Here is a 288,358-nt window from a genome sequence, read left to right on the forward strand (position 1 = left end):
AGCTTTTTAAACAAAGTGAAAAAAAAAGAATATATTATGGAAACAATAGTCAAGTTATCTAGCTAGAGCTAAAATAACAAAGAGTATTGTGGTACTAACAAACTTATGGTTGCACAAACTTTCATGAACCAGAACATGTAATGAAGTGGTCTCTGAATTACAAAAACTTTATGTAACAGCGAATGTGTTATTCTTTAAGGAGCCACAAGACCCTTCAGTGTTTTAAATGGAATGTAAAGTTTATGTAAAATTCAGTTAAATAGAGAATAGATTTTGTATTCATTTTTATTTACATTTAGTACATATATGGATTTATTTTTAAAATAAAGATTTTACTTTGCAGTCTTGTTTAATTGCTGTGGTATACAGCTGCTCATTTTTACATAAAACTTTATTGTTTGTATGTGCTACTGCCCCCTCTAAGATAAATGTATAAATGCTACAGTGCCTGTGTATTTGAGAATTATGCACTTTGTTGTAGTTGCTTATCTAAACAATTGTATATTAGCTAATGACAACTAGAGGAAAAGTTAGTTTAAGATTGATCATTTCAAGATTAGGAGGTAGCGATGTGACATTTATCCAGAAATCCTTATTTAGAAGGATTCTTTATATTGAAGCCATTTGATGCCTTCAAAGTTGTGAAATCACATTGATCATGAGAATTACACTACAATTATAAACTTTAAAACATTTACATTACATTTTTGGGCACCTGGTATCACCAGTCTAAACTTTGCACTAATTTTTCATATATTTGAAAATCATAGAATCGTAGAGTTGGAAGGGACCTCCAGGGTCATCTAGTCCAAGGCCCTTCATAATGCAGGGAATTCACAACTACCCCCCACACACCTAGTGAGCCTTGCTCCATGCCCAGAAGATGGCAAAACACTGTCAGGATCCCTAGCCAAACTAGCCTGGGGGAAAATGCAGCCTGGCCTCAAGGTGGCGATTGGCATTACCCTGGGCATGTAAGAAAGGGCCATGAGAACTAAGCACTGATGTAACCCTTCCTGCCCTCCCTCTCATGATCTGCCTAGGTTCAGAATCAGCATTGCTGTCAAATGGCCATCTAGCCTCTGCTTAAAAACCTCCAAAGAAGGAGGAGGAGAGAGAAGGAAGATGTCCAACTTTCTCAGGAAATCCTTTCTGTATCTCTGAGTACTATCCACCAGAATAATGTCAACAGAAAATTTAAACTTGCTTGTTTTCAGTAGATAGGATTGCTTCTAGTACACTCCCAAAACCTGTTCAAGGAGGGGTTAGTGATCTAAAGTCTGATTGTGTGCTGGAATTCCTTGAGTAGTTTCATTTTTGATAGTTACGTTACCACTAGAGATGGGCACGAACCAAAATACGAACCAAAATTAAGCATGAACCAGGCTGGTTCGTGGTTCGTGAACCAGAGTTCGTCAGACCCATTTCTGATGAACTGCCATGAACTTTAGGCTGGTTCATTTGCTTGGTTTTTGGTTTGTCACCGCAGACAGCCTGGTGCCAATCAATCAGTTCCCTAGGCAACGGGATGGACTTCCTGCAGACCTTCTGCTGACCCAAAAGTGATGATTTTCTGACCTGGATGTGACATTTTCACGAACCAAACGAAACGGTTCGCAAACCAGGGGCAGGTTTGTGAAAGTTCGTGGTTCGTGGTTCATGAAATTTGATGAACCACATGGTACGTTTTTTTCCCGGTTCGTGCCCATCTCTAATTACCAGCAGGTTTTTAAAACATTCGAATGTTTTTTACTGGCAACCTTTTGTAAGTTAATGTTTCATATTATATAAAAATGAATTAAAGTGTGCACATTTTAATAATTTCTTACTATTGATAAAAACTTTTAATTACCTTGGTAAATGTTCCTATTTGTGCCTTAGCCATAATAAAATATTTATATTTCAGTTCTGGCTTTTATCTGAAAATGCTGCAACTGTCACTCTTTCCTACTGAAAAAAAGAAGAAGTTCTTCCTGCCGTATACCAGCATATTGCCATGATCTACTAGTTCATCTGAATCCCCAGCTTTTATTTTTAATTGCGGAGCAAGAAAAATGATATTGTGGTCAGGATTTGAAAAAACCCACATCTTCCCTTCCACACAGTGTGCAAATCTACTTAGGCAGCAGTCTTTTCAAAAAAGATCATAGCAAACCAGGCTTGGGAAAGACCACAGCAAAGCAGAGAAAACGATGGAAGCAAGATGATAAAGAAAACATCACATGGATGTATCAAAAAAACAAACAAACCCTGCTCCAGTATGGACACCAAACTGGAACAAAACCTCTGTGTGGAAGGAGCCGTAGATTACACGCTGACCTGTGTGCAGAGATTCTAAGCAGAAATCCACATGAAGGCCCAGTTCCTGTTCAGAAAACTTACACACTGCTTCATCTCCATGACATATGTCCAATTATGTGCCAAGCAGTGCTCCTAATTTCCTGTATATCCGGAATGGTATTTACTCACGCCATCTTCTCAAAAGAATTCTCCTCTCCACCCACATCTTTCCCTTTTTGTTTCCTTAACTACTGGTACTTACTCAATATTGCCCCGTAACAAACACACATTTCTTTTTAACACACATCCACAACATGCAGAATTTACCAGATTGTTTGTTTGCTTTGTTGTATCTGGCTCTGGATAATATCTGTACACAAATTTTCAAATTTTTCACCAGTTCTTGGAGGATAGGTCCATTCCTAACTGGGTTCCACCAAAGAATTTGAAACAGAGATTGCTCTGGTTGGTAGATGATGTAACTGGTAGATGAGTAGAAGAAGTGCATCCTTATTGGTTCTAGATCTTTCAGCAATCTTTGGTATCATCAGACATGCTGTCCTTCTGATTTGTCTGATTCTGGTAGCACTCTTTAGATAACAAGGTTGTCTCTGCTGGAAACATGACTGACCTGGGATAGGTGTTGTACCTTCGTTGAATGGGGTTGCACACTCCCCTTGAAAATACAGGTGTGCAGCCTCACAGCTGCTCTTGGTGGCAACAGTGACGAGAGGCACCTTTAACCAAGTTTCACTGGTTGACTAGCTATACTCCTTCATGGGTTGGAAGGGTTACTCATTCCTTAGTGGTATCCATATTACACTGCTGTGACCTGCTTTATATGGTACTGCCTTTGAAGAATATTTGAAAACAATAAATGGTTCATGATTCCACAGCCAGAGATTTAGGATGAGAACATGATACTCTTATTGGGTTTAATTTACAATTGTTTCTTGTTAGTTTCAGGGACTAATTCAAAGTGCTGGCTATAAATTTTAAAGCCCTAAATGGCCTGGGACCAGAATTCCTCACCTTCTCCCATGTAGGCCTGCCCAGGTATTGAAATCTTGTTCAGACACTCTGTGTGCCCCACCAACTTGAGAGAGGTGGCCTTCTCAGGTCACCACAACTCAGGTCTCAGGTCACCACAACTCTGAAATATCCTCCCAAGGAAAATTTGGCTGTGTCTATCTTTGCTGTATTTTTGTGCGTTGTTGAAGACAGTCCTCTAGGAGAGAGGTTTTCAGCTCTTCATCCTAGTTAGCTGCTGAACTGTGAATTGCTTCTCAAAAGAAGCTAGGTGATCTTTTAATGTCAGTGTTATTATGTTCTAAACTAAGAATACTGTGTGATTGTTCATTTGTTGAATTTTACATGGCTTTAGCATGTTGTAACCTATCCTGAGAAAGTTTTTTGATGGAAAGGTGGGTGACAAATATTTTAAACAAAGAATTCTGCTTTTAAAAATATTTTTTGTATTTTTGCGCAAGAGTACATTTTCAACAAGACATCCAAGTGAAAATGACATGTTGTTATTTGGATCTGATACAGAGTTACTTTTGTGCAAACATATTCCTGATTTTTTTAAAAATAAAAAAGAAGATATGGGGCAGCATACTCCAGGTATGCAGCACTGTATGGAAAAATAAAGGGGAGGCAGAAGCTACATAAAGGAATGGAGCAGAAGACAAATGAAAAACAGGAGATCAGAGACCTCCCAAGAATATTTTTAATATGGATGAAGAACAGAAAAAGAGAAAAAGTGCTTATACGAGCACTGCAATATTGATATGCTGTAAGAATATCAATAAAAACTGTTCGATGTCAACCAAAAGCGCACAAACTACAAGGACATTGTGCTGTAGAGGCACCCAAAATACCACTAGATGGTGCAGTTTTACAATAGTCTGGTCAAATTATTTCCAAACCTTTCCATGCCCAAAAGATCATATAGATAAACTTTGTTTGAAATAGAAATGTGATGGTTTCTTTAAAGAACAACACAACCTCAAAGATTTCTTTTCACAATTTCCCACTGCACCTGGGTTCCCAGTGGGAATTTGGAAAGGTTTAATCAGGACTAGAATCTGGGCCCATGTAAAAACCCACAAACCTGGATTTACAACTAGGGTTTCCAGGTCATAGCTGGCAACCTCTGGGAGCAAAAGGAGCAGGCCTGGCATGCTGGTGTGGCACTGGGGCATTAACATTACTTCCAGTAAAACCCAGAAGTGACATTTCTAGATGCTCTAGAATTTTCAAAAGTTCTATAATAAAACTATAGAGTTATTGAAAATCCTACATCATTCATGATGTCTAGGATTGCCCCCTCCCTTACCTTCAAACTCCATGGTGGTGCGGGGGGGGGGGGAGGTTCCAGGCAGGCAGAGGAGTTCCACTGTCTTTTGGGTCAATTTGGCCCCATTGAGCCTCCATCACCTCTATTTTAAACAGGAAGTAATGCCAGGAGTGGTGTGAGTGCCATTTTGTCATGTGCTTGGTGGGGAGGGGAGGCTCCAGCCAGCCTCTTGACTCTTCCTCCCCTCATACCAGCCAGGTGAGTGGGAGGTGGGGGCAGGTGGGGGCCCCATGTGGCGGGTTGGCAACCCTAAGCTGAAGTCACTTATTTTCTTAAAAGGAAAAACTGTTTGCACTTATACAAACCAATTTGATGTAATATCAATGTAATAATTTTCACATCATGAATTCTTATTTAGACATTACTTGTAAAAATAGCGGAGAGGCTTTTTAGCAGTATGATTTGAGTCCAAATTTAGCTTTTCCTCATATAATGTACATGGTTTACCAGTAGATTTTAGAATGCTGAAAAATGTTTTATAGCTAAATTTTAAGAGAGTTGTACTTTATCCAGGAACTCAAAAATTATACATTTACTCTGATTCTTGGCATTTTCAATTGCAAAAAAAAAAAAAGACCTCCATTAATTTCATTGGGGTTTATTTCTAAGTAAATGTCCATAGGATTGTAGTGATACAGATACTGAAAACAGAATTCAGAAATGTCTTCTTCTACAAAGAGATTGATGAGGATGTGAGCTCTACTACATACCGGTTAACAGCAGGGATTTTTTTAAAAAGCACTAACCACTCCCCTGCCCCTTGACTCAAATCCTGCAAACAAAGAGCAGCCTTTAGGCTAACAACCAGACCTGGGAGGCAGTTAACTGATAGTAGGACAAGTTTTTAAAAGTTTTAACACTGCCACTGGTGACATAACTAGTCGTTGACAAAGGGGCAAGGAAGTGTTCATGCTCTTGCAGAAAAAACAAGAGGAGCAACTGCTCCTGAATGAAAAATGTACGCATGGATTTGCTGAAGATGGGTTTCTTTGCTCATGATTGTTGGAAGAGGAGGATTCAGCACTGTCCCTTTCCTCAGGTTCCAGAGGGGGACAAACCAAAAAGTTAGAAAGATAGAGAGGTCAGGGCACTCTGTTTACAGCTCTGACTGTCCTTTGATATGCAGATTGCTATTCTCAGGATTTCCTCCTCCTGACTTCCTCCCTCTCACTGCTTCTCTTCTTAGCATTGTTCCAGGCAACATCTTGCTCCTTCTCCTCCATCTTGGCAGCATGGATACAGGCCTTGTCCTAGCATCTATGTCCATCCTTAAACTAGATAGTTTAACTAGGTAGTTAGGATCTATCTCTCCTCCTTTCCTATCAGAGTATGGAGTTCTTGCAATAAAGAACTCATATTTCTTTTCTAAATATAAACCAAATGTATGCTTTTGTTATTTTCACTCCTGCACACACACCAGCCAGCAGAATGAGCTCACAACCACCTATAATCACGCTTCCTATGTCAAATGATAGACTCTGCTAATGGCCCAGATATGGAATCCTTTAATTAGGTTTCTGGGGCCTACAAAATGATTTATTTATCAATGATTATGGCTCAGGTACAACACGCTAGTTGAGCAGCAGTTTGAAAACATACCCACTACAAACTGCTCTGTTTCCAATGTGCTGTAGACTGTTTACTTTGACCTTATTAGTTGATGATTCCTTTATCCTACAATGGATATCGATTTGCTTCTGTTATTACCTTACCTTCTGTTGTTACCTTACCAAAATATTTCTGAAATATTCCCTAAAATATTCCTTGCATGCCAGCAATCGTGTCACTTCTACAAGTGATGTCATTGCGCCAGGTCGGGAGAGCGTGTACACTTTGCATGTGCACAGAGGAGAAAAAATATGTGAGTGCTGGGGAGGGGGAGGCCATCTGGCAACCCTAGTTCCAAGACTCGGTACATCCATGGCAGAAGTGTCCCTTCCATTCTTGCCGCTCCCAGGTTCCACAACTAGCTGCAGATGACCTCAGCAGTGGCGTCTGTGCTGGTATCATTGGAGGAGGGATGCCTCTGATAGCATAACATTTGCTGCTGGACTCCAAGACTTAGAGGGGAAAGTGGTTGGTTGGGGCAGCAAAGTATATTGAGCCAGCTGGGGAGGAAGACATTTGGACCAAACCCAGTGTAAACTGGTTGAAGAATGAGCTTTTTTGGTGCCCCACTTGTGATCACTTACCTTTGGGATGATAATTCTGGAGAAAAAGGAAAAGAGGTTCCATGTGGCCTATGTATTGAACAGGGCTTACCCTTCCAGTGAAGAAGAGAGAGACTTAATTTCAGTAAGTGCCAAATCTGAGTGCCATTTATATTTCTCATGTCGGTATAAAATGATAAAAAGACCAAATCTGTTCATTGGTAGATTTTCAGGTCAAGGTAGAACTGAATGAAAGGTCTTAAACCCAAATAAATATCCTTTCATTAGCACCATGGCCTGTGTAAAGAATTGGGAGCCTATTTTCCAGGTTTTCATCTGATTAGACACCAGAATTACCATGGGCAGATAAAGGGAAGTCTAGAGAGGAACAGGGGATTAGTCTAGTTTTAGCAATGTTTCCCCTGTGAGTCAGGAAGGGTCGTAAACTCTCCCTATGTTTTTTACATACAGACATGATAATTTATCTGTAACTTTGATCTAAGGAGACAGAATTACAGAATCATTTACCCTGATGATACCGCACAGGCTCTTCTCTGAATACCTGTGCTATCTTATCATGTAGTGTTCTAAACTCTGAAGGAAACCATCCTGGCTGAAACTGTGTTTTCCAACTGCCCAAGGACTGTACTGGCTGAGAGTCCATGATGGCCACAGGCCATATATTTTAAAAATGTGGTGCTCTTCTTCATGAGCTGATTTTCTCTAGCCAACAAGTGGTTTGTTTTAAAAGTATTCATGAACATGTGCAAAAAGGAATCTTTTTTTTTAAATCAAGTTTTCCCCTCCTTTGGAAAATATTCCTATCTGTGGTTTACATTACAGCATTTCATATGTTTTTGAGTTGCTAACTATGAACCTGGAGACACTGGCTGTGGTTTTAAGAGGCAGCAAGAAAAACAGGTAGTAGCAGTGATGGTTTCCTTCCCATCATAGAATGGTCTCTTTGCTCAGCCCTCCTCTCAAGTATACTGTAGACTATAGTTAAAATCCTGCTAGCCGCAGCAGGTGGGCAAGAAGGGTTAAGTGAAAGGAATGTGGATGCAAAAGATGGGATAACTAGTTTTGACACATATCGTCTGCTTCCATACTCCAACATGACAAAGTCCTTGGGTTAGCACCTGGCAGCTCCAACCAATATACCTCTGAAATTCCCTGATCTTAGTTATCTTTGTTTTACAGATCAACTGTGGCACAGATACTATGCAGATTGTATACCCCATGCTTGTCCCACCAGCTGTATAGGTGGGGAAATTGCATAGGCTTGCAGCAACTATGTCCTGTGAACCCATGGTAACGGATTGCTTTTTACTCCATTGAGACCCTCTGACTGGTCACAGAAAAGTTACAAGTTGGGAGCCCATAAAGAATCACATGGTGTGGGGAGCGGGGGAGGCCACTAAACTCTTCCCACCCCATTGGGCACTAGTGTGACAGAGCTGAGCTCTGCGGTAGTTGAAGAACTTCTTGCTCACATATTCTAGACTTTAGTGCTCTAGAACTTAATGGCAAGTACCCTAATTGCAGTCTAAACTGGCTCTGAACCTGAGTGGTAAAAATAGGAAGGGACCATATTGATTTCTCTCCACAATACTGTATAACAAGAATTGAGAGGAGGAATTCTTCAGATACTTCACCTGTTAAGGACCAAAGCAGACCAGTTTTGCCTCTCCCCTCTCCTCTTCTTCACAAAGAACAGTCAACTGTCCTCAGCATTCCATGGATCCTGGAGGGTAATGAACACACCAAAAGAGCATATTTAGTGTTTGGCTGGCACTTTTGAGGTTTCTTTTTCTCTATTTAAAAATTGCTAACTTATCTTCTTTCTGTATACTTATCTAGAGTATCCCCTGAGTATGCAGAAACACCTGCCTTGTCTATTATTAAAGTGATTTATTATCTCAGAATGTTGCAAATGTACCTGTTACATTAACATATCCTCTTTTATGTGAGAGTTCAGGAATTGCTTAAGATATTAAAGAATCCACTGCCATAAGGGTAAATAAAGTAGCTGTTCTCTTTTATGTAATGAGTTGTCTCCAAGATGTAAATGAAAAAAGATTCAGGAATTACACACTCCCTGGGCTCACAGGGCTGTTTTTGACCCATTAAGTGGTTATTTCTTATCTTTTCCCTAAATACCTACATGGAATTAGCCTTGAGGATTTTTCACCCAATCAATAAGCATATACTCAGCATGCAAGGTGGGACAGCTTTCCCTTCCAACGTGGAATGTATGAGCAGAGTCCTCTGTAGACAAAACTATCTTTTTCCAGGTACAATTTAGGAAGAGTGTGAGTGGGCATTATATCAGGCTGTGTTGTCACAAGTGTGGGGAAAGAAGGGCTGCCCTATCTAGAATTCCCCAGAAGGGCTGCCCTAGTTTCTAGTGGTGAGGTGACAGAAGCAAAAATGGGAAATGATTCCTAACTTTCCAGGGTAGCAGCCACCACCAGCCCCTCTAACTAACCCGTGGCTCAAGCCTGGTCAAAAGCCTAGAGATTAATCTGAACAAGAAACAAACAAAATGAGCTTTTCGACAATAGGGATCCCCACTGACTGTACAGATTGTTAAGATGACCTAGGCATTGTGTGTTGAAGTCTGATGTCTATTGGAAGGGCAATTTTTTTTTGAAAAAGTGAGAATAACCAGTTCAGTAACAGGCCAAGAATGGGTGGGTAGTCCATTTGGAATCTAGCTCTTTAGTATCTGATGAAGGGAGCTTTATTTATTTATTTAAAACATTTATATGCTGCCTTTTCACCCAAATAGGGTCCCCAAGGTGGTAAACAGCATATATTACACCCTACTTTGCATCCCTCATGAACCTCTGGGGGAAGCAGGAAGGCCAAGCTGGCAAGACAGGAGACATGCCTGTAAGTGTTGTCAACAGCTAAACATAGATGTGCATCTCCATGACGCCCCTCCCCATAATGGAATGGCCTACATGAGGAGGTTTGGGAAGCTCCCACTCTCCCGCCCTTCCACAAACAATGCAGATCTGAATATTTCAGGAGGGATTTTTACTTATATTGGAGGGATGTACTGGAAAGTGCTCCCTACCTATGCATAAGTTAAGGGGTGGGGACTATACATTCTACTTCTATGTACTGTGAGTGGCTTAAAGTATGATCTCACTGCATAATTAATATGATGCTTAAAATGTCAGTCTTAGAAATGCTTATGTTTTATTTAGCATTTCTTACAGTCTTTAAGATTTTCATGATAGTTTTACAGCTTTTCAAATTTCCAAGTATACACCCAATTACGTTGTGTATTGAATGGTCTCTGACTGTGAGTTTACTGACTCACACTGTGAAATCCACCTTGAGTCTCAGTGAGAAAGGCAGACTATAAATAATGTGCATAACAATATAATTAAATGAATTATTCTTCAACCTTGAGAGAAGATTGGATACCTGCCATTCCATATATACATTCCCATCTGGAATCCCATTGCTGTCCAGTCATCATTCCATTTTTAACAAACATATAAATTTCAGCAGTGGCTACTTAACAATCAGAGACCCATTTCAGAAATTTGTTTACCACTATGTCATCCTTTCAGCTCTTCTGCGGGGGCATGAGTTGGCTGCTGGAATGCGACAGCAGGAGGAAGAAGAGGCTGAAGGGGTGCAAGGGCAGCTTTAGGAGGAGCACTGTGTGGACAGAGGAGAGACAGCAGGGATCCATGGAGATACCCACGGTATTTACATCAGCACTTTAGACTATACCACCGTGCAAAGTGCTGATGTATAGCATATTCATTCTTTGAAGCTCACTGGTTCATGGGCAGGTTGGACGCCATAAGGCTGTCTTTAGTAAACAAAGCAATCCACAGGTTTGGAGAATCCTAGGCATGTGTGCAATCTGAAAAAACTGTGAAGAGTCAAAATTCCAGTCACGACTGATTCCAATCAACTTGGAGGCCAAGATGTCTAAGAGGAACTGGAGACTACAGTCCCTAGAGAATCAGGACAGAGCCAGATTGAGAGGCTACCCACCACATCTCTTGGCCAGCATCCCTAAATCTGAATGTATATAGTTCAATTTCCCACAGTGTGGGATATGTAACATTAACTTTATTTGTAAATAGTGATGTTAATAAAAAAAAAACTTCTTAATAAGAACCATCTGTGCTATTCAAAAACTAGAACAAATAGGCATGTGATAACAGGGAGAAACATCAGTGCCCTGTAGCCCCATCCATGGTCACTATGCATTCTACAATGTCAAACGGTCAACAAAGGAATGTTTGGGTGGACCAGTCTTATCTACAGAAACAGAGCCTTCCTGCAGGTTACTTGGAGCCTGATTTTCTTGCCCCAATCGCTGCTGCCTCAGCATTAAATCCCTTAGTGTTTTCAGTGTGCTGACAGCATTCCTCATAATTTCCAAGTTCTGCTGCCAAGCTTTCTGGAAAACCATCCATTCACTACTGGTTTCCTGGAGAAGCTCACTGTGCCTATGATTTTCTTCCTGGAGCATCTCCTCAGCCTCCTCCAGTTGCCTTCTTCTGTCTGCCATTTCTGCACTGGGCTCTCTTGCTGACTGAGAGTCTCTCTACATAAGACATTCTTCACCTGTCAGGAGACACAGTGGTAGCTGGAAAGCATAGTTTTGAAAGACAGAGCTGGCAGAGATCACAACAGAGGAGACGGATTCTCTCACAGCCCTCTGCCACCTCTGGCGTCTTCCCTTCCAGAGCCTTTGCCCTGTCGAGGCTTGGTTAATTCAAAGTTTTAAGTAGCGAGGGTGGCAGGGTAAACATTTTGGAAGGGGAGACAGTCTGGCATGCCAGAGGGGGCGGTGGGTGGTGAGAGAATCCATCCCCGCCCGAGCAATCATCGCCGGCTCTGTTTTTCTAAATTATCCTTCCCAGCTAACATTGCATCTCCTAACATTTGATGAACACATACCCAGGCATCTCATGTAGAGAGACCCATTGTCATCATTCTTTCAGCAACACAATACAGTCCAGCCACCCTCCTCTTTCTTGTCCTTGCATTTGTAAGGTAGGTTCCTGGAGACAGCTCAGCCATGGTCTTCTCCTGTGAGCTTTTGGAAAACAGAGCACAGTACTTGTTAGTCTTAATTGAAAGGTGTCCCCTCAACATGGTCCAAAGAGTTGAAACAACCTAGACCATGGAAAGCAGCAAAAGTTGCCTTTTTTTTGTACAGGTTGCTGGTCATTTCATAAAATCATTATAAAACAATTCCTGGGGGAGTCAAAAGATGGGATGCATCGCATCATGCATCAAAAACAAAACTTCCCTAGTAACTGATTTGGATCTGTAAATGGCAAGGTACCATCCAAAGCAGTTCTGCAACCCCTCCCTATTTTCCAAACAGTGTTGGCATCGGCCAGCAGAGTCACCAGCACAGGTACCAGGCCCTGCAACAGACCCAGATGCCAGCTCTGCCCCTATATCTACCCAGGGAATACAATTACAGGACCCAATGGCATCAACTACAGTGTCTCTGGCTCTTACAGCTGCTCATCCTCCAATCTGATATATGCCCTCATGTGCCAACAATGTCCTTCTGCTCTGTACATTGGACAAACCAGCCAACCTCTACGCAAAAGAATAAATGGACACAAATCTGACATTAGAAATGGAAACATCCAGAAACCAGTGGGAGAACACTTCAATCTACCAGGACATTCCATCAAAGACTTAAAGGTTGCTGTAGTTCAACAGAAACCTTTCAAAAACAAAATCCAACGGGAGGCTGATGAATTGGAATTCATATGCAAATTTGACTCTGTCAAGCTGGGACTGAATAGGGACTATGAATGGTTATCACATTATCACAGGTAACAGATTTCCTTTACAGAGGCGGGGTCTGGGGGAGCCCAGTGGCACCTGGCGTGGGCTTCCGGGGACCACAGTTCTCTTTGTCAGATGCATCTGACAGGGAGAACTGTGGTTATTGAAGGCTTATACTACATTGGAATTGGATAGTCTGGTTGTTTTGCTGCTACAAACCAACACGGCAAACTCCTTTGAAGCCTCACACAAGCCAATTAATCTCCACACCAAGAGGAGATGTTTACATTTACTAGCAAAGGAATGTTTTGGTTACATCCCTCTCCCCCCCTAACTGCATCTTCTCTCTCCTCCCCTTCTCCCCCCTCCTCTTCTATATTTGACCAGTTTCTGTACCATGCATCTGATGAAGAGAACTGTGATTCTCGAAAGCTTATGCTACAATAAAATTGGTTAGTCTTAAAGGTGCTACTGGACTCTTTTTGATTTTGCTACCACAGACTAACACGGCTAACTCCTCTGCATCTATGTTGGAAACCAGCAGCAAAAAAAACCTCGGAGCAAGTGCGATCTTGGAAAATGTGTGAAAAAGCCAGAAAAAGCATAAAATGCACATGACTGGTGTCCGGGGTCTGAGCCCCAGCCCCCAGACTTGACAAGAGGGAATAGCAGGTCAGCCGGGCCGACGGGCAAACAGAGGGGGCAGCCAGCAGCCAGCAGGTCAACTGGTCAGCCAGCAGACAGTAGGTCAACCGGTCTGACTGGCAAGCAGAGGGGGCAGCCGGGGGACAGCAGGTCAACCCCTCCCATGGGCAAATGGAGCCAGAACCTGCCTGTGCCAGGGGCAAGGGGCAAAGGCCCAGGGCCTCAGGAGGCAGGGGGAGACAGAAGGAGGCCAGCGAGTCCCACTCCCCTGGGGAAGGAAAGGGGACTAGGCAAGGCAGAAGGGGGCAAGGGCAGAGGGATTGGGGGCCCAGCAGTCACCCACCCAAAAACCTTACCTGAGGAGGAGAAGCAGCAGCAGCCCCAACAACCCAAAGCCACGCCCCAGCTAGAAAATAGTAGCCTGGCCCAGGAGTTGCCAAAAGCCAAGCCACTCCAGGTGGGGCTATTGGAGGCACTCTGCAGGAAGCCCTGGGCAACCAGCCAAGGAGCCGCAGCTGGACCCACCTTCAGCCATCAGCTCAGCCAGGCAGGCCGGGCTGCTAGCCAGGGGACTGCAGCTGGACAGGCCTGCAGCAATCAGCCAAGGCAGGGAGGCTGGGCAGCCAGGGAACAAGGCACAGCTGGTGCTGGTCAGTGGGGCCAGATCAGCTACCCCAGCTGCAACTGCTTGGTGCAGCCCAAGACCAGGCTGGAAGAGGGGTGGGACAGTAGAAGGAAGCCCTATAAAAGCTGGCTGGGAAGAGCCCTGTGGTGGTGGGTGTGAGTAGGGAGTGATGATGTGGAGCAAGAGCGGTGCGATGCAAGCATGGAGGTTTGGAGGAGAGCTCTGGGAGGAGGAGGTGAAAGAGGACGCAGAGGGTAAGCAGGCCAGGTTGAGCAGGCCAGCGAGTGGACTGAGAGGGAGTCTGGGTGAGGTATACCGCCCCTCCTTCCACAGAGCAGGGTCCTGCAGAATCCCTGGCCCCCCTATGACGTCAGGAGCAGACCGCCCAGTGCCACGCCCAGTGGCAGCGGTGGCAAGCCCTGACAAGTTGGTGGCCCGTACGGGGAGAGACGTTCCAACGCAGGCGCCAGTCAAGGGGCGGCCTCCCAAGGCCGCCACCCCAGCGGAGCTTGGACTGTGGCTGGAGGAACGCCAGGATAGGATGTGGGGAAAGCTGGAGGCAGCCTACCCAGCCGCTCCAGTGGAACTAGCACAGACAGCGGAGCTGCGGTTGCAAGCCGACGCGCTCACGGAGGCCTTGCCAAGGGTTTGTGCCCTCGTTTGGGAAAATAACCCACCGCCTGGCAAGCAGGTGCAGAGTCTATGCGCCACCGTGAAGATAGGCCGGCTGATCCTACAAGCCCTGTTAGACACTGGGAGTGCAGTCTCAGCAATTCGGCCCCAGCTCCTCCCAGCTGCTACCCCAGTGCACCGCTGGATCCCGGTGACGGATGTGATGGGCCGCACCCAGCCGTACCCTACGGCCCTAATCACGATAGAGTACCTAGGGGTCCGCCACCAAATGGAAGTTGCCCAGTTAGCTCACCTACCCGTGCCAATGCTGCTGGGAAGAGATGCCCCGGGGTTCTTCAGGCTCCTCCAGCAGGCAGCGAAGAAATTGGGAGGAGATACCCCAGGGATAGCCGGGTCTCGGCTGAAGGCAGCAGGGGAATTGACAGACCCCCAAGTTGCCACCGCTCTGCAAGTGGAGGAGGCCGACGACCCGGGAGAGGGTCCCTCTACTAGACCAGGGGCAGAACCACGGACTGGAGACCCAGCTGGGCCCCCGGCCGATCGCCCATTCTGTGACGCCCAAGGGGCAGATGAGTCCTTGCAGCGCTTACGAGAGACGGCAGCTCGTGAGGAGGAGCTAGTGCGGGATGAGCGGAGGTCCCAACGGCTCCCGCGCATCGAGAAGCAAGGAGGGGTTTGGGTTCGCATAGCTCGCGCCCCAAGTGGCCAGGGGGAGGTCCGCCAGCTATTGGTGCCGACTGCCTACCGGGCCGAAGTCCTCCGCACGGCCCATGAGCATGCGTGGGCCGGGCATCTGGGGCACCACAAGACCCTGAAGAAGATCCTTGAGCAGTTCTACTGGCCCTCCGTGAATGCCGACGTGAAGGCCCACTGCCGCTCGTGTCCCACCTGCCAGCGGGTGGCAGCCCGCCGCCCACCGAAGGCCCCCCTCTCCCCACTACCCGTCATGGGGACGCCCTTCCAACGCATCGCGATGGACTTCATCGGACCGCTGCCACGCACACCCCGGGGCCACCGCTTTGCCCTGGTGATTGTGGACTACGCCACACGGTTCCCTGAGGTCATCCCGCTGAGGACCATGCAGACCCCGGGGGTGGTCCGGGCACTGTCCAAGTTCTTCGCGATGGTGGGGCTGCCAGATGAAATCTTGACAGATCGAGGAGGCCCATTCCGTGCCACCGCCATGCGCCAACTCTGCCAGAGTTTGGGGATCCGGCAGGTGTTCACCTCGGCTTACCACCCTCAGACAGACGGTTTGGCAGAGCGGCTGAACCAGACCATCAAAGAGGCCCTGAAGAAGATGACACGGGAGAAGCCTCATCAGTGGGACCTGTACATCGACCCACTCATGTTTGCCCTCAGGGAGACCCCGCAGGCCTCCACTGGCTTCAGCCCGTTCGAGCTGCTGTATGGGCGCAAGCCAAGAGGGATGCTCTCCCGGCTGACAGAACGCTGGGCGCCCCAGGCCAGCAGCCCTGCGCCCACCGCATGGGAGTACATAAGCCAACTCCGTAACCGGGTGCAACAGTCTCAAGCCGAGGCGAACCGCAGACTGACTCGCACCCAGGCGAAGCAGAAAGCCACCTACGACCGGGGTGCACGGATGAGGGCCTTCCAGGCGGGAGAGAAGGTCCTGGTGCACCACTCGGTATTCCCCAGAGAGGAAGGGGACCCATGGAGGGGCCCCTACCCGATTCGGAGGGTGCTGGGCCCCACTACTTACGAAGTCCAGTGTGGGGTTGGCCGGCGTCGGCGGAGGACCCTGCACGTGAATCTCCTGAAGCGGTGGCATGAGCGCCCAGAAGAGGAGTGTGGCGTGGCCGAGGACCCGTTGGAGCTTCCTGACAGTGAGCTGCCATGGACCTCCGAAGCCCCGGAGTTCGAGGAGCCCAAGGTAGACCCCCAGCTCGATCCAGCTCAACGGGCCCAGCTACGAGACCTCTGTGCACGGGTTACCGGGGTCTTCTCCCGCAGGCCGGGCAGCACCAGCCTGATTCAACATGCCATCCCGACCAGCCCGGGGCAGACAGCCCGGGCTACCTGGCGCCCCATCCCCAGGAAGCGGTGGGAGGCAGTGGAGAAGGAGACAAACGAGATGCTCCGGCTGGGTGTAATCGAACCCTCACGAAGTGCCTGGAGGAGCCCGATAGTCCTGGTGCCCAAGCCAGATGGGACCACCCGGTTTTGCATTGACTATCGTGAACTGAATAAGGTGGCCCAGTTCGACGCCTACCCCATGCCCCGAGCAGACGTGCTGGTGGACCACCTGGGGTCCGCCCGCTACCTGTCGGCCCTGGACTTAACAAAGGGCTACTGGCAGGTGCCCGTACGGCCGGAGGACCGGGAGAAGACGGCCTTTGCCACCCCCCAAGGCCTCTTCCAATTCAAGAAGATGCCGTTTGGCCTGCATGGGGCAGCAGCCACCTTTCAGCGGCTGGTGGACCAGGTGCTGGGAGAGTGCCGGGCGTACGCCATGGCGTACATTGATGATATTATTATCTTCAGCCCCGACTGGCCCACCCACCTCCAACACCTGGAAGCCGTCTTAAGGGCCCTCCAACGAGCTGGACTAAGGGCGAACCCAAAAAAGAGCCACCTGGGGTTCCAGGAACTCCAATACCTGGGCTTTGTGGTCGGGGGAGGACGAGTCAGGCCACCACCGGACAAGGTGGCCTCAATAGCCGACGCCCCACAGCCCAAGACCAAGAAGCAGGTTCGGCGATTCCTAGGACTGCTGGGGTATTACGGGCGGTTCATCCCCCACTTTGCCTCCCGAGCGGCGCCCCTGACGGACAGCTTAAGGAAGGGGCTGCCCAACCAAGTCCGGTGGACCCCAGAACTAGAGGCAGCTTTTAAGGACCTGCGGTTAGCCCTCTCCAATGCCACGGCCCTATGGAACCCGGACTTTGACCAGCCCTTCACACTGGCCACAGACGCCTCGGACACCGGCCTTGGGGCTGTGCTGACCCAGGAGCGGGATGGCGTGGATGTCCCAATTCTGTTCCTAAGCCGGAAGCTCCAGCCCGCCGAGAAGCGCTATGCCACGGTGGAGCGGGAGGCCCTAGCGGTCAAGTGGGCGGTGGGGGCCCTGCAGTACTACCTGGCCAACAACCCCTTTGTACTGCTGACAGACCATGCACCCCTGCAGTGGCTCCATCGCATGAAGGCGCACAACCCCAGGGTGCTGCGGTGGTACCTCTCCCTCCTACCCTTCCAATTCACCATCAAATACCGCCAGGGGGCACGGCATGTGGACGCGGACTTCATGTCCCGCATGTTCGAGGCTGAACCGGACCCCCACAACTCAAAGCCAAGTGGGGGGGTGTGTCCGGGGTCTGAGCCCCAGCCCCCAGACTTGACAAGAGGGAATAGCAGGTCAGCCGGGCCGACGGGCAAACAGAGGGGGCAGCCAGCAGCCAGCAGGTCAACTGGTCAGCCAGCAGACAGTAGGTCAACCGGTCTGACTGGCAAGCAGAGGGGGCAGCCGGGGGACAGCAGGTCAACCCCTCCCATGGGCAAATGGAGCCAGAACCTGCATGTGCCAGGGGCAAGGGGCAAAGGCCCAGGGCCTCAGGAGGCAGGGGGAGACAGAAGGAGGCCAGCGAGTCCCACTCCCCTGGGGAAGGAAAGGGGACTAGGCAAGGCAGAAGGGGGCAAGGGCAGAGGGATTGGGGGCCCAGCAGTCACCCACCCAAAAACCTTACCTGAGGAGGAGAAGCAGCAGCAGCCCCAACAACCCAAAGCCACGCCCCAGCTAGAAAATAGTAGCCTGGCCCAGGAGTTGCCAAAAGCCAAGCCACTCCAGGTGGGGCTATTGGAGGCACTCTGCAGGAAGCCCTGGGCAACCAGCCAAGGAGCCGCAGCTGGACCCACCTTCAGCCATCAGCTCAGCCAGGCAGGCCGGGCTGCTAGCCAGGGGACTGCAGCTGGACAGGCCTGCAGCAATCAGCCAAGGCAGGGAGGCTGGGCAGCCAGGGAACAAGGCACAGCTGGTGCTGGTCAGTGGGGCCAGATCAGCTACCCCAGCTGCAACTGCTTGGTGCAGCCCAAGACCAGGCTGGAAGAGGGGTGGGACAGTAGAAGGAAGCCCTATAAAAGCTGGCTGGGAAGAGCCCTGTGGTGGTGGGTGTGAGTAGGGAGTGATGATGTGGAGCAAGAGCGGTGCGATGCAAGCATGGAGGTTTGGAGGAGAGCTCTGGGAGGAGGAGGTGAAAGAGGACGCAGAGGGTAAGCAGGCCAGGTTGAGCAGGCCAGCGAGTGGACTGAGAGGGAGTCTGGGTGAGGTATACCGCCCCTCCTTCCACAGAGCAGGGTCCTGCAGAATCCCTGGCCCCCCTATGACGTCAGGAGCAGACCGCCCAGTGCCACGCCCAGTGGCAGCGGTGGCAAGCCCTGACAACTGGCACATGTTAATGTGTGCAAGGTTGGGAATAAGCTGGCACAGTTCCGAAGATGAACCACTTCTCTTACGATGTGCAGAAATGGCCACTCTCTACTATAATATTGACATAATATTATCTCTTTTAACTTATCTGAGCTATAAGGACAATAATGTTGGTCAATTGCTTTTTTTCTTTCCTCCTACAGAAAGCATTTGCAGGGAAATTTTATTTTGATAAAAAAGATAAATCCCGTTTTATATAGTAATTAAGTGCCATCAAGTTGCAACCAGCTTATGGCAACCTCTCAAGGGATTTTCAAGGAAAGAGATGCTCAGAGGTGGTTTGCCATTGTCTTCCTCTGCACAGCTACCCACGTCTTCCTTGGTGGGCTTCCATGCAGATACTAACTACAGCCACCCCTGCTTATTTTTTGAGAGTACAGGCTAGTCTGGGCTATTCAGGCTGCTAAAATCCTGAAGTGAGAAAAGTTTAAACCCAGTAATCTAGATAGTGATTTTAAAAAATCTGGGATGTGTGATAAATGAGTTCCTCCTTTTTTCTTTCCTGCTTTTGATGACCAGATATCACTTATATTTCTTCTTCTTCTTGTAACCCAGACTGAAAGAGGAAGTTCAAACATTTGCTTTGCTGGATGACTGATGTTTTCTTAACTCTATGAAGTCATTTTTGGAAGCAGAAAGTGCTCATTAGCATCAGGCTATTAAACCTAGAAAAGACTCTATACCATACAGGCACAAGATGGACATCAGTCAAGTTTGCTATGTGACTCTGTCACATGACTATTCCCACCTTATAATTCTCTAAGGAATGCAGACAGCTGACAGCTAAGGAGCAGTCATTGGGAAGATAAAAGGCGAAAGGCTCAGGAGCACTAAGAAATACCAGGTCTTGCTTAACACACCCTGAACTCCCCAGAAGACTGCTGAGTAATTCTGCATTTGCTCAGCATTCTGACATTTTCTTATGCTGAGATATTAGTGGCCGTGTGCCAGTGGTTTGAAATGGAAGATAACAAACTACAGTGGATCCAAAAGCAAAAGGCATGTAATGAGACCAACCAAAATAATACAAAACAGTGCAGGAGGCTTTGGCTTCTCCCAAACTCTTCATTAGGCTGCACATCCGAACACCAAAGCTCACTCTCTGTTTTGTCTCATTTTGCTAGGCCTTAATTAAGGTTGCCAACTGGCTTGGAGAAATGTGTCCTCTTCCTTTAACAAAATAGTAAAGAGTCCAGTAGCACCTTTAAAACTAACCAACTGATTGTAGGATAATCTTTTGAGAACCACAGTTTTCTTTAAAGTTACCTAAAATTTCAGAGACAATGAAAAATACTTTAAATACTTCTATTACAGAAAAGGAAATTATAGATGCCATTGAATCAATGAAGGTGGGGAAAGCGCCAGGTCTGGATGGAATATCGGCAAAATTTTATAAAATATTTAAAAAGGACCTGGTGCAAGTACTACTAAAGTTGATGAATGAGATATTGGATAGCAAAGTAATGCCAAAAACGTGGAATGAAGCAAATATTTCATTGATCCCGAAGGAACTACAGGATTTAACAGATGTTAAAAACTACAGGCCTATATCTCTGTTGAATAATGACTATAAAATTTTTGCCAAAATTTTGGCGGAAAGGTTGAAAGGATTTTTGATGGAGTTTATAGGCGAAGAACAAGCAGGGTTTTTGCCCAACAGGCAAATTAGAGACAATTTGAGAACCATGTTAGACGGCATTGAATACTATGATAAACGAATTGACAAGGAGGTAGGGCTTTTTCTTTGCAGATTCAGAGAAAGCCCTTGACAATTTGAACTAGGACTTTATGTTTCAAATAATGGAAAAAATGGAACTAGGCCAAGGATTTATAAATGCCATTAAAGCAATATACAATGACCAAAAAGCGGCACTATGTATAAACAATGATCTGACAAAGAACCTGGAAGTGAGAAAAGGAACAAGACAAGGATGTCCGCTCTCACCCTTATTCTTCATTATGGTATTGGAAATACTGTTAAGACAAATAAGAGAAGATGAGAACATCAGAGGTATAAAGTTGAGAGGTTTTTCCTCTAAATTTAGAGCATTTGCAGATGATGTGGTGTTTATAGTGGAAGATCCAATTCAGACATTGCCAATTTTACTAGGAAAAATTAAAGAACTTGGAGAATTGGCAGGTTTTTATATTAATAAATCAAAGTTAAAATTACTATGTAAAAATATGACTAAGAAGAGACAGGAAGAATTAATGGACATTATAAAGTGTGAGGTGGTTCATAAAACCAAATATTTGGGCATAGACATTACAATGAAGAATACTGATTTATATAAAAATTGTGGACGCAATTGTAAAAAGATATGGTGACGTGGAATAGACTGAATCTATTACTGATGGGACAAATATCAGTTGTTAAGATGAATGTGTTACCTAGAGTGATGTTCCTATTACAAACTATCCCAATTGTTAAGGAAAAAAAACAATTTGATAAGTGGCAAAAGAAAATATTGGACTTCGTCTGGGCGGGGAAAAAACCAAGAGTAAAGATAAAAGTACTTTGTGACGCAAAAGAAAGGGGTGGTTTACAATTACCAAATTTAAAGCTATATCATGATGCAGTATGTTTAACATGGATGAAGGAATGGGTGAACTTAGCTAATCAAAAATTGTTGGCTCTAGAGGGTTTCAATAATGTATTTGGATGGCATGCGTATTTATGGTATGAGAAGTATAAAATGGACGGTATGTTCCAGCACCATTATGTAAGAGGGAATATATTTAAGATTTGGCAAAAATATAAAAAATTTGTAGGGGAGAAAAGACCATTGTGGATTGTCCCAGCAGAAGTGATAAGCCCATGTTCAGAATATAATAGAGAAGAATGGCTAACATATAAAGAATTATTGAAGGCGGAAGGGAATGTCTACAAATTGAAGAGTCAAAAAGATCTACCATTCGAATATGGGTGGTTACAATATAGACAAATTAATGATATATATGAAGTTGATAAAAGGAAGGTGGGGTTTAGGGAAAAGAATTCAGAACTAGAAGAGTTATTGTTAGGAGAGGGACCAAAGATGATCTCTAAGATATATAAATTGTTATTGAAACGGGACACAGAAGATGAAGTAGTTAAGACGCAGATGGTGAAATGGGCAATAAATTTTAATAGAGAAATAACGATGGAGGCCTGGGAATATATGTGGAAAAATATGTTAAAAATATCAACATGTGTCAACATAAGAGAAAATTGTTATAAAATGTTGTATAGATGGTATTTGACACCAAAAAAGTTGGCCAATATGAGTAAAGATATGTTAAATAAGTGCTGGAAATGTAAACAACATTTCATATCATATCATATGTGGTGGTCATGCGAAAAAGCTAAATCCTTTTGGGCTAAGATTCATGAGAAAATGGGGCAAATTTTGAAGGTTAATCTGAGTAAAAGTCCGGAACTGTTACTGTTAGGATTAAATACGGAAAAGATTAATGTTAGAGATAGAACATTGTTATTTTATATGATTGTGGCAGCAAGGTTGTTATATGCAAAATACTGGAAACAAGAGAAGATACCGGAAATTGAAGAATGGATTCAAAAACTGTTATACATGGCGGAGATGGACAAAATGACGAGAAAACTGAGAGAACAAAATTCAAAAGAATTTCAAGAAGACTGGCAGAAAATGAAGGATTACTTAGGAAATGAATGGGATGTAAAAGGAAAATTAGTAATCTTTGATAACTACTGAAAGATAGATATTAAGTGACTTTACCTGTACTCAAAAAGATTAGATGTAAATTAGATGTAATGATCAGGGATAGAATGGTTCTAGCGCTGTTGGAAGTCAAATAAAAGGGGGGAGGGAGGGGTGGGGGGCATACACTAGTTAAGGGAAGAATAATTAATGTTTTTATATTGGATGTATATGCTAACCTACAAAAAATAAATAAAATTTATTTTTTTAAAAAAAGAGAACCAGTTTTCTTCATCAGATGCATCTGACAAAGAGAACTGTGGTTCTCGAAAGCTTATGTTACAATAAGTTGGTTAGTCTTAACGGTGCTACTGGACTCTTTACTATTTTGCTACTACAGACTAACATGGCTAACTCCTCTGGATCTTCCTTTAAGAGAGGCTAAATTTGTGGAAATCAGCAGCTGAAGCTTTCATGCTATGAAGGTAAACAGCATCACTTGGTAAATGACATCCCATTACACCTCTATTAAAGGGGCAGGGTATGTTTTTTCCAGGACAGTTGGCAACCCCACCACAGGTATTACATGTCTTTTATTTACATATTTTGGTAGATGCATGTTTCATGTTTTTGTTACTTAAAGGCCAAGATTCTAATTCTTTTCTTTAAAAAGACCTACTACGCTTGCTCGACTGAAGCTAAATCCTATAAAGACAGAGGTCCTGCACTTGGGCCATGGGGTGATGAGTCTGGGAATAAAACTCCTAGCCCTTGATGGGGCACCTCTGACACCTGCGCCAACAGTGAGAATTCTGGGTGTGGTTTGCACCCCATGGTATTTAGGTGCTTGAATGTGTCATCTGAGGAACTATGAATGCTGCATCTTTGGTGATTTGGATTTAAATTATGTTGAATGAAACTGTCTGTATTTTATTCATATTTATTGTATGCTTTTAAGTTTTTATCCATTCGTTGTATTATAGATTTGTGTTGTGTGACCTGCCCTGAGCCTGCTTGCAGGAAGAGTGGGTGAGAAGTCCAATAAACTCACTCACTCACTTGTTTTTGAGAGGCCTTGTGAACAGTGATAAAATGAACAGTGATAAAATGAAACATACTTTTTCATTGCGGGTTTAGTCTCCTAACGATACAGTGGAAGGTTAAGCATGATGGTGGAAAGAAATGAACAAGTTTGGTTTACTTTATTTATACCCTTCCTTTCTCCTCAATGGAGACTTAAAGCAGCTTATATAGTTCTCCTCTTTTTCATTTTATCCTCACCATAACCCCATGAAATAGTTTAGACTGAGAGTGTGTGAGTGGCCCAAGGCTACTCAGTGAGTTTCTGTGGCAGAGTGGGGATTCAAACCTGGGTCTCCTGGATTCTAGCCCAACACTACACTACACCAGTTCTGCTTAGTCTCTTCAGGCTTAAGTTAAATGTGAGACAGACCTAAACAAATAAATGTTAAGTTAACCTGGAAGTAATGTCAGCAGCTCTCTAGGATTCCTAGAGAGGCATGACCACATCTGTGTTATCCTTCATGTTGTCACTGTCAGCTGCCCACCATGATCCTGCTCCTGGTCTCCTGGTGGTGTGCCTGGCAACCCCATTTGGGTGTGATACCTGAAGAAGCCCTGGTTTGGGGATGGTTCTGGGTGGGGGTCCATTGTTCTAAATTTGCAAATAAACTCACTTTTAGCAATCTTGCATTGTAATTTCCCTTTGAAATTTCTCCGCTTGAGGGCTGAACAGGGAAATTGGATTCTTTTCACAATACAGGTGCTGATTTTCTTCTTTTCACCCCAACTATCAAGCTAATTACAGTATTAATGTAACTTACACCCTTATTTTAAATACCCCTCCCACCTTCTGGCTGGATAAACCTCACTTCCACTTCTAAATGTATCTGAAGAACAGAGCTTTGACTCTCAAAAGCTCATACCTAGACATTTAGTTGGTCTTTAAGGTACTACTGGACCTGAATCTTGCTCTACTAAGGTACAGCCTGATTGCATAAGCAGCCTATTGATTGGCTGACTGTAGTATGAGGGTGCTCTAGTATTATTTATGCTATTGCAAGAGATTCTGGGACATGCCTCTTAGATTACAAGGTATAATATCCTAAGAAGCAAAATGTTTTGGGCTGATTGTACTTTTAGGGATCTTCTCTGTTGTGCCCCACCACTGAAACAATGTACACATGCTCTCCGCTTACATTACCCTCTTTGGACGTTATTGAGAGATATTTGCACTTTCAGCATAGTTAATGGTTATATTTTTTTCCTCTGAAGACTGATATGTTTCCATACTAGAACACTTTTAAAGCAAATGCTAATTTAGTAAAATAAGGCATTTTACATTGAAGAATAAATATATCTATTAATATTTCAAAAACCTCACTGACCATTATATTTTGAGAATTGCAGTTTTGGGTAAAAGCTTTTGAGAGTCAAAACTCTGCTCTGTTGCACAATGCTAGTTTTTTCCTGTTCAAATATGCACACGATGTATTTTGAAATATGCAAGAAAGTATCTGTTGTTGAAATTTACTTTGTACTGCCATATTTTGGTTAGATTTTCCTAATACTTCCAATTAGCTGTTTGGAGGGAGGACTATATCCACAGTGCAATCCTGAAAGTTACACCCCTCTGAGCCTGTTGACTTCAGTGTGTTTAGAAGAGTGTTACTCTGCTGAGAATTGCACTACCAGTCCTTTACACCTTAGTATGAACAGCTGACTGACTCAGTTCAGTGTAACAGCTGATGTCCAGGAGCACAGTTCTAATCAGTGAGTCAGGCGTGGGAGCCAAACATGCCATGACTATTTGTGGGAGCGACTCCCTACAGAGTTAGGAAATGCATGTGAAAAATCTGTTTTTGTGTGCATGCAATAAAGCTTAGAAATTCCTGTTTCACTTTTGCTGCTAGATCTCATGAACAAACAGGAACAGAATAAACAGAGGTGATATGAAAAACAAATATATCTACTTTTAGATCCTAAATAAAATTTAACAACATTTATTTGGATTAATATTTGATATTTGGCTGAACTTTATAGACAAGCGATACCATAGTGTGATTCTACATTCAGTTTGTCACTTACAGCTTTCTATGCCCATTGACTTCAAGTACTCAACAAACCATGGATTTATGCTGAAGAAAGGCTGCTCCCATTACTAATCTAATCTTTACCCTGCTATCTGTATTTCTTCCCCCATAGCTCTGAAATGATTTGTCACTGTTTGTCATTGAGATGCATGATTCATCACTCTGGTGAGTGATGAGTCACTCTTTATTGCCAGTCTCCTATTTTCTCTTAGCATGATTCAGTGACTAGTTTTTAATTTACCCCCTCAAACAAGTCCTTGGGCAACAAAACCCACAGATAACCAGGAGCAGTGAGATGTAAAAAAGAAAAGAAAAGAAAAGAAAAGAAAAGAAAAGAAAAGAAAAGAAAAGAAAAGAAAAGAAAGAAGCTCTTTTCTGTTTATACTAGAAATATCGCTAAAAAGATCTGCCTGATTTGATATTTGATTGATTTTTTTCAAATGAGGCATTAGGTTAATGAATCTCAGTGGGCCAGTATTTCTTTCATTCTTTAGTGCTTTCTCGAGATACATAACCAAAGATGCTAAAAAGAAACACTATGTAAAGATTGTCTGCATAATAAGACATGGTAAGTAAAGCTAGCATCTAGTTATATTTAAACAATCCTTTCTCGTACTCAATGTATAAATTCATTCTTTGAGTATTATGGTGAATAACTGCTTAATAATCATAATAGCCTTTTCTTTTGCAGACCTGCTTAATGGATCATGGCATTTTAACTCTTAATACTTGCACAGACAAAATTCCCATACTAAATCTTCTAGAGCTCCTACTTCTCCCACTTCATGTTGACATTTCCTACTTTATCCCAAATCACAATAGTTTTCATCTTCCTAAAGTATAAGAGAGTAGTGGCTTCTTTGACTTTAGAACTGGTAAGTATTCGGTGGTTAGAAGTGTTGTCATTTGAATTATCAGAATTAGTGGATGCCTTTTAAAGGGTTACATCATCCTGTTATAATTTTGCTGGCTGGTCACAACAAGGAGTATCACCACGGTTTGTCCTAAGGGGATAGGAGAGTCAGCAGCACTTATGACAAAAGAATATTAATGCTCTTTCATAGGGAGAGGTTTCTTCAATAATTGCCAGAAGAGAGTATCCTGCTAGCTCTCCAGTGATCTACCAAAGCTTAGAGATGGTGTTACTCCACTAGTGGAGTGGAGCAGGAAATGCTGTGGAAACAACATCAGTTTGAATTTGGGAACAGATAAAGAGATGGGACTGGGAGGTGGCTGAAGGAGCAGCCCCCTGAGGCCTAAGATCTGTCTCTGATATGGAATAATGCATCTGCTGCATTGTAGGAATTAAAACCTTCAGAATTTCACAAGTGAACACAGGGACATGCTGATAACATTCTCATACTAAGAACCACAGTTGCACTGCAGATAGCTTAAGGCTGTTCTCTGCCGGGTGCAAACTGTAATCCCATTATTCTTCAATCTCCATTGATTTAAATGCTAAGAAGTTTGTTCCTTTTGATAAAGTAAATATACTCCAGATATATACATTTTCTATAGTCTGTTATCAGTAGTTCAAAATTAGCCTCCTTATCTCAATTCAAGGTATTGGCTATCACATACAAAGCCATTCATGTCCTTGGTCCAACATATCTGTGGGACAGCCTCTCACCTTGTGTTCCACCATGGCAGCTTCATTCAGCTGCACACTGGCAAAATCAGTAACTGTACACGTGCATTCTCTGTGGTGTCCCTCAGCCTTATAAAACGGCCTACCTGAAGAGGTCAGGAAAGCTCCAACTCTCCTAGATTTCTGCAAATTATGCAAAACCAAACTATTCAAAAACCATTTAATTACAGCATTGGCTAGGAGTGGCCAGCCAGCCCAGGCCTCCGGCCTCCTGCACAGTGCTGGTGGGAGTGGCCAACCTGCCCGCTTGGCTTCCTGTGGCTGCATAGCATCATCCAGGAGTGGCCTCTTGCCCAGCTGGCCTCCTGCAGCTGTGCAGTACCATCTAGGAGTGGCCAGCCCGCCCAGGTGCCCGGAAGTGGGGTTGGCATGATGATGGCACTTTCAGTAGGGATGTCATTGCACCAGGGCGGGAGCGCGTGCATGAGTATAAATTAAAATGTAAGTACCACCCCCTCTCTCAGGGGTCTGGTTTTATTCCAGACCCCATCTGGCAACCCGAGGGGACAGGCTTATGTGATTTCCTTGATGCTGGTGCAGCTGTTGATATATCACAAGAAACACAGCATCTGCATGGCAGATTTTCCTACAGTTTCCATATGCCAGTCCTCCAGCAGCAGCCATCCCCTCTCCACTGGGCCACTGAGGCCTTTTCATTTTTTAAAAAAGATCAGAAATTTAATATCTGCCTATCAACTTTATAACATTATATGTAACAGCTTCTCAGAATTCTCAGATTTTTTTTTTAAAGTGACTAGTCCCTGGGTCCCCAACCTTTTTAACTTCAGGCAACTGTGAAATTTTGACACAGAGAGGACACAACCACAAAATGGATGCCATGGATGGAGGAGCCAATGACAAAACACCAAGACGTGAGGTTATGCATACTAGTGTTGCTAGCCTCCAGGTGGGTCCTGAAGAGCTCCTGGAATTACAACTAATTTCAGGCTACAGAGACCACTTCTCCTGTAGAAAATGACAGTTTTGATGGGCAGACTTTATAACATTAAACCCTGTTGAGCTCTCTCCTCTTCCCAAGCCCCGCCTCCTCAGGCCTCATCTCTAAATCTTCAGGAATTTCCCAACCCTGGAGCTGGCAATGCTAACTCTAATAGTAACACTTTGACATTTCATGCAGAAGCTCTGTTTAACAGGATGCCTTTTAAAATGAACATACTGTTTAAGATCCTTGCGTTGTGGCGGCAGCTGCTGCCAAAGCAACATTAAAATCTGAACAGCCAATTGAAGCCCTGCTGGGCAACAGCCCCATCTGGCCCTGCCCATTTTCTAAAAACATGGTTGGCTCCTGGAAAGGAGCCATGGGCGCCATGGCACCCATAGGCACTGCATTATGAACCCCTGCTGTAGCCCCTTCAATTGTGAGGATCTGCGGAAAAGACGTATTATCCTTCATACAGTAGAAAATATATCCCCCCCTCAAATGAACCCCTATTTCAGAAAATCCATATATGAAGTAACCCTTAGAAGGCATCTGCTCAGGGACTACATACTGTGTAATCCTCCAACTGATTCCTTTGGAATGATGCTGTTCAGCTTGGATGCACATAATAACAGTTGCATCATCTTCATCCATTGCACTGGGCCTTGAGCACCATCTGCTTGTGCTAGATTGCACTTGAGAACTACAATGCTAGAACAGAACAACTTCGGCAATACTCTGTATTACAGAGACAACCTAACTGACCTGGGGTACATGTGGCTATATCTCTAACTCAGGGTCCCCAGCTATGGGCACTTTTGGAAGTCTAAGGAAAGGTAGTGGGTGCCATTGCAACATGGGTGCCATTAGGGGCAGGAGCAGCTCTTTGTTTTGGTGAAAACGAGGCTGTTTTGTTTCAACTGACAAAGAGAACTATGATTCTTGAAAGCTTATGCTACCGTAAAGTTGGTTAGTCTTAAAGGTACTACCGGACTCTTTTCGATTTTGCTACTACAGACTAACACAGCTAACTCCTCTGGATCTATGTTTTGTTTCAGTTTCCAAATAAAGGTGAGAGCCATTGCAAGAATTGCAGCCTAGAGATTGTCTGTCTGTGGCTACGCTGAGGGTGCACGCTGCACAGCTGTGGTGCACCTGCTTGAGATGAGATCAGTGCTTTGCTTGTCATACAGTGAAGCTCTCTTTTTTCATGTCCCATTCAAGACTCTTTGGATTTTACCCCCCAGGCTCAAGAAAGTGCCAGGAAGAAAGACATCAGAGGGCACCATGGCACCTATGTTGGAGATTGCTTCTCTCACTGAATTGAGGAACTGCATGTACAAAAGAGATACTGCTGCACTCTTGCTTTCTCTGATCCAACTGCTGTGGCTCCATTCTCAGCAGCTGACTGGCACAATTACCGATTGTGTGACATGGCTACATGTTCACTGCTCTGGCAGATACGCATATGCACAGTCTCATCAGGGCTGAAAGCTTTAGTTGATTAATCTAGTGAGTAAAGAAGTTTAAGATTGCAAGTGTAATTAGGAATGCTAATCCTTTGCAAGGCTTGGGCCCAGTAACAGAATCTGGGAACTTTTCTTCCTTTCTTGGCAAACAAAGGCCTTTTCTTGTTTCACATAACAAATGTGCTGTTATCATTCATATGTTGCTCAGAATCCATACTCCATTTGTAAAATAGCCCACTTGTACAATCTGATCCGGTATGACCATTGTCATGCCAAAATAGATTAGGCGCTGTACAACTTTTTTTGAACTAACTAGAGAGGCGGAAGCCCAGGTGGTTGCTATAAACAAGGAAGTCGCCAGTCTGAATCTTGCTTCCATCAGGAAAGAACTTAGTAGGAGGCCTTAGGAAGGCTGCTCTCTCTCAGCCTCAGTTTTTCTGTCTGCAATATGAGGATTGACCTACTTCACAAGATTATAAGGATTACAACAGGATAATGTACGTGAAGTGCTTTGAAAGTTTGAAAGCAATATATAAAAGCTAGGCATGATGGATTTAGTTCAGTGAAGGATGCCTGCTTCTCCAATTCAATGCTGGTGGTGTGGGCATCAGTGTCAAACAGTAATAGAACCAGGGTTTTTTTAATGGGAAAAGAGGTGGTGGAACTCAAGACCGCACAATGATGTCACTTTGGGTCAGCTGGAACAAGGGGGGAGTATTTTAAAGTTTGAATTGCCCTTGGTGAGAATGATCACATGGCTGGTGGCCCCATCCCCTGATCTCCAGACAGAGGGAAGTTTAGATTGCCCTCCAGCCCGGCAATCTAAACTCCCCTCTGTCTGGAGATCAGGGGGGCAGGGCCACCAGCCATGTGACCATTTTTAAGAGGTGCCGAAACTCAGTTCCACCGCGTTCCTGCTGAAAAAAAGCCCTGAATAGAACTTTCCTTTCCTCCTCAAGGCTGGCCCATGTTACTCAGGCAGATGAGGCAAGAAATCCCAATGGGATTGCAGTAGTCAAAGAATAACAACTCTTAACTTGACATCTGTTAATGGTGCCCATTGCCTAAGAACTTTCATTTGAAAAGGAGGCTGTTTGGTGCAGTAATTAAAAGGCTAGGGTGAAGCTCACTGGATGGCCTTGGACCGACTGCTGTTTCTCATTTCAGCCTTACCAGCACAGGATTCCTGTCAGGATACAATGGAGAAGAGAGAATTGCTCACACTATTCAGAGCATTTTGAAGGAAAGGTAGGATAACAACATTGCCTCATGAAATAGCTGCTCCTGACTCGATTCATTGCTCATGTGAAGGATTTTATGTCTTTGCCTTTGAGGTGGAACCTAAGCCTCTTCAAAACATGTCTGAAGAGATTGTCTCAATGAGTCCCAAAGTTTCTTTTAATGCTGATCACTAATATTTCATTGCCCTGACCTGGATAGCAAAGGTAAGCTGAGATCAGAACTCAGAAACTAAGCAGGGTCAGATTTGGTTAGTAACTGGATGGGAGACCTCCTACAAAGACCAGAGCTGCAGAGGAAGGCAATGGCAAACCACCTCTGTTAGTCTCTTGCCATAAAAACTTCAGCTGGGGTTGCCGTAAATCAGTTGTGACTTGAGGGCACTCTCCACCACCAGCAATATTTCATTAGTTTCTTGGTCTTCATGTTGTCTAATCCAACCCTTGAAAAGGTGAACCAATGCTGCTCTGCGATTTATCTTTCAGAGGGGGATTGTTCAGTGATTAGTGCCTTCCACTTTATAGCTTTTCAGACATGGAATGCTCTCCCCAAAGAGACCCACTTTGCTATGTCATTTTTAAGTTTCATTAAAATGATGAACACTTATCTGTCAGACTTTGGGTGGTGGTTAGTAATCAGAATTATATTTTTTGCTCTTCATTTTAAGCTGAAATTGTGTGTTTGGTAGTGACAGTGTGATTTTGTACTAAATTGTGATTGTTTTAAATGGTTTTCACATGCACAGACAGCAAGCAACATGGGGTCTTTTAAAGCAGAGATTCAAAAATGTATATAAATAATCAATAGTGACCTATAAGCTGTTTATATTGTATACAGTCTGGATGTAAAACTGGTGTTACTTGGAACTAAGGGCGACAGTAATGCAGGCAGTGGTTAATTTCTTAAAGGGAGAAGTGTCAGGGATTAAAATCAAACTGCTGACCTGTGTGGTTGTCCCTTAATCTTGGATATGAGACAGATAGCTGGGGGTTATTCACTGATAAATGATGGCAAATTGCACACTTGTTGTTTTGTTGTTTTTACAGTCTCCAAATGTTCTTAAGATGTTTGCCCAGCAGCAACTATATTTCATTTTTATCAGAGAAATACATATTGGCCTAGTTCAAAGACATACCTTGGTAAGAGACAAGTACTGTAGACTAGACTGTTGGGTATTGTCTACTGGTGTAGCTATGCTCCTGCTGGGCAGTTCAATGTTGCTAAAGATGTCATGTTAATCACTTACACTTTAATTCAGAAAGATTTCATCTATGTTTTTGGCTTTATGCTGGTTTTCAAATTTGTGGCTACCATACCCTATTTTATCTGTTTTCATTGAATATCTCAACTGTTGATCATATTGTATTTTTCCTCTGTGAATGTCGTAGCTATTGATTGTATTGTATTCACTTGCAGTATGTAATCTACCATGGATCTCAGTAAGAAATATGGATTATAAATAAACAACAATAATAATAGCAGAATAAGATAATAGTCAAAAGACAGGCTATGTGAAAAACTGTCTCTGTGAGTCTTTAGATCAGGCAGTCTGCTAAGGTTACCAACTCTGGGTTAGGAAATTCCTGGAGATTTGGTGCTGGAACCTGAGGTGGGCACGATTTGTGGAGGGAGCTCAGCAGCGTATAATGCCATAGAGTCGACCGTCCAAGGCAGCCATTTTATCCCCGGGAAGTGATCTCTGTAGTCCGGAGAGCAATTGTAATTTCTGGAGAGCTCCAGGCTCTGCCTGGAGGTTGACAACCATAAGCCCGCGCATTTTCTTCGGCGAGGAAGTAGCCCCCAGGCTGCTCTAAACGGAGAGCGCTGTCCCTTTAAGACGCTGTTGTGCCTAGCTGGTACTGTCTCTTTAAAAGGCTGTATCCTGCCGTCCGCTGCCTCTAGAAGAGGGCTATGGCCATTGTTTCGCTCCTGGTCTTTCCCTCCTTCCTGCCCGTCTGATTAATTTAAGCACCGCACAGTTTTCAAAGCACGGCGAAATGGCTGAGATGGGCAAGGGAGTCACTGCCGGGAAAATAGCCAGCAATGTACAGAAGAAGCTCACCAGGGCCCAAGAGAAGGTAACGGAGGACGGGGATGGGGCTGTGTCCGCAGAATCCGAGCCTTTGCGTTCTTTCTGCGCGATGTGGGGTGGGGGAAGGAACGGCGTGTCGTGGGCTGTGCATGTGTGGATGTGCAAGTAGTGTCGTGCAGTGCAGTGCGGCGTCCTGCTCAGCTCCCTCCCCTTCTCCCGCGGTGTTGTTCCTGCTCAAGATTCCTCCTTTCTCCTGACACTGACAGCTCAGCCACGTTGCCTCCTCCTCAACCCTTGGCCCTCTTGGCCGCTCTGGGAGACCCGAGGCTGAGGAACCGGCGACAGGAGGAAGCGAAACGGGGGGGGGGGGCGGGGGGCGGCAGTCCCCATTCTCCTGCCGTCTTGCCTGGAAGCAAGTCCAGCTGTGGGGCCTTACTCCTAGATAAAGCGAAGAGTAGCGTAGCGTCGGGAGCATTTAAAGGTCGTGGATGGTTCCTTCTGAGCGACGGTTCTCTCCCCCTTTCAGTCCCACGGCAATGAATTGGTGGAAGGGGCAGAGAGAGGCGTCGGGTGTCAGAACGGCTTAAACGACCAGCCGGGCTCCAGCCCGTTTTTATGCAGGGGCAAGGCGGCGTTCCCGTCTTCGCTGCCCTTCCCTCAACCCGGCTGCTGAGCGTTGCGTTTCCCCTCTGCCAGCAGTTACACCGGGGAGAGCAAGCGGAGCGTTCTGTGCGGGCGTGCGGATGGCGCCCGCACCTCTGCCCGCTGTCGGGCCTGGGCCTGGGGTGGTCCGCGAGGGGTGCGCCGGGATCGCCCCCTAACGGGACCCTCCCAGCCCCAGGTTTCTGCCTAGAATATTCGCGCGTGCCTGTGAACTGGCTTCTGTCGGCGGAGACCTCACGGGTTAAAAAAAATCCGTTTCGACAGGCGGAGCTGGAAATCCGCCGCGGCTCAAGCAACGTCAGATGAAATGTGGGCGAGATGTCCCTCTCCCACCCACACTCGAGCCCAGCGAGGCTGTAAATCTCCTCCAGCCGCTCGCCCCCAGGTTAAGGCGCTTCGGTTGCAAATCCCCCCTCCCGCTTGGCCGCCCTCGCTCGGGAGAGGCCGCCTGCAAAGGGCGACGGATAGAAACTGCTATAGTAGGCAACGCCGGCCTCTGCCTGCGCTGCCGCGACTGGAGGGCGCCTGATGGGAGCAAGCTGCCCGAGGTCTGGCCAGTGCTCTGGGTGGGAGACCCCTTGCGTTCCGTGGGGGAAGAAAGAGGCCTTACATAAATGGGATAAATGACAGGATTGATTCGGCCTGTGCCCAGAGTGACATCGGTTCCTATGGAGGTCTCTGTTGTAGTGCATAGTGGAGAAGCAAGGAGGACATTTTCTGGGCCTGGCAGTATTCCAATTCATCCCCCTCACCCTGACAGGTGTTCAGAAGTCTGGGGAGTCAAGGTGGGCTTGCCTTAAAAGCGACTTTCTGTGTTGCCTCTGTGAGAGCAGACGATTGCAGTCTGCAGCTGTAAGAGACACTGCGAAGGGGGGAAATAATGTTTTTGGTGGCTATTAGACTTTGAAATCTATTGTTCTTCCCCACACAAGAGGTGTCGAATGCCTGCAGGTGTGCTACAGAACACTATGGAGAAAGCGCTACACGCAAATGCCACACTTCCTTGGCTTTGAATTAGATTACTCTTCACAAATTGGCTTACTTTGCTTCTCAGTCAGGCCTGACTGTGTGTGTGCATGTTGGACGAACAAGACAGACTTCACCCCAGTAGCATCAGGCAGATGTTCTTTTCATGTTGCACCATCTCGTCTGCAGAGTCCTGTTTCGCACAGCATGCTTTCCCCACATAGATAGCAATTTTTAAAGTGTTCCTGGGAGTGCACAGACTGCATTCTGATCACCACTGGACCCATTTGGATCCCATCACAGTACATGAGCTGGCTTCAGAGCAGGACTGTGCCCTGGTATCTCCTTCCTTTGGAAAGCAGAGGATCTGCATCTGTTGCAATCAGAGCACTTGGTGACTTGAGCCCTTGGATGCATGTCAATTTCTGTAAGACTGTAGGCTGCAGTTCTCTGGACGCCTGTTCAAGGAGGCTGAAAATAGACCATGCCTGTGATTGCCTTAAAATGTCTCAGTGGGGGTGGGCACATCCGGTATGTCATGATGGGTCAAGGTTGGTTGTTAGCCTTGGACCTATGTCTTGTATGCTGCCCTCCTCTCTCTTGTCCCCATGCATGTGGTTTGGAAATAATTGCTTTTGCAGCAAGCTGAACCATAAACGATCCGTTCAAGCCATATTTTAATTCTGGTTTGGAATCATGGCATGGAGGCAAGTGGACAAACCGTAATTTGTGGTTTAGATGAAGCAATAGCCTGTGGTTTGTTGTGGAAGTGGAAGTTACTTGTCGAGCCTTAAGAGGTAGTGGCTTGTGGGGTAGAACAAACCAGCATTTGTCAGTGCATCTAAATTGTGCTAAAGTATCTCGGTGCATTTACTGCAAAGGAACATTCCTCTCCCTAACTGGGGAGACATCACTAAATTGTGATGTCTTTTTTGATGAAACTCTTTTGTGTCACAGGATAAGTTGGCTTGGCTAGGTTGCACGTTGTCAAAGAAATGCTGGGGTGTACCACCAGCAATAGTAACATGAGTCTGAAGCAAACTGAACCTCCTTGGTCCCCTTCTCACAGCTCATATGCCTTCTACATTTAGCCACTAATTATCTGTGCAGCTACTACCAAGATGGGCTAGTTTGTGATGGTTGATTTAGATTGCATACAGACACCTATTGTTCGAACAGCTGTAGAAGTGCGCTCATTGCACTCTATACAGATTTACAACTTCCTGTGCAAAGATGAGTTTGTGGGGAGGGGGAAATCAGTTTTGCCACTTTACAACAGAAGCCAACTTTGCACAGTATTGATTGGCTAGTTTTTGTGACATCGGAGATCTCTCTTCTTTTCTTGGAGTGCTTTTGTGGATCTCTTAAGATTTCCTCAGAAATAATAAAATGCTACTTATTTCGTGCGTCATTAAAAATGCAGTGTTCATGCTTCATTAAAAATGCATCTTGTCTGAATGTTGGGTCGGGGAGGAGCAAGACAGATAACTGAGATCAGCATTTGAATTGTTGAGTATTTATTGAATGCTGAAAATGTAAAGGAGGTTAAGGCTTGGTGTTTGTTGTAGAAGAGAATATGAGTGATGTGAACTTTCCTCTGTTCAAATTGTAGATGGAGAGTAGCATCCCTGAACTCTTGAAAAAACACCTACTTCGTTCTTTGTATTCTACATCGGGTTGCAAATATTTTGCTATGTGCATTCTTGCACTGCCACACGGGAGCTGTAGGGAGGCATCCTATTACTTCAGTAACTGTGCAATGATTTGTCAAAATTATGTGTCATAGAACTTTGCTCCACAATTCTGAATATGCACTAACAGTGGCCGCTGGCTGGCTGCATAATGGGGTGATGAATGCTGCCAACTGTACAGATTCAAAAACAGCTCACACATTGGGCCCCTGATCTTGGGTATGCATGGTTTTGCTGGCAGCTGCTACTGGCACATGCTCAGATCTCAGCATGATAATGAATGCTGACAAATGTGCAGATGTTAAAAGCACATCTGGTTGAAATAAAGCACCTTTTAAATAGTGAATGTAGTGGTCATTTGAGAGTTTGGGAATTAACGCAAAGGAAAGATGGGAACTGTGAGGCTGATTTTTTTCCAAGCATATTTTTTGCTGTTTTAAAGGTATGCCTCCTTTAGATGGATACAAAAGGCTGAAGATCTGTGCACAATTTGTAGTCTGCCTCCCTGATGAGTTAGATACTACTTAACCCAGCATACTTTGCCTGTGGCAGTGTAGTGTAGTGGCTTGGTACCGAATGACTCAGGTTCAAGCCCCTGCTGGCTGTGAAACTCACTGGGTAACCTTGAGCAAGGATGCCTGGCCTGATCCTGCACAAGTCATAGGGTGGTTTGTGGTGATAAAATGGAGGATGAGCAGCTATGTACATCATCCTGAGCTTTTTAGGGGAAAGGTGAAAAAAGAATGTCAATAAAATAATGATTTGCATCTTCCCATGTTTCAGTTCATAGTTATGGATGCAATGGGGATTGCAGACCACAGTAATTTTGAATGTATGCAGCTCCAGCCAGTGACGATTGCTTGGGATTTATTAACTTGGAATTACTTCAGTGTAGTAATACTGCCAGTGTTAGTCAGTGCTGCAGATTTGCATGTTGTAATCTTGGATATATGCACTTAAGGTGCTGCTCTGGATCCTGGTCTCCCTAGCAAGCAGTGACTGGGGACTGCTCCCTCTTGCAGGGCTACAGAGGAATCAGGGGCTTGTACAGCTAGACCACAAGAGCAGGAACTTGACTGCTTACTGAATTCCTTCTCAGGGTCCTGTGCAGCACCCCTGTCCTTCACCCCTCTCTCCTGGGATCAGGACTTTGCTTTCTGAAAGGGGCCAACAGTGCTGGGTGAAGATGGAGTAGTCCACAGTCGCTGCTCACTGGGGCTGAGGATGGCTTCCAGGGGCCCTGTGTTTGTGGCTTCTTCGGAGGGGGTCTAACACTTCTGTCCTCTGCACAGGGGCCTGGCCCACCTTTTGAAGATCAATGCATGGGAGGGAAGGCACTTTTCCTGCCTCTTCAAGATGGTTTGGGCAAACTTTCTAAATGAGGCAGGTCTATTTACAGCAGAGCCCTTTGCCTGTGTGGCAAGTTGCTATGTGCTGCAAAGTGTCACCTTACTTGGGGAGGGAGCGGCAAAGGCATAACTACACAGTTCCATATCAGTTTGGCATAAGTAGTCCTTGATTTGCTTTGGAGTAATCAATCTGGTTCAGGCTATAGGGAGTATCATTCTGCTTGCCCCTTCCCTTCGGCCTGAATATATACTATTGCCTGCATCTCAATCTGCAATTTGAATGACCCCCACAGTTCAAACCCGGACCCTATATAAAGTCTTGATTCAATTAGACAGCAATTTGTGATTCTTCTGGATTTACATAGGAGCATTTTAAAGATCTTGAGGGAAGTGAGCAGTTTTTATAAGTGTAAGAGGAGGTGTACTTTATTGTAAATGCCCAACTACACCTGCTGAAGTAGTGTTCCTCATTATAGTAACATCCCAAAGACAAAATGCCTTTAAAACAAAGCAAGTTCAAAATCCAGCAGTATAAACAATGTATCAGCATGGCTTTCAGAAACTTCAGTAGGTGGCTCTTACAGTAAGTTTTTTGTTTCATGGGCCACCGTGGTCCCCATCTGCTAGTTTTACATACGGATGGAGAAGTCGTCTTTTCAAAATTAAAAATTGCATGAACTTGAGCAGAGGGAGGATGGGATGCAGTGTTTCCATGGGTGGAAGGACTTCTGCATGCGGCCCACACATTTCTCCCCATTCCCTTCCTTCTTCAGCCCAAGTACTCGCCCCCCCCCATCAAATGCCTGCCCTCCTACTGTTCCCCAGGATCAGAGTTCCAAGGGGTATTTTGGGTTGCAGCAGGAAGGGGGAGGTGAGGAAGTCATAATCAGTGTGTGGAAATACTTCTATTCACATGAATGCTTTGCTGGATCCATCTTATACTATCCTAACATTTGTAAGGCAGAAACTAAAATTCAGGTTGTATGCTTTTTACTGGAAATAAGCCTGTATACTACAAAAATACAGCCCATGGCGCCTCACCTGTTAGTATGCCTCAAATACAGAATAGTCCATATGTATTTTGGTATCTTTCAGAACCAAAGCTGTATTTAGAAAAGGAAACTGACTAAAAATAGATTATCTAAAGAAAATCATGGCATCACAAAGGAAGATATGAAACACTGACCCGTCTCTCATTCCTTGAATATAAAAAGCTGTTAGGACTTTGTAGCTGAGGAGTTTCTATTGATTCAATAGTTGCTTCAGTGGAATTTGTGGCTAATGCTGTCAAATGATGGTGTGACACATTGAAACTTTCCTAGGGTTGACACCATTTGTGAATAAACCTCCCTGTTACCTTCACATCTCTATAGTGCACATGCTCTGATTAGTGGAGGCAATGACAGACTGACAGCATACCCTTCCTAGAATACACAGCTGTTTTTTAAAAAAAACTTTCATTTCTAGTGTCTCCTCACAATATTGTTTAAAAATGACTATCTTAGATGATGCTTTGTGTCTTGTTTCCCATAGTCTATGGGTTTGTTTCTGAAAGTCCTATTGACCAAAAAAATTGAAATAATTAGCTAAGCAATGTGGTCTGGGAAATGGGGCAATAATGTCCTTAGTGTAGCTCAAGGTAACTATGAATAGAGATTACTGACAGGAGGGTGTGCTTTTTAGTGGTCCGTATAGCACATGTTGGATATATTTGCTATATTTATCCTGTGGACAGGTGTCAACTTCATTAATTTACCTATAAGTCAAGTCAAGAGCCTTATGGGAAGCCAAGGCTCCTTGCACTGGATGCCTGCAGTTTTGGGAGCAACGTGATACAAAGAATGAAGGGAGATGGAATTGTGAAAGATGATCTGTGACAACGGGAGGCATCTTCTCTTGATTTCATTAGAGATTCTAGGGGTAAGTGGTCCATTTGACAAAGCCAGGCTTGAAACAGGTAAAGTTTTGGTGTTAAGTACTGGTTCGTCAGTGACTTCATGAGTGAGAAGACCATTAATGGCAGACAAACTTTTACAAAATAGTTTTCCAGTAGTACATACCACTTCCCTGCAATGTGTCATGGCTACTGAGTGTTGGATTGAAATTAAAACAGCCAATATTTTAATGCCTGTGGTCCAGCCTTATTTGAAATGCAGTGTGCAGTATTCAAAGAGGACATTGTAGAGCTGGGAAAAGTACAGAAGGGGGCAACCAAGATGATAGTGATGGCCGCAGGCATAGACAGCTTTAAAAGAAGTGGTGGAGTATAGGTCTATCAGTGGCTACTAGTAGGGTTGCCAGATGATATAGAAAGAAAAAATGGGCCTTTTTATGCACTTCCAGGCCCAGTGAGATGATATCACTTCTGGAAGTGATGTCATCTGCTGCCCAAGCTGTCAGTGTGGCTTTTGCAGGGCTGACCTTGCTGAGGGGCGGAGTAACAGAGTGAGGCCTAGCCCAGGCCATTGTGCTGCCTCTTTCCCTCACCAAGGCTGGCCTTTCTGAGGGGCGGAGCGGAAGAGAGAAGCCCAGCCCAGGCCACAGCGCCACTTCTTTCCCTTGCCTGTGCTGGCCTTGCTGAGGAGTAGAGCAGCAGAGTGAGGCCCGGGCCCAGCCCAGGCCACAGCAGTGCTTCTTTCCCTCACAGGCTGTTGCCAGATATCCGGTATTTTGATCCAGTTTCCCTTGGACTGTCCAAGAGAATACTTGACTGTCTGGGTCAAAACCAGACACCTAGTAACCCAAGCTACTAGCCATGTTTACTAAGGAGAATCTCCACATTCAGAGGCAGTGAGCCTCTGACTACGAGTGCCAGTAGGGAACTTTAGGGGAAGGCCTCAGCCTCTGTGCTTTGTTAGCCCTACAGAGTAACTGGTTGACCCTCTGTGTGAGACAGGACAAAAGGAACTACCCTATCCCCTCTGAAGCCCAGTCATTCTTTTTCGTAAGCAGCAGGTAGTAGATTATTAGCAAGGTTTAGAAGGATTCTTCTTAGTATGCAGCTCGTTCTTTTCTGGAAGTGCACGTGCCTTGCTTTAGTTATGACTGGCTCACATGCAATTTTTTTGCTACTAATTACTGAATTAAAAGAACATCAAAATAAGCAAGAATAAAAACTCAGCCCTCATCATGATCCAGTATATAACCATATTCCATAACTTCACTAAATATTTTCCAGAGTATTAATCTTATGGTCTCTTATTTGTGTAAGTGTACTGCTGACATTTCTGATGGATATTTTAAAAAGAGAGTTTCTCAGGGTTACAATGTCTTCTTGCCATTGTCAGGAAGAGTGGAGGGCAGGAAGGCTTTGCTCTAAGTTCATGGGTCAGATCTAGAGCAAAGTTTATAACTGAGCAGATTCTAGAAACCAGATAGATCAGATAATCAGAGAGACATGACTCAAGAGTTGGTGAGCCTTTTACCTGGTTTTGAAAGGGAAGTCTGGGGACTCTGATCATGCAACAGTTTACAAGCTGCACTGACAGACAACATGCTTCTCTCCTAAAATATAGTTTGAGTAGCATTGACCTAATCTGCTGAATTCTTTTTATACAGCTCTACTCAGTAGTATCACCATAACTAACATTATATGACATGACATAGGGCCAAACTGGATGTGACAATGTCCTTGTTGGCAGCCATGAGGATACTGCTGACATTTTAATGGTATTTAAAAATGCAATGCCACAGCTCAGCAGGCTGAGGTGCTGTTGCCCCCCCCCACACCTTATCAAGTGCTGAAACAGCCCCCCATGGTTTTGGCTCTTGAAAAGGGACATGTGGGGGTAGGGGACAAGAGTGCTGCACTGCAGGCCTGATTAGGACTGGGCCTCTCAGAAATTTTAAATGACTGTAAAATGGTGATGTCAGCCACAAGGATGCTGTTACGTCTAGTTTGGCCCGTACTGTTTGTTCATAATGGATCTTCAGTGATTGGCTAGATTCTCATAATTCTTTGTGGCATTTGAAGCTTCCTATAATTCCAAAAGGATTATAAATTCAAAAGAGAGAGAAGGAAGACAACGAGGGTTGTCAACCTGCAGGAATAGCCTGGAGTTTTCGAAGAATTGCAACATGTCCAGACTACAGAGATCAATTCCCCTACAGAAAACAGCAGCTTTATATGATAGACTCTGGCCGTTTCCACGCTCACTGAATGCTGGTGGTTTTTGCATGGGATTTCTTTTTTTTTTTTTGAAAATTTTTTTATTGGGTTAGAACATTTTTATTTTTACATTACAGTCAATTTTCCCCTAATTTTTCGTTTCTAACCCTCCCTTTCCCCCTCCCTTTTGTTGACTTCCAACAGCTTTCCCACCCTCTGTCCCTTTTCCCTTACTTCTATTAAATTCCTCTGTCTAAAACAAATATACATTCTACATTATATTAAGCAGTACATCTTTAACTCCTTTACTTATTATACACCCAAACTATACGTCCTTGGATAAACAATTTATCCCATTTTCCAGTTTTGAATATTTCTATATAAACCTATATATCATAAACCATAAAAATTTCCCACATTTAAATCAAACAATTTGATTTGTTCTCTATATATTACTCATTTCAACTTTTTATGGTAATTCTATATAACTCCTCGCATAATCAATCAATTTAACTCTTCTGTACATTCAGTTTGGTGCATATAAATCTTATCAAAGAAAGAAAATATTGTTATTTACTCAATCCTCATGTTTAAACCTTATCATTAATTATTCTCTATCAATGTTCTATCAGTTAACCTATACATATCTATATATATCTCAATCAATTAATCTAACTGCTTATAAATTCACATTTCTCTTCCTCCCCCGGTAAAGTCACCCCTCTCTTTTATACTTTTATTATACTTCAGTAGTTCTCAAACTGCCACAGTTTTCCTCCCACCTCCCATTTCTTCTCCAGATATTGTTTCAGCTTCTCCCAGTCTGTGTTAAACTGCCCTGAGTCCAGATCTCTCAGTTTTCTTGTCATCTTGTCCATTTCAGCCATATACAGCAATTTGTAGATCCAATCTTCAATAGTTGGCACTTCTTGTACTTTCCATTTCTGCGCATACAAAAGTCTAGCTGCTGCAGTCATATAAAAAATCAACGTCCTATGATGGGCTGGAATTCCCTCCATTCCCAAGTTTAGCAGCAGGAGTTCTGGGTTCTTATTTATTTGAAACTGTAAAATTTCACTCATTTCTCTTATTATTTCCCCCCAGAACTGCCTAGCTACCTCACACGACCACCACATATGATAGAGGGAGCCCTCATGTTTCTTACATTTCCAGCATTTATTAGAAGTATTCAAGTTCCCTAGCGCAATCTTCTTTGGTGTCATGTACCAACGATAGATCATTTTGAAAATGTTCTCTTTAATATTAATGCATGTCGTTGTCTTCATTGTAGTTTTCCACAAGTATTCCCATGCCTCCATTGTTATTTCTTTATTGAAATTTATAGCCCATTTCACCATCTGTGTTTTAACTATCTCATCCTCAGTATACCATTTCAACAGTACTTGGTATACCTTGGATATTCTTTTCTTGTCTTCTTTAAGAAGGGTCTGCTCTAGTTCCGAGTTCTCTGTTCGTATGCCCTCTTTTGCAAAGTCCGAGTTATATAAGTCTCTAATCTGTCTATACTGGAACCAATCATAGTTAGGTGATAGTTCCTCTTGCGTCTTTATTCTAAGTTTAGATACTTCAATCTTAGTTATTTCTTTGTACGTTAAACATTGTTGTTCATTATCCACAGCTCTCGGATCTATCACCTCATATGGAACCACCCACAAGGGGGTTCCTTCTTGTATGTAAGTTCTGTACTTCTTCCAGATTGTATATAGACTTCTCCTTACAAAATGATGCAGGAACATCGAGTTGACCTTTACTTTGTCATGCCATAGGTATGCGTGCCATCCAAAAATTTTTTTATATCCCTCTAGGGCTAATAGTTTCTTATTCTTTAATGTCATCCACTCTTTTAGCCAAACTAGGCAGATTGCATCATGGTAAAGTCTCAGATTGGGCAGTTGCATTCCGCCTCTCTCCTTTGCATCTTGTAGAACTTTTACTTTCACTCGAGGCTTCTTGCCTGCCCAAACAAAATCTGATATTTTCCTCTGCCATTTTTCAAATTGTTTAGAGTCTCTGATGATTGGTATTGTCTGTAACAAAAACATTACTCTTGGTAACACATTCATCTTAACTGCTGCAATCCTGCCCAACCATGACAAATTCAGTCTATTCCATTTGATCAAGTCTCTCTCTATCTGAGTCCATAATTTTTCATAATTATTCTTGAACAAATCTATATTTTTTGCAGTCAGCTCAACTCCCAAATATTTCACCTTACTAGTTACTTCACAGTCCGTTGTTTCCATTAACAATTGTTGTTTCTGCTTAGTCATGTTTTTACATAGTATCTTTGACTTCTTTTTATTAATGAAGAAACCTGCCAAGTCACCAAACTCCTTAATCTTATCTATCACTTTTGGCATGTTCTCCAATGGATCTTCTACAATTAACATTATGTCATCTGCAAATGCTCTAACCTTGTATGAATAGTCCTTTATTTTTATTCCTCGTATTTCCTCGTCTTGTCGTATTTGTATCATCAGAATCTCCAATACTAATATGAACAACAATGGAGATAACGGGCAACCTTGTCTTGTTCCTTTACTAATCGTCAATTTCTTGGTCAGTTCATCATTCACTACAATTGCTGCAGTCTGGTCCCTATATATTTCTTTAATTGCTCTGATGAATCCTTCTCCTAATTGTAGCTTTTCCATAGTGGCAAACAAAAAATCCCAGTTTAAATTGTCAAACGCTTTTTCAGCGTCTACAAAGAAGAAACCAACCTCTTTATCGCAACGCTTGTCATAGTATTCAATAGCATTGATCACTGTCCTTAAATTGTCTCTTATTTGTCTGTCCGGCAAAAAACCTGCTTGTTCTTCCTCTATAACTTCCGAGAGCCACCCCTTCAGTCTCTCCGCCAATATCTTTGCAAAAATTTTATAATCATTGTTAAGTAATGATATAGGCCTGTAATTTTTCACGCTAGTCAGATCTTGGCCCTCTTTTGGGATCAATGATATATTCGCTTCGCTCCAAGTGTCTGGAATTCTTTGATCCCTAAAAACTCCGTTCATCACCTCTTTTAGGAATGGTGCCAATTCGTTGGCCATTGTCTTATAAAATTTAGCCGTAAGTCCATCTGGCCCTGGCGCCTTTCCTAGATTTGCGGATTGTATTGCCATACTTATTTCCTCGTCAGTTACTTCACTGTTCAACTTATTTCTCCAAGCTTCCGAGATCTCTGGAAGTTTGGTTTTCTCCAAATATGATGCTATTGATTCTTTGTTTACTTCTTTTTTATTATGCAGCTTAGCGTAAAATTTATAAAAGGCTCTGCTAATGGTAGTCTGCTCCAAATACGTTTTGTTTTCTTCACAAATTTTATTTATTATTTTCTTTTCCCTTTTCTTCTTTAATTGCCATGCCAAATATTTCCCAGGTTTATTAGCACCCTCAAAAGCTTTTTGATTCAGTCTTTTAAGGTTCCACTCCAATTCTTTATTACTCATTGCTGTTAACTGTTCTTGAAGAATTTTGATTTCCTGATGTATTTTCTTTTTCCCTGGTCTCTTTTTTAACTGTACTTCTTTGGCCTTTATTTTCTCCTCAATCTCTTGTCTTTTCTCCTCTTTCTTTTTCCTTGCTCTACCATTTAAGTCCATTAGTATGCCCCTTACAACCGCCTTATACGCGTCCCAAACTTTACTGGTTGGTACTTCTTTATTCACGTTGTATTGTATAAAAAACTTAGTCTCTCTTCTCAATGTTTCCATATTCTCACTTTCCTGTAACAAGTCCTCATTTATTCTCCAGGCTTTCCTTTTTCTTCTTTTTCCAAATTTCCACATAATTGGGTTGTGATCTGAGCCTACCATCGGCATTATTTCTACCTCCTTAGTCCATAACGCTAAGTCCTTTGAGGCCCAGATCATATCAATTCTTGATAATGTAGGATGCCTTGCAGAATAAAAAGTAAACTGTCTGGTTTTAGGATATTCTCTCCTCCATACGTCTTCGAGAGTCTCTTGTTGAATCAACTCAAAAAAAAGCTTTGGCAATAGTCCTCTTTTCTTTTGTGCTTTTGTAGTCTTTTTGTCTAGTTCCAAATCTGTCACTCCATTGAAATCTCCAGCAAGAATTATCTGGTCATATACAAGATCGTCTAAGTGCTTCCTTAAGTCCTCAAAGAAGCTTTCCTTTGCACCGTTAGGTGCATAAAGTCCGACTACCAACACTCTCTTTAAGTTCCAATTACATTCCACTGCTACAAATCTAGCTTCCACATCTCTCATAACAAATTTTGGCTGCAGCTCCTCTTTTATATACAACACCACTCCTCTTTTTTTCTTGTTGGAAGCCGCTACAAATTCTTTGCCCAATTTTCCAGATTTTAAATATTTTACATCCTGTTTTCTAATATGGGTCTCCTGCAAACAAACAATATCACATTTTTGTTTTAGTAGCCAATGAAAAATATTTTTTCTCTTATTCGGTGAGTTTAGTCCATTTACATTCCAAGATAATACTTTACACTCCATATTCATGGTTTTGTTGGTAAGTCTTTTTCATTGTCCTTAATAAATCTCTCCATCTCCCGCTCAGATCTGATACGCTTTTTTGCCCCTCCAAACTCAAAGGACACTCCTTCCGGTAACTCCCATCTGTACCTAATGTTCATGTCCTTCAAAGTCTGAATTAACACTCTATATTTTTTCCTGTCCAGTAACACTGATCTGGGCAATTCCTTCATTATGATAATCGTCTTGCCATCAATCTCCAATGGATCTTGAAATTGTTTTGTCACAATCCTCTCTTTCATATTCCTAGTTGTAAACTGCACGATCACATCCCTTGGTAGTTTCCTCTGGGTTGCAATTCTCGAGTTCACACGATACGCCACATCTAGGATAGCCACAATTTCCTCCTCCTCCTTCCCCAGGTATTCAGCCAACACCTCAGTCATCTGTTCTTGCGCTGACTTCCCTTCAACTTCTGGCAGACCACGAAAACGAAGCTGCTTCTCCATGTGTTTAGTTTCTGCAACTGACATCCTCCCCTTTACCAATCTCATCTCTGTTTGTTGCGTTTCTATTAAATTCTCCATCGCGTCTTCTACTGTTTTGACTCTCTGTTTCGTTCCTTGTAATTCACTGCTAATCGTTTCCACGCCTTTTTTCACTTCTGACAGCTCCGACTTTACTGTCTGTGTAACTTCTTTGACCTCTTTAATAAGCTCCAATTTCGTGTCCTTAAGTTCTTTCATCATGTCTATAAGTTTTTTGTCCAAATTTTCTATTGCCGATTGCCACTCTTTTTTCGACATCGTGGGGCTTGCTTTAGCTCGCTCCCACGAATCTGCTCTCTTCCTCAGCTCCGTGGCGTATAATTAAACGTTTTCCTTTTTTTCAAATGTCCCAATCTTTGCCAAAATTAATTTTTTATATCCAAAATGTCGGGCGTCTTTTCTCTATGGTTTCTCTATGTTATTATAATCCAAGATGGCCTACTTCCTCTTCCGCTGAAGCCACGACCCTTCCACTTTCAAAAATGGCGATTCCCCACTTCCTGTCCCTTGGCAAGGGCCGCTTCCCTCCAGCCACTCTATTGTTGTTACGCACTTCCTGTCTCCCGTCTTCCCACAGCAGGTCTCGCGATGGTGTCTTTTTCCCACAGCTCCAAAACCACAGGTATTCAAAACAATAGTCCGATTTTGTAATGGTTTTTGCATGGGATTTCTGATGTTTCCGTTTCCAAAATGGGTGCAGGGAGTTTTTGCAGCACCGTGAAAACAGAAGCAAAACTGCCTGCATTTGGTTTGGAAAAAGATGTCAGAGATCCTGCACAAAAGCCGCCAGTGTTTGGTTAGTGGGACACTCTTTTTAGGATGTGTGGAAATGGCCTCTATGTTACTGCATTCATGCTGAGCGCCTTCCCAAATTCCACATGCCCCCAAATCTCCAGGAATTTTCCAACCTGGAGTTGGCAACTGTAGAGGTAACTTTATTTTGTCATAAATTTCTTGTTATTGCTCGTGGGTCTGAAGGTACTTGTCTTCATGCAAAAGGTATCTTTCAACTAATTTTCCTTAAACACTGCTAGAATTTTGTGCAAGGAAAGCAAATGTAAATTCAGTGATGTTCTTGCTTGTGCAAGTGCTTGTGCAAGTGCTTGCGCAAGTGAATGTATAAGACCTGTACAACCTATACGTTAGAGTAGTTGCCTTCAGACTTTTCAGACTTTGGATCCACATCTAATGGAGGTTAGAAGAGCTTAAAATTCAATCCAGCAGTTGTGCAGATAAGAGCAGAGCAAGAGGCCTGCCTTGAGAATGTTCAAAGATCAAAATGTTCACATGTGTTTGAAGTGTAGTTCACCAACCCTTCAAGCATAATCGTCCTACAATAGATTGTATGATGTAATTTTAACCAAAAGAACAACTTGACTTTTGAACAGATCAGGGGAGCCTTGCCGAGAAGTTGTGAACGTGTGGCTGGTACTGTTGTAATGTTGATGGTGAGCGTCTTTCTCTCCTCCCACTGATTGCTGGGGGGACCTGACAACTCGAGTTAAAGGAGAGGTTACTGCAGAGTAACTGAATACAGCAGGAGTAGAGTCCACACCAGTGTGGGGACTGGATGAGAACTGGGGTGTTAAACTGGTTCCTGGTTCTTCTCTAAACTGGTTCTTCAGTCTTAGCATCTCTGATTAAAGAATCTCAGGTTAGGTAGAAGGTGCTTGGAAAGACCTTTCTCTAGTGGGGACTCCAAAGAGCCATTTCCAGTCAGGGTAGACAGATCTCAAAAGACCAATGGTCTGTCTTGGTGTAAGATGGCTTCATATATTCAAGATAAAATCATAAAATTTTACAGCATGCCTGGGTCATGTGTACAGTGCTACAGCCATGAATGGTAATTCACAGTGCTCTTCCTTGTAGTAAATAGTGCTGCTCTCCCACCAATATGTGCCCTGAGAGTCTGCTTTCTACATGTTTAAGGCTACTATTGGGCAATTTCTTTTCTAGAGCAAGAAGAATGGGGAGAAATAACAGCCAAACACAAATCTCAACATATCACCACCATATAGCAATTCTAAATAAATAGGGTTATTTTAATTAGTACATTCCCATCATCTAACTATAGACAGAAAATGAATGGCATACAAGGATAATTGCAGAGTTGAAACCTATGACAACACATACCGTATGTGGTATGGGTATAACCTGTACCACTTCAACTGGAAATGTGTGCTACAGGTAGGGATCCCAGGTGTCATGGTGGGGGTGAGGGATCCTCCGCTCCCACCCTCCATCCCCGCCACCACTTACCTGGCTGACGAGGGTGGGGAAGGTGGGGGAACAGGCCTCCCGGGTGCACTCCTGGGGCAGTGCGACGATGTCACTCCCATTTGGGACCCAAACCAGCCCAATGTGAAGTATGCACAGGCTCCTGGGCCTGTGTGACAATTTCACTTCCCAGAAGTGATGCTATTGCCAGGAGGATAAGGGGATCTGGCAGCTCTACCTGCAGGACCACCCAGCCCTTTGCTTACACCATTTTGAGTACAAATCCTGTAATTCAGATATGTGTTGCTGTGCACTTCGAAATAATCAAATCACAAATGTAGCCCATGGGTGAAGACTGTGGATTATCATGTTCGTTTAAGCAGAGACAAGCATGATATTAGGAACTTTCCAAAGATGGTCAAAAGACCTCTCTGATGAAAACAGGCACTGTTATATCTTCTGTAAGTCCTTCCCAATCCCAGCCTAGCTTTGAAAGTTAGTCTACCTTGCAAAGCCTCTACAACATCTATAGTGAAATGTAATTGTGTGTGCTAGACCAAAGAAATGGGGAGGAGTCAGAGTAAGGATGTCAGGTCCGTCTAGCCTCCCGGTGGGAGGGGGGCTCTGGTGCTTACTTTGTCAGAGTTCCCTGCTCAGTGCACACACTCCCACACCTATGTGATGACATCACTTCTGGGAAGTGACATCATTGAGCTCACATGGGAGTGCGTATGTTCTTCTCAGCAAGCCAATTTGTGCCCCAAATGGGCCTCATTTCGGCCCATTTGAGGACAAAATTGGCCCACCAAGAAGTGTAGGAGTCCTCTCAGGGGCGGTGCGATGATGTCATTCCTGGAGGTGATGTTGTTGCACCGTCCTGGGATCACTCCCGGGAGGCCTGTTCCCCCACCTTTCCTCCCCTGTCAGCTAGATGAGTAGAGACGGGGCGGGGGGGGGGAGCGGGGCAGAGAATGGGAGTAGGGGATCCCCCACCCCCAGCCAGAGGTCCTGAAAAAGGTAGATAGAGACAAACAGCATTCAGGAGGAAGAGCAGCAGCTATTTGTGGGGCCAGGGCATAAATTGGGGAACATAACTGAGTGTCCTCTTCTTCCTCCTGCATTCAATTTGTTTTGTATCAAGAGAAACACTGCTTCTAATTAGGCCATCCTGTAGGCCTATGAAAAGGCATATGGTGGAGAGAACTTTGACAAGCTAGGCTTTGCATTCTTCTGTTTCTTTGTTGTCAATAGCTTAGGAGGGCCCATCAGCCACACCAAGGTCTCTAGGGAGTGGTTCCCATTTCTGACACCATGTCAGACTATAATGCTGTAGACTCCGTCATCCTTTAACAACAATTTATTATAAACAGAACAACTTCCTTCTTATCCCCACTTCATTATCAAAGCTTAATAATGGTGAGGATTTTTTTCTGTTTTACTTTTCACAGATAATTTTGCCAATTTCATAATTCTGGTTTAATTCAACACTGTTCCCTCCCCCAACATCATGATATCCCTACTGTGGGCAACTTGCCAATGGCAAGTGTTCAGTCCCATGCAGGGTAAGGACAATTCCTAGCAATTTTAAAACGGTAGTGATAGTTGTTAGATAATTGTTACTTTTTGAAAACATAGGAAAATTGCAAAATTTTGGGAACAGAATCGTGAGGAGTTTGTGTGAGTGAGAGAGAATTAAACCATGATGATATTGCTCACAAAATGTTTGCCATAGGGAAGATGACTGGGAATAAAAATGCTTTGTGTTTGACCTTATTTTCGCTTTCCCATTTATAACAAATGGCAGTGTTTTATAGTAGTTAGAGAGTTGGACTAGGATCTGGGGGAGACAGGTGTGAATACCCACTCTGCCATGGCAGCTCATTGGTGACCTTGGGTCAGTCACACTCTCTTAGGCCGTCATCACATGGCCATAAATTTAGCGCCAAACTAGCACCATCTCCCGCTGAATGCTCACCTTATTTCGGTTCTGTTGCAATTTCGCCATTCTCCCCAAATCATGCTTTGTGACTCTTTATGTCGTCCTCATCCACTTCCTTGTGAATGCCCTGGATTGACTGTGAACGCTTTGCAATGCCAAAGCGCTCACTTCCCCGATCATCTGTCCCACCTAACGCTGATTCTCCCGCCCCACACTCCCACAAACCCCAGCACGACCCGGAATTAAGCCTCAAAGCAGTTTACACAGATTGAGTACACTGACATCCTCTAAAATTTTAGTGCCAAGTAGCTGTGGATTCTCTGCTTCGCTGCCCGTCTTGCCCCCTGCTTTATATATATCAATGTTGGCCCAGCACAACATTGGTATAACGGAAGTGCGATATAAACACAAATATGCGATTTTTTTTTTTAAAGGGGGGGATTTTTTGACCCTGTTTCCGGAGGCACTTTGACTGCCCGTCAAATTGCACTTTTCCCTGTTAATGTGACCGACTGGAAGTGCAAGCAGTCGTCAAAAGATGGGAGAATCTGTTCTGATAATGATAACAGAGGAAATGATTTCTAGCGCAAAACTGACAAAATAAGGGGCCGTGTGACGATGGCCTCAGCCTCACCTACCCCTCAAGATTGTTGTGAGGATGAAATGGAGGAGACAAGAATTACATAAGCTGCATTGGGACCCCATTGTGGAGAAAGGCAGGGTATAAATGAAGTAAATAAATAAATGAAGGTGCCTTGCTCTGTTGTAATATGCAGGCACATAAAAGTTCCTGATTTTTAAAAAAAATCTGTTTGTTTCACCACTAATTAAAATAACTGCCACACCAGTACATTTTGATTACTATTGGTTTACTACAATAAATCATTAAAAAACGAAAAGGAATCTTGTGATGCGTCTTAAGACTTGTAGGTTTATTGTAGCATAAGCTTTTGTAGAGTTTGCTGGAAAGCTTAATGTCACAATAAATCTGCTAATCTTAAGATGTCATAAGACTCCTTTTTGTTTTTGCTATAGCAGACGAACACGACTGACTCTGGAATGTATAACAATCACTGGACGATCGCCAGAGCTAGAATGCAGTCTAAGCAAAAGGACTGCAATGCATCTAGTACACATACCATACACAGTAATTTTCTCTCAATGCTGTAAGTGAGCAGATGCAGTTAGGAGAAAAGATCTATCTCTTGTGCGTCAGAGAGTTTCCATTCTCCAGAATCTCAGCCCTCACTTGGCCTGGGCTTGGTTTATGTTTGTCATTAGAATGCACACGGACATTTATTCCATGCAAAAGTATGAATGAAGTGGAGGCCCTATCTTGGCCGATGACTGGTCCTTTTCTTGAAATGAACCTGGGTAGCCAGTTATCAGAATCCTTATCATTCACAGAGTCTCCCCTCCATCCCTTTAGAGTACCATCATAGTGTCCTACTTTTGGAAAATTAATTAGAATGTAAGGCCCAATGAGTAGGAAGGTGGCAGGAGAAAGAAGAGGAGTATTTTGAAATTAGGAGAGCTGGTGCTAAACAAGTTTCAGTTTTCATCTTGACCTGCTTATCATAGCATGAAACTAGGGAGTCTGGGCAAGCCATAATGGAAAAGATACGTGAACAACTACAATTTGAAGCATAGAGAATATGCATAATGGAAACTGAGCTAAAGAGAATGTCATGCAGTCTCTGAACAACCCCCAAAGCCCCTGAAAAGATCTAGCTCCTCTGACACTGAGTTAGATATTGTATTGTATTGTATTGTACATGGAGCTGCCTCTGAAAGATGCTCTGAAATTATTCTGCAATGCAGCTGCCAGAGTAATTGCTGGGATGGGCTATTATGATTTCAGCAGTATGTATTTGAATTGTCTCCACTGGTGATTCGTTTTCGTTTTCGCAGCCATGTCGGACGCTCCTCTCGGCAGGTCCGAGAGGAAGCGGCCGAGCCGCCTGGCCGGGCGGCTGATCTGCAAAGGTTAGCCCCCAGACTCTCAGGCAGGGAGTCTGAGTCCGGGACGCACCGGGAAGAGCCCTCTGACAGATCAAGGCAGGGGGTAAATCGCCCGTTTGTCCCTATGGAGGCCGGCAGACGAGCGCGGCACCCAGTGTGCTGCCGGGCTATTGAAAACGGCAAGGAGCAGGATTAGGCGAAAAGCCTGTAAGTAAGCGAATCCCTTCTGTTACTACAAGCGCTGTGAGGAGTGGTGGGGTCTGAAGGTTAGAAGACTGGATTTCCCCCCCCCTCATAGAGTCTCGGGAGATTGGCGGTTTCCCCCCCCCCCTAAAATGGCAGCAAGAAAGCAGAGTCCTTCTCTTGGCAAGTCAGTTACGGCGGCCTTGCAGAGGGGCGAGACGCTTGAAGAACTGGTTAAAAGAGCGGTTATGGAAGCCATAAAACCCTTTGTTGACAAGCTGAATGAAACAGATCAAAGGGTGGGCTTAATTGAAAGCGATGTGAAAGCCATTAAAGAAGCAGCGGGGGGGGCAGAGAAGTCTGCCCGGGAAAGTGCGTCACTTACGAGAGCAACGAACAGGGAATTAAAGTTGGTGGAAAACCAGCTGATCGGACTGCAAGTGGAGCGAACACAAACCATTTTGCGTCTCCAGAATGTTAAGGAGGAGGAAAAAGAGGATTTATGGGATCTCGCCTCGGAACTTTTAGCGACACCCGCGAGGGCAACTAAAGAAGAAGTGAAAAGCGCCATTTTGGGAGTCTGTCGGACATCTTCAAAATATGCAACGAAGCGGCAGCTGCCTCGCGAGATTGTTACCGAGTTTTCATCTAGGAGGGTCCGGGACAGTATCCTATATAATTCATACAATGCGGAATTGGACTTTCTGGGAAATAAAGTCAAGATATTGAAGGACGTTCCATTTTTAGTGCGGAAGAAAAGATTTAAGTACAAGATGTTGGCAGCTCTTTTGAGGGAACGGGATATAAAGTACAAATGGCTACTCCCGGAAGGAATCGGGTTTAGTTATAAAGATAAAGCTTACAAGATTAATTTGGAAGATCAGCTAAGGGATTTTGTGGATAAAAATCCAGAATTTGGACCAGACACCAAGCAAAAAGAAGAGGATCCGAAGCCTGAAGGGAGGGGGGAGGCAATGAGCGCTCCGGCGGTAGCTGCGCAGAGGGAATTGCGCCCGAGGCCCAGGGGAGGGAAAAAGATTTAATTTGAGCTGTAATTTGTAATTTGTATGATCAACCACTCCGTCACTATCTTATTAAGCTATTTTTTTTACTGTGGCAGTATGAAGGGAAAGCATTGAAACGTAGTGTTTAGTGTTTGTAGATTACCTTCCCCTTTTTCTCCACCCCCCCCTTCCCTTTCTCTTTTTTTTCCTTTCCTTCCCATCCCTTGTGCTATTGTAGTCTTTTGTAGTTACTGTTTTGTAGGGTATGTATGTATGTAGTAGTTTTGTATGTTAGATATTGAAAAATAAAAAAATATTATAAAAAAAAAAGAATTGTCTCCACTGGTTACTGGACAGCGTATAGGCCAAGAGGTAGTATTTAAAACCCCAAATGACTTTAGAGCGGAGAATCTATGGTTGCTAGTGGTGGTGGGAGAAAATTTTTAAAAAGTAATTATGTGTGTCATTATGTTCTTTCATGGGAAAACTGTACTTTCCAGCAATTCCTAGAGCTGTCCAACATTGTTTCTTGATTTTCCCTGGAAGTGACATAGTTGGTGCAAGTGACATCATGCCCTCCCATGTCCCCACCCCTGAACCTCCTGCTAGTTGCCAGGCCTGGCAACCTATGAGTATCTCAAGGATCAACTTCTTTTCTCCATGTTCCAAATCTGTGAGAAATACAGATTTTGAGTGGCACAACCAAGATTATGTAACTGTTTTAGAGAGGTCTGTTTTGCTCCATCTCCCTTGGTTTCCCTTGAAGATCTATTCTCACAGCCTTGGGATACTTTGTTATCTCCTAGTTCTTGCTCTCTGTTGTTTGGACTGCAGAATGTCTGGGAACTGTGTTTTATGGATACAATGCAGTAATGAATTTTTGAAATCTTATTTGCTTTATGCTTATTATTGTTAGCTGTTTTATAAGCTCTTGGGCCCACTTTATTTAAAGGGATATGTTGCAAGGAACGTGGGAATAAAGCTTTCCCAAGTGCCTCTGGGAGTAATGATGAATGTTACATAAGGGAAACATTCTGTTTATATCTAATAATATAAAGTTTTGAGACCAAATGTTGGTCTGATATTATTTGGATTAACAAAGGGGTTTGGCAGAAGAAAGGCACAAAAGGCACTGCCCAGTTTGCAGTGCTGAGTATAGTCCCAGCTATCCAGCCAGAGTCTCTTATCATTTAGTTTCTCAGCACTTGGACTTCAAGTAGCCATCAAATGGATATGTTGTACCAGTGAGTGCTTTTGAAAAGTAGTGATGCAAGTGTGACATCCAGCTATTTGCTTGTGTCTGCAATGTCATTTGAAGCACTCCTCCTCCCCAATCCACAGCACAAATGCTTAGAAGAAAAGATTACAAGCTTTTCTGTAGGCACAAGATGGAGGACTGATCTCACCTTATTCTCCCTTTTACTGCATCCCCAGTGTTTTGTGGCTTTTGTTCCATAATCCTAGCAAGGCTTTTCAGAAATCAAAATGGACACCATTTTCCTCGTACAAGGATCCAACTGTGACTAGCAGACCCTCATTAAAAAAAAAACCCAGAAGGGATGTCATGCCTCTCTAGGAATCACCAGAAACTCTGAGGTTTTCCCTAGAGATTTTCTAGCTGAAACTCCATGGTTTAAGCTTAAGCTAAAGATTTCTAGAGAGGTGTAATGCCACTTCTGGTTTTTCCCCCGTAAGTGATGTCATGACATTGGCCTGACAGCTGTTTTAAAAAGATTTCTGCCTCCGCCACTCTGAAAGAGGAGTGGGCGCAGGGGATCTAGCAACTATGTTACTGTTACTATTGTAATATCTGCTTTTGTACCCCTGCCCTATTCTATCTGGCAAAGCAAAGCAGAGAAATATTTATTAAAGTGTGGAAAGCATCATGTTACTTGCAGCAACATCTGCCCTGGTGTATATAATGAGATTAAGGCATTCCTAAATATATAAAGTAAGCCCATTTTGGGGAATAAATTTCTGAAAATAGGCCAGCAAACTAAGAAGGAGCTCAGTGCTGAAAGATCTGTTCACCGCTGCTTACTCAGCTGTGCTTCTTATGATGGCAAACTACAGTGGAAGTCTTACATCGCTTCGAATCCTTTTCGGCGCTCACTACAGCATTCTTGGAGCAAGGCTTTCAAAATGTATTTCTTTGAAAAGCAGCAAGTTGTTTCCTTTCTTAAACAACTTTTAACTATCCCATACTGCATGATGGGCAGTAAAATAAAGTAATAATTCTAGATTATCAGTAATAATTATAGATTAAGACATACTGCATTAAGGCTAAGAAGACATACTGCATTAAGAAAATGACATCCTAGCAAAGGACATCCAGTCCAAATCCTCGTGTTCAGTTTCCCCTTTTCAGGTAGTGTAGAAGATGGCTCTGGAGCAAAGGGAAGCATTTTGGGGAAGACCAAACAACAGGAGGCCCTGTACAGAGGCAAGATGGAAGTCTTGCCTCTGTGTAGACCTGTGTAGAACTAGGGTTGCCTACCTCCAAGTGGAACCTGGAGATCTCCTAGAATTATAACTGATCTCCAGACTAGAGAGATCAGTTCCCCTGGAAGAAATGGCAGCTTTGGAGAGTCGACTCTATAGCATCACATCCCTGTTGAGTTCCCTCCCCTTCTAAAATCTGCCTTCCCAGGGTCCACTCCAAATCTCCAGGAATTTCCTAACCCAGAGGTGGCAACCCTAGGAAGTTCTGAAGTGGCTATGAGCAATGTGTGTCGACCCATTCTGCATAATGCCTTGTGTGTGTGTGTGTGTGTGTGTGTGTGTGTGTGTGTCGGGGGGGGGGAAAGCTTACTAACCTTTTGGGGAATTTTTCCATGCAAGGGTTGGTATGCCAGGATAGAGAAGTACTATGCCTCAAATATATTGTAAAATTAAGACTGGCAGCAAATTGGTTAATAAGTGCTACTGAGGGAGAAATATATATCTAGCATGTAAAGAGGAACCAAGAACTACAAAATCCCATCTCTTCACTTCTGCATTTGTTATGCAAATGCCTGAAGTGTTATAAGAAATGCACAGATTGTCTATCATTCAAGCATAGTGCAAAGCAGTCATTTTTATCAATAGTTGAGGTGGAATAGAAGCATTACATTCTCCAAAAGGAAAAAAAAGACACATGGACTGATTTTAGCAAACATAAATATCCTTTTCCTCCAAATAATTTTTGCTAAAGCTGCAAGCAGGTCTTTATATTTTCCGTAATAGTCTGTTGCATAACCCAGACATCAGGCTACATCTGGAAAGGGGATAGGGTCATTTTGAATATGCATCTCTATTTTTCCCATGATGGAGGAAAGTTTTTGCTATTTTGGTGGACGGGGATAGGAACATATTTCCTATGAGGAAGGGTTAAAGTATTTGAGATTCTGCTTTTTAAAAGGAGTAACATACAAGGCATTCATAAAATTATAAAAGGCACAGAAACAATGTTTTTTCATATAGTAGAATTTGACATTGCTGTAAATTGGTTGGCAGTAGCTCAGGACAGACAAAGTGTGGTTCCATACAATGTATAATAAATGTTGAATTCATACAGGCAAGATGTATGAGCAATGACTTTGAAAGGGATTAGACAAATGTATGGAGGATGGATGTCTCAAGGACTTAAAAAACAATCCATGCACACATTTATATGTTATGCTTTTACCAGTTGATTCCCAAAGCAGCTTATAATTCTAATAATGGCAACTAATGATGTTGCCATTGGAATTTCCAGAAACTCTGCATGATGAAAAGAATAACAAGCATTTTGTTTTTGGATGAAATAAAACCTTACATTAAGATATGTCATTCTTCAGTGATTGCTGTTTTGGAACTGGGGACCAAAAGATGAAAGATTGGCTGCTTTGCCCTCATTCTAAGCCTTTCAGCTCCAGACTGATAGTTCAGTCAGTGATGACAGGCCAAGAGATTCATTGCTCAAGCTATGCTGATCATCAATAGTTTTGAATCTCTTCCTAGTAGCAGAAAGGAGAAGTTTGGAGGTGATTATGTTGATGACTGAAGTCCTATTCCCAAGATTCCCGCAGAAGACCCAGCTTCTGCTATTTCTTTTCCCTGCAAGATACAGTGGTGGAGGAAAGTGCCATCCAGCCATAGCCGACTTATGGCTACCCCTGCTGGGGTTTTCAAGGAAAGAGACTAACAGAGGTGGTTTGCTGCTGCATACTGACTCTGATCTTCTTTGGAGGTCTCCCATCCAATTACTAACAAAAACCGATGCTGCTTAGTTTCTGAGATCTGACGAGAATGGGCATACATATTTATATATCAGATGCTGAGAACAAATGAAGAGAGGCTGTTGCCTTATAGGCTTACTAGCAGCACTTAGCTGCTTAGTGTTGCAAGCTTCATACATCTCCACATTCAAGGAACCATTTCATCCATTCTGACATATTACAGTTGAATAGTAACAACTGCATCATATCCTTTTCTCAAAGGTTTGGCTGCGAATCGGCACTCTACTGGTTCGAATCCCACTACTACCATGAGCTCAGTAGGTGGCCTTGGGTAAGCCACTCTTCTCAGCTCTGGCTCCCTAGCTGTGTGGGGATAATAATAACACTTTGTTGACTGCTGTGGGTCTAGAAGAGCGGTATATAAGCACAGTTATTGTTATTGTTATTAAAATTCTTCTGTCAGATCTCATTACATCTCAACAATCCTGTGAGTTTTTTGGAAGAGCAGAATTTGAGCCCAGATTGTCACTCTTAATGTCATACACGGTCGCATACAGCATTCTAGCTTTTAAGTAGAATTTACAGACCCAGATTTTCAACGTCATGAAAAGAATTGGATCCAGTTCTACAACAACTTCTGCATCTTCTGCAGAGATTCTTCTGAAGGTCAAATTAAGCCACGGAAACCACCTTCCAGTGTCACAACATCAACTCATAGGCTCAAAGGGAAGAGGAAGAAATGGGGGGGGAGGGGAAGGAGAGAGTCCTTGGCTGAATATGAAAGAAACACGAAGCCGTGCTAAAGATAAACTTGCCTGTCATGATGCAGCCAGTTTGAAAAGTGGCGCAGGTATAACTGCAAGGCACTCTTTAGCAATGGAAACTCTGGAAAGAGAGAAAAAGAGACCAGTGGAAAGGATAAAAGCATGGCAAGAGGCCTAAAGGCTGTTACGAGCAAACGGAAGGGAATGATTTAGGATCTCTGGTCCTTTGAAAAGCAAACAGATGCTATATTGTCACATGTAGAGTATTTTCAAAATAAAAGTACAATACAACTTTTGCTTAATCTTTTGAATGGTAGCATTTCCTTCCTAGGAAATTAAACAATATCAATAAGATGTATATTCAATTATATTCAAAGGATATTTTCCACATACGCCTGAGCCAGCTACTTAAGTATGACTTCAGCTTCCCCATAGTAGTCAAAAGATTACTCTACTGTCAGATGTAAGCAGCTGCTCTGTTCAGGAGAAGCCCCCTCCCCGCCCCATCGCAGCATGTTGCCCAAGCTTCAGGCTAGTTAATACCTTGTTGCTACTTTTGATAAGGCAATGGGCATTTCCCCACTCCTTGTGGAAAATGGATATGAGAACAGATGATAGATTTACAGAGTTTCTCAGCTCTCTCCTTCAAAACATGAGTATGAATACACGATTAGCCCTTTCACACTGATAGCATGCATGGAACATGTCCCTTACACTGTACAGTAATGTAATTCTTAGTACAAAGTTCAATATGTTTCCAGTCTCATTGTTCTGATAAAAATTCCAGTCCTCAAGACTGCAAAGAAAATTTTTAAATATGTGAGTGATGCCTCATCATGGCGTCACTGAAGCCAAAAGTGAGCGGAACAGATTCTCATTAGTTAGGAGTGGAACTTCAACACCCATCACAGATTTCCCTCCTTTTCCACAGCTAAAGGAATTATGCAAAAACAGCAAATACGTAGGACTTGTTAGGTTGCATAATTTGATGTTTCTGGGCTGTTTGGTTACTTTGAGCAGTATTTCCTCCCAAATCCTACACTGGGAGTGTACAGAGCTGGGGTTTATGCAGTAAAAGCCCCAGACAAGGTCCTGCAGCGGCATAAGCACTGCAGTGGCGGAGAAGGACATCTTGCAAAAGTGAAGAGTTTGGGTCTTAAGGAACCAAAAGGCATGTTCATCTAACATTTGCCTCAGAGATCAACCCACATAATCCCAACCACAGGTTGCCACCGGTACAATAGCAGTACTGGATCAGACTAAAGGTCCATTGAGCCCATCAGTGTGTTTCCAACAATGGTTAGCTGGGTGCCTTTGAGAAGCTAAAAAGTGAAGAATGAAAACCTTCCCCCTCTATCTGTCCCTGCTTCTGGGACAGACAGAGGAATACTGCCTCTTTACCTGCAGGTTCCATTAGCCATCATGACTAAAATGGTCTCTGCGACCTATCCTCACTGAACTTGCCATGGCTGAAAAAAACCTTCTGATCAAGAAGATACCTTCTTAAAGGGGCTAATTTGGCAAATTGTGGGGAAAAGGGTACTTCCTATGTCTGTCTGGAGCCTATTGCAAATCAACTTAATTGGGTGAAGCCAGAATTCTTGCATTAAGAGAGTGTGAGAGAGATTTCTCTGTCCACAGTACTTGTAATTTCTATGAATATATCTGGGAATTATTGGCCATACTCATTGAGGGGGAAAATATTGGTACTAAATCAAGCAATTACCACTTTAGCAGTAGCAAAGTAGATTTCAGATATATGCTTGTATGGCCAGAACCTACACTACTAACAGGATAACTTGAGTAGTACCTAGATGATACAACCATGAATCAGAGAAGAGGGAGAGAAATGAGGAAAAGAGCACAAAACCTTGCCAGTCACCAGGCCCAGAATCTTTGAGGGAACCTGGAATGGTTGCTAGGAAACTGCAATTGCACATGCATGTGTACATTTTCCAGATGCCTTCATGGTATAAAGTAGTGACGTAGACCTAGGACTCTAGAGTCTAGACCCCAAGCAGGTCTTAAGGGGAGAAAAGAGTATGTGTGTGGGAGGGGGACAGCAGTATAATACCAGATGCAAAGGAGAATGAGACTCCTGGATCTTTACTAGCTTATTTAAATAATGTATATAGTATCTCTCTCACACATTGTCCTATCCTCTTTCTCATGAAAGAGAGATTAAGCAGAGATAGAATGTTGAGACCTTCAGATTCAAGCCTAGACCAAATGCCTGCAACAGAGGAGGGGCAGCAGCTCAGGACCAGATCTCATTCAGATGTTTGCCTCCTTCTCCCCTTGCTGGAAGAATGTCTGGCCATGCCCAAGTTAAATATGTTTCAGCAGCATGACTATCCTTTACTGTGGAAGTAGAAAAGAGCAAGAGTCCAGTAGCACCTATAAGACTAAGACGGCTACCCATCTCGATCTTTTCTGTGGATTCCTTCATGCCACTGCTGCCTCCATTAATAGAGACAGGTGAGCCTGTTCATATGGCCATATTGCTTTCAGGGATGGGCGAGAGATGCTGTAACTCCCAAGGCTCTCTCACATTCACAGCTATTTAATTTCTAAAGTGTCCAGGGACGTGATGCTGAACTTGTGTACAAGTGCCTCTGGGCAAATGCCGGAAAAAGGAGTAGCATGTCACACTGGTATGGAGCCCTAGAAATTGGTTCAATATGACAGGCTACAAGAAAAAATCTATTTAAAGCAGGCAAAGCTGACATCTTTTTGTGGAGTATGTTGCTCGGGAGGAATAGGTAGCACCTTTTTGGTGGCCCTGTTTCTGTGCTTTTAACAGCACTCCCCCCACTCTCTCACAGTATCTCTCTCACACACACTCATAAATCCCTTTTTACACTATACATCTTCTTACCAGGGAAAGCTCCAATGAGTTATCTTTGTGTCACTTAAAAGCACAGAAATAGGACCAGCAAGGAGCAAGCAACTCTCTTCAAGGACGCAACAGTTCAGAAAACTGGGATTTCATGTAAAAAATCTTATTTTTGATCATTAAGAATGAACAGAAGTACAGAAATGAAAATGACTTCCAGTATGAATCTTGCTCTGGTTTTCAAAGAGTATCTTTGTACTGCCAGGGATGACCTCTGCAGCAATCCAGAAGAAAACTAGAATATTAACTGCGTAGTAACAGGGTAACCGTTACAGCCAGAATAGAATCATTTAATTCAGCTTGCATCAATGTCACATTCCATGTCCTGTAACTTTGCAACATAGTAAGTCTCTGGAATTTGGGTAGGCATTTAACATGGCTTAGTTAAACCCTATCTATAGCAAGCTGTAACCCTAGCAAGGAGCACTGGGAGCAAAAAATAGTACCATTTGCACATACTCTGCACACTCTTGCCCATCACTTCTCCTTCCACTTCCCTCTGAAACAGTCGTCTTAAAATGCTGATCTGTTTACAAGAATTATTTTTGTTTCTTTGGAGGTGGTGAATCTAAGGGTAAAGTTAAATTAACAGAACAGGATGCAAATAGAGAAGAGACCTGATTCAAAAGGCATGACATAACTAGAAAAGCCGTGGAGTAGCTGTACTAATAAAAGATGGATCTAGCTTGAAAAGCAGATCAGCATTTGGGAAAATGGCAACAGTCAGTCTCTGGGCATCTGTCATTTGTATGGGCTCTACCTTTCTCACTGGATTCAGTTCCTGAGCCCTGTCATTTGCCATTGCCAGCCATCTTTGAAAGGGAGGTATACCCGTAACAGAATTTTTCATTTCTAAGATTCCACAGTTGACAATGAGGCCATTTTTGTAAATATGCCTATCATATCGAGCGTCCCTGCTTGAGCGTCGTCGTTTCTCCACCCCAGTGTTACTCATCACTGAAAGCCCATCTGATTTATTTACTCTTCAGTAGTCTGTCCTGTACTCATTTAAATTGTACTTAATTAAAAATAAACCTTGCCCGTTGCAGCTTGTGAAATGGCAGGCTGTATGCTATATCGTGTCTTCGTGCTCATGTGTATATGTTTGCATATGTACACACACACTTTTCAGAAAAATGGCAAGTCCAGAACTTTGTACTGTCAACATTTTTAAAAGGCTCCTTCAAAGTCTGACCCAAGAGGGGGAAATAGGGACAATGATATACTAATGACTGTTTCTATTAACTAGGACTATTGGAAGACACTGCAAAGCTAAGGTGGTGCTACACAGATTTACTGCAGCATTCTAAATAATGAAAACCGTTATATTCTATTGAGTTGTAGTGTTCTGAAAGAGCTGGCAATAAAAGGATATCTAGCATAAATGACTTATTATTAACACTCCAGATCTGAGCAAGCCATAAAAGTAGTTAATAAGTCAACAACTTCCTTTTGTTTGAAAACACTAGCAGATAATATCCATATTTAATGTGTTATCTTATTAAAGGTTACTATTACTAGGTACTTAATCGGTCATTTTAAACACTTAAAAACATTACAATTCTACACAAGCTTCCCTTCCCAAACAAGAGAATCACAAATCTAATGCCACTTTCTGTTATAGCACTGTTGTATGCCAAGTGCTAAGTAGGCTATGACAGTCTCACACCAACTCTATGAGGCAGGCCATTGTTATTGCCATTTAAAAGATGCTTACTACTGTGCTCTGGAGAAATTGCTAAGGTTGTGCCTGAAACCAGGTCTCTAAAGATCAAGCCAGCACTTTGTATCTGTTGTACAGTAGCACTGAGCTTCCCTATTGAATCACCCCTAAAACACAAGGATATAACACTACAATGAGATATTGTTGCAACAAGTGCCAGTGAGCTACAGAGTTTAGAGATTGAAGTTAACAGGTCTGATGTGATAGCCCTGTTGAAGGTGTTTAGTCAGTTGTATTCAAAGTCAGCTAAACATCACTTAATGACTTGTCACATATTCAGGGTCATTGACATGCATGGCACTTAGCAAAGCAAAGACATATTGCTGAGACATACATGCAACTAAAACATCTACAGGATATCTACAGGATGACCACTGGAATTAATTCCCATTGTGTTAATACTCGAGGAGATGTTTTATTGGGAACTTATATTCAAGTTAATGAAATGTAGACGTGCCGGGCTTTTTCTCTGGGAAAAGAGGTGGTGGAACTCAGTGGGTTGCCAGCACAGGGGGCAACTCTTGGCGGGAGGTGGTGCCCCTAGTACCACATGTGTGTGCGCAAAGTGCATTCATGCTCCCAGGGCCAATGATGTCACTTTGGGTCAGCTGGAACAAGGGGACAGTTTTTAAAAGTTGAAATCTCCCTCAGTGAAAATGGTCACATGGCTGGTGGCCCCGCCCCCTGATCTCCAGACAGAGGGGAGTTTAGATTGCCCTCCGTGCCACTGGAGCGGCATGGAGGGCAATCTAAACTCTCCTCTGTCTGGAGATCAGGGGGCGGGGCCACCAGCCATGTGACTATTTTCAAGAGGTTCCGGAACTCTGTTCCACCGCATTTCAGCTGAAAAAAAGCCCTGTAGACGTGTATAGCTATGAACAAGACCGCAATCTAAAGTTGGAAAGAGGAAATGGGACCATGATGGAAAGGACAGGGAAAGGTACAAATAATAAACAAAGCAATTTAAAGTATATTTTGGAACTTTCATTTAAAAAAAAATTTTTTTTTTATTGGATGGGTTTATAAATATAAACATACAAATCATTATCATTTTCCACCCCATTGCATTTCCCCCATCCTTCCCCCCCTTTTCTAGTGACTCCCAGCAGTTTTCCATCCCCAACTTAGTCTAAAGAGTATATCATATAAATTCTTAATATCTATAATAATATATATAACATATATCTAATCTATTTACTTGTATTAACTATCTTAATATAATGCTTATATAAATTAAGAGTATGAAAATTATATAAATATATAATAAGTACATATATATATATATATATATATATATATATATATATATATATATATATATGTAATATACTATTCCTTAACTACCTATTATCTATATTATAAATCTATTACTTCTATTACATCCCTAAAATATCATATATACTCCCTATTACTCATACAACCTTGTTATTCAGTCTTATACTTTTCCATATGAATATGCTATCTTACTCTTAACTTTATAATACTATAATACTATAATTCTATTACTCTATACTAACCCAATAAAATATAATAATATACCCCCTTTTAACCCTAAGTAAGTTTCTATCTCCCCTTTAACAACTATCCAAAGACCACAATTTCCCCTTCATGTCCCACTTTTTCTCCACATATTTCTTGAATTTTTCCCAACTTGATGTATATTCCAGTACTTCTTGTTCTTTCAACTTCCTGGTTAACTTCTCAATTTCTGCCATATTCAGAACTTTCAAAATCCAGTCTTCCATAGATGGTATCTCCTGAGTCTTCCACAGCTGTGCATAACACATTCTGGCCGCCGTAATCATATAAAATACCATAACTCTGTCCATTGTGTCAAAATCTTCTAGGCTCATACATAATAACAACAATTCCAGGGTTTTATTTATATTCCTTTGTAAAATATCCGACATAACCTTTACTATATCCCCCCAGAACTGTTTTGCCTTATCACAAGTCCACCACATATGATAAAGTGAACCTTCATGCTGTTTACATTTCCAACATTTATCAGACATCTGACTATTACCATTGGCCAACTTCTTCGGTGTTAAATACCATCTATACATCATTTTATAAACATTTTCTCGCACCATGGTACATGCTGAGATTTTAACTACATTTTTCCATACCTTTTCCCAAGCTTCCATTGAAATTTCCCTATTACAATGTATTGCCCATTTAACCATCTGAACTTTAACGACCTCCTCCTCTGTGAACCATTTCAGTAATATCTTATATATTTTAGAAATCCTTTTCTTCCCTCCCTGAAGCAAGCAATTCTCAATCTCAGAGTTTTGTAGTCTAAAACCATTTTTCCTTTTGTCTTTCTCATACAGATCTTTTATCTGCATATATTGAAACCATCCATATTGGAATGGCAATTCATCATTGCCTTTAAGCAAATAATTGTTCTGCTTTATCTCAAGAATCTCTTTATATGTCAACCAGTCTTCCCCTGCATATTCTGTTCTTGGATTTACTACTTCCGCAGGGATAATCCACATTGGTATAATCTCTTCCATATATTTCTTGTATTTAGTCCATACGGCAAACAGGCTTCTTCTTACATAATGATGTAGAAACATAGAGTCTGCTTTTACTTTGTCATACCATAGATATGCATGCCATCCAAATAATTTATTATATCCTTCCAGTGCTAATAACTTCAAATGCTTCAATGTCAACCATTCCCTTAGCCAGTCCAAACATACTGTGTCATGGTATAATTTAAAATTTGGTAATTGTAAACCTCCTCTTTCTTTTGCATCATAAAGTACTTTCATTTTAACTCTGGGTTTCTTTCCAGCCCAAATAAAGTTTAACATCGTTTTCTGCCACTTTTCAAATTGTTTACTATCTTTAACAACAGGTATTGTCTGTAGTAGAAACATCATTCTTGGAAGGACATTCATCTTGATTACTGCAATACGACCTAGCCATGACAAATTCATTTTATTCCATTTAATCATATCTTTGTCTATTTGTTGCCATAACTTGTCATAGTTATTCTTATATAAATCGATATTTTTCGATGTCACTTCCACTCCCAAGTATTTGACTTTATTCACTACTTCACATTCCACCTTATCCATCAACTTTTGCTGTTGTTTAGTCATATTTTTGCACAGTATTTTGGACTTCACCTTATTTATTACAAATCCCGCTAGATCTCCATATTTTGGAACTTTCAGAGAGAGAGTGGATCTATGTTTAGGGATAGAGAGGAATTCAAGGCATGCATCATCTCCTGCTCCCAAGACTCTTGGGAAACCAAAAACTTCAGAACGATGAACCCAAAGGATAATGGGAATAATTGCAAATATTGCTTTTATTCTTACTGCCTCCCCCCCTCATGTTTCCATCAATCTATCCTCCTTCCCAACTGACTTCAGGATCAATTACAAATTCCTTTTTTGGGGGGGGGGGTGTTATTGTTTTTAGAGTAATACGAGCTCTCTGCATATGACACCACATACACTGAAATCCAAACATGCAGAGGAAGAGCAGATACAAGAACTTTGGCTGTGCCTACATGTATTCACTGGGCTGTGAGCATAGCATCTTCATGCGTACAAACTGTGCACTTGCAGCCTACATCCCTGTGACTGTAATGAATGTTCATAGGGACAGAGCTTGTATAGATACTGGGCTAGCTACCTAGTTATTACGAGTAGGTGGTGGTTCCCCTCCAAGCACAATGATTTCAGTGCATGTACTACTGTCTACAGAGAGCTTATAAAAACTATCCAGAGCTACATGATGTAGGTGATTCTTGTCACTTCAGCTATGAGTCTTTACAATCTATGGAAAAATTGGATCAGGTACAGGAGGTGAAATGCTTTGAGTCATTTTCTCTCCGTAGTAGATAGATCATGAAAACCTCAAAAACTCAAAAGTAGCTTATAAACTGTGCCTGAATCTTCTCATGGTTCCCTATTATAGGGATTCTTGTACTGCACAGAGTCATTACTCACATTTATTTCTTGCTTTTCATGTATTGTTCACTGTAGACATGCTGCAGAGAAGGTATTTCTTGTCCCAAGAAGTTCTCCCACCGCTTCACTATATTAATGCGTGTTTAAAAAGTTATGTTTCAGTAAAGGTAAGACAGGTAAGCCACCCAGATGATCCCTGAATCTTTTCTGCTTCACTGACAACAAAGGTTCAATTAGTATATCCAGCTCTTTACAGGGACACAATCTAAAGTCATTACGCAGAACGGATCATTCAGTTCTTGCTTTTATTGCATAAATAAAAGCAGCTCATGCCAGATCAAATAGCTTTTGTGCTGTTCTTCGTCAACATGTATGTCTGAACTTTTAGAGCCATGAGCAGAAAGAAAAGAGTTTAACTTTATGCAAAACAGTTCTAATGCAGTTGCGAAGTTCAGGATGGGGTCTGGCGTTCTTCTGGTTTACAGGGTTGCCAGCCTCCAGGTGGGGCCTAGAGATTTCCTGAAATTACAATTGATCTCCAGATGACAGAGATCAGTTCCCCTGAAGAAAATGGCTGCTTTGGAGGCTAGACCCTATTGCGTTACAGTAGGCTAAATGTTTGAGGTGCCTGCCAGTGGCAGGCAACCTCCTGGCGGTTTGCCCACTTGCTTGGTTTTTAGCTGGTTTCAAGCCATCTGGCGATTGTCTGTCACCATCAGGCACCGTGGGCACAAGCACGGCACACACCCTCCCAGCAGATGCAACAGTGTCACTTGTAGGAGTGACCTCATTCGTCCAGCCATGGGAGTGCTCTCTTGTTTCACTCGGGGCTGAATCCCAAAAGAATCAACTAGGTGAATGCTGGGTCTCCTCCCTCCTGCCAGCAGGGTATAGGGACCTGGCAACCCTACACTAGGCTAAAGTCCTCCCTCACCAGGCTGCACCCCAAATCTCCAGGAATTTCCTAAGCCAAACCAGAGTCAGCAATGCTATGGAGTTACAACTGATTTGCAGACTGCAGAGATCAATTAACCTCAAGGAAATGACAGCTTTGGAGATGTTTTGCTGTTTTTTAAAGGAGATGCTGCTACTGGATATGTGTAGAGAGCCACGATACCATAACTCCTCCTCTTTGCAAGCATGCTGAAAGGAGTCAGTGGTGGTGAAGATTTCTCCTTAGATCTGAAATTTGGCTTGTTCCTCAGTATGGTACACCATCTGGTACTCAGTTTGGGGTTCTTGGCCCTGGCTGTCTTGATCTGCGGCATATGGTCCTGGCCTTAACACGACTGAAGTCAAAAGTTTGGCTCCCCCTTGTCCTGTCATGTGCTTGTGATGTCATATGACTCATCACATCATGAAGCACAGCGGTCTTATGCTATCGCCTGACTATTAACTTTAAGACACTAATTAAAGCAATAACTCACATGGCTGCAATAAGAATCCTTGACTGGGTGATGAGTGCATGTGAATATGTATAATGAAATAAAAAACGAAGTTTATTAAAGGGGAATAATACCAATGTAAAGGTGTGTATGTGGCGGGGGGTGGGGGAATAATCAGTTTGAGATGAGTTGGTGGTTCCAAACACCAGTAGTTTGAACTAGTTACCCCACTTAGATGGGAGAACAGAGAATGGGGAGTGTGAGAAAACAGGCAAGTGGGGAGATCCAAAGCGAAAATAGTTAATGAATTCTTTTTAGATTTGGGGGAGGGAAACTAATCCAAATTTAACTAATCCAGATTTATCAAATGTGGATCATGTTGAGCAAGGTAGGAGGAGACATGGACAGAAAGGGGGCAGGTTCTTTCTGCAATGAATTAAGTTGTGCTTAGGCGTTAAAAATGTTTCTGCTAAGAAGATAACTAGACCCGCTTAATAAGATAGGGAAGGCTGTTTTGGGACAAACTGTATGCTGATGCAATGTCTGAAGGTTTCTGGTTGTGGTCTTGTAGTTTGATCATCCCCCCCCCCCGTTTCTTCCGGGTGAGCCATTGTCTTGTGTTTCAGGCTTTTTCTGAACATTGCCTCTTCAATGTATTGTCGAAGGCTTTCACGGCCGGAGAACGATGGTTGTTGTGGGTTTTCCGGGCTGTATTGCCGTGGTCTTGGCATTATAGTTCCTGACGTTTCGCCAGCATCTGTGGCTGGCATCTTCAGAGGTGTAGCACCAAAAGACAGAGATCTCTCAGTGTCACAGACACTGAGAGAAGATGAAGATGAAGATGCCAGCCACAGCTGCTGAAGATGCCAGCCACAGCTGCTGGCGAAACGTCAGGAACTATAATGCCAAGACCACGGCAATACAGCCCGGAAAACCCACAACAACCATTGCCTCTTCAGTTCCTAGTCATCATGATTGAATTAGGAAGGGTACCTTCCTCCCGTCACCTTTGATCTATGTCTTTTTGTTCTCCATAGGTCAGAGTTTCCATGTACTTCTTAACCAAGGTTCAGTGTCTGTTGGGTGTGTGTAGACACCAGAACTATGATCTTGGTGTAATTATGCACACCAGAGGCAAAATGCATATGCAGTCTCTGTCTTTCTCTGAGACTGAGGGAAGGGCATTGAAGAATGACGGCTCTAGTTACTCTAGCTACATTCAAATAAGATATTTTCACAAAGCAAAATAGGGGTATTTGATTTATCAAAGACAATCTGGACTGTCTCTGGGAAATAAGAACAACTGGCACACGTGGACGTCATTGGATAGAATACTGAATTCTTTCTGTAGCTAGTATCTCTGTCCATTGCCCTTTACCCCTTCATAACATGCTTGTGGGCCTATTGCAGTGCTCTGTGCAGTGGAGACCAATATCTTTCCCCCTTTCCTTTACTATGCTCCAATGTTCTTAGTAGCCTATGAAGGCAGTGTGGTAGGAACCAATTTCATATGAAACTTGTGCTTAAATGTTCCTCAAATGTCAGGCTGGTAATTAATAACAGGAATTTGGTTACTTTGATGAAAGATATGCATACCACGTGCAACTCTGCTCCTTTCTCATCCTTAAAGTTTAATTAGAGATTAAAGTGCAGTGCAAAGCTGAGTATTCTTCAGTTTTTGTGAAATGGCTGGCGCTTAGGCTGGCTGTGAAGAGACTGGTGTTCCCCCATTGCTTTTAATATGAGGTGCCTGTGTAGATCTTGTTCATGCAGCATCTTAAAAATGCCATTGTCTAGTTGTCTTTAAGATTTACTTTTGTCTTGTTGGCAGCGCCACATACCAGGGTGTTGAGAAGACATTTATTTTTACTTGGCCATGAAAAAGTTTTCCACAGAATGAATATTTCTGTCTTATAAGCATTTAACCTGAAGGCGGGGCCTTGAGTTCTCTCTGAATGACAACTGATCTCCATACTACAGAGAGAGCTCCTCTGGAGGTAGAGTTGCCAGCCCCCTCCTGGAAGTGGGCATCCCCTACTCCCCAACACTCCACATCCCCCAGCTGTTTAGCTGGGGAAGACATGGGGAACTTAACAGATTGCAGTAGATTCTTTCGGGTGATGCCATAAGATTGCCAGCGATGGGATGACATCACTTCCTTTACTCCTGGGAGTGATGTCATCACATTGTTGGGAGAAGAGCTGATATTTGCACAAAAACCATAGGGCTTTTGCCTAAATACCAGAGTGATCCAAGCATGTTAATGTTATTGCTGGAAATGATGACATCATCTCACTGGACTGCACATGCAAAGATAAGAATCTTCACTACCACCTGCTGTCTCCCCCCACCTGCTCCAGTTGCCAAGGATGAACTGGCAACCCTGCCTGGAGGAAACGACAGCTTTGGGGCATGGAGTGGCCTCACATCCTTGTTGAGCTGTCCTCCCCTGGACTGCCCCAAATCTCCTGGGAACTAGGGATTTCCTAAGCCAGAGCCAGCAATTCTATGAGCACTAAGTAGAATATTTAAACGCTAGGTAAATTTTTCTGAATTATTCAGACCTTTCTGAAACGTATTGATACCCCCCACCGGGTGTTAATTTTAGCTTTGCTTTCAATGGAGATTGGGTAAATGTGTTATTTGAAATGAATACTATGGTCTTAAATATGTAATGACTATGTGTATCAGTTATTTGCTGTGCAAAGCCTTGTGCGCTGTGACCATAGGGCTAATGTAACGACTCCCACAGTGCCATCCCAAGCAGAGTTACACCTTTCTAAATCCATTGAAGTTGATGGGTTTGGAGGGGGTATCAGTCTGTTTCAGACGGCACTGCTAGCCGCTGGGTCCTGTGCTTCAGCAGCTAGTGGAGACTGGAGATGCTGATGTGAACATATATGCAGGGGGAGAGTAGGCTGCAGTGGAATTCCCTGAGCAAGGGTCTTTCTGCTTCACTGTCTCAGCTAGGGGTAGAAGTCAGTGCACGTGCATCAAGGGCAGGGCAGGGAGAGATTACATGAATAAATAGAACAGTGATATTAACAAAAGTGCTCAGGTTGTTAGTGGCTGTAGTTGAGAGCAGAAATAAAGTCACTAAAATAATATTTTAAATAGTGTCTAATAAGAGCTAATATTTTTTCCAGTTGGAATTGCAGTAAAGCAGAATGCTCCAGCTATAGAAATATCAGTTTTCCAAGCCCCAGAATCAAATTCTAGTTCCAGGATTCAGAGGTACCTAAATTAAAAAATATCCTTCATTCTGCTGATGTGGATATGAAATCAAGAGAGTGTGTGTGGTGGTGGGGGAATTAAAATAGTTTATTCTGGCTGACAACATTCTTGTAATAACAGTGGCTTCCTCTGCTTTCCAGATGTTGCCTATATTCCCCTTCCCTTATTACTACAGGAAAAAAAGTCTATAATGAATACTAGTTTTTTTTGTGTGTATCTCCCTCCCTATCTATTCTTTGTAGTAGTAGGATAGATGCAGGCAGTGGAAGGACGTTTGTCCATCATGACTAATTCTTAAAGCCCTACTTGGCCAAAATTAGTATTTATAGGTACTGCCTGTGCAAGGCTAATTTGATGCTAGTGGAAAAGGCAGCTGTGTGAGAGAGCACGTGCTTTGTGCCATTAATGTCTCTGTACGGGATGGGAAGCCAGGAAAGGCAGGGGGAGCTGCTGCAATTGCTTAATGCAGCCCAAATGTGTATATTCGATGGGCAGCTTGTGGGGAGAGTATGGAACTGATTTGCAGTTTGTTTTTTAATATAGCATATTGAGCATCACATGCTAGATTTTTCCAACTCCCCCCCCACCCCACCACCAATGATACACTCCACTTGTGTGTGTGTGTGCATGCTATTTTTTCAAAATTATAAACTCCAGCTCCCATAGCTCTGATTATGCCACAAATGGCTTACCTATGAGTCATGCTCTATTTGTTTCTTGGAGCCTTTGTTTACTATTCAGTGCAAGGCAGGAATAAAGGGTATAGAGATGGATATAGGAAGGGAGAAGACAATAAGACTGTATCAGTAGGGCTGCCAAGAGGGGTCTCCAAGGGGGCCCCATGGAACTAGGCGCAAGGTGTGGTTCCAGAATAATAGCAGCACACATGTTCTAATCAAGCATCCTGTGTGCATTCATCTAAAGGAGGTGGAGGAATGATGGGAAGAGAGGCCCAGAGGGAATCCTTGCTTAAGAACCCTTAGTGGCTCAAAGCAGCCCTGTGTAGGGTTCACATAGACAGTGCTTTACAGGTCTTTGTGATTTTATTCCAGGATCAAACTCTCTTCCCACCAAGCACCCAGTCTGAGTCTTTCATAAGTCCTCCACATGAATCCAGCTGCCTATACATTCCTTTTGGTTCTTACACCCAGTAAATCCCACTTTCCTGCTTTAATACCAACTGGTTGTGCTGTGTCAACCTCTGCCTTGAGTAAATGGGAGCTTTTGCCTTGTTCACAAAAACTCTTAGTTCCCTGCTTCTGCTTCCTGTTAGAATTTATTAAGTTGTTTTCTGATAAGTATATCTAGGGCTTGGCTGGGGCTGTAACGTAACTCCTACTTGGTCTGTGGCAGAAGTGATGCTTTGAATGTTATCAGATTGTAAGCAGTGACTCTGAATGGCCTCTCCAACACATATAGTATAGGATTTCTCTATATTATTCATGGACATCTGGAAGGTACAGGTCTTTCGGTGGTGTTACCCTTCTTCCATCCCCACTGCCTGTTTGATGAATGCTCCTTACTTATTTTAATGTTTAGTTTCTTGGTCCTGCAGAGGTCCCTCATCTTTCTTTTTCCATGGCATTTATTCTTTGCTACTTAATCATATATATAGAGCCCTGTGGCGCAGAGTGGTAAGCTGCAGTACTGCAGCCCAAGCTCTGCTCACGACCTGAGTTCAATCCCGGCAGAAGCTGGGTTCAGGTAGCCGGCTCAGGGTTGACTCAGCCTTCCATCCTTCTGAGGTCGGTAAAGTGAGTAAACCGTTTCCTGAGGATAAAGTGTAGATGACTGGGGAAGGCAATGGGAAACCACCCCGTAAAAAGTCTGCCAAGAAAACGTTGTGATGCGATGTCCCCCCATGGGTCAGTAATGACTCGGTTGCACAGGTTAAGCATTAATTCCACCTCTTTGTTTTTGATGATGTTTGAAGGCACACAGCTAGAAAATATCCACCGATGATCATCCTTGTATCTCCAAGATGGTCACAGGGCACAGGCACATCTCAAAATACATGAATGATAAGGAAGAATCTGGGAGCTCTGCCATAGTGCAACTGAGATGGTATGAAGAAAAACATCTGTGGCTATTTTTCTACATATTTCCAGAATGGTGATGGGGAGCAGTAATGTCTGAAGTGGCAAACACATCACATAAGATTCATAGATCACAACAATTAAAACCAAGTGTCAGGGACTTTCTGTACCTTCACAATTCTACCAAGAGATTAAAGGCACCATGTTCACTTTATATTTTTAATGTGTGCCCATAAATGATCTTCATATAATATGTGAAACAGCTCTTGTTCATGCTTTGTTTAATGCTCCGGATGAAAATTCATGCTCTTCTTGGATTCTCCATCCTATAGCAAGCTTGACTGACTATACTCATAATACCAGCAAATCAAGTTTTTGGTTTGGGTATCTTCCTGGTATCTCTGGGTGTTCTTCCGTTCAGAAAGTTCATAGATCATGCTGAATCTGTTTCTGTGATCCAGGAGAATTTATAATTCTCTGAAAAATTCAGTAAAGAAGGTAGTAAAATTCCATTCACTTGCATCTTAGCAATATATAAATTATTAGAGACTAACAGTGAAATCCTAAGCAGAGTTACTCCAGTCTAAGCCCATTGATTTCTTTGGCTTTCTTGCAACTGTGCAATAAGCCAGAAGTGTTTTAAAGAACCTTGAGGGAACTTAGGGTAAAACTAGATGTTACAAAGTGCATGAATAGGGATCCCTGGTCCTCTGGTGGGGGTGGGGGATTCCCCACTTCCACCCTCTGCCCCCTCCACCATTCACCTGGTTGGTGGTGGGGGAGGCGGGAGAGGGAAGGCGGGGGAACAGGCCTCCTGAGCATGCTCCTGGGAAGCGTGATGACATCACCCCTGAGAGTGATGAGATTGTACAGCCCTGGGAGTGCTCCTGCACTTTGCGGTGGGTTGATTCACACTGGGACCCCTGCCACCACTCACCTGGCTGGCAGGCCTCCCTGAGTGCACTCCTGGGGCAGCACGATAAAGTCATTTCCAGAAGTGATGTCATCACGCAGTCCTGGGAGCACACACATACTTTTCATACATGCAAGGAGCAAAAGAAAGGTGAGTGCCAGGTTCCTTCCTTCTGCCGGGAGGGTAAGGGAAACCTAGCAACCTATTCTTCCATGGACTTGCTGATTGACTGGAGGCCAGCCACTCCACCTCAACCTCCCTCCCTATAACTTGCTGATAATAATACTAACCTGTCTTACAGGGTTGTATGTGTCTTGGTGAAATGCTCTATAGACATTCTTCATTACTGTTATTCCAGTTCTTAATCCCGTGGCTCAACATGAATTTTCTATCTGTTTGTTTCGGATCAAGCCTGTTTTAAGACTTGTTTAACCTAATGTAAATGAAACTTTTTTCATTGTTGTAGTTCTATTGCCTTGAAATATTAAATGGCAGTGCAATTTCAAGCCTCTTGTGGCTTCCTGCTTTAGCAATAGAATCTTAACCATTGTCAGCTACCCGTAACTGTGCCTTTCATTTTTTGTTTTATTTAAACGTTCACAGGAGGGGAACTAACCGATAAAATCACAAGTAAACCAAACTGTTGGACTCGTCATAGGGAGCACCTAGTTTCTCTTCCTGGTTTTTATTTTCCCCTTAATTTGAAAACAAATGCTGGAAAGAGAAATTACTGGAGCGGCTACTTACAGAAGTGATATTTATTTATTTTAAAATAGAGGCTTCTAGTTGATGATCTGGTTGAATGGATGATCTAGTTTAATGGATTTCCCCCCTCTTTTATGTGGTGGCTTCACAGTGAGGACTGCATGAGTTAATTTTTGCATGTGTGATGGCAGCTGTTGTTCCAAGTGCTATAATGTGAGGCAAGCTTGTGCCTTGCAAACAGAAATACGGAAGCCAGGAAGTGGCAAGCGGTGATCTCTGACCTGCTGGAGCACTCATGTCTGGTCACAGTGGTAGAACTTCACCACCATAGCAAAAGTGGTGAATAGGCTTTAATTGTAATACTTTTGGGCCTTTGCTACTTAAAGCAGTATGAAATCTGCATTATTTGGGGAGTGAGTCACTGACCACTTACAAAGATGAACGACATGCTTATGTGCACAACAGTTGTTTGCTTGAAGCCTCTTTTCTCTCACCCTTTAATGCAATCCTTTTTTACTATTATTTGCTTTCTCTCATGACAACCAAGTGATTTTGTAGTGCAATCCTAAACAGAATTAATAGTCTTCTAAATCCATTGACTTAAATAGCCTTAATGGTGTAACTCTGTTTAGGATTTTACTGTTGGTTAAACCTATTGACTCTCTGCCTACTTGCATGGGACAACAGTGGAGACTTCCTGAAAACTAACTTCTTACTTCCCACTGAAAAAATTGCCTGGTAAGTGGACTGTAGGATACAGACCGTATAAGATCTTAAGGAGGCAGTAACTCTTTTATTAAGCTAACTTCCACATTGTGGCAGTGGGCAAACTTCATGCACACACCATTTCTCTGTAAGCTAACGTTATGAAATCAAACACAAAACTTGCTTGCTTTCATATATTTTGAGCTATGCAGATATTTCAGGAGTTGAACTTTTTTCTCAAGATTGTGTATATAACTGTAGCATCTGAAAAACAGAGCACTGATTCAAAGGCTTATACTGGGATAAGTCTCTAAGGCTTCATTTAACTTTATTATTCTACTACAGACTAACATAGCTACCTGTCTGGAACTGTCTGGTTTGTGATGTTTTAGTCATCAGATTTTAAATTTGCACAGCAGGACATAATTTAAGAAATAAAAGTTATATAGCTGATCTTCTTTGCACCTGAGCTTTGAATACAACTTTAACACGGGTGACAGAAATTCTGTATCCCCACAGGCAGTGTTTTGTAGTCCGAGGCTGTTATCTGCACTTTTGTTCTTACCATGGGTGAATTACTATTATTACAGTGAACCATGATGCTTCAGACCTTTTAGCCTTTAATTCCAAATTGACAATTCCCTAACCAGTAACAAAATGTTGCACTCCCCAGATACATGCCCTTATACTTTATATATTGGATTCTTTCCATTTTCTTTTTCTTAATCCCATTCTTGAAGTTCATCCACCAGCAGAACTTCCTGAACTTTCCCATGGTCTCTTAATTTCTGACCCATCTGCAAGCACAGCCTGCCCATTTTAGAATGCTTTCATCTAGAAGCATCACTGCCATCATTATAACCCCTCCCCCCGTGTGTTTAAATTCAGTGGCACAATAAGACCCTTTCAACATGATCCTGTTCCTTCCTATTCAGAAGTTGCATTGGATTTACTCCCAAGTATGGGAGTAAATATCCCAAATATGGGATCGCAGCCTTAGTACATCATTAAGCTTTTTCTGCCCTTCAAGCTCACAAAATTGCTTTCTCTGATAATTCACAGCATGATTATGCATCCTAAGAGTGCTTTGTGCATGCAGGGACATCAAGGAGTGGACATGTTAATGGCAACTGATGATCCTGTCGCTATTACTGATGACGGAAAGAACCAGGATGGCTGAGAATAGACACTTGGCTCTAAAGACAACAGCTGACAATGGTGTCCAATATGCCAACACATCTCTGCTGGGTGTTTGACTGACGGCAACATATCTGCTGTCCTCCTAGCTGTACTTTAAACTGCATGACATTTGCAATCCGAGTGACTTTCTACAGCCCTATTTTAGATGCTGATTAGGCGCTATGTTTTTAATAAACAAATCCAAAATGGAATACATCTATAACAAAGATCAGTTTCTGACAGGAAACACTCAGATCTTATAGTTTACAGGTGAACCACATTTGAACATCCAGAACTCATTATGGAATAAAGTAAAGAGTTGGAACTCTGACCTAAATATCCTTTAGGTTAACCCCCAACCCTGATTTAAATGTTCCCACCTGTGTCCATTTCAATGCCTTTAGCTTGCATGACTGTTCTGGTGTGGCTGTTCTAAAATGTCAACTGCCAGATCATCAAGCCACAGCATTTTTATGGACCTCCAGCCAATGAGTAATGATCAGGTGGCAGATAACCTTTTTACATGGTCTAGTTCTAGAGCTGTGACCTGAAGGGGGAAGACTTTCTCTTTCATTGCTGAGCTCCTGGGAATCACTCAGGAGTTCCCTTTAAGCTTTCACTCCATAACAGGATCCTGTAATCAGTAATACTTTCCTGTGAAGTTGAATTGCATTTTGTAGAATCATCCCTGCAGTCCAAGTAGAGATGACAAATAAAACCCCACAAGGCCAGCAAGCAAGAGTGAGACATCTCAGATAAAATATATCAATGGTAGGGGTGGTCCTCTTAAAAACTATATTGGGAAAGGATGGTATCATAAAATAGCATTGTGTTCTTTGTAATGCTTTACTAAGTCACTGAGCCCCTGAGATATGTCTATCACACATCCTCTTTTGGATTTACACCTGGTACTAAATGGGAGCATATACAAAACTGACTGCCAAATACTGTCCAGTGTATTCACATTTTCTGTGGTCATATGACTTTTTATTTAGAACTTTAAAGGGCAGTTGTTGGAACAATGCCCGGCAAGGCCATTATATGCCACCTGTTTTTCAAAATAATGGTGGGGGGAGGCTATAAATTGTGGACTGGATGATAGAAAACTATACACTTTTCTTAGCCAGATTTAATCATTTTGGGCTGGTTCACATTTAGTGCAACACTCTTTCTGGATGTGGTAGGAAACATAAAAAATCACATGCCTCCATCACATCTACCTTAGAATATGTTTCAGTTGGGTAGCCATGTTGGTCTGTAGTAGAAGGGCAAGATTCAAATCTAGTAGCACTTTAAAAGCCAACTAGATTTCCAGGTAGGGGTGCCATCATCCAGGTGGTGGCTGGAGATCTCCCGGAATTGCAACTGATCTCCGGGCAACAGAGATCGGTTCCCCTGGAGAAAATGGCTCCTTTAGAGGGTGAACTCTGTGACACTATATTTATTTTATTTTATTTATTTACTTTAGATTTTTATTCCACTCTCCCCGCAAGTGGGCTCTTGTTGAAGTCCCTTCCCTCCTAAACCCCACCCTCCCCAGGCTCCACCCTCAAAATCTCCAGGAAATTTACAACCCAGAGCTGGCAACCCTGTTTCCAGAGTATGAACTCTCGAGAGTCAGAGCTCTTATGAAGGGAGCTCTGACTCTTGGAGGCTCATATCCTGGAAATCTAGTTAGTGCTACTGGACCTGAATTTTGCTATCATGGAATATGTGGTATACATATTCTATACAGCCCTGTGGTCACTCACATGAGCTTTGCTCTTTTTTTTTTGGAGGAATTCGTGACCTGAATCATGCCTGGTTCATAATGTTCATGTTTTCCCATTGCACATAAAAATGGCCTGTTTAGTATGAATATGAGCCAGGCAGGGGTGGGCTGGCCTTTTATCTTACCCTAAAAGTTCCAAAGGGCTACTAAGCTTGGGCTTGGGTCATGGTGACAATGGCAACAGACATAGGCTCAGCCAGGGGGAGAATCCACATCTGTTACCATCAATACCAATGGTCTCAGTCTGAGCTGAGAGGACCCTATGATGCTGCCAGCACTATAGGGTCCACCTGGCTCAACTTGCTCCCCGGTGGTTTGAATATGCCAGTCTGCTCCTGGAACTTGACCTTAATTCCTGAAGTAGGAAGGACAGACACACTGGTGGAAGGTGGGGAACCTTAACTGAGCAGTGTAGAAATGATTTTCATGACTAATTTTGAAGTTTAATCCTTGGCTTCCACAGTTAAAATCTTGAACAACAGGTCAAGTGGAGACAGTTGCTTGAGAGCCTGGAGAGCTGCCATCAACCAGACTTTACAGTACTGTGTACTGGACAATACTGTGGTGGTCTGAATGAGGATATGTCATTTTCAGATATGCAAAGGAGCTTTGGCTCCATGTAGATAGGTTAGTTGCTATTTAATGTTGAAACTATAAGTGTTGGAATAAAATGATCTGCTGTTGCACAGGGGAACAAAGTTTAGCAATGAAGTGTTGTATAATCTGTGTCCTCCTGAGACTTATGCTGTTGTTTCTCACATAGACAATTGATAGTGCCATCCTAAGAGGAGTTGTGCCCTTCTAATTTCCTGGGCACTAAGTTAGGATGATACTGTAAAGGTAGTAAAGATGATGGGTAGCACTAGGAATCTATCTGGTAGAATGTCAGCAAATTCATTGTTTTATTCTATCTCTTGGTTGCTTTACCATGAGAGAGATGGCTTCCTATCACTCACAAGTAATAAGAAATGAATCACTTGCCCATGACTGAGGACAGCTCTTTAGAAAAGATTATGAGCGCATCAAAGACCTCTTGTACCTAATTTGTGCGTAGTAAAAGGATAGGTGGCAGTGTCTGTGGTATAAATACTGGAAGGGATGTACGTATATGTGTTTGAATGACAAAGATGGTGAAAGAAAGCCCAAACTGAAAACTATTCTGCCTGCCCTAAAACAGTATTTTAAATACAGGTTCTCAAAACCTCTTCTTTCTTGGGAAGATGTTGCACATTTCACTCTTGGAAGCTGATGTAAACTGAAAAGACTATTTAAAAGCATTCTGGATATTCCTTCCCACTTATATAAGACATTTTAGCAGAGTTGAAGATGTTCTGTGCTGTTATATGATGTCCATTATGATGCTATAGCATCTCTACCTTACTTTGGATTCAGAGGTGGAGGGAGGACTCAGGTTCATTTCAGTACAGCATGATACAACATCACTGCTTGTTTACTAATCCGGGCACATCTGCACGTGAGAGTTCTTCATCCAATGTGCTCTCATTATGCTAATAGACTCTGATGCCAAGATATGTGAACATTCCATAGGGCTAATGTATTACCCTATAATGTTCTTGCTACTGTTAAAAGTTGAATAAGTGCAGGGACTTATGGAGGACTCCTCATTTTCGGATTCCGACTATGTCCTCTTTCCTTTCCCTGACCTCTTCTTATCATCTTGCCCTTTTTCCTGCATCTTTCTCTCCTTCCACCTTTGTCTTTCCCCATCTTTGCCCCCTACAGCTTCTCCTGTGACCAAGTTGCATGGTGCTGGCTGAGCTGGGACCAGTTGCATGATGGGGAACCTTGCGAGGACCTGCGGGGGGTGGGGGGGTGGGGCGGGGCTTCTCTTTCCTTTATATCCCCTTCCCCACACTATTTCCTTTCCTTCCTCCTTGTAGCCTCCATATGCTCACCTTTCCCTACATCCTCAAACCCACTAAACAACTTTTTTCTTCTCCCAGTCTTCATCTATATTAAATTGATTCATTTATATATTGCCTTTCTCCAAAATGGGGACCAAAAGCAGCTTACATCATTCTCCTTGCCTCCATATTATCCTCACAACAACTCGGAGAGATAGGTTAGGCTGAGAATGTGTGACTGCATCAAAGTCATTCAGTGAGCTTCCATAACAAAGTGGTGATTTGAACCTGATTTTTCAACTCTGAAACTGTAACCACTACACTACACTTGCTTTTGTGGGTGGGAGGGGGTGCACTGTTGAATAGTAGCAAGCAGCCAGGTCTGGATGCATAGGGTTGCCAGGGACCTGGAGTCTCTCAACAGGAGATCCCCAGGTCCTTGTAGTCTCCTGGTGGGGGATTGGGAGCCGGTACTTACCCTGGCTTCCTCTCTCTCTCGTGCACCCCTGGCTCGTGTGATGATGTCACTTCCGTGAATGACGTCATCATGTGGGGTCAAAGGGCGTCCCAGGTCAAAGGGGGCCCTTGTTACCACCACCAGTTCTTACTGCGGCCACTTGCCGCTGCAGCCAGCCCACCCGCTTGCTCGCTCGCCTGCTTGGTCTCGGGCCATGGCAGCAAGAGGCAAGGGCTGGCACTGGCGGCAGTGGTGGCGACAAGAACAGCCTGCTCTTGCTGCCACTGCTGCTGCCGCCCACTGTTGCAGCGCAGGAGCACACCCCCTGCTTTCCTGCTGCGCCCCGAGCCGTGCCCCCCAGGCCAAGCCACACTGTGTGCCCTGAGCCGAGCTGCATAGCTCAGCTTGGCTCGGCTCAGCTTGGGGGGTGCGGCACTGCTCGGCTCTGGGTGGTGCACCCCGGGGGAGTGGGCCCCCTGCCACCCAAGTAAGTGGGTGCGGGGGGCAGGTGGGAACAGGGGATCCCCCACCCCTGGCGGGGGAATGGTAACCCTAATCATGCAAGTCAAATGGTATTCAGTCACCTGGTGGTTCCTGCTGGGTCTGGCCCCCAAAAGTCCCCCCTCAAAGGCCAAACAGCCGTGGAAATGGCCTTGCCCCCTCCTCCTGCCTTTTACTGATAGAAACCAAGCCGGAAATACTCGCTAAACTGTTATGGTCACCTAGCCACAGCCACTGAGAATATTTGGTTATAGATACAGGTGTTCCTTTTAAAATGTTGGTTTTTTAGCTGTACCCCCCATGTAGGGTTGCCATTCCCTGGTGGGGGATCCCCTGTTTCCACCCTCTGCTTCCTTACACCACTCACTGGCCAGTGGGGTGGGGGGAAGGCAGGGGAAGGCAAGGGAATGTCACTTCTGGGGGTGATTTCATCGTGCCACCATGGGAGCGCTCCCAAGCTTTGTACACGGCTGATTTGAACTTCAAATGGGCGTGATTATGTAAGGCACTTTATATACTAATAGCCAAATGGCACTGGTCTGTGGATACTTAAATCCAGAGACTGGAGCCATGAACAGACAAGACAGATCTTCCTAGACACCTGACAAATGCCCCAGGTTTGCAAAAAAATTTGAAATGTAAAAAAAAAGAAAAGTACATGGGAGTAGGGTTGATATGTCTCCCTACCCTCCAGATGGGAGGGGGGTACCTGGCGTTCACCTCTTTAGTTTTCTTCACATGCACACTTTGCACTAGGGATCCCAGACCCCCGGTGGGGACGTGGGATCCCCCACCCCTGCCCCCCCACACCACCCCCACTTACCTAACCAGTGAGGGGGGCACGCACCTTCCCTGCGGGCTCCCCCCACAGTGCTGCGTGCTCCCGTGCACAGCAGCCACCGGGATCAGGCCCGTTTCGGCCTGGATCAGGGCTGTGGAGTATGGGAGTGCTTCTGTGCTCCACAGCGCCTGAAAACGGGCCCAATTCGTGGCAAAACAGGCTTGTTTTCAGGCGCTGTGGAGCGCAGGAGAGCTGTGCTCCACAGAGCCCCAAAACAGGCCCGTTTCGGCGCGAATCAGACCTGTTTTGAGGCACTGCGGCATGCAGGAGCGCTCCTGCGATCTGTAATGCCTAAAAACAGGCCCGTTCTGCCATAGATCGGACCCATTTTGAGGCCCTGAGGAGCGCAGGAGTGCTCCTGCGTTCCTCAGCGGCTCAAAAACAGGCCCGATCCATGCTGAAATGGGCCCGTTTTGAGGTGCTGTGGTGCGCAGGAGGGCTCCTGCACTCCGCAGCGCCCCAAAGTGGACCCAATCAGCGGCAGAACGGGCCTGTTTTTGTGCACTGCGGAGCACAGATGCGCTCCTGCATTCTGCAGTGCCTCAAAAATGGACCCATTTCAGAGCGAATCGGGCTCGTTTTGAGCCCCTGCGGAGCCTGGACGTGACGTCACTTCTGAAGTGACGTCACTTCTGATGTGATGTCATCGCGCCTGTGGGGGGGGCACACGTGCCAGGCCCCTATCCCCCGCCCGGAGGTTGAGGGGGCCTGGAAACCCTACTTTGCACACATGAGCTCCTAGGCTTGTGAAGTAACGTCACTCCTGGAAAATGATATCATTGCGTGGCCTGTGCGATGGCATCATCACTCCCAGCCTGTGCAATGACATCACTCTTGGGGTGATGTCATTTCGCTGCCCTGGAAGCACTTCCATGCTTCCCACAGGGCTAATTTGGGCCCCAAATTGGCTAAACCGTGCCTCTTTGGGGCCCAAATTGTCCTGGTATGAAGTGCTTGCACACTTCTGGGCCTGCACATTGACATCACTTCCAAAGAGTGATGTCATCATGTTGCCCCAGGAGTGTTCTCATGTTTCACACAGGGCCATGTTTGGGGCTGTAATTGGCCCAGTGTGAAGCATGCTTGTGCTCTTGGGCCTGCACAATGACATCACTTCCTGGGATGATGTTATTGCACCGCTGTGGGAGCACTCCCATGCTTCAGTCTGGGCCGATTTGGGCCCCAAACTGGCCGAATTGAGCCTGTTTAGGGCCCAAACTTACCTGGTGAGAAACCCATACTCTCATACCTGTGCAATGATGTCACTTGCCAGGAATGATGTCATTGCACAGGCCTTGGAGCACAAAGCATGCACGCAAAGAAAACAAAAGTCGTAAGGAGACCTGGCAATCCTATCCCTGTGTATTTTTTTTTTTTTAGATTTCAGATTTTTCTGCAAACTAGGGTATTTTTCATGTGTCTTGGAAGATTTGTCTTGTCTGTTCATGGCTCCAGTCTTTGGATTAAAGGATCCTCAGACCACCACCGCTATGAGTATATAAAGTGCCTTCCTGTGCTATTATTAAGTCTTACTGACAAAGTAGCTTGATTACTATTTTGTGATATTTTGGTTGGCCTGAATGAAAAGGTGTTAACATGGTTACTGGTTGTTCTTTTTTTTTTTTTTTTAGTTTTTACATGGACAAACATAGCTACCAACAATTCTTATCTACTGTATTTGTGGTTTTCCTGTAACATCATCAGGAAGTACTGCAATCTTTCCTAACCACTATAAGGTCTCAGTGCATTCCTGGTAGTTCTATAAATCTGAGACACATAATAATTTTGGCATGTTAGCAAGGGATTGGACTAGAGAAATGTTGTATCCCTTCAAACTGTTGAGTAAGAGACTTGTGCTGTACTCCTTTCTGTAATGATCCAGCATTTGCATCCCAGAGGGGTACATGTATTGGTCTGTTGTAGCAAAAATGTTCTTACAGCATCTTTAAAGTCTTAAGCTAGAACTTGATTTATCTAATGTGTGTGGCTTCAGTTCACTCTGAGACTTAAGACAACCTTGTATTGAGGATGAATCACACATAAAAAATGTCTAATTTCTAAATTTGCTGAAAACATTGGTGACAGACTGGGACATTCACATTTTGAAACTACCCATGAAACTCCTCCGCTTTTTTAAAAATGTGTTTTGTTGGTGTGAATTTAAGAAATCTTTTGCTATTGGTTTTATGAAATGTGTAAAAAAAATAACTAATGAATGTGTTCAATGGAACAGCAAGGATAAAGGAAAGCTGTGCTGGAGATATCTCAACAGAGCTCCTATTGAGTTGCTGTGGTAAAGCTCTCCATTGTGCCTTACTCCAGCCCATCCGGCAGTGACAGCTCTTGTCCACTTGTATGTAATATATTCAGCATCTGTCGCCACCCTTCGAATCCAGAACAGAGCAAACAAGGTTTCATATCCAAGCTTGGTAATCAAGCCGTTTCCCAGTGTTGTCAAAAATAAAACCTGCTGAGCTTTAAACTGAGCTTCTGTTATCTGATAACTTGAAAAGTTTATGGAGAGGAGAAGTGAGTGAATTGATCTAGTGTAGGAAGACAGAAAGTGGAGAGGTTCTGGGTTTGTTGTCTGTCACTTTTGGGTTCTTAAGAAATATAAATGCAAACCTTGATTCAGATGTGTATGTGTGGAAGGGGGGAAAATGGGGAGAGAAAATATATCAAAATGTCTTAGAAATATTATAGATTCTCAGCCTCAAAGAAACAATTCCGAGTTCTCTAAGCCTCTGTATGAATGTTCTGTGAAGAGAAATTTAGCCAATGCTTGGAGCCCTCATTTAAAAAGGCAAACACTGAACAGCAAAAACAAAGGTTATTTCCCTCTCTCTGCTTCAACTCCCCTCCCTTTTCAGACTGGGGAATAGACTTTACCACCACACTTACCACCAAGGCCTGAGGGGGAACATTCTTTCATCTTCCCTTTCCATTTAGGGATCTGTATTTCTAGCGATGGGGGTGGAGTTAGGAGTTAGTAAAGTATTTTACTTTATTATGGCATTTAAATTTTGAGCAGAAAGTGAGTGAGCATGAAATCTCCATTGTTTATGCTCCATCTCTGTGGGGTCATTCAAAATATGCTGCCTATAAAGTGTGTGTGTGTGTGTGGGGAGAGCATTGGCATTAGATGAAATGAGAGATTTGAATAAGTATTTTCTTCTTCTGCAGCTCTGCATTCACTCTGTCAGTGGGCAGATTTCTTTGCTTTCTCTTGATTTCCCTCTATCTTGATATCTCCTATTTGAGTGGGAAATGGTAAGTGCTTCCTAGGAGCTCCTACATGAGAGCTCAGAAGTGCCCAGGGGCACTCTAGTGAGCGTGTGGCTGGGTAGTGCTCAGATTGAGATGCTGCTTGTGTGGAAAAGGGGCTCTTCTGCAGACCTTCCAGTGCAGTTGTCAGGGTTTCAGTGATGAAGGGAGGTCTTTGAGTTTCTCTCATTGGGCAAATTACAGTGGCTGCATGCACACTCGCCACATGGCAGTGCATTTTCACGGTGGGTTGGCATGAGCGCTGCTCCAACTAGAGGCCCTGTGCATTTTCCAAGGTGCTTGCATGCATATGCTAATGGAGAAGAATGAGCAAGGGCTAAGGTCCCCTTTTTCTGTCACAGAGCTATGGCCCCTCCGCATGGTGGGGAGAGGTGTGGCTCAGAGGCGGAACATCTGCTTGGCATGCAGAATGGTACAAACTTTTTTAAAAGTGAAGACCCATGGCTTCCATGCTTTGGGAAGTTATGGGATGGTGCTGTTGGTCAAGGAGCAGGGCTTCTAGGCATCCCTCTCTATAGGAATTAAGCACCGGAAATGATCTGCTGTATTTTACTGACTGAGGTAATTAATATGCTCCCCGCCTGTTTGTTTTATACTAGGGTTACTTGACAACGGGTGGTTAATCGAGCTCTCCAGAAGGTCTCTTGCATATGGAGCATGCAAGATAACTGGGCAGGAAGCACTAGAGCCATTCTGCAGTCCTCTTCTATCCATTCCCTCCATAGTTAAAAACTATATTTAGATGCAATCTGAACACTCCTAGTAACTGAGGCTTCCCCAAGAGACTGATGCTGGTTCAGGGAAATGTCAGTGCCTTATTTAGAAAACTAATTTAACACAATATCATAGACTTGAGAACAGTCTTATGTTTGATGCCTCTTTAGTGTTAGGAAGGAAGCTTTCTGACCCTGTTTTCCCTCATGCCAGTAACCAGGAACCGATTTAAACTGTCCTGGGTAGGCAAAAGAGTTGAGTCCCTGATGAGAATACAAAGCTGATCTTATCAATAATAATAATAATAATAATAATAATAATAATAATAATAATAATAATAATAATATGTTTATTGCTTTTCCGGCCGAAGCCATAAGCCATACAAACACCAACAAAATATGAACTGTACACTTGAATATACCCAATTCACATAGACATAACTCGTCATTATCACTTTAAACTATCTTAAACTCATGAAAATCTTGTTTCTTTATCACCGTGGCTAAAAAGGAAGCCACTATGGCAGAGGTTTGATTGTCAGGAAAGTTATCAGACAATAACACTGAGAGATCTTATCAATAACAACCCCCCCCCAAATCATGAATATGAATTCCAGAGCTAAAATTAATCAACGGAAGGGCTGTGTCTGTAGATAGAATTGTATTCTTAGTCACGTATTTAATATTCCATAAGAATGGAAGGATCATTTCTTGTATAGGGTACTGGGTGTTTCCCCATTAAGAAAGCAATTCTATAGCACCCCTAAACTGGTTTTGATGTTGGGAAGTTTCCCCTATTAAAAGTGTTAAAATAATGAAAATTTTAGGGAATAGAAGTCCAACATGGCTAATTTTTAATGAATGACAATGAAATAGAAACCACTGGATGTTTTTTTATACTAATTAGATTTAGATTCTACTTCCAGCATTTTACAGATTGTAAGTCAAAGTCATGAAAACATTTGGATTGAACAATATTGCATGTGAAATTTAGTATTGAAATTCAATAGCTGAATTAGATGTGGCTTAATTTCAGCCCTGGTGAATGAGGTGTTAGCTATAATTGACAGATAAAGCTGCATTATACTGACTGTTTTTTCCTCTGCCCAGTGTGGTCTTATTTTGTACTGAGACTGGGAGCTGCTGTCCAAGGTTTCAGTCTCCTATTACCTGAGAGACTTTAGCAAGAAATACCTGGGAGTTAACCTGGAAAATTCTGCATACCGAGTTTTTAGGTGGCTAAGAAGATCTGATCCTGGCTATAGTACCCCAAATGAATATTCTCTTGCTTAGAAATACGCCATGAATTGATACACGGGGCAGGGATCAATGTTTCTTCTTATTTCTTACAATTAGAAATCAGAGAAACTGTATATTAACAGGATCTCACACAAGTTCTGGGTATTGCCATAATAAAATATTCTAATGAACTATGAATTTTGTTTCCACTCTTTAGTTGATCCATAGAACTACAGCTTTGTCACTTCTCATATGCAGAGATGTAACTGGAACCATTTTAGTCCTGGGTGTGTCTCCTAAAAGAACAGCTGTTCATATTCTGTACTTTGGGGAGGACGTAGCCAGAATGTCATAGACTGCGTATCTCAACTTCTAATAATACAGAGAACTCAAGATTGCCCATGACTTCTCTGTGAGATAGTTTATCCCTTCCATCATCAGCTGCTAGATTCATCACCAATAATCGCAGGAGGCCTGTGTTCAAAGAACTTGGATGGCTGTTTCAAATCAAGACCCGTTTCCCTCCCCTCTTATGTCCTAGGCCTCATTGTTTCATCACCATAGTTACTCATAGTTCCCTCTAAATCACTGACAGTATATGACCTTTTCTTCTATAGGCTCTGTGTGGTGCATATCTTAACCAAACTGATCTTTCACTTCCCTTCCAGATGCTGCACCATTTGTCAGCATTTTACTGCTGAGCCTTCCTGCTGTGAAACATTTGAATCTTGCATGACACCTGAGGAGCTCAGCAATTTTTTGTCATGACACTACATTTAGGTTAGTCAGTGGTTTCCAAAGAAAAGCTATGACTAGTGGTTGGGTGGGTATTTGTTTGGTTGCTATTGTATATGGTGAACTTGAACAGCTCAGTTGCAAATACTCCTTCCACAGGCTGCTGCCATCCATTAAATGAACATCTTGATTTTGTAATTGGCTCTGTGGTGGGAAGCCATCTTGCTGGGGTGTACTTCATCCTTTTGCTCCAGTGCTGTGACTTAGTAAGCTGGAGCAGCAGTAGCCCTATACCTTCTGAGACAGCACTTGTTTTATGTAAGCAAGGGTGCATTTGGAAGGGTGGGAGAAGAGATGCTATCAACTTCTTCTAGTGTAATATTGCCACAATTCATTTGCTGAGCTATTCTGATGTGCCATGTCCTAAGGTTTTGTTGGAAACCAATGTTACTTGCCAGACACCTTGAAAAAATAGCTCAAAAGAAATTTATTTCTGCTCAACCAACCTTGTCATGCACAGATGATGAGTTCTATTTATCTAGCAGAGAAGCTGCATCCCTGACTAAAAACATCCATGAGTCTTGTGGCACCTCAGACAAATCAGTTTGGGGCATAAGCCAGCATTGGTTAAGAGAGTCAGAATGGGAGACCCAGGTTCAAATCGATGAAAGCCCAGGTCATGGCAGTTGCCAGGTCTGCATTTTTCCAACTCCGTCAGATCAGGCAATTTGTCCCTTACCTTTCGACCCATGTCTTTGCTTCATTGATCCATGCAACAGTCACCTCCAGATTGGATTACTGTAAGTCGCTGTACGCTGGGCTGCTCTTGGGCCTGATCCGGAAGATGCAAGTGGTCCAGAATGCATGTGTCCTGACAGGGACTCCATTTAGGTCACACATAACACCTGTTTTGCGCCAGCTGCACTGGCCTCCAGTGGAGTTCTGGATCAGGTTCAAGGTTCTGGTTTTAACCTTCAAAGCTCTTAGTGGACTGGGACCGGCATACCTGCGGAATTGCCTCTGACCATATGTTCTTCGGAGGATGCTCTGTTCAGCAGATAAACATCTACTGGTGGTCTTTGGCTCCAAGGAGGTTTGCCTTGCCTCTACCGGGGTCTTTTTGTTATGGTCCAGGTTATCTTCCCAAATACCCTCTGGTATTTGCAATGGAAGCAAAGGTTTGCTCATGAGACGCCAACAAAGTGCCAGCAACACAGAAAGGGAGGGTGGAAAATATTCCCTTTGTTTAAAAAAATGGGGTTTAATCATTTCCCTGATCTGACAGAGCCTGTGTGGGTTAGAATGTCAGAGTAGGATCAAGGAGATCTAGGTTCAAATCTCCACTCTGCTACTACATAAATAATATACGCTTCCATCGCAAAGGGCAGTTGTATGGAAATGAATGCTGCTGTGTAGTGCTCGTAGTACTTGGGATTCACATGAGGCACCTTCCATAAACCATCTTTGTATGGGCAAATCTGCTCTACTAATACCTGTAAAAAACCTCAGGTGTCTATCCAAACTAACTTTTTCTGGCTTTGCAGTGATCTGACAGATTAAGCATGGTTCTATTATGCAAGGAGAGAGAAGGAGCAGAGCCATCAATGGCTGTCTGGGAATGCTTTGATCTGATTCCACTTGCACTTCTCAGGGGGATGGGTGTCATCCAATGAGCTCAGAGTTTATGAACAGCTGAGATGGACACATTTCCAGTTTTGTGCTCACCCTTTGCCATCTGCTGCTTTAGCAAATGTTTTTATACTAAAATATACATGCCAAAGGCCTGTTTGGATCTAATTTGGATATACATGCTCAGTTTGGATAGTTGCCTAACTAGTTCATCCCTGTATTGAGAGCAGCCTTATGTGAATGGCTGTTGTCTCCCCAACCCATTGTCTTGATATGTCTACACCTTCCCTCACTAATCTTAATTGGAATGCCTCGTAGTACTAGAGCTATTACTATGTGCCTTTCCTTGAAGAGTCTCCTCTCAAGATTTTGAATGTTTCCATATTTTGGAAATAGTTTCTGTATAGGAAGCACTGTGAGAGATATCACAGAGATGCTGAGATTGTACATGTTGCTGATTGTTGCTGTTGACTCCCCAGGCATTTCCTATGCCTGCTTTTAAACCTCCGAAGATTTGAAGGATATTTAATGTTAGCAAGGTCCTGTATGGTTTTCTGCACATGTGTACTGCAGGTGCACACATTGACATGCACCATGCATGTACACACATGCATAGAGGATGTTTATGTATTCTGGTCTACACACTGTAACCTTGCTTTCTTTTAGGGATTTCTAGATTCTGTCTCATAGAAAGGGGGGCTGCAAGGATATCTGGAACAAGATGAGCTTCCTGAATTTGAAAATAAGATTAAAATATTTATTGTTTGGTGGGGAATGGATAGTCAAAGATATCTTTTTGAGCAATTCCAATGTTGGATCCATTTGAGTTAATGTGGAATATTCCAGTGAACTTATGCTTTGTCATCAGCAGACAGTTGCATGGCTTGTTGCATTGACAGCCATTAGGTCTTTCCTCCTCTTCCTCACTTACATCTCTAGGCAAACCAATAGCTGGCTTCAGCATGTCATGATGGAGCCATCATCTTAGCAGAAAAGACCTGGAAACTACAGGCCAGTCAGTCTGACTTCTGTTGCTGGGAAGATATTAGAACAGATTTTAAAGGGATCAATCTGTAAGCATCTGAAGGACCGCTCAATGATCCGGGGAAGTCAGCATGGTTTTGTTCCTAACAGATCTTGCCAGACCAACCTGGTTTCCTTCTTTGATTGAGTGACCAGCTTACTGGATCGGGGGAACTCTGTTGACGTGATTTATCTGGATTTCAGTAAAGCTTTTGATAAGGTCCCCCATGACATTCTGATGGGCAAACTGGAAGACTGTGGACTGGACTATAGGACAGTTCGGTGGATAGGGAACTGGTTAGAGGACCGCACTCAAAGAGTGGCGGTCAATGGCATTTCATCAGATTGGAGGGAGGTGTGCAGTGGGGTGCCGCAGGGCTCGGTTTTGGGCCCGGTACTTTTCAATATTTTTATCAATGATCTGGATGAAGGAGTGGGAGGGCTGCTCATTAAATTTGCTGATGATACCAAATTGGGAGGAGTAGCAAACACCCAAGAAGATAGAATTAAAATTCAACAAGACCTGAATACTCTGGAGAAGTGGGCAGCTGTGAATAGGATGCAATTCAACAAAGACAAGCACACAGTATTACATCTGGGCCACAAATATGGGAAACACAAATACTGGATGAGGGATACACTTCTGAGCAGTAGTATATGCGAAAGGGATCTTGGGGTAAGAGTGGACTGTAAACTAAATATGAGCAGTCAGTGTGATGCGGTGGCAAAAAAGGCTAATTCAATCTTGGGTTGTATCAAAGGGGCCATAGCATCGAAATCACAGGAGCTCATAGCCCCTCTCTATACTGCCTTGGTCAGGCCACAACTGGAGTACTGTGTGCAGTTCTGGAGGCCTCACTTCAAAAAGGATGTGGCCAAAATCGAGAGGGTGCAGAGGAGAGTGACGAGGATGATCAGGGGTCCGGAGACTAAGCCCTACGATGAAAGGCTAAGGGCCTTGGGAATGTTTAGTTTGGAGAAGAGGAGGTTGAGGGGGGACATGATTGCTCTCTTTAAATATTTGAAAGGCTGTCATTTGGGGGAGGGCAAGGAGCTGTTCCAGTTGGCAGCAGCGGGTAGGACGCGAAGCAATGGGCTTAAATTACATGCACAAAGGTACCGGCTGGATATTAGGAAAAGCTTTTTCACCGTCAGAGTAGTTCAAAAGTGGAATCAGCTGCCTAGGGAGGTGGTGAGCTCCCCCTCACTGGCAGTTTTCAAGAAGAGGCTGGATGAATACTTGTCAGAGATGATTTAGGCTGATCCTGCACTGGGCAGGGGGTTGGACTAGGTGGTCTGTATGGCCCCTTCCAACTCTATGATTCTATGAATACTTGCTGTCTTAGTTCTGTTATGAATGAGAAGCTGTTTGACTTAGGAAAATAAGTGGAACTGTGTGAACACTGCCATAAGTGCCTTAGTTTCAGGTGGATAGCCGTGTTGGTCTGCAGTCAAAGAATGACATCTGGGTTCAGTAGCACCTTAAAGACCAACTAGCTTTCCAAGGTATGCACTTCCAAGAGTCAAAGCTCCCTTCATCAGATATCTGTTCATGTTGCTTCATGCGCATTCACACCTTGAGTGGTGGCTGTTTCTACCAGGGAACCCAAAACCAGAAAAGGGATTTGGGGGGGAAGTGGTTTCCCAAAAGGGGTTAAAAATGCCTCACAAGCACGACACAGGATGCAATGTGAAAGAAAGAGCCCCCTGAAATAGTGTTCAGTCCTTTGCCCTCAGAGTCATAGAAGGCCTGCCTCAAATCCCTGAGTGACACAGCATCTTCTGTTTTGGCAAGCAAGCTCTGGTGAAATTATTTCGAGGTCCTTTTATATGTGGATAAGCCTTGATCTTCCCAGCCTGATCAGGGGATGTGTGGAGCAAATGAGAAAATGACTCAGCAGACTGATCCTGCATAGCTGCAAACTGCACCTGCCCGCTGTCGGCAACCTTGCTGAAGGTTGCAAGCAATTACCATTAGTGATATTCCATTTTTTCCTGCCAGCTGGCAGTAGAACAAGCTGGATGGAGTAATAGTAAGGATATTGAACCTTTCTTTTAAGACAATGTGTATTGTTGATGACTTGAAGTATGGCATACAAAATATGCCTTAGGAATAGCCAGTATACAAAATGCACACTGTGTCCAAATGGCACCCCCTCCTACCACATTTGAAGTTGAAGGAAAATTGGGCACGGTGCAAACAAAGGTGAAGTCTCTGGTTGTTAGCTGTGGGACCCATGGTCCTATTTCTAATGCAACTGCCCTTATCTTTTAAAGCACAATGTGGCCGATAGAAGAGAAGAGGCCATATGTCCTCTCATCCTCCTGATGGGCATTGCTCAGGAAGGTCATGGTCAATGAGATCTGACTATATGTAAGGCAGTCTGCTTCACATTGGAGGCGGGATTGCTGCATTTCCAAGAGGAGCATCCTGGCCAGTGCTGTCTTTAACTTGCTAATATTTGTACAACCGCACATTTGCAATTGCTTAGCACTACGTTCAAATGAAACATGAACAGCAACACTTCCTCTTTCTCCTCTCCCCAACAGATCTGATGGAAATGCAAGTTGGTGATCGAGGGCATATTATATTCCCTGCTAATCTAGCCTTCCAAGTGGTTGAGAGCTCTGCTTTCTGTAGAGGATGTTGCTTAATTAGCCACCCACACAATGCTGCCCTTCTGTGGTTTTGTTCAGGTGGATATAAGACTACAGAGCATTGGCTGTTCCTACTTGCAAGTATATACGACAAAATTCAAGGTGATGCTGTGAAATGAATGGGATATTGGACTGATCCTTAACTGCAGGGCTCTAAGTGTGATCTGCGATGCCCAGAACAAGATGTTGGCCTCCCCTCCGTGGCATTCTCGATCACTGTTAACACCATGAAGTATCTTGTGCCATCGAGAAGACTAATACATTTTCTGTGGCATTAGCTTTTGTAAAGCACAGCAGAATTCATCGGATGTATGAAGGATTGGACAAAAGGGTACTGGTACACAAAGATACATATTGAAGGAGTTATTACAAAGAGGCCAGAAAGTGCAGCATTCTAGAAAACAGATGTTTTACTTTATATTGCAGCACACAGATGAAAGCAAGTTCCATCTGAGTAAACAGAGTGAATGTGGACCACTTTCCACAGCTGATGAACTGGCAAAGTAAGAATGCTAGCATACATACACATGCAAGGAAGGGTGTAGTAAGCCAGCTGAGCCCAAGACAGTGTGAAATCAACACAGGAATTTTTGCTTGGGAAACTGTGTGTGTGTGTGTGTGATGTTTACATGTTCAGCAAAAGGTGATATGGTATATACAATGGAAATACAGGTAACTGATAACTATTGCTACAGCACACCTTTATTGCTTCAGCCTAGCCACACCTACTGGTTGTGGCTCAGGAGCAGTTACTTCTAATGGAGCCGCTATTAAATCATCAAGGTCATCTCATGAGCTATTTCACAAAATTGAAAAATGTGTATCCATGTATATCCATATAGTGGATTCTCAGACCCGCTTGCCTCATCAGTCTTGTTACACTCAAGAAAGCTTGGGCTGTTTTACTGATGGAGAACTCCTGCTCTAAGCAGCAGGGGCACTTAAAGTGATCTCACAGGACTCTCCTAGGGCTGTTTCTTTCAATATTGGGCTGAAAGCCTAGTTTTCCTACCATGTGTGAACTTGACAAAGAGCCACAACTGATCTCAATGTGTTGATGTATGCATCTGTATATGATGTATTCAAACACTTCTGTGTTGTTCTTAACATGTTACCCTTAGGTATGCCTGTAAAATAGTTTCTGTATATACATCTGAGCAATATAGAAAGCACAAACATTTCTGTAAACCCCCCCCTTTCTATTGTGTATATAAATTGGTCAGATAAATGTACACCTTTTGTTTCTGATCAACTTATGCTGGAAGTACCACTGTACTGTGGTTTTATGTATCAGCACATGAAGTTGCCTGTTGTGTGCTCTGTGGCAGCCAAAACAATCCACATGCAGTGCAATACAGCTGCAATACAGCAATTTCTGAAAGTGCCTCTGCAGCTTCACCTTGTAATCACTCAAGCTAGAGTATCCCTATGTAGGAAGTGTTCAAAGCATACCCCTCAACAACACGCTTAATACTAAAGAGTGTTAAAAGGAAATGGCTGATAAATGAAGTGTCTTGATTAACATTTGCTCTGGCTGGAATGGTGGGTAAACTACCTTGTAAAAAGGACTCTTTGGTGCAGAGAGAGGCCTGGCTGATGGCCATGGTTATTCGATGCCTTGCTGGTGATGGAATGATGACAATAGCCCGGGCCACTTCTGACCCAAGCTGAAACTCATATTTGCAAAACCTGAAAGGAACCTCTCTGAATATGAATTCCCTCTTGTTTTATAAAATATCTTGTTTTGTATGTGAGGTTCTCAGACTGTGAAGTCTTGGACCCAGCATTAAATGTACCCCACCTTTGGAGGACCAGCTTGTAAGGACACTTCTTGAGTTCCTGTTCAACCCCCTTGGACTGGGCACAGGTGAAGAAACCCCCTCTAGATCCTTCATGGCATATACCACTGCCAGACTTCACCTCTTCTTTGAATACAAATTCCATTGGGGTAGCCACGGTAGCTGTTGTAGATGTTGTTGGCTCCAGGCTTTTAGGTGGAAGACTCAGCAGGGGAACGCCACTGGGCTATTAGTGGTATGAGTCCAGGAGGTGATGGACATAAGCTACCACATCCATTGCCTCCTACGCTGCTGGCCGCCAACAGTGAGCAGAGTCTCTGCAGTACTAACAGTGTGACAGGCCAGGCTTGGCTGCTGGTTGTTTGGGTGCTGTTTCCTATGCTGCCACAGGCCAGGTCCAAGATGAGCCACTAAAGCAGTGCTGGCAGGCTGCGGTTCAGGGAGGAGACAGGCATGTGCTACACTCCTTGCTTTCCGTACTCTGGTTAGGGTTGCCAGGTCTGAGCTTGTTTGAACTCTTGTCTTTTTTTAAAAGAAGCAGTTTCCTTCAGCTGATTTGTGCCTGCAGGGAGCGCAATAAAGCCAGCGCATGCCCATACAGAAACATATAGTGTAGGAAGAGACCCCCATTCGGCAGGCCCATCAATAAAGCATTCATGCCAATTCTCAGCCCAGGCAAGGACAAATGAATGAATTTAAAAATGCAGTCTATTTAGTTAATCCATGTTGTAGACAATGAGCCTAGGCTGAGTCAACTGCTATGCCCCTCTGCTGTTGTCAGTTCTTTCCCTCTGTGTACAATTAAGTGGATGGAGAACAATGGAAAAGTTCTGCATTTAGTACTGCTTTCTCAGTAGAGTAGAGGTTTCCCGTCTGTTTAATAGGAGGACAAAATGTGCTGAGCTCAGTGTATGAAACTGCTTTACAGTGAGCATTGCAAAGAATGCTGGGCCAGGTGGACCATGAACTCTGACTGGCATTGGATCTCCAAATTCTGAGTCTTTCCTAGTCCTATTACTGACTACAGGAGATATCAGGGACCTTTTTATTTCCTTATACTTGCATTCCACCTTCCTTCCTTCCTTCCTTCCTTCATGAAACTTAAGGAGGCATACAGAGAGTTCCCCAGACGTTTCCCATTCATGCACTGGCTAGACCCAGACTTGATTAGCTTCAGCAAATGTGTAGGGCTGCCAGCCTCCAGGTGGCAGCTGGAGATCTCCTGGAATTTCAGCTGATCTCCAGGCCACAGAGATCAGTTCCCCTGGAGAAAATGGCTGCTTTGAGGAGTGGACTGTATGGCATTATACCATCCAGAGGTCCCTTCCCCCTCCAAACCCCACTCTTTCTAGGATCCACCGCCCCCAAAACCTCCAGGAATTTCCCAACCTGGAGCTGGCAACCCTAGCAAAGTGGCTACTATAGACTCTTACTTTGGGGGTTTTATGGTTCAAAGTATGGGCTCTACCACAGAATGAGACTGAAGCTGCAGTCCCCCACCCCCATTCTACTGTCTGTCATTAATGTTTAAAACTTGCAACTCTGTGGTTCTAAAAACCCTTCCCTTTTTTGTGTGTAGGTCCTTCAGAAGCTTGGCAAAGCTGATGAGACAAAAGATGAGCAATTTGAGCAGTGCGTGCAAAACTTCAACAAACAACTGGTAAGCAATTTTTTAATCATACCCTTTAATCCTTGATTATTATTTCCTTGATAGGATGATTCAGCAAGGAATAGTTTGGGGAGGAAAATCTGACATTTTTCCCATTGGAAAAAAAATACTGAAGTGTGGGTGCAGGCAGGTATACTTTATACAGTGGTCAAAAGGGTTAGTTGCCCAGGGTCTTCTGCTGTCAGGGACTCACTGTGTGCAAGAGAGAGAAGGAAATATCAAGCACACTATATATTGGTGTAGATAGAAAGCAGGACTGAGAATGCCTGCCTTGCCCCCTTGCATGTACATTTGTTTGAGAGTGAACACAGTCCCTGTCAAGTTACAAACACAGTAAAATCAGTGTTCTTAAACTTGGGGTAACCTTGGGATGCCCGGTCTCCTGCTATGGCAGGAGATCTCCTGGGCATCTCTTCAGTTGGCAGCTGGCACCTCAAAGGACAATGGGGGGAAAATAAGGGAAGATCGGAGCCAGCACATGACATCACTTCTGGCAAAAACTGAAAATGATGTCTTGGCATCGGGAGTGGGAGTGGTGGCAATGCTCTAGGATTTGCCCCAAACTCTATGGCTTAACCATAGCTCTTATGTTGAATTTTTGGTACTGTGTTTGGAATATGCTATTCTTCTGCTGCAACCTGCTACATCTAGAAAGAGCATCATTCCTACTTCACATATGGGGATACAAGGGCAAATTTGTTTGAATGTACACATCATTGTACTTTCCTAAGATGACTGAAGAATTAAAAAGTCAGGTTGATAAAAAGCAGCAGGACACCTAAGAAATAAGAGAGGGGAGTATGCTGGGAAATTTTTCTCTCTACCTTTCCCTGTTTGCTCTTAACTTTCTCATAGTGGATATGGAGTCCTGCCAGTCTGTTGCTTATGCCTAGGTGGGTCATTTCTGCAAAATCAGATCTGCCCATCCCCATAATCATGGAATTAGGAAACTCAAGAGCCAAAGAATGGATCCTTTGCAGCAATACAATAGTTCATCTTTATACGGCTCTTCTGGACAGATTAGTGCCCACTCAGAATGGTGAACAAAGTCGGTGTTATTATCCCCACAATACAGCTGGGAGCTGGAGCTGAGAGGACTGGATTACTTAAAGCTACCTACTGAGCTCGTGGCAGGAGTGGGATTTGAACCAGCAAAGTGCTGCATTGCAACACAACTACTTGACCGCTGTGTCTACCCCATTCATTCATTCATTCATTCATTCATTCATTCATTCATTCATTCATTCATTCATTCATTCATTCATTCATTCATTCATTCATTCATTCATTCAAGCTGGTGGCTTGGAAAGGTAGGAAAGGCTTCTGGAGATCCAAAGGGCTTTCCCCCCGTGCTCTTTGATTTGCTGACTTGATAGACTTTCTGTACAGTCACTGAGGGCACAAGATCTGAGAAAAATGGATAGGATATAAAATTAGTAGTTGGTTTCCTTGCATAGTATGGTCATGTTTTCTTATTCCTCAGTGGGGCGGGGGATGATCCTGTTCCAAATGCCTTGTATGTCCATTCAGAGAGCAGTGAGCCTGCTGCTTTCGCTCTGTGAATGGCACAAAACTTCCCTCCCTCTTTTCTTGGAGATAGACTTTGCTACGTGACAGACAAGTTGAACGTGGCCCTTTTTTTGTTGGCAGAGGTTCCAACATTCCTGGAGTCCCGGCTGCCTCTGGGATTTGAGGAGCAGCACAGCTGGGTGGGTGGGCAGTAGGAGGTGGAGCCTTCCTCCTGTAATGATCTGTATTACTGTTCTTTGGATTTCATCTGCAGAATAAGCCCTTAACATCACAGTAAAAGTGGCGCTTGATAAAAAGCAGCAGGACACCTAAGAAATAAGAGAGGGGAGTATGCTGGGAAATTTCTCTCTCTTTTTTTCCGTTTGCTCTTAACTTTCTCATAGTGGATATGGAGCATCTGCAGTTCTGCTTTCTATATATCAGTGGCCCATATCCAGCTGTGGTTGCATATTAATAGGCAACTGGCTGTCAAGAGGTGACACAGCATAGCAACACAGATCATAAATTACAAACCATGAAGCCTCAGTTAATATATATGTTTTAAAAAATTGTTTAGTGTTTTAAAGTGTTCCAACATACCACATTCTTTTTTTTATCTTGGTAATCCTTATGACAACTAATAAAGCAATTTTATCTTCATTAAGCAGTGAGGATGTATGTCTAAGGATGAGAGCATGCTTTGAAAGATTGTAACAGAGGCAGCATTTGAATCATTTGCTTGAGCTAGCAAGAAATGTATATGAGGTCACATCTTCCCTTGCATGAGCTGAAATATTGCAAAATGTGAATCTGGTGCCTACAAACTTTTATTAAGGTGGATTTTGCTATCAAATATTGGCCTTCTGCAAACAAACTGCTGATTACTCCAACACCTGATCTCTGGCTAATCCAAAAATAGAGGGTGGGAGTGCACTATATGTATTGGTCTCCCCCATCTTTTTCCTAGTGACTGAGTAGGGGACATTTTTTTCTTTAAGTTCCATAGATGCTCATATCAGTGCACTGAAGATTTATGTATCCCAGGAAAAGCATTCCCAAATGTTGTACAGTAGAAACAATAATGCATTTATTTGTTTGTTTATTTAATAATTCCATTTTTTAAACCCACCTTTCCTCTTGGCTCAAGGTGGCCAGAGGGAAAAAAACATTTCAAAATGACCCTTCATTTAGTTTTGAAATGGGGTGGCTATTTTTGATGAGGCTTCTGTAACTGACTAGGGCCATTTCCACACACGTTGAATAATGCACTTTCAATGCACTTTCGCAATCCTTTGGAAGTGGATTTTTTGTTCCACACATGAAAAATCAGTTTCAAATGTTCACTAAAGAGTGTGAAGCAGCCTAGAAATTCAGTCATTTGTAGTTGTAAGCTTTGAGCAACCTTATGGTTGAAAAATGGGACATACATCCAAGAAGCAGAGGTTGCTTTGTACCACTCTGTGAAAAGAGACCCAACATTCCCTAGTTATAATATGTAATTGATTCTCAAAAATCAGGAAGATGAGGGGGGTTTCATTGCAAAAGCGTTTGATTATTGACATCCCGTCCTACCAACAAGAAGCTTAGAAAGCACACATGAAGTTATTCTGTCTTCTCAAAAACCCTGACATGCTGCGGTGAGTTATCCAAAGACCTCTTATGAGCCCCATGGCTTTGCAGGGATTTGAACCCAGATCTCCCAAGTTATTTGTTCTTGCTTGAAAGAAATGCTTTGAGTATTTTTAGGGCAATTTGAAATGCACCTTGCCAATGGGTGTTTACCAAAAGAATTTCTTGTGTTGTATACACTACATGCCAATTTTCATTACTCCTTTTGTGGGTGGTTACATCTGGACCTGCTTGAAAGCTCAGCTTGCACGTGAGTGGAGAGGCATTTTTGGTTTGCTAGCAGAAAACAGGTGTGCTGCAAATGCAGAAATTCCCACTTGTGTGAAGTTGTTGTCAAGGAAAGAGTTGATGCTAAAAATAATTGCCAGGATGTTTTTTTGAGATCTGAGCTGTAGTTCAGCACAGAACCTTCTGCACCAATGAGCGTCTACTGTGGAGAGAAGATAGAACAAAAGAGTGGTCGGGATGATCCTGGAATAGTCCTCTGATGGAGAAGTTAGGAGAACATTGCATCCTAATGTAGTCAGCAGCAGAATGGCTCATCTCCTGTCTGAGGCATCATAAGAGGATTCTTTGTTCTTTCCACCCCATTTTCATTTGCACTGCTCATCAAATTCAAGAAAGACCTGAGTACATAGGAATGATGAACATCAGTGTTGTGACTTGGGGGAAGCTTTCTGAAGGGATACAGCTTTGTCAAAGTGGAAGAGTTGTGAGGTGGACTTCAAGTTTTACGTCATAGCACTCTCTTGTAAACAAACAAGCTTATTCTTCCTATTTCTTTCCCTTTGTAAATTTCATATTGGAGAATTAGCCAAGTTTATCAAGGCAGCCTACTTCTTTGATGTCTGTCAGCTGTGGATGATGGTTGCATAATGGGTGGAATAAGGCATCTGTTCTGCTGTTGCTCTCCCACTCGTTTGTATGTGCCTGCATGTGTGTCAAAGATGGTCCCAAGTGGTTTATGGTCTGTCAGGCTGATGTGATTATGGCTCACTAACTTTTTTGGCTTGCGAACTGATGGGGACAGCATAGTCTTTTTGAACAATCTCCCAGAAATGCAGCTGAGTTTAGGCATAGAAACGACTAATGACAGTCCCCATTCATTGTTGTTGCATAGTTCTTTCTCCTTTGGCTTGTTTTTTAAAAATGTGGTGTCTGCCTGAGGAGGAGAGAGACATGTGTCTGCAATGACTTGCCATATGCTAGCAGAGGGGCAATTATGCATATTAACATGAGTGTATTGGTCTTGTCATGCAGTTACTGAAATTAACTCTATAAACCTTAATATGTGTAATTGCAAGGAGTGACTGCCGCAGCATAGAGCAAATGTCACCATTCTCTTACCATCAAGGGACACTTGGCCAAGGTAGGAGGAACTGGACTGAGAAACATGGGGCTGCACTGGGATTTGCCATGGCTGAGATGACTGATGCAATTTGAGTTATGTGAGCTTGCCTCTAGTTTAAGGCTGAACAGGCAATAGTTTTTAAGAGAGCTGAAAGCAAGCATCACTTCCCATGACAAAGGATGCTGCAAATTTTGCTATGAGCATGTTTTTTTCCCGTTTTTATTTTTTTTATTCATTAACATAATAATAAACAACAGTAAACATTAGATGTTAAACAGTGAATATAAAAGGTAATGTTGTAGAATAACTTGCTATGAGCATGTTTGACTGTAGAACTTACCATGTTCAAAGGTGGTGATCAGATGTGAGCCAATCATTTGGTCTGTTCAGTTTGTGCAGAGCAGCTGAGCATGCTCTGCCAAAACCATGTGCACTGGTTTTTCCTAAAAACTAGCATGTGTGAAAGCTGCCAGTTCAAACTGATTGGTGGCTTTTAATGTCACTGCTTAGACGAGCATTGAAGGGTTATTGAAACACAGCATTTATTAATGACTGATTTATATGGTTTGTGAGTGATCTAATTGACAATTTTAACAATTACTTGCTGAGTGGAGCAGTTATGGAACAAGGCAGAGTTGAGTAGTAGAACTAATTTGGGCTGTGCAAAAATGTACATGCATGAAAAGCCAGTTGGGCTGTACTTTAAGGAATACAGTGAGACAACCTGTTGAACACCCAGATCAACAATATCAAACTCATTATCAAAAATTAGGTCTCTGTTCACAACTGACAAACAGGATTCCAGCTGAACTGGTACACTTTTGAACATTCCTGCCTATGATGTAGACTGTTCATTTTTGCCCTACCGTTATCTGCAAAACCTGGCAGTGTCCATGCCATAAGAAGTGATTCTCTTTCAAACTGCCTTCAGATTGGTGTGTGTGTGTGTGTGGGGGGGAAATATGTGTAAAATCTGTGAGTTGATATTCATCTAAACGATGGCTTGGATCTGTTGGACGTTTTGGCTGCAGCAAGAGGGGGAAGTAAGAGCATTTTGTGGATAGAAATCCTTCTGTCGATAGAAACACTGTGATGGAGCTATTGAAATCAATGGGCTACTGTAAGAACAATATTGGATATTCTGGAGTACTTGGATATTCTGGAGTACTTGCGCCCCTGCCTACTGCCAGCTTGGCCACTCTTCCCTGATTGGTCCAGCCTTTTGAGGTCATTTGCATATGCAGACTGATTGGGGCTCACAATATTTCACACCTCATCCCCCCCCCCGACAGTTGGGACACAGAGGTCATTTGCATATGTGGCCTGATTGGTCTTCACTCCCCACATTCTAAACAGTATGCAGTCAGGGCCGGTGCCAAGGTTTCTGGCGCCTGAGGCGAGATACCTTCTTCCACTCCCCCCCCACATTAACCAATTTTTTTAAAAAAAGAAATGTAGGAAAAATTGAAAAGCACAAAAATTGAAACTTTTTACATTTTTAATTTAATTTTTATTTCTTAATTTAAATGTTAAATTTTATTTTTTTAAATAAGTGTGAGAATAACAACAATCTTTGTTTTTCTTATTGTGAGCCAAAAATCTATTTTGTGAGAGAAACAGCGACTTGCATTGAAGTTCTGAGCACACTACCTTGTGTGTGTGTGTGTGTGTGTGTGTGTGTGTGTAAAAAAGTTTCTCTCTCTCTTTCTTCTCACATCTCTCTGAACCCAGAGACTCTTGGCAGTAAGAAGGAGTGCTTCTCTTACAGAGCCCGCTTGGAGGAGAGAGATGTTTGGAAGGGGGTGACTGAGCTGAAGCCTTCTCTTTCTCTCCGACCCTTTCCAAGCCTTAAAATATTGATCACCTTTGTCAAAGATCCCTTTCGAGAACTACCCTCCATGCTCATCCTTCTCCTCCCTTGGGTTTGAAGTGAACAGCAGCTGACAGCTAAGCATGTGGTGTATAAATATTGAAATAAACTATTGGGGGAGAGGGGGAAGGTGGGGTGATATATGGAAACTAGAGGATGAGAGAAGGGAGGTGATAAAGAGGGGGGCGCAGTGCGGGGTGCTGCTCTGCTGGAGTGAAGGGGGAGCAGCAATGAGATCAGATAATAGCAAGGGGGAGGGAGAATGAAAGGGAGAAGGGGGGAGGAAAGTAATAGAATTTGAAACAACAGCTTTAACCCCAACAACAGTGATTTGCTCCTACCTGTTGCACAGGGACTGAAAGGGAATTGTGTGCGTCTCACCTCACTTCCTCCTTCCTCTGTGGCAGTGCACATACAACCAGCCACTCTTTCCACCAAAAGCAGCAACCCTCCCCCCCCCAAAAAAGGCCTGAGGAAAGGTGAGAAGTAGAATTGAGCCAGCCGGGGAGGGGGAAAGGGGTGTACTAAAAGGAATGACAGGATTGGCCATTGGAAATAATGGGAGAGGCTTGAAGGCCCATTGGAGAAAATGAGAGCCAGGAATGCCAATTTACTTGCATGGGCTCCACTGAAATGCATTACAGCCCAAAAAAAGAGCAAGAGTCCAGTAGTGAAGAAGTGAGCTGTGGCTCATGAAAGCTCCACTCTGGGGCTGTCATTCCAGTCCAAGAACACTTCTGCTACTGTCAGCGGCTGTCATTCCATTGTGGTGCCTGTAATTCCACTCCAAGAATGCTTCTCTACTACCAAAAAACAAAATCCAAGGGGAAGCTGCTGAATTGGAATTCATATGTAAATTTGACTCTGTCAAGGTGGGACTGAATAGGGACTATGGATAGTTATCTCATTATTAAAAGTAACTGATTTCCTTTACAGAAGCAAACTGATCTCCATATCAGAAGGAGCTGTTTGACAGCTGTTTGCATCTACTCCTCCCTCCCCTCCCTTCCTCTATATCTGACCAGTTTCTTCTTGCCCTCCATGCATCTGACGAAGAGAACTGTGATTCTCAAAAGCTTATGCTACAATAAAGTTGGTTAGTCTTAAAGGTGCTACTGGACTCTTTTTGATTTTGCTACTACAGACTAAGATGGCTAACTCCTCTGGATCTCTACTACCAGAGGCTGTCATTCCACTGTGCAACCTGTCATTCCTTCCCAGAGCACAGATTATGCTCTGAGGGGATGTCCTTGCACTCTGGGAGTTGGCATTCCAGTCCCAGAACACTTCTGCCCCTCCCAGGGTCTGTCATTCCAGTCTTGTACCTGTCATTCCAGTCCCAGAATGCTGCTTCTACTCCCAGGGGCTGTCATTGCACTGCACTCTGGGGGCCGTCCTTCCAGTCCAGGACTGTCATTCCACTCTGAAACCTGTCCTGGTCCTGGAGCACAAACTCTAGCTAGGGACCATCATTGCACTCTGGGGGCTGTCATTCCACTTCCAGAGTATTCCATCTGGTCCCAGAGACCTTAATGGATAATCCATTCCACATTTTCTTTGCAACTTTTTTTGTGTTGTGATGCATTTCAATGGAGCCCAGGCAAGTAAATTGGAATCCCTGGCTCCCATTATCTCCAACGGGCCTTTAAGCCTCTCCTATTATTTCCAATGGTCAATCCTCCTGTCATTCCTTTTAGTACATGGCGGGGGTGGGGGGAGCAAGAAAGAAAGGAGGGAACAAGGAGGACAAAAGGTCAAAAGGGGAGCACGCTGCTCCCCAGCCAGCTAGAGTGTCTCTTGCTTGTGGAAGCTTTGCCCAAGGCTTAAATTGAGAGAGAGAGGAGGAGGGGGGGAAAGGCAGAGAGAAAAATGTCCCCACTGATGGGGCTGAACTCGAAGCTCCTCAGGCACTGGCTGAGCAGGAAGACAGGGCTGCCCTTCTGCACTCCAGAAGAAATGCCTTGCGCCAAGGGAGGATAATTCCTGCGCAAGCGCATGGGAGCATGCACACTGCAGGAAACGCTGGTCGTTGGGGGGCCAGCATGGCACCTCATTCAGAGTTCAGCGCCCAAGGCAGAGGCTGGCTCAGCCTCAATGGAAGCGCCAGCCCTGTATGCAGTTCACTAGGGCAGCCAATCTCCCTATGGGCCTGGCTTTCCTGGTGTGGCTGGCAGGCTGCTGCCTGCTTGCACCTCCCTCTTGCTGATTGGTCAGCCGTGGAACTCTTGTGTTCTGAGGTAAAAATCAGGTAAAGGAAATTGCAGACAGTTGAAGAAAGACAGTAGAAGACTCCCCCTTCACTTTATTCAAACACCTTTGTGAAGCTTGGGTACTATGCTATTATACTACAAAACCATCTCTCTCTCTCTCTCTCTCTCTCTCTCTCTCTCTCTCTCTCTCTCTCTCACACACACACACACACACACACACACACACACACACACACACACACCTGTTACATACCCATAAATGTTATAACTGGATTTAAAGTACTTAAATACCATAGCGGAGCACGGCTATCAAACTAGTATCATGTACAGCTGTCATATAAAGGCCTATCCTATGCCAGTTTATTCGTAAAGAAGTCCTACTGACTTCAGTTAGAATTATTTCCAAGAAAGTGTGTGTAGGACTGGGGTCTCATTTCCATGAACAACATGGAGTCAGGGTTTTTTATGGTCTTACTTTTATGCTTTCCCAAGTTCACCTTTTAATTTAATGAAGTGTTGCTTGGATGTAACAAGATGTTGTGATATTAGCAAATAATCCTTTAATAAAACTTCTTTCCTGTGGAGGCAGTTTGGCTACCTCAGCATTTGGGATGGGAGGCCCTTAGCATAAGCAGGACAGTCTGTTCAGCATAAAGTATGACTTGCATGAGAACGCACCAGTGGAAATGGCAGTGTAGTCTTTGTTTAATTTGGAATGTCAGATAAGATGTAGGAAGCAGACACATATGGAGGGTGAATTTATGCTGGGGTGGGGAGACGCCGACAGTGATGGGAAACCTCTATTCCCAGATCAGTTCCTTCTGAAGCAGATGTCCTGTGAGCTTCTTCTCTTTAAAGCCCCCCTTTGGAAGGGATGAAAGCAAAATGGAAATACGGTATTGCATGTGGAAGTGGCATTTCCCTGTTTCTGCATCCGCCCTTTGAAGCTTCACAGCTGCTTCTGTGGCAGCAGAGAATCCTGCTCAACCTTTGTTTAAATATAGCTGTGAAAGGGGATCCAGCATGTGACCTTCTCCTTTTCTGATGGTTTCATCTTCGTGATGTGTATCTCCAAAGAGTGAGGGAGAGAACAGCCGCTTTTTATCAGAATGATACTGAGAAAATTGAAAAGCTTGTGCGTCAAACTTTTGAAACATCCACCCTCCTTTAGAATGTGGGAGCACTTCCTTGGTTGCTCCATACTTGACAGTGTTATTGCTTCATTTATTAAAGTTATAGTTTCATTTATCTTACTCTGACGTGTTTGTGTGCCTTCAAGTCACAGCCGACTTATAGTGACCCTGTAGGGTTTTCAGTGCAAGAGACATTCAGAGGTGGGTTGTCATTGCCTGTCTCTGTATAGCAACCCTTGATTGCTTGGTGGTCTCTTATCCAAATCCTGACCGGGGTTGACCCTGCTTAGCTTCTAAGATCTGATGACATTGGGCTACTTCTACCTTCCATGTCAGGGCTTACTCTAATGTACTACTGTTGAATTTGAGGAGGTACTCTCGTGGGATAGAGAGATTTTCTTTGCTGTGTCTTTCCAGCTGCAGAGTTACTAGTCCCAATGAAATGGGATAGTTGCAGTGATGGCCTTTTTAGCTGAGACTTATACCAAAAACTATCTTTAATATTCTTCTTTGGAAATTGTAATGTCAGGTTTCTCTGACCTCTTCAATGTTTGTTGAATAATTACCAAAGAGGGTCAGATTATGATATCCAATTTTGGTATTGGTTGGTAGACATTGGCAGCATTTAATAGTTGCATAATGCTGTTTGCCTGCATTTGCTATAGAACATGCAATAGCATTCAGTTCTCTGGTTGTATTTGATTATTGACATGTATTGTTAGATAACTAGCAGTGGGCAGCTAACGAGATAGCTAAAATTGTCAAGAATTGCCAACAAGACTAAAAGAGAAAAGTTTTGAGGTAAAATGTGATAATCAGAACATAAAACCACACTTTGAATTTAAATTTCACATTCAAAATCAGATTGAAAATTTTGACAAAAATCAGATATTTGTGAATATGAAATATCCCACTTTTCTCCTCAATGGTAGCGTACAATATTATTCTCCCTCCTCCATATTATCCTCAGAACAACCACCCTGGGCAGTAGCTTAAGATGAGAGAAACTGGCCCAAGGTCATCCAGTGAGCATCCATTGCATAGTCAGTGTTCAGACTATTGGGAATATATATTTAGTTTGGTTTACTTTAGTAATTTAGCAGAGTATCACCATAGTAACATAGCAGAGTTATTTAGTCAGAAGCATTTAAACCCTTAAAAACGTGCTAATTAATTAATTAATCTTCAGACATAATCATAGAAAGATAGAACTTACAGTTTATTGTAGCAGATTTCTTCCATAGCAATATCTTGTAGTAGAAAGAAGGGAAAGACCCTAATCTAAAGAGTTACATTCCCTATTCTAATACCACGGCCTGAAAATATAGGCAGCGAGGCTGGAGGTGTGTCTGTGGATAAAGGGGGCTCCATGGAGGAGCATGGAAGATTTGCACCCTTCCTCTTTGGAAGACCATGTGGAGAAAGAGAGATTTCCCAAGAGGCACAGAGGCAAGAGAGGAGTCAGTAGGCGCTCCCACCTTAGACAAGAGAGTGGCAGATTGCTAGACTTATACATTACATTCAAAGAGAACTGCCACCCCCACCCCAGTGTCCAAAGGCAGACTGAGTTGCCTATTCCAACACAAACACAGTTCTCCCAGAGCCACTACATATGCTGTCCTTTCTAGTTATATTGTTAGAGCGGTGATCTCTAGATGGCCAGATGGTATGCAGAATTGCTGCTGGTGTGCTGGCTCCAGAAAAATAACTTGCCAGACCTTTTGCACAAACCCTCCCTGGAAATCCCAGCTGTGTGTTCTGATCACTAGGGGCCGTATTTCCTGTTTTATACGACACTCTGAAATACAGATGGATGCTGTTATGCAGGCTAGTCACTGATTCTGCTTAATGTCTTTTCAGTTTGAAGGCTCCAAGCTGCAGAAGGACCTCCGGACATACTTGGCGTCAGTAAAAGGTAAAGTCTGAAAACAAAAATACTCCCATGATAGCATTTCTAGAATCTTCTCCTGTAAGGAGATGGAAGAAAAAATATTCTACTCCTAATTAATGGAATTGGTCAAATGGGATCTCTCTTATTTTCCACCCCTAATATTTCATAACTGTAGGGAAAATGAATTTGCTTTTTTATTTCAGCCAAACAAATTCTTTGTAAAGTGCAACTCTGCAAAATACAAAATAAAGACTTCTAAACGGCAAACTGGCCATTTGCAAAAGATGGTTCCTTTAAACAACGATGGCATCTTTAAAAGGCCATTTTGAAATAAAGCTGCTTTTATTTCTGTTTTCCCACAAGAGAGGAAGAAACAATACACCCAGTGGCAATTGGCATGTATGTGTGTTAACCTCTCATTTTTTGCCTAGAAAATAATTCCCTTGGGGTTGGGATGAGTCCTTGGTCAGTAAGAGAGGTTCATTCCTCTCTTCCTTCCTCATTGGGAAGGGTCCTCAATGGGGTGTTGCTGCATTAGCCAGAATCCTGAATTTCTCTTTTCTATCTCCAAGCAATGCACGAGGCTTCCAAGAAACTGACAGAGTGTTTGCAAGAAGTGTATGAGCCGGAGTGGCCTGGTAGAGATGAGACTAACAAAATAGCAGAGGTGAGGCTGTATTCCATCATGAGTCCACATCATTCCGCATGAATGTCCTTTTGGTATTGTTTGTGTGTGGGGCCATAGTTCTTTCAGTAAAAAGGTGGGCTAATTTGGGGGTTCTGGCCCTATGAGCTGGGCCCTAGTGAGTCAATCATGAGTTTTAAGTTTTATATTTCAACAGTGCAAGCATGAAATGGCTAAAGCCTTCAGACGTCTTTCAAAGGGCAGTAAACAGGCACCTTTGTCTCTTGCTTCCTAACTACCACAGTAGGGTAGACTTAGAGCATTTACTGAGTGCCAGGGTGGTGTAGCAATGAGAGTGTTGGACTAGGATCTGGAAGACTCAGGTTTGAATCCCCACTCTGCCATGAAAGCTTGCCGGGTGCTCATGGGCCAGTCACACACTTAAGGTAGCTAGATGATCGCTGGCATTCTGTAGAAGATTGGGAGGTGGGGACATGGAGGGGTGCTGACATCATGTGTGGTGTGACATCACTTTTGGGGAGTTCATGGAAGTGATGTCATGTTGCTCTAGGAAGTGACATCACATTGCTCTTGGATTCCTAGAGCAACATGATGTCACATCTGGTTTTTCCCATAAGTGACATCACATGGTACGTGATGCCAGCCAATTAATTTTTTTTTTAGATTTATTGGCTGGACCTGGCACAACTCTGCATACACTCTACCTCACAAGGTTGTTGTGAGGAAAATATGGAGGAGAGAAGAATAATGTAAGCTGTTTTGGGTGCCCACTGGGGAAAAAGGTAGGGTATAAATGAAGTAAATAAATGAAATTGGTGCCTACCTGCATAGATAGGAGCTTAAGGAAAGGCTAGAGTCTGTAAAATGGCCAAGCTATGTGAGACATAGAGGAAGTCACAACTAGGATTGCCAACTTAATTTGGGAAATTATTGGAGGTTGGGGGCAGTGCCTACAGAATGTGGAATTTAAGGAGGGGAGCTCTTTGGGAAGTCCATGGAGTCCATCTTCCAAAGGTGCAATTTCCTCCAGGGGAACTGATCTACATAGTCTTAGAGACTAGTCATAATTTCAGGAGAACTCCAGATAACGCCTGAAGGCTGGCAACCCTACTCACCTTAACCATTGATACTAGTGGACTTTCGACTACTGCATGACTATCGGAAATTCATTTGGCTTTTTCATGCTGCCGGGTGATGAAGCAAGTGAAAGGGAAGTCTATGTTTATTGAATTTCTGTGTAATTTTAAAATTAAGAAACTTAGACAGACGAAGGGGTTGGCAACACTAAATTCCTAACAGCAGACAGTAACAACTTGCCACCCATTCCTGAAACTCCTCCCAGTTTAGATTATGTGGGGCTGGGACAAAGCAGGCACTAATCATAGTTCTTCTTGGTATTTAGGGTGCTTTGCAGCTTTATTGTAAGCTCACAACAGTGTTGATAGAGAGTGAGTGAGGGATGCTGACTTGCCCTAGGCTATGCATCAAGCTCTGTGGCTGACCAGGGATTAGGCCTTTAGCTGCCAGGCCACAAAGAGGCAGCCACAATCATTTGCCTGCTTCTGGAGGTCAGTTCCCTCTTGCTCTTGCAGATGATCACAAATGAAGTAAACCACCTCTTTCCTTTTTACTGGGATTGCATGAGCTGTATTGTTTGAATGTTGAGGCTGTTTTGCTACTGAACTATTGGATTTCTCACTGTGGGTGATTTTAGCCATAATACTAAAGGCACTTTCCTGGGAATAAGTCCCATTGAATAACATGGGGCTTACTTTTGAGTACACCTGCTTATGAGAACTCTGTTTCTCTAGCTGTATCTCTTCCTTTTGAATTATCCCATTGTGAATTTTCATTGTTGTAGGACCCCTTTTAGGTAGTGAATTGAATATTGGGATGGTGAAATTGGGGTAATGACACTGAATTGGGACAGTGCATATTTTAAGGTACTATGCACATCAGTGCCTTTTTTCTTTCCTCAGTCCTCCACAGCCACCATTTTCTTCCCCCTCCCCACATCACGGGGGTGGGGGGATTTTTTAAATAATCGGCAGTTGCTAGATGGCTCTAGTATCATTGTAGCAATAAACAATGCCCTCCACTGGTATGTGTGTGTGTGTGGGGGGGGGGGATTTGTGATGCAGGGTGCTGAGGCAAGGAAAATGCCTAAATGACTGCCATGCGGATGCTCTGCGTTTACAGTGGCAATAAGAACTACACAACAATCACCACCACGTGGGTGCAGCTGAGGTTACATTTTTACATCTAAAAAGGTGGTGGGCACACTTTGGCAAATGTGTTGTCACACAGGGAAACAGGATTGGCTGCAGCTCATTAGGGTGTGTGCATGCGTAACCATGCGTAACCTATGAAAATGCCATGCGTAACCTATGAAAATACCATGCGTAACCTATGAAAATTAACCTTAAATGCAACACTTTTTTTCTGGCTGAAGTGATAGAAATGTGGCTGTGTGGTCACAGATCTTCTCATTTGTCTTGTAGAACAATGAACTGCTGTGGACTGACTTCCATCAGAAGCTGGTGGATCAGGCATTGCTAACGATGGACACCTACCTTGGCCAATTCCCTGACATAAAAGTATGTATCTCTCTTTCCTCTCCTGTATTCCTTTTTTAATATTGGTGTGTGTATGGGGGTGAGGGGCGGGCGGGCAACATGTGGTTTCTGTAGCAAGGGAGAGTTTTGTAAGAAAACTATCTGTATGAAATTTTTGTTTGTTATGAGCTCTTATAGGGGTAATAAGAATTCCTTGGTGAAAGAAGAGGAGCCCTATTCTCATGTTAGGCAAAATAATTCTGATCAGTTTGGGATGGAGGAACAGGCTTCCATCCACCTACAAACCCCAGGCCAATGTTGTCAGTAACGTGTAATTAACATATAAATGTGTTATCATTTTCTTTGATGAAGGGAAGGAGGAAATCTTAACAAATTTGATTCATTTTCAAGCTGAACATGAGTTAGCTGTATGATGTGGCTGCAAAAAAAAAGGCAAATGCAATTTTAATCCCTGTTAAAAGAAGTATAGAATCTGAGAAACAAGCAGTGATAGTTCAGCTCTGTTCCATGCTGGTCAGACCTCATTTGGAGTACTGATCTGGGCAGCACACTTTAAGAAAGAATTGGAACATGTTCAGAGGAGGACAATGAAGATTGTTGTGGCTTTGGAAAATGAGTTCTATGAAGAAAGGTTGAAGGAATGTTTAGCCAGGATTGAAGACTGAGGGAAGCTTGTTTGCAGACTTCAAATACTTGAAGAGGTGTCTTAGAGAAGTACATGAGATCTTGTTCTCTGCTATCCTAGAGGGCAAGAGTAGATATAATGGGCTTAAGTTACAGGAGGATAGATTTCAGTGGAACATTAGGAGAAGCCCTATAATGGTAAGAGCAGCTGAACAATGAAGCCGATTATTTTGGGGTGGGATGAGCTCTCCTGTGTGGAGGTCTTCAAGGGCTGTTGGTGATGTTTTGGATTATCTGCTTAGAGCAGGCGATTGAACTAGAAGGCCTGTAAGATGCCTTCAAACTATCTCATTCTAAAGGCTGATGTGTAGACCTGATGTGCTGTCTTTACCCATCCTTGTCCTAATTTTGATGGATAAGGTATAATTGCCATATAAAGTATGTGATATCCAACATCTTGCATTTGCCAGTGTATGAATAAGGCTATTGTTATATGTAATTCCATAGAATGTATAAACATCAGAAAGCATCATTAAGTATATCTCGCCTAATTTCCTGGCAGATGTTCACTGCTGTGTTCACTTCTATAGTTTTTTTCCTTTTAATAGTGATACATTTTTTCTGCATCACTCTGACCTCTGGCTGTGGAATGCAGAAGTTACCTTTTCTCTTTATCTCATCATTTTCAGCTTATACAAAATTAGCCTGGATACAAGATTTATTCAGTTTTTTCTTCAGTTTCATTGCTAAAAGCAAAGAACAGACATTAATGCAATGGGCACCTTCCTCGACGCTTTTTAAAAAAGAAGTTTGGTGTGGCACATATTTCCTGTATAAACGTACTTTCTGCAGTGACTGTTGCTGAGTAGGAAGTATGCATAAAGGGTTGTATCCTACGTACTATGAATCCAGGGGCAGGTGTGAATCTCTCCTTTTCCTCTCTTCCCCCAAGAACTCCCTGAGACTTCTGACAGGCAGATGTTCAGAGTCTTGGAAGCCCTGTGAAGAAAATCCTATGGGGCATGGGAAATGGCTCTGAACAAGGGAAATTAGGCAATATTGCCAACACTTTGCTCTTGCTCTAGCCAAAGCTCCAGTAGGGCATCAACTAAGTCCTTCTGTTCACAGCAGCCCCTGTGACTCCAAGCATTAGGTCTTAAGTCTAAATGAGATATAACTTTCTTTTCTGAGTTGGGTCTGTGTTCCCTCATCACAACTGTTGCCCCCTTCAATCAGATGTCAGTTGCTAGGAATTAATTTCCCAAGTGCTGGAAGGACCTAGTTTGATTCGTCATGACCATGAGAGAAAGGAGCTACAGCCTTCCTTCCCCCCATGCCATTTTTCTGACACAAAATGGCCCTTGGGAGTTGTTTGACTATTGGGGGGGGGCTGCATGTGAAGCCACCCAGTACAACTGCAGTCCCCATTGGAGTGAATGACACCCCCGAAGCTGTTTTGAGTTGGGAAAGCAACACGAGGGAATGCTGAAACCCCTTCTTCCGCTCTCATACCACGGTCCAATCCAAATTGGGCCCTTGTGGTACTTGGGATATCAGTTCCCAGTGACTGATCTCGAACTGAGGGGAATATGATGCAGGCTGGTCCTTTGGAGGCTGCAGTGGAGCGGGTGAGGGAGCTTTAAGAGAGATCTGTAAGTATCTAACCTATAACGGACTTGCAAATCTTTAAAAAAAATAGATGCAGAAGCAGAGCTAATCAAATTAAAGGGGGTTGGGTGAGAATTTCTTTTTAAAGGAAAATAATTGCTGTGTAAACTTGCCTTTGTGACTGAGCTACATGATGGCCTACCTCATCATATACAGAGTTTTCCTTTGCCTCTAGGATATAAAGTGCTTCTGCCACTTTTTCTTTCCTGTCTGCAACACCCCTCCACCTCCAAGGAAACTTAACCATGAAGGATCTGTTGTTGCTGGGAACACACTTTGAGGGATTTGTTGCATGCATCTGGTAAAGATCTCTTTTATGTAGAGAAAGGTGCAGTCCCATTCTGCAAGGGTTTTTTTCTTTCTTTCCCATCATTGGATCCTATCCTGTGAGCTTTACTTTCCCCAGCATCAAATGGCTTTTAGAAGGTTGTAAAGGAAATGTACTTGCCATATGGCAGGGCTTGTAACTATGTTCCCACATGGAAAAGGTCAGCTTGGCTTCATCCCAGTGAAATCAAATACCCTATTTAACCCTCTCCAGCAGCATCCAAATCTCACTCCCTCACTCTCATGGTTATCCATTTCATAGAGTCTTAAGCAGCTGTATGCATCATACTTCATAATGCATTTTTGTTTTGGTTGGTGCCATGCAGAGTTGCAAAAGGTAACCTTCAACTTGGTAGGCCACTTGCTGGAAGCCTACCTGCTCCACCAGCATCCAAAAACAGCAGTGGCTGCTCTTTATAACTGCCAAGGCTTCATAAATATATAGCGAGACAGAGGGCTTCTCCCTCCACAGTTTGGACCATGTACTCTGGTTACTTTACACTATGGCAACCAGCTCCTGTTCCCTGCCATGGGAAATAAATAAATAAAAACATGGCTATTTGTCTGATGGCATGATGTCACTACCATAAAGTTTCTGGTAATTCCTAGATAGGACTGATGTCACTTCTGGCTTTTCTCTGGCAGTGATGTCAGGACATCACTGATGGTGCCCCACATGTCCCCTTCCCCCATCTCCTACTGGTTGCCAGGCCATACCTGGAAACCCTACGTTGCACCCCAAAATCCTATTTTGAATGGAAAAGTGAGCAGGAGTGTGTGGATCCCTAACTGAAGGTATGTGTTGGGGGTATCTTTGTTTTCTTCAAGTGCTGCTAAATTGTCACATAAAGAGGTGGCTAACAAACGTCTAATTCCAAGTGGAGTTAGAAAAGAACGTGTAATTACTTTGCCCTTTTAAAAAGAACAAATTAGGCCTCTGTTTGTGGTAAATTGTGGTCACAATAGAATTTTATTTTCATCAGAAAATGGGAGTGGAATAGATGTCACTTCCATCTTTGTAGGTGGCAACTGGGGTTGGAGTTCTTTCTCCACTGAACTGTTTCCTTCCTTCATAGGGTTGTAAACTCTGGGAAATTCCTAAAGATTTGGGGGTGGAGCCTGGGGAAGACAAGGTTTGGGGAGTGGATAGACCTCAGTGGGGTATAATTCTGGGAAGTGATGTCATTGTGCTGGCAGTGTGTGTGCTCCTGCGCTTTGCATGGGGTCAATTCAGCCCGCTTGGGTCCAAAATTGGCCCCACAAAGCACTGGAGCATGCCTGCCGGCAGCACAATAATGTCACAAGGAAGTGATGTCATAACGCCCTGCCAGGAGCATGCCTGCTGCGCTCTTGCCCAGGTTGCATGCTGGTGGCGGGCGAGTGCTGGGGGTGGGGTTTGCAACCTCCTACCAAAATGCCAGCAATTGCAAGACAATTAGGCAAATCCCCAGGAGATTGCCTGCCAGTGGTGGGCAACTGGGAACCCTATACCAGGTGCTGTGGAGTCATTATAGCTACCCACTTGAACCAATTCCCTCAGTAACTGAAGGTTCCATGGTGCCTGTGTACACCCCTCAAAGATTGAGTTTCCTGGGACTAGGTGTCATTATTTAAACTGTAAGGTTGTCTGCAAGGAGGGAGCCCTGTGGAAGGTGCCTCATAATAATAACTTCGCTTATATACCACTCTTCTAGACAGATTAGTGCCTCACCCAGAGCAGTGAACAAGTTAGTGTTGTTATCATCCCCACAGTGCAGCTGGGCAGCTGGGGCTGAGAGGAGTGGCTTACTCAAGGCCATAGCAGAGCTCATGGCAGTAGTGGGATTCAAACCAGAAGAGTGCTGATTTGCAGCCAAACCACTTAACTACTATGGTACAGCAGCTCTTATTGCAAGCCTGTATATGCAATATGATATTGATCATAAAACAGATTTTCAGAGTAGTAATTTTGATTTTCCTCTCCCTCTCTCTTTTTAATGGGGCACTGCATTAAGCTTATTATAAAATTTAATTGAGAATCCTGAAGGAGTTTACTTCTTCGATCTCCACATAATTCAGTAGAGTTTAGGTTCCTGTTTCTCACTTGAGAGAGTTTATTCCAAAAATGTCATTGAATTACCACTACTAGATGGTGAAGTAGGGTTGCCATCCTCCAGAGATCTCCCGGAATTACAGCTGGAGATCTCCCGGAATTACAACTGGTCTCCAGGCCACAGAGATCAGTTCACCTGGAGAAAATGGCTACTTTAGGAGGTGGACTCTGTGGACTTATGCCATGCCAAGGTCCTTTCCTTCCCCAAACCCCACTTTCTCCAGGTTACACCCCCCAGATCTCCAGGAATTTCCCATCTTGGAGCTGGCAACCCTATGGTGAAGTGATATCAAAAGAATAGAGCAGGGGTTTCTGGCTCTTAATGAATATTTGGAATTGGTAATGAGTTTGTTTGAGCTGGTGTAAAAATAGTCCTTGAAGGTTTGGTTTATTAGTTTTAATTGGAAAGATATTATGTCTTTGTTGTTCTCCCCCTCAAGATTACTGTAGCTTCCCTTCGCTTATAACACTTAGTTAGCAATGATTTTTCTGTTGGTTCCAGGTGGCCTCAAATAAATAAATAGAAAAAATTGTATTTATCCTTATGACCAATAAACTTCTAAAATCCTCTTGCCAAACCCAAGTATTGGTATATTTGGGTTATACAAAGCATTAGTGTTGGAAATTCATATGTGGAATAATGATATTTGTTTTAAAGTTTGGTTTCAAAAATGATTTTTTGTTACTGTATAGCACTTTTCTTAAATAAACAAGAAATTAACTTATCCTACCATGCTCAGAGGTATAATAGCTGAAGGGGGATTTTTTCCATGATCACTGAAGTACGGTAAGGATAATTGTGAACTTGCAAAAAAATCCCTCCTGAGTTAGGAAAAATCTTGAGTGGGATGAGCCGGGTGGAACATTATCACAGTGTGTGGCGGTGGGTGGGGGAGGAGAGCACCAACCACCACAACTATAAAAATAATGTAAAAATGAGTGTTCGTTCTTTTCTAAGAATACTCATAGGCTTAAATGGAAGCTCTTGTATCACAAATTAAAAAGTCTTTGTTCTTAAAGTGGTCAGATGAACCTGTGCTCCAGGTTGTAGGAGAGTACATTGGGTTTTTAATGGACCTGGGCCAACTTCTTAACAGAAAACTGCTTCCTTATTATACGTATCTTAAATCTGCCTGTTTTTTTAATTTGGCAGAATTCTTGAATGATGGCCAGTAGCTCCTCTCAGAACTGTATTGTGAAATTTAATTAAACTAGAGAGAAAGCATGAAATGACAATTATAACTGGTCTGGCAGGTTGAGAGGACACAATATAGAGGCTGCAGCTGCAGTATAAACACAGCAATAGCTGCATTTGTTGGAGAGAATACTGTTAAATCCCTTGTTTTCAGTGTTTCTTAGGATTGAATACAGTACTTAATTCCAGTTGTCCCATTCTAGAATGTCATCTCGTATTTCAGAAAAATTAACAGTTTTTCCAGACCTGTGCAAATTGGATGAATGTCTTCCATTATGTTACACGGAAAGTAGAAACACCGTTCTTACAGTTTGGATCACTTTTTGCTGTGAAAAGGTTGGAAAATTGGAGAGGGGGCAGAGAAAGTAACCTTTTACCTTTGGCTTCCCTTTCTTTGATGTTTCTGACATGCAAAACAAGGATATCCAATGGTCCTATCTAGCACTTACATTATACTGCACTTACCCCTTTTGCCCTGCCTTCAAAGAGCCCAGTGTATTTATATGTGAGGTTATCCCATTACACAGCCCTATGGATAGGTTGAGCTCTTGGTGAATGACTTCTCCAAGAGCCCATGGCTTCATAGTTTGGCAAGGATGTGAACTCAGTTCTCCTATGTGCAGGGCCATCACTGTCTTTTCTAGATCATATTGGCTGCCTTCTGCTAATATATATGCCTGTCCAGGGTTTTAAAATGGTGATGGTGATTTATACTCTGCCTTTCCCAAGGTGGATTACACAGTGCAAGTCAATATGATCAACAGCTAAGGTAATCAGTGAACAAGTACTGTAGAGTATGGGTTGCAGAAATTTGACATAAAGCATAGATTTGAACACGGAGATGAGAACATTGCTGAAACTAAGCATTTAAACATGACATCTTTAACAATGCGTAAACTACCCAGTTGGAGTGTACCTATGTCAACACACAGTACCCAGTAGCTCCTGACAGTAAATGAGTGTTCTGCACCAGCTGGAATCACCAAGGCTGTTTCCAGACGGCTTACCTTCTACCACTCCATGCCGCAATATTGCGGCTCGTGCTGGAGAAAACACGAAATAGCGTGTTTTCTCGTGTGAGTTTTGAGCAACATCGCGCAAAACTCGCGTGAGAAAACGCAATATTTCACGTTCGCCACAGCACGAGCCGCAGCGTTGTGGCATGGAGCGGCAGAAGGTAAGCTGTTTGGAAATGGCCCAAGTTGGCTTTGAGGGAAGACCTATGTAGAGTGCATTACAATAGTGTAGTTTTGATATTACCATGGCGTGAATCCAGGTGGCCAGATCGGCTGTGTCAAGGAAGGGTGCCTTCTTCCACACTAGTCTGCATTGTGAGAAGGCCTTTTTTACATTTACATAAACTGCATTTACTTGCTTCTCTAGTAGCAGTGCTCAGTCTAGTATGAACCCTAGGCTCTTAATTGAGTCAGCCAGGGTCAACTGATCCCTATCAAAGGTGGGAAGCACAATATCCTTCAAGTGCATCTCCTCCTTTTTATGTAAACCAGTTTGTATTAAGTATTAAGAATAAGTATTAAATGTTTCACTTGGGGTTTTGTGGGGGTTGGTAGACCTGCCTTTAGCATTAGATCATTTACAGTGAAATCCTAAACAGAGGTACTCCAGTCTCATTTACTTCAATGGGCTTAGACTGGAGTAATTCTGTTTAGGATCGCACTGTTAGTCAGCCTGTGATTTGGAGATGAACTGAAGGTGAGGCAAAGATCACTAAACTACACCCAGCATGAATGACAGGAATAAAAACAAAACCAGCTTTCGATTCTCTTTTTGTACTCTAAAACTGGCTTCAGAGTGGTTAGATGTGCTTAGCAGTTTGCATTTCTTCTCCAGGTGAGTGAGTAATTTCTTATTTTTCTTTTGTTACATAGATGGCAGTGGTTTACCAGGTCACCCCACCAGTTCTTCTTGCTGCAAGTTTGGTTATTGGCATGTATAAAGCAGTCCAATAGTGAAGTGATGGTTTAACTTAACAGGGAACTCCTTACAAGATCACTATCCTGAACAGGGTAATAAGCTGAGCTGAACCCAGTGTAACTTCTCTTTTCATGGGTTCTATGGGGCTTAGGAAGCAACTTTCACACAATTTTAAGAAATAACTTTTTTTTCCCTTTTAAACTTTTTAACAATTAATCAAATACAACTTTTTTTTAAAAAAAATTAACTCTTAAGTGCAACCATACAAAAAACTCCAAATCAACAATGTCCTTGAAAAGGCAAACAGTTCAATATTCAAGAAGTGACGAGTCCTCTCTCATCCATTCGAAGCAACTGTACCCCAGGCTTCTGTCTTCTTGTTGGGGAATTATAGCCCTGCAAAAATAATACAATCCCAGTAACACCAACTAAACACAATGCACAAAGACCACTTTAAATCATATTTTACATACAACATTTGATTACCTTATTCAAGGTGATAAGAGCTTGTAATTTATTAAGCTCCCCAGAAAACAGCCTCCTCCTCAGCAGCCTGCCTCTAGCTTCTGACTCCTCCCCACTGGGCTAAACCAATTAACCTCACAGGGGTTACACCAGCACTGCAGGGATTGCTGCTGAGACACACAGGAGGCATTGGTTCATTTGTTGCCACTGCAGTTGCTGCTCAAGACAGACCAGATTGGTGGCAACATGGGAGAAGGTGACCAGTGAGCCTGTTCTATTGTCTGTGCTGGCCAGGCTGTTTTTAATTACCTCAATGCAGTTGCATATATAGGCATGGACCTTGCCCACTGTTTCAGCTGGAGGAAGGGATTTTCATTGGCAGACTGAAACCACCTTGCCTCATCCTCCTGCTGCAGCCCCAAATTCTCCTCCACTGCCCAGGGTTGCCACTGGAGGACAAGACAACATTTGGGCCGTTTCCAGATGGCTTACTTTCTGCCGCTCCATGCCGCAACGTCGCGGCTCGTGCCGGGGAAAATGTGAAATATCGCGTTTTCTCGCACGAGTTTTGCGCAATGTCGCGCGATATTTCATGTTCGCCCCAGGACGAGCCGCGACATTGCAGCATGGAATGGCAGAAGGTAAGCCATCTGGAAACGGCCTTTGAGTGAGTTGGCAGTCTACAGAGGGACTGGGAATTGGTGAAAATCACCCCCCTTTTGTTTGCAGAAATTCTCCCACAGGATCCAACTCATACCTTGCTAAATAAAGAAAAAGTAAAATCAAACCACATTCATTCAATATACCATTTTGCCTTTTAAATTGCCTTTTGTAAATTGGCTCTCAGATAGATGCCAAGTAATGGTGAACTGAACAAAACGTACATAGACTGTAGAGCTTGTTATTCCATTAGATTACATGACTCTGGAATTCAGTAATGATTACTCTCTTTTGTCTCTTTCCCTTCTCTTCCAGTCTCGCATTGCTAAACGGGGAAGGAAACTCGTGGATTATGACAGTGCCAGGCATCATTATGAATCTCTACAGACTGCAAAGAAGAAAGATGAAGCCAAAATTGCCAAGGTAAAGAGCACTGGTTACAGGTAGCACGATTGCTCTCTTATGCTTAAACAGGTGACAGTGTGTTTTTAGTCAGATTTGAAAATTAATTGCTGTTTGAAGATGATGTACTTTAAGTTTAAAATATCTGGCCAAGTTTTTAATAGTGTTCTACGAGCAAATACTAGTTTGAAAAACAATGGTTCTTAACAGTGGGCATGGCAAGGCACATGATTTTGTTGAGATGACAAAATGAAAGCAAGGAAGAAGAGAGGTGCATAAAGGATGAAGGTGCTCTCTTTGCTGCCTCAGCATTGAGAATTTCTCTGGGAACCATCCTTTCTTTGTACGCTCCTTCTGCCTTCTCAATTGTCAAAGGAGATGGGACTCTTACTGTGTGTCTCTCCACCCCTCACCTACTGATGGACCAGTAGTGTCTTGGAGGTAGTGCCTTCTTGGAAGGATCACCATAGAGCAGACAGCCTCTCAATCCTGGGCCTTCTTGGGGGCATATTGCACCTCTCGGAAGATAAGACTGCTACACATTCCCATCTGAGGCCACTTTAAATGTTATTGACCAAGTCAACAAAGACATGAGCTGGAAAGATTTAATGAGCGTTGAATGAGTGGCATCTAGAACCAAAGTTTAAATATCTTTTGCGTTAACCTCTTAATGAATGCTGCTCCTGTGTTCTAATAGGGTCAGTGTTTGTTATAACAGAATAATTCAGTTATCTACCCCTGGCATTCTTTCCTGAATGCTTGCCTTTATTCTTCAAAGACATTTGGTTAGAGATAGTTTTGCTTCACTCACTCCTCTCCCAGCATAGCATCAGGGCAATTCACCTCAGCATACGCAAGGGTTTAACAGCACAATCCAGGCATGTTTACTCAGATGTAAACTCCAATATTTTCAGTAGGGATTGTTCTCAGGTAAATATGCATACAATTTCACTCTAAGGCTGTAATTCTAAACCAAGTTGTACCATTCTAAAGCAAGTGGAGATAGAAAGGAGTAAATCTGTTTAGGATTATACTGTTAGTTTACCAACCATTTTAGATTTTCACAATCATATCCCAGAAAAAAAAACCTCCTAGTGTTTTGAAAGCATTGCAATACTTTTGTACATTAGGGAACTAACTAAGAATTAATAGTGTCTACTGATTGCGGTTTCTAAGCTTGTTGGTGAATTAACAGTACTTTATTATAAGCAGTTTAGAGATTTTATTTTATTTATTTAGAGAATTTATATGCTAGCTCTCCAGACACTTGTTCAATTTTATAAACTCGAATCCCTCTTTTTAGATGGACATAATAATATTTTTAAATGCTAAAATATAAGCAAATCTTAATCATCAAGGAATTCTTGCTTCCATCTTCTTATGGCTTCCAAACCGCTTTTCCTGGAGCTGATGAAAGTTGTAATTAATATAATTAATTTTTTCAGGGCTGATTGGACAAAATAATTGAACTCTAAGGGGGACAGTGGCCATATAAATTATATAATAACATTGCATACGTATGTAGTGAAATAATTAAGCCCTTAACTTCTTAATTACTGTTTCCAGACCATAACCAAAGTCATAAATAGTGAGCTATCACCTACTAAAAGGGAAACTTAGAGTTTACTGCCGGAGTTACATGATTTTACTACATCCACCAAAAGTTTAGCCACACACAAAGTTATTTGTTTATCCTCATCTAGCCTAGAAGATTTAGCTTCAAGGGAGATAAAATCTTGTTTAAACAGATGAAGAATCAATTTAGCTCTCCAGTCTAGAAATTCAGGACACTACAAAAGAATCTATAAAATCAATTTGGTTAGTGCCACACCCACAGAGTCTGTTAGAGTATGGAATACCACAAAACCTTTTGAACAACATTGCCGATGGCAAGGCATTCAAATGTGTAGGCATAAATGCCCTTCTGTACTTTGGGAGACTTAACTCAAGCAAATAGTTTGGCATTTTTATTGGAGGAGGGATACCAACTGAAAAAGAAGAACATAAGTGGTGATCTCTAATCAACATCCTACTATGTAAAAGGCCCTGGAGTGCTCTTGATCTCCACACCTGCCCGATTTCCACCCATTTGAGGCCAAATCGGTCCACTGTGGAGCTCAGGAATGCTGCCGAGGGGGCACAACGGGCCCTGGAGTGCTCCTGCACTCTATACCAGCCCAATTTTGGCCCATTTGAGGCTGAAATTGGCCCACTGTGAAGCACAGGAATGCTGCTGGGGTGGCGTATGCCCTTACAAGGCCACACTAGAGCTCGTTGTATTGTTAAACACAACTGGCTTTGTTGCTAGTCCTTTTATAATCAAGATCCCTCAAAAGTCTTTTGATTTATTTACTCAGTTCACTGCTACTCAAAGGTTCTATCATATCATTGGTGATGTCCAAACATGATAATGTGTTCCAGATATTTATCCCAATCACTCTTATGATGACCTGGTTCTAAGTTTGATTTCAAGATCCTAATTTTTAAGTTAAATGCTCTCCACCAAGCTTCTCTTTCATAAGACGTCTCCCCAAACCCTCAACTTGAAAGTCAGCCAGTCAGCTCAGATTATTTGCTCCTTAAATATTCCACAGTGTTAGCTATGTCAGAAGTAGTACTAGGTTGTGCTGAGACAAAGGGTACCAGAGAAGTGACACAGAGAGTTCTAAGTAATTCCTCTTCAGACTAGGAGGGCGCGAGCAGCATCATTCCTCTGAGAAAATCTTATCCTTCCCCTTTTGTACAACCTGGTGTTTCCTAGGACACCACAGTGTACTTTACTGATATATTTGCAGTGTTTACTTCTCACCTTCTGACCAAAAAGGGTTCAATTAATAGCTAGTGTGGCAGGGAGAAGTTGGGGGGGGGGGTATGGCTTCCATCTTAATCCCTTAGAAGCCAGAGAACCAGCACCTGTTGAGTATCTCTCACTGCTATCTAGCTGTTGAAAGTCCTTCTTTTAGGAGCAGATGTTGCCACCTGTTATATTGGTTTTTTTTTAAAGAAAGTGCTGCAAATTCTAAATCTGCATGTCTGTAATAACAATGTTCTTTTAATCCTGACTTTTCTGAAAGTTGCTGGTATCTCACCAAGAGAAACCCCAGACCTGGAATTCATTGCCTTCTAAATGACTAACAGTTTCTTCTCTGTTGCTCTCTGCAGCTGGACTGTTTGTGAGCTCTCCTGACCTTTTGGTGCCCTCTGACCATACTATGGGAGTGTTAATTACTGCTTGACTTGGCATGCTGCATAGAAATCACGCCTTACTTGTCTCCTAAGTGTCTTTTTTCTTCCTGTTTTTCTGGGGTCATTGGCTCATCCTGGGCCTGTTAACGTTTTTACTGTTAATTAAAAAAAAAAACAACCTCAAAAGATGTCAATCTGTTTTCTCGTTTTTGTTTTGGAAATGCTATCGCACAGCCTGTCTCATTGCTCGAGAAAGCTGCGCCTCAGTGGTGCCAAGGAAAGCTACAAGCACATCTCGTAGCTCAGACTAATCTGCTGCGGAACCAGGTGACAGTCTGCCTAGCTCGCTCTCTCTAACCCTGCATGTGCTGTTTCTGTCCCACACTCTGTGCTGTGCTTTTCATCTACAGGCAGCGTTCACTCTAAGTCCCCTTTTTGTTAGACAGACCGGTTCCATTTTGGGAGGTCCTGGGCAGAGAGTGCTCACCCCCCCATGCCCATTACCAGACTCCCCTTCTTGCCCTGCCACCCATGTGTCTGTATGTCCTTCTGCCCACTCAGAAGCTCTCCCACTACCTGCAGTCAACAGCTGCCCTCACCCTTTCCTCGATGGTGCTGTACACAACTAGGAGTTACCAGGAATGCTGATGTTTTGTGCGCCACCACATGCCCTTAAGGTTGTCCGGTCCCCTTACCCTCCAGGCGGGAGACCTGGCTCTTACCTTTTGGTGCTCCCAGGCTACGCGATGATGTCACTTCCGGGAAGTGACATCATTGCACAATCTACATGACGCCCGGGGAGCACTCCTGTGCTCTGCAGCAGCCCATTGTACTGCTGGGCAGTACAATGGGCTCTGAAATGCGCCTGCACTCCGCAGCAGCCTGATTAGGCCCAACATGAACCTGAATCAGGCCAGTGCTGAGCCTGGGAGCACTGATGGGCAGTACAATGGGCTCTGGAGCACTCCTGTGCTCCACAGGTGTCCAAAACAGACCCTATCCAGGCTGAATTGGGCTGCCATGGAGCCTGGGAGTGCTGCTGGGGCAGTGCAATGGGCCCTGTAGTGCTCCTGTGCTCTGCAGCAGTCCGAATTGGGCCCGTTTTGGGATGAAATCGGCCTACTGCAGTGTGCGGGAGCGCGCTGTGCCACCATGAAGTATGCCCTGGGAGGTGCATTACCCCACCTTTTCCTCTGCCGGCCAGGTAAGCGGGGGCAGGGGGTGGAGGGTGGGAGCAGTGGATGCCCCACCCCCAGCAGGGGATTGGCAATCCTATATGCCCTTCTTCAGCAGCACTAGGCAACTTATGCAACTGGAAGTAGAGGTGACAAGGAAGGAGATTTGTGAGTAGTGAGCCAACAGCAGTGGGCCCCATTAGAAGCCATGGGCCCTTGCAGCTGCCCCCTTGCAATGTGCTAATGTTGGCTGTGTTGTTAGGCGTGGTTTTTGCTGAACTTGTGACTCTGGTTTTCTCTGTGCTGGTCTTATGTCAATGTAAAAACATAGGCCTCTTTAAAAAAGTGCTTCCACAGGGGATCACACGTGAAAGATTTATGATGGGAATCACACGAAGCCTCTCTCTGATTCAACTCTCTTTCCCCACCCCATGATTATTTATAAGGAAAATATTTATATCTCTGAAATGATTTCCTTTCCATAGCATCTGAAAAAGTTTCTAGTGAGCATCTAAATGGCTTTAAGTATAGAAGTCTTCCCAGTAATGGCCTGTTCCATCTGCTCCCTTTCACATGCTGAAATCCCCTTTCACCTGCTGCTTAACTTCCCAGTTCTCTGATCACTGTTCTTCTCTCCCTCCCCAGCCCATATTTCCTGGGCTTCCAAAGGGAGAAAAAAGATTCCCTACAGACTATCCTAATCCTTGAACATATGCCTGCTCCCCTACCCCTGCTCTCTATAGCTAAGCATATGGCTAGTCGAAGAAAGACAGTGGAGAGGCAGCTTTCCCTCCAGTCTTCCTTTCTTGAATTCCTTCAGAGCTGCATGGAAATCATCATGACCTGCAAACTTCATCCACAGTATGGACATCCTATTTGGCATCTCATCTTCAAAACTACATAGACGTCCAACACTTTTGCCTTTCCCACACCATGGGGTTTTGTAATTGGATCTTGAGCAAGTACTAGGAGGGCTTCCACATGTGTTGGGAGGCTCCTTCTGCTTTGGATTAGAAGTAGGGCTGTGCTATGAAGCTTTTTGCCAGCAAAAATGGAATCCAGCCAGGTATCCATAAGATTCATGAGTCGTATGGGTTGGAGCTATGCAATAAACCGATAAAATCTGCAATTCGTTACTGGACCCCAGCTTGCGTTGGTGGAGGGAAGCTGTATTTTGGCACTTATACTCTTAGGCACACTTGGGGAAATAGATGATGCAACTGGCAGATCACGAGGGACGGAATAACAGAGGAAGAGGTATAAAAACTCTTTAATGACAAGCTGGAAATAAATCATTGCCTTGGCTGGGAGGAACCAAATTTCTTGTGTGTTCCTGAGAAACTCATTTTTAGTTTCCTGTGGCTGGACAGTAAATGCATTTTTGTTTGCAAATTGGGAGTTTCATCCATGTGTGCTCTTGGATACTTAGTGGTTAATATTTGACTATTCAAACCACACAGAGAGCTATTAAAATGTCTGCATCTATCTCAGCTTCATCTAAGAAGAAGAATGGATTAATTTTAGAAGAGAATGTGAAATAGTAAGCGTAATGAATCCTTACATATTGGTTGATTTGGGATCTCCTCCCCTCCCCCAACACACGCACCATTTACTAGGTGTATAAAAAAAGAATATAGATTGAATACAAGTTTGAGTTTGTAGGAATAGTTTGGTTTTGGATAGATAAAATGAACTGGAAAACAAGACTTCTGAAAATAAGAATTTAGAAGTATCTCCAGTTCTTTTCATGTTGCCAGCATCTGATGTTATTAGAAAGCTTGCCCTGAGTTATTTAAGAAAAATTGACAGAAAAGATGCTTCTTTTTGGCCTGATTTGTAGTAGAACTGCCCAATTGACTGTGTCAAATTGGTTTAAGTTATACCAATCTGTTGATAAGATTCCAAATTAAATAATCTTGTTACTGCAGCTGCAAATGCCCTGAATTTGTACAAATTTCATGTCCACATCTTAAATCTCTTTCCTGTGTTTCTATAACGTGCTTCTATAAGTCCAGTACATTCCATGCCTTGAACTCGAATATTTAATATATACACAAGGAGTACTTATCTCTCCATGACCAATAGAACTGGCTCCCATTTACCTTTGTCCTGAGGTATGTGATTCCATTGGCCTGTTTTCAGAGCCACCTTAATGAGTCTTGGTCAACAATGTTGATTTATGGGGAAGAATGCCAGGCTAGATTTGGTTTTTCAAACTTGTAGCGTTGATGAAACAAACTGTAGATATAACAGACTTAGCTACAAGCTCTTTTTCCAAAGACCTCTGGGAATCCTGATTTTTTTGGGCTGGTGGTGGAAGATTGGTTGGTTAGAGATTAATCTTCATTTGGGGAAAGAGAGATTCTCAGAGTCATGTGCTTGAGGGGCCATGCGAGCAAACTGGAATTAAACTGATTACATTTGCAGATTGCATAGAGATTCCCACTGAACTAGGCATTGTGTAGACATCACACTAAACCATGTTTTATAAACTGTAGTTTGACTAAGCTGTAGTTTAGTGTCATGTTTGAATGCTGTTTTGGGTTAACAAGCAGGCCAAAAACCAAGATTTTTAGTAAGATTGGTATTCTGGCTTGAAAATCCTGATATATATGAATTCAGTTTAGTTATTACTTCTCAGTGGTAGTAAGTCTGGTTTTGTTCTACTTTGACTGGTAGCACTATCCCCAGGGCATAGTCACAGCTGCACTTTCCTCCTGCAGTTGGCTCTCAACAACAACAACAACAACATTTGATTTATATACCACCCTTCAGGATAACTTAACATCCATTCAGAGCAGTTTACAAAGTATGTTATCATTATCCCCACAACAACAATCACCCTGTGAGGTGGGTGGGGCTAAGAGATCTCCTAGAAGCTGTGACTGACCCAAGGTCACCCAGCTGGCTTCAAGCGGAGAAGTGGGGAATCAAATCCGGTTCTCCAGATTAGAGTCCTCTGCTCTTAACCACTACACCAAACTGGCTCTCCCAGTAGTAGTAGCAGAGAAATCAGGATTTCCAAGCAGACCTTTTGTTTTGATCATGCACTGCACTAACTGTGGTTAGTTCAATAAATAGAAGTTTAACTGTTTAATTATGATGTCTGAATGCAGCTACTACCTTCTCAATATAGCTGTCACTAAGCCTCCCATTCTTTTCTACGACTGATGACACAGCTTCTATGTAATTCTTTGTCTTATTGCTTCCCCACTTTTATGAGAGAAAGAAAAAAACAATTTGAGCATCGCTTTTTAGGTAGGGTTTGTAATCGTCAGGAGAGGCCTGGGGTTCTGGAATTACAACTGATCTTCAGACTACAGAGATCCGTTCCCCTGCAGGAAATGGCTGCGGTGGATTCTATGGTATTATATCCCCACTCAGTCTTCTGCCCTCCCCAGATACCTTCCCTCTATCTCCAGAATTTTTTACCTAAGCTGGAGCCCGAACCTTCTTTTCTGAGTGGGGGGTGCTCTAGGCCAGGGAACTGGCCTGCTGCTGATCTCTCTGGGCTAGATGATCTTTATGATACATTTTACAGATGATAGTCAGAATGGCTCTACCTCTTAATGTAAATGTAGCCATGCTCTTGGTTTTTCACTATCTACACTAGTGGCCAAAATTGTGGAAACCTTTTGGAAAAAGTGTATTTTTGAGGTTTGATGGCTCATAACACCACTTTTTTTTGAGTAATACCATAAAATTATATATCAATGGAAAGATAATTTAATCAAGAATGTAATGCAGTAACTTTTATGAAGGAAGTTTTTTTAGAACAGTAGTTATAAAGAAGAAAATTGAAACACACAGAAAAAATGAGTTATACAACAGTTCTCACCATGGCTGATTCCGCACACATTGGATAATGCACTTTCAATGCACTTTATCAATCGTTTGAAGTGGATTTTTTGTTCCGTACACAAAAAAGTCAGTTCCAAATGATGTATAAAGAGGATTGGAAGTGCATTATCCAACGTGTGTGGAATCACTCCATGTCAGTTGATACTTAGTTGGGTAACCTTTTGCTTTAATTACGGCCTTACAACGCCTTCCCATGGAGTAAACCAAGTTTTTTAGTTCCGCAGCAGTTATAATGTGAAACCACGATTGAGTTATTGCTTCTATTAATTGCGGTTTATTTCTGGGTTGCTTCTCACTAACCAGTTTCTTTAGTTGGCTCCATAGATTTTCAATGGGGTTAAGGTCTGGGCTATTCCCAGGCCATTCCAACAGTGGAATATGATTATCTTGAAACCACTTTTTGCACACAGCAGCAACATGACATGGAGCTGAATCTTGTTGAAATACAAATGCTTCATTATCTTGGAAAAGATCACGTGTGGAAGGCTTCAGTTTGGGCTCAAGTATTTCATTTATGTATTTTGGGGCATTTATATTGCCATTTATCATGCAAATTCTGCCCACACCTTTTGATGTCATACAACCCCATATCATATCACTAACTGGGTGTTTCACGGTAAGTGTAATGCAATCAGGATGCAAATCTTCTCCGATTCTTCTTCTCACGTATTTTATGCCATCACTACCAAACGGAGTTTTTGGTCTCATCACTCCAAATAACACTGTCCCATTGTTCCGCTGTCCAGTTAACATGGCTTTTAGCCCAGTTTGATCTTTTCAACCTTTGTTTGAGAGATAACAATGTTTTTTTTCGTGGAATTCTAGCATTAAGACCAAATTCCTCCAGTCTGCGCTGAACAGTCCTTGCACTCAACTTCACATTGAATTGCGCCATTTCGTTCTGTATACACCCCAATGATTTTCTTCTGTCACCTAGGCTCAGTCTCTCAATTCTTCTATCATCCCTTGCTTGTGTGCACCTTTTCCTGCCTTTACCAGTCTGGTTTTGTAGTGACTGAGTTGCCTTAGACCTCTTCAGAAATTTAGAAATGCCACCTTTGGTTAAGTTTCCACCAATTTTTCTTCTAATTTCTTCATAACTGTAGCCTTGTTCACTTAGTACTATTTTACATCGCTTTCTGGGTGACGAGTCAATTCTTTGCACCATTTCTTTAATTTTATTACGTTTTACAAGCTTATGAGCCATCAAACCTCAAAAATGCACTTTTTCCAAAAGGTTTCCACAATTTTGGCCAGTAGTGTACAATATGCCCATTCTTTCTTTAGAGTCTGATAGCAAATGTTGGTGGGTAGACAAAGCCTGCTGCCCCTGACAAAATGAAAGCTGAAATACAGACACTTCTAAAAAAAGTTAGAAAGGAGAGCCCTACAGGACTACGGCCTAAATACAGTTACTACTCCAGCAGTATGCTCCGTTTTGTAATGTGTTCTGTGTTCAGGGTGTTCGGGGGTGGATGGAGAAGGACTACTTAGCACAGCAAATTCCTGCTTTCCTACACTACTGCATTGAAATGCTGACTAAAAGCAGGACTGATGCTTTTGCTTCATGGAATAAGTGTAGTACAGCAGCCTCGGGGCAAGCAGACTCTTCCCTGCTTATACATTGAGATTCAGATTTCACTGGAGTGTCTAATGTTTAATCAAAGAATCCTCAAACCTGTTTCTTTTTTTAAAAAATCTGCAAGTAGATTTGAATGGGAAATTTAGTTTCTTGGTAGTGTTTTAGATAATTTCCAGTGGTATTTGTGATACAGGGGTGGCTTACATGATTTTCATTCTGTTTTTTTCTGACTTAGCTATCAACTGATAGAATGGCTTGGGTGGTAGGAGATAACAATTTCCGCTATGAGGGCCTGTCTTTAAACATGAAATGCATGGCTTGTGGAAATGTTCCTGTGCCATAAAAAGATAGTATGGAAAATAACCTTTCTATATTACTGGGCTAGCAATTTCCTCCTAAAGCACCAGGAAAGATTCAGTCTTCCATTCCCCCTTTCCATTACTGAGCTACTGTTCTGCATTAGACCAGGAGTCTGTCTTTAATTGTATTTATTATCAGCATCTTGGCAGTGCTTTAGACAATGCTACTCATAATTTTAAATTGTAATAACAGAAATGGGTTTTGGGGGACAGTATCCTCTGGCTGGTTACCACCAGTGGTGGTGCAAACCCCATAGAGAAGCCATGGGATCTTGATTGGACCTCAGAATCCTTTCCCTTTTTTCATTTCTAGAGTGAACGTTGCCTTGGATGTTTTTTTTCCTCATAACGGGATGTCACAATTAGGGCTTAGTCACATAGATTGCTTTTCTAGATGGTTTTACTTGCACAGTTTTCCCTCCTGAGGAGCACAGAAGCAATTTAGTACAGTAGAAATGACAATGGGATTAAGACAGCCGCCCTAAGTGCTCCAAACCATAACCTTGCTACTGAATTCTGGTTATTGGTTAATTCAGCCAATAAGTATATTGTTTTTTTGAATCTGACACAATATTTAGTAATGTTTCTACCATTAGCCTCCTGGACATATGCTCCCTGTACAATCTCCCTTGGGACAGGGAGCCCAGATCTCTTTTTACAATAGTTTCTGAACACCAGTCCATGACAGTGATGTATTCTGTAAGCAGTCCATAAAGGCTTGTGACCTTGTGACATTCCTGCTTTTTATGGTTGGATATAAGCAAGCTGCTTATGTTTGTTTTCCTGCTGTGACAAGTAACTGGATTGATCCACTTATGGAATAGAATAGAACGTTCCATAATAGAACCTTCAAAACTGAATGTTTTCAGGCACTGCTTTCAGTCTGCTTGGCTCTTTAAGTTTCCTGGTGGTGGCTCTAACTTAGTGGTACTCACTCTGTGGCTCATGGAGAGCCACACTCACAATCACCAACAACTAAAAGAGCCGCATTTACTTCAATCCCTGAAATGATACCTGCACCCTAGGAAGGCTTGTAGCTCATTTGTTACTCTGGCAACAGCTGTTTCAAGGTGGGGAACTATTTGCCAACCACAGGCTTTACCAGGCAAGGGCCTTGCCTAGTTTTCTGAAACATGGGGCAGGTTCCAAAATGGGAAACAGTGTTCAGTAGAGCCATGTCAAAAAAAGAGCCATATATGGTTCCAGAGCCACTGAGTGGGTATCACTTCAGAACATAAGAGGGAGGCCCTGCTGAATAATAACCCAAGGTTTATCCAGTCCAGCATCCAGTTTCCAACGATGATCAGCCAGATGTTTTCAGGAAGCCCTCAAACAGGGTATGCATACAGCAGCTCTTCTCTATTTGCTCTGTGACTGGTTTTTAAAGGTATATTGCTTGTCAACATGGAGGTTCCACTGAAGTCTCCTGGCTTCATTGATAGTCCTGTCTGGCATGAATTAACATTTTAAAAGCCATCTTACAGCAGCAAATTCCATACATTAATGCAACACTTAAGTGTTACACCAAGAAATGCTTTCTTCTAACTGTCCTGAATCTATTGCGATTCATTAAGAGAGGGAGAAAAAAATGTTCTGCACTTACATTCTCCAAAACATGCAGCGTGTTATCCAGATCCCCACACCCCTTAGCCATCTTTTTAATTAAAAAAACCCTTGAAACCTTTCATTGCAAGTAAGTTGCTCCAATCAACTGATCACTTGGGTTGCTCTTGTTCATATTATTTCCAGTTCTACAATATCCTCTAAAATGGTGTGATGAAATCGGTGTGCAGTATTCACAGAGGGATCATCAACTTCACATTGATTTGAATGTTGCACTGTCCCCAACTTTCCTGGATACCTGTGCAGGGGTATCATAATTTTCATTGGTTTGTGGGAGATTAGTTGGAATTTGGGGGGAAGAAAGTTTGGGGGGTTGGATGAGGGTCAAGTTGGCTGATGTGACATAGTAAGAAATCGCTAGCTGAATAAACATGTTTGGTCCTGTGACTACACATCAGAATTCTTACAATTATTGGGTGGCAAGATAGGGAACTGGGAAGGGGAGAAAAGTATGACTATGTGTAATAAATGGAACCATTAAGTCATGTGTGAGGTTGGTGTTAACAACCTGGGGATCCCTGTTAGAAAATTGTTGGTTTATCATAAAAGCTAATATCTGTTCCCATTTGTTATCCATGGGTCCTATTCAGAATTCTCAGATAGGCAATCCTGACAGACTGTTGTCCATTATGGAGTGTCGGTCACCTTCTCCAAACTATGAAGAGGGAAGAGCATCACGTTACTGTGTGATTTCTCCTCATCACTTATGGTCTGAATTAGTGCTGTCCTCAAGTGGCCATCTTACAAGATGAAGAATAGTTCCTTATTTCAGAATGTCTCATCCTATATGGAAATCTCCTGCTCTAGGACATTCTGAGGTTTAAAAAACAAACAAACTTATCCTAGCAACCTAAGCTCATGTTTCTGTTTCAATTAGAGATGGGCATGAACTGAAATTTGAACCAAAGTTTGTGACGAATCAGGCCAGTTTGTGGTTCTCAAACCGGCAGTTCATCAGAGCCCATTTTTGATGAACCGCCATGAACTTTAGGCTGGTTCATTTGGTTCGTTTTTTGGTTTGTCACTGCAGACAGCCTGGCGCTGATCAATCAGTTTCCTAGACAACAGAGGATGGACTTCCTGCAGACCTTCTGCCGACCTGGATGTGTCACGAACAAACCAGTTCGTGAACCAGGGCAGGTTCGTGAAAGTTCGTGGTTTGTGAACCACGAACTGCATGGTTCGTTTTTTCCCCTGGTTCATGCCCTTCTCTAGTTTCAATACATGTGAGATTATACAATGTAGCGTAGCAGAAATCTACCACAGAAACGCTCTGTGTCACATGCAGAAGGTGGGGGCACAGCAGGCTAGGGGTGGGATGTTGATCCATGGTGACTCTCACAAACTCCTCAGGAAACAAGTGGCCAGTAAACAGCTTTCATTCCACTTCAAGTACTGGGTACAGCATCAGCCAGGCATGGCTCCTGGGGAATTCTTTCACTACTACCTCCACACTCATCCAACCTAGTGCCTCCTCACTCCAACCACACCAGATTCCTCTGGACTACTTCCTTTAAGCTCCTCCCCAACATTTGGACCTGCCCCCAAATAGCCCCTCCCTATGGTACTGATTCCTGGCCATACCCACTTTGCTCGTTCTTCAGCCCAGGCTTGTATGTTTGTATCAGGCCTTGCCAAGGTTAGGTCACTTAAGTCCTCCAGTCCTTCTCCACCTTTGGCTGGCTTGGGCTGTAAACCCCCAGGTTACAATGGGGTTGCAATGGTTCTAAGGCTAAGAATTGTTTTGAACATGATTCAAACTGACATTACTGAGATGTCAAGAAACAGGAAGGGCAAATTGCCTATGCTTCCTACTCTTTCAGCCTCTTCATCATGTCCAAAGAAATCACTGGACATTTTCTCACTTTTGTTTATTGGGCTTTCCTATGCCTATTGTAGGCCATGTCCAGACATGGAAAAAACCCTTCTATTATATAGAGGTGAATTGTGGGAGACGCTTGGGAAATACATCTGTAAGAAACCAGTTTGCAATAGTCAAGAAGACCATAGGCAGTTCCCATTTAAAGAACATACAGTGAGCCCATCCCTCCCTCTGACAAGTGTTTCTATATGGACTGTGCTGATTGGTCTCTCTCTCTTCTCCAGGCCGAAGAAGAGTTAGTAAAAGCTCAGAAGGTATTTGAAGAAATGAACATTGATCTTCAAGAAGAACTGCCTTCACTGTGGAATAGGTGAGCTCAGGAGGCAACTCTGTAGCTTGATAATGCATTTACTTCTTGGAGTATGAAAGAGATTTGGGGCTTATTTGGGTCCAGTAGAAGACCAATCTATTGCAGTCCAGTGAAGGTAATATGATCTGCTCCATCATGCTTACCACTATGGTCCTGTAAATGCTTGACTGGATGAATTGGAAATGTGTAAGTATTGGGGTGGGATGGGCATCTACAATATATTTTTGAACCATCCTTAGGGCTCAATTAACTTGTACTATGTTTTGTTTACCAGCCGTGTTGGATTTTATGTCAACACATTCCAGAGTATTGCAGGCTTAGAGGAGAACTTCCATAAGGAAATGAGCAAGGTAAAGATGAATGACACACTTACATAATTGATAAGACTCCTGGATGTGTGACTCCCTCCCCAATGTTCTTAATTGCTTTAGCATGCCTGACTGCATCACTTTATGGAGCTCTGGAATGTTTCCACAATTTCCAACTTCATTTTACAGTCTTTCACCTAATTTGTATCATTCTTTGGGGCACCTTTAAAGTAAGTCATTATTGTGTTTGGTCTTGTTCCCTCCATTTTTTTTTTAATCAATCGGTGAATTTTTCTTTGTGTGTGCGTGAGTGTGTGGAATCTTAGCTGTAGCATGTTTACTGATACTATTGTTCTGCATAATTCCTTTGAGTGAACTGATAACAAAAAGACCTCCTTAATAGCACACCTTTAAGAAATTATACACTTGCTTTAGAAAACAAAATGTCTCTGTGTGGGAGTTCACTGAAAGTGACTCTGCCACTAGGGTCTACAGGTTTTCGGTGTTCTATGAGAGATTTTGCACAAATTCTGCAACAGGGAATTACTAAATATCAAGGTGCCAAATGCAGAATAAAGAAATTATGCACTCCCAGTTGAAGTTCCAGAAATATGCATTATCCTGGTTTGGAGTTTACATTTTTGTGGTAGGAAATAAGCAAATAAAAGAGTTTGGAAGGGATGCTGAAGGCAATAGAAATAGCATATCAAACATACGGGGGTGAAAATACATTAAATTTCTTACCAGTTCTGTCATCCTCATAGTAGAAGATGGAACTGGGAAGTATTGCTTCAGTCACATTCTTATTTATACTCTGTACTGGTTTGTACCAGCATGCTTTTATCCCAGGTACATCATCTGCTTAGGTCCCCCACAGAATGAGAAAGAAAACGTCCATGGAATTGTAGCATCTGTCTGTATTTTTTCTTTATTTTGTTTTATATCTTGCCTATCTGACAGGGAACTAAAGACTGTGTATGGCACATACTGTTCCAGATACTCTCACATCCACGCACTGGCCAGACTCACATTTGTTTAGTTTCAGAAAGGCTTTTGCACTATATGCATCCCACTGTGTTCTGGGTCTCAAAACCAGAGCCTCTGGTTATGGCAGAGGTTATTGGTTTAGTCCCTAGCATTTCTGTAGAAGTTTGGTGATGGCTACTGAATTCTATGCCTGTTTGTGCAAAGGTGGAACATAACATCTAGTGGAGTCACTCTGTCCCTTAAAGTGGGTCATTCTCTTACTTAAAGTGAGTTTGGCACACTGTAGCATGTTGTGAGGCAAACTTTTGGACAGCCAGCTATTACTTAGTAACAAGGTTTTGTATTCTGTTTTCCCTTGGCAAAAGTTACATGTGTGAAGGTTTTCCTTTCTTAGGAGATTTCTGTATTTTATTAGAGTTGGGGCTAGAGAGGGTCAGTTGAATTGCTGCCATGACAGGCACATGTCTGTCGGCATGGATGAAATTCCTCCTCCTTCCCCAGTGTGGATCGTAGACTTGGCCCAAAGTCTTATATTTTTTTCCCCACACACACACTCTGGTTCCATAGTAACCGAGTCTGCAGTTACAGGCAAGGTTCGTAGTTGCAGATGGGAAAAAGAGCAGAAGGAAGGCATTAGTTCCCAAAGAGAAACAAAGACCCTGTGTTGACGCAAGGGATCAACAATAGCACAAGTGTGTGGTTAGAGGGGCAGAGTAGAATAAGGACAGGAAACAGAAGAAACATGAGCTGAATTTGTTGGGTAAATGAAATACTGATTTTGCTCATGTAGCACCTGTTTCTGTATGTCTGTGTCTGTGAGGTCGAAGAAATTGGAACAAGACCATTTCTCTTTATGCAGTGCCCTCTTCCTGGGGCTATTGGTGTTATGCATTTCTAATGTAGACTCTGAATCTTCTTCTTCTTCATTTGTATTAACATTCAATCTTCCTTGTTCAGCTTTTTAAATTTTGTTTGTTTCAGTTGAACCAAAACTTGAACGATGTCCTTGTGAGTCTAGAGAAAGAGCATGGAACCAGCACCTTTCCTGTTAAAGCTCAGCCAAGGTTAGTAAACACTGACCAATTAATTTTTCTTAAGGAATAGGAGAGAATCACCTTGCATTAAGCAAGATGGGCTTGCGGTGTTTGTGTGTATCTTACAGTGGGAAGTGTCTGCAGTCGAGGCTCTTTGAGGTTAAATGGAAGGATAACACTGTTCTTCTAACTAGGCCCTTCTTCTTTGCACTGGTTGCTATTTCTGTCTGCTGCCATCCGATCGACTCAAGAACGGAGCCACTCAGTGCCTTCCTCTCTGTACTGTTTTGGAGCCATCCTTTCACTGTCTCCCAGCAGGCCCCAGACATCCAGTTCTTAACATGCACTGGATATTGTGAACCCATATTGAAAAAGTACTTTTTGACCAAAAAGCACATTATTTTATATACTTTATTTTTAATATCTGAAGAGGAGAAAGATGGAGAGAATTCACAAGAAAAGGGGAGAAGTGGCATCCATGTGCTCTTACATAGCGGGAGTTCTCAGTGATGGCTGCCACTTTTTTCCTGTTCATGTGCCTCTAATAGCGGACTGACAGAGGAGTTTAGTGACCATAGCTTTCCTGATGGGAAGATAAGGAATATACTGACAGGCAAAGCTTGGGCCGCTATATTTCTGTGTACTAGGCTGCTGTTTAAAGGTCCACTTCTAAAAGTGCCAAACTACTTCTCAGCTGTGGGGCCCTATGACTCCATCAAACAGTTTCTATTATCAAAAAAGGAAGTGAGACATCTCTTCCACGCTTGGAATTTTAATTTAATTTAATTTAATTTAATTTAATTTAATTTATTATATTTATATTCCGCCCTCCCTGCTTTCGCAGGCTCAGGGCGGATAACAAATACAAACATGTTTAAAAACATTTAAAAACATTAAATAATACATTTAAAAACATTTAAAAACATTAAATATAACAATTCATGCTGCCCAGTGGTTCATACATGCCTCTGTGTTTGCATAGGGGTGATGGTTTAACCCCCCCTTCACGGGGGGGGGCGGGCACTGCCCGGCGTTAGCCATATGCCTGGTGGAATAGCTCTGTCTTACAGGCCCGGCGAAATGCAAGCAAATCTTGCCAGGCCCTTGTCTCGCAAGACAGAGCATTCCACCAGGTCGGGGCCAGGACTGAAAAGGCCCTGGCCCTGGTCGACGCCAGGCGGGCCTCCCTAGGGCCAGGGACACTTAAAAGATGTTTTCCGCCAGAGCGGAGAGTCCTCCGGGGCTCATATGGTGAGAGACGGTCCCTCAGATATGTCGGTCCCAGTCCGCGTAGGGCTTTGTAGGTTAACACCAAAACCTTGAACCTGATTCGGTACTCCACTGGCAGCCAATGCAGCTGGCGTAGCACCGGTGTAATATGCTCCCACACCGGTGCTCCAGCAATGACCCGCGCTGCTGCATTCTGTACCAGCTGTAACCGCCGGATCAGGCCCATGGGAAGCCCAGCGTAGAGCGCGTTACAGTAATCCAACCTAGAGGTGACCATTGCTTGGACCACTGTAGTCATGTCACGGGGAGACAAATAAGGGGCAAGCTGCCTGGCCTGCCGAAGATAATAAAAGGAAGACCTGGCAACTGCAGTGATCTGGTCCTCCATCTTCAAGGAGGAATCCAGAATCACCCCCAGGCTCCTAACCCTCGGGGCCAGTGTAAGTGCTGCCCCATCAAGTGTAGGAAGCTGGGGTCCCAAAGCCATCTCCCCACGACCCACATACAGGACCTCCGTCTTCGTGGGATTCAATTTCAGCCGACTTTGTCTCAACCAACCAGCCACAGCCTCAAAAGCACGCTCCAGGGCATCAGGGGCCGATCCAGGCTGCCCGTCCAACAACAGATAAAGCTGGGTGTCATCCGCGTATTGGTGACACCCAAGCCCGAGACTCCGCACCAGCTGGGCGAGGGGGCGCATATAGATATATATTTAGATTTAGTATACATTGACAGAATTAACTCATGAGTAAATGCATTTAGGATTGCATTTAGTTTAAAAGGAAGACAATTTCTTAGGATCGTCTTTAAGAAAAAAAGTTACTCTTTTAGATGCGCAGGCAGTTCTTCTGCTGCTGTCTTACCCCTTTCTCCATGCAGCTATTGCATGCAGGTTTCTCCCCCCTTTCCTTTCCTTTCCTTTCCTTTCCTTTCCTTTCCTTTCCTTTCCTTTCCTTTCCTTTCCTTTCCTTTCCTTTCCTTTCCTTTCCTTTCCTTTCCTTTCCTTTTGAGGAATATATATGGTATTAGGCAGTTGTGACCTTATCTGTACCAAAAAGAGGAGTTGTGAAGTTGCAAAGATGGCGTATTTACTAAATCATTGAGTGAGAAGTTGGACTCCAACTCTGATTTGTACTAATTGGACATTCTTGTTCTAGAAAGAAATAAGGAAATAAGGAAGCTTAGGTGTTGATGAAGGAACAAGTCAAGCACCATCATCCATTTCTGTTTTTCAAAGAACTCCCTACCACTTTTCAGCCAATCTGTCATATTATTCTTTGTGAAAGAAATTAACTGTGTCTTTGTTTGCTAAGGAAATCAAAACAATTTTATAGCTAGAGGGATTTGTTGTCATTATATTGTTATTAATTTAATTGTTTTATTTTATTTTATTGTATTGAATTTCTTGTTGGGGTTAAATGTAAATAGATGCTCTCTCTCCTCCTTCTCAAAGCTTTAACAGTTAAGGGGAAGGTAGGCCTCACTAACTGGATGAGGTGGCCTCTGGCTGTCACCCAAATGCATGAGTGATGAAGCAATTTGGGAACTTGGACTCCCAGCTGCTCTGAGTCCCACATGCTGTGTGAGCAGTAATGAGATAAATGTGCCAAACGGCATTCAGGAAAAGATAACTGGGGCTTAGGTGCGCTGCTTTAGGAAAGCAAATGGAGGTTAGTGTGGTATCGTCACCTACTGCTTTGCATATACTCTTGTGCACATTCACTCTGTTGCACAGATGTTTTCAAATGTGAAATTGATGATAATTGTCTAACCAACCTCAATGGTCTGGTGTTTCTTAAGCTCTTACATAAAATATTAGCTTGAGACTCATGGTTCAATTACTATTACCAAACCATATATATATGCAGTTCGTGCACGTGCGTTGTACATCATCAGATATGTTTATCTCCCCTCCATTTTGACTTTTTAGAATTTTTAACTCTAAATGTAATAAAGGGGTTTCCTTGCACACAGATAACTGTGTGTCCTTTAATAAGCTAGTTGAAGTGAAGCTGACAAAGCTGCCCAGATGGAAGCTCTAATTAGGTAGTGAACAGTAAAATGGGATGCATGGATCTAAGGTTCAGCTGGGGAGCAGGGCACAGCAACCAAATGTGGTATTAATCCTCTAAAAAAAAATATGGTAAAGGTAGCTGCATGTCATCTCCCTACCCCTGACAGGGCAAAAGCAGTTGGTACGGTAGTTGCACACGGTAGTTGGGAAGTTCCCCTTTCCTCTTGCATTGTGACCCCAATCTGAACTGGAGTTCCGTTTCAAAACAGTGATGTGCCTCTCACTTCTAGAGTTGCATCTGTTTTGGCCCATAGATTTATTTTTTTAACTTCAGCTTGGCTTGCTCCAACTGCTTTGATTTAGCGAAAGGTTCTTGAAATTTTAGCACTTCAATTTCAATGCAATCCGTTTTAGCTCTGCCATAATGGAAGCATTGCATTTATCCTGAGAAGGGGTGTTTTTTGTCCTGTTACTCTTGCTGTGAAGTTTGCCAACATGACACTGATTTGAATCCAAAGGAGTCTTGTGATAAGCTTTGTGAGGTGATGAAAAGGGAAGATTTTGAGGCATGTGGCCTCTCCGATACTGTACAAAGGATATGAGTAAGAAAATTAAGGTTTTTTTAAAACGTATGTATGTATCTGCAGTTTAAACATACTATGATCCATCTCTTTGGCCCCACCAAGGACTTTAAATATTACATTAATGTTGTGGGTCTCATAGTGTTAATGTATTTTTACAGGTGATCAAGATTCCTTGGAGTATTCTTATTGAAGACTCACACTAGTAAAGAACTTGCAAAGGGCAACGGGCAGCCCCTGTGCAAATCCATCCATGAAGATGGGGCACTTGGCTCCCCCCCTTCTCCCTCAACTTGCACCATTCACACTGTGCTTTCTGTTACAACTTTTAGGGGGCTAGAGGGAGAGATGGTGATAAGTAGTGTGCAAAGGAAAGGAAGGAGCCCTTTCTTTTCTGAGAGTGCCTAATGGATGCTTCTTTACAGAAAAGGTTCAATATCCATCTTATGAAGTCTCGAACAGGCTTATCTGATGTATAATTGGTTAAGTGCATGTTAGCTTAGTTGTGTTATGTTGTAACAGAGATCATTCATGTGTGCCATCCTCAACAGAAAGAAAACTAAACTGTTCTCCAGACTGAGGAAAAAGATGAGCAGGTACTGGTATGGCGAGCTGCATTCCCTGAAAGCTCTGATCTGGATGTTAAAGTTCAAAAACGAGACTGATGTCTAACAGCATAGTGTATTGTTAACTTGGTGGCTGGAATGGAGTTCCTTGCATGGTTTCATCTGTTCTGCCTTGGAATTATTTTGGGATCTTTGTGTGTCTGAATAATCCAAATAACTTGCTTTAAGTCTTTGTTCTAATCTCCTTCCTGTTTTTGCGCCTCAATTAAAAGTCCAGGTTTTTTTTTTTTTAGTGGACCTTAAAATGAAGATTCTGTATGTTTTCCAAAAGTATCACTGGAGGGGAGGGATAACAGTAATATCTTCCTGTCTGCTCTTACTGTGCACACGTTCTACAGAGAATTGTTTAACAGAGCAGTTCTCTGTAATGGGCAATCACCTGAAATGCAGAAATCAGCAGGTGAAGTTTCTTATGGCATGGAGGTAAATATTATCATGTGCTAATGTCTGTATGGAAAGGAAGGCAGCATGGTGTAGCCTGATCTTATCAGATCTTGGAAGCTAAGCAGGGTCAATACTTGGATGGGAGACCACCAAGCAAGACTCTGTGGAGGAAGGCAATGGCCAACCACCTCTGCTTCTCACTTGCCTTGAAAGCCCCTTGCTGGGGGTTGCTGTAAGTTGGTTATGACTTGATGGCACTTATGCATGCATGCAATGTCTGTGTATTAAGCTCTTTTTTTCCAAAGGAGCTACTATGAGAGTCAGTTTAAAAGATGGTGACCCCAGTCTGAAGAAATTGACATCTGGCAGTACCAGTTAAGGAGAAGAAAACTCAAATGTGTAAAATGCCCAGCTCTATATCTCAGTGCAGTCTGTGTGTCTGTAGAAAGTTGCTGTTTTGATGTTTTGTCAGAGAGTTTTACATACCAGGTTTATTCTATTTCATATCAAAAGGGCACAAGGAAATTACAGTTCTACCACTGTCTCTGTTATTTATCTAGTCTGGTGGATTTGCCTCTTCCACAAAACTTTTTTTCCTTCTAGAAAATTGTTGTAAAGTTTATTTCTGCCTTCTTTCCCCACACCCTTTCTTCTTCTGTCATATCCTAGAATAACATCAATTGTGGTTTTCACTTGTGAAGAGAAGCAAAATTAATTCTTTGTAGAATTTATGCTTTGTAGAAATTATGTAGCCTTCAAAGAAGCCAGTTCATTCATATATTAATTAGTTTGTTAGACAAATTTGTGTAGTGGGATGTATTCCTGTATGTCTCTGAACTGAGAGAGCTCTCAGCATTGCCCTTTGACCATCTTATGGTGAAGCTCTCTGTGTGCCCTCGGGTTGCCTTTTGAAGCTTAAATGTCTGGAATTTTGCTGAATAAGATCCCAGTGAGAGAAAATAAGGCAACTGGGCAGAAATAGTCGTGGCTGGGTGATGGTGGCTTTGCATCTGATCACTTGCATCTTTACATTCCGTGTAATCCACCACCAGGCAAATAAGCCGTAAGAAGTATACATTCTTAGAAATTGGTCTTAATAAGTTAAGAGGAATTTACTTCCTGATAAAAATGCAGCCATTGATAGGACCTAAATATTTTGTTTCAATTTCTTTAGTGAGAGGATTTTTGAAGAGATCAAATGTTGCATTTGAAGAACACAAGTAGAGCCTTGCTGGATCAGACCCACAGTCCATGTAATCCAGCATCCCGTTTCACACAACAGCCAACTAGGAGCCCTGGAGGGCAAAGAAACCAGAACTTTTTCCTGATGTTGCCTTCTTGTATTCAGAGATTGTTGCCTCTGGATGTGTAGGGTTCCCTTAGGTCTTCATAGCTAGTGGCTATTGATGGACCTATTCTCCGCCAATCTGTCTAATCCTCTTTTAAAGCTATCTGTGCTTGTGGCCATGCAAGCCAGCTCAGATACTTAAAAAGACAAAAACACCCAGGGGGTACAGTGCAGCTTCTCTGCTGTCTTCTTTAGGCTCCTTCGTTATGTACAGCTTTAGTGTGAAGTCTATTGGTGTGTGCTTCTCATGGATATTGAGTGACTTTGGGGTTTTGGTGGTTGTGGTAGCTACTGTGCAACACAGAATAACAACACCAACAACATTTGATTATAACTGCCCTTCAGGACAACTTAATGGCCACTCAGAGTATGATGAGGTTGATGTTCTCGCTTCATATACTGGACACACCCTGTTTACATTTAACCAGTATTTTAATAAAATGAAATTCTCCATTGTTGAAATAATAGGCTCTACCAGGGCTCATTTTGAGGGGGAACGTGTAGGAATGCAGTTCTGGCAGTTCTCCCAAGAGGTCACGTGCCAGGTGGCCCTGCCCACCTGCTTTTTGGTCATTTGGGGCCTGTTTTGGCCCGGATCAGAGCCAAAACAGCCCAGGTGAGGTTGGTGCCGGGTGGGAAAACCCTCCCCTGCCTGGCACCGACCTGGTCCTGGCCATTTCAGCCCCATTTCAGCCTCCTTACTGCAGCCCCCTGACTCTCATGGCTATTCCTTTGCTCAGGTCTAGCAACCCCGGGAATGACTTTTCTAGGGTCAAAAAGGACTGCAGAAATGAACACAGGAAAATGGCCGTATCAGGTTGGCCATTTGGGGCCCATTGAATCAGTGCCTGGTGAGGGAACCCTCCCCTGCCTGGCACTGACCCAATCTGGGCCGTTTTGGGCCCGATCAAGGCCCAAATGTGCCCCAAATGACCATTTTGGGCCCATTTCGGCCTGGATCGGGCAGTTTCATCCCGAATTGGGGTGAAAACAGCCCTGATCGGGCCACTGCCAGGTGGGGGAACACTCCCCCATCTGGCAGCAGCCAAATCCCATCCATTTCAGGCCCGATCCTGGCCATTTGGGCCCCTTTCAGCCATTTAGGGCCCAATTCGGGCCCCAAATGGCCAGGATCGGGCCCTAAACAGCCAGGATTGGGCCCAAAATGGCCAGGATTGGGCCTCTGATGGGTGGTGGATCACTCTTCCACTCAGCAGCGGCCCAATCCTGACCATTTTGGGCCCTTTTTCTGCCATTTTCAGCCCCTTTTTGCCATTTTGGTCCCAATTTTGGCCCTGAATGGCCAGGATTGGGTCCAAAACAGCCAGGATAGGTGATGTCAGGGGGTGTGGCATATGCAAATCAATCATGCTAATGACACACTTCTGGTGATGTCAAGGGGCATGGCATATGCTAATGAGTTATGCTAATGAGTTCCAGCAGCTCTTTTTTCTACGAAATGACCCCTGGGCTCTACCAATTTACTACATGAGCTATCATTGTGGGCCAGGTACTAATCATCAGCACACTTCTATTCCCACAGAAAGGAAGCCCTCATACCAAATATCACCAGGCACTAGATCTCCTCATATGTTCTAGGAGTGATGTATTGTTATTTAACACTCTTGGTTTTCCATTCTCATCTAGCATACACATTGAAAAGTTCCAAGCAAGGAATGTTTCTGCAGTATTCCTATGCCAAGTCTCCAAGAAATACAATGACTCATTTAAATGTTGATTCTGAACCCTCTCTCTCTTTCTCTTTTTTCTGCAGTGACAGTACCCCTGCAAAAGCAAACAAAACCCCCTCATCTCCACCTGATGGGACTCCCATCACTAGCCCTGAGACCAAGGCAATCAACCATGAGCCAGAGCCGTCCACCCTGGAAACACCTGGGGGAGGCATCCCTAAGTCTCCGTCTCAGGTAGTGAAGGATGCTGCTGCTGCTTTGTTTTATGTGGAGATGCAAATTCACCTCTTTCCTACTTGGGTTTTTCTACTGACTATTTTATATAGAACAATTGTCTTCTCTCCATTCTTCTTCAGTTCTAGACAGCAGAAGCTTCCTGGGTTTCTTTTAATGTTGTTCTGGTTTAATGCAATGTCTTTGACTAGAAATGGACTACAGTAGTTCTTCAGCATATATATATATCAGGCAGGACTAGGCTTTGTCTGTTCTCTTCTAGGTCTGGTAAATTACTGTATGTAAAAGCAGAAGAGGTGTGGCTAAGAGAAGAAAGCTGGTTGCACAGCACAGCATCCTGACAAACTCTAGAAATAGTGAAATGGCAATCTATGAAACCACGCACTTCATAGGATAAGGAAGATAATTTGATGTTTCAAAAACAGCGAGTGGTTTTGTTAGTTGGAAAAGGTGAATTAAATAAGTAGGTAAATCAATTGACTTAGATATAAGATAAAGACAAAAGTGCTAATTTCAAGAGTTCTGGTCCTCATAGTTTTGTGTGGGCTGCTCTTTGAAATTGAGTATGGCAAAAAAAAAAAACCCTACAGACTTCATCCTGTAAGGATAAAAAATCCTGTTTTTTTGTGTGACCCACTATGTGTTCACAATGACAGAGTGAAGCTCTGTTGCAGAAGTATACCAGTCACACAAGTGAGGCATTAGAAAGGATAGACCTACAATAATAACGTGAACCCTCTGTCTGGAAATCTGGATGCTTGTTTGTATTTTCATTGTGATTCTCCCAGAAGCAGAAGTTTCGGTGAATTCCTAACAGGAAGGGATAGTAGCATCTCAGTAGTTACAGGAAAAAACGCAAACTCAAGTCAGGCCTAAAAATATTTGTATTATTTTCTAATGTATAGACCTGTGTATGAAAAATATGAATTTTTAAATTCTTGCTGGCCTGTTAACTTTCTCAGATATAATGTGTGAATGACTTTTATTTGTTGTTCATGTTGCCATACACAGGCATTTTTTTCTCCTTCCTCTTAAAACACCAAACTGTGAACAGAGAATTTTGAGCAGTCAGACAATGATATAGGTATCATTTTTTTAATTTGATTTTTTTAAAAATTCTGAACTCTGAACCAGATTGGTACTCAGGAAGGCTGAATTATACTGTTGCTTGCTGAGTTATACTTGTGGGGTATATAAATGCAGGGTATGTTCTATAACTTTTAGTGAGACTGTAGACTGATGCAAAGGCAGTCTGTGAGAAGGAATTTTCCCAATGGAGGACAGAACAATTGAAAATGGAACACACTGGACAGGGCTTTTTATTAAATGTACAGGCCTAATCCAAGATGGAAAGCGCATTTAGTGTAAGACCAGCCTCTCTGGAGGAAAGAAAACACTTAGTGTCTACTTATAAGAATTAGGCCCAGCTAGCAGGTATTTAGACACAGGTTAGAAATGTTAAAATTCGGGTGTCAAATCCAGCATTCCAATCTGAAAAGTCGAAAAGAGTCCAGTAGCACCTTTAAGACTAACCAACTTTACTGTAGCATAAGCTTTCGAGAATCACAGTTCTCTTCATCAGATGCATGGAGGGTAAGAAGAAACTGGTCAGATATATAGGTGGAGAGGGGAGGGGGGAGCAGATTCAATCAATAGCTTCTGATAATGGGATCAGTTGGCTTCTGATAATGAGATAACCATTCATAGTCTCTATTCAATCCAAGCCCGACTGAATCAAATTTACATATGAATTCCAATCCAATGGGAAGCTGCTGAATTGGAATTCATATGTAAATTTGATTCAGTTAGGCTTGGATTGAATAGAGACTATGAATGGTTATCTCATTATCAGAAGTAACTGATTTCATTATCAGAAGCCAACTGATCCCATTATCAGAAGCTACTGATTGCATCTACTCCCCCCTCCCCTCTCCACCTATATATCTGACCAGTTTCTTCTTACCCTCCACGTGTCTGACGAAGAGAACTGCAATTTTCGAAAGCATATGCTACAGTAAAGTTGGTTAGTCTTAAAGGTGCTACTGGACTCTTTTCAATTTTGCTACTACAAACTACCACGGCTAACTCCTCTGAATTTGAAAAGCATCTTCTTAGAAAGTTTTGGGGTGCTTTCTGACACAAGCTTCAGTTGAATAGAGCAAGTGGAGAATAGCCACAGCTCCCTTTTAAAAGTTGACACCTGACCCCAGTTTTTTAAGGGTGGGTGGGTGGGTGGGTGGGAAAGTTGAAGAAACTAAGTCCCTTCACTTCCCTTCCAAACAGCTCATTTAACTTTCTCATGTGGTTAAATTGTGAAGGACAAATGCTCCTATGTTGTCTTTTGAAATGCCATTAATGGATACATTTTCATACAGGCCCTTGACATTGTTCAAAAATGTTGCATCACTTCTGCCCACTGTCACACTATTACTAGGAGGCGATAGGCATAGCTTACGTGTCATTGCTTCCCATGGTGCCAGGGCTCAGCTTCATCAGAGAAAATTCATTGGATTGGTCAGAGAACCTCTCTTTGCATCAATCACCTGGTCCGTCTTTCACTTTGAGGGAGGGCAGAGCAAAAGATGTTAATGTTTGAAAGCTGCTGACAGGCACAGAGCATCTTAACCCCAGCTCACCCTGTTCCTCTGCCTCCCTCCTTCTGGCCTTGTGTGACTACCCTGTGGAAACCTTTGTCCACTTTCAGTTCTCAGCACACAATCTGACAAGTACTAGCACTCTTCATGGGATTTTCATGCAGGACAATCCCAGGAGTTTGAAGAGGTCCTTTCATTGCGGTGCACCACTAGTCTTGTATCTTTCCTGCTCTGCATACCATTAGAAAATGACATGCTTTCATAATGCTGGCAAGAAGGCCTTGCATGTTCAAGACTTCCTTTAATAAGAGAAAATGGCAGGTTGACTGAGAGTCTCTCTACATGAGACACACCGGGATGCTCAAGTGTAGGGAGATGCAATGTTAGCTGGGAAGTGTAGTTTAAAAAGACAGAGCCAGCGAAAATTGTTCCTCAGAGGGTTTGTTAATTTCATCTTTGGCTCCCGGAAGCCTCTATCAATTTCATCTTCCCTTTGGGGAGGTGAAGATAAAATTAACAAACCCTCTGAGGAGCAATCTCCCCCAGCTCCGTCTTTTTAAACTACCCTTCTGTAGGTAGGTGAAATTTAAACTACACTTCCCAGCTAACGTTGCCTCTCCCTACATTTGAACATCCCCGTGTGAGATATCTCGTGTAGAGAGACTCTGAGCTGTTCTCCTGGTTACCTGCATCCCAGCAGTTTTGAAAGAGATTCCCTTTCTTATGAGAAGGCAAATCTGAATGGTTGCTTGGTTGTGAAATTACTGCAAAAATCCACCAAACCTGAATTATAATTATTATAATGAGGTGAGTGTGCATGGCTGAGGCAACAAACAGTGACATACTAAGCAGTAATTACTGGACTTCTTCTGCACTTGCTCTTTACACAAAAGAAACTATTCTAAGTGGTGTTATACCTTTCTAAACCAGTTGTCTTGAGTGGACTTAGAAGGGTGTGATTCTGCTTAGGAAGACACTGGAAACCACCTGTAATACCATGTTCAACTGTCTGGGAAAAAAATTCTGCCTATTTCTGGCTTTGAAGGTTAATAGAATATTTAAACCTCACCCAAGCTGTAATATATGGACTAGTTAAAGCAATGCTGCAGAAACACGAAGTAGCAAATATGAACACTGCCATCTGCTGGTGGTTCTCCTCTAATATATATTTAACTTAGCTACCATAGCAAATCTTGGTCATGTAATATTGTAGACTCACAAGACAAGGTAGATCTAAAAAAGCATAAAACTGGCCTTTTGGAACATAAAAATGGAAGACAAGATCAATCTCTTTATAAGAACCTATATAGGATATAATTAGATAATGATAAAGGCATTCACGAAGCAGGAGCTTTATTAATTACTTGGGAGATTTTTTAAATTGTTACTTTATTTATACCCCATCTTTTTCCTCAGTGGGCATCATTCTCCTCTCCTCCATTTTTTCCTCACAACAAATCCTGTGAGGTAAATTAGGCTGAGAGTTTGTGACTAGACATGGGCACGAACCCAAAAAAATGAACCAGTGGATCGTGGTTCAGTGCAGATGACGATCCTGAATTAGTGAACCGCAATGAACATCTCCTGTTGCCTACCCGGTTCGTGGTTCATGGAGGCCAAAGCGGAGTGCGCCGGTGTTCCTAGCGATACAGGAACAGTGGGTGATGCTGGCGGGCACGGGGAGGAGGCGAGGGGTCTGGCTGCTCGCTGGCGGCACCCCCATGTGCCCTCCCGCCAGGCCAAACTGGAGCGCACTGGTATTCCCAGCAATAAAGGAATGGTGGGTGATGGCGGCGGCCGCCGGGCCTGGCGGGCACGGGGAGGCGGCAATGAGCCTCCTCCCCTCATGGGGCGGGGTGTGTGGCCGCTCGCCGGCAGCACCCCCCATGTGCCCGCTCACCAGGCTGAAAAGGAGCGCACTGGTATTCCTGGCGCAGGCTGGAAGGTGTGTATTGGGGGGCGGCCGCCGGGCCTGGTGGGCCCGGGGATGCAGCGCCGAGCTGCCTCCCCTCAGGGAGCGAGGGGTCTGGCCGCTCACCGGTGGCACCCCCCATGTGCTTGCCCGCCAGGCTGAAAAGGAGCGTGCTGGTATTCCCAGTGCAGGCCAGAAGGTGTGTACTGGGGGCGGCCGCTGGGCCTGGCGGGCACGGGGAGAAGGCGACAAGCTGCCTCCCCTCAGGGGGCAGGGGGTCTGGCCGCTCACCCGTGGCACCCCCCATGTGCCCGTCCCACCAGGCCAAAAAGGAGCGCGCTGGTATTCCCAGAGTGGGTGGGAGAGGACTTGTCATCATGAGGTGGGGGAGGGGGAATATCCCCCAGCATCCGCGGGTCCTCACTCGAGGGTCCCACCGAGGAACAGTACGGTGGAGGCAGCCAACAGTACACACCTTCCTGCCTTGCCGGAAAGGATGGGAGGGAGAGGACCTGTCATGTGGGGGGTAAGTGGGAAGATGCCCCTGCCACCGCCAGGCCAAAGAGGAGCGCACTGGTATTCCCGGTGTGGGAGGGAGAGGACGTGCCATTCGGACCGGAGGCCTGATCCCCCAGCCACCGCGGGTCCTCACCCAAGGGTCCCACTGAGGAACAGTTTGGCGGCAGCCACCTCCTGAGCCATCAGCCTTGAGGTTGTAAGCGGCGCTGTCCCAGACCCCGAGGGGCAACCTCTGCCAGCGCGGCCTGCCGGAGCGCTCTGCTCTCACCAGCATCACCCTCAGGGCAAAGTGATCCTTCCACTGACCCCTGCTCAGAAGAGCGGTTGGCCCCCTTTCTCCCCCCAATGGATGCTTCACTGGGTGAGGAGGGAGACAGGCTCGGGTGGTGCCTCTTCAGGTGCCGAGTCAGGGCCGTCAAAGACAGGTGCTTTGGGTTTTTGCCCCTCTGCACCGGGACATCACAGGCACGGCACCACACCACACGGGGGTCATCAGGAAGGGCCCGAAAGTGCCTCCATATGGAGCTGTTGTAACACTGAGTGCTAACTGTCCCAGGGGAAGGAGGACGAACGGTTACTCGGCTGGACACGGATGACGGGGTGAGGGGTGGACTGCGGGAGGGGACACCACTGAGAGTTTGGGATGGGGATGGGCGGGATCTTTCATAACACACATACCATTCCTCCAGGGATCCATCGCCCATCCACCCCTCCTCAAAATGTTGAGAGAGATTCTCTCCTCCCTGCGCGAAGACCTCTTGGGCCTCCACAGCCCACATAGGTGAATTGGGGAGAGCGGGAGGACTCCCTGCTGCCCCCGAGCCACACCCAAAACTGCTTTCCGCAACTGAACCAGGAGGACTGCCATCGCACTTCACCCCACAACCACCCTTGGCGGCCAACACAACAGGAAGACTCATTGTGCCACCAAACTAGAATTAAGGAGGACAGGAAAGGAAATGACTCTGTGTGCCCTCCGCCATGGTGCCCACTGAGCTTGGCCCCAGGGCCTGGCAGCAGCCCTGGCACCAGAGGGAGGGAGGGACTAGAGCCCTAGCTCACCACTCCCACAGACCTTAACAGATCAGGCACTAATAACACTGTGTGAGCCCTCTGCCGAGGTACCCCCCGAGCTTGGCCCCAGGGCCTGGCAGCAGCCCTGGCACCAGAGGGAGGGAGGGACTAAAGCCCTAGCTCACCACGCCCACAGATCTGAATAGATCAGGTACTAATAACACTGTGCGAGCCCTTAGTTGAGGTGCTCACCGAGCTTGGCCTCAGGGCCTGGCAACAGCACTGGCACCAGAGGGAGGGAGGGACTAGAGCCCTAGCCCACCACTCCCACAGACCTGACCAGATCAGGCACTCATTAATAATAATGTGAGCCCTCCGCTGAGGTACCCACCGAGCTTGGCCCCAGGGCCTGGCAGCAGCCCTGGTACCAGAGGGAGGGAGGGACTAGAGTCCTAGCCCACCACTCCCACAGACTTGATCAGGCACTGATTAATAATAATGTGAGCCCTCAGCCAAGGTACCCACCGAGCTTGGCCCCAGGGCCTGGTAGCAGCCCTGGTACCAGAGGGAGGGAGGGACTAGAGCCCTAGCCCACCACTCTCACAGACCTGAACAGATCAGGTACTGATGAATAATAATCAATGTGAGCCCTCAGTCAAGGTGCCCACTGAGCTTGGCCCCAGAGCCAGGCAGCAGCCCTGGAACCAGAGGAGATAGATCCCTATCCCCAAAAGCCAAGCTCAGTTGTACTCTCAGTCTCTCTCCCCAAAGGCTAACAAGTGACAAGCAACAGCTCTGTCCCACTCCACTGCTCGCAGAAAGTGAAACCCAGCCTGGGAGACCACGGCTATTTATAAGCATGGGTCCCATTCAGCAACACAGGAGGTCTGTGTTTGGCCGTCAGAGCTGCCTATCAGGGTTTGCAGGGATGAGATTGGAGTGCCCATGGCTACAGAACGCCTCCTTCCCCCTCCCTCCCCTGGGTGTCTTCTCCCAACTTGTGACTGCTTTGCAGCTCCGTGGTTGGAAGGAAGCCCTGCTGATCAAGGAAAGCTGGGCTTCCATTCGGGTTTCCAGGGCGACAAAAGGAGGGCAGACAGAGCTCAGGCATTCCCCTGGCTCTGTTGCCAGGGGAATAGATTGCTGGAGCCTGAGTGTCTGGCTTCCCGAACTGCACCCAAACGCAATGAACAAGGCCTCTCCTGACCGCCAGTTCGTTGGCCGTGGACAATCGCGAACCACCGGGTCACGATTGCGCAATTGCCATTTTCATGGGTTTTTGAGGTTCGTAATGCGGTTCGTGCCCATCTCTATTTGTGACTGCCCCAAGGTCACCCAGCGAGCTTTCATGGCAGAACAGGGAATTGAACCTTGGTTGCCCAGATCCTAGCCCGTTACTCTATAGCCACTATACTATATTGGCTCTTATCTAATAAATTTTCTAGCATAGATAATTGGTTTCTACCCACAGGTAGATTACTAAATTGGGTGAGCTGAGGAAAAAATAAAATCTAGAGTTTGAACTTTTGAAAGAACGTTTGGCAATGTTGACAGACTAGAGTTCAGCTAAGCCCTTCTTGTTACAATGATTGGCTGTTTTCACACATCCTGTTCCCCCAATGCAAACAGCACCAACTATCTGAAAAATGCAAATACTTCCTGTTCTATACACCTAAGTGTACCTTGTATGTTACTGTCAAATACTGGACAGAGTGGTTCACGAAACATTTTGAGCTCTTTTAAAAAAGACTGCAGTTTCTTCTGTTTTTCAGCTCAGGAACTCTTGAGTTATACTTCTGAAAGGGCCTTTAAAAGCTGTTATTTAATTTGCATAGCTATAGATGGGATCAGTGGATTTTGTTTTTTAAAATTAAATCGCTTTTTAAAAATAAATGTCAAGAAGAACTGCATCTGCTAGAAATTAAAGAATAAATTTAAATACAGCACTATTTAAATGCAGGATCATTTGCTTTTAGCAAGAACAATGGATGCATAAGAACAGATCACCTACCTGCCAGAAGGCCAAAGGTGTGATCTTAGTTTCCTTGTCAGAGCTCTAGAATGATATCACTAAACACAGTGGACCGAGGATAGATTGGTCCAAAAATGATTTTTTTAAAAAGATCTCTGAATATATGCAAAGGCCTGAAGTAATTATAATTGCAGGTCTTTTTTGAATTTAGTAGAAAATCATTGCCCACATTTAGCCTGAATATTGACTTATACAGACTATATGGGATCCATCTAAGAGCAGAACCACAAGTGACAAAAGGCACAGATTGGACACTTGTCAGCTTCCCTCAAGTTCTGATGGGAAATGTAGGCAGCTTGGCGGAATGTTGGACAAATGACAGTTGAAAAGTCCATTGGACAGCAGTCAGAGAGCGAAGCTGCGAGACCAGGATGCCTACATTTCCCATCAAAACTTGAGGGAAGCAGACAAGTGTCCAATCTGTGCCTTTTGTCACTTGTGGTTCTGCTCTAATTTGCAGTCTTTAGTAGGCATGGATGAAGGTGAAATGTTAGTAAACAGTTAAGTGCAGGCAACAGCTGTGTCTTCTCATGCCTTCTCTCCTTTTCCCAGGAGACTTGGAACTGGGCTTTTCAATCCATTCTTGAATGGAGAGCAAAACACTAGCATTTTTATCGTATTACAAAGGAAGATAAGAAAACTTTTTGGCCAATACTAGAACAAGCAGGGCTTTGGGAAACCAGTTAATATACTTAGGAAACTGTAGTTCCCTCTTGTATTAAATGCAGACCCATGATTAAACAGTTACTGAAGTAAGTTGAATAATATAGTGTAGGAAGCACTGGAAAGCAGGTTATGTGATCTGCATATTGTCACTTCCTGTGATGTGATGTTTCTCTGGTGGTTCTAATAGAAATCCTCAGTGTAGAGCTTAGCCTTATTCACGTCCTTTAGGATCTTTGGAAAACAAGTCCTGTTCTTCTAGGTAATGAGACCTCCAGGAAGGGCAGAGAGTAACAAGAGGGATTTGTATAATGTTTTGACTGGTAATTGTCAATTACTGCAATACATTCTGTTCTGATGTTCTGTCTTAAGAAATTAGACCCGCCCCACAGCTAATGCAGAATTTAGTGCATTTAGTCTGAACTTAGCATAAAACTGAATGAAGAGCTGTGATGGGTGATGGAAAAAGAAGAGAAATCCTCCATGCATCTGATCCAGGTGATGAGATTCCCTGTCTTCTAAGTTTTGTACATGATGATAAAAAAACTCTTAATGTAACACAGAATAGGAATGTCTAGTCCGGCATAATGTTATTCCTGTTGTAGCACAGGAAATGTGGTGATGGAGTTGGTCCCGATTTCTGTTGGATCTCAATCTATTTTTGTTTAGTCTGCAGAGGTATGATTCCAAATGTTGAAGATGATCCCAGTATTCATCATAAAGAGTGGGTTTCAGCTTGTTGGGAGCATGCTTTCTTTAGGAATCAGCTGAGTTGGTTTGGGTGTCTTCATTCTCTATCCAAATAGGTATTGCTAGCAAGCGTAGCGCCTACCACCTTCCCCAGCCCTTCAGCACTTTCTATTGTAGTGCGTGCATTCCTACCTTTTATTCCAGAAGGTTGCATAGACTTTAATTACGTATGCATGACATATCCTATGCATATTAATTGTGTTACGCTTCTCCTCTGCAGAAGGGAAACCTGCCCACGACTGAAGTGTAACTAATGATGCGAAGCCTTCTTTTTGGAAGTGTGTCACTGTTCCCCCCTCCTCCCATGCTTGTTTTGTTTGTGTTTTACTTCCCCGTAGACCCTTTATTTGTGTGTGTTTTATTTTTTTAGTTTTTGCTAACCAGGTTCCTGTCTCTGGTTTTTTGGGTGTTGCTGTCTGTGCTGTCGCCGTGTGTTCGCTTGCATGCAGTTGAGGAAAGGCCCTCCCGTGCCGCCACCTCCAAAACTCACTCCGTCCAAGGAGATGAAGCAGGAGAACATCATCAACCTGTTTGATGACAATTTTGTCCCAGAGATCAGTGTGACAACCCCCTCACAGGTTAGCTTCTCCTTCATCCCTGCCCTCTCTTACCCATCCCTGATCTGCTTCAACTTCATTGTTTATCCCTTCCTCATTAGAGGTGTCAGGCCATGAAAACTGCTCAGGGCGGAGAGGTTAGGTGACTGTAGAGTGCCAACAGGATCTGAAGTAGTCAAACAGAGAGGTTAGCTTTTAATTCCATTTTATTAGGCTGGGCCTGTTTTTGACTGAGGTAGGATGAAGAGGAGAGCAGATGGTGTGGAGAGGTTCTACCACAAACCGTCTTGCTTCTCATCTTCATCACAGCTGCTAAGGCCATGGAGACCAAACCCATCTCTCCTCAGCTAAGTGTGCTGGTCAAGATATATTCTTACAGAACATGTGTAGAAAATCCTAATTGTTTGTCCCTTGATCACATGATTTTTCTCCCTCTAAAAATGGAGCACAGCCTCCCTGGAATTTGTTTCAATGCCAGCTTCTTGTCTCTTATATTAATTTTTCTGTGTACTTTTAATGAGAGAGCTGCCTCATGTCTGGGATTTTTGAGTACATGAACCCAAAGTGTCTTGCAAAGACAAGAAAAATAGCCATGTGAAGCACATGTATGGTTTTTGCAGCCTCTGATGTTAAAAGTCAAGCTGTCCTCCTTAGAAGTGGAAAGGAGTAGCTTGTTCATGTGGATAATATTTCTGTAAGAAAGATGGGTTTGTTTCATTTTTTTTACTTTCTGCACCTCTCTGTGGGGCTGCAATCTTTATCCTCCACTCCTGTCCCTGTGGCTTACGTTTGAAGTCTCTTCTAAGAGTAACAAGCATCCTTCAGCACTTCAGCATCTCATGGCCAGTCAAGCTATTCTTGTAAAACTTGAAACATGATTGGGGAAAAAATTTCCATGGTAGCTTACAGCCCAAGGGAGTTCCTGGCCATGGAGATGTGCATCACTAACCCTTCCTAAGGATATCTTAATTCCAGCGAGGGGCATAAGGGGTATAAGGGAAAGCATCCTGATTAGTTTTCTGGCCACATCTCCACAATTCATATCCATCATCATCGCCATCATTATTATATATTTTCATTATTCATTGAGTGACACCTCTAGCCATTCTGTTTCCTGATTCCGCTCTTCCTTCCCTACCTCAGCACGGTGGCTTGCGGCTTTTACCTCTTCCTCCTGTTCGACGGCTGAAACGTTGCACGAGGGGCCTGGAGTTGGGAGAAAAGGCAAGTTTAGGGCACAGATTTCAAGGGTTGTGGGATCATCTCACAGAATCACAAGGAGAGTGTGAATAGATCTAACGGGAGCTGGTGGATTAGGACTCCTCATTGGGGGCAACAAGGGAGCTTATAAAGCTGACTCCTACTTAGCTTTAACCCTGATTTTAAAAACAACAGGCTCTGGTCACTACTAGCGAGAGAACAATATTAAATTTGCATACATGAAATAAGAATCAATATGAATGAACATCAGGCAGGGTTTCCATTCTGGCCAGGAAGTAGTAACAATGGAGACATGAGTCAGTTCTTGTAGGGGAAATGTGACAGCTCTTTAAAAATCTCTGTGTGTGGCTCTTAATTTTAGTGATGAGGGACAACAGTATCTGTAAAGATCTCTTTTGTTGAGAGACTGAAAAGAAGAGTCAGAAATGAAGGAACTACAGGAGGAAAATGGGAAGCCTGTGGCAGAACAATTACCTTATCATGGAGAAGGGAGCCAGGGATGTATGTTTGCACAGAATTCTGGTTTTACAGTTGAGGATTAAAATGAGCCCATCAAGGATGGAGATGCAAAGATTTAAGGGCCATGTGTAAGAATGTCTGAGGAGAAATCTCTATGGAAAACAATTATGACACAGAGCTAGAGTTGCCAGCAGGTCTTGAAAAAATGTCCCGTCCCTTTAATAGAGTCTTAATGTGTGAAAGTTGGCAATTGAAGGTTTTCATGGCATGGAGGTAAATAAGGCACATGACTTTTTTCCTCCAGGCTGCAGTGGCAACCATACTGTGGGCAAAATCAGCAGGGACAAAGTCCATTGGGGGCAGGCAGAATCTACAAGTGGAATAGAAAGCCTCCACAACAGACAATGGGAAGAGAATCTGCAACAGGCAGGTCTAGATGCGCCCCAAGAGGCACTATCAGCTGGCAATTTTTGACAGTATTAGAAGATGAAGAGTTCTTAATTTTTATTGTAGTTTTGCTGTGTGGGATTGCCATTTGGATTTTCCATTCAAGTACTAAGATGATCTGATCTTGCCGAGCAACCAGGTGTTCTCATGGATACAGGTTATTGTTTGTAGCTCTTTCCTGAAAAATTGTAATGGATTTTTTTTTAGATCTGATTTTTTTATACGCTTGGCCTTGAGCTTAGTTCTCATTGAGATGGCAAATCTGTTTCTGTGCTGCCTCATTTTTGATGGCACCTGGAGGCTCACATGATGGAATGCTCCTCTAAGACTCTAAGTGAGGGCTCCTGTGACAATTCAAGTCTATACTTTTGAGCTTGATGATGTGCATAATATTTCTAATTTTAGATAAATGTATAATTACCTCACTTGTGTTCCCCTTTTGAGATGAAAGTACAGGGTAACAACTATTAAATCAATAAACACACACACATCCTTTGGTTTTAATGCCCTTTTCCTGCATGCTGCCTTGTAAGCTACTTTGAGTCACGTGGGTGGTGAGAAAGACGGGGTCAAAATGTTTTAATAAATACAATACAGAAAAAAAGGATTTTTAGCATCTTTCTGACACACTAATTAGCTATGTACATGGAGTATTTTTGAATAAATAAACATATTATGTGAGTTGTCAGCTGTGGTCCAGACAGAGCTGTGCACTCAGGCTACAAGTTTACTACCTCACTGGAAATTGGGCCTTTGTAATAATCAGCAGGTAGATGCACCACCACCACCCCACCACCGGCTTCCAGAAGACATGGTAGATCTAACAGGGATCTCTAGGGTAATAAGAAATGAGCTACAAAAATGGCAAAGGGGGAATATAAGAACTTTTACAGCAGTAGAGAATAGGATTGATGTTACTTAGGGGAACCATGAGGCTGTTTATAGTGTATGAATTTGGACTGTATGCCCCTGAAGCACGCTTCTGTATTAGAGAAAGCCGTGGGCCACTGAGCAGCCTTCCATCCCTGTCTGCACCTATCCTTTCCTCGTAGCATGCCTTAACGACTCTTACACCATGTTGTTTTGTATGTTTACGTGTAAACACTTGCATAAACAGAGCATTTAGTTTTGAACCTGCTAGAGTACAGGACACCTGAACTGGACAACATCGTTCAAAAGGAGTCTGGGTTTCCAGCTGATGGATATGATCCCTAGAGCAGAAACCAGGGGGGGAATACCTATCTATCTATTAATGCATTTCCTGTGGCAGTGTCAATGTGTTGTTGGGCTGATTTTGGGGGGCTGGGGAGGAGAAACTAATCCAAACAAAGGATTCATGGAGACATGGTGCAGGTGGCCCAGTGACAGGTAAGATTCCAACCTGGCTATATAACCTTTCACTTCATTCTTTTTATTTCTTTTTTTGTCAAGAAGGAAAAACTGTCATGTATAGATTTCTACTGGAAGAAACGCTTACATCAGAAATCTTTGGCTCTAGGTTCATTTATTTGAGATAAGGAAATGGTGAAACCAGGAACCACCTCTGTTGGTAGCACATTATACTGGAAGCTAGTGAAAGATCAAGAAAAGTGGCAGTAAATGTTGATACAGAACTATAGCTGTCTCTCTTTAAATAAGGTGTATGTATTTCTGTCAAAATGATGAAGGCTTCTGGTTGTTCATACCATCAATTTTACAATTGGTAGGGGTCTTATGTTCTACTAGATATCTTAGTGTTTCAGAAATCTTCAACATGTTGTCCAAGTTGGAGTTCATTAACTTGTGTAAAATCAGAAGAACTATGAACTGTTAGGGTCAAGTAAAATATTGATGAAATCTCTGGACAAAACTGCTTTTCTCCAGAAATAGCAATCTGGGGGAAAATACGGTTAATAAGTTGTCCTGGGAATAAGGATATTATTCCCGGTTAGAATGGTATGTGCATGGTACAGTCATACTGTTGCCACAAAGGAAAGGTTGGTAGTCCCAGTAAGAATACTTCCTTATGGTATGATTATATAATTATATTAACCTGAAAAGACAGAACCTTAATAGCATGCAGGTCTTGAAAAGTGCTAAGAAATACTGTGTTATTGTTGCAGTTGGAAACGGAATTCTACTATGGGAAGTGTTACAGTTAGGGCAGACCAAAAGAGAAAGGAGTGAGAGAGAGGACTAGGAAACGCTAACTTCTAAAGTAGAAAAGAATGTATTATATTCTTGGTTGTGGTAGTATTGCTGGATATGAGGCTAAGTAGAGGTTTCTTCTGAAAGTGCAGTCCTTTCAAGGTAGCCCCAGATGTCTCCAGCAGCAGTGTAAGTGCTATGGCTGTAGTAAAAGTTGCTGACCCAGCTAAAGTTGCTTCAGGCAAGATTTATTTATTTGATTTAATTTACACCCCACCCTCCCCACGACTTGAGAAGTTGGTCTCCATTTAGAAAAGTCATGGATGACTTAAATCAGAAGAGGACCTTTTAAATATCACCTGGGATTGTTGTGTAATGGAGCATGGAAGTGCCTGACACAACATAGAAACTTAGGCTGAGTAACAGTTGTGTGACACACTGATGCTTTTTGTTTCATGGCTGCATTTCTCTGCAAAGATATTAAGCACTGTGGGCATTTGTGAGCATTTGTTGTTTGTACTACATGATTTTATGCATCACTTTTGTATCTCCAGCACCTGGATAACACCTTCCGCATACTAGTTTCCTCCTACATTTGACTAATACTCAACACTACTTTTCTTCCTTAATGCTGCCAAGTTTGATGCCCCTGGGCCCTTCCAGGAGGGAGCCAGCCTGTTGGATCTGGATTTTGATCCCATTAAGCCAGATAACAGCCCTGTAGGGAAGTCACCCACACCTGCAGCTCAGGTTGGTCTATCATTGCCATTCCTCGACTCCATGAAATGTTAAGTATTTGAGGGACTGCATCAGCCTGGCGGGAATTGTTGTGTATGTGTTCATAATAACTGCAGAACTCTTGAAGATTTTTTTTTAAAAAATATATGCCTACAGTCTCACATAAACCTCCTTGTTGAACTTTGTACTCCATAATGACAGTTAACATTTACATATTATTGTTAAGTGCTTTATATATATTATCAGAGTAATCCTTACAACAGTCCTATAGGGAAGGATAATGTTATCATCTCTATATTGTTATTGAAAGGTCTGGGGGTGAGAAAAAGTCACTTGCCTGGGGCCACCTAGAGGTTTGATGGCCAAGTTTGAAATTCCTGGTTCATAGTCTCAGCCACTGCTCTGCACCAGCACTGGATTATGAGCATTTCTGGAAAACTCTTAACAAGCCTTTCGATCTTTTTTTGACAATAGTAAAGAACAGGAAGTTAATCTATAGATTTTGCAGTTGTGCCCATAGTGGGGTGGATTTGAATGATAGCTATATTTTCTTTCCTCTTTTGACACATGGTGGCTTTTGCTGGCACTGTGTGATGGGAGATTTTCATGGAACTGAGTTCCCCGTAGATGTCCAAAGCACTCTGTGATATTGACACATAGTAGGTTATTACCAGGTTCCTGTAGATTGCCCAGCTTTACAAGGGTGTCCCCATCTTCATGTGACAGTTGTACTGCATGACAAGATAAAAACTTGTTTTCTGAGTCACTTTTATTTAGTAGCAAAATAGAAGAGTCCAGTAGCACCTTTAAGACTAACGAACTTTACTGTAGCATAAGCTACCGAGAATCACAGTTCTCTTCATCAGATGCATCTGATGAAGAGAACTGTGATTCTCGAAAGCTTATGCTACAGTAAAGTTGGTTAGTCTTAAAGGTGCTACTGGGCTCTTTTCTATTTTGCTACTACAGACTAACATGGCTAACTCCTCTTTATTTAGTAGGAGACTTTAAAGAACATGAGTACTGAAGTTATCGCTTCAAAATAATTGATAGTATATTTGAATTCATACCAGTGAATGGTATGATATTCAATGTCTATCCTTAAATTAGGTTGTGGGGGGGGGGAACCCTGGGTAGTATATAGACACTTTGTATGCATGTTTGTACTTTGTATGTTGGCTGGAATAATAATTATGTCTTAATATGTTTCTATTCCTGTTGCTCTTTGCTATGCTTAGTCTTTGCCTTGGGATTTATGGGAGGTAAGATTTCTTTTAATGAAAGTGCAAGTACTCTATGTGTTGCTCAGCATGTACAAATATTATCTTCCTTGTCTATTACCATGCAAAGCTTGTCATTTGTGTCTTGACTTTCCCTTCCCATCCTCTTCTGTGTATTAATCTAAAGAATTATATTACAGCCATCACCTTCTGCCTTTGTCGTATTCTGAGCAAAGGCCTCCCTGTGCTTTGACAGTATGCTTGTGGCATTTCCTGAAGCTTAAACTTTGGTGCTTTTCGGCATCTGCTGCTGCTTCATACCCTGAAATTACTGCATGGCCTTTCTTGTCTCCAATTGTGTAGCATGCATACTTCTCAACTGCCACCAAACCTGCCCTTTTATTGATGTACTACTTATATTGCTATATTTATTTTACCTATTTCAGCCTCTAATAACAAAAATGGAGGCATATTTAGTATGGCCCTCCTTTTATTTTGTGCACACACAGGTAACTCAAATCAGTTGGCCCCAAATGCATCTAAAGACGTTTAGCTTCCATGTTTTCTGCATAATTTGGGGCATGTTGAAATGTATGTTTTTGCTAACATGCACCTTTGTCCATCACATTTGTGGATTTTCTGTTGCCTTTATTAATTCTGTGTCTTTGCAGGAGGAGATTCATATGTTTTAAATGTATATATCCAGGTTACTTATCTCTGCCAGCTAGGTGCCTGTGAAATGCAAATGGCAATTTAAAAGAAATACCTTGGCCTGGTTTATTTCCCCTGGTCCTCCATCACAACAAGCTCATCTCAAGCAGCTGAATGGGTCTTCCCCAGTGGTTTTACTGCTGTCTTCCTAGGCATTTCCTTGACTAGCTTCCTCCCTTCCTCCCCTTCCTCACTTATAATTTTAATTAAATCTTTTCTATCCTTTGTTTAAAAAAATTATCCAAGGCACTTGTAAACATTTAGTAAATGGATTTTTATATTTGTGACCAGACAACGTATAGAATGAGACTGGATTTGTAGGTCACTTGGTTTGGGTCAAGAGACATAATAATTCTTCTGCATAACTTTTGGCTGTTGGGTTGTTTATCCCACCTAAAAATATGGTCATGTAAAGCAGGATTTGTGTGCTGAGGCTACTGCTATCACGAGATTAAATTATTCTTAGTTAAACTTCCAGTGAATTAATTAACAGTGCAGTCCTGAGCAGTATTGCACACTTAAAAAGGTGTAACTCTGCTTAGGATTGTGCTGTCAGGCTGCAATCTGATGTGTGCTGACTGTATTCAGTAGGATTTATTTCTGAATAAACATGCATAAGATTGTATTAATAACAGTGTATTAATAATAATAACATTACATATGTAAATGTAAATTACATATATACAAAAACCACATTTTTTTTAAAGATAAGTATGAAATAATTTGCACCTTAATAAACCAAAACTCCCTCATTGTTAAAAAGAAAGGCCATCTTTAATATTACAGTGGCATATAGAAGCCCCCTTTTAAAGAAAGCATACAGTTTCATAAAATTGGCTATCGTAATTAATCAACAAGAGTTATGGTGCAGTCCTAAGCAGAGGGTGCAACTTTGCTTAGAATTTAACTGTTAATTTAAAGCTAATCATTTAAAGCTTAAACCTAAACATTTAAAGTTTTAAAGTCCAAGATGAAGCATATTGTTTTGGACCCACAATCCATAAAATCCAACTATTGAAAAGGAGAAAAGGAAAAAGAGACTGTATGGCTCTTCATCAAGGAGTGCCGTGGCAGAAGAATATTTTTGGCTGCTATTCTTCTGTTCTCTGTACTAATGGCGGCAGCCCAGTCAGATGGGACTCAATGGCTGTGGTGGTAGTGTGATTCCACTTGGTTTGGGGGGGTATACTCCACAGACTGTAATGTGAAAATGAATGCCACATTTCTTTGGACTGTGAGGATAGGTACTTATGTTGCCTTAGACCACAGTGCTTTGTATCATTCATATGCAGTATTTTTTCTAAATGTTCTTTTGTTGCAATCGTCTCTCATTTTATAATCATGTGCTCTGTTTATCTATGTTTGTCCTTGCAAAATGTTGAAGGGATTATTTAGCGTCTGCTTTTAGCCACATACTAATATTAGAACTGAAATAATTAAATGGCCAAATGATTAATCAATTTCAGATTGAAAACATGGATTTTAAGGGAAACAGTCTCTGTGATATGATGTTCAGTTACAGTCAGGGCTTTTTTTCTGGGAAAAGAGGTGGTGGAACTCAGTGGGTTGCCAACACATGGGGCAACGCTTGGCGGGAGGTGGTACCCCTGGTACCACATGTGCGTGCGCAAAATCACGCATGCTCCCAGGGCCAATGACATCACTTTGGGTCAGGTGGAACAAGGGGGCAGTTTTTAAAAGTTTAAATCACTCTCGGCGAAAATGGTCACATGGCTGGTGGCCCCGCCCCCTGATCTCCAGCAGCGCAGAGGGCAGTCTAAATTCTCCTCTGTCCAGAAATCAGGGGGTGGGGCCACCAGCCATGTGACCATTTTCAAGAGGTTCCAGAACTCCATTCCACCGCATTCAAGCTGAAAAACAGCCCTGGTTACAGTTGATGTTACTGCTGGAAGCTCTGTATCAAGTTGACTTGGTTTTAGGTAGCCTCTTTTAAGATGATTACCAAATTATTCGTTGCTCTATTTTACTCAAGAATCACTGGCCCTGTGAGAGTGTCTTCTGTAGGTAGTTTGAGTCCAACGATAATTGTATATAATTAGTTGCACGCAACAACAACCAGCTCTGGATGGGAATGTGTACCCCACCCACATCAAAAAGCTGACCAAGCAATTTCAGTGTTGAGTGTTATCACAAGGGTAGGAGTGCGGAAGCCAGGCATGATAAATGTAGGTGGTTTATTGATGACTATGACATCATGGAGCCAGATTTTTTTGAAGAAATATTTTATACTTGACACATAATTTCCATCATCTGTGAAAATAACATTGTGCTCAAAGGGCAAGAAATATAGCCTTCAAGAGCCCAGCTCCTCTATGAATAGCTATTTATACCATTCTTTCCACCCTCCAGACAGATGGTCTCTTCTTCATCTTTTCCCTCAGCCAGTTTGGTGTCGTGGTTAAGAGCGGCAAGACTCTAATCTGGAAAACTGGGTTTGAGTCTCCACTTTTCTGCTTGAATCCAGCTGGGTGACCTTGGGTCATAGCTCTTTCAGAGCTCTCTCAGCCCCACCCAGCTCACAGGATGATGGTCATCAGGATAATAACAGTACCCTTTGTAAACCACTCTGAGTGGGCATTAAATTGTCCTGAAGGGACGTTGTTGTTGTTGTTGTTGTTGTTGTTGTTGTTGTTCTTTGAGCAGAACTTGGGAAAGGGGTTTAAGAGGTCCTAATGGGGGTGAAGGACAAGAATTTTATTAAAAGATATAAAATTTCTATTAAAATATTTTGCTCTATTTTACGTTTATTTTTATTATAAATATTTTTATTAAAAATATAAAATGGATTCCAAATAAAATGATACCTACACATCATGACATCAAATGTATTAGAAAATAGCATAAGCCAACTCAACATGTACACTGTAGATCCAAACTCAAATCCTGCTTGCAGCTTCAGGCTTAATCTAGCTCAGCAACATATATGTGTTCATGCCAAGGCTGGAATCCATGGCTAACAAACTTGTTCAGGGACTTTGATCATTTCAAATTCCTACAAGAGCCAAGTGTGAGTGGTGCTTTTCTCAGCAATTTTCCATCCCTTTTAAAGTTAATACTTCTTTTTAAGCAACTACATCATCAACAGGAATTACGTCCTGCTTCCCATGTTACAAGATTTTGATTCAACAGCAGCATTTGTGGCCGATTTCCTGCAGCAGGAGACAGGCTACCAAGGCAGTGCTGGCTTTTGAAGTTAGGAAGTCAAAACACAGAAGGCGATATTAATCTAATGAGAATTGTCTAACAGTGCAATCCTATGCATAATTATTCTAATCTAGACCCTGTGAAACCAATGAGCTGCAACTGAAGTAAGTTTGCATAAGAAAGATTGCCCTGTCAGGATCCCACAGCTATGTCAACAATGCTAAAAACCAGGACATAGTGAGGAACTGGGCTGGCTGATGCTTCTGTTAGCAGATATCCAGGACAGGTTCACTCATACTACCTGAAACCATTTCTCACCTTCAGTGCATTTACAATCAAACCACCCAAGTCAGAGGCTCACTCTAAATGTTAATTCTGTCACAAGTTCTCCATGGATCCAACCCGTGCTCCATGCAGTCACACAGCAGCTTACTGTTGTCAGGGCATTGGGTTTACAGGCAATATTGCAACTGCTCCTTTTCCATCGAGTCTTCCCTGTCCAGCAGATATATTTATCCTGGGATTGTTTCATTGTCTGCTGTCTTCTCACAGCACTTTTCTCATTTTCGTATCTTCCTGTACCCATGCCCATGTCTATCTCCTCCCATCTCTATTTCTGTCCTATTTCTCTTCCCTCAAATTCTCTCCATCAGCCTGAAAAGACACCCTCTAGCAGCGTACAATCTATGGATCAGTTTCCTGCTGATAATCCTAGCAATAGTGAATTCGTGGTGGACTGGCCCAGCCAGGCCACCGAGACAGAGGTCAGCCAAGTAAGTGCAAGTGTTTGAAATTATCCTCTGTTTGAAACGGTCCTAATATTGATGTTTTGACTTTTGTGCTCTATCACAGGGCTTTTCCAGGTGTTAATTTATGGCATATCCATGGGCAGGCCAAATCTATAGTTACTTCCTCAAGGCCTCCTGTAGCTATTTCTTTATCTAACCTCTTGGCACAAGGGGAGGGACTGAAATACTGTATTTGTAATGTCTCTGAAAAAGCTGGTAGGGTCTAGTGGTAAAGCAATAATCTGGAGCATCTAGCATAATTTCATCAGTGGCTATCATGGCTCACCTCCCAGCTGGCCCACATTTAACAATGTGTATGTTGTTGCTGTATTGTTGATTGCCTCCATTTTCTAGGAAAAGGAAGTAATTTCTGTGTTAGAATTACCAATATCTCTGTTGTCTTTCACCGCTAGTAATTCCTAATTTGATCAGGAGAGTTTTTACTGATGAAAGAGAAGTGGGAGAGACAAGGATTGTGTTCTGTTCTATTGCCAGTTTTGGAGTAGTGGTTAAGAGCAGCAAGACTCTAATCTGGAGAACCAAGTTTGATTCCCCACTCCTCCACTTGGAGTCAGCTGGGTGACCTTGGGTCAGTCACAGCTCTTCCAGAGCTCTCTCAGCCCCACTCACCTGACAGGGTGATTGTTGTGGGGATAATAATAACACACTTTGTAAACCACTCTGAGTGGGCATTAAGTTGTCCTGAAGGGTGATATATAAAACAAATGTTTGTTATTGTTATTATTATTATTATTGACTATGGTAAGAATCCAAGAGAATTTGGTGACTGTCTTTCACTCAGTCACCTCTACAGCTTAGGTTCTCTGTGCTAAAAATGTATACAGTTGCTTTTGTGTCATCGTTACTTCTAATGGCATTAACACATTGTTAGTTACTGTTAGAATGTGTAGAGGAGATCCGGATTGCATGTTTTAGTATGATCTTCCTGTATTCTTTGGGATACACTGTTGCATTACCTGGAAAGTATACTGAGTGATCATTCTTGGATATGCTTTCTGTTCACAGAAGATATATGTTATCACAGTTATGATAGTCCGTGACCTGCTTTTATAAGCTATGGATTTTTATCTTTTTTCCCTAATATAATCATTGGGATTCTATAAAAGTCTAAAACGTGAGAAAGTAAAACAAATTATTATGGGTTGTAGGTGGAGGACAGACTAGTCTGTCATTTAGCCCAGATTTGGAGCACCTCTGTTGTGCCTTAAAACAAGAAAAGCAGCAAAGACGTTTTAAGAAACTGCCTTGGGAGCTGTTATGGGGCAGAAAGCTAGAACATAAATTGAAAAATACATAAAATAAAATACCAGGCTCTGCCTTTGTTATTAACCTGCTGTCACAGAAGTTGGGAGCACCACAAATCCAAGACACAGATAGAGAGATAGCAATAGGAAATAGTTTATTTGAACACAACACAGGTTCCAATGCATTGCAAGAGGCTGTCTTCCCTGAGGGCAATATGTTTAGAATTCATCTTACAATTGCTCCAGAAGGAGCTACTAACACTCTATTAACCTGTTGACAATCCTGTTCCCCTTCCGCAGCTCTGTGGGCATGTCAGTTTCATTTTCTGAATACTAAGAGGATTCCTGCAAAAATTAGAGCATTTAGTACCTATCAAGAACAATCAAATCTGCACTTCATACACAGATGGGAATTACTGCTGTATTAAATGCAGTTTGCACAATCTGAATACCATTACCAGGAAAACAAAATTCACTGATGAGCACAAATGATGCAACTTACCTACACTTTAGTACACATAACCAGAAAATGAGTTGCCCCATTATGTTTCCTCAACAGGTTCAACATAAAGAATAGATAAAGGGGGGAAGGACTTGTGGGTCTTGGGAAATACATAGGTAGCAAAGAGGGAGCAGTGAATGCAGGATCTGGGGCAAGTTAAAACTGTAAAGAATGAAAACCCGCCTCCTGAATACTAGAATGTTACAATGTGTGTATAAGATCTCGAAACCCACTTTTAATTTAATTTTAGAATTCACTGCTTTCTTGCAATTCCTGTTAATTGTACTCCCACCTGCCTTTGCTACAAAGGTGAGAAGCTTCACAATCCTTTGCTGCATATAGGAGCTGTGAAAGAAAGAACTGTGCAAGTCAACAAATGGATGCTGAAATCAAAACCATGTTCTTTGGAATTACATTGTGATCCTTGAAGACTTTTAAGTGCTTAATAAGTCATATGTTAACAGGTTCCAGATGTTGGCATCTTCATACTGGATGTAAAGGCTGCTATAAATGAGGAAAGAATTGTGTTAGATGTAGCTGATATCAGCTGACATTCCACTGCCTTCTCATACCATGTAATATTGTTGTGAGGAAACCAGCACTGGTTGCCTTGGAGGATTTGGGATTTATCTTGGGCTTTCCTCCAAACCAGTATTTGCCCCAGCAAGTAAATCTTATGAACTTCTGTCTCTTCCAGTTCTATAGTCTTTATTATCTGCTTGAATAAACCACCCATACCACTGATAACTGTATCATCCCTGGAGGGCAATGTGTTGAACCTTTCCCCAGGTCTTGGCAGCTTTTGATATTCTTTTTTTTCTGACGAGGGAAAAAAAGTGCCTTAACTTTCCACTTTAGTGCTTGTTTGTGATGCAGTGAACTTTAGTTCAGGTGTGTTCTCTGCATAATTGATATTGGGTTTTTTGTGCTGTCTTCCAGTCTGTCTTCCTACTCTTACCTGCAGTTGAGTGATTCTGTGCCAGCTATTTATCCTATGTTCAAAAGCCAGGGTCAGTTATAAGCAGTTTTATTGTCAAACTACAGTTTATAGCTTTGATTCCCCCCCCCCCTTTGTCTCGTTGACATGATAGGAGCTTGGTTGTCTGTTACCCACATTTAAATATTTTATATATTGCAAAATGTGTGTTATGAAGCAGCACAGTTACACTTATGGATGCTGCAGATATGCACAATGATCAACAACAACAGTGCAAAAAGTATAAGAGGTATTGCCTGGCTACTTGTTTGTCTGAACATGTCAAATCTCAAATCTGGTTGCAGAACCAGTCAGGTTAATACAAAACATGTTTCTATGTGGGACCTAAAGATGTTCTTGTTTCAATCAGCAAACATTATGATTGATATTCCTCCAGTTTCTCTTCCATGTGAACAGAAAAAAACAAGATTTCAGACTAACAGCTTAACCCCCTACACACAACTTCTTCAAATGTTGAGTGAACACATGGAGAGGAGAATGGGCACAAGCATTCTGGCCCCACCCACACCTTTGTGTGATTGCTGGCTGGTGAGTATGATGCCTACATGCACAGACAGTGTCCATAACTACTCTGCCTCCCCATGATCAAGGACTCTGCTTCCTAACATTGCCAGGAGGGAGCGTACGTGTGAACAATGTCTTTGTACATAGGCACCATGGTCATGAGCTGGTGATCTTGAGGGTTGAGGAGCAGGGCCAGTGTGCACGTGTCTCCTTTCCTTCCCCACACATTCAGTTAACATATGGAGGGATCATGTGTAGAAGGCTCTAATGTCACAATCAATCTATGGATTAGAAACCCATTCATCAGTGTAAGATGTGTGGACTGTGACATTTCTATGTAAAATTCAAATGTATGAAAGGTACACAGCAACCACACATAGCAACAGTAATTGCTGTTGTTTCCCTGATTTTGCCACCTGGAGTGATTGAGAAACGTGGTGAACACAAATTACCTAATACGTTTTTATCAGCAATATTGTACTAGCATCTCCTCTTGAAGTTCTTTAATTGAGGAATGGTGACTTTCAGGTCTGCAACAGTGTAGCTTGAAATGTTCTTCTATAGGTTTCTGAATGCTTTTAAGTGTCAGATTTTATGCTGTTTATTCTTGTGCATAGAGGCTGAATGTTTTGTTCTACATAGATAGCAGATAAGCATTATTGACAGGTAGTTGTATATGTCACTGAGGAGGATAAGAAAAAATGAGCTTCCTGTGTAAGTCTTATGTTTGAAAATGCCTTGTGAGAGATGAGTTGGCCTAATAAAGAGTAAACTCCAGGTTATGTTCTAGCCAGAGATGATTTGCTCCTCATCAAATTGGTGCGCCTAAACTGGGAGTGCCTGGTGTGGATACCCAAATATTTCCTGTGTGGATGCTGCAGTTCAGCTAAGTGATCAAACTCAGCTTGCTACTGGCCCATGGTTCAGGCAAGACCTAAAATCAGGGCTGGTTATGGTAGGTCTTCAAAAAGGCATGTGTTTGTCTAGGCACACTGAAATGGCAGGAGTTTTAACTGGCTTTTGTGTTGCAGTCCACAGAAGATGCTGCTGCTGGTGCTGAGGCAGCAGGCAAAGAAGCTGGAGCTGAAGCAGCTAAAACCGAAACTGACTCAGGATCTGCCTCAGTAAGAATGTAGGCACGGGAGGGGGAGGGGGTATTGTCCTCCTCTAAGGCCCTCCCCCTTTGGCTTGCAGGGACAAACTAAACTGGTCTCTCTGCACCTTCCCCTAGAACAGTCATATAGGCACTCACTTCAGGTTGTAATGTTCTAGCATTTGCTCTAACTTTCAAGTAGGGCCAAGCAGATACAATCTCAGATTGACTATTGGGAAAACCCCCCGTTAATTATGATCCACAGATGGCCTTCCCTCTTCTTCTTTGACTCACGCAGTTCAGCATATTGCACTGGTTGCTGTAGGCCCAAATAGCAAGACTACATCCACCATTGCTGTTTTTTTCATGTGGTCAAAGGTGCCAGGAAGCAGTAGCTTTCATTTGTTTTGACAGACCCCTCTGCACCAATCACAGAAGGTTAAGGGTTTTTTTTTTTTAAAAAATAGCATGGAACCCAAAGCAGAAGCCTGATCCCTCTACCTCTCCACTGTCCATGTTCCCACAAATTCTGAAAAAATCTGACCAAAGGCCACAAAAAGTATTTTCCCTCACAAGGTCAGTTGATAAACTTGTTAGATGAAGTGAATAGAAAAGGAGCTGAGGTATATAGAGTCATCCAAAAGGAACACAAATAACAATTTTAGATCAAGGCAAGAAAATAATTAGAAAAACTTCTGCCTACCACTGTAAACCTCTCCCTGTTTGTATCCTTTCGGCAGAACATGCCATTTGTTCCACTAATCTTTGTAAACCTTGCTTTCCCTCTAATGTTTGCCACCGTCTCTTGTTTCTTTTTATTCCCATCTGTTGTGAATGGTTTTTTTCACTTCATGGTTACTTTGGCCCACAAGCCATGTCCACCATGGCAGGGGGAAAGAAAACGTTTGGAAAAACCCAAGGGATTTCAAGTAAAAGACCTGCACCTAGCAGCTGTTTTGAGGGAGAAACCAAGTCCGATTCCCTGTGATTTTCACCCAGTGGAAGCTGCTGTTTGAAATGTTCCATTTTTACCTCAGTCTGTCTTTTACCTCATTTTTCTGCCCTCCTTAGAGTTCTCTGCCTGCTGTAGTTGTGGAGACTTTTCCAGCCACAGTCAATGGAACAGTTGAAGGTGGAGCCCCCCCTGAGAGGGCTGACATGCCACCAGGTTTCCTGTTTAAGGTAAGCAAGGCGAACACTATCCGAACACTTACTCTAGAAATATCCCAGAATGCATTGTATGAGAAATGAATTTGTTCTTAGTGAAACAATTACTGAAAAAGCAATCTGATGGGAAACAACAGTATTAAAACACAGGTGGGGCTTCCCTCATTTCATTCCATTCCATGTGGTGCAATTGAAAGTGCTGGGTTTGGATATAGGAAACCTGCATTTTTCTGCTGGTATGCTCACTGGATGGACTTTGACAAATTAGTATCGCTGTCAGCTTAGTCTTCTTCACGGAGTTACGTTGAAATGAAATAAGAATTGTGAAATACTTCCTAGTATACAAAGTGCTCTTGTAATAGTAATAATATATGTTTCTTTTTTATTTAAATGAACAAAGTGACTCACATATTTCAGAGTACTGTCAACAATAGTACAGTGTGGTTATTCTCATATTATAGGTGACAGATTTCTTTATAATGACCCAAAAGAGTGCTAAAAAGGAAACAAAACAAACTTATGTTGCAGCTTGATTGAGACTCTGGTTATTAGATCATGAACAAATGCACAAGATTTGTATACTATAGTACTTTCTTCTACTAAAGAACTTACATCTGAGGGACTGTCTCTCCCCGTATATTCCCCAGAGGACCCTCCGATCAGGAGAAAATAAATTACTATCAGTCCCTGGCTCCAAGGAGACCCACCTGGCCTCGACTAGAGCAAGAGATTTCTCAGTCTTGGCTCCTACCTGGTGGAACACTCTGTGTACCGAGACCAGGGCCCGGCAGGATTTACTATCTTTCCGCCGGGCCTGTAAGACAGTTGTTCCGCCAGGCTTATGGCTGAGGCCTCCACTGGCTGGAGGATATAACATCTACTCCCCTCCCTATGAGAGCTGCCCACCACTGTTCTGAAGCTGCTGCCATGTTTCAATTGCACTGCTGCACTTTCTGTAATTGCCACTTAAAAAAAAAAGAGTGCTGCTATTTTTAATATCTTTATACAATGCTTTTAATGTTTTATGATAATGTTTAATGAAATGTTTTAAATGTTTTTAATGCTGTTATCTGCCCTGAGCCTGCTTGCGGGGAGGGCGGAATATAAATATGATAAAATAAATAAATAAATAAATAAATAAATACATTGCAAACTCTTGTTTAGCTCAGGCTTGGGCTGACCTTCCTCGACCCTGAGGTAAAGTTTCTCCTCATCAAGCATATGAAGTTGAATACTGGGGTGAGAAGCCTTTAGTAGCATGATGGAGGTTTAGCTTCAACTTTCTCTCTTGTCTAGGGGTGTGCACCCCAAAAGATTTGGGTTTCCCGCTTTGGGTTTACCTGAAGCAGGAAAAAAATCCAGAATTACTAGAATCCCAAAGCAGCAAGCTGCTTCAGGATTCTGGTATTTAGCTTGCTTCGGTATGCTCCATAAATATTTGGTACATTCTGAAGTGAGGGGGAACAAAAACCCCACCCCCCGGGGCAACCCCCCACCCCACTTACCTGGCAGCAGGGAGAAGGTAGGCCGATCAGTTGGGCAGTAGTGGCAGCCCTCATGAGGCTGGGACAGCCCAGAGCTGGCTCCTCTGCTGATGTAGCAGCTCGCGTGAGGCCGGGACAGCCTGGGGCCAGTGCAGTGGCCATTTGAAGGGCAGGAAGGGCCTCCTCTGCCTCCTCCGCCACTGCAGCGGCCATTTGAGGGACAGGAAGGGCTTCTCTGCCTCCACTGTGGCCCTCACGTGGCTGGGATGGCCCAGAGCCAGCTCCTCTGCCACTGCGCCGCCACCTGCAGGGTCTGCAGAGGCCAGCTGAGCAGCAGGGAAGGCCAGAATTGCCTCCTCTGGCCCTTCCTGCCCCTCAAATGGCTGCCATGGTGGCCATTTGAGGGGCAGGATGGGCCTTCTCCATCTCTGCTGCTGCTGCAGCAGCCATTGCAAGGCTGGGATGGCCCAGAGTTGGCTCCTCTGCCACCACGCCACTGCCTGCGGGGCCTGCAGCGGCCAACTGGGTGTCAGAGAAGGCTGGAGCTGCCGCCTCCACCGCCATGGAGGCCAGTGGGGGGTGGGTGTGCCTGGAGCAGCCTCCTCCACTACCACAGTGGCCCTGTCGGCTCAGGTAAGTGGGGTGGTGGGGGCTGGGGGGGGTTGGGCCAAGTCTAAAGGGCCCTGCCACTTGCAAGCAGCAGGGAAATGGCCCTGCCACTTGCAAGCGGCAAGGAAAGGGCCCTTTAAGCTTCAGCTGGCAGACGAGTGGATCCCCCCGCCTGCCAACTGAAGCCAGCCCTGGGCCCTGAAGCTTCCCAAAGCAATCCGAATGCTTTGGGAACCTTTGATTTGGGAGTTCCTTTGGTCTGGGACCTTTGATTTGGGAACTCCCTAATCTTTATGGATGGGGTCCGATTCGGGCATTTCCCCTGAACTGGATACCTGAAGCACACCCCTACTCTTGTCCCACCCTTAAGGAACATCTAAGGGGTATAGTTACTCAGCTAAGTCTCAGTAGAGGAAAGATCAGAGGTTTGCACTTCCCTTAGAAAGAAACTGGTACAGGAGGCTTATGGAGATTCCAAATGAAACAGAAGGTTTATTTACAAGTAGGTAGAATAAGAAGGTATGTAGGCAAGTGTTTAAAACTGAAGTAACTTAGATGTTTTTGAACTGAACACTTCACTGGTGTGAAGCACAAAACACTTGGTGTGGTTCTTAAGTTGCTGGCTTGTATAAGAGATGTTGGTGTTATCAGACTTAGTTTTTACAGTGAGTCCTTTCTGAGGTTGGCACTCCTTCAGATGTTAGGTGCTCCACTTTTAACACACACTGCATAACTTCCCCTCTTTTTCAGATCTTAGGGTACTCCACTGAGTCAACACCCTTTTTAGATACTGGGCAGGAGTTATAGTTTTTCCCAAGCTATAACCCTGATCCTTTGGCCGAAGGGGAGACTCCTTTCTACCCACTTCCTTGGCCCACTACAATTCCCAGATCTCTTTTGTCTAGACAGGAGTTAATGATGTCTTTCCCACTTTAATCTAAGGACTAAAAGTGCTTCATGAACGTACTGATTTCTCTTTTAAGGGCACACCTTCCCCTTCCTTCCTCACACAGAGGACTCTCTGGCTGACCCTCTCTAGTCAGAAGCCAGGCTCCAACTCTCTTCACTCTCCAGTTTACTCTAACTGTCCACCCCTCCCTCTGATAGCACCAACTGTCACCTCAGCATTGAGAGATAATTATCCCACCCAGAGATAATTGAACCTACCCTGGTTCAAATGTATGCCACAAGATATTTAACCAGGCACTCATTTGTTAGTTACGTAGCTGGGTTCCGGCTCTGTAAAACCAAGAAACAGGAGGCACATAAAAAAAAATCCAAAGATCTCTTTGCCTCAGTGGAGTTATTATTCCTTTGCAGGTACAAGCCATGCATGACTATACAGCCACTGACAACGATGAGCTGCAGTTGAAGACTGGGGATGTTGTCTTGGTGATTCCGTTTGATAATCCTGAAGAGCAGGTATGGAGTGCAAGTTGAGCCTTTCTCCAGCTATTTAATTTAATGGTAGATGGTTGTTCAGATGGATGCGAGCGAGACGCTTATAATGGAAACTGGCATTCTGGCCCATTCGTAATGCAAACCAATTGTAACAACAGCCACTTCATGCCACATGTAGCAAAATGTCTGAAATTATTCTTTTAGGGGAGGGGGTTGTGATGTTACAAATGAGCTGTCCAGCAGATGGCATTGTGATCCTGTTTTTAGAACCAGTCTTTCTTACTTAGATTGTAAAGCAAACTCTCTTCCCAAAGCAAGCAGGCTGGAATTGAGAGAACAAATAAAAGAAATCTCCTCTTAGCTGACAGAACCTTTTAAATGTATTTACTTTGCATATCAAATTAGAGTGTATTTTTCTGAGTAAATTCTGTCTCTCCCCATCTTGTGGCCCATGCAATTACATACCAGCATTAAGTCTGGTGGGGGCAGTAGTTCTGTCTGACAACAATCACTTCCTTCTTGTCTCTGTTTTTATCACCCCTGAAAAGTGCACTGACGAGCATCCCAGCCATACTGGTTGGTGTGCTTGTGGCAAAAAGGGGTGGATGACAAGCACGAGAGCAGCACTATGCAATAAAGTCTCAGCGAAATGTTCAGAGGTGCTATAAGAACTGATGTAGTAGTTAATTAGCATCATGATTCTGTGTTACAAATGAAAGGCAACCTACTACATTTGCTCTACATGGAAAATTTAAATGCAGTGATAAGCTCTGTGAATTGCTCATTTCATTAATGTATAATGAAATTACTGTGGCACCTTTCCAAAGTCATCTTCATTAGCTGTACCTTATAACCCCTTCACCTTTTCAAAGGATTGCTCAAAGCAAACAATTTGCTGAATAAAGGAAGGTGAGAGTATTGTTGAATGTTGGAGCAGCACTTGAAAAACCCAACTGGGATTGGGGAATATCTACTTTTAGTGTGCTTTCAGTAGACATTAAGAGCTGAGCTGCAGATGAACAGAATTATCCAATATGATTATTCCAGGAAAAACTAAAGGATATATTTTGGTGGTATATATGAAATAAAAGGCTCATATTGCAAAGCTGGTTGGTTTAAGCCGTCAATGGCATGTAGCTTTGGAGCTCAAAAGATATGCAGCCTAACAGCCACTTCCTGAAAATAAGGCTTGCATTTGTCAATGGGCAAGAAACTATGTAGGAGTGGGGAGAGTTTGTTTACCCATGTACAGTAACCCAACAACTAAGAGCCAAGCTACAAGTGACGCCTGACACAGGTTGGACGCTTGTCAGCTTCCCTCAAGTTTTGATGGGAAATGTTGGCATCCTTGTCTTGCAGCTTGGCTCTCCATTTAACTGAAGTTTACAGAGTGACAGTCTATGGGAGGGAGAACATGCGGGCTCTCGCCGGGCGCCCCCCTTCCCCTCTGCTGGGTGTGTATGTGTGGGTTTCTGTAAACTTCAATTAAATGGAGAGCCAAGCTGTAAGACCAGGATGCCTACAATTCCCATCAAAACTTGAGGGAAGCTGACAAGTGTCCAACCTGTGTCAGGCGTCACTTGTAGCTTGGCTCTGAATCCTCCTGTTTGCTACTCAAACTGCATACACAAACTATTTCTCTCAACCCTCCCTTTTTTTCTGTGACAGGATGAAGGATGGCTGATGGGTGTGAAAGAATCTGATTGGCTGCAGCACAAAGAATTTGACCAATGCCGAGGAGTTTTCCCAGAGAATTTCACAGAACGAGTGCAGTGAAGTCCTGGAGCTGCTAGGTGGCTTCTCTGCAACAGAAAGCAAGAAGTCTTTGTTTTCCCTCTGGGAAAAATCTGAAAAAAGGAGAAAATTTTAAAGGAACAAAAGCCTAACAGTTGTGTTCTTCACAGAAAACAAGGGTTTTAGAAGTACATTGAATTCAAAGAGTTATTATCAAATATATAGGTAATAAAGAAAGGCAGGTTGAAAATATCCTTTTTCCTTTTGATTTGAACAGTGTTGCTACTAAGATGGTTGTTAACCAAGGTGGCTGAGCAATTTTGTGTAAAATGAAATTAGAGTGTGCAGCATCATGAGCCATGAAACTGTCAACTTTCCTGAAACTACATACTCAAGTTTACCTTGTGGGAAGGTGAGGTCAACCTGTCTTGTGGCTAAGGTTACTTATGTGGCATCCCTCAGAGTTCTGACCTTGCAGTTATTCAGACCTGCAGTGATACGCCCAATGCCTGTCATGCTATTGAAAAGAAATACGTAGTGTACAGTGTTCGCAAATTAAAATTATATATGTGTGTGTGTGTGTGAGTGTGTTCTTCCCTTTGGAAAATGTAACAAGAACTGTGATTTTATACATTTAAATGCAGAGTTACCTGGGAGTGCATATCAGACAGAATAATTATGAAGCTGCCCAAATCCAAAGCTCCTTCAGCCATGTGATTGTTGAATATATTACATTGGCACATGCTACTTTGAGCCCTTAAAAGAAAACTAAAAGCTCCTTTTTATATAAAAGGTTGTTATAATTTTGTTTTTAAAAAAGAATCTTTTACTTAGCTGGGAATGTGTGGCAGGAAAATTGGGGGAAGAAAAGTTATTATTTTTGTTTACAGTTGGAGAATTCTGCAGACAAAATTTCTATTCACCTGTTTCATCCCATGGACAGAGGGCAGTAGGTTGGGCAGCCTGAGCTGCAACAATGCACAGTGATTTCAACAATGCCAGTTAATGTTCCATTATAATACCAATTACATATGGTTGTGGCAATTTAAAACTGGCTCTGAGTTAGGTGAGATGCATTTTAGGAGGATGCAGAGGTGAGGTGAGTGGATCCTAATGTTACGCCTGTTTTCTCTGTTCTGCTGTGCATAAGCACTCTGACAAAGGTAGCTGTTCATGGAATAGCAATATTTCCCCTGCTGCTACACCCCTGTAACTATCTGGCACTATGGGCAGTTGCCATTTGCAAAAAGAAAAAGCCTTCTTATGCCACACTTGCTATACTTCATGTGCTTGCCAGTGCAATGGCTCATGGGATCAGGAGGGGAAATGAAAGAAATAAGGATTTATTTTAAAAATATAGCTAGTTTATATTTATTCCCTTTAAATCACAGCAGTGCAAACTGGAGGTGGTGTTCCTTTATGTTTTCCCATAGAACCCTGAAATCCCTAAAGAGAAGGCAGGAAAAGAAGGCAAACTTGTCCTGCCTCCTTCTCCTGCAATATACAACCACAGAAGAATTTGGGAGATGTTCTGAGGTGCCCTCTCAGTTTATTCTGGGCAACTCTGAGGTCTAACATGCTCCATTTGAACTGAATGTCAAGGAATATGACCCAGAATCCTCTACAATGCCGAAATATCACATGGTAGAGGCAGAATAAAGTTCTCCTAGCAGAATATTTGAAACAATTGATCTAATATGTACTGGGATTCTTACTGTTTTTATCACTCATGTTTGTTAGTTGTGTTGCATATTGTTATAAGCAATCAAGTTACTAGGCAGCTTTCAAAGTGAACAATGGTCCTATCAAAAGCAAGAGGTTTCTTTGCCCATAACTGACTTCCCAAACGATAAACTTTACTTGAATGATGGATGTGGCTAGTGAGTGCTTCATATTCTTTTGTGGAAATGTTTGTTTGTTTCCAAGTTGCTCTTTGGCTTTTTTCTTTTTTCTTTTTTTAAATCGACTTGAAGGGATTCCTCTAGGACAGGCTTCCTCACATTGCAGTGGCATATGATGTGGGATTGCTGCATTTAAGAATTTTATAAAATATGAACTGCTTTTAGCAAAGCATGGTAAATCAAGATAGATGACTAAACAGCTTAGCAATTCCCTTACTTGTAGAACACTGAGTGTCTGGGAGAGAGAAAGCAGATAGCCCTTTGCTACAGGTTGTAAGATAGGACTTCAACCATACTCAGTAAAAAGTAAATGGTGCAATTTTGTATTTTATTATGGATGTGAATCACCATCAGAATCACTGCACAGTCATCAATGTATGCAGTGCCAAGGGCTTTGGAGAAGGCTGCGTGTGTGTGTGTTGTTTGGTTACAGATGTCAATGCATCCATTATAATCCATCCGCCTGTCTTTAGTGGAATGACTCCAGTTTTTACAGCAGTGTAATGAAGATGCAGATCTGTTCTGTCTCAAAGTGGCTTTTCTACAAAATCACTATGTTCTGGCTTTGGTGATGCTCTCAACCAAGCATGTGTTGTTTAAAGTCTTCTGTATTCTAGAATTGTCATCTTCTCCAGTTCCACCCACTGCAAGGTTGTAAGTTACTGCATTGTTGCTCTTGTAGATCCATATTCTCACATTATTCACGGCGTCCCCCAAACTCTATTTTTATGCATTTTAACCCAGTTTGTCATCTATCTAAGGACAATGTTGGGAGGCATATATAAAGAAATATAAAGTAAAACATGTTTACCCGGTATGGAAAATCTCAATATAATATCTATTTTTATGGGGGGGGGGGGAGATATGGATTTTTAAAAAGATGTTGAGATTATTATGATACAAAACATTCATAATGTGATGATGCCTAAATACTCATTTTTTGAACAGTAGGTGTATTTGGAAGTTATGCTGATTGCTAATTCATTGTTTTCGATATGGCTTATATTTTTTGGAGTGTGTATGTGTGTCTGATTTTCAGGCAAGTGTTACAAAACTTTTCCATTCAACTCTTCACTTTGTTATGGAAAAGCAACCATCCAGTATTGTACTGTGTCCTTATTGATGCTGTGTTCTGATGCTGTACAAATTGGTATAGCTCTTCACCTTTGCAATCACAGTGGTGAGTTTGTAGTTTTCAGGTCTCTCATTAAATTTTCTTCAGTTGCTGTAACAGAAAATATGGTTTGCTTCACTGATCTCTATTTGCTTCTGAAGAAAGTTGCTCTGTTAAGAGGGAATAATTCAGTTGACAATAAAGATGGAACCCCTACAGCTTGGATCTTGCACAAGGTGTAAATGCAAGGGTCAGTGAAGTTATTGAATGGGCATGGGATGGAGGTCTGGGACCATAGTATAGTAAAGTTGGGATGACGATGTAACAGGCAGATAGAGGGGGTAACAGGCAGTGCAAACAAGTAGATCTTCTGAACCATTTGTATTTGAGCTTAGGGGGAAAAATCCCAACAACTTTGAAACAAATCACAAACATAAAGAACAGCATATTCATTTACGCTACAAATTTATACTGGAATTATACCACTTTTAACTCAATTAAAATTGGGTTTTGTAATTATATAAAGGTAGAACAAAGTTTTAAAGAAATCTATCCTTTTCCTACCCCCAGCTAAAGTTCCAAGGACTCCCTGAAACAACTGAATGACTATTAAAGTAGTTTAGTCTGTGGTGTATAAAACCAACAGGCTACTTTGAAACCTGGTATAAGTTTTACTGGAGTTGAATGTGCCTTATCAGAAACTCTAGAAATAAAAGAGAAAAAAAATTCAGTGTGTGTGTTTTACCTTGAGTTGTTAAAAGTAATGTGAAGATTAATTCAGCAGCCTTCAGTCATATTAAAATCTGTTTTATACTATATACAGACTGAATTGTAACATGACTGAACTGATTTTTTAAAAAAGATTTTTCTTTTTCTCTTAATAGTTTTCTGTCATCTGTATTACAAGTTTATATGCTGCTTGGCCCACTTCAAACATGATGGATTTAATGAAGTGATAGCCATTCCACGTAGGAAATTCCATATACACCATATGCATACTGTTATATATGATGAGCACACGTCTCTATTGCCATCTGAACCTGCTGTGGGATACTCCCACAAGCGTCACATTTCTATGGAGAAAGGGACACACATGCTTTTGTCACAAATACTGGTGCATATAAGATTTCGTAAGCAGAAATGATAGCAATTTAAGAAATGACTATGTGTGAAAGCGATCCTATGGTTCTGCTCAGTTCAAAGGTGTTAGAAGATAGTGATTATTGATAGGAAAATTATGAATCTGAATTCCCTTTTGAAGAATTCCTTAGTGATTATTTTAAAAAACAAAAGCTTAGATTATTTGTGGTCCAAGATTTTGCTAGAGATGGTCATATACTCAGTAGAATATGCCTAAATGCACTGATCTGTCTCAAAAAGTCAATTGCAATGCTGGAATTGTGTCTGTTCTTGGTGGGGAATAGAGGTGGAGGAGACAGGAACCATGTTGCCATTATTTCAGACATCTCAGGATGAAATGTATCCTTGCTTGCTTCAACTTTTTTTCATTGGAATAATGCTGACAACATTGTGGGACAACGTTGAGCTGTTACCTGCTCCTGCAGGATCAAGGGAGAGGGATGTGGGGGTATAGTTACTGTTATCAGATGGATGTAGTTCTTTAATTTCCAGGTGGTGGCAGTAAACTTGCACCAGATAGATGGCATGTTAGTTACTGTTTCAGAAGGTTTAAAAGGAGAGTTGGCCTTCATAACTCAGTTTAGGGTTGGGATTGAGCTTGTAAATTTCATTGATTCCACTCATAATTTGAGTATTGGTAATGTAGGGGAACAGCATAAAAGTCTGTAGAAGCATAAGGCAACTAGTTTGTGCATTCATCCAATATTTACCCACATCCTCAGTAGTGGGCATTTTCAGGGTTTAAATTTCATAGTGCATAGAATGCTAAATTTGCAACTTATCCTGTTCCAAGTTCCCAAACTGAGAAAAGCCAGAGACATTAGATAATGTACCCTTATTTTCTTCGGATAGTACTTCAGTACTAGGAATCTAGACTGAGGGTTTTTTGTAATTGTGAATATTTGTGTCATATTAATCTCTCTTGAAATACTGGTTTTCTTATGTTTTCCACCAAATGGGGGCAAAGAAGAAATATTGTTATCACATGGTGATGGATGGTAAGGCCAGGGCTTGAAAGAAATGCATTCCTATGACTTACTGTAGCATGATCTAAGAGAAAGGGGAAGTTGTAGGTGCATTTCTGTCCCTTTTTGTGTTGTGCGTCTGAAGAGTGTGAGGTTACTTTCTGGAGGGTTTTTTTTAAACATAAAAGGGAAGCTGATCACTGTCCTCTATTCTTGCTCATGTGTTTGACTGTTTTCATGGAATACTGACAGTCATCATATGAGCAGTAGAATTAATATATATTTGGGGTAAGATGTGGCTTTATTTTGGTAAAGTAGTTAAGCGACTATTGCAACGTGCTAACTACCTTTTTGGACTCACTGAATTCTAAGGAAAAGAGAGCTTCAGATTTGCAAAAGAAGTCTCCTTTTAAAAGGGTCTGTGACTTCGCACAATTTGATTCTAACATCAGATTCTAAAATGAGGTTAAGGTGATGGATAGATTTGAGTGGAAATTTGAGGCGTTAATGTGGCAAGCTGAGGCAGATTTTATAAAGATATTTAATTGTTTTGAAAAGGTAAGGCTGGTCCTCCTCTTTCAAGGGACACCCCAATTTGCCATATATTTGAAATTTCCCAGTTGCTAGCTGATTATAATATTTTAAATACGTTAAATAAATCCAGCAAAGTCATGGTTCAGCTGTACAGAATAACTGGAAGACCTTCCAAGGAACCATATGTTCAGAAAGGAGCATGGTTGGTTGGCATCTTCACCTCCCCATAATTAAACAAGCCACTCTTCTGCAGGGCCATACACATTCAGAGCTGGATACTATGCTCTGTAGGGATACTTAAGTTGGCCTGAAGTCTGTAAGAGGACAGAATCTCATTGAGCAGATGGTACAAAGAACAAGTATAGAAATCCTGCTCTCCTTCTAGCTTCTTGGCCAAGTATTGGCACAAACTCCCTGGTGGAGCTTACCTATATGGAGAATGCTCCAGTATGTAGGCAGTTTGGTTGGAATCAGGCTGGTAACATTTATGCATGTTAACTACTGATAATCAGCCACACACTGCATTGGTAAAAAGAAATTGGGGAAAAAATACTTCTGAGGATGAACCTACATGACATTGAATGCCAGATTAATGTAGCACCAGCTTTCCATTATGGTTAACCGCACTGCTCACAAATCAAGAAGAAAATATTACCAAATAGGGCACATTTCCTGCTAAACAAGGTCCTATTCATTTGCTCCAGGTGAGCAGTTTAAGTATAGAAGATTCTGGATTCCTCATCTGCCCAATGCTCTGCTGGACAGAGTGTAACCTTGGAAGGTTCTGGTCTGGGCAGTGTTTTGGAATTGCAGGAGCTCTGCAAATGCTCTGAGCATCACAAAGTGAGTTGTCATATGTCACATTATCTACTGATGCTCTAGAGATAGAGTTTCCCATTCATTTGGAAATGATACTTCATTTTCAAGGTGCTTTGAAGGTGCCTTTTGAAGTATTGATGGGAGTGAGTTCTTTGCCTCTGTTCACTTGCTACGGAGGGAGAGATGAGGTGTTACAATTTAAATTGTGGATTTTGAATGTTAGTGAATGGAACAATGGTATAGAAGTGTTTTGCTAGCCGAAGTTGACTGGACCAGACATTTTTGTGCCATTGTAGTTTAGGAATTGGCCTGAATGTCTCCTCTCTCAACAAGATTTCTTGGGCAACAAGTAAGATGAAACTGTATTCAAACACTATCCTCAAAAGCAGACAGCCACAGCTCTTTCAAACATCATACCTGAATTTTTACCATAATAATGCTGGGAAATAAGGGTATTTTGCCTTTCTGTATTTGCCATGGAGTGGGAAAAAAGAATACTTATTTTGAGGTTCTCTGCCTATGTAATTCTTTCTGCTGCAGATACAACTAACTTGAGCTCTGTATTCTGGTTGATGGAACCTTCCTGTCTTATCTGAGGCTTGCTGGATGCTGTCCCCTCTTTCCAATATAACTCACTGACCCATTCTCTGTATTTCAAGCATTATCAATTCTTCTGTTGTTTCAGCCACTTAGTTCAACCTTTTTATTCAAGGAATACTTAACATTTGGGGTGGGTTTCCCTTCTTTTACAAAAAGGAAAAAGGATCCTGGTGTATTGAGAACTGTGACTTCCACTTTGAGTGATATGTACTACATGAATTTATCCCATATGTTTGTTTCCCCCTGGAAATATTCAGAAATATAATTTGTGTCATCTTCCTTGTCGTACTGTTCTCTTTTTCCTCCTCCACTTTCTTTAAGACATTCCACAGTGCATCCTGTTTTTCCTGTGCATGCACTCACACATAAGCACACCTGTATACAAAGTATGTTCTAACTTCTCAAGATCTGTGAACAGTAGAAATTCTTTGGGCGCAACTATGTTTTTTTCCCCCTTGGGGTCATGTGATCAAATGTGCACTTGTGAATTCCCTGCTGGGGGCTCAGTTCCTGGGCATGCAGGGCCTGATTTAGATCAGGATCATAAGGCATGGTAGAGCAGACTTAAGCCTTCCCCCTTGGGCTCTTTTCCCAACCTGCCTTATGTTTTAAATAAGCCATATTTAGGCATTAGGATATTGCTTCAGAAGGGTCTTTTTCATGCTAGTGCCCTTTAGGGCATATAGTGTTCTGCTGAGCCAGATCTTTTCAGATCTCGGAAGCTAAGCAGGATTGGCCTTGGTTAGTAATTGGGTGGCAGACCTCCACTGAAGAGCAGAATTGCAAAGGCAGGCAATGGCAAACCACTTCTGTGAGTCTCTTGCCATGAAAACCCCACCAGGGATTGCCTAAGTCAGCTATGACTTGGTGGCACTCTCCACTACCACCAATGAAATAGAAATGGGTCTGCAATTATAGTCTCTCTTAATATGGTGTTATGTTCTCCATTTTAAACACTGTAATGCCTATTTGCGCACACGTGCTTAGAACTAACCTCATATAAAATTAAGCAACTAAAGCTGTTGGAATATTAATGGGAGAGGAGGATTTATGTTTTAGAACACATAATGAAAGCCAATGGAGATTAGAATTCCATTGATCAAGGGTTTGGGGAGGAAGGTAAAGTTGGGAGAATGTGATTCTAGTCTCTCTCCCCAGTAGCTGATCCATAGCACTGAACATTTTTTAAAAGACTCCCTGAGTATAAGACAGGTCATTGTGGCAATACAATCAGGAAACACAGGCCAAGAAAATACATGAAAACAAGTCTTACTAACTGATCACTACTCAATGCCAGCTGAATGCTTCTCCAGTCCAGATGTGATACATGAGCACTGCGATCCCATTGGCAGTTAGAAAAATTGTGACAAACTGGGTCTTGGAAAAAGGGAAAGCACTATAATACCATTGTATGCAAGTGATGATGACTGGGTACTCTGTAATAGGTAAACCTTTGATGTCAACTTATATGTAGGAAAGGGCTAATGCAGAAGCACCCAGAATTAGATGCCTCTGTGACTTATCATTCCTACCTCCATGTTAGCAATGCATGTTTAAAAACAGGGTTGGTGGAGCATGTGTGCTGCACAAACAAAGCATCTACTGGTTCACTCTCTTACATGTGTGAGTTTCCAGTGGTCACAGAGATCCCTTGCAGCCTGGGCTGCCAATGGGATGGGAATGGAGAGTGGTCTCCTGGTTTACTTGTCTGCCTTTTAACAGCAGCTTTAGTGCGAAGGAACCAACAAATGAAGCTTTTCACAGCATGGAGATCAACATTATCACCTACTAATTGCTATATGTTAAATGGATATTTAAAGGTTCAGCTCTAGGGCTGGTTCAGAAGTTGGCAATCCTGCATATGAGGTCATACCAGGCAAAGTGAGCTATGCGGCTATCAAAGAGAAGCTATCAAGAAGTGGGGGAAGAAATTCTAGTTCACAAAAATAAGAAACCATGGCAATTACTGCCAGTTTTGGAATTCATTTCAAGTACCTGATTCTGTTCTCCCAGTCACTAACTCTCAATATACATTTTTTCACATGACAAAGCAGCTAAAGGTTGACAAAAAAAAAATCCCAATCCAATGCACTCTTGTAAGAATGTTCTCACAATTCTTACATTATTCTATGACTATTGTGGATTATCTAACATGAAGTATTTTCTCAGACACAAATTCAAATCCTTGTGCCACTCTTGACACAACCCTTAAAAGAATAGACAAAGAGATCCATTTTATCATCTTTTTACCACCATGCTTTAATAACTTAAGCTGTGTGCATTTTTATTAGTTTGTAGCATAACCGTTGAGTCTCATAATAACAACTGTGCTTACATACTGCTCTTCTAGACAGATTAGTGCCCCACTTAGAGCAGTGAACAAAGTCAGTGACATAATTATCCCCACAATACAGCTGGGGAGCTGGGGCTGAGAAGAGTGAACAACCAAAGACCACCTACTGAGCTCATGGCAGTAATGGGATTTGAACCAGCAGAGTGCTGATTTGCAACCCAGCCACTTAACCACTATGCTACAGCAGTACTGTAGCATTTGGGAAACATTCTTGATACTTTTGGAGTTCATTTCTGTTGAGTCTTCCAAACTCTGTATCAGCATGGCAAGAAGGTGGTACGGTGACACAGGTCTGACTGCATTAAGTGTCATATGGATTCATAGGCATGCACATACCAGTACATACAAAGTGTTATCTGAACAGAACCTTATTTAGAAGTACCTGATGGTACAAATCCTAGCTAAGAATTAAATCAGAGGTGTATTCGCTATCTTTCCTAGAGCATGGCCTTTGTTTATTTGGGGAGAACCATGTGATGCTGAAAGTGAAAATAACCAAGTTTGTGCTAGTATGCCTTGAACAAAGAACTGGTGGCCTAACCTCTGTGTCTCTGCTACATTTCTGAATATTTGAGGGACATTTATAAAGTAGCCATATCCAATCAATATCTAACACCCATGCCCCTATTACTACAATGGTGATGTCTCCTCTGAATGGAGTGTCCTTGGGAGGCAGCCACAGCAAGACAGTCAGTAGGACCATAAATTAAGGATGCTGCAGATATGGGGCTGGCAGCTTTGTCTCAGGATGACCTGTGCCTGAGCCAAATACATCACTGCTTCTCTGCTAAGGCACAGTGTCTCTTCTTCATTAGCAGTCGGAATGAAACACAACTGTGATTGGCAATCAGTCTGTCCTGGCTTCTGTACTGTCCAATTTGCAAGACTATAAATAAATAAGGCAGGAACAGCAAACCTAGCCAGCACCCATAATTCATTTGCTGGCTTCTGACAGTTAAAGATCAGGCGAGTCTCCTTGGACCATTTTTGCTAACAAGGGACTAGGTCAGGAAGCTATTGTGAATATACTCTTGGCTGGCTGGCAGATCTACCCGCTGCCAATATTCAGCATTCAGTGCAGCCAAATACAACTGTTTAGTTTCGCAATCCCCCTAAAACTGATGGAACCTTTCATTAGACAAGCAAGCTGATGACAGCTCTCTTTCCTAGCCTATGTTTTTCATTGGAGGACCCACAAAGTAGCTGCCTTATACTGAAGCAAACCATTGGTCCCTCAAGATCAGTATTTGCTAATTGCTACTCAGACTGGCGGGTTCTCCAGGGTCTTAGGTAGAAGTCCTTCACATGACAGCTACTACCTGATCCTTTTAATTGGAGGCACTAGGGATTGAAACCATGACCACCTGCATGCCACGTAGCTGCTCTGTCATGGGGCCATGGCCCACCCAGATGATCATAGTGTAGCTACAGATTAGTCTTTAACCATACCTCTATACCTAATGTGGGGCAAAGTTCTTACTCCACTTAAGTTACCCATAGAGGAAGAGAGCTTAGTTTGGCCTTATATATGGTCCCTGAAACAGGTAGGGTTGCCAGGTCCCCTCCCCTCCCCACCTATTAGCGGGTGTTGGAGGTGTACAGTGTGTGTGGCAGCAGGCATTTAACCCTCTGTGCATATGCGTATCAGCATGTGTGCACTCCTGTGACACCTTTTGATGATGTCACTTCTGGTGTGGTTTTCACCATGTTTTGGGTTGATTCCTAAAGAATTGGCCTTGGCATGATGCTGTTGCTTCTGGGTTGCTCTGGAAGTGAGATCATTGGCTGGGGACATGGGCTCATTTTCACCCATTTCTCTGGCCTGCCTGCTGATGGTGGACAATTTGCATGCAGCCATTCTCCTCCCACCAATTGCTAATGGTCAACGGACAGAGGCAGGAATCCCAGAAAATCGCCTGCCACTGGCAGGCACCTGGGAACCCTAGCATATAAGAAAATAAGTTCCCCCCACCCCAATCCATGAGTATATGCTTCTTCAAAAAGAAACACATACTTGTTGGGTAGAATAGCAAATGTTTGGACAGGAAAGAAATATTTTTACTAGGGTGACCAGGCTGTCTGCCGAATATGGCATTTCAAACAGCAGTTCTCACCTCTGCAAGACAAATTACAACTGTTCAACTTTATTCTGTTTGAAGGTTGAAATCTTGGATTTTTTATTTACATTCAGTCACTCTAATTTCTATAACAATGCATGTTACAGCCAAAGAAAATAAGTTTTTCCCCAATTCATGAGTATGTACTTCTTCAGAGACAACAAAGATAGGAAAAAGAAGACTGCTGCATGAAAAAAAGGGGGAGGGGGACCCTGTCAAGTTACTTATGGACATCACCTTTGAGCATGACAAAATAGGGAGAAAACATCTGTCACTGATTCTGCTACTCAATAGGCATACCACTCACCAGTGTCCAAAAAAGCTCGCAGTGCTACCCTTTTCTCACCAGCAGCTCCTTCTATGTGACCTGCCATTCTGGTAATGGGGAAGGAATGATGCAGAAGCAATTTTCATGCTACCAGAGTAATTAAAGATGGAAATGTCCAGGAAAATGGGAACATGGACAATTCTCTCTACTAAAACCCAACAGACATAACATGGGGACAAAATAACACATTGTACATATATATATACATGACCACAATGCCAACCTTTCCTATAGGGTGACTTAAACATCTGAACCATTTGGCTGGAGAATTCTGAACTCTTTCAGAAAAAAACAGGATGAGATAACAGTGTTTTTAATATGCAGGCTGCAAGATTTTTAAATGTCACAACGTTCTTGTTTGAGACCTGTGTTCAAAGACCATAGAAGCCTGCCCTTCCCGTTTCTGCAGGTTTCTTTCAGTCATGTGATGAGAGGGTGGCCTGACTCTCAGCCTCACCCTCCTCCTAGGGTTGTTATGAGGATAAAATGAGGTAATCCCTTGGGAGATGTAAAATATGACATGATAAACTATCAGCCTGTTTATACCTTCCAAAAACTGAGAGAGACTGGCATTTCGTATTGGTTACACCAGTGCAGTGTGGAAGTTAGTTTTCACTGAGACATAAATAACTCCAATCCAGTGACTTTTTTATTAACCACTTTGCTTTGCACATTGAGGAAAAACAGAAGAGGATTTGCTAATTAAATGTTTATTGTTAGGAACTTTATATATTATACACTATGAGCCATTCTATCCATTAAACAAACCATTTAGTTCCCATAAAGCTGCATTACAGCCTGTTATTAGGTTAATCAGCATTCATATCCAGTCATGCTGCCTTTCCATCTAATTGCCCTTACTTAAACTTGCTTCACATTTTTATTTAATTAAGCTCAACCACCCTCATGGAATTCAATAGGCGGATACAAATGCACCTCTCAAAGTCAACAGAATTTTTTTTTTAAAAAAACTTAAATTACCAACAGATTCTTCCTCACAGAAATACTAAAGGCTAAGAGCTTCTTAATATATAGCTAAGGGCTTTTAAAAATATACTGTCATAAGTGCTTTCCTGACATATGGAATGCAAAGGTTAATTTTCTGATTTTGAAACAGGAAGCCTAGTGTTCTGAAAGGACTTGCTAATGCAAAGGGTGTTTTCCACATGGAGACTGGGCTGTGTAGTTTGCCCATTGCTGTTTCAGTTACCAATACAACACAGCAGCAATGGGGCTTCCATGCGGTAGGTTTCCTTATAGTGTCCCTTTGCCAGACCCCCAGAAGCAGCCACCCCCACCCCATACCACCCAGCCCTTTTTTAAAAAAATGAGCGATTAAATATTATTATTACGACAACCTGTGTATCAGGTTCTCTGAATTTCCAACTTTCATTTTTTTAAAAAAGCAAGTCTCTAGTTCCTTTTGTTGCAGAGATATACCTTTCTCATCATATTTCTTCAATAAAAGTATTACCCAAATAGGTGGTCTCCTAATTAGTCAGGGGGATTAGCATTAAGGAGGAAAGTGAGAAGGGATAACTAGGAATCTCTATCAATGTTTATGGGGATTATTCCCTTAGAGAACTCTCAAACGAATCAGGCAGATGTTCAACCAGAAAGGGTTTTTTAAAAAAAATTAAAGAGAAATAAAAGGCCAAACTGTCTCGGGTATAGGGTACCTTTGCCTCGACACAGCTGAGCTGCAGGCTGCCCTGAAGGCTGGTTTCACACAGATTACAAAATTGGCAATGAGAGAATCACAACTGCCCAGCTAGGCTGCCACCAGTCCCTTTGACTATCCCAAGGCAAAAGAGTTAAGGGACAAAGCTCCAAGCCTATCGGAATTAACAGAGCAGAAGTCTACCTTGCAAGGGTGGTTTGCAAGAACAGTTCACAAAACAATATTATTATGGTAGGTGGTTCACGAGTAGAGATGGGCACGAACTGCATTACGAACTTCAAAAACCCCACAAAAATGGCGATCGCGTGATCCAGCGGTTCGTTATTGTCCAGGGCAAACGAATCAGCGTTGGGGAGAGGCCTGGTTCGGTGCGTTCAGCCACGGTTCGGGAAGCCAGACAGTCAGGCGCCAGCAATCAATTCCACTGGCAACGGAGCCGGGGGAATGCCTGAACTCTGTCTGTGCACATTCTGTCACCCTGAAAACCCGAATGGAAGCCCAGCTTACCTTGATCAGCAGGTCTTCCTTCCAACCATGGAGCTGCAAAGTGGTTACAAGTTAGGAGAAGACACCCAGGGGAGAGAGGGGGAAGGAGGTGTTCTGTAGCCATGGGCACTCCAATCTCATACCTGCAAACCCGATATGCAGCTCTGATGGCCAAACACAGACCTCCTGCGTTGCTCAACGGGACCTGTGCTTATATATAGCCGTTGGCTCCCAGGCTGGGTTTCACTTTCAGCAAGCAGTGGAGTGTGACAGGGCTGTTGCTTGCCACTTGCTAGCCTTTGGGGAGAGACAGAGAGAATGTAATTGAGCTTGGATTTTTGTGGGAGCTTCCTGGGGGCCTTGGATTGGAGAGGGTATAACGCCAAGATCCCTTTTGCAATCTTGTCCAAACTTGGGTGATGGCTGTAGGAGAGCCTGCAAAACACTCCCCAGGAATATGGGCTCTCTAAGTGCCACGGGGGCCATTCCGCGCCCCATGAACCATGAACCAGTTCGGTAATAGAAAATGTTTGTTGCAGTTCGCGACCTCGAGATCGTTGTCGGCACCGAACCGCAAACCGCTGGTTTGTTAATTTTTTTTGGTTCGTGCCCACGTCTATTCACGAGTTTCACAAAGTGAGTTCAACCAAGTGATTTGTAGCTTTGAGGCTTCAGAGTCAAAAGAACCCACACAGGAGAAAATATAATTATTTATTTAAAAAGTGCAAGGTTATCTAAAATCACAAGACAGAATGTGAGGATAAACCAAAAAATCTTAAAGCATGTAAGCACTTGCTAATACATACCACAGTAATTCTAAAAGAGGCAAAACAAGATGTTGTCAAAGGTGCAGAAACAAAGGCTTTGGTCAAAAGTCGAAACAGCTAGGCCGCAGAGCAAACAAATAGATGGGTGCCTCAGCGTCCGTCTCAGAGTTCTTGAGCCAAAAGCGAAGCCATGGATAGGTTACAGTTGTTGTTACTGAAACCCACCGAAATCTTAAGGCTCCATTATTAAGTAAGCATTTTTATCCTATTTGGAAACCAGAGTGGCCCAGGCCTGCTAGCCAATCAGGTACCAAATGCTGATGTCACCTAAGGAGGTGTGTACATGAGGAGGGAGGAGTGCAGCAAGTCTGCAGTCCTTGGCACACTCACTCAATCTGGCAGGTGCGAATTGTTTGGCAATTAGTTCAAGGACAACTCAGCTATGGAGTCTTGACTAACTGCTAACAAGCTGAAGAATGTTATCTTATCTCAAGGACACCAGGGCTGAATCCACATCACCCTACCTTTCGCTTTTCTTGTGGAATGATTGTGTCATGTTGAATTGTGCAATCTCCCCGGATCCGTTCACATTCCCGCCAGAATAGCGTCTCTGTGGCGCTATCATTTGTTCACATTCCTTCGAAAACTGCGGGATGAAAGGCGGAGTGAGACCGAGCGTCAGCGATGATGTTTCGTTTTCTTTTTCTAATTTTGTTCTAATTTTGCGCTATATCGATCTCTTAATATATCGCAATATTGGAACCCCACCCCCTTGAATGCCTGTGATTGGTTCATTCCCTAACAAGCCCAGAACCTGCACTGTGATTGGCCCACCGTGCAGGTGGGCAAATTTGAAAAGATTTCAAAAGGAGAAAATCCTTTTTCTTTTTTTTGGGAGGCGGGGAGTTGGCAGATACTTGGAGTTACACGCAGTGCACATACAAGGCTAACTAAGAAAATCAGGGAGGAAAATGAGAGAAAGCAGTTTCAGAGAGGGCGATAGTTACTAGTCTTGAAGAGCAGAGGTCCATGGAGGCAGCAAAATGACCATGTTTCATGAAGACTGGGAGCATGTGGACGGATCCAGAACACACACAGCACATGGCTGGGGAGCCCAGTTATAGGGTGAAAGACTCCCTGGGGCAAGGTGACTCCTTTGCCCCCCATAACAATGGCTTAATGGCTGTCTCTGGAAGTGGACTATGTAGTTGGGAGAGGTTTCCTAAGGTGGACTGTAGGCGTGAAAGGTTCTTGATGACTCTTTTAGCACCAGGTGGGAAAAGCTACAAGGTCTGCTGAATAGACGAGCTTTTGCAAGCTCTCAAACACGAGCTTTTGCAAGCTCAAGCCCTCACTATCCCAGCAAGACGGAAACATGGTAAGGGCTCCAAGAAACCGATGTGGATGTACAGAGAGCTCCAGAATAAGCTAAGAGAGAAAAAGGAAATGTTCAGGAAATGGAGAGAAGGACAGACCTCTAAAGAGGAGTATATGAGGGTCACTAGGCACTGCAGATCAGCCATCAGAGAGGCCAAAGCTCAGTACGAGCTGGGTCTGGCCAGAAGGACTCGCTACAAGAAGAAAAACTTCTACAGATATGTGAGAAGCAAATACAAGGTAAAAGAAGCAATTGGACCGCTGTTGGGAGTAGATGGAGAAACTCTGATGCAGGACAGAGAAAAAGCAGACAGGCTTAATGACTTCTTTGCCTCTGTTTTCTCCCTGAAGAACTCAGGCACATCTAAAGATAGTAGAAAATGTGGCAGGACAACTGAGTGGCTAATTGACATTGACAGAGAGGTTGTGGAGAGGCATCTGGCTGCATTGGATGAATACAAATCCCCTGGGCCAGATGGGGTGCACCCAAGAGTGCTGAAAGAACTTTCTAGAGAACTTGCAGAACCCCTGTCCATCATCTTCAAGGCCTCCTGGAGGACTGGGGATGTGCCACAAGATTGGAGAAGAGCGAACGTTATCCCAATCTTTAAGAAAGGGAAGAAGGATGACCCGGGAAACTACAGGCCGGTCAGTCTGACTTCTGTTGCTGGGAAGATATTAGAACAGATTTTAAAGGGATCAATCTGTAAGCATCTGAAGGACCGCTCAGTGATCCGGGGAAGTCAGCATGGTTTTGTTCCTAACAGATCTTGCCAGACCAACCTGGTTTCCTTCTTTGATCGAGTGACCAGCTTACTGGATCGGGGGGAACTCTGTTGACATGATTTATCTGGATTTCAGTAAAGCTTTTGATAAGGTCCCCCATGACATTCTGATGGGCAAACTGGAAGACTGTGGAGTGGACTATAGGACAGTTTGGTGGATAGGGAACTGGTTCGAGGACCGCACTCAAAGAGTGGTGGTCAACGGCGTTTCATCAGATTGGAGGGAGGTGTCCAGTGGGGTGCCGCAGGGCTCGGTTTTGGGCCCGGTACTTTTCAATATTTTTATCAATGATCTGGATGAAGGAGTGGAAGGGCTGCTCATTAAATTTGCTGATGATACCAAATTGGGAGGAGTAGCAAACACCCAAGAAGATAGAATTAAAATTCTATTAAAATTCTGGAGAAGTGGGCAGCTGTGAATAGGATGCAATTCAACAAAGACAAGTGCACAGTATTACATCTGGGACACAAAAATGGGAAGCACAAATACTGGATGGGGGATACACTTCTGGGCAGTAGTATATGTGAAAGGGATCTTGGGGTAAGAGTGGACTGTAAACTAAATATGAGCAGTCAGTGTGATGCGGTGGCAAAAAAGGCTAATTCAATCTTGGGTTGTATCAAAGGGCCCATAGCGTCGAAATCGCAGGAGGTCATAGCCCCTCTCTATACTGCCTTGGTCAGGCCAAACCTGGAGTATTGTGTGCAGTTCTGGAGGCCTCACTTCAAAAACGATGTGGCCAAAATCGAGAGGGTGCAGAGGAGAGTGACGAGGATGATCAGGGGTCTGGAGACAGCCCTATGATGAAAGGCTAAGGGCCTTGGGAATGTTTAGTTTGGAGAAGAGGAGGTTGAGGGGGAACATGATTTTAAATATTTGAAAGGCTGTCATTTGGAGGAGGGCAAGGAGCTGTTCCAGTTGGCAGCAGAGGGTAGGACACGAAGCAATGGGCTTAAATTACATGCAGAAAGGTACCGGCTGGATATTAGGAAAAACTTTTTCACGATCAGAGTAGTTCAAAAGTGGAATCAGCTGCCTAGGGAGGTGGTGAGCTCCCCCTCACTGGCAATTTTCAAGAAGAGGCTGGATGAATACTTGTCAGAGATGCTTTAGGCTGATCCTGCACTGGGCAGGGGGTTGGACTAGATGGTCTGTATGGCCCCTTCCAACTCTATGATTCTATGACTCTATGACTATGATATTTCATCTATAAACTGCCCTCTCAGCATCACTTCCTATAAGCCCAAAAGTAACTCTATCATGTCAGCAGGTGAAGCCCTGGTATTCAGACAAAAACAGAGTTTTTGTCCCAGTACCAAGCCGTTTGAGTGAGGTAGCGACATATCACTTCTAGAAGTGACATCAGCACATCACTAACAACCTCGTTACATCACCAGAGAGTGCAGCCTGCAGCCAATGTCCCGTTCCCCAGTCCCCACCATTTGCCAGGAGGAGCTGGCAACCTTAGCTTATACACTTATTTTTAGATATCTGGAAACATCATATAGAGGCTTAAGTATAGACCTGCTACTGTTCTTGTCATATTTTATGCATTCTGTATGAGGCTTGTATCTTGTATAAAAGTTAAAATTAAAAAGCCACTGCCCCACGACCAAGCAATAGTATCTGATGGGCTTATCGGGAAAAAAAATGGTTGGGAAAAAAGTATAGCTGAATATCATCAACAATGAATAATGTCATTGTGGGGGGCTTCACACAGATACTAATCAACATGGGGAAAAGTACCAAACCCTGATGGTACCTCCCACACAATGAAGCCCATATGGCCAGCTCCTCCTGCTCTGCCACTCTTTAAGTAGTGAGCCAAGAATGAAATAAATGTTTCCATGGCACTCCAGCCCCCCTACATTAATCTCCAAATGGACAAAGTAAAGTCAACGGGCATCAAAGGCGAAGGAAAAATCAAAACTTAACTAACACTGAGAAATGTCCCCTTATCCAGTTTATATGGAGATTATCCATTAAAATGAAAAAAAACCCCACCTTTTCCCTTTAAAGGACTATGAGAGAGCCTAACAAGTGGAGAAAGGATTCATTTCCTCTCCCCAATCATGCTTGAAAAAATGCTGGGAATATCCAGCCGTGGATCTCCCAGCGTTTTGATTGTTTCATCCCTAATCATACATACATCACCGACTATGTTCAGAACACCCCGCAGCACAGCGTGCCAGAGATGTGGATGTGGAAAAAATGCCCTAAACGTAGAAAGATTAAAAGTCAAGGCAATGTGCAGCCAGCTTACAAATGGTTCTTTCCTGTGTTGTCCCACATTCTTCACATTTGTGTACAGAGCAAGAAAGGCTTAAAGGCCTCGTAAAGGTCAAGTGTAACAATGTCCCAACTCCTTTTGGAATCAACAATATGGAGAACACATTAAACAAGCAACAATTTCCTGTTGATACCAATGTACTCTAGGGGTGGTGTGACTATATTCTCCTGTGTTGTACGATTTGGAGTTAGTTGAGTTATAAACAACCTGAGGAAGGAGAACAATCCAGCTTCCAGCATACAAAGGTTCCTTCATGACTGCAAACAGCTTTTATCCTCCTTGCTGCTCCTGAATGAAGGAGTTCATCATACATGAAATGGATAATTGTACTTAAAGCATTACAAGCCAGTCATATTTACTGAAGCACCAATGAGAATTTTGACTGGGGCTGTAATGATTGACAGCGAAAGACAATGGCATCTGCAAGGAAGAATGTTTGGCATTATCAGAATGTGAACACCCTTCACAACTGAATAGATAATAAAGGAATTATAACATAGGACATGAATAAGCAGGGACGTGCAAATAAGTGCAAGGTTGGAATATCTTGGTGTTGCACCAGCAAAAAAGCTACCACAAAGCCATTTAACTTGGCAGAAACTGAGCTGCCCAATGTATGTTAATGAGCTGTCATATGTTATCAGAATTGATGTGCAGCATAGCAGACTGCATTTCACCAACCTTCCTTCTAGCAGCTAATATTCAGATTGTGCTGCATGTCATTGCAAGTGAAACTAAACATATCTTTGTTGAGGTTGTAAGCTAGAGATTGAAAATGTTCAGGCCACCCAGCCACATCTGTGCGAAGAAGAGGGTTTGGCAGCCTTTGGATACAGAGTGAGGGATAAAAATTGTTCACATAACTTTACTATTTACCAGTATCTCTACACTGCAAGAGCAAGCTGTAATTATAATAATATTGTGTTAAGTGAAATAAACCACAGCAGGATTGCAGTCTTTGGGGGAGACCTTTATTGTTTCTGTCTTCATCTTACAATGCTTAGTACCCTGGATCAGCCCATTCAAGTCTTTACAGCAATAATAGGAAGCTATGATAGGAATACAAAATCTGGAACCTACTCAAACTTTTATTAAAAACTCGTTTGTTGTTACTTATTAGGATGCAACTGGTTTATTAAATACCTGAAAGAGAAGTGGAATGGCTGTTGGAAAAATGTTTCCAACCTTCTTTCCATGACAGAAATGTTTCTGGTCATGCCCAAGATAAATTCCTGAAACAGGTACAATTTTTCAAAGCCTGTGCATTATATAAGTAATCCATACAACACCCCTTTTAGGTAGGCCCCTCTGTTTTAGCATTGAGAGTACAGAAGCTTCTCTGAGGCTATGGCTTGAGGGTTTTTTTTTGGATGAAGTATGATATGTATTGTGGATGTTTTCATTAAGCTATACTACTAGTCCATATTAATTTTCTCTCAGTAACCATCAAATACCTTGATGTTACCATGACTCTGAGAGTTGGCAAGGTGCAGCATTGCATATAGGGCTTATGGGAATAAGCCCTAGGCAACAGATAGGGGGCGAGGGCAGCAGTGAGTGTTTAAATCTTGTATTTTATCATCTTTTCCAGACCTAGACCTGAGTAAATGTTAGCACAGCCTTAAAAATGGACATGTTATTCATTCTTACCTAAAGCTTAAAACAGTCAGCTTGAGGGCCCCCCTTGCCCTCTGCCCCTTCCAGCAAACAGCTCTTTTCACTACTGTGAAACTAGCACACTGAGTCCTTTTATGAACCTTAAATGGGGAGGTTAGCCTCAGCCACAAGAATAAAACCAATTTATGAGGCAATTAGCAGTGTGCAAACATTTCGCTCTCCCCTGAGCAGCCATCTGAAGAGCATCTTGCTCCATCTGAACAGCCTTTTCCCAACCCAGCCTTTATGGCCCACTTCACTTGTCATAAATAATAGTACGGCTAAAGTGAAGGGAACTGATAGCAGAAACTTTCCACATTGAGAGTTAATACAGAATGGATCCCCCTCCTCTTTCCATACCTTGTGCTGCATTTGCAGTTCGTATAAATGCATAGCTTCCAATGACTAACAAGACTGCTCGTTTGTCTGTCACCCCATTACATAGTCTATTTTTCATCCAAAAAATGGATATGACATGATTCAGTGAGTGGATTAGGAGGGAACTCACACAGCTATGTTGCTACTCTTAAGGCAAGCAGCAGCCTATTTGTGTCAGCTTAGCAAGCAGCTCTTTGGCCAGCTAGGCAGAGTTTTGTTCTTAGGGGTAGCAGTGCCAGACCTGAAGAATAAAAAGCCACCCCTCCCTAAATGGCAGTGCTGTCTTTTTTATATCAGTAGACAGGCAAGATCTGTTACAGTATGCTGTAATCCAGATGCATGCACTATGAATGCAATCAATCTCATGGATTTCCCACTTTCTGTATCTGGAGACCTGCCCCTTAATAAGGACGCATTGAGGCTATGAAACTTGCTTGCGTGGTATCCAGAGCTGCTGCAACTGGCCCACTACCCCCTTCCCCAGTGAACCCCTTGAGCCCTGGAGGGCTGCCAGGCTTCAGCATGATCTTACTTATTGAGGGGGAGGCAATGACGGTGACAGACCTGGACCCTGAGGTGCTGAAAATGCCAAGGGTCCTAGGAGAAGAGTGGCCCAGCTGCAAGGTGCGGCTAGGGTTGCCAAGTACCCTTACCCTCCTGTTGGGAGAGGGGGACCCTGCACTCACCTTGAGTAGTTCTTTGTACCTGTGTGCTCCTGACGGCAATACGATGACATCATCATGCAAGCCATGGGAGTGCTCCCATGCTTCGTGCCAGGAGCACTTTGTGCGCAGGAGTACTCCTGCAGCCTGCATGATGACATCACTCCCCCACCTTTCCCTCCTGCCAGCTAGGGGAGTGGTGATAAGGAGTGAAGGCTGGGAGTGTAGGATCCGCCCCCCCCCCACTGCAGGACCGGCAACCCTAGGTGTGGCTGCCACTGTGGCCACAGGAGAAGACAGCAACACCCAACTCTGATTCAGGGCTGGGTGAAAAACAGGCTAAGGTGGCTTGTCAGCGCATCATGGTGGCTTGGGGGTCAGAAGCGGTGCTGGAGTGACAGGGCTGCTATGGCCTCCCCCCTCTGAGTTGGAGTGGTTGCCCCTGTGGTTTGCCAACCCAGGGATGATGGGGGAATGGTTGCTGCCACACTAAATACACCTCCTCTTGTGAAACTTTAGATATTTGTTTTATTTATGTATTTACTTCATTTATACCCACTTTTCACCCTAGTGGGAACCCAAAGTGGTTTACATCGTTTTTCACTCCTCCGTTTAATGCAATATAACCTATTTTTATCCTTGAAAGCCTTCAAATGAGGTTCTAAAAGTTTGATGATTTTGGTGGTGATTACTGTTTTATTTGATGTTGTTTTATGATAGTTATATAATTTATTTGCTTTATGTTATGACTTTAAATTGTTAGCCTGTTGAGAAAAGCAGCATACATTGATTAAGAGCCAAACTAGATGATATGTGTGACACAAGTTGGGTTGGAGGAGGTCCCCTGATTGGTCTTACAGACATACATGACATTAGGGAACTAACATTTCCAAGTGTGCCAGGGCCTGATTCATCTCAAAATGTGGGGGTGAGAGAGAATAAGCTTTTGACTTCCAACCTGTGCTGTTTTCCATAGCCAAAATGGCTGCCTCCAAGCAGGGGGATTTTTGACCCACAGTTGAGCTTCACATGTATTGACTGCAGCAAGAAGCTACTATGCAGCCCAGTTTGTTTGGGTTACAGTTAGGGCTATCAGGCCTCCTGCTATGGAGATGCCTCCATTTGGCAGCTGTCCTTGCTTGCTGCTGTTCCAAGATTTGACAGGAGAAAAAACCTATCAGCATCATGTGTGCTGCTACATCACTTCTGGGGAAAACTTGGAACTGACATAGGGTAGGTCTAGAAACTGTTGTCAACTCTATGGTTTTAGCATATATTTTACCATAGAGTTCCTAGTGATTCTCAGAGCTATCCTACATCACTTCCATTTTTTCCCTGCAAGTGACATAGCAGTGAACACAACATTGAGCCCTCCCCACGTCTCTGCCCCTGAACCTCTCACCAGTTGCCAGGCAACCTTAGTTACAATAAATGAAAGGAAACCATCACTTCCCAAAAGTTCCATCATCCAGAACAACACAAGTGCACAAGTAAATAAAGGTTTAACATTCATTAGCATTGACATATATGGAAATTAGACTTGCCATTTGCAGGAGAGCCAGCAATGAATTCTTGCACCAATAAAATATTACATACTTTTTGTGCTTCAGCATTTCCAGGTTTGACTTGAGGGGAAGGTTCTTTAGAATGAATTGCAAAATAATGTTAAGCTTGCTTACTACTTCTCCTCAATTGCTAAATGCAGCAGAACCAACGGTTTTTCTATTCTCCCCCTCCTTCCAACTTTAAGAGAACTCTGTATTCCCCTGGTTTTGCCTGAACCTTGTTCTGGCATCCTTGGGCTAAAGAAGAGTTTAATTCTGATCTGGTATATTCTTCTGTCCTGTCATGGATGGTCCAGGCTAGCCCAATCTTGTCAGATCTTGGACACTTAGCAGATTTGGCCCTGGTTAGTATTTGGATGGGAAACCACCAAGGAAGTCCAGGGTTGCTACACAGAAGTAGGCAATGGCAAATCATCTTTTCATCTCTCGCCTAAGTTGGAAACCCTATGGGGTGCCATAAAGTGGCTGTGACTTGATAGCACTTTTACACACTTTTGTAAATGCAGCAAAAGTCAGAAAGAGAACCAATATAATTCACAGTCATGCCTACCTCTGTACCTTTAGATCCCTAGGATTTCTAGACACGATGGTAACACAGCAACATGATCCCCGTAAGTCCTCCTCTGACTGAAACATCCAATTATCCATAGTGAGAGGAAGGCAGACAGAACTGGCTTTCAGTCTTCAGCCTTTGTGGATTTGCTGCTTACTCGGGTTGTCAACAGGGCCCTCCTGGAAACAGTATCTTCCTTGTCACTCATTAGCTAGTATATTTTTCTTCACTGCGTATACATGTTGATTGATGAAGAATTAAGTAGAATGTGTTCTGATGTTGCTAGAGTGAGTAGCTTAGACTTTTAGGGGTGATTAGAGAGAGTAACAGAGAATGAGAGGGTAATCAAAGGCTGCAATGTACCTTCCATAAGCAAAGATTGTGTACTTTGGAGTTCCACTTGCTTGGGGTTCATAGTGGGGGGACCTGTGACTTTTGTGCAATTTTGTTTGGTTTCTCAAAAAATCTGGTTGGTCATTGTATGAAATGGAATGCTGGATTAGATGATCCTTTGTGTCATAGTTCACCTGGAGAGCCAGAACACCTTGGTCCAGCCCTGGATAGGTCACCGTACCAAGTAAATTTGGACTTGAGGAAACCAACCAAAAAGGTTGGGAACTACTGATCTAATCCAAACAGTGACTAAAAGATCTGTATTGGTTGCCACAGATTGACTCCCAAACTGAAGCATCTATTACAGCTTGAGTTGCCTACCAGCTATGTAAAACAACAGCGACACATCCAATGCTATTACAGCCAGTCCCTCTTTTATACGCTGTATGTGAAAAGGTTGCAACAGGATTCTAATCTCAATACGGATGCTAATTTTCTGCATTTCCTAAGCATTTCTCCATTGCTCTAATAAAGCTGATTACATTTTGCATTGTGCCTTTGCATCTTCTTGACTCCTTTCTCTGCAATACTTCTTCCATATTTTGATTTGGATCTTCATTCCTACTTGTATCTGATTAAGGGAGCTTTAATCAGGGCTGGCGCCAGGGTTTCTGGCACCTGAGGCAAGATACCTACTTGCCATATTTTGATTTGGATCTTCATTCCTACTTGTATCTGATTAAGGGAGCTTTAATCAGGGCTGGCGCCAGGGTTTCTGGCACCTGAGGCAAGATACCTACTTGCCATATTTTGATTTGGATCTTCATTCCTACTTGTATCTGATTAAGGGAGCTTTAATCAGGGCTGGCGCCAGGGTTTCTGGCACCTGAGGCAAGATACCTACTTGCCATATTTTGATTTGGATCTTCATTCCTACTTGTATCTGATTAAGGGAGCTTTAATCAGGGCTGGTGCCAGGGTTTCTGGCACCTGAGGCAAGATACCTACTTGCCATATTTTGATTTGGATCTTCATTCCTACTTGTATCTGATTAAGGGAGCTTTAATCAGGGCTGGCGCCAGGGTTTCTGGCGCCTGAGGCAATATACCTACTTGCACCCACCCCCCTGCTAACCAATTTTAAAAAACAGAAGAAATGTAGGAAAAATGAAAATCACAAAACTTGAATCACAAACTGATCTTCCCAATGTCCAATACCCACCAAATTTGCAGGGGACATATTCCTCACTGTCCTCTAAAGACACCCCAAGTTTCAGAGAGATTGCTCCCCGGGAAAGGCATGATCCGTGGGTCCCCCCCTTTCCTGTCATTTTCTCTTCACAGTGGCAAAAACGGGAGTGTCTGCTGGCAGCTACTTTGAGGGACGACAAACTGACCTTCCCAATGTCCAAAACCCACCAAATTTGCAAATTTGGAGCTCCACACTTGAAAGGAAGACCTGCCTATCAAGCTAAATTGGGCTTAGATTGGGGTTTCCAGGGCAACAGCAGGAGTTCAGACAGAGTTCAGGCAGTCCCTGCCTCCGGTTGCCAAGGGAATTGATTGCAGGTGCCAGACTGTCTGGCTTGACGAATAGCAACGAATGAGGCTTGCAATGACCTCCTGTTCATTTAGAATGGGCCCTCACAAACAGCTTGTTTGTGAACAGCTGAGTGGGCTGTTTGTGGCTTTTAAAAGTTAGTATTACTGTTTGTGGCCATCTCTATTCCCCACTCCTCCACTTGAAGCCAGCTGGGTGACCTTGGGTCAGCCACAGCTTCTAGGAGCTCTCTCAGGCTCATCCACCTCACAGGGTATTTTGTTGTGGGGATAATAATAACACAATGTATTGTCGAAGGCTTTCACGGCCGGAGAACGATGGTTGTTGTGGGTTTTCCGGTCTGTTGGTGCTACACCTCTGAAGATGCCAGCCACAGCTGCTGGCGAAACGTCAGGAACTACAATGCCAAGACCACGGCAATACAGCCCGGAAAACCCACAACAACCATCAATAATAACTTTGTAAACCGCTCTCAATGGGCATTAAGTTGTCCAGAAGGGCAGTATATAAATCAAATGTTGTTGTTATTATTATTATTAATCAAAGCAGTGACCACAGATGCTCGTTTAATGTGCACCTAATTTCTGTTTTCTGTAGAACTGAAACAGTTGTATTCAAGATTTATGGCTTAATGGCTATACTATTTGTCTTGAACCAGGGAGACTTGGGTTCAAATCACCACTCAGCCATGAAGTGTACTGAAGGACCGAGGACCAGTCACTTGCTCTCACCCTAACTTACTTCACAGAGTTGTTGTGGGAGCAAAATGGGGGAGGGAAGAACTGTATTTGCCATCCTAAACTCCTTGGAGAAAAGATAGAATAAAAATTCAATAGAGGGTAAGAGATATCTCAACACAGTCTACTTTACAGTGAGATTCCAAGATGGTGGCAACCGTTCACTGCAATGAGCCATGGGGAACACTGTGCTATTGTATGGCCATTGACATCATGCTATCCAGCTGTCACACTGTGCAGATTAAAAACTAGATTCATAAATGCTTAAAAATATATCAAGATCTCTTGTTTCCCCTGCCTTCCTCCTATTATTCTAGCTAAAGGCCCAGTTAACACCCACTTTTGTGTCATGCTGCCTTTAAATTTTGATGACTCAATGAGTCTGACTGAAGCTCTTTAAAAGCTTTTAATTCTAAGCTTTTGGGCTTTAACACAGCTGGTTAAATTTGTAATGATTCTTAGCTGTTTTTCTTCTCCCTTGAACTTTCTACCTCTTTGGCAAGTGCATATCTCCTGCCAGGCGCCAATTAAATCCCATCAAGGAAGAGTACATTCATTAAAAGAATGGCTCTCTGTCTTAATGTGTATGCAGAAGTGGCACTAACCTTAATAGGCTGATCATATTCCTGTCTGGGTGGGGGGAGGAAAAGGCCACCCACTTCTTATCTGAACCAAGCATGTAATGAGGGAGTCTGTTAAGGACTGGGACCTGAAAAAAATGATTAGCTGTTCTTATCTAGAGTGGTTGGTTTTGAATATAGCGAGTAAGTGATGATGATCGTTTTATATTTGTGGGTGATATGTTACCTTCCCACCCCTTCTCACCAGGAATTTGCTAGCAATAGCTGCTTTGATAGGGGCCTGTAAATTACCTGCCCCACACAGCCACCCTTAGTATAATTAAAAGAAAAAAGAAACAATTGAATTGCCAGCATCTCCACTAAATAATTAACCTCTGCACCTTATGCATGCTACAGCTGTGTCAGGCACGGCTAGGAAGGAGAAGTCATCATAACAACACAGGTGGTTGGGGTCTAGTGCTTGCACTGAAGCACAGGGATTAGCCCAGCTTGTTCTGATGCTAGCACTTTCTGGTTCAGTGCATGAGCTGCTATGCAAGCCCAATAGGTATGCAATACATAGGTTGCCATGTCCCATCCCTTTAACAGAGGCTTAATAAGATGTTGTTTACCAGGTGATATTTACTTCCATGATACAAAGAGCTTCAGCTGCCAGTTTCCATGCATGAAGACTCTATTAAAGGGACAGGACAGTTTCCTCGAGGCTGGTTGGCAACTCTAAATGTGCATCAAGCAGTCTGTGCAGTGAGGTAATTTTAGCCTCATAACAGTCAGATGTCTCCCTGCCCTCTCCTTGCAAATACAACTTTCACGCAGGAGGCAACCACTAATAGACTACAGCATTATAGGTTGGAGTAAGCCCAATTGAACATATGGGAACTTACTTATGAATAAATATGTGTAAGATAGTGATAAGTCTGGACATTTGAACATTAAATTATTTAAGAGGGACTCATGAGATACAGATCCATTTGTCGATGCAAAACAACAGGTATTCTTTAGATTGTAGGCAAAGGGGTATGTGACCAGAATTTCATTTCCAAATAGTTTCCTCCATAATGATACATCTTTTAAGGCAGGGTTGGTGATGCCATTAAATGTGTGAGTGTGTGTCCCTGGACTTAGGCTTGTGTGCTTCATTTAGTTGGGAGCGTTTAACCTACTTTTCTCCACTCAGTGCAGACTTGAAGGGGTTTACAGTATCAGAACCCCATTCCCCTGTGTGGAATACCAGATGCACAATTACCTTTGCAAACATACATTTGGAAAGCTTGTGTGGAAATAAAGTTTGCAGGGGAGTTTCAGCAGAAAAACAGTGGACCAGAAAAGGGTGGGCATCTCTTCCCCCCTTAATTAAAATAAATTCAGTTCTCTGAAAGCTCTTACCCCAGAAGCAGCAGCAGCAGCCTTCAAGCTTATAATGCATGGTTTGGGCCTTTGTGCAGTTTGGCACTTCTTTAAGCAATTCCCCTGTTCCCAGCCACATGATGTCTTCTGTTAATCCATTGTGCCTTGCTTTGTCATTTGCAAAATCCCTTTGATCTACCTTCTCTCTGTTCTCATAATACAAACCAATCAGGAGACAGAACATGACCTAGTAAAATAATGGAGTAACATGAGTTGCCCCTGGCCTGAAACATGCTGGGCTACAGCATTTCATTACATACTCCCTACTTCTAATCACCTGTTGAATTCCCCTCCTGTCTTGTTTCTCTGCTTATTGGTGCCACCTTCCATTTCTTTTTACCACAAAAGTACTGTTCCCTTCTGCATTCTTTGGCATGCATGTTCTCTCTCTCTCTCTCTCTCTCTCTCCTGCTTGTCTTTTGGAGAGAATCATGCCATTCATTTCAGATTTCTGGGAAGAGAGGAAGGGAGCAATCTTAAGCAGGGTTTGTAAGAGTGAACTCAAACACAGAGTGTAATTTTGAAAAAGCAAGAGAATTTGACATTCCCAATTCAAATCACATTTATTAAGGAATACTATTAGCAAAGACCCTTCTACGCCCATTGACATTGATGGATCTACTTAGGGTGGCCACCCTCCAAGCACTGCCTGGAGTTCTCCCAGAATTACAACTGATCTCCAGTCCAGAGCAATCAGTTCCCTTGGAGGAAATGGCAGGTTTGGAAGGCAGACTGTATGGTATCACATCACTGCTGTGCTCTCTCCACTCTCCAAATTCTCTCCTCCCCGGGCACAACTCCCCCAAATTTCTAGGAATGTCCAAGTTGGAGATGACAACCCTAAACCCTACTTAGGATGGGACTGTAAATATCACAGATTTCAGTGAGGCTTAATTGTCGCTCTGCATAATTAGCACTGCAGTTATTAAGAAGCACTTTGTCTGAAATACATGAAGCTGGGAGGGAGATGTCTCTTCTGCTCTTAATGACAAAGGAGAAGGGATGAGAAATCAGAGTTTTATCAGCATCTCTGGATCCTCTTTCTGCTATTGAAATGCCATGTTTCTCACCGTTTTTACAAAGCCAAATAACCTGCAAGACAAGTAAAATTATGGGAGCTGTTAATCTTGACATTCACTGGTCCCTTTAGTATGTGCCTTCGGCAAGGCATTTGTCGTATTTTCTACATTTAAATGGGAAGTATTACAACAGCATGAGAGTGCTAACTGCTGCGAGTGGTGTCAAAGACAACATAGCTGGTGCTATATATATATATATATATTGCGAAAACAAGCTGATATGTTCTTTCCAAATAAAGCTTTCAAGCTTTCTGTTTGGGTTTAAATGTATGGAGTTCAGCCTCTTGGCAATATTCAGAATGACATCTAGCAAAGTTCATGGTGTTTGTCTTTTAGATTTCAAGGGACAGAAAATGTGCATTTAATAATTCAGCACTATCCTCATTCGAGACTATTATGCAGTAGAAGGAAAAGGGCCCTGACGTTGATAGCCCAGGTGAGCCTGATCTCATCAGATCTCAGAAGCTAAGCAGGAGCGGCCTTGGTTGGTTAGCAATTGGATGGGAAACCTCCAATGAAGACCAGGGTTGTAGAAGCAGGCAATGACAAATCACCTCTGTTAGTCTCTTGCCATGAAAACTCCACCAAGAGTCGCCATAAGTCAGCTATGACTTGAAGGCACTCTCCACCACCAGAAGGGAAAGGGAGGCAGAATGAATATAGAGGCACCGAAACATGAGCCAGCAGATTAGGGACAGACTGGGATCTGGGAGACACATATTCACATAGCCATGATGGTTGCTGGGTGACCTTGGGCCAATTACACACACTCAGTCTATCTCACAGGGTTCTTATGAGGAGATAGTATAGGAAGGAAGAACTGATGTATGCCTTTATGGGTTTCTTAGAGGAAGAACTGGATCAACATGTACTGAATAAGTAATGTAGGATTTTAAAGATATTGAAGTGACTGCAGAAGTTAATACAGCCTCAGTAGGACCAATGAAATGCTGCCAAGTTCCAACAGTTCCTTGGAGACAGGCCAGTGTGTCCTGCCATCGACAGCTGGTACTTCCAAATTGGCTCCAAAGACAATCCCACATAAAGCATGTAGCTACTGCTTTCCTAGTAAATGTGAAGCCCACCTACGACATGTTTGGTAAGCACACTAATTGATCTGATAGGAGTGGACTTGGGACTGAAATCTAATTTGCCAGATGACTGTTTTTCCTCAATGCTGACTCTCAGTTTACTGACAAAGAAGTAGAACTGGCAGGCATCTTCCACTCATGGCATAATGCTGTAAGAGAATTAATTAGCATTGCCAAGTCAAAATCTAAGTGCCCACACTGGACTCTATTAGAAACTATTCTTCCCTGAATGGAATGTGCCAAATTAACAGATAAGACTTTTATTTCCAGGTATGGCACCAATCAAAGTGAAAGAAATGAAACATTTCTGAATCCTACTAGGAACTAACCAAATAATTGAATTATTTGTATTTTGGGTTCTTTCACCTTTCCCAATGTGCTCACACTCCTTCTGCCTTCAGTGTCTCAACATTTAACCGTGATCCTTAGAAATTGTTCTCTTCCATTTTCCTTCAGTCAGGTCCCTCCTCGTAATTCAACAGATTAAGCGACAGTCTCTTCTGCTCAGATTCTCAGCTCTTATAAAGGACAAGTTCTCACATTATACTTTTTGTCTACCCTATAGTCACTGGCTGTGTCAGGGAAAAACTTCCAGTTGTGCTGCCAACTTTGGAAAAAAAAAATCTCTATCTCCATCTTTGAACTGGTCAGATAGACACCTGAGCTATTGTAAAAGTCAGCTTTGTTCTACGTGACCCAGAAATCAACAAAACTGGCTTTTTCTGTTGTTGAACAGCGGCATTTGAGGTGAAGTGTCATAAGGTGGCACTGTTGCTACATGGTTAAAATCATTTACCAATTGCCTTACATTCATCTCTGAGAAGCTCAGCACCAGAGATTTACACTGGGTTAACAATACAATGGAACTATAGGATATGGAGGGTGAAGACAGACATAGTATGGAAACGGAGCTCAGAGCAAATTCTTAAGCAGTGAGCTCAGCTTCCTCTTGACTTCAGAACTAAAATAACAGACATGCATATCAACCAATCAAACTCTGATCCACCTGCCAATCTGGCCCTTACCGCTCCGTGCTTTAGGTAGGCATTGCAATTTTTAATACCAGAGGAGAGTAGCTGTGTTAGTCTGTTGCAGCAAAAATAAGCGGGAAACATGGCACCTTAAAGAATGACACATTTTATTCTAAAATAAGATTTCATAGACTAGAGCTTACTTTGTCAGATGTTTTAGGAGGACATATACATATATGTATGAGGTTATAGAGGAAAAAATGCAAACAACAGGTTCAAAGGCCAATAGAATATATGAAGTATAGTGTGAAGATAATTATGTAAATTTCAGATATAATCAAGAAAAGCAGAGATAATTCACAGTGGCTTGGATGTACTGCAGAATTTCCTCATGCAAGGGGGGGGGGGGGTGGAGGATTTTTGCTGACTGCTCCTACCACAATTTTGTTACTCTTATAGGTACTATTGGACTCTTGCTCTTTTCTGCTCCTGGGACAGATTTCTGAATCCCTTCTCATGCTGTTCCTAGATGCCCCTTGTTCCTTAGGAGGAGCATTTTGGAATGTAGAGGGAGGGCAGGAAGTCACACTCAGTGGATGGAAATCCCATCCTTAGTGGATGCAACTCAAAAGCCATAATTGGTGGTCATGTGATTTCCTTAGTCTTGCTAACACCTAATGGGATAAGGCTTTAAACTTCATACCTCTTGCTGCTATGGATCTTAAACTGTGACTTATTCAGCAAAAAATTATTTTTAGTGTATACTGGATATCACAGTGTCTTTTTAGTAAAGGATTAAGTATAATGTTTAATTGTTGGCATTGTAACTTAGAAGACGCTTCTCTTAAGTATATGCTTAGGACATGTACAGTTATTCAGTCCTTTTTGGGAGGAAGTAATTACTCATTTTAATTTTGTATTAGAAAACTCATTTATTTTTGAGAACAGTAACGTACTTTTAAAACTATTTGCCAGTCTCATGGAACCTAACTGAAGGTCAATGGAAATGTAGCCTTCATGCCCTTCCATTTGCTAAAAGACTTATATCACAGCACTGGAAAGACAAAAATATTCCCTTCCTGTAACTAATTGGATTGAGGGCCTTATCAACTTATCAACATTTGAACATATCTCATACAGACAGTAATTATATATGGACTTAGTTTTAGATATTTGGAGACATTTATAGAGGCTTTTTGTTTTTCTTGTTTGGTTTCTTTTCTTTGTTTTGCACAAGTAAATAGTTTTGCTAACACCTCTAATGGCTTAGGAATCCTAGGTGTTTGTTAAGTGATGTATTGTCGAAGGCTTTCACGGCCGGAGAACGATGGTTGTTGTGGGTTTTCTGGGCTGTATTGCCGTGGACACTGAGAGATCTCTGTCTTTTGGTGCTACACCTCTGAAGATGCCAGCCACAGCTGCTGGCGAAACGTCAGGAACTACAATGCCAAGACCACGGCAATACAGCCCGGAAAACCCACAACAACCATTGTTTGTTAAGTGCTTGTGAAAAGATGTCAAACTTCTGGATGAATTCTAAATGAGCAGTTTTATGCTAGAGTCTATTTTTTTTTTAATGAGCGGATGGTTGGTGACTTTTAGTTCATTAGTGTGTATCTGGGGAAACTGAAATATTCTCCTACTCATTTCTCGATATGGATGTGGGGGCAGAATTAGCATAGGAGTTTATTTCATGATCTGGTCCCTGGCTTTTTGCCTGTTTTACGTGGCCTAGTGTTATTGGCAAGAAGCTATTTTGGGCAGAGGAGTTGCCACCCCAGTGCATGTGGTAGAGAAGCAGAATTGCCTAGGTAGAATCTCTTGATATTGTCCAAATTCAAAGGAAGACTTCAATGTGAAACAGCTGAAAAAGAATTTCTCAAGTTTGACACCATCTCCCAATAGATTAACAAGGACTTGACATTCCTCAGTCATGACGAAGGGCAACAATTTTATTTACTTTATTTGTGAAGTAGGCTAGGCAGAGAGAGAGAGAGAGAGAGAGAGAGAGAGAGAGAGAGAGAGAGAGAGAGAGAGAGAGAGAGAGAGGCAGGCCCAAGGCCACCCAGCAAGCTTCATGGTGTGGTAATGACCTGTACCTGAACCACCAAGATGTAATGATACAACACTTCATGTAAGAACTTTCCACTTTGCTGTGTGAATGTTGAGTGTATAATTTGTGAATGCTCGGGGGTTAAGCTTCAACAGCCCTCACTCCTTTCTTTATCCCTTCTAGCAGGAGGAATTCTTCTAGTAGAAGCAATTAGTAGGGTAACTAAGTCAAGGAGAGACAAGATGCCCAAATGCAATGGAAACACTTAGGCTGAAAATGAGGAAGTGTTTTTTTATTATTTTAATTTATTTACATTATTTTAATATTTATTAATAATAAAATATATATAATATAATATTTATAATTTATAATATAATATTTTAATTTATTTACATCTTCCTCACTGAGACTCAAGGTAGGTTGCACAGTGTAAGTCAATACAATCAACAGAACGTGACATTCAATAAGCAGTGTAATAGGATGAGGATTTTGGAAATCTAAAACTAAGCAGAAATCTAAGACAAAGCTGAAATAAAGCATAAGTGTTACCACAACATGTTAAATGATGCAGACATTATATAGTAGGATATCACATTCAGCAACAAATAGTACATATTATACACAGTGGTAGAGTCCACAGCAGGGCCGGATCTAGGGTTGCCAGCACCCGGTGCAACCCTTGTCCGGCCCTCTGCATGCACGTGCAGTGCATGCTCCTGGCGCTGCATGATGACATCACTTCCATGACGTCATCATGCAGGGCAGGAGGCATGCTGTATGCACGGCAAGCTGGCCACCCCAGTACCTGGTGTGCTGTGGAGTTGGTGGCGGTGGTGAGAGCGTGTGCTGGGGCGGCTGGCTTGCTGTGCAGGTGGCTGAGTGCAGGGCTAGGAGGCCCTCTGCATGGTTCATCTGGCCCGCTGCCCTGTGCTGCCTGCGTGGCAAGCCCGCCACCACAGCACACAGTGCGCCATGGAGTTGGCAGAGGCGACAGCATGGACATGCGCTGGGGCAGCCGGCTTGCCATGCGGATGGCTGAGCGCAGGGCTGGGAGGTCCTGTGCATGCGGCAAGCCAACTGCCCCATCAGTGGGGCAGGCAAGGGCCCCCCAACCCTGCGCTCAGCCTCCCGCACGGCAAGCCACCAGCTCTGGCGTGCTCCTGGCGGCTGGCAGCCACACCCTGCGCCCCCTCTTTGGTGGTGCTGGGGGCAGGCTACCCTCCCTGCCCTCCTTGATCCGGCCCTGGTCCACAGTCCCTTTCCCTTTTCAAAACATTGTTCTGAACCATTCTGCTAGAGAACAGGCCTAGTACCTGTGTAACAATGCTCTAGAGTTTTGCATATTTTGTGAAATGTCAGGATGGGTGCCTTTCTGTTTTCCTCAGGGAGGCCATTCTGTAAAGTGGGGGCTGCAACAGAGAATGCACATTTAGAGGCAGTTGTTGCTTTTGCCCATTTGCAGAGTAACATCTGCAGAAGGCCCTGCTTACATGAGTGCAGCTATCATGGTGAAGCATAGCAGTCCAGCAGATATGTGGGTCTACGGCCAGGAAGGGATTTGTTTGTGATAGCTAATACCTTGAATTGAGCTTAGTGACAGATGGGCAGCCAGTAGAGTGACTGTAGAATGGAAGTAATATGCATGTTCTGTCTAGCTCCTGATAATAGCTGAGCTGTGGCATTGTGCATCAACTGGAGCCTCCAAGCTGACTTCAAGGGAAGACCTATGCAGACTGTTTTACAGTAGTCCAGTCTCAATGCCACCATCCAGGTGGCCAGATCAGATAAATCACAGTAGGGGGGCATCTTCTATGCTAAACTGAGTTGAAAGGCAATGTGGCACTTGCAGAAGGCCCTGCTCAGATGAGTGAACCTGTTGTGGTGGAGCAGTCCAGCACATATGAGGGACCAAGGTCATGAAGGACTTTGTATGTGATAGCCAATACCTTAAAATGAGCCCAGAAACTGATGGGCAGCCATGACTGCAGGTCAACTCCTCCCTCTTCCCCCCTTCTGCAACTTTCTTAAAATGAGGTAAATAATTTTCTTTTTTTCAATTGTATCTGAGGAAGTGAGCTCTAACTCATGAAAGCGCATACTGCAGTAAATGTTTTTAGTCTTTCAAGGTGCCACTGGGCTTCTGTTTTGTTTTGCTATGATAGCCTCACACTGGTACCCCCTCTGAAATAGACATGCTTGAGCCTTTCTTAGAGACGCACAGCCTTTAAGCAGTTGGAAAGAAGTAGCCATGCTGGAGCGATATGATCTGAAAGAGCAGGATAGAAAAGATAAGGGTGATGGGCTTAAAAATGACCAACTATTTAAGTATATTTACCAATGTTTGTTAACATATTAGGAATAAGTTTTTAGAGTTAAGGACAAAGAATGCATTTATTTACTTTTATTTTTCTTCTGCTCAGAGGCTGTTTCTGTAGTACAAATGTACTCTTTTGTTTCTGTCTAGTACACACTTAATTATTAAAATTAAACTATTTTTCTAAGATTTGAAGGAGAGAAGGATGTAGGGAAAGGTGAGCATAAGGAGGCCATCAGGAGGAGGGAAGGAGAAATAGTGTGGGGAAGGGGATATAGGGAAAAGTGAAATACCCTCTGCATGTCCTTGCAGGTTCCCTACCATGCAACTGAGCCTAGCTTAGCCAGCACCATGTAACTGAGCCATAGGGGAGAGGCTGCCGCCGGGGAGAGGAAGACCAATGGGAAGCAAAGAAGGAAGCAGGAAAAGGGGGAGAGGCTATGTTGGGGGTAGGGAAGGGAAAGAGGACATTGTGGAAGAGGGGAAAATGAGACCCCCCCCGCAAGTCCTTGTGGTCCTCTCTTTTTGCAATTCTATTTGTGACCTGTGGTGGCAGTAGAGAGTAAAGGGAATGCATGGGATAGAGGCTGGAGAGCACCTATGTCCTTGTTGTGGGCCAGCAACGTAAGACTTGGACCAGCTGAATAAATCTCCATTCCCAGAGGTAAAGCAAAGATCTGCAGGGTTATTTTACCACTGACACCACTAGGTTTAACTAGCTTAGCAAAATAGGAAATCACCAGTTACTGCTGTTGTGACCATTCTGTTTTCTTTTCTGGATTACTTTCAAATCTTTCTATATAAAAGGCAAATCATGTTTCAGATGACTCACATTTTTCCTGGTGTGCCTGCACAGGAGCACCAGGATAAAAACTGAGTTGTAGGCAACACGGCCTCCGGAGGGCACCCCACAGCCCACCCTGCTCCTCTCCCTGTTGGACTCACTGCCTCTGTTCCCAGGTACTCCTGGATGCCACGGCCCAAAGGCGACACCAGCAGAGCCTCTGATACTGCTCCCTGGCTGATCTGCTGGCGCTGGGGGAGAGCGAGGGCAGGCGAAACCGAGATGGTGCCAGTGCTTTCACTTTTGTTCCTGAACTCCCCTGCCCCTTTCCCTTTCCCAAGTGGTGCAGAAGAAAAATGTCTGGTACATGGCAAGCAGTGTCAGGCGGGAGAGTGGGCAGGGGCTGCCGAAGCCCTGTTTTCTAGGGGCCCTTTTTAAAAAAATGGGCTCTGTTGCTAGTTTTACATAATTATGTCCCACCCTGTACTCCCTATATTTCATGACTCTCATACCCTGCTGTTTACAACTGTCTTAATTGTAACTTTGTACACATATGTCTGCCATGTGCATCTGATAAATGGGCTCTAATCCATGAAAGCTTATGCTAGAAGAAAAACACCTTAGTCTTTAAGGTGCCTTAACATCCTATTTAATTTTTTAAAGTGCCACATGAACATTCATAAAGATATGTGTTTATTTACTGCCTTTTATATGTAAGGTGCAAAATTCCGTTGGCACTGGTGTTTCTTGGTGATTTCACAGAATGGCAACTGATCAGTATTGTGAAGTTTCTTCCTGAAATTTGCAGAACGATTTCCCCCCTAAACTTGACTCAAAAAGAAAGAAAGAAAGAAAGAAAGAAAGAAAGAAAGAAAGAAAGAAAGAAAGAAAGAAAGAAAGAAAGAAAGAAAGAAAGAAAGAAAGAAAGAAAGAAAGAAAGAAACCAACCAACCAACCAACCAACCAACCAACCAACCAACCAACCAACCAACCAACCAACCAACCAACCAACCAACCAACCAACCAACCAACCTTTAGATGAAATGCAGGGGGGATGTTTCCAGACGGACTTTGTAGTTCTAAAAACATTATTCATTGACTCAACATATTCCAGTAGTTAAGTTACCTTTAAGTCTCCCTTATCTCCATATGTATTGAGAATGGAGAAAGGAGAAAAGGGTGAACAACATTTCCCTAGAAACTAATTTCCTGTCTGTTTTCTACACGTTTCCCTACCCCGGCCATACATACTTTGAAGGGCAGAGAAAAAGAAAGGGAAACACCAAGAATAAACAGACACATTTATTCTTCACTTGTTGTGGTGGGTTCAGACTTCTCCCTTCAATTTCAGTTGTGGGGCCATCAGCTTAGAAGATGATGATGACAATAATGATGATGAGAGAGTTTGAGATTAGATGACTGAATGCAGGATAGACTTATCAATGTCTAGTAGTCATGGCATCTAAACTGAAATCTCCATTTGCAGAAACAGTAGGCCTCTAACACATGAATTGTTCAGAGTAGTAATAAGATGAGTAACTGCATCATGTTCTTCTTGGGGAGATTTCTGCGGGTGTTTGGATGGCTGATGTTGAGACAGAATGCTAGATTAGATGAATCCTTGGTCTGATGGAGGATAGACAACTTGCAGTGCAATCCTGAGTAGGTCTACTCAGAATCCTCTTGAAATTTACTCAATGGGACTTACTCCCAGGAAAGTGTTTTTAGGATTGCACTGTAAGGCCATGTCCAGGGGGAGTCCTCACCTTCCAAAATGTACCAGGAATCCAGGACTCATTTAGAAGGGTAGAACTTTGCTTAATATTGCAATTTGTGCAATTCCTTTTACATTTGGCAAATATTTGATTTTCTCCTTCCTCCATTATTTTCCATAACTTTTTGCTGTTCCTCAGATGTTCTTCTCTCTTTTCATCCTAGATCAACTTCACTTCCTTAATAAGTATCAGCCTTAGGATATAGGAAAAATAAGTAAGTTCTTCGAAGTACTTTTCTTAATGGCCGAAACGAGAAGGAAACCATAGAAGACAGAGTTAAAAATTGCCAGCTTGGAAGGAGGCAAGCAGCAGCACAAGGGCAGGCTGTAATACAGTATGGAACTGTTAACCACAAAAAGAAATAAACACTCCTCTGGGAATGATCTTACACTAATGCCTATTACCTTAATAGCCTTGTGGTTAAATTCAGAGGGTATGGGTTCCATTGTTCTGCTGCATAGGGTGATCTTTCGTTTATGTTACTCCAAGAGCAGATAATTAAAGGGACCAAGGGCGGCTGAACATGCCATGCTAGTATAAGGATTAGGTATGGAGCACCTCCTGTCTGTAAATGATGCTTCTTTCCCCCACATTCTATATTGATTATGGTTTTATTCTAACCTTTCTTCAAGGAGATCAGCAGAGAGTACACGGTTCTCCCCCTTATCCTCATATTATCTCTGTTTTGGGCAAAGAGTCAATGACTGGTCTATTGCTAAATTCAGGTGTCCCCAGTCCCAGTCAGACATGCTAATTACTAGACTATGCTTGATAGTATAATTTTTTTGATCTGGAAACTCAGGCATGTTAAAGTAATTGGAATCAGTGAGTACATAGCAGATTTGGAGATTCTGTGCTTTAAGAACAAGTGTTTGAGTTTCAAATTCTTACATAGAAATTAGTTGACTATTCAGTACTTAAATTTTCAGATTCATATTGTATCTTATGAAGCTTTAAAAGTTGCTTTGGGGTTTTACCCATGATGAAATGGATGTCCCAAGTAGACATGGGCATGAACGGGAAAAAAAACTGAACACTCTGTTCATTGTTCATTGCCGACGATGATCGCGAATAGACGAACAGTAATGAACACGTCCCATTAACGAACATGTTCAATGTTCATTGTTAGTTGTTCGTTGGGGCCAGAACGGCCCCCATTGGACTTAGAGAGCCCATATTCACAGGGAGTGTTCAGCAATAAGGATCTAGGAGTTATACATTTCCAAATCCAATGGCCCCAGGAAACTCCCATTCAACACAATTGGAGCCACCAGTTGACTTTGGCCCCATGTACAAGTGGTGGACTCGAAGGCGGGCCACCTCCCCTCTAGGGGGTGGGGGGTTTGGCCGCTTGCCAGAGGCACACCCCATGTGCCCTCCCACCAGGCCTCCCAGAGGCTACTTTCTGCCAAGGTATAATGGTGGGTGATGTTGGTGGCTGCCAGGCCTGGCGGGCTGGGGGAAGTGGTGGTGGGCCACCTCCCCTCTAGGAGGTGGGGGGTTTGGCCACTCACCGGTGGCACCCTCCATATGCCTGCCTGCCAGGCCTCCCAGAGGCTACTTTCCACCATGGTATAACGGTGGGTGATGTCGGCGGCCACTGGGCGTGGTGGGCTGGGGGAGGCGGTGGTGGGCTGCCTCCCCTCCAGGGGGTGGGGGGTTTGGCCACTCACTGGTGGCACCCTCCATGTGCCTGCCCGCCAGGCCTCCAAGAGGCTACTTTCCGCCAAGGTTTAATGGTGGGAGATGTCGGTGGCCTGGTGGGCTGGGGGAAGCGGTGGTGGACTGCTGCCCCTCTAGGGGGTGTGGAGTTTGGCCACTCACTGGAGCAACAGCTCCTGAGCTGCCCCTCATGCCTCAAAGCAGCAGCAGCAGACAGTACCCACATTCCTGCCTTCACGGAAAGGGTGGGAGGGACCCATTCCCCCCTGCTCAGAGGGAACAGCAGGTGCTATGGAAAGGGAGGCACTGTGTGGCATAACCACATGTGCAACAGCTCCTGCACTGCCCCTCATGCTCAGAAGCAGCAGCAGCAGACAGCACCCACCTTCCTGCCTTCACAGTAAGGGTGGGAGGGACCCATCCCCCCTGTTCAGAGGGGACAGCAGGTGCCATGGAAAGGGGGGCACTGTGCGGCACAACTGTATCAGCAACAGCTTTTGAGCTGCCCCTTGTGCCCAAAAGCGGCAGCAGCTGACATCACTCACCTTCCTGCCTTCGTGGAAAGGACGGGATGGGCAGGACAGGAGAGGCCGTTGGGAAGGGTATTGGTTCCATCCACAGAGGGCGAGGATGTAAGAGGGACCATCTAGGAACTTGTCAGGGAGAGGACACGATGGGCAGGACAAGTCGTGGGGAAGGGTCGTATTGGTGCCATCCAGAGAGGGAGAGTTTGAAAGAGGGACCGTCCGGGAACTTGTCAGGGAGAGGATGCGATGGGCAGGACAAGTTGTGGGCAAGGGTTGTATTGGTGCCATCCAGAGAGGGAAAGGTTGAAAGAGGGAATGGGAACTTGTCTGGGAGAGGAGGACAAAGGGTTACCAGCCGTGGAAGCAGCCCCAAGAACTGAGGGGGGCTAGAGCCCACTGCAGAGGAGCCTGGCCTAGAACCACAGTAGACTTGGGGTGGCTCAGAGCCAAGGTAGTGTTACCAGAACTGCTATTTTATGGGGGAATTAGCTTGCAATCTGGGTTTAAATAGTGCGGATCTTAGTCAGCTATACCAGAGGCAGTCTATCAGATTACTCAGACAAGAAAGAGTCTAATATTCAAATAAATAATGTTTACTAAAAGCGTGGCATATGCCTGACATAGCACTTACATACAGCAGACATACAAGAACTCAGAAATAAAGGTTGGAAAAAGTTACAGAGACATTTGCATTAGCAGGAACCCACTTGAGATCGATGGAATAGAGGCAATACATTACCTGTTCATGGTGAGGAGCAGAGATTCCAGCAGCGAGGTTGGGGGGCGATGTACAGTGCCATCTGGGTTGGGGATGGGGCACAGCGCCTGGCTGAGCATGGCGCCAGGCACTGGGCACGGTGCCCAGCACCGAGCACCGAGAGTCAGGCAGAGCCTGCTTAAATAGCCAAAAATGTACCCTGGGGCGGGGGCCTTCCATGTGGTTCTCAGGAGGGGGAACAAAAGCTTGATGGCTCTATAACTATCGTTAATGGGCCACTTTAGAATCTAATTGTGTGATAGTGACACCTTGGGAAGGGACAAAAGGAAGGGAAGGAGTGCAGGGCGGGTTGATTAGATTTGACAGGAAGCCGGGTTGTACTGATGGGATCAGCTTGGAATGTTAGTGCTTGATGGGCGCATCAATATGAATCCATTGTCTGTTTTGTTCAGCCAGCACATCTCTTCCGTCCCAGGGCTGTGGCCAGCGATCTGCCTATCAGGGTTAGGCTGGGCTCCGTGGATGTAACAGGAGCCGGTCTTGAAATGGCAGCTTCAGAGTAAAATGTCCTTGGTGGTTCTTTGCTGCCGGAGAACATGGCTTCTCCCTTGGCACGCTTTGTGGGCTGGCTAGCAGGCTGCCCAGTGGCAAGGGCAGACCCAGTGATCATCCTGCAAGGGGCTCCCTGCGGGAACTGACCAGGGAGTGCCTGGCCAGGCTCGTGGAGAGTCCCTCTGGCTGGCACTGTGCTGCTAGTGGTATGGCTCTGGGCCCAGGTGAGGTAGGTGTCCAAGGGGGCAGGAAACAGGCATAGGTAACACAGTCCATAACAGCAGAGAGGCAGGAAGCAGGCATGGGCATTGCTGCCCCTAACAGAGTCTTTGGCAGAGCTTCAAAACAGCAAGGCAGGAAACTGGCACAGTTCATAGCAAGCTCCATAACAGGAGGGGGGGCTGGCAACAGTAGGTCCAGGAACCTGGAGGGATACCCAAGTATTCAAGTAGGTTGAGGATGACCTTGACAAAGGTCAACATGTCCACCAGGTCTGGGTGCAGATGTGCATGGTGGGGACGGAGGAGGTCTCCCAGGTGGGAGAACACCCGCTCGCTCTGCACGCTGGTGGGAGGGGAGGACAGGGTGTTAGTTGCCACAATGGTTGCCACATATGGTTGCCTGGCCATATGGCAGATTTACTTGTCCAATACTCCAAGGTGTTGAAATGAGGGGGCTCTGTGGGCTCCATGAGGTACTCTCACACCATAGCCCCCACCGAGTCCTCCACTGAGAGAGACGCGCCCACTGTGCTGCAGCCAACCACACAGCCCACCGATGAGGCCCAGAGATCAAGTGGGGCTGTTTGGAAGGGTGTCTCCTGGCGTGCCTCTCTTACCCCGTCCTCCTCCTCCTCCCCCTCCTCTGCCGCCTGCCCCTCGCCCCTACCCGGTTCCCTCTGTCCTGCCTTCTCTTTCTGGAAATGGAGTACTGCTGTGCGGAGCTCCTTTTTCCAGCGCTGCATCTGATCCGCATGCATGGTGATGCTGTCCTTGATCCGGGGGTCACAGAGGAAGGCCATTTGGTACAGCACCTCGTGGCGCAGAGGATGCAAGCAATCGGACATGCATGCCTGCATCCTCCTCACAAAGTCCCAGACCCTGGGGAGCAGCTCTTTCTTGTGCTTGGTCTCCTTGGCCAGAAACTGGTCAAGCCCATGGATCAGGGGGATGAACTGACCCAGGCTGGCATCGTAGGAGCACAGGTGGCCTCCTTAAAGGGTTTCAGCACCCAGGACATCTGGCCAAGGACTCTTCATTCCATGGAGCTGAGGCTCAGCTCCTCTTTCCTCCTCAGAATGTCCATAGATGACAGGATGTCCTGCAAGGGGCCCTTTTGCCCCACCAGATGACATATCACGTTGAAGGTGGAGTTCCAGCGGGTGGGCAGGTCCTGAAAGAGTTGGTGCTTGGGTCCCCCCTGCTCTCCCTGCCTCTGGAACAGCTCGCGGGAAGAGTTGATGCTGCGGGAGAAGTGGGAAGCGATGGGGCAGGAACTGTCCAGCAGATTGCTCGTCCACAATGTTCCCTCATCCCAGCTGTCCCTTGGCTTGCTCACCAGCCCGAGCATGTCCCTCATCACCAGGTGCAGCTTGTGCACCCTGCATACCAGGCCTGGGAGGGATGCCTCCTTCAGGACTGCCAACATGTTGCTTCCCGTATCCATCACCATGAAGCCATGGACAAACCCTCCCCCCCGGCCATCCACTTCCCCAGTGCAACCTTTACGGTGGTGGCGATGTTCTTTCCAGTATGGACACCGTCCATCCCCCGGGCCTGGAGAAGAACTACCCTGTAGCCTGGTGTCAAGCATGTCACCTTTTTCTGGATGCCAGTTCTTGGCCTGGGGTGGCGGAGGTCCTCTGGTTGCCACCAGTGGGCGGTGATGGCAAGGTAGCTGTGATGGCAGCCACTCCAGAGGTCTGCTGTGAAGTGTACTGAACGATCTTTGGTGGCTGACAGCTCCCTGAGCACCGTGTCTCACACAGACTGGTAGAGGGCAGGTAGGACTCGATGCCCAATGATGCGCCATGACAACATGGAGAACCATTGGGCAAAGTGCTGAAGCATCCTTTGCAAGCCCACGCCCTCCATGATGGATGGGAGGGAATTCTTGCAGGGCAATCATCTCTGCTCTTGACCTCACCCTTTTCAATGGTACTATCCCCGACCTTGATGGAACAACCTCCCCAAGGGCAGCCTGCCTGACTGTTCCGCTCCCACCAGCAGCACCTTCGGGGCAAGGCTTCTTGCCTGGGGTGGATTCCGATGACCCACCCACTGACCCTGGCTCAGAGGAGCTGGTAGCCCTCTGTCTCCCCCTGCCGGATGTTTTGCTGGCCGAGGATGGAGACCACAGGCTCAGGTGGTGCGTCTTCAGGTGCCTGGTCAGGACTGTTGATGACAGGTGCTTCGGGTCATTGCCTCTGTGCACCAGGCCATCACAGACAGGGCACCAGACCAACTGGGAGTCATTTGGAAGAGCCTGAATGTGCCTCCATACAGAGAATTTGAACTGTGGCTCACTAACTTCCAGGGGAAGGAGGACAAAGGGTTACTGGCTGCTCCGTGGAGCTGGCAATGGAAGACAGAGTGAGGGGTGGACTGCAGGCGGGGACAGCACCAGGAGTTTGGGATGTGGACAGGATGGATGTTTCATCAAACCCCAACCATTCCTCCATGGATCCCTCGCCCTCCTCCTCCTCAAACAGTTTAAAGAGTTCCTCTTCCCCTGGTGGCAAGAGCTCTTTGGCCTCCCTCACAGCCCCCACAGGTGATTTTTGGGGAGCAGGAGTCTCTGCTGCCCCAGAGCACTGCCCAGTACAGCTTCCCACAGGGCAACTGGGACAATCTTTGTACTTCCCTCTGTGACCACCCTTGGCCCCTGCCCGAAACTCATTGTGCCAGCAAACAAGAATTAAGGAGGAAAGAAAAAGAGAGAACACTGTGAGCCCTCAGCTGAGGTGCCCACTGAGCTTGGCCCCAGGGCCTGGCAGCAGCCCTGAAATGAGAGGGAAGGGGTAGTGCCCTAGCCCACCACTCCCAGAAACCTGACCTGATCAGGCACTAATAATAATGTGAGCCCTCAGCTGAGGTGCCTACTGAGCTTGGCCCCAGGGCCTGGCAGCAGCCCTGAAACCAGAAGGAAGGGGTAGAGCCCTAGCCCACCACTCCCAGAAACCTGACCTGATCAGGCACTAATAATAATGTGAGCCCTCAGCTGAGGTACCCATTGAGCTTGGTCCCAGGGCCTGGCAGCAGCCCTGGAACCAGAGGGAGGGGATAGAGCCCTAGCCCACCACTCCCAGAAACCTGACCTGATCAGGCACTAATAATAATGTGAGCCCTCAGCCGAGGTGCCCACTGAGCTTGGCCCCAGGGCCTGGCAGCAGCCCTGAAATGAGAGGGAAGGGGTAGAGCCCTAGCCCACCACTCCCAGAAACCTGACCTGATCAGGCACTAATAATAATGTGAGCCCTCAGCCGAGGTGCCCACTGAGCTTGGCCCCAGGGCCTGGCAGCAGCCCTGAAATGAGAGGGAAGGGGTAGTGCCCTAGCCCACCACTCCCAGAAACCTGACCTGATCAGGCACTAATAATAATGTGAGCCCTCAGCTGAGGTGCCCACTGAGCTTGGCCCCAGGGCCTGGCAGCAGCCCTGAAATGAGAGGGAAGGGGTAGTGCCCTAGCCCACCACTCCCAGAAACCTGACCTGATCAGGCACTAATAATAATGTGAGCCCTCAGCTGAGGTGCCCACTGAGCTTGGCCCCAGGGCCTGGCAGCAGCCCTGAAACCAGAAGGAAGGGGTAGAGCCCTAGCCCACCACTCCCAGAAACCTGACCTGATCAGGCACTAATAATAATGTGAGCCCTCAGCTGAGGTACCCACTGAGCTTGGTCCCAGGGCCTGGCAGCAGCCCTGGAACCAGAGGGAGGGGGTAGAGCCCTAGCCCAGCACTCCAAGAAACCTGTCCAGATCAGGCACTGATAATAATGTGAGCCCTCAGTCAAGGTGCCCACTGAGCTTAGCCCCAGGGCCTGGCAACAGCCCTGTAACCAGAGGGGATAGATCCCTTTCCCACCCCCCACACAAAAAATCCCAGCTCCAAGGCACTCTCCCTGTCTGTCTCCCAAAAGCTCTCTCCCCCTCCATTGCCTGCTGAAACTGAAAGCCAGCCAGGGAGCACAGTGCCTTTTATAACCAGAGGTCCCATAGAGCAACACAGGAGGTCTGTGGTTGGCAGTCAGAACTGCCTAACAGGGTTTGCAGGGATGAGATTGGAATTCCCATGGCCACAGAACATCCCCTCCCCCTCCCCCCCGGTGTCTGCTCCCATGTAACCAATTATAACCAATTTGGAGCTCCACACTTGGAAGGAAGACCTGCCCTTCAAGCTAAATTGGGCTTAGATTGGGGGTTCCAGGGTGACAGAAGGAGTGCAGCCAGAGTTCAGGCAGTCCCTGCCTCCATCGTCAAGGGAATTGGTTGAAGGCGCCTGACTGTCTTGCTTCACAAACAGCGGACGAACACAACAAACGAGGCTTGCAACGACCACTTGTTCGTCTAGAATGGGGTCTCACAAACAGATTGTTTGCGAATCGCCGAACGGGCTGTTCGTGGCTTTTTTTGCATTCGTAATGCTGTTCGTGCCCATGTCTAGTCCCAAGTATCCATAGATTAGTGCCGTTTAGATGGTGCGAGTTTAGTGAGATTGAAACCAGGTACACAGTACCAGAACTCGGACATTTGGCATCCTGAGAGCCAGTTTGGTGTAGTGGTTAAGAGTGCAGGACTCTAATCTGGAGAACCGGGTTTGATTCCCCTCTTCTGTGCCTAAAGCCAGCTGGGTGACCTTGGGCTAGTCACGGCTCTCTGGAGCTCTCTCAGCCCCACCCACCTCACAGGGTGTTTGTTGTAGGGATAATAGTAACATAGTTTGTAAACCGCTCTGAGTGGGTGTTAAGTCATGCTGAAGGGCGGTATATAAATCAAATGTTGTTGTTGTTGTTGTTGTTGTTATTAAAACCTTCATGGGAATCCCTAAAACTTTTCAAGTACTTATACTGTGAGGTATAGTATAAATATAAGAGAGGTAAGCACTTTTCCTACTTTCTAAGTATAAGAAGTCAAGGACTTTTACACTATCACTTGTCTTAGCTTTCAGCGGGGGACATACTATAGAGACAGAGAGGTGGGATATATGCATCTCAATTTCGTACTGGAGCTATCCCATTGATCTATAGATTATTACTCTTAGGGACTTCCTTCCTTCCTCCTTCTCCCTTGCAAGCATACACTTTTTCTCTCCATCTTGCCACCATGGAAGATGTATGACTTGCTTCCTGAATCCACTGGCATCCTAGTTTAGATAGATTAGAATAGACTAGACTCAATCTCTTATCTTTCCTATCCTGAGTGGAGTTCCTAAAATTAAAGGACTCTTATTTTCTTTACTAAAGTAAACAGTTTCTGTGTAGATTTATTATCAGCACACATTTACATACTTAGCAGCGTTGACTCTGCTAACACCAAGTATGGACAACTGCACACTGGAGATATTGCACTGCTAGCTTACAAGGCAGAATTTACCTGTGGAGATGGATTCACAAACTCTTTGAATATATATTCACTGTCCATCATAAAACTGGAAAGCAAAATATGATTATAGATATGCACAGCTGGGTAAGAAGAATTTTTAAAAAACCCACAGGGCTGACATTTGTCAGGAATGGAAGGCCACTGAACTGCATACACTGCACACACCGATCTATTGGAGAAGACCAAGACAAAAAAGATTTGGTTAAATTAAGAAAAAAAGTCTATTCATTCTGTCACAAATATGATTGTTTCTAAAGTAGCAAGATTGTTGTGCCAAATGGTTTTAAGAGGCAGTGCTAGAAAGCCCAATATGGCAAGATACTTAGAGCGGAACCACAAGTGACGCCTGACACAGGTTGGACACTTGTCAGCTTCCCTCCAGTTTTGATGGGGAATGTAGGCAGCTTGGCGGAATGTTGGACAAGTGACAGTTGAAAAGTCCATTGGACAGCAGTCAGAGAGTCAAGCTGCAAGACCAGGATGCCTACATTTCCCATCAAAATTTGAGGGAAGCTGACAAGTGTCCAACCTGTGTCAGGCGTCACTTGTGGTTCCGCTCTCAGTCGGTATCAAGGGTTTTTTGTTTGTTTGTTTAAACATTCTACCACTTTGGTGCTCTGCCACTTCGTTACCACTGTATTCTGTTGCACACGTAGACCATACCTTAGTTTTAAAAATATTGGTGAAAAGTCATACACAACAGCATGTAACATCCTGTTTGACTTTTCTAACAGAAACAGTAATGAAGCATGATGGGATGTGCAAACTGGATGCCTGCCTGCCTTATTTGTCTAGAAAAGAAAATGTCAGCACAGCAAGATAACCAACATTTGGGGCAAATGCTGTCACAGCCTATTAAACTACTGGAAATAATTCAGATTGACTCATTTGTAGAAACAACTGCTTAGAATCAGTATTCATTAATAGTTTATGACACAACTTCTGCAAGATAAAAGGATTAAGATTGTGGGCCAAAGCAAAACATTTCAAATAATCATATAGTAGGTCTCTAAGGTGCCCCTGGACTCAAATCCTGCTATTCTACTGCAGACCAACACAGCTATCTATCTGCACAGTCATATGTAATGTTCCCCTAACATTTGTATCCTCCTCCCAAAAAACACCCTCAGCTTTAGAAGGCTATGAGGTAAAGCAGAGGTTTAGCTGGCATAGAGGAGATGGCCCCTTTCCCCTCCAGTTGGTCTTCTGCTCAGAATCACCCTGCCTGTGGGCAGAGTTGGGAATGAGGATACATTTTCTCCATGGACACGAAAATAGCTGGTGAGATGATTTTGAGTGGGGAAAAATCTGGAGGGGAGAGGTTTGTCCGAATCTTCCTTCGCACTATTCTTCTGGTTACTCACAGCTTCCTAAGGCTATTCTTAAGCCTGGTCAACACATGCAGCAGAATAAGGTGACAGAATTCTGAGATAGCAGAGTAGGCTATACCACTTCAGAATACAGGAGGTGGGGGTTAACATTTTTACTATTCTCCCATGGACTCTGCAAATCTTTTGCATGTTGTGCTAGTTTCCCATTTAATAGGAATTATTAATGTAGGGAAACTTTGGAAAATGCAAAGCTTGCCTGTCAATCTAAAGTAGTACAATTAGGGTATCCAGTCTCCAGGGGCCCCTAGAGATCTGGATTTGCAACTGACGAGTTGCCCTGGAGAAAATGGCTGTTTTGGAAGGTGGACTTTATGGCATTATATGCCCAGAGGTCCCTTCCCTCCTCAAATTCCATCTTCCTCAGGCTCCATCCTCAAATCTGCAGGAATTTCCCCAACCAGAGTTGGCAAACCTAGGTACAATCCATTTAACATTCTGCTGCTTCATTCTATTGCATGTGTATTTCAACTATAACTTAATTTTTAAAAATGTGGAATTATATGAAATATGTATGGCTGGAGTTGGCAGTCCCCTGACAGGGGCAGGGAATCCCCTGATCCTGCCTCCTGTTTCCTACCGCCATGCAGAGTGGCAGTGGGAAAAAAATGAAATTAAAAAGGCCATTGGGTTGTCCCCGGAAATGTCATTATGCTTTGCATGAGCACGAAGAAAGACTGGCAGGTAAGTGCCGTTTCCCCCCTCCCACCAGGAGGGCATAGGCACCTGGCAACTCTAATCCAGACCCTTGTCTCCCCATGTAGAACAAAGCAGCTAGGCTGGTTCACTGCAGGCACAGATGGATTGAGCTGTCAGGTGAACCACAAGAACAACGACCATTATTCCCTTTTGCCTAGCAACCTGGCCAGACTCATTAGTAGACATGGGCACGAACTGCATTACGAACCAAAAAAACCCCACAAACTGCCTGATTGTCTGTTCACGATCCAGCGGTTCGTGAGGGTCCATGGCCAATGAACCAGCATTCGTTGGAAGCCCGGTTCGTTACATTCACCCGCGGTTCGTGAAGCCAGACAGTCAGGCACCATCAATCAAGTCCCTTGGAAACGGAGCCGGGGGAATGCCTGAACTCTGTCTGCACTCCTTCTGTTGCCCTGGAAACCTGAATGGAAGCCCAGCTTACCTTGATCGGCAGGTCTTCCTTCCAACCATGGAGCTGCAAATTGGTTACAATTGGTTACATGGGAGAAGACACCCGGGGGGGGGGAAGGGAGGGGGAAGGGGGGTGTTCTGTAGCCATGGGCACTCCAATCTCATCCCTGCAAACCCTGATAGGCAGTTCTGATGGCCACCCCCTTGTATATTGGGCCAGCATCAACTGGTGGCTCTAATTGTATTGAATGGGAGTTTCCTGGGGGCCTCAGATTGGAGAGGGTATAACTCCAAGATCCCTATTGCAATCTTGACCAAACTTGGGTGCTGGCTGGAGGAGAGCCTGCTAAACACTCCCTGGGAATATGGGCTCTCTAAGTCCAATGGGGGCTGTTATGTTGCCCACAAACCACGAACCTCAAACCGGTTCATCAGCGGGAAATGTTTGTTGCTGTTCGCTGGTTCGGTTCATCGTTGGCACCGTACCATGAACCGCTGGTTCGTTAATTTTTTTTGGTTCGTGCCCATGTCTACTCATTAGCTAATTGTAACTAAGCAATGATGTAAAGTTGTAGAACTCTGCAACTGCCCCAGGCCCCCACCTCATGGCTCATCCTCCCTTGAGCGTTCAGGCCAAAGCCAGATAAGGTGATTGAAAGCAATGTGACTTTGGCCTTGAATGCCCAACTCACCTGCAGTTTAGTGCTCACTTCCCTGCTAAGTGTTGGGATAGCCTGCACCTGGGTCAAAATAATAGCACTAAGACGTCTTTGTAGAAATGCAGGCATTATTCATAGTATGTACAGCAACCCAGAAAGCATTAGGAAAACTTTGGTCAAACATGCTCTAGCTTCTTAATAAAAAATTAGGCCCAAGGCAGGCCAAATTCTTCACAAAGGCAGTTGGCAGGGGAGGCACTTACTAGCCTATTTGTGTGCTTGCCAGTGATGTAATGATGTCACTTCTGAAAGTGGTAGAACTGTTCTGGTTTAGGAGCAAAAACTCTATGGTTTTTGCCTGAAAACCATTGCTACAACAGTGACCGGATTCCTGGCACACAGGAAGTGATGTCAGTGCCTCTGCCGGTGACATCATTATGCTGCTGGTGAGTGCATGAATCTGCCAGTGCGTTCCTATTTCCTCCTTTTATTTCCCCCTGCCCACCAGGTAAGCAGGGGGATGGTAAGCCTACCATAGAGAGTCATGCTGCCACTTCTGGATTTTTCTTGGAAGTGACATCATATTGTTACCAATGGCTGACCCTCCCATATGCCCTCCCCCCTCTGGTCTACTGCTGGTTTTCAGGCTGTGTGGTTGTGGCTCTTTAATAGATGCAATCACAAAATATGTTATGTTGCAGTTTGGCCTGTGAAACAGTATTTGTAGTGACCAGTATTTGTAGTATATAAAACCATACTGCTCATAGTTCTATTCCATTCAAGACACTGAATGAATATTTTGTTCAATATAAACCAGATTGTTATGAATAAAATCAAATCTTTTTAATGAACGAATAAACCCATGTTTCTTTCATTATATAAAGAATTTGAAATTCACACTATAGTTTTCCAATGTCCTCTTTGGTCAGGGCCTCCATTGCTTCGTCTCCAAGATAATTTCAAACACTGATCCAGTACCTGTATGTGAGGAAATGGGCATGAGTCTATAAAAACCTATGCTAGAATAAAAAGTTAGTCTTTAAGGTGCCACCAGAAGATCAAGATTCGAGTCCAGTAGCTCCTTAAAGGCCAACAAAATGTTCAGAGTATGAGCTCACTGTGTCAGATACAAGTTGGAATGCCACAAAACTCCTATTTATTAAAGTATGGATATATTATTTCATCAATCAATACCTTTGCCTTAAAATAGCAAGTCATGATGTCAGTGCTGATATGGACAGTTAAGCACACAAAGAAATCAAGAAAATTGTGACTGGCCATTTTCCAAGTCTTTTCCTCATTAACTGGATGATAACTGGTGCTCCTTTCCTTTCAGAAAACCCAGTCAATCACACATGATGCTTCCAGAGGAATTAGTCAGAATGTTTTATGTGGTTTTAAATCCCCCTGATGTGGATTAAAATGGGAGCAGCTCTTTAAAAGCCGCTTGGCAGTTAAAAAACAATTCTTATGAAGTAGGGAGGAGTGGGTGGAAGGAGAAAGCGCCTCCCCAACTAATATCACTAATAAGCCCCCTACCCCAGCACTTTTTATGCTTTCCTTTCCTTCAGATCTTCCCAGTGCTTTTCAAGTGAGCAGGAACACTCAGACAAAAAGCATTCTGAAGAAAATCTCATTTCAGCCTTAAATGGTGCTTCAGAATTTCCAATTCACATTGTTGCCATTTTTACAGAAATTGATGGCTGCCTTTGTTATCAAAGCTGACAGGCCTCTGGTAAGGCTGCATAATCGGCTGGAGCTGCCCGTGCCTTTCATTATTCCCAAATGGCAGATTCTCATGATATCTCTCTCTTATAGACATCACTCATTTTTATTTCTTATTTGACATGGGCTTCTCCACCATTCTGCTGCTGGGGTGCAGAGATAAAACAACTCGTTACAAACGAAAGTAACAACAGCTCCAATGTAGCTGGGCTGTGCCTTTCTCTCTCTCTCTGCTTTCCAAATCCAAGTGCTCCTGCTCAACTGTGTAGAGATTAGCTGGGAGAAGCAGGGCTGGAAATGTAGTACGTATTCATAGGTACCAGTGTCAATGTTTTAAGAGAGAGAATCACATGTCTTGGCTCTGGATCTTTGCTGGGAAGAAAAAAAACATTTCAAATTTTTAGCTGCCAATATCAAATTTCTACACACCTGAATTCCCCCTGATTCTGGTAGTATTATTATTTTCTGAGTTTTAGAAATGATGTTCCTATAAGAACAATCTATAATCCCAGCTGACTCACATCCAGCCCTCTAAAATATCCTTCCCCACTTCTGCTGGGAAGGAAGAGCTTGAAAACATGTTATCTAATTTTGTCCACAAATGCTACGTAATCCCTGCAAATCAACCAACTCTCCAGACCAGAGAGCACATGCACTGCACTTAATAACCTCTGGAATCGAATTGTTCAAGAAAATGAGCAAATGCAAATATAAGAGTGGCCTGCTGGATTAGACAAAAATAGTTCATATAGACCAAGTTCATGTAACTCACAGAAGTCAGCCATGTGCCTTCGGAAAGCTCGTGCATAGAGAATGACCTCCTCCTGTTGCTCTCTTTTCAGCAGCTGCATTCAGAGCTGCACTGCCTCTAAATATGGCAATTTCATTTAGTGATCATGGCTAATAACTATTGGTAGCCTTATCCTTCATGAATTTGTATAGTCCCCTTTTAAAGCTATATAAGCTGATGGATGTTATCATTGAATTCCAAAGTTAGTCCTGAATTGCCTGATGAATTATTTTCTTTTGCCTTTCTTAAATCTGCAGCTTATCATCTTCCTCAAGCTGTCATATTCTTGAAGAGGGAGAAAAAAGTTTGATCTATTCACTTTCTCTACACTATGCAGAATTTTATAAAACGTATACTATATCATTCCCCATTTTGTCGTCTTCCCCTCTTATCTCTTTAGCATCTCCTCATAAGGAGGATGCACTGAGACTTTCATCATTTTAAATGATATTGTAGACCCAGAAAAGGTGTGACAACGTATCAGTTGTAGGGTCATGGCTCAGAGGGAAAGCATCTGCGATGCTTGCAGAAGGTCCTACATTCAATCCCCAGCATATCCAGTTAAAAGGCTCCGATATATGATGAAGTGGAAAACCTTGACCTGACGCTCTGGAAAGTTGCTGCCCTTCACAGCAGACAATATTGACATCGATGGGCCTATGTTCTGACTCAGTCTAAGGCAACTTCATGTATTCATGTGACACCAAGAACTCTTTCCTAATTCGTCATCATCAATTCTGTTCCCATCAAAGGAAGTTAAAATACTGGTCAGAAAGAAAAACAACAGCAATGGAAGAACATGCACAAATCGGAGCTGTGATCATAGTGCAAGAGAGCTCAGTAGTAGGGTTTTTTTTACCAACTTGGCTTTGCCTTTCTCTTCAAAGGAATTCTGAGTGCTTTAGCTGGCTGTCCATTCCAGGCACATCTTTCTCTTTGATAGAGCAGCCTGAGTAGTAAAACGGGAACCCTTTGATACATGGCAGAGTCAAAAACTGGAGTGTAAATTTCACACCTCTTTTCTGGTTGAGTAGGCAAATACCTTTAATCCCATTAGACAAACAGCAAAAAGAGACTCTTTGGGAAAGGACATTCTTCCTTAAAATGATTGTAGTTTATGAATGTTGGCCCTTGATAACTGCCATCTTCAAAGTGGTGGGGAAAGCTGCTGATCACAGCATCGTTCCTGCATTTGCATTTTGGGTTATTTTCCACACAATTTTGAGTTTGAAGAGAGATGCGCATCCTCCCCACCCCCCACCTTCTCCAAACTCTCTTTAATTACTTTCAGTTCAGGTTGACTTGGCATCTTCTACTAGGTAATGAAAGTCAGATGGGAAATTGTGAAGCTTTTGCCTGAAGTCAATCAGTTTGCTAAGTCAAAAACACTGAATACTAAATGCACTTTTGCAGTTCATTTACCTCTGCTAAGGAAACAGGGGTTGGGGGTGAGGATGATCCTGCTGAAAATCATCGGAAAGAATTGAAAAGAAATAATTAAGGCATTACTTACACCACTGAATGTGGAGTAAAGGCAATAAAACAACCAGGTTTTAGTAGCTTGTGAGTTACACATGAAAGTATTGAGACACTCCAAAGAAATAAGAAATTTAAAAGAAAAACAGATTATGAAACTCTAGAATGTGTTAACTGTGGTGTAGTTGATCAACCATTGGACTGTGATCTGAAAGATCTGTGTTCAGTTCCCGGCTCTGCTATTTTCTAAAAGAAACTTCTTTTAGAAACATTTTATTGCCGCCTTTCCACCCAATTTAGGGCCCCCAAGGTGGTGAACAATATAAAAAAATACAATCAGCTTTAAAATACTTGTATGTAAAACAATTAAAAGAAGAATGAAAGAAAAACAGATAAGAGAAACAGGAAGGAGGGCCTGTGAGGTAACGCCAAACAAAAGAGAAGAATCTTAAACTTGCTGGCAGATGATGATAGTAGAAGGGGACAAACTAATCTCTTTGGGTGACTTTGGCCAGATGATTCTTTCAGCTTAGACTACCTCAAAGGGTTGTTTGGAGGATAAAATAAGGAAGGGAGAACCATGTATGCCACTCTGAACTCTTAAGAAGGGTGGGATATTTCTTTGGAGACCAGAATGAAATGTAATAAAAGCATTACAGTGCTCCTTGGGTGCTACAGCACAGCAGAAGTTAACTACTTTCCTTCCTTCCCAGTTTGAAATTGCAATTCCTCATCTTAATCAGGACTAAACTAGATGTGATGCTGGGAATTCTGTGAATGGAGATCCTAGCATGTTTTTTTCTTTAAACATCTACAGTTCCAACTCTGATCTGGTAGGAAATACATTTTTGTGACCTGTAATGGACACTCAGATCTATTTTTTGACTCATTGGGGAGAATATGCAAATATCTCTATCAGCAACTGCAAGTTCTTCAAATGGGACAAAGCCATGGGTAAGATTAAGTTTGTATGGACTGACACAGAGCGCAGGGATGAAAGTGGCTGAAGTGGTAGCTCCCATCTTCTCCTTCAAACCTCTTGAGAGAGTACCGGTAAAAAAGTTAAGTTCCTTTCAATCCCTGGGTAATCATAGCTATGTAGCTCAATTCAGACTGGTAGAATAGCATTGGAGGGGGAGGTTTAAACCCTCAGGCCTTGTCCTATTACTAGTCAGCATCACATGTGCTTAAAGAAAAAACAAAATGCTGGGGGCTCCATTCATGGAACTACCAATTACAACTTCTTTCTTCATCGCTGAACTTGCGTCCAAAAGTCAGTCCTGAGGGCCAGTTTGGTGTAGTGGTTAAGAGTGCAGGACTCTAATCGGCCCTGATCCAGGCTGTTTTGGTGTCATTTCAGCCATTTTGGGCCAGTTTGGTGTAGTGATTAAGAGTGTGAGCCAGTTTGGTGTAGTGGTTAAGAGTGCGGGACTCTAATCTGGAGAACCGGGTTTGAGTCCCCACTCCTCCACTTGAAGCCAGCTGGGTGACCTTGGGTCAGTCACAGTTTCTAGGAGCTCTCTCAGCCCCAGCCACCTCACAGGATGGTTGTCATGAGGATAATAATAACATACTTTGAAAACTGCTCTGAGTTTAAGTCATCCTGAAGGGCGGTATATAAAGAGAATGTTGTTGTTGTTATTAACAGTTATAAAAGATCAGTCACTAAGTGGAGTATAGATTATTATCAAGGAGCACATTTCCTTTTGTGCTCAAGTTGACACCTTTCAGTACAGAATCAACAGCATCTCTGTCTTGTTGGACTGAGCTGAAGTTTATTAGCCCTTATCCAGCCCTCAGGTCATTTACCACTTCATCTGACGATGGTAAAAGGGAGAAATAGAACCAGACTGTATTATCTAGGGAACAATTTTGAATGGGAACCGATTTCACAAATCTAGTGAAGGTTTGGAGGCGAAGCTATCTTTCTGAAATCTCTTCAATGAACTTTTATACATGCACTGTCAAAGGTTAATCAAGGAAATCACTGTAAGAATTTTGCTAACATACTCCCAGCTACATTCTTCAGATGACATTTATCTTAAGTTGCCCTTGCTTAGGACAGTTGCACGGCCACAGCTGGGTCACAGTCTTTTCTATAATTGGTCCAGTCCTTTGGAACAACCTCCTAGAATGCCTGAGGAAAGTGCTTTTACTCACTATATTTAGGAAGGTGTGTAAAACAGTTTAATTTCAGAGGAAGTTTGGTGGTCAACCTGTTTCAGCAGATTTGGCTATGTTCTTTTTAATTCTGTGTACTTTTAATTTTTGTGTGTTTTTAATTTTGAGCATTTTTTATTCAGTGTATTTTTAGTGCCATGAGTTTAATTATGTGCATAATTGTATTTCTACGTACTCCTCAATCTGTAATGAGTGCATTTTAAAATTTTGTGGGGTTTAATCTGGGGATTTTAAAATCTTATTAATTGAATTGTTATGTTTTGTATCCTTTTGATCTTGTGTTTCATCGTTAGCTGCCTGGCATCTGAGGAGATAAGGTAAGATATAAATGTTTTGAACAAATAAATAAAATTGTACTAAAAGCAAAAGTTTACCTATCTAGATGTTTCTGAGAAGAAATCTCAGACTGGGTTCAATGAAAAGAGACAGCAAAATGGGAACCTTTCAAATATATTTATTTTATTATATTTTACTTCATTTATACCATGCCTTTCTTGCCAGTGTGGGCCCAAAGCAGCTTATATCAATATCCTCTCCTCCATTATACACGTAGTGCTTCCATTATACATACAGTGCCTAAAATTTTACAACAGATGTTACAGTTGCGGTGGATCATATAAACAAAGTCACGTGAATCTTACTGAGCATAAGTTTTGCAATTAGCTAATCAAATTTGGTGAACCTAAGCTATTATATAGCTCATATCTGGGATCCTGCAAGCTGATCTTAGAAAGATCCTAAATCCTCTGCCAGCTAACAAGCCGACATTGTCTCGTTAAATTTTTTAGAAACGGAGCAGAATTAAGACAATCTATTGATCATCCTTAAGAAACATACATTGAAATCCTAAGAAGAGTTACTCCAGTCTAAGTCCGTTGAAATTAATGGATTTAGACTGGAATAACTCTGCTTAGGATTTCACTGATAGCAACATTATATTTTTGCCGAAGTTAAAACCAAAATACATGACACAATGGTAGCAAACACTTAACCATACAGAGTCCCACATAGAAAGTCACATCCATCCCTGTCTTCTCCAGTTAAAGGACCTTGGGGAGAAGCTGTTGGTAAAGAGTAGAGATGGGCACGATCCAAAAAAAAAATACCGATTAAGCCGTTCATGGATCCGGGCTGCTGCCGAACCTAGGGCACTGATTCTAACAGATCAAGTCCCATTTCTGATCCGGAATCGGGAAGGCCAAAGCGGGAGGGCGCCCCGCTGTTTTCAGCGATATAGGAACGGTGGTTGGTCGCAGCGGCCGCCAGGCCTGGTGGGCAGGGGGAGGCGGCGATGAGCCACCTCCCTTCAGGGAGGGAGGGGACATTCACACACACACACAAACTTAGAGTAGAGGGGGGGAGTTTTTAACCTGGCAACGAGCCGCCTCCCCTCAGGGAGGGGACATTCCAGGGCCGGATCTATGGTTGCCAGTGCCCAGGGCAACTGTAGTCAGGCTCTTGCGCGTGCGCGCACGCACGCTCCTGGGTCGCCCCCCCCCGCCCACGCAGCAAGCCGGCTGTCCCGGTGCGCTGCGGAGCTGGTGGCAGCACGAGTGGCTCAGCAGCTGCCCGCGCCGTTCACCTGCCCTGCAAGACAAGGGGCGGCCGGCTTGCCCGCGCGCCCCTTGTCCTGGGGAAAGGCGAATGGTGCAAGCGGCCTCCCAGCCTCCCGCGCTGCCTTTTGCCTTTCCTTTGTGCCCATGGCTTCAGAATACCCCCTTCCCCCTCCCTCCCCTGGGTTGCTGCTCCGTGGTTGGAAGGAAGCCTGCTAATCAAGGAAAGCTGGGCTTCCATTTGTGTTTCAAGGGCAACAGAAGGACGGCAAACACAGCTCATTCCCCTGGCTCCATTGCCCCGGGAATAAATTAATGGCACAAGAGTGTCTGCAATTCCGAACAGAAACCGATACATCCGATCAAGTCCCAAACAAGCAAACCCCCAATTGCTGGATCAGTTGCCGTGGATGGAACCGATTAGCTGAGTCACAATGGCACAAACGCCAAAATCGGGGTTTTTTTGAAATCGTAATTCAGATCGTGCCCATGTCTAGTAAAGAGCCTTCTCTGCTTGAGGCCCTAGAAAGTGTTACAGTAGATAATACTGAGCAAGATGGACCAAAGATCTGACTCTATATTACACACCTTCATATGTTAATATGTATTTTAAATAAATGTAAACATTCAATCATCTGGTTTTGCAAAGGTTAAATGTATGCAAATATTAGATATAAATACCCCAGTTTTCTTGGCTGTATTTATATCCTGGGTATTGTAATGGCTGACCTTGCTCATTAAAGTTTTTGCAAAATTTCAAAAGGGGAATTGTTTACAATATTCTTATCGCTACCGCAATCATCTATTTGCAGGTGCTGGGTTTATTTTAATTTGCAGTCCAATTAATTGGAATGAATTTTAATGACTTCACATTGCATGGGTGGAAAGAAAAAAATAACTTCCATGTATTTGCTCTCGAAAGCAAATCAAAGATTTAGAATGATTTCATGTTGGGAGCAAATGTTAATGGGATCTAATACAGCATACAAACAGCACAGTAGGTTTTTCCATTATCTGACCCAAGAGGGAATATTTTTAGGAAAGCTGAAAGTCAGAGATGGAAGTATGGGAGAGCTGGAATACTCTGTGAACGTACAGACATTTATCAACAGTAAAGGGCATCAAAAGAGATGGTATGTGATTACATGTGATACAGAGAACTGACACACCTATGAAGGTAGTTTCAGGTGGGTAGCTGTGTTGGTCTGTAGTAGAAGAACAAGATTCAGGTCCAGTAGCACCTTTAAGACCAACTAGATTTCCAATGTATGAGTTTTCGAGAGTCAAAGGTCTCTTCGTCAGATACATGGGGTGGAAAAAGGTCTCCTCAGATTTCTTTAGTCATATTGAAAACAGGATCTGCATAGACAAAAGCTTGTACAATTTGTTGGTGGAGGAGGCATACCTGCCTCTTCCCTGTAACAATTCTCACACTTTCAGCATGCTTTGGAATCTAACCGGGCAGATGGAATTGTAGATAACTTCTGTGCAGCTTTTGCATTGTATTTGTCCAGAAATTCATCATATGCAAGTTATTTTTTTTAAAGTTGCAGCAGAAACAGAATATGATGGATTAGCTAGTTAATTCTAAATCTCTGTTCCTTTTTCTAATTCAAATCTCTGTTCTTTTTTCTATTTCAGCAAGAAGCACCTTCCTGAAAAAGCTAATGAAGGCCAAGCATGAAGCCAAGCTCTGATCCTTTGATCTTTTTTCTGTATAGATGGATGTTACTAGTATGTTCCTCATCAGTGTACTCCTGACCTTGCTAAACTGCTGCATACCTGAAGGGCCAATAAGGGGAAACCTCAAAGAAAATGCACAGATGAGAGGCAAGCAGGAAAAGAAAATGTTTCCGTTTGAGCAGAAGGTCATTGGTAGCTCTTTCTTTCACCTTTCAAGAGTTTGGTGCTAAATACACCTTTGAATGAGGTGAGAAAGTTAAAATTAAATTGGAAGAACTATTAAAATTGACTGAACACTGAGCTGGAGATTTTAGGATCGGAAATACCAGTCTAGATCATGTGCCTTCAACTGAGATTCCAGAGGAATTTGAATGGGCAAAGCTCTGCAATGAAGAGTTCCAGTAAGTTGATAGTTTTTATCAGGGCTTTTTTTGAGCTGGAATGCCCTGGAACAGCATTCCAGCAGCACTTTAAAATACCCACGTGACTGGTGTCATGTGGGTATTTTTAAAATGGCCTATTTTGGGCCTGGATCAGGCCCTAAATATCCTAGATCGGGCCGCTGCCGGGTGGGGAAGGGTTCCCCTGACTAGCACCAGCCTGATCCTGGCCATTTTGGCCCTGATCCGAGCTGTTTTGGGCCCTAAATACAACAACAACAACAACAACAACATTTGATTTATATACTGCCCTTCAGGACAACTTAACACCCACTCAGAGTGGTTTACAAAGTATATTATTATTATCCCCATAACAACAAGCACCCTGTGAGGTGCGTGGGGCTCAGAGAGCTCCTAGAAGCTGTGACTAACCCAAGGTCACCCAGCTGGCTTCAAGCAGAAGAGTGGGGAATCAAACCCGGTTCTCCAGATTAGAGTCCCACACTCTTAACCACTACACCAAACTGGCTCACACTCTTAACCACTACACCAAACTGGCCCCAAATAGCTGAAATAATACCAAAAGAGCCTGGATTGGGGCCAAAATGGCTGTGATTGGGCCAGTGCTGGGTGGGGGAGGGTTCCCCGGTCCAGCACTGGCTGGTTCCCGACTGGCTCGGCCCTGATCCAGGCCATTTTGGTGCCAGTTTGGGCCCATTTACAGCCCAAAATGGCAAGGATTGGGCCAGCAGCCCATTCCTGACTGGTTTGTCCCCGATCCGGGCCATTTCAGGGCTGTTCTGGCCCCAAATGGCCAGGATCAGGGCTGAAATGGCCTGGATCAGGCTGGTGCTGGGTGGAGGAACCCTCCCCTGCCTGGCAGGGGCCTGATCCTGGCCATTTGGGGCCTGATCCTGGCCATTTGGGGCCTGAATTGGGCCCAAAATGGCTAAAGGGGCCCCAAACACCAGGATTGGGCCCAAAATGGCCAGGATCAGGCCTCTGCCAGGAAGGGGAACATTCTCCTGCCTGGCAGCAGCTCGATACTGGCCATTTTGGGCCCCTTTCGGCCATTTTTGGCCCAATTTGTGCCCAAAATGGCCAGGATTGGGCTTGAAGTGGCCAGGATCGGGCCTGAAATTACCAGGATCGGGTCTCTGCTAGGTAGGGGAACACTCCCCTGCCTGGCAGCGGCCCAGTCTTGGCCATTTGGGGCCCTTTTGGGTCCAATTTGGGCACAAAACAGCTGGGATTGGGCCTCTGCCAGGTGGCAGAACTCTCCCCTGGCCAGCAGCTGCCCAATCCTGGCCATTTTTGGCCCCTTTTGGCTGTTTTGGGCCCAATTCAGGCCCCAAATGGCCAGGATCAGGCCCAAACCGGCCAGGATCGGGCCGCTGCCCAGCAGAGGAGCACTCTCCCATCTGGCAGCAGCCTGTTCCAGGCTGATACGGGCCATTTTTGGCCCAATTTGGGCCCAGAACAGCCTGGATCGGGCCCTAAATGGCCAGATTTGGCCTGCTACCCTGCAGGGGAGTGCACTCCTGTGTGGCAACAGCCTGTTCCAGGCTGATCTGGGATGTTTTGAGCCCCTTTTGGCCCAGTTTGGGCCCAAAATGGCCCAGATCTGGCCACTGCCAGGCGAGGGAGTGCTTCCCCATGGTGGAGCGGCCCATTCTGGGCTGAATTCCCCCCCCCCCATGGAGCACAAGAACACTCCTGGGGCGGCCACTCCTACGTGATTTGGTGTAGTGGTTAAGAGCACGGGACTCTAATCTGGAGAGCCAGGTTTGATTCCCTACTCCTCCACTTGAAGCCAGCTGGGTGACCTTGGGCTAGTCACAGTTCTCTGGAGCTCTCTCAGCCCCACCCACCTCACAGGGTGTTTTGTTGTCGGGATAATAATAACATACTTTGTAAACTGCTCTGAGTGGGCATTAAGTTGTCCTGAAGGGTGGTATATAAATTGAATGTTGCTGTTGTTGTTATCATCATCATCATCATCACTTCCCAGAAGTGACATCATCATACAGTCCCGGGAGCACATGCGCTTTGTGCGTGCACATGTATTGAGTGGTGCACCACCTCTTCCCGGGAGTTTCCCCGGTTGAGAGTTCCCCCACCTCTTTCTCCAGAAAATTGGCCCTGGTTTATATGTTATGTTACATGACACTGGATACATGTATGTAACGTATTATGTATGTAACGTACTGGATACATGTATGTAACGTATTATGAATTTAGCAACCCCTTTTCAATAACGATATAAATTGTAACCTACACATTAAAACCTCTTCCAAATAAAAAGTGAGCTCTAACTTGCCTCTCCATGAAACCAAAAACATGGTTTATTGTTCAGATATGCAGACAGGGAAATAGATAGACCTCTCTGGGTGAACTGTTTAATGCAAGGTTTTTTCCCCCCTTATCCAGAGCTCTGGTCCTATTGTTAGATTGTGATAGAGCACTGATAATACTTTGTTCAGATCTCTACATCCTTTAATTTCTGCATCCCGATAGATTGTCTTTGCAATATATGCACTTAAGTTTTGCAAGAGGGAGGAGGTTGGATTGAAGTAGATCTCATCAGAGCTCAACTATCCCCTGCATATACATTCTGGAACAGTTCGGCTACAAAATAATTTATGCTTAGCACTTTCACACAGAGAGAAACAAAGATGACAATCACTAAAGTTTGCAGAAAGCACAGAAGTCAGACTGTTTTTTATCCTGTAAAAAAAAAAAGATTGATGAGAAACAACACAATGGCTTCATATGTGGAAAGGGCATGTTAAATGCCATCATAAAACTGAACTTCAGCATTAGAAAGGACCTGCTCAAATGAGAAAATGGTATATTTATGTCCTGTCAACTGAAAAGCATTAGATGACACAACTAATACTACAAACTATTTTGACATATTTGGTTCCTCTGGAGTTCATGATGGGCACGAACTCTGCGTAAGTATAACCCAATCCTGTTAGAATACAAAAGCAGACAAATCTGGATTAAAAGAGGGCTGGAAAAGGCTGTATAATGTCAATGACTTGATTCAGCATCTCAAGTAAGTGTCTAATGATGGTAATTTAAGAAACAAATTAAGAATAAATGACTACAAATGGGCCATGAATACCAAAAGCCAGATTAAGGAGGAATGTCTAGTGGTACTTCTAGAAAATGTTCAAAATTAGGCTATGGTAGATTATCAGAAGTATGGACTTCTACTATTAGGGGAAAGCCACAGACGGTGGGTCAATGGTCTGGCTTTGAATAAGGCAACTCCAAGTAATTAAGAGTGCGAACCACAGAAATTTTTGAATGCCTAGTTATAGGTTCCTACAGCTGTGGACTAGTAAAAAATGTCAGAAGAGGCCTGTGTGAGCTGCACCTTGAATCTGATAACCTTCAGTTACTTGACCATTTCTTGATTTGTCTCTAGCAGATTTCTTGAGCCTACAAACTAGGGACATTGTTTTTAATGTATTTCCTTTATATAAACAGTTGTACAATTATAAATTTAAAAAACTGCCACCTAAGGAGAACTAGAATGACATGATTTACAGAGAGGATGTTAGACTATGTGAGGAGTGCATGAGAAAGTGATGAGTTACAGATGGGGTGGACAGCAAAAAAAAAATTAAGTATGATTCAGATCCAGATATCTGTAATACCATAAATATTCAGTATTAAAGATATTCAGCTCCAAATAAACCAGTATGGGATTCAGAACCAGTTTTGTTTGGGAATACCAAATATATTCAGCTATTATTCTCTGTAGGGGAAACTACTGGGTGGCTGGGTGGGGCTGGTTTCAATCAAACCCCACCAAAATTGCAGGGATCCTAGTCCTGACTGTCTTAAATTTCAAGAAGATTGGACCCAGGGGCCCAATTCTAGGGGCTCCAGAACAAGGTGCCGGCAGCCACTCTCCATTCTTTCCTATGTGTGTGTGTGGGGTGGGGGGTGGGGGGGGGAGAATTCCAAGTTGACTTTCAAGCAAAAGCACACACAGCAAGACAGCTCTAGTCAAAAGTCCAGTCACAATACAATCTGAATGAACACCAAGTACCAACACATCATCCAACAACACAGCAGCAGAACCACCAGCCTCCACAAGCACTCAGCCCTGGAAGTGGCAGCTAGCACAGCTGTACTTGTTTACTTTAGTATAAGATGAATCCTTCTCCCAAGGAAAGTCTCAGAAAGTGAGAGAGGGGGGTGATTTTGAGAAACTCAAGCTCTCTTCTCTCTGCAGTCTGTATACAGCCTGTCAGAGGAGTCTCAAGACAGAAACTGCCCTTCATCACTGGCCCTCCTGTTCCCTCCCACTCCTGCAAATAAGAAGATTTAGTTAACACAACACAACAGTATGATGCACTAATAGCTTCATTTTTGGTGCCTCTCTGTCAGTTTGGTTTTGGTACACCCAATTCTGTACTTTCCCTAATGTCTCTTCCTGTTCCAGTGGCAAGAGAACAACATTTTTGGTGTCACTTTTATTAATTTTTTTGCACAGAATGGTGCCAAAGTCCAAGGAATGTGCTGGCTGGGCTGATGCTTTTTTTTGGTGGAGGAGAAATGCCAAGTTGGAGTGCGCATTTTATATAGTGTGCCATGACAACAGAATAAGGTGACTTGCTGGTTTCTGCTGAAGTTAACATGGGAAAAGTTTTTTTCCCTACCTCCACAGCACAGACTGGTACAGATGCAGGCACAAGGAGGATGTGCTCACTTCACTCGCTCTCAAAGCCCAGAATTGGGTAATTGAAGAATGACAAGTTGTATTGTCGAAGGCTTTCACGGCCGGAGAACGATGGTTGTTGGGGGTTTTCCGGGCTGTATTGCCGTGGTCTTGGCATTGTAGTTCCTGACATTTCGCCAGCAGCTGTGGCTGGCATCTTCAGAGGTGTAGCACCAAAAGACAGAGATCTCTCAGTGTCACAGTGTGGAAAAGATGTAGGTCATTTGTATCTACTCAGGAGGGGTGGGGTTGAGCTGAGTCATCCTGCCAGAGTTTCCGAGGGTGTGGAATGCTAATGGCGGGAGGCTTCACTGTATCCTGAGGAGGTTCTTTTGCATATGGATTGGTACTTAATGTGCTAATCTTCTCTGCAGGGCTGTTGTCGGGGATAGAATGTTTTGTCAGCCTGGTGTTTTTCAGAACTGGAAACCATGCTCTGTTCATTCTTAAGGTTTCTTCTTTCCTGTTGAAGTTTTGCTTATGCTTGTGAATTTCAATGGCTTCCCTGTGCAGTCTGACAAAGTAGTTGGAAGTGTTGTCCAATATTTTGGTGTCCTGGAATAAGATCCTGTGCCCTGTTTGAGTTAGGCTATGTTCAGCCACTGCTGATTTTTCAGGTTGTCCAAGTCTGCAGTGTCTTTCATGTTCTTTTATTCTTGTCTGGATGCTACGCTTTGTGGTCCCGATGTAAACTTGTCCACAGCTGCAGGGTATACGGTATACTCCTGCAGAGGTGAGACAACCAGTTACTTCCAATGGGACAACGAATTCTATGAACAGATGGATGGGGTGGCCATGGGGAGCCCACTCAGCCCAGTTATAGCGAACTTCTATATGGAACATTTTGAAAAAACAGCTCTAGAATCAGCACCCCACAAACCTAGTGTATGGTTCCGGTTTGTGGATGATACATTTATCATTTGGAGCCATGGGGAGGAAGAATTGATGGGGTTTTTGAATCATCTCAACAACATCCACCTGAACATACAATTCACAATGGAGACAGAAATCGAGGGAAAACTCCCATTCCTGGATACCTTGGTCATCTGCAAAGCAAACTTTCAGTTAGGTCACAAGGTCTACAGGAAACCAACTCACACTGATCGGTACTTACACAAAAACTCCAATCACCACCCCCGGCAGAAAAGAGGCATAATGAAAACATTAGTGGATCGTGCAAGACGGATATGTGAGTCGCACTATCTCAATGAGGAAATTAACCATCTAAACCACGCACTTCAGGCAAATGGCTACTCCAGAAATGAAATCCGAAGAGCAATCAAACCCAGGATGAATCAAACAACCAAGGAAAAACAGTCTCCTACAGGAAAAGTGTTTTTGCCATATATCAAAGGAATTACTGATCAGATGGGAAAGCTTATGAAAAAACATAACCTTCAAGCAGTATTCAGACCCACCCGAAAAATACAACAGATGCTACGATCAGCAAAAGACAGTAGAGACCCCCTCACCTCTGCAGGAGTATACCGTATACCCTGCAGCTGTGGACAAGTTTACATCGGGACCACAAAGCGTAGCATCCAGACAAGAATAAAAGAACATGAAAGACACTGCAGACTTGGACAACCTGAAAAATCAGCAGTGGCTGAACATAGCCTAACTCAAACAGGGCACAGGATCTTATTCCAGGACACCAAAATACTGGACAACACTTCCAACTACTTTGTCAGACTGCACAGGGAAGCCATTGAAATTCACAAGCATAAGCAAAACTTCAACAGGAAAGAAGAAACCTTAAGAATGAACAGAGCATGGTTTCCAGTTCTGAAAAACACCAGGCTGACAAAACATTCTATCCCCGACAACAGCCCTGCAGAGAAGATTAGCACATCAAGTACCAATCCATATGCAAAAGAACCTCCTCAGGATACAGTGAAGCCTCCCGCCATTAGCATTCCACACCCTCGGAAACTCTCACAGGATGACTCAGCTCAACCCCACCCCTCCTGAGTAGATACAAATGACCTACATCTTTTCCACACTGTGACACTGAGAGATCTCTGTCTTTTGGTGCTACACCTCTGAAGATGCCAGCCACAGCTGCTGGCGAAATGTCAGGAACTACAATGCCAAGACCACGGCAATACAGCCCGGAAAACCCACAACAACCAATGACAAGTTGGTTCAGGAAGACCAACTGCTCAGCTCAGGGGAGCAGGTGAGTGGGAAGAGGACCGACGATGTTGCCCACATGGGAGAAGACACACTTGCTCTGCATGCTTGTTGGAGGAATGAGAGGAGCTTCTGAACCATGAGACAGGTCTGGCCAGATCCCCTCTTTCTTGGCCTAGTAGCTCAGAGGACAGGTGGTAAGCAACTCACAGGACTCTGAAAAGTAATTCAGGACTATTGCCTCCACCAAATCCTGGCTCATGCACCTCAGGTTCCCAGAGGGGCCAAGTGCCTCTCCAATGGCCACCATCTCCATGGACATCTTGGAAGCAGCCATGGCGAGGTGCTGCTGAGAAGGAGAGGTATAGAGAACAGAAAAGAAGTGACCTGCAATACATCAGCATATCATGATGACACAGATGAACTCACAATTTGCAGAGTCTAGTCTGAGTTCCTCAGAAGAACCCAGACCCTGTATGTCCTTTATCATGAAATGAATTTTGTGGGCCACACAGTAAATGTACTTGAAGCCCATTTTTGCTGCTGCTGCCCAGATACATTTGCCACCATTGGTCACCATGTATCCTGTGGCGATGTCCCTGACTACCCACCCCACTAATTGCCTCTTGATGGTGGCAGCAAGTTGTCTGCCACGTGCACCTTTTGGGAACCTCAGGGTGGAGCAAGGCTGGGTGGTACCCAACCCAGCAACCCTCACCCTGCCTGGTGCTACTTGTCCCACCCCCACCCAAAATTTTATCATGTTGCTACCAGTGCACAGTCAGCGAAAGGAACACATGCTACTGAGCACAGGTCCAGATGTCTGATGTGAAGTGCACAGTTCTCCCAGCAGCATGAGATAACTGTGCCCTCACATACTCCTTGGCAACCCCATAAAGGGAGCCTTGCTCAGCATGGTGCAAGCAGGGGGCATGTACGAAGGACAGACTTCTTGAAGCAGCCTGCATAAGCCTACATCCTCAACTATGGACAAGGGATGTCGGTCTAGATTGATCATCTTGGTGATGCACTGACTCTCTTCCTTGACTTCTGGATCCCCCTTATTGGCACACTCTGTTAGAAATGCTTGGCATCCCTTCCCTACAGGAGACCTGAGGGGAAGAGTGCCAGAGGTGGGCATGGGATGACATTCCTCCTGGCTTGCTGGAGGCCACATGGCACCAGTCTGCCTAACCCCCAAAGAAGCACTGCCACATCCCAGTAGTCAAGAGATGAGCCATGTCTTTCCCTTGATTAACCCATGCCCTATAGTGCTGAAACAGTGCATAGTGGGGGTCCTCCTTCTTCTGGAAGTGCTCCCAGACAGCAGAGGTGTAGGGGGGCCCATGCTGCCCTGCAGCTGTGGGCATTCCAAGAGTTACCTCTTGTGGGGTGCTTGGGCAGCCAAATCATATCTGGGGTGTGGGCAGAAAGAAAAAGCTGAGAGTGAAGGGGTTACGATGGCAGCACCTTATGCTGTGAGCAAGTTTCCTACAACAAATAGTATTGGTCCCTCTTCAGAGGTCTATGCTTTGTCATTCTATCACTGTTGGGATTAATCTGTGCCCACACATGGCCATTCACTCTTTGACTTGATCTTGCATTATGGTCTGTACTAGTAACAAAGCCCATTATGTGAAAAAAATACAACAGGCTTTAGAAAGGGAAGAGCAGCATTGCCTCCTTCTCTGTGGCTGATCCTGGGCTGGGTGAAGGCGGGGGGCAGACACTGCCACCTTCTCCACTCCTGATACCGGCTGGGTGAAAGGGGGCCAGACATTGCCATCTGCTCCACTCCTGATACCGGCCAGGTGAAAGGGGGGTGGGAATTGCCACCTACTCCACTCCTGATCCCAGCTGGGTGAAGATGGGAGGCGGGCATTGCCATCTGCTCCTCTCCTGATCCCAGCTGGGTGAAGACAGGGGTTGAGCATTACTCCCTGCTCCACTCCTGATTCCAGCTGAGTGAAAGTGGAAGGCAAGCATTGCTCCACTCCTTATCCCAGCTGGGTGAAGGCAGAGAGCAGGTATTGGTCTCTGTCTGCACCTGATCCCAGCTGTGTAAAGGGTTGGCGAGCACTGCCACCTGCTCCATGCCTGATCTCAGTTGGGTGAAAGTGGCTGGCAGGCAATGCCACTTGCTCCTCTTCTGATCCCAGCTGGGTGAAGTGGGGCTGGCATTGCCACCTGCTGCACTCCTGATCCCAACTGGGTGAAGGTGGGGGGTGGACATTGCCACCTGCTCCGCTCCTGATCCCAGCTCCTGATCCCAGCTGGTCTTCTACATGGATCAGGAGAGAGCTACAATAATTTTTTACTGGAATGGCAGCTCTCCAAAGGAGGATTTTTTTAATGAAGTGGGGAACATTAAGTCATGCAATCCTTTATGTACTTTCTGAATGGTATAGACTACGCTATATGCCTTTTATGCAAGCACAGCAAGTAGTTGTGAGTGACAGTATGCTACAGAATGATGTAACTGGACCTTCTGGGTTCAAATCCCCCCACAAGACAATAACTCACTGGGTTGTCTCGGATAATTGCTTTCTTTCAGCCTCCTTCCAATAGCCATACACTTGAAATTATGATGACGAACTTCCAAAAACTGCTGAGAATTGAAACACAATAAAGACTGCTAAAGCGCGTAGCTAAATTTTAATGATTTCAATTTGTAAAAGTGTTACTAGTATTTATTCTTGTTTGACATTCAAGGCCCTGACAGGTACCAATGGTCTACTAAATATTTGAAATTAATTTCTGATATCTTCATTGAGAAAATCATTAGCAGTTAGTTCAAAATTAAATTGTTTAACTACTACCAACTCTTACTCATTTCAATTATAATGCAGTTTGCTCAAATTTATTACACTTTATTAGGATTTATGTTACATATAGAATTTCAATTCTCAGCTGCTTGTTAACTCCTCACAATGTTCTCCCAAACTGCAACACAAAACTTGCCCTGTTGTATCTTGAAAAAAAATAATGCCTTAAATCACTTCAATATTTCAAGTTGTACATAGAGAAGGAAAAAGAGCGAGATGAAGGGGTGATGTTAAAATGTAAAAGATAAGCAGGCAGGCAGATCAAGGGAATATATTTAAGCATTATGCTTCTGAATTTACTTACTGCATCACAATGGTCAATACATCATTCAAAATAATTGTTACAATGAGAAGTAAAAATTGGTCTAGAAGTTACAGTGAAGAGCCAAGTTTAAAATGTGTTGATCCACTAGATTTCACAACATTAAATAAATCTACCTTATTACAAAAAAGTAGTATGAGAAAATACTGGGCAGCAGCAGAACAGTTGTATTTCTTCATTGTGTAGGGCCACGTGCAAAGGGAGGAAGGCTGTGTATGAACCTCCTGCATATGAAGCCCAAAGGAGGAGGTAGCGGATACATTTAATTCTGTTGCTGGAAGGTAATTCATTTTCTCCCTTTCTCTGTTTGCTGATTTTTTTCACATCGCCACAAGACTTTATTCCTTGGGGTGCTTTCAGTCCAGTTTATGGTAGGAAATCATAGATCTGAACTTTGGGGATATAATGGACCTATAAATTAAGACAATTTTTTTTATCAGTCTTTGTAAATAACTAAAGTTGTGCCTCTAAAAGTACTTTCCTCGGAGTAAGCCCCATTGAGTAGACTTTAGCAGGAGTCTGTGTAGGCCTGTCTGGGGTGGCACATTGTCAGGATAACTGGAAAAAAAACTCCTATAGAAAAGAGATCATAGCTTCTTTTTACCTTGTCTGCAAAAGTTTGTCAATATATAAATCCTAACAAATTCTAGTATGTACACGACTGAACATGTATTGTTCAGTTGTATAAAATACAGGGGCAGTGATGGTCCTCCTCCCCCATCCTTTGCCCTACCTAAGTTTTCTTAGCAACAAAATGTTACCATTTTTATTTGAGGATGGGTACAACCACTCGGTTTCAGTGATTCAGATTTTAAAAATGAATCTGTTCCAGTGAAACTTGCAGGCAGCAATCTAGAATCTAGTAGATTCTAGTGGTTTTCTGAAATGGATCTCAGAGTAGCTGCTAGATCTCACCACATAGGATCCTTTGATGTGTTATAGGGTTTATGTCAGCATCAATCTATCAAGTGTTGGATCCAGGGAACTGTGAATGGAATGACTTCATAACATAGCTATCTCCCCCCCTTGTCTCTGCAGCCCTCTGCAACATCCAACATGGCTTCTGAGGGTCTAGGGACCCTCAGGAACAGAGTGAGATGCAGGACAAGGGGTTGTAGATCAAGAGAATGGGCAGAAATCATCCCTCCCCTCTTGTACAAGCTATTCCAAAAATGCAGCAAGTGACCTCTTCGTGCTGCAACCTCTATACAGTATCCCACTCTTTCATGTAGATCTCCTGATTATCTGAAGCAGCTTTTCCAGGGTTACTGCTGCACAAGGAAGGAGGAGAGATCCATCCTGGGAACTCATTGTGCCTGGACTATGGACTTGCCATGGAAAGGAAAACACATACATACAGTGCTGAGGAGAATCAGGACGCAACTATATCAATTACAGGTTCTTCAGGACTTGGTGCAGCATAGATTGGGGGCAGTGAGCACAGTTGACTGGCCAACTGCTATCAGCACTACTAATCCGTCTTCTGGGGGTATGGTCAATGTGTCAGCCCTGAGGTTGGTTACCAAGCACTGTGCCCCCGAAGCCCTTTAAGGGTACTCCCCTTCTATGGTCTTGCAGGGAGCCTATGCTGCTCAACCAGTGCTATGTTCCCTAGCCAATGCCTACCCACCAGTAGCCAATTGTGATGGTTATGCTTTCATTAACAGTGAAATCAGGCGTTCACAATATATATTCTTTGCTATGAGGGCCTATTAGCCAATCATAGTTCTTGGTAATATTCCTTCCCAGCAACCCCTCCCTCCATGGACATACCATAAGATGGGGAGCCATGGCAGAATTAAATAGAAAACATGAGGTGGGAGGATAGGAGCTGGGACAGAGCTCCTGAATGTCCAGTGTACCTGCTGCCTCTTCCCTTTCAACATGAGCCATGGACGAGACTGAAACCTGAAGCCCTAGGGTTTGATGACCCCCTTCCCCACACCTGCTGACCTCTGGGGGGGGGGGAAGGCCTGTCACCAACTGTTTTGAAGGTCACCTGGCTGATAGCTATTGATGAACTCCAAATTTCCTAGAATCTTCCTGTTCCCTCTTCCCAGGCACAAATAATGCTCCAACTTCAGGCTGTAAGCTGGACTTCTGTTCACATAGCATGGGATTCAACATAGAGAAAGCATATTTGTGGAGACAAACTGCCAATAGCATCAAGGGTGAAATTTTGATTCAACGAAAAGAAGGGAGGAAGTCATCTGGTGATTAGAAAGAGTTTCACATTGTATTACAGAGACAGTCAATGAAATGCTGCAAGGATATATAAAGCTACCTTGTACAGAATAACACTATTGGTCAATCTACGTAATTATTTATTTTGACTAGAAAGGGCTTTCCAGTCACAGGAAGTTCTTCCCCAATAACTTCTGTATGTAAACCATGTGCCAGTACAACTACATAACAGCCATAATGCTAAATCCAACAGGAGATAATGGAAATACAAAGTCAGCAACTAGTTCCTGCAACAAACCTTGACATCAGGCAAAGCAGCAACTTAATATTTACAGTGGAAATATACATCCAAGTTAAAAGATGAAACTTGCATCTTTCACTTTCTTCAGTAGCCACAATCTCTTCCAAGTGGTGGTAAATGCCATCTGTATACCGAAGAATCTTTAATATGCATATAAGTGCATAATCTTTGATTAACCGTCTCATGGCTCACCCCAATTCCACTTTGGATGATGAGGAGTCAACCTCATTGGGTATTGGTTTAACAGTTCTTCTTGATTATATTCCCTAGAAGCTTTATGTTCTTATGAACAACTGCATGCATAAAAACTGTATTGCTCTCACAGAGCAACCGAGATCAAGAATAAAAAGGCAATATATAACTGTGGGAGGATTGTGAAAACTTTTTCCTCTGGACAAATAAATGGTGATCGTATCAAACACAAAGCAGCTTGCTTCAGGCATTAAGAACAAAGATTGGATTCAAGACAGAAAGCAAAAGGAAACAGACCAAGGATACATGGTATGCTTAAGTAATGATAGCTTAATACATTATTGCTAGCTCCCTTCCTCCTTCGTCAGCAGGAAATAGGCTGCAGAAAGTTTTGTACGCTATATAAATGTGCTGATATCTTGCCTAGCTTCCTATCATATATAGAAAAAGGTCTCCCAGTTGTGAAACAACCACTATTTTTGATGTCAGGCTGGCAGTATAAGAAAGCAGAGAAGTGGCACTTAATCAGTTTTTATAATCTACAAAATAACTGCACAATGGAAAAGTGTCTTTCAGAATGTGGGAAATGTGCAGTTTGTGATGCCCATTTGAGATACAGATATAGGCATAATCTTGACTCCTACAAGGATGAGGGAGGATAACAAGACTTTCCTCAGAAGTGAGGCTTCCATACATTACACAACTCTTTGGACGATGCAAAATGAACAAATATGCAAATTTGGTCAGAATTTCAGCTTTTTGTGATACAGAATTTTTAAATTCAGGGGAGAAGATGTAAACAATACACTGAAGAACTATAGAAAAGAAATGAAAGGATGAAGAATCCTCTTCAAAGATGAAGAATATGCAGTTTTAGAAACTGAAGTGAAAACTGAACTCAAAACAAATCTGTTCCGTTTTATACCTGAAGTAACCAATTTGAATTGGACCTATGTATACCTGGGAATTAAGCCATCCCTCTAAATGACATTTTCCTTACATGAAATGGCCCTGAGGAGCTACTTGCTCCACTGAGGAAACATATACGTAATTAATTAGTACATGTAGGTTTCCCCAATGGGGTGAATAGCAACTCCTCAGACCCATTTCAAGCTGCAAAAACATTATATAAGGGGAAGGCATTGCCCCTCTTCCCTGTGTACTATAATTCCAATACAAATTGAATCTCCATGTATCTGGGAATTAAGTTCCAAGCATGAAGCTCCCAGAGTATGATTGTCTACAGTACTAGGGATGCCAGATGGAGGCCCCTTCTCTGCATTGGCCTGCGGGAGAAAAATAAATTAAAAAATCATCACTGGCATGATGGTGTTACATCACATCTGAAGAAAAGCCCAAAAGGATGTCATGCCTCTCCAGGAATTGCCAGAAAGTCTATGGTAAAAAAAAGGTAACATCATCACAGTGACAGCTCCCCCGCCATGTTCCTGCCCCTCAAGACAGAACCCAGGGGAGGTGCATGGAGGACACAAAGACTTCGTAATGTGTGAATTGGATACTGAGAATCCCCTTTACACAAGCTCAAGTTTGGAAAGAGGTAGGCCTCCTCCCACCTTCATTTACATATTTGTCGCATGCATTATACATCTAAAATTATTGCTGAACAAAGAAATAATTACATGTTGCAGTTCTGAAGCTCAACAAAACACTTCGTGTGCTTCAGCAATCTGTGCTTTGTAATGTTTTACTTCATAGGTGACTGATTATCCAATGTACCAAAAGCAAAGAGAGTAATTAAACTTTAAACTCTTTAATGCAGTGTTCCATTGGGATAACACGGGGGTTTAAAGAAAGAAAGAAAACACCCTGATAATTGTTTGCATTTATTCTACATCTAGTTAGTTCCAATCTCAGGCTTTTGCCTCAAGCGCTTCCTTGGGAAATGCAAGTTGCAATCCCCAGGTTATTGCGGTAGATTTACAGTTTTGGAGTTAATTGACTATTGATGACAGGACAGCTCATTACTGGCAGGCAATGTAAAATGCTTCACTGGACCAATAAATATTAGCCTTCAACAGAAGGTTAAACATTTCACTGTCTGATGCCACAGAGTGCGAACTCTAGAGGTGGTTGAGGTCTTTTTAAATGTGTAGCAATGGGAGCCAGAGTCTATTAAAGAGAGATCCATTATTGCTCAGCTTTGTTCTGCTTAGAACCAAAGGAGGTTCATTAGCGTGAACAAAGGTTCTAAACAAGGCCTATACAACTTGTTAGTGTTGACCAACCATGCCAAATGCAGCCTGTAGGTTATGTATTGGGGCCTATCAAATGGCAGACAACCCCATTTTTTGCCGTCATAGACTGGCAGCAAAACCTGGGAAGTAAGTACAGAGTGGAGGGGAAAGTTCTGCATTCCTTATTGGGTGCACAATTTGCTCTGCATTTTTTGATTTTTAAAAAAGATCTAAGAAAAATTAAGAACATGGAAGAGAATAGATCAAAGCATATGAAAGCACTACGTTTGTAATATTATCTAAATCTAGATTAACACAAACATTGATATCTCTATTAGCATATTCTTCACAATAAAACAGACATTTGTACAATGCAGATTAGTAAAACATAAACAATACTGTAGTCAGCCAATAAGCATTAGCTTTGCAAGTATAGTGGTGTATACTTTTGCTCTCAAAATTGGATCCTTCTTTCTCTGGTTTTTGATGAGATTGGGGCAGATCTGGGGTTAAGCATACAGATTAGCTACTGTGACATCTAGTTTCGTCCTCAAACTCAGAAGTGCCAGGCTATCAAAATCCCAAGAAATTAATTACCTTTGAACAATATTGCATTCTTTGTTCCAAACCCTATGGTATCTGGCAAAAGGAAAATTATTTCAGAGCATTCTCCACTGATCTTTTTATTCTACTGAAGGGAAAAAAAGCCCTGATGGTTTGTCACAGGGAGGCAAGACTGATGCTAACTAAAACAAAAGTGATCTAAAAATCTTTTGAAAGTTTTATCGGGAAAAAAATGTAGGGCATGCATCTATTTCCTTCTTAATGAGATAGCAGGTAACAACCTCGCATATGAAAGGAACAGGAATCAGTCTATTTTATCCACATCAGAGGCAGATACAAGAGAAAATGATTAAAAATCAAACTGAAGACATAAAATTAGGATAAGATGAGCTGTTTCTTCAGCCGAAGGGTTTTCTTTTGCAGATTTCTGTCCTTTGCTATTCACGGAAAAACAAGAGTCTGTAAAAAAGGAAAACATTGGACTGTGAAGACAATCTTTTATTCCCAAGAAATTGATAATCACCAGTTGTTGTTGGTGGTGGTGGGGACGAGAGTAAAGGGCAGTATAATCAAGCACTCTTCTATCAGGGCATAACTATATAATATGCTGACATATGCCAGGTTATGGGTCCTTCCTAGAGCAAGTGGAACCAGAGGAAAGAGGAGAAGTCCCTCCTTGCCTTTTCTGCAGAAAAAAAGCAGAGTGGGAAGAATTTCTTTGGTTCCCCACCCCTCCTTCCCCAGATTTACTATGTAGGTATTCCATGCCCCACACTCCCACATGTTTGGACATTCAGTTTCTAATTGCTAATTTCTTTAACATTTACAGTTGGAAATTATTTGCCTCTTCACATCTGAAGAAAATGGATTTTTCTGTGACATCTTTTACATCAGTTTACAGTCTAGCCCTAAAGTTAATTTTGTCTATCATTGTCATTCATCCAAGATCACCTAAGGAATAAGTAGCAAACCAGGTATAACGTCTTGTACAGATGTAAGTTCTAGAAAACAGTGACTGACACACTGGTTGTATTCTAATGTAACAAGAAGTTGTATTTAAGTCAATATGTGTATGAATCTGGCCTGATACCATGCTCTAGGGTTGCCAGTCCCCCGCTGGGGGCAGGGAATAATCTGCTCCCATCTTCAACCACCCACTTACTGGCTGAGGCATGCCTCTGGGTGGCGTGGCATGCTCCTGTGCATCACAGCAACCCAATTCAGGCCAAATTTGGCTCAAATGAGACCCAATTTGGCTGGATTTGGCCCAAATCGGGCTGCTCTGGGGCACAGGAATGCTCCCATGCTCTACAGCTGCTGAATTCATGCCAATTCTGGCCCAAATTGGGCTGAACTGGGCCTCTGCAGAGCTTGGCAGCACTGCTACACTCCCTAGTAGACATGGGCATGAACCAGAAAAAACCCAAACCATGGGGTTCATGGTTCGTGGGGTTTCCATGAACCACGAACCACGACCTGGCATGGAACTGGCCCAGTTACGAACCAGTTTGTGGTTCATGGGGTTTAAATGCCCCTTTCTGGCAGGGAATCCCCCCTGCCGCCTGCCAGCTGATAGTTTAAAGGGACCTGGCACTTGCAAGTGGCAGGGCCCTTTAAACAGCCCAAACCTGAGCCCCCAGCCTCAGCCCTAACCCCCAACCCCTCAGCCCCAGCCCCAGCCCCTAACCCCCCCCAAGCCCCAGCCCCAGCCCCAGCCCCCCACTTACCTTCCCTCTATGCTGGGGTGGTGGAGGCCTCCCTCACTGCCCTGCAGGCCCGCGCGGCAGATGACAAGGCCAAAAACATCAATTCTGCCCCTCAAATGGCAACCACAGCTGCCATTTGAGGGTCGGGAAGGCCCTTTTCCTCCTCCTCTGCTGCTGTGCGGGCCTGCAAGGCAGTGGAGGAGGCCTCCACCACCTCAGCATCAGATGGAAGGTAAAGTGGGGGGCTGGGACTTGGGAGGGGGTGAGGGGCTGGAAGGGTAGGGGCTGGGAGGTTGGGCCATTTAAAGGAAACGACCTTCCACAAACCCTGGTTCGCGAACCCTGAACCGGGCTGGTTCGTGGGTTGTTTTGGTTCGTATTTAGGTTCATGCCCATCTCTACTCCCTAGCAGCCCAATCTGCCCCCCTGGGGACTGTGGGAGCGATCCCAGGGCAACCCATAACCAACGCAATGTCATCATGCAAGTTGGGAGTGCGCACATGCTGTGTATGCGCACACAAAATTAAAAAGTAAAAGGTAGAAGCCGAGTCCCACATCTCCTGCCTGGGGTCTAGGGTGACCTAGCAACTCTACCATACTCACATGTATGCCTTACTCCCAGGGCCCCAAATGGGGGAGGGTACACTTTTTTGAGGCTCAGAAGTCCAGAGGGGCCTAGCCTAGGCTGCTATCCTTATTACCATGAAGAAAAAAATGAAGATAAATTGTAGATCATGCCTGAAGCTATTTATAGAAACTTACTTCCTTGCTGGAGCTGATCAGGAAAAATGGTACAGCAGCAATCGCAAGCAACATTCTGGCATCCCAGTTTCTGTTTCCTAGGTGTAATTGTTCAGCTAGTAGACATTTTGTTTCACTTGGGCTGGAACTATTTGCTTAGCTAAGTTCTGGAGGGCTTTGGGTGAGATGACTAATCCCCTATACTTTCCCTCCTGGAGCATGTGTAGTGGGCAGACTCAATTATTGTACTTCAGATGCGAACTCTAGGGTGGAGGACCCTCCAGAGGACCCAACTTTTCTTTGCAAATAATTTTTTTAAATGACTGCAAAGTCAGAACATAGATGGAATACTATGCCTTCTGATTTTGATGCCCTGAGGTTTGCTCTCAACCTGTACTAGTTTTCTGGTTGTGGTGGTGAATGAGTCTTTGGACATTATTTACATGGTATTACATGGGTGGAGCATATGAGGAAGCAGCAAGGGGCATGTATGGTGACATATTTTATTGTATTGTTGAATATGTATGTATCCATTTAAAATGCTGTGTGTGAAGGCTCCCACTACCCTTTCTCAGAATTCCAGAAGTGCCCCCATGCTCAACAAGACTGGGAACTCCCAGTTGTTGCTTTCTATCCCTTGCCATCCTCATTCCTCCAATTCTTGCCATTCCAGATATAATATACACATTTGACTGGTGGCATGGGAATGAAAGCAGCATCAGAAAAGCTAGGGGTTGGTAATACAGCAACAAGATGTGGTTGCAGATCTAGAACATTGGCAAGATAAAGGCAGATAGGTGGAGGATTTCAGGAGAAAACAAGCTGGAAGGAAAATGGTGCCTTCCCCTCTGCCCCTTCTCTACTTCAAAGCAGAGATGCCATGTGCACTTTGTGAAGAAGAAGCAGAAGGAGGAGGAGAAGCACTTATCAGTGTTTCATTGTACACAAAGATGCTGCAGATTTCACTGTGAACACATTCAGTGGTTGAACTTAATGTGTTTGAAGGTAGCAATCAGATGTAAGCCAATCACTTGGACTGTTCAGTTCACACTGAGCAACTGCAAATGCCTGCCAAATTGATTGGCATCTGGTTTCCCCAAAACTGCACATGCTCAAACATGTTGATGACTAGAGGTGGGCACAATCAGCATTACGATAGAAAAATACCCGCGATAATGGCATTCGCGCGGATCGGGACCCAGTGGATCTGTGCTGTCCACGGCGACCGATCCAGCATTCGGGGGGGGGGGGCTTCATCGGGGCTTGATTCGGGCCATCGGGATCTGATCGGGGATGCAGTCAAACAGGCACCAGTAATCTATTTCCGGGGCAACAGAGCCAGGGGAATGCCTGAGCTGTGTCTGCCCTCCTTCTGTCGCCCTGGAAACCTGAATGGAAGCCCAGCTTTCCTTGATCAGCAGGGCTTCCTTCCAACCACGGAGCAGCAACATACTCACCACCAGTTGGGAGCAGAGACCCAGGGGAGGGAGGGGGAAGGGGGTGTTCTGTAGCCATGGGCACTCCAAACGTTTTTTGCTTTTAAAAAAAACGGGGCTTTGTAGGAGGAATGTCTGTTTTTCTGTCTGTCACTCTGTTTTTAACCCTGTTCTTTAAAAAAAAAAATTTCTACATATAAAATCTGACTAGTAAGTATCCACTCATTACATCTGAAGAAGTGGGCTCCATTCCACAAACACTTTTTTTTGGTTTTTAAGGTGCCACCAGACTCTTTATCTATTTATATGTGCTGCTGCAGATTAATACGATTTGCCCCCCTGGAGTTGCTGAAAACATTCCGGTTTCACAAAATGATTTTATTTAGCTATGAACTGTGCAGATATTCATGGCATTTTAAAAATATTTATAATGGCAAATTATATGCCAGGCTGGCTTCTCTCGTAATATTCATGGATGGTATTTACCTCAGAGCTTCAACATCCTGCCATATTTTCTGTTACATTTTAAAAGTGCTTTACAAAACTGGAATCTGCTTGTAAAACTGTACTTATCAGCACTTAAAAGCAGCCTTGAGGAAGAGTTCAGAACTGCCTCCCTCCCTCTCTCTGCCTTTATTATTTGTTCTGCCTAATTTATTGGAGCAACTGACTTAAAAATTGGGTGAGATGGATGGCGATTCTAGTTCTGCCTCAGTGAAGGGACACTATGGCAAAGCTCCTCTCTGTCTCACTACCTGGAAGGAGTACATTTAGCCTTAATCACATTTCTTTTTCTCTTACAATTTAGTGGTCCTGAAGTTCCATTTTACTTGGAAAGCTGTCTGAGTGACTGCAAAGACAACACCAAGTATAGATCCCACACAAATCTATTTCAGGGAAGATTCTGGCTTCACTGCTGCTGGTAGACCTTATGCAACAAGGTGCACTGGAACTTTTTTTCACCAAGGAAGTTGCTGCTGCTCTGGAGGGCAACCAGTGAGAAGGAGCAAGCAGAGCTAAGTGGCCCCTGCAATGCAGGCAACGACACAGCATCTACTGAACTTAGATTTGGGCTGTAGTAACTTTGGCTCAGGAAATTTCTGGATCTTTGGGGGCAGTGCCTGGGGAGGGATTTCCATTACTAAGGTATAGCACAGAGTGGGCCCTTTGGTTACCATTTTCTCCAGAGGAATTGATCTCTGTAGCCTGGAGATGAGCTGTAATTCCAGGAGAACTCCAGGCCCAACCTGGAAGTTGGTACCTGATTATGGGCTTTTTCAGTGGTGGCCCCCACTTTATGGAATGGCATTCTGCAAGATCCTTCTTGGCAGTTTTTAGGAGGCTGAGCAAAGCCAAGTTTTTAGATGGTCTTTTTACAGAAAATGAGAACGCTGCAATAAACAGGATTTTAATCAAATGAAAGAATCTATGCATTACATTCGTGTGTAAGGAGTGAAGGACTGTTACACTGTCCCTTGTCTCAAGCCTCAGAAGGGGATAATCACAGAGTCATAGGGACAGAGAAGTAAAGGGTCTGTCCATCCTTCTTTTCTATTGCCCTGGAACTATCCATTTGAAATGTAGATTGTGTTCTCAGGGACTTTCTTCGTTCCTTCTCGCACCACATCTTCCTTTTTTTGTCCTTCTTCTCCATCTTGCTACCATGGGAGCAGGGCATGCTGTCCTGCAATCTACTGGCACCCAAGACTAGATAGCTAGACAGAATCCTATCTTTACCCTTTCCTACCTCCAATGGAGTTCCAGTAATAAATGGACTCGTATTTCTTTTTCTAAGGCTTAATCAGGCTCCATGTGCGAGTCCCCCCCCCTGTTTTCACGCTCATACGCTGCAACACAGGCAGCATACCGACTCACTTTGCAGTACCTAATATGCTACTTTGCTAACAGTATTGGCATAGGGTTATGTGCAGAAACACATGATGTTGGCTGCATTCTGCTCAACATGCGGATGTTAGTAGGTGAGGGGAGGCAGATACAATTCTATTCATCTCTACGTAAATATGTGCATAAACTTGTACATGGTTTTAATCATCTGCACATTCATACAGTATGCGCATGTACAGTAAACATGAACTGAACATATGTGCACTGAACACGCGTAAAGAACTGACCAACAGTTTCTTTCTTTTTTAAAAAAAAATTATTGGATTTTTATAATATATAGGGAGGGATTACAACAGGCCATAAGCATTTATGAGATTCATATACAAGACACATAATCATCCATCTAGATATAAAAAGCCATTATATATGTAATTAGTGCCCCATATACCTTCAAGATTCCCTTTTATTAATTTCTATACTTTTTAATCCACTTACTCTGTACCTTATATTTCTAATATTTTTTTTCTTTTGTGCATATTACAGATAGATCACATTTCACCTCTTTTACCTTTTAATCAGGGATCTTAAATCCATAATCCATAATCATTTTAGGAGTGGGAAGTGGATATATACAATATCAGCAGGACAGTAATATACATCAACATAAAGATAAGAGCAATTTTTATATTAATTTCCTCTCTTTCTTGTATCTGTTCTGGTCATGCCTTCCAAACTTGTCCACTTGTATTTTCATAATAGTAAGGGTGTAGAGGCCAAATCAATATTTAGTTTGAAAACAATTTTATATTCTATTAAAACAATATATATATTTGAGAAGGAGTACAGTCTAAGTACAATTAATAAACTCCAAAGACCCATTAACATAGACTATCTAGTGTTATATAAAAAAGAGAAAATAAGGAAAGAAGGGAAAAGCTATTTAAGTAAGAGGTTAAGTCTGCATTAATGAATCCTGATGTGCCCTAAGATCGTTGTTTTTTCTTCTCTCTTCATGAAAAGTGGTACATCCAGTCCTTAATCCCTCTTTCCCCTTTCAGTATTGGCATGCTTAATTCTTTCCATGCAGATCTGCTTTTTTCTTCTTCTTTCTTCGTGAGACGTAGTACATCCAATCCCTAATCCATCCGGGCCACCAAAGGTAGATTCCCTTGTCTTCCAGCCATTTCTGAGGGAGATCAGTAGTTACTCCTCTGCTTGTTTTTCTGTTTTAAGATCCGCTGCATTCTTTTCTCCCCTTTCTGTGTTGGGATGCCTGCTTCTCTCCGTGCAGGTGTTTCATGGCCCTGCCTTTTCTTTACTAAAGTTTTGTGCCTTGAAGGGGACGTCCTGATAAGATTGTCCATTTTGCCAAGTGTGCAGACTGTTTTCCCCCTCATTTGGCTCCATTTTTCTTTCAGTTAAGTCTGTCCCTCCAGAAATTTTTTCTGGATTGTGATTTCTTGTAATCCTTTTATCCTTTTCCACTCCAAATATCCCATCTGCTTTAATTAGTAACTCAGTCATTATTTTAGACATTTCTTGCAAACTAGCAAGTACCTCTTCTTCCCAAGAAGCCATTTCAGAAAGTGGTAAAAAGCTTTGTTTTGGTTAATTATATTCAAAGATTTATAGCATTCCAGCAATTGCTGAGAGAGTCTCTTTAAAATTCCTCTCCCATCTCTGCCCCTCCCAGCTCGCTTGGGCAGCCATGCACAATTAAGCTGGAGTTCCCCCATAAAACCATGAATCTGTCCACTTACTTGATGGAAGGCTGTGGGGTCAGTTAAGCTCTCTTAGAATTATTTTTTTATCTGTCTTGTTAAGAATCTGCTTGATTTGCTGTGGTTTCTTTCAGCCTGTTGGACTCCTGGTTTCACAGCTAAGTAGCCATGTTGGCTCCCTCTTTGGTCCTCACTTCAGAACTGGTATCTGGGCTTCTGGAGGTTCGCACCCCCCCCCTAAGCTCTTCCACCTTGTTCCAGTCTGCCTCCCCTCTCCGGGGGAAGGGCTTGGGGGTCCGATCTCTCGGCTCCCAAGGAACCAGGAAGGTCACGGCAGGGAGCTCATAAAACTCCCCTGTTGTGCTTTCACTGTCTCATTCCAGAAGTCAAGAACTGACCAACAGTTTCTTAAACTTGAGTGCGGCAAAGCTGGACAACTGTCTTTCTTGCAAAGTAGTAAGATGTCACTTCCTTGGACACATGAAAACCGCAATGTGTGCAACAGTAATTAAAGTGACTGCCATCATCCTCAGTTCTGTGTGTAGGGCAACAAAAGCACATAAATTTTCCTTGCAGTTTTGCTTGCATTATATGTGATCTGGCATATGATCTCCTGACATAGACTGTGCCTTAGTGTAGACTAATGTGTTTGGGAAAATGTATTGTATGGTGGTATTTAATTTAAATAGTTGAACAGCAATCTTTGTTAACTGACAATTGATAAATTGCCCAAAGAAATAACAGCAGCCCTGAATATATTAAGGAAAAAATGACACAAGGGTGAGGTGCTATAATGATTGGATGTAAAAGGAGTGCACCATGCAATCATGTCAGTTTATTAATCCACAAAGAGCTGGAGATCACTGCACATCGAATGCAGACAAAGGCATGATAAATTAATCAGTAAAGCTATGGACAAAGCACACCACCACTCCCCTCCCTTAATTGTTTTAAAAAATATCAGCAAGATTGCCTCTACTTGGTCCAGCTTTTGCAAGCTCACAATACACCATATTTGCTGGATAAGCAACTAATGGGAGCATTGTTGAACCATATATATTTTAAGGCTCATCCTTGTCATTTAAATCTCTGGAAGACTAAACATTTCTCAAGAAGGAGACCGCACATTTCTCAAAGATTTTAAATGTTAGTCTTGCAATATTGTTTTATTAATATAGTCTATAGATTGCTGTGTGGATTTAAGACAAGTATAACTAATACTCAAGAACTGTTTCACATGGGTAGCTGTATTAGTCTGCAATAGAACAGCAAGATTCGAGTCCAATATTACTTTAAAGAGCAACAAGATTTTCAGAGCTTTTGAAAGTCAAAGCTCCCTTCATCAAGAGATCTGTTGTATTTTACAAGGATCAGACTGAGGTTTGTGGAAACCCAAGGACAATTATCATTTCCCTTTCCTTCCGATCTTTACAGTACAGATATTCATAGCCGAATGGGTTACTCAGTCTAATGGATATTTTGGATCTTCCATTTCGTTATGTATTTATTTATGTATTTATTCAATCATTTCTACGCCACCATTCCAACCAACTCAGAGCCCCCAAGATGCTGAATATTAAAACATTTCAAACATTAACATATGGCAGTGGACAACAACAGACGGAGACAGTTGAATCTCTCAGTTCCATTCTACCACTATGCCACAGCAATTGGAATAGCTGTTTTTGCAACAGCACTGAACATTGGTGCTGCATTTTTATATCAACATGATGTTATCATGAAAACCTCATAAAATAACTATAACAATTTTCTGTTCTTACCAAGGCCATGCGTTAGATCCAGATAAGATTGGTTTTGTTGATAATGGAAGGTACCTCTGTCAATGGAACATTGCTGCTTCCCTCCTTCCCAACCACTGGAGTCCACCAATCTCCCCAAAACATTGCTCCTGGAGAACAGGGACCCATTTCAGGAAGCTCAGTGGGCTGCAGGGGGAAGGGGAAGTCATAAAAGTCCCATTAGTGAAAACCAAACTTCAGATCCAACCCCATGTGTGTGTGTCATATTCTCATATTAATAATTGTCTAGAGCCAAGATTCTATAGACATTTAGTTGCATAATTTAGTTACACAATATAAAGAACAATAATTAGATGTTTTGAAAAACTGCTGCTTCTGCCACATCACCTCCTACTGAGATGTCTCCTAGGGTCTCATGGTAATACATTTAAGCACAATCCACTTAAACTTATAGTGGCCTCACTTTGTGTCCAGGGTTTTCTAAATGAGAGAAAAGCTTGAGCCTTTGTCATACTGTGGTAAAACCAGAGATCAGGAACCAACAACATCTTTCACAGTGTCTGATTCTACTCACAGGAACAAAAAATGTTTAATGGGGCATGTTTATGAACAATCACTCCCTTACTTTTTGTGGTGATTAAAAATTGCCATTACCTACCACGTAGGCTCACATTTAAGAGACTCATATATGACAGGCCATCATTTGCTGCTAGGGTTGCCAGGTCCCCTTACCCTCCTGGCAGGTAGGGGGAATGCTTACCTTCTGCCTGCTCCTTGAACACATACAAAGTGCACATGAGCACTCCCACACCTGCACAATAATGTAACTTCTGGCAACATCATTGCGCAAGCACGGGACCATGCACGTGCTTCACAGCACGGGAGCACTCTTGGGAAGGCGAAATGGTGTCACTCCTGGGAGTGATGTTGTCACGCTGCCCCAGGAGTGTGCCTAGGAGATCTGTTCCTGTGCCTTTTCCCCCCTCACCAGCCAGGTGAGTAGAGGTGGAGGGTGGAGAGTGGGGGATTCCCCTGGATGCTCTCAAGTAGGAGCAGCCCAACTGCCTGAATGCTCCAAGGAGCACATTAATTAAAGTCCTTTTGTCTATGCCTGAAGAGCCCTTTCACACCCATAGCCATAACCAACAACTCACGACTGAAGGACAATAACCTCAGATCCGATTCGTTTTCGTTTTCGCAGCCATGTCGGACGCTCCTCTCGGCAGGTCCGAGAGGAAGCGGCCGAGCCGCCTGGCCGGGCGGCTGATCTGCAAAGGTTAGCCCCCAGACTCTCAGGCAGGGAGTCTGAGTCTGGGACGCGGCGGGAAGAGCCCTCTGACAGATCGAGGCAGGGGGTAAATCGCCCGTTTGTCCCTATGGAGGCTGGCAGACGAGCGCAGCACCCAGTGTGCTGCCGGGCTATGGAAAACGGCAAGGAGCAGGATTAGGCGAAAGCCTGCAAGTAAGCGAATCCCTTCTGTTACTACAAGCGCATGTGAGGAGTGGTGGGGTCTGAAGGTTAGAAGACTCGGATTTCCCCCCCCTCATAGAGTCTCGGAAGATTGGCGGTTCCCCCCCCCAAAATGGCAGCAAAAAAGCAGAGTCCTTCTCTTGGCAAGTCAGTTACGGCGGCCTTGCAGAGGGGCGAGACGCTTGAGGAACTGGTTAAAAGAGCGGTTATGGAAGCCATAAAACCCTTTGTTGACAAGCTGAATGAAACAGATCAAAGGGTGGGCTTAATTGAAAGCGATGTGAAAGCCATTAAAGAAGCAGCGGGGGGGGGGCAGAGAAGTCTGCCCGGGAAAGTGCGTCACTTACGAGAGCAGCGAACAGGGAATTAAAGTTGGTGGAAAATCAGCTGATCGGATTGCAAGTGGAGCGAACACAAACCATTTTGCGTCTCCAGAATGTTAAAGAGGAGGAAAAAGAGGATTTATGGGATCTCGCCTCGGAACTTTTAGCGATACCCGCGAGGGCAACTAAAGAAGAAGTGAAAAGCGCCATTTTGGGAGTCCGTCGGGCATCTTCAAAATATGCAACGAAGCGGCAGCTGCCTCGCGAGATTGTTATCGAGTTTTCATCTAGGAGGGTCCGGGACAGTATCCTATATAATTCATACAATGCGGAATTGGACTTTCTGGGAAATAAAGTCAAGATATTGAAGGACGTTCCATTTTTAGTGCGGAAGAAAAGATTTAAGTACAAGATGTTGGCAGCTCTCTTGAGGGAACGGGATATAAAGTACAAATGGCTACTCCCGGAAGGAATCGGGTTTAGTTATAAAGATAAAGTTTACAAGATTAATTCGGAAGATCAGCTAAGGGATTTTGTGGATAAAAATTCAGAATTTGGACCAGACACCAAGCAAAGAGAAGAGGATCCGAAGCCTGAAGGGAGGGGGGAGGCAATGAGCGCTCCGGCGGTAGCTGCGCAGAGGGAATTGCGCCCGAGGCCCAGGGGAGGGAAAAAGTTAATTTGAACTGTAATTTGTAATTTGTATGATCAACCACTCCGTCACTATTTTATTAAGCTATTTTTTACTATGGCAGTATGAAGGGAAAGCATTGAAATGTAGTGTTTAGTGTTTGTAGGTCACCTTCCCCTTTTTTCCACCCCTCCTTCCCTTTCTCTTTGTTCTCCCTTCTTTCCCATCCCTTGTGCTATTGTAGTCTTTTGTAGTTACTGTCTTGTAGGTTATGTATGTATGCAGTAGTTTTGTATGTTAGATATTGAAAAATAAAAAATATTATTAAAAAAAAAAGACAATAACCTCAGATCCCAAAGCCTCCTTCACAATACAACCTTCACTAATAATTCAGTCACAAGCCCAGGGAAGGCCATCAAGCCACTACTCAGCATTTGTCAAACAGACTCTAAACAGACCACTACTCAAGAAATTTAATGTGCCCACCAAAAGCATCCTGCTGTCCTCTATTGTCTCACCTAGCATGATCAAATTTGGGCTTCCACTTCCCCCTAGGCTAGGATGAGGTTGATTATGCTTATGTGATTATGTGAAGGAATATTGAACAAAAACTGCTGAAGGGGCATAATTGCTACACAGGTTGATGATGTTAATAACATTTCCTTCTCTATTGGACGGAAGGAGAAATAAATGTCCCATCTATACCCCATGTTTCAGTCCTCTACAGAAACATCCCACTGAGTTGATTAAGCAAGAGAATTCTCGTTATGCTGTTTGCTTAAATGTCCTGAAATGAAAGCTGAGTCAGAGGTTCACTCAACAGTCCACTTCATTCCAAACTAATACTTGGATCTCATCATAGATGTTTCTATGCACAAGATTGTTATTACTTAGTTGCTTTACTAGATAAAGCTTCAGTTCATCACCAACAACAATCGGGTATGGGCCTGGCACTCCAGTGCAATCCATTTTCAGGGCTCATTGATTTGGAAGGTAAGTTGTTACCCACTCCTTAGTAGATTCCAACTTCCAGGCCCACTATCCTGCTGCCTGTATCAGCCAACATCTTTTTTGGGGGAGGGGGGGTTCTGATGAGTGTCAGCATTGGGGACAATAATCCCATGTTCAGTTCATCCCACAGTGCTAGTTCTGCTTACCAAAAGTGGGTCACTTGGCAGCTCACTGAATTATTATGAAAAAAAACCCCAACAGTTAATTTCTAAAAGGAGATGGGGTGGAGCTAAGCCTATCTAGATGCCATGCTTTGCCTCTAATCACAGATGTACTAGAGACCAACTGTTTTGACTCACAGGTGGAAAAATGCTATATGCATGTACTCTGCATGTTTTTACTGAATTGCTTTATATCTTACTTTAAATGAAGTTAAAATGTTCAAATGTTGTAATGCTTTTAAGTTTGCTGTATTGGAAAGGTGGAAAGGTGGCATAAATTGTTTTAAATAAATAAATAAATAAATCCCATAATGAAGCTGTGAGAAAATGGTTTACCTAAGGCTATCTACTAAGTTTACAATGGAGATGAGATTTGGGTGTAAATTTATGGGGTCAACCCCACCCCCCTGCACCAGCTGCTAACTAATGCCCCTGCTTTCTCCAGTTTCGGACTATCTGAGAGCACAGCAGATGTGATTAGAATAGAGGTCCCACTATAATTTTTGTTTTCTGACCAACTCTAGAGTCTTACAATTCTTTCACTCTAGCAACAACCTGGAACACCCTTATGGTTCATCACCTGGGGCTCTGTACGCTTTTTTAAAAACTGTAATTGTATCTGAGTCTCTCTACATAAGACATCTTACCAGGAACACTCTAGTAATTTAATTTCTGTGTGGTCTTATATTCAAGTGTCTCCCTAGCATGTGTATTCACAATGGGGGAACAAGTCTAAGACCTTTCACTTGAGTGTCCCTGTGTAAGTGTATCTCTACATGAAACATCTTACATGAGAAGGCTCAAGTGTAGGGAGACACGATGTTAGCCAGGAAGCATAGTTTTAAAAGACAGAGCCAAAGTCTCTGTCAATTTCACTTCTCTAGAAGAGGGTAGTTTAAAAAGACAGTGGTACCAGATTGCTCCTCAGAGGGTTTGTTAATTTCATCTTTGCCTCCCTGAAGGGGAAGTGAAATTGACAGAGCCTTAGGGGATGTGAAGATGAAATTAACAAATCCTCAGAGGAACAATCTCCCAGCTCTGTCTTTTAAAACTACCCATGGAGGGGAGGAGTCACACCCAGCCTGGATTGTGTATTCCACCTCTTTCATGACTTATTGTAACTTATTTACATTTACATGACCCTCACTCCCTGCACCCTCTCCCCCCTCTCCTCTCCATCTATATATGTCTGGCCAGTTCTTCATACTCTCCATGCATCTAATGAAGAGAGCTGTGGCTCTTCAAAGCTTATGCTACAATAAAGTTGGTTAGTCTTAAAGGTGCTACTGGACTCTTTACTATTTTGCTACTACAGACTAACATGGCTAACTCCTCTGGATCTATTCAAAAGGTCTTTCTCATGCCTTCATAAGATACTTTTCTGCAGTCAAGCATGGGGCAGGCCATGCTCAATCACATGGCTATTCTACATGGACACAAACTAATCTCTGGAGAGATATAGCTTAATATTATTTCTTATGAGTTTATCAAGTGAGCACTAATTAGTAGAGTGGTCCCCAAATTTTTTGAGCCTGTAGACATGTTTGGAATTCTGACAGAAGATGGTGGGCACTATCACAAAGTGGCTGCTGCAGGAGGTAGAGCCAGCATAAAATGGCTGCTGTGGAAGATGAAGCCAACCAGAAAATGGCTGCTGTGGGAGGTGGAGCCAGCCACAAAACGGCTGCTGTGGGAGACAGTTATGCATAACTGATAGTAGCTTTTCAGCTTTTAAAAATAACATATTGTTTAAAATATTTTGTTGCATACACACAAAATAAGTATACACAATGAGCTACCTAAGAAATCCTCATCTGGCAATATTTGTATTCATTTTGCAGGCATTTAACACACTTATGGAAAAGAGAAAGAGGAAAAATGCTTCTCCTGGTTTCTTCACTTTAGAGGAACCATTCTCTCATGAGTCCATTTCCAGCCTGTACTATTTCTTGTAACAGATACAATTGGTGCTGAAGCTCTGGTGAGAGCTCTTTGCACACATGATGTGTACAGTGAGAGATTCTGGCCAGATTTTAATAGAAATATAAATGATTTTTGAAAAGTTACCAAAATTTGATGCTATTATCTACTTCTGCTTTAATTATAAAAGTATATTCAAATTGGAAAGATCAGATGACTTCAATAAAAATTCTCATTGCATGCATTAAATATTTTAGCCATGTTTAGTCAGAAGAAAGTCCCACTGTGTTTTCAGAATATCACTCTGTTATTTGCACAGGTAAAGTATTTTACCTCTGCTTTATGTATACTTTACCTGTATTTTTCTACCTTCACTATTATACCATAAACATTAGAAATTCAAAAAGCCCCTCTTGGTGCCACTCGCTTTCTAAAAATACAGAGCAGGCACCAAGAAAAGTGTTGGTTGGTGTTATAGGGTTGCCAGCTCCAGGTTGGAAAATTCCTGGAGATTTGGGGATAGAACTTGGGAGGGCAGAGTTTGGGGAGGGAGGGAGTTCAGCAGGAATATGATGCCATAGAGTCCAACTTCCAGAGCAGCCATTTTCTCCCAGGAAACTTATATTTGTAGCCTGGCTATCTGTTCTAATTCCAGGAGATATCAAGGTCCTGCCTGGAGGTTGGCAACCCTAGGGTGTCATGGTGCCTAGAGGCACCACATTGGGGACTCCTGAATTAGAAGAAATCTGCTTAAGAGTACTCTGTAAAGTGTTTTTCAGGTCCTCTTTCACCATTTGTATGGCAGGTATGAAAATGAGAAGAAAAACTTTTTTCAATGTACTCTGCTTGTACCACTTTGTTTCTGAATTGACTGATGATTGTGCAGACAGGTTGATTTATAGTTACATTTTAACCTTCTGTTTAAAATGCACATGCGATTTGGGTCTTATTCTGAAGCCCTGCCTGTGATCTGGGAGAACAGGGGTAGAATCAGGCCGGTCATATTGTTACATTTCCAACAAAAACAACAACTATTAACTTCTGACAGGATCAATTGGAATAATTACAAAATCCCCCCGTGTAAATCATCCATGCTGCATTAATTTTCATGCCCGCCAGAGGAAATTAAGTGCCCTAATCGCATTACATGTTCACCAGTACAAAATGAAGAAAGCATTTGACTGCTGTGGCCTGAGGCTATTTTATTCGCTGGACAGTTTAGATGTTGCAGGGCTGACTATGCAATTAAGATTTCTTTTTATTAACCAGTTTTTACATTACACTCAACAGCCCTTTTGCACAATTAAATGTCCCATTTAACAAGCATGATAAAATTCTCATTAGCCTCTATTATAGGCTTTTGTGAAATCTTTCTGCTTCGCTACAGCACAAGCGTAATCTAATTAACTCTACCACTTAAAAATGTTTCTTCCTAGCTCTTCTTTACTCCCATCCCCACTGCCACCAATTTCCTTGATGCTGATTGTGCCTCTTGTGGAAAACAAATCCATGCAACTCAATTAATAGTATATATCCAGGAAAACACCTATTCCTTGGCCTATTCCTTGGTAACTGGAGGGAGGAAAAAGAGGTCTTGTGGAGGTCAAAAGTTGCGGTCAATTTCTATGAAAGCATGATAAGAAGTAATCCCTCCACCAAAAGAAGAGGAACTAAGAATATCAGCTAAAATAGGGTTGCCAGGTTGCTCTCACACTCCATGGGGGGCAATTTGGGCCCAATCCAGGCCAAATCAGGTCTGAAATGGCCCGGATTGGGGCCGAAATGTCCTGGATCAGGCCCAAAATGACCTGGAATGGGCCTGGAAAAGGCCACTGCCCAAAATGGACTGGAGCACTCCCCTGCTTGGCAGCGGCCCGATCCAGGTCTGAATTGGGCCCACAGGAGTGTGCCCTGCCACCTAGGAGCGCGGCCAGGAGACCTATGCCTCCCACACTGTCCAGGTAAGCAGGGGCAGGGGATGGAGGATGGAAGTGGGGGATCCCCCTCCCCCAACAGGGGACTGGCAACCCTAGACCCGGCACTCACCTTATTTTTCTCATTGCACATGTGCAAAGCATATGTGTTCTTGGTGTAGTGTGATGATATTATTTCTGGGGGTGACATTGTGCAGGCCCCAGAAACTGTCCTGTACTTTACAACAGGCCAATTCTTAAAGAATTGGCCCATTTGGGGCCCAAATTGGCCTGGCATGAAGCGCAGGAGCACTCCTGGGGCCTGGGCAATAATGTCACTCTGGGAGTGACATGATTGTACTGCACCAGGACCACACCTGGGGGACCTAAAAGCAATAGGTAAACAAGAGTATTCTAAAATGGCTGCTTTTGAGAGTGGATTCTGTGGCATTATACTCTGCTGAGATCCCTTCCCAAACCTACACTTTACCACCAAAGCTCTAGAAATTTTCAACCCAGATTTGGCAACCTTATGCAGGGACAGAGGCAGAAATCCACTGTGTGAATTAAATGTCCATGGATTAAAATACTGCAGTTCCTCAAGTTAAAGTGAGTAGCACACAGTAATGGCTTCTAGGGTTCTTACTGGTGGAAGAAGAGTGTGCTAGGATGCAGTAATGCAGTAATACCATAACAGAGATAATATTTAAAGGGCTACCAAGCCCCTTATCATTCATTGAGTAGCATGGGAGCCACTTTCCCATGGTGCAATTCCACAATGCTCTGGGTGAATATAGATAAAGAAGCCATAAGAGTGTGTCTGATTGCTAGAATGTGTGCTTATTAAGTAGGAAAAAAACATCATTGGCTTAGCTAATGCAGCTGAGATATCAATATATCTAATAGTCAACAGGGCCCCATCTGCAGATGCTTAAACATAGACACAAGGGAGATTTTTCAGCAAACTAGTTGGGATCCCCCCTGCAGGTTTGCAGAAAAAAATCTGAAACCTGGTAGGAGGAGGAGAGGGGATAAATCCCCCTAAACAGAGCAGCATTTGTCTGCACACACAATGCTTCTCCATTGGAGTTTTTGCTTCAAGGTGGAGTCCCCTCCCTCAGTTCTATTGTTGGTTTCTGTTACTTTCCTGTGTGGCTCTTTCCCTTGTTACAGAATAACTTGGCACTGATAAGGAATGTGGTCTCTAGACTACACTTTGTGCAATGTACCATTCTTCAAAAAGTGTTTCCAACCTGAAGAACAATAATCACAACAGTCCTGATCTTTCCACGATTTTCTAAGCTCTAACCCAGGTAAATCACTGACTTCCAATGTCCCAATTGCTTTTTAACATTTTAATTCACAGCTTTCTTTATAGTATGTTTGTACACTATGGCTGAAGGAAAGGGGATGTCTCAGCCACCATACAGGCATAAACAAAGGCAGTTTGCACCCAGTAGCTTTGCTCTCATGCGCAGGGCTCCATTTTTGCCTTCAGCTTTCCTGTGTTCTAAAGTAATAGCTATTAGCCCTGACCTGGATAACCTAGTGTTGCCAAGGACCCCCTCCTCCTCCTGTCTTGAGGCCTGCCATGAACTGTTTCCTGCGTGGTTGTTTTAAAACCACACCAAAGACTCTGTTCTAGGGCAGCACTGCCCATGCCTGTTTCCTGTCTCTACACTGTTATGGACTGTATGACCTGTACCCATTTTCCTGCCTCTACGGATGCCTGCCTCACCTGGGCCCAGAGCCATGCTGTTAGCAGCACAGTGCCAGCCAGAGAGAGCCTCCGTGAGCCTGGCCAGGCACCTCCTGGGCAGTTCCCGTGGGAGCCTCTCGCAGGCCGGTCACTGAGTCTGCCCTTGCCACTAGGCAGCCTGCTAGGAAGCCCGAAGTCATGCCTAGGCAGAAGCCATGTTCCCAGGCAGCCAGAAGACCAGCTTGAACAGCTTGCTCTGAGAAGCCATTTTGTGGAAGCGTGCTGACCACGTCCACAACGGCCAGCCTTGCCCTGCTCTGCATATCCTGAAAGCCGCCCCGGAATGGAAGCTAAGTGCCGGCTGTCTTGAGCACTTCATGGACACATTTCTATACAACCTCCGCATTCCAGGACTGATACTATTCAGACAATGCCAGCTTCCTGGGAGATCCAATCAACCCACCCAGCGCTCCCCCTCCCTCCTTTGTCCCCACTTCCCGAGGTGTCACTATCTCACAATCAGAACACTAAAGTGGCCCATTTAGGGTAGTTGTAGAACCATCAAGCCTTTGTCCCCCTTTTGAGAACCACAAGGGAATGGCATCTGCCCCAGGGTACGTTTTGGGGTATTTAAACCGGCCTCCCAGGCCATGAGGTATGCGTGCCATCCTATCCCGAACCTCTGCTGTCTCTCTCTCTGGATTTAGTGCAGGCACTAGATACCACCACGCTTCGCTGCTACATCTTTCTTCCACGCCGTGACCAGGTGAGTATACCCAGTTCCGTCGTTCTCAAGTGGGCTCTCCTGCAAATGCAACCGTCTCTATTTTTCCTACTCTGTATTTCTTAGTCTCTTGTATGTACCTTGCATGTGTGTGCTAGTTTAGGCATAAACAACACCATTAGTAAATACACGTTTATCTTTATTAGTCTCGCCTCTTTATTGCACAAGTGTTCTGATACAAGGACTCTGGTATAGTTGGCTAAAGATCCACACTAATTTAAATCCAGACTGCAAGCTAATTCCCCCATCTAAAAGAGCAGTTCTGGTAACGCTAGGCAAGCCCACTCTCATCAGATCTTGGAGACTAAGCAGGGTTGGCCTTGGTTAGTAATTGGATGGGAGACTTCCAAGGAAGGTCACTATGCAAAGGCAGGCAATAGCAAACCACTTCTGTTAGTCTCTTGCCCTGAAAACCCCAGCAGAGGTCACCATAAGTCAGCTATGATTTGATGGCACTTTCACCACCACCACCACCACCACCACCACCACCAGCTGTTAAGGGAAGAGACCACTCCTTTCAAAGATCCCCACACAATGTCTGTCCTGGCCACACCCAGATATGTGAATACCACAGAGCCATATAAGGGTTCCTCCACTGTTGCAAGGGAAAGGAAACTCAGCTGGCAATGTCCAATCTTGGTGGGATCTGTCTTTTTTTTTAAAGAAACTTGTTTTCAAAGTGCAAAGAATAGCCTAACAATTCTAACAGAAGGAAGTGGATGGGCACAGTAAGCAGGCAAGATCCAAAGTGCATGGCTCAGAAAGTGTGTTGATAAGAAAACAAAGTACTGGGAAATAAGGATTTTATGATAGAGGTGTGCTGATGGAAACACAGAGATGAAGAAGCACACAGAGCATCCTTTCAGTGAAGGATGGAAAAAGCAGAAAGACAGAGCCTGAGTATGCCAGCCAGTACCCTGTTGGTGAAGATGAAAGGTTGTTTTTATCACCAGTTTCAGATGGATAATCCTTCTAAAGAAGCCATTTCCAGATCTTCCAGTGCTCCATTTTAAGCTATCCTTTGAAAATTACAGAACAGTCAAAAAGGGGATGCCAGTTAAAAGACTCTGAAGTCCAAATTAGAAATAAATAGGGCATATAAACAGCTTCTGTAAAATCATCCCCTGCCAACAAAAACAAACAACTGTACAGCAGAAGCTCTCAATTACCCTGTGGACAATTCCCCCCTCTTTCAGACCTTACTACTACTAGACTGCAGACAAAACTGTGATTTTATAGGTTTAAAATATTTCCCTGTCTCTGGGCCAGGAAGGATGCTTAGGCATCACAGAGCAGCATAAAGTGTGCTGCACATTGAAGGACTTTTCCGACATTCTCCTGACTTGGTCAAACCCTGCAAGTTGTAACCAAAACCCTTCAGAATCATCCCCTTTGTCATAACTTTGCCAACTGCTTCTCAGCTTGCACATAACATTCGTTATGGAAGTTTTTTCATAGAAAACAACAAACTGGTGCCTTTAATAGGTCTCTTTTGTGACAAAGGGATAGTGCGTTAATCTGTAGCACAGACCTCCACAAACAAATTAGATTCTGGGTTAGAAAATCTGTTCATGTAAACTGCCCACAGGTCTCCAGCAAAATGGATTTCTATAGCTCTAGGGCAGTCACTGGCAATCTCATTTTGTCACACAGACAGTAAACTCAGAGGGGCATTTTCCAGATCATATTTGGAAACAGGCAGGAAACACACTATAAGGTATGCTGGCAATGACACATTTAAGGCTCTTAAATCTGCTCTTAAAATTTTATATTTACCTCCATCATGAATTTTTTATTGGTTAAAACTAGTCCTTAGAATTCTGCCCAGGCTGCTCTAGATATAACACATTCCTGGTGAGTAGGGTTGCCAACTCTGAGTTGGGAAATTCCTGAAGATGTTTAGGTGGAGCCTGAGAAGGGGAGGGACCTCAGCAGAGTATAATGCTATAGAGTCCACCCTCCAAAGCAGCCATTTTCTCCAGGGCACCTAATCTTTGCAGTCTGGAGATGAGTTGTAATTTTGAGAGATCACCAGAGACTACCTGGCAGCTGGCAACCCAGCCTGGTGAGCAATTTCTGCCAAAGGGACACATAGACACACAGGACAGTTTTACTGATATCAAGAATCAGTCTTTTGCCTATCCTATCCTATCCTATCCTATCCTATCCTATCCTATCCTATCCTATCCTATCCTGTCCTATCCTGTCCTATCCTATCCTATCCATGATTCTGTTGTCAATTCCATCATCTCACAGGGAATTTATCAGTCCACATTTTTAAAATATGGATATCTCACAGGTCTGAAAGATTATTTCAGGTTCTGTGGGCGGAAATCTTTTGTAGAAATAGCTTTAAATGCCAACTTCTGTAAATATCAGGAAATGAAGTAATCAATTTCTCCTTTGATAAGTATAGAATGTTTCCGGGGTTTAAATGAGAGAAATTTAACATTTTCTCCCAATTAATTCTACACTTCTGCATGCCCCATTGAAAAAAACCCCACCATCACTGTGAATGCTAAATCTTTTGGCAAGTGGTGAGCATATGTTCTGTGAAAAAAAGAACAACCAGTCACAATATTTAAAAACTGTTTTCGCTCTATCTATGTACCCGTTTTAAATTTGGAAGTGTCTGTTAGGCGCTATGGGAGCAATCTTAAGCAGGTCTGCTCACAATTAAGTCCCATATCATTCAATGGGGATTATTCCCAGGATAGAGTCTTAAGGATTACAGTCACAATATGTTATCCCTGAGAGACTGGTTACAGAGCATCTGAATCCTTTACTAATCACTTTCCAGTGAGGCCTAGCTTTTATTAGGGAAAATAAAGCACTCATAGCATTAGAAGTGAGCTGGCTATAGAACTGTACTCACTGCAGATGTGACACACTCCTCAGGACTGGACTCAGAGGAAATCAGTTCTGGTTTCTCAGTAGTTGGATTTGCACTGTGTTGTTTGGCTGGCTTTTGTGTCAATTATTAGACTACTTCCTCCATTTTCAGGAAAGGACTACCCATAGGACATATGGTTGGCCCTTGAGTCAGTCGCAAAGCTACCACCTTTCGAGATATGACTGTACACAGCACTGATAGGCCAGAATTTGTGTCAATCACCAACTCAACTTTCTCCTCTTTCTTTAAGCTGTTTAAAAGATATATATATATATATATAAAGCTCTCAGTGCTATCAAATGTTCCACCGTGTAAATGTGCCAGGAATGTGAAGAGCCAAAAGTGGACAGCACACCTGAGAAATGTGAGAGAGGTTTGAACAGAAAGGGGCAATTTGGATTCAGTCCATGGGCTGTATATGTCTCTTTACAAGAACAAAAGCTGGGGCAGGGGAGGATGTTAGAAGCAGACCTAACATTCCTGTTCACGCATTGTCAGCCAATTGGCAGCCTTTCCTTTGTACACAGCAAGCACCCATCCATTTCCCAATGAACTTTCTTCCTTTCTCTATCTTCCTTCTGCTTAGTCGGTCTGTATGGCAAGCTTTTTCCCACTACCACACTTGCATCATGCCATCCTGTTACCCTATTGCTACCCCCATATTAAGCCAATGAATCCATCTGTGACTAAAAGAATGGCCTGAGTAGGCTGGAAGACAAAACAGGATATGGACCAAAACTCTCTAACTGGAAACTTGAGGCAGTAATGCTGGGCCTCTGTGCTATTAACAGCCCTTTCTACACAGTATTAAGATCACTGATTATTCCAGAGTAGATAACATACTATTTGCATGGTAGCCCCCCCTGCCATTGTTACAATTTTCAATCTAATTAAAACTGTTTCCATTCCTACTCAATCAAAAAGATTCTTTTGCATAGTAAACCAGTATTCATGTGATCTACACAGCAGTCTGAAATATTAAGGATGCAGAACTGTTCTTATGATGAATGCACCACTCCACTCAACAAACTTGAAAAAACCTTCACTGGCAAGTGAGGGTTCTTATTTTTTTTAAAGCACTTTAAAATTGTAGAGCCTGCTTTCCTCCCCCTTTTTTAAAAAATAAAACCAAAAGCTTAGATTTAGCCAGTATGTGCTGAGAGAGAATCCAAATCTTTGTTCCAATATTTGATGGCACTGAACACTGAGTGTAATTAAAGAACAAAAGATGAATAGCAATTAGATATGAGGAAGGAAGCCCCTCTTGAGTATATTAGGAGCACCAGCCACAGAGAAAGATGTTTGGTTCTTTCAAACTATGTCGTTTGGATTGGCAAAAGGGAAAACAGATCGATTGAATGCCTTTAACAAAACCCTCATTTTTGTGATTTTTCTTATTCTGTCATTAGTATTTTTGGGGAAGAGGCAGGCTTTGATTATAAAAAGGAGTGAAACTGGTTGGAAAAGATCTGGACAGATAGTCTGCTGGCTACATTTAAAGAAATATTTGAGTTCACCATTAAAAATAGTTCTCTCAATAGAGAAGGCAAATAGACAATGTACCAGTGAAGGTTTTCTATTAAAATGTAGCCTTTTAAAAAGTTGTTTCAGGTAGGTAGAATGAAGGCACCTGTCTCTGTGTTTGGATCATGGCAATGAGCTCTGCCCTCAATCTGTGCACAGTCCCTGGAATTTATACAGCCCATGCATGTACATGTGCACTGCACATGGCTCATCTGAACAGGCCTTCTACAGATACCACACTGCAAATGGGCAAAATCAGCAACTGCTCATACATGCACTGCCTATGCATATTCTCTGTGGTGGCCCCCACCTTATGGAGTGGCCTGACTGAAGAGGTCAGGAAAGGTCCCACTCTCTTGGCTTTCCACAAACAATGCAAAACTAAATTAGCAAGGAGGGCTTTTTTACTCAGGCAATAGGGCTATGTTGTAAAGAAATGGTTGCTTTGGTTAAAGATGTAGGGACTGTATACAATATTATTGTGCACTGTCTACTGATGTAAGTTTGCTCCTTAATATGTCATATCAAATTGCTTATGTTTTATTTCACCATTGCTTCAGCTCTGTATTGGATTTCTGCTTGTTTTCAGATTTCTATAACTCATTCCCTATTGTGTTGTTTACTGAATACGCCAGCTGTTGATTGTATTGACTTACACTGTGCAATCCGCCTTGAGACTCAGTGAGAAAGTCAGACTATAAATAAAATAAATAAAAAATATGTATAGCTCTGAGCTCCTTCAGAAGAAAGCAATAGAATAATGAAATATCCAACATGTAACTATAAAATCAGTTACTCTTCTTGCAAGATATAGTTGCTTGTTCTGATTTTGCAAGTTTCCAGCCCTAATCAAAGTAGATTTTTTTCAAGGCCTAAACAATTACAGTCATGCTCTATGTGTTCTTCTACTATATAGGAGAAGTGACAATGTGATAGTAATGGGGGAAATAAACCAATAACCTTAGCCAATTTTAGTTTTCCCCACTTCACTACTAGTCTGAGAAATAACTCAAGGCATTTAAATCATAGAAACAAACGGTTTATTTAGCAATAAGCCTGATGCAGTTAATTAGATAACTGAATGCATACAGGAAAGCGTCAGTACCTGTATTTTACACCTTTTAATCGACATAGAAGAAATTGTATACAGTTTATAAGATCTCATACAGTTCTGTAAACAAACAGGCAGTTCTTACAATCAAGTCGAGGTGCATGATCTTCTGAACAGTGTGGATTGATGTATTGTCGAAGGCTTTCACGGCCGGAGAACGATGGTTGTTGGGGGTTTTCCGGGCTGTCTTGCCGTGGTCTTGGCATTGTAGTTCCTGACGTTTCGCCAGCAGCTGTGGCTGGCATCTTCAGAGGTGTAGCACCAAAAGACAGAGATCTCTCAGTGTCACTGAGAGATCTCTGTCTTTTGGTGCTACACCTCTGAAGATGCCAGCCACAGCTGCTGGCGAAACGTCAGGAACTACAATGCCAAGACCACGGCAAGACAGCCCGGAAAACCCCCAACAACCAGTGTGGATTGACCTGTCATAGCCAGCAGTTAAAAGGAACATAGTAAGAATAACATTCCTGGATGGCACCATGTAATTTCATAACATAACTGGGAAAGGATACCCACGGCCAGGACTGAATATCTCCAGATATAAACAATTCTTAACCTTCAGTGTATAGTGGAAGCAAACTTGCTGTACCTTTTCTCATGGCCTCCATGTTATAATGTTATAATAATTGTAGGAACAGAAATGTAAAACATGGAGTGTAAGAAGGATTTTCTCACAAGCTTTGAGTAGCTCAGATCAATGAGTTTTAATTGGAAATCAGAGGGATACCCCCAAATTCACTAACAGATTATAATATGGTCATTATAATACATGCTGTGACGGAAACCCAGCCTTCTTCATGCAAATCTGTAACCTATTGCCTTGGAGGGGGTGACACAGCAACATTTTATCAGCGGGTTTCAGCTTGTATTGTAGAATTCCTTGTCCCATTTTGACAGCTGGAAGAAGGCGAGGGTCATTTCAGAAATGAGACTACATCTGCAAACCCTGATGGCAGTTTCCTTTAGGGACTTTTTATTTATTCTGTGCTGGGGGAGTTAAAAACCTGCACCTATGCTGTGGAAAGGATGATAGGGCTGAATGCGCTCTAATGATTTATGCCTCCCAGCAGCAACTATAAAGTTGACACCTGTTGTAAGACATAGATGTCTAGAGACTCAGAACCTGATGGTAGACTTCTGTGAGATCAAACCAATCCTTTTATCATCTCTCTAGGCCATCTGGAAACCCTCTGGACACATTTCCTGGCCTCATCATTATCTATTACATCATGAGTGGCATCTAACACCAACAGTCAGGATTGTGGCAGTGGCAAGTGGTTTGACTATACGATATGCTGTTTTTTGGACATAGCTTCAAATTATCAGTGGATTGTAATAAAACTGTAATTCTTTGTAACATTTTTGTGGGTTTGCAAATATACACACCAAGTTAAATTGTACCTATAGATGCGTCTGTAGAACTAAACACAGTTTTGATGCTTTCATACCTATTTGTAATGAAGCATGCTGGAGCTTGCATCATGATCACATTATTTATTTATTCAATTTATATACCACCCATCCCCAGGGGCTCTGGGCGGTGAACAGTTAAAATCGATAAAAACAAAAACTAAAATCAATATACAAATAATAAAACAAATTAACAAGGTGCAGTGGTGGGGAGAACCTTCCCCACCCCAAAGGTGGGAGGCCGACATGGCACCGCCCCCTTCAATCACCAAACGCCTGGCGGAACAGCTCTGTCTTACAGGCCTGGCGGAACGATAATATGTCCCGCTGGGCCCGGGTTTCCATTGACAGAGCGTTCCACCAGGCTGGGGCCAGGACTGAAAAGGCCCTGGCCCTGGTTGAAGCGAGGCGGGCTTCCTTAGGGCCGGGGACCACAAGTAAATATTTATTCGCTGATCGGAGCGATCTCCGGGGAACGTACAGGGAGAGGCGGTCCCGAAGATATGCCGGTCCCAACCCACTCAGGGCTTTAAAGGTAAGAACCAACACTTTGAACCTGATTCGGAATTCAACCGGAAGCCAGTGCAGCTGGCGCAGGACAGGTGTGATGTGTGACTGGTAAGGTATACCAGTCAGGACCCATGCTGCCGCATTCTGGACCAGTTGTAGTTTCCGGATCAGGCCCAGGGGTAGCCCAGCATAGAGTGAGTTACAGTAATCTAGCCTGGAGGTGACCGTTGCATGGATCACTGTAGCCAGGTCCTGGGGCGTCAGGTAGGGGACAAGTTGCCTGATCTGACGAAGATGGAAAAATGCAGACTTGGCAACCGCCGTGACCTGGGCCTCCATCGATAGGGAGGCATCCAGGAGCACACCCAGACTCTTTACCACTGGCAAAGTTGCCAGTGGTGTCCCATCCAGGGCAGGGAGCTGGATCCCAACATCTGGCAGCCCCCGTCCCAGCTGCAGGACCTCCGTCTTCACTGGGTTCAATTTCAGCCTGCTCTGTTTCAACCATGCCGTCACAGCCTCCAAAGCTCTGGCCAGATTGTCTGGGACCGTGTCTGGCCGGCCGTCCATCAACAGAAAAAGTTGGGTGTCATCCGCGTATTGATGACAACCCAGCCCAAACCTCCACACCAACTGGGCGAGGGGGTGCATATAGATGTTAAATAACATCGGGGAGAGTATCGCCCCTTGGGGAACCCCGCACACCAAAGGGTGACGGGGCGATAGATCTCCCCCGAGTACCACCCTCTGTCCCCGACCCTGGAGAAAGGAGACCAGCCACTGTAAGACTGTCCCCCTAATCCCCACGTCGGCAAGGCGGCTGGCCGACAAATCATAGTCAACCGTGTCAAATGCTGCTGTGAGATCAAGTAATACAAGCAGCGCTGACCCACCTCGATCCAGATGCCTGCGAAGGTCGTCTGTGAGGGCAACCAAGGCTGTCTCTGTCCCATGGCCAGGACGGAAGGCAGACTGGAATGGGTCCAGGGCTAGAGCATCATTCAGGAATTCCTGCAGTTGTACCGTCACATGCAGTGATCATTAACTTCCTCAATCAATGGGCAGCTCCAATTGCCTGCAAACAAGCCTATTCGCTGGCTAACTTTCTGTCCACACACGTGTGCAGTAAGGATTCTATGAATTTCTCTGTGGACAATTCAACTGTCAAAATTATCGTATTCAAAGGTGGTGGTGATCAGATGTGAGCCAATCACAATCAGTTTGGTTCATGCTGAGCAACTGTGAGCATTTGCTGAACTGATTTGCATGGGGTCTCCCCAAATCTGCACATGCGCAATTCCCCAAATCTGGACATGCGCTGATTCGAACTGATTGGCTGCCATTAGGGTTATTAAGGACTACTCAGACAAACACCAAAGGGAGCATTTTATTGAAATACACCTATTGATTTATATAATTTGTGACTGATCTACTTGTCTATTGAAAGAACTACCTGCTGAATGAAGCAGTTACGCAGCATGGATGGGGGCAGTAGAAGTCAGGCTCTGTGAGAACATACATTAGGGTATGCATAATGAAAAGAATGAGCCAAAATACACACAGAAATCATTGGTTTGGCTCATTAAAGTGACTTCTGGAACAGCAAAACAAATTTGGGAACTGAGGCTGTAACGACTCTCCCTCGCCCAAAAGTTTGTGCTTCATTTTAGTTCTTATTATGCATCTGGAAGCATCTTTTTTTCCTTAATGGCAAGTCTGTCTGCAGTCATCATGCAACCAATTGGATCCAAAGGGGGATGTGTGCAGCATGCATGAGTGCTTTTTTTCTTCAGTGCTTCCTCAGCAATGGCATTGGAATTGAGTGGCTTGTAGGGATCAAATTGCAAAAAGTTTGCTTTGCTCTGGGGAGATCAGCAGATGGCATGACGCCATCAGCGCCAGTGTCATCATCACCATTCCTTTCTGTGCATTTTGATGCACACTGCAAAGAAAGGCCAGCAACATCCATGCAGGCATGCACATGAATTGGAGGAGGGAGGGGTCTCCTTCAGCCTCCAAGCTCCTGGTTGCTGCAAAGGCTCATGTTATACAGATTAGGATGAAAACTGGAAAGCAAAAGCAATTATTAAGAGACAGCCACACTGAGAGGTCCCAGGCATACGGAGCTGGTTCATGCCCATTCAGTGGCCTTCTGCTGCTGCTGTCCTTCACTTAGGTGCCATGGTGCCAGGGCCACCCCTGTGACTAAAGAAATCCTCCAAAGATAGCGGGTCAAGGAACACCAGGAGGAATTTCTTCTTTCCCAGAAAGCCTTTTGGCTTTTGGGGCTTTTCTGATTAAAACTGTTAACCCAGCATTAAATGATGAGGAGGAAGCATGCATGTGTATTGCACATTCACACATGCACGTGTTCCCAAGTCTTTTCAGATCAGTATTCCATGTGGAAGGACTGATTTGGTCAGATTTTTTTCTTTCTGCTTTTCTTCCTGCGATTTCTTCTTTTTCCTTTTCATTAAACTCTGAGTTAACAGTTTTAGTTGGAAAGATAGACTGGCAGCCAGCATCTTGTCCAGCCTCCTACTTTTATTAGTAAAATGTTGGGGGAAAAGATGGCCATTCTCCCTCTTCTTCCCTTCCTGTGAAGGAAAAAACAACTTCTAGCCCTCCCTTTCTATGTGGTTTTATGCACAGTGCAAGAATGGATCAGCTGATGGTAGGTTTAAACAGGGAGTCCCAGGCTGCTGCAAAGCAGATTAGGGTGAGGAGTATTCATTCACCCATCCCTCATTGTGGAAATGAAACTACAAGGAAAGGGGAAACATGGCATAACAGCAGGACTCAAAAGTAAATAATTTATTGGCTTTGTTAGAAGTGATGTTTTTATTTTGCTGCAGTGCACTGGTTGGCAATGGCTTTCTGGCTTGTGTACTGTGCTGGCATGCTGTGCTGGTGCCGCTTTGCCAGTAAGTTTCCCACCAACACTCACCTTCTTTGGGGTCCATTATTGTGTTAATGTTTCACGTGCAGTGGATGATGCAGTTTTGGTTAAGCGCAAATAGAGCCTAGTTCCGCAACCCCCCTCCCCTGAAAAGAACAGCATGTCCCTGTGTGCACAGCTGCCCAACTCTTGCCTTGATGCATGCCTTCCTCAAGCATTCCTTGGTGTCCATAAACATGGAACCCTGTTGTTGCATGCTCTCAAACTTGGTGGTTGATGGAGGACTGTGTTCTGTGTGACTTTGGTGTTGTTGTATGCAAAAACAGCTGCCACAGAGCCTCGTTTCCCCATTCCCCTTGCACATGTGTGGCTAAGGCCTGTCTTGCACAGATGCAAGGGGCCAAAAAAACCCAAATGGATCAGATCTGAGTTGGAATAAACAGTAATGGAATGGAATTATTCTGGAACCCCCTGGAACTAAAACTGAAACAGAAATTTTCTTGGTGCACACCCCAGCATGCATGCATGATTAACCAATTGTGATGTACTGCATGGTCAGTAAGGAAAACAGTGAAACAACCTCCAAACACCCATGGGCACAGTGACTAACTATTAAATCAGGTTTCTGTTCACAGCCTGTGAGCAGGATCTGAGCCAACCTGGTAGGTGTTCAAGCATCTCTAGCAGTAAGTGCCAACTATTTGTGAAGTGATTTCCTCTGCCTCCACCAATTGCTTTTTAAAAAAGAATACAATATCATAGACATAGAAGTAAATACTTTTTTGGGGGGGGCATGTACTTTACCATTTGGTATTTTTGCACTATGGCAGCCATGCTAACAGCTACTAATCTGTCTGGATGTACAGCAGTTTGCAAATGCATGTTCTTTCATGGCCTTCAGAAAGCTGTAGTTTTTTTCTGGCCATCACAGATAAAAATAAAGAAATACTGTTGCATATAAAGTTTTAAAATGATTAATTTACTTTCAAATTCTCGGCTTGTTACTTCTCAGACACCTTCTTTATACAAAGGATATATTGTATCCTTTGTATTGTGCCCTTGACCCTAAGTGATAAATCTTGCAGTCATAGATGCCACCAATAGCAGGCAGACAATACATTTGATGCAAATGATGCTTCCGGTGGCATAGAGACAAAAAGGGAGCATTTTAATTATCTGACCTATTGTCCACTTTATTTATCTGACCCAATTGATTTCCTCTACTGCGCAGGTACAAAATTGACAGCAAGACAGAAAGAAACGAAACTCATCAATAGTTGTTACTGCACAGCTGGTTTAGTGTTCGGGAGAAGAGGGGGAATAGTAAAGGTGAGAGAAGCCAATGCCAAACTTGACTCATGATGAGTAATTGCATTAACCAAACAAGCTGCCTTTCTGCAAAGTTCTCTGCATGCCTATTTGTAACAGAGCTGAAAGGTCACAAAGTTGTAATGTTCCTACTCATAAGAAGACATTCTTTCTTTTTTAAATTCTTAGAGGAAGGAGATTTCACTTGTTTTTGCTGCTTAGGCTATTTAGGTGTAAGCTTTGCATATTGTGTATTGTGTGTATTCAATAAAGTAACAGCCAGGCACCATGTTTCATTCCACAGACCATCTGATGTTTGAGAAGCAAGTGGTGGTTGGGGCTTCAGGGCTGAGACCTGCACACAGTCCCAAGTTCCATCCCTGACATCTCCAGAAAAAGGATCTCAGGTAACGGGCTGAGAAAGACCTTTCTCTGCCTGAGATCTTGGAGAGCTACCAGGTAGAACAGACCATACCAAGCTAGATTGATCAGTAAGGTTGCCAACTCCAGATAGGTGATTTGAGAATGGATTCTAGGGTGGGAGGCTTTTGGAGAGGGGAGGGACCTCTGCCGTGTATAATGCCACAGAGTCCACCCTCCAATGTTACCATTTTCTACAAGGGAACTGATCTCTGTTTTTTTGGAGAAGGAGGACAGTTAGCTTTCTTTCATGATTTTTCAGCTTCCCCTCCTACAGTAAGGGTTAACTGAACCAAACCCCTTCTTGGTTTGTAATAACTACTTCCATTAAAAAACATCAGTAGCATGTGCAGAAGAATGCAACCAAAAAAAGGGGGGGATTAATTATTTCAACAGATGTTTATATATGATGCTGTCTTTAGGCCTGATTTAAACATGATGCTGGTGAGGCAAAAGCACTTACCCATGGGACTTGGCACTTGCACAGAATCTTATTTAATCTGGACTGCTATCTATGCAAAGCAGTCATACTAATTAGCACGCCACTACAATATCCAGGCTACAAACTTCTGGCATGGCACTTAAATATGTGTTTTGCATAGGAAGCAGTCCAGATGAAACGAGATTCTGTGCAAGTGCCAAGTCCCATGGGCGATTTCTTTTGCCTTGACAGCATCCTCCTTAAATCAGGCCTTATACTAAGTCAGAGCAGCGGTCCATCTAGTTTAGTACTTTCTGCTCAGATTGGCAGGAGGCCTCTGGAATCTCTTTTGGGGTTATTTGTTATTTGTTCAAGCAAAGTTGCATAATCAGGAAAGCATGGAATTACATGTTAACTAATGTGTTAACTAATTAGGTGTTAATTATGTGTTAACTAATTATGTGTTAACTAATTAACACTCTCCAAGCCAGTACACTGCATCAGATAAAACTTACTTTTATTGAAGCTGATTCACATTCACTTGCATGTTTGTAGTAGCAGAAGAAAAATAGAAATCTAATGTAAATAATGCTGTTCCCTCCTACGAGCTTGCCTCTTGTAAGCTTGCACAGGCGTGCTCCGCAGAACCATCTTGCTTCTTGCAAGACCAGCAGGAAAGCAAAAACGAAAAGATACAAAAAGAGAAGTTTGTATTTTGTTTGTTTACATTATTTATAGTCCACCTTTCTTACTGAAAATCAAGATGGATTACACAGTTTGAGTCAATACAGTCAATTTCAAGGACATTTCAATAAACAATGTAATAGCTATATATATGCAAATTTGTACATATTTAAATCCCATAGAAATCCAATACAGACTTGAAGAAATGCCAAAAAAGAGCACAAGCAATACTAAGACTTACATATTAGTAACATAGGAATTATCCAGTAGGATCATGCTTACAGCAATTGTACGTATTTAGATACTCCGTATCCCTTTACTGATGGATTTCTTTGAGACTACTTCCTTATATTACAGCCCTCTTATTTGTGTAAAAAGCCCTCTTGAATAATTCAGTTTTGCATAGTATGCTGAAAGCCAGGAGAGTGGGAGCTTTCCTAACCTCTTCAGGTAGGCTATTCCATAAAGTGAGAGCCATCACAGAGAATGCATGTGATAGCCAATATAGTAACCGATAGGTAGCCAAGGGAGTGACTGCTAGCTCAGACAAAGAGAGGCATCACACAAACACACAGACTGCTTCTAAAGGAAAAGGAAAAATAGCATGTCCCCTCAATGTCCAGGCACGCAGAGTTGCTTGTGTACAAACAGATGTCTTTTGCTTTCATCTGCTACCGGAGATCAGTAGTAAAAGGGTATACCATGAATAATTAATGAGGCATTACGTCACCGGATGTGACGTAAGCAATGGCGCCCTCCTGTGACGTCACCGGAAATGACGCCATCAAGCCCCGCCGCCGGAAATGACGCCATCAAGCCACGCCACCGGAAATGACGTGGGCAAGCTGCGCCACAACCCCTGACGCCATCGGAAGTGACGCCAGCAGACCACTCCCCCTGCCACATCGCCGGAATTGTCGTAAGCTGGCCACCCCCACCCATGACATCATCGGAAGTGACGGGTATACCATGCATATTAATTAGGCATTTTGCATATTTGCTGTATCATCGGAAGTGACGTGTGCAGGCCACCCCTCCCCTATTACCTCAGCGGAAGTGACATGGGAAGGCCACAACCCCTGCAATGTAACTGGATCTCCTTTCGCAAACACCACCCACTTCCACGTCAGTGAACTTCCGCCTGCTGCACCCCACCCCGGAAATGGGGTAACCACCACAGCTATTGGCTGAGTATGGCCGTGTGACCCCTCTATCAACACGCCCATTCACCCCCAACCAATAGGATGCTCTTAGACACACCCATACAAGGTGGTTTTTAGGAAAGAAGCCATTTTGCGCTAGCAGACACGCGGCTGGGCTCTTGCTGATAACATGGATACTCCTGTGAGGCCCCAGGAATTTAAGACACCGTTGGCACCTAAGATGTACTTTGGAGAGCTCCTCCCTATGTATTGTACTTACCGGATTCGCAACGGGAAGATTGAGGCAGGTGAGCAGGCCAAGTCTCCGGAGCTGGATCTAATTCCCCCCACTATCATAGAAAATCCAATGCTACAAACATGGGGAAACCAGCATGGAACACAGACGGGGTTAACCGGCCCCCCTGCAGATGA

At 43.5% G+C, this 288,358-nt stretch overlaps 1 protein-coding gene across 7 annotated transcripts; it reads left to right on the plus strand.

Annotated features, from left to right (window-relative positions):
• The first annotated feature begins 32,884 nt into the window (after positions 1-32,884).
• On the plus strand, positions 32,885-185,619 carry BIN1 (bridging integrator 1). Of its 7 annotated transcripts, XM_054970211.1 has the most exons (19): positions 32,885-33,072; positions 97,907-97,987; positions 109,559-109,613; positions 110,162-110,256; positions 112,737-112,832; positions 122,093-122,200; positions 136,072-136,157; positions 136,432-136,507; positions 138,434-138,516; positions 142,863-142,907; positions 146,444-146,594; positions 156,528-156,656; positions 161,529-161,639; positions 162,866-162,889; positions 167,377-167,496; positions 171,811-171,903; positions 172,944-173,054; positions 176,453-176,554; positions 178,202-185,619. In XM_054970211.1, exons 1-19 carry the CDS (start codon positions 32,992-32,994, stop codon positions 178,307-178,309), a joined length of 1,755 nt encoding a protein of 584 aa, XP_054826186.1. In that variant the 5' UTR covers positions 32,885-32,991; the 3' UTR covers positions 178,310-185,619. The 7 variants fall into 7 exon arrangements, with proteins under 7 accessions (XP_054826186.1, XP_054826180.1, XP_054826182.1 ...); XM_054970205.1 differs by lacking the exons at positions 161,529-161,639; positions 162,866-162,889; positions 167,377-167,496 and adding an exon at positions 157,779-157,859; XM_054970207.1 differs by lacking the exons at positions 161,529-161,639; positions 162,866-162,889; positions 167,377-167,496.
• The last annotated feature ends 102,739 nt before the right edge of the window (positions 185,620-288,358 follow it).

Source organism: Eublepharis macularius, chromosome 2 (genome assembly GCF_028583425.1).
Source record: "Eublepharis macularius isolate TG4126 chromosome 2, MPM_Emac_v1.0, whole genome shotgun sequence".
NCBI classification, from domain to species: domain Eukaryota; kingdom Metazoa; phylum Chordata; class Lepidosauria; order Squamata; family Eublepharidae; genus Eublepharis; species Eublepharis macularius.

Coding starts and splice junctions, on each gene's coding strand:
- BIN1 (XM_054970211.1), top strand. CDS start 32,992: ATGGCTGAGATGGGCAAGGGAGTCACTGCCGGGAAAATAGCCAGCAAT. Junction 138,517..142,862: donor CCTGTTAAAGCTCAGCCAAG/GTTAGTAAACAC, acceptor CATCCTCAACAG/AAAGAAAACTAAACTGTTCT. Junction 176,555..178,201: donor TTGATAATCCTGAAGAGCAG/GTATGGAGTGCA, acceptor TTTCTGTGACAG/GATGAAGGATGGCTGATGGG.